Source organism: Acomys russatus, chromosome 3, assembly GCF_903995435.1.
Source record: "Acomys russatus chromosome 3, mAcoRus1.1, whole genome shotgun sequence".
NCBI classification, from domain to species: domain Eukaryota; kingdom Metazoa; phylum Chordata; class Mammalia; order Rodentia; family Muridae; genus Acomys; species Acomys russatus.
The window spans coordinates 40,528,859-40,817,216 of NC_067139.1; the positions used below are offsets into that span (position 1 = coordinate 40,528,859).

Here is a 288,358-nt window from a genome sequence, read left to right on the forward strand (position 1 = left end):
GTATAAATATTACAGCCTAGAGAGAGGAGGAGGGCTTTGAGGATACGGCCAGAGGAGGAAGACGGCTGCTCGTTTGTTCGCTGTTGCTGGTCTTGCTGAACTGCTGGATATCCTGACAACTGAGATTGGTATTGCTCCAGAGAACCTGACAACCCTAACTAACTGGAAGTAGTCAAGGAGAACTCCACCCCTACTTCCCATTAACCTTCTCTCTCTCTCCTAACTAGTATTGTTTAGTTTTGTTTTGTTTCAAGACAGGGTCTCTCTGTGTAGCCTTGGCTGTCTTGGACTCGCTTTGTAGACCAGGCTGGCCTCAAACTCACAACGACCTGCCAGCCTCTGCCTCCTGAGTGCTGGGATTAAAGACATGCGCCACTATGCCTGGCCCTAAATTAAAAGAGATTTAAAAAGTACACGCTACATGGGCAAACTTGGTTGGGGCATTTTCTCAATGTTTTCAATTAATGTCTAGCTGTACCAAGCTGACATAAAACTGGCCAGCATGGTTGGTTAAAGGGAAAAGGTAAATCTTAAATCCTGCTCTAAGTGTAACAGTGGATGTTTTTGTTCTGTGTGCCAGCACTGTGACTGAAGTGCTTCAGAAGTTCAGAATTTCCATAATGTGTCAACTAAGTTGAACCCTCCAAATGAGACCCAAGGATCTTTGCTTCAGGGAGAAAAGTTAAAAGGACAGGAAAAAGATAGCTTTTATTATTTATTTATTTTGGTTTTTCAGGGCAGGGTTTCTCTGTGTATCTTTGGCTGTCCTGAACTCGCTTTGTAGACCAGGCTGGCCTCCAACTCATAGTGATCCACCTGCCTCTGCTTCCCACAGGCTGGGACTAAAGGCGTGCCCCACTACACCCAGCTTTTTAAAAAATTTTTTAAAAGATTTATTTATTATTATGTATACAGTGATCTGCCTGCATATACACCTGCAGGCCAGAAGAGTGCATCAGACCACATTATAGATGGTTGTGAGCTACCACGTGGTTGCTGGGAATTGAATCCAGGACCTCTGGAAAAGCATACAGTGCTCTTAATTGCGGACCCATCTCTCCAGCCCCAAGATAAATTTTATTAATGACAAACATCACTTATAAAATCAATTTAATCTGTGACAACTTTGTACATGTATATAATACAGCTTAATCGCACTTCTCTCTGTTGTTCTCCTTTTGGCTACATTTCCTGTTTCTAATCCCCATTCCACTTTCACGTCTTAGTTTTTGCTTTGTGACTTATGGATTTAACCAGTGTCATTCACATGGGCATGGGTATATGGCCATCCATTGGAACATGGGTAACTGACCAATGGCTACATCACTAAAGACAATGAACTTCCCTTCCCCAAACCAGTAACTGCCATTAGATCTACTGGATGGGACCTCATGAGTCCTTCCCCTTCCAGGACTGAATGTTGAGGGGTTCAGTCTTGTACAGGCCCTATGCTGACAATTACAGCTGTTTTGTGTTCATGAATGCCACAGACATGTCAAGGCATCCTTTCATACCCCAGATCCTCATCATCTGGCTTGGATTCCTTCTGACCTTGCTTCTTCAGTGACCCCTGAGCTCTGGTGTGAGATGCATGTGATATGGGTGTCCCACTCAAGGTTGAGAACACAGTCACTTGTTCTCAGTGTCTTGACCAGCCATGAGTCTGCATTAACTGCTGTTTGCTATAAAAAGCTTCTCAGGTCAAAACTGAACATTGAACCAGTCAAAGGGTTTGACAAGATGACCATTTAGCAAATAAAAGTGCTTATGAGATCCCCCAACAATGGTCTTTGACAGATCCACAGCACTAAGCATGACTTCTCTCCTATGGAACAGGCCTCAGAGCCAAGCAGAGACCATTGGTAACCCCTATAACCGTTATGCCACTATTATTTCTGTAAGCTTCCTGGCAACTTGATATTGTAGTTTGCAAGGTCCAAAACTGGGAAATGCAATTTCTGACTTCCTCTATTCCCCACACTGCCTACATAGCATCTCCTGGCACCATAAAGGCCTGTTAGCAGTGAGGAAGCATCCTGATTGGCTCCAACATGGCTTCTCTGTACTCTGCAACCAAGGTGTGTGGTTGTCATCAACAAAAGGGATGTCTTACCATCCAGTTGTGACAGGCGAAGCAGTGCAATGGCCATAACTCGCCTATTTTAGGAGGTCTTTTTGGGATCTTCCTGGCCAACAGTTCCTGGAGAGGTATCTCATAACCAGAACTGGAATTTTTGTCTAGTAACCCAGAGCTTCTGGAATGGGAAGTGCAACTTTTATAAGAGCTGACAATTTCATACATGTAATACATCGATTACTTTCTCTCCCTCCATACTCTTACTGCTTCCATCCCCAATACCCCTCACTCCCCTAGGTTCCTCCCCTCACCCCCATCTCACTGCATCACTTTCAGTCCTTTCCCACATCATTGACTTGGGCTTTGTCTGTGACCCTTGTGGTTTTACCCAAGGCCATCTGTGATGATTGCATTGGAATTATCCATTAGATCTTGTCATAATGTGTATGCAAAGGGCAGTGATTCTTTCTCCCCCTGAATCTATCAGTAACAGATACTTCAGCTGTGGAGGGTTGGGCCCCTGGAGCCATCCTCTCTCCACATCTGGTGGCTGCTTGTGCAGATCTTGAGGATGTATCTACAGCTGCTTTGAGTTTATGATTGCAATGTCTATGTCTTGTCCAGAAGATAACAATTTGCAGCCCTTCTCCCTATATTTTTTCTTTCTTTCTTTCTACTCTTTTCCAATGTTCCCTGAACCTTACAAAGACTATATATGTGTCTTGTTCAGGACTGGCTCTGTCACTTTTAACCCTATGAGTCCTTGCATTCACCACCTGTCACCAAAAGAGCTTTTCTTTTCTTTTTCTTTTTCTGTGCATTGTTGTTGTGTCTGTTTGAGGATTCCGGATGCCCTGGAACTGGAGTTACAGTTGTGAGCTGCCATGTGGGTGCTGGAAATTGTAAGGTTCAGCACACAAAGGTGTTGGAAGCTGAGCAAGGACAATACCACACTATTCAGGAGACTTTACGTATCAGGCAGGTTAGTGGAAGAGTAAAGTAATTTTATTGACTGATGAAAAACTAAAGCCATAAGCAGTTTGGACAGAAAACAATAATCAAGTTCTGCTGGAATTCTCTATTTTCTTTTAACTTTAGGCCAAAAGAACAAAATTGTAGACTTTAAATGAGCTAGTTGCTTTTAGTTTCTTCAACAAAAAAACTCTGCAGTTTAGCAGTTGCACAGCATTAAATATACACATTTCTGCAAAATTCTGGAAGTATTTTGTGCTGACCTCAAAGGCTACCGTAATCACCTACACTGGTCAGACTCGGAGTTCCTTTTCCCTTTTCTGCCGCCCTGTAAAGAAAAGCAGAGCACATTATTGAAGGTACACCACCTCAGGACATTTGGCTTAGGAGCACGCAAAACCAGCTGCTCTCACAGTTACTTTTACAAATGCTACAGAAAGTAATAGTATTTCTATATGGGTCTCTTTAGGCTGAATCAATCAAGATCACAAATATCTCATTTTTGAGAGCTCATTTTGTCTTAAATACTTTAAAAAGTACAAAATCAAACAATAACATAGTTTATTAGCTTCATATAATCAACAAATTTGGCAATTCAATTAATTATAATTTTGTTAATTTAATTCATAATTCACATTCTTTATAGTTTTGCTTCTATTAAACAGTATTAGAATTGTAAAAAATTTATTTTATTTTTTGCATATGGGTGTTTTGCCTGCATATATGCCTGTGTACTACTTTCGTGCCTGGTTCCCATAGAGGACAGAGGAGTGTGTCAGATTTCCTGGAGCTAAAGTTACAGACAGTTGTGAACTGCCATGTGGGTGCTGGAAATTGAACCCAGGTCTTTTTGGAAGAAAAGTCAGTGTTCTTAAGTGCTGAGCCAACTGTTCAGCCCCAGCATTAGAAATTTGATTTTCAGGCTGGGAATAAGGGCAAAACACTCACACATATAAATATTTAACAAAATAAGAATTTGCTAAAAGTATATTTCTAATTCCTATTAGGGGCATGGCAGGCCCAGGCTCATTTGAAACAGCAGCAGGTATCTTAGTTTCTTTCACCCTTTCCACCTTACAGCTTCCCTTTTGGAGTCAAATACACAAGTCTTCTAAGTTAAAAGAACAACAAAAACTCTTTTAAATGTAAGAATACTGAGCTGGGCATGGTGGTGCATGCCTTTAATCCCAGCACTCGGGAGGCAGAGGTAGAAAGATTGCTGTGAATTTGAGGCTAGCCTGATCTACAAAGCGAGTCCAGGACAGCCAAGGCTACACAGAGAAAGTGTGCCTTGAAAAACCAAAAAGAAAAAAAAAAAGTGTATATGTATATGTATGTATGTGTATGTATGTGTGTGTATGTGTGTGTATATATATATATATATATATACATACTGTTATTCATTCCCAATCACCCAGAGGACCATTTAGGGAAAAATATACTTATTTTTGTGGGAAATTAAATGTGTAATAACATATTTAAGGACTTTACTTCTTGTTAGTATCAAAAATATGTTAAAATTCTTATCATGCTTCTCAATGGTGAGAATTACCAATAACACACCTAGGATAAACATCATTGACTATGACACTGCTAATGTGAAAAAGTCAATGAGATTTAAAAAACAAAACAAAAAACAAACCCAAATAACAGACATACAAGAACTGCTTTCAACGTCTCGTTATGATCAGGTTGGCTTTGAACTCGTAGAAAACGCCTGCCTCTGCCTCCCAAGGGCTCGGATTATAGGTGTGTACTACCATGTCAGGCTTGATTAAATAAATTTTATATTGTCGAGCCGGGCATGGTGGCACACGCCTTTAATCCCAGCACCTGGGAGGCAGAGGCAGGCGGATCGCTGTGAGTTCGAGGCCAGCCTGGTCTACAAAGTGAGTCCAGGATGGCCAAGGCTACACAGAAAAACCCTGTCTCGAAAAACAAAAACAAAACAAAACAAACAAACAAAAATAATAATAATAATTTTTATATTGTCTATGCCCCTAGTGGCTTTCAAGCCTTTTTGACCATGATTTCACATGGTTCATTTACACACATATGTGTAGGTAAGTAAAAACACACTTATTAATGGAAAATACTGGTTACTTCCAGTTGTTTCATACAGGAAAAGAAGAGGTGAATTATCTTCTTAAGCCTAGCAGAGTCTAAAATATCAAGATAATAACAAATGCAGATAACAACAATGGGTATGAAAGAATCTCAAATATCTGCTGTATTATTACCTGTCAGGTAAGAAGGGCAGACATCTACAATCTACAGAGGAGATACTTGGCAGGTACAACTATACCCAAGTGAGCAACTGCATCACGCCTGTGGTATATGTCACCTGTGTTTCCAGTTATATGACTAGCGCTGCACACTGTCTACATAGCTCCAATGCATTTCCTGAATCACTTTAGTTACTGTTGTATATACCAATATATAGAGTTGCTTTTTTTCTTCGAGACAGGGTTTCTCTGTGTAGCCCTGGATGTCCTGGACTCACTTTGTAGACCAGGCTGTCCTCAAACTCACAAAGATCTGCCTGTCTCTGTCTCTGTCTCCCAAGTGCTGGGATAACAGGCATGTGCCACCACACCCTGCTCCTAGAATTACTCTTAATTTTTGAAAAAGTACATCATTACCTGGAGTGCTTGCTGCTCCTCCAGAGGATCTGAGTTCAGTTCCTAGCCCAGGTCATGAGGTTTTCAAGTGTTTCTAAGCCTAGCTTGAGGGGATCCAATACTCTCTCTCTCTCTCTGTCATCCAAAGGTACTCCCACACACACACACGCACACAAACATACATGTAAGTAAAATAACTCTCTCTCTCTCTCTTTTTTTTTTTTTTTTTTTACAAAATCACCAACGTATCTGATAATAAATTATGGCTTAAAAGTCGAGCACAGTGGTGCATGCCTGTAATCCCAGCACTCAGGGAGGCAGAGGCAGGCAGATCTCTGTGAGTTTGAGGTCAACCTGGTCTACAAACCTAGTCCAGGACAGCTAAGGATACACAAAAAAACCCTGTCTTGAAGAAAGCACAACGAACAAACAAAAAACAAAAAAAAAGTTATGGTTTAAAAATAAAATAGCATGTTTATTGGTTTTTTGGTTTTTTTTTTTTCTTCGAGACAGGGTTTCTCTGTGTAGCCTTGGCTGTCCTGGACTCGCTTTGTAAACCAGGGTGGCCTCGAACTCACAGCAATCCACCTGCCTCTGCCTCCCGAGTGCTGGTATTAAAGGCATCGCCACCACGCCCAGCGCCCATTTATTCTTATAATGTTATCTACTCCTATTGTAGCTATGAAGCAAACTTTGAAGTTATAAAAACATACCTGGTATTTGGCTAATTCTGCCTGTAATACTTTCACTTTAGATCGCTCTTGTTCCAATGCAGCATGAAGTGAAGACACCTACAACCAAATAATAAGTAAGAAAACTTCTTTTGGCCCTTTGGGAAGTACATTAATTCTAAACATATCCAGTGTGATAAAATTTGACAACTGTCAGTATCAGAAGTGCTCTTCCATGATTCCCATGAGGCACTCTGCAGGTGTGCACTTGAGCAGGAGGACATGCTCACTGTGAACAGCAGAAAGCCACACCCAGGGATGTCTATGCCCACCATGCTAGTGCATAATGCTAACACTTTCTACTGCTCTGTCTGCTTAATGAGCTGTCTTTCTATTTAGCTGGGCAACAACAACTAAGACCTCCCAAGACGTAAGAGAGGCAGCCAGCCTCCCGCATAGCCCTCACCTGGACTGTCAGCTCATTCTTGATACTCTGTGACTCATCGACTTGCAGAAGGATTTCTGCCTTGTCTTTCACTGAAAGGAAAGCAGAATTACTGTCTCAGTCACTCCAGTGCTATGCACTCAGAGCAATAATTTCTTCCTCTTTGCTTAGTGCATGTTCTTCTGGAGCCTGATTGGTCTCACTTCTCACCAGTAAATTTTGGTCACTATTATAACAGCAGTTTTTTAAAAAGTAATTGAAATTTTTCTGTGGTGTTGAAATATTAATTGCATAGATACGATAGTTAATTATTCAATTTACAATAACTAGGGACAGATACATAATAGAAAGCCAGGCATGGTGGCGCACACCCTTAATCCCAGCACTGGGGAGGCAGAGGCAGGCAGATCACTGTGAGTTCAAAGCCAGCCTGGTTTACAAAGTGAGTCCAGGACAGCCAAGGCTACACAGAGAAACCCTGTCTCAAAAAAAAAAAAAAAAAAAAAAAAGAAAAGAAAATAGAAAAATTACACAGAAAAACTAAGCATCTTGAATGTTTATCTATTACATCCTATTACTTTTTATTTTTTTGTTACACTTATATACCGTGTGTGTGTGTGTGTGTGTGTGTGTGTGTGTGTGTGCGTGCGTGCGCGCGCGCGCATTCCACAGTCCACATGTGTCAGCATAATTTGTGGAAGTCAGTTCTTTCGTTCTATCACATAAGCTCCAGGGATCAAACTTGGGTTTATCATGTTTGATAGAGCAGCTCAGCATTATCTTCTCAGGCATCTTTCTACTTTTAGCTCAGGTTGGCCCTTGGACTTCTGATTCTCTTGCCTCAGTCTCCAAAGTGCTGGGATTGCAGACACGAACTATTAGACCTGGCTTCTTGACTAATTTTAAAAGCAAGATTGTATTTTGTTTCCTTTTTTGTTTTTCTAAGACAGGCATCTCACTATGTAGCTTTGGCTGGCGTAGAAGTCAGAGATCCACCTGCCTCTGCTTCCACAGTACTGGGTCAAAGGTATGCACCACCACACCTGTCTCGGTGCAGTACTGAAGTAGAACCTCAACACTCTCATCTGAAGAGTGGCAAATGTGCATAAAGACAGCTGCTCTAAGAGGCCTTTGTTGATGTCATAAGAACTATCCAACTTGTACCACCGGTAATTTTTAAATTTTGTTGTATTGATAAAATACGTCTCGCGCCCACATGCGCGCACACATCATCCATATACATAAAATAGTTTAACACCAACAATGTCATCAAAAAACCAAAAACCTAAAAGTATGTGTGTCACTTACTTTCTCCTTCCTGAAGCATTTTCAGCAACTGTCCATTTCTTGCTTTTACTTCTTTATACTTTGCCTAACAGTCAAAGAAAAGAGATTTTAACTTTTTAAAAGTCAATGATAAATTACAGCCTACTTTCAGTTTATTGGGCTGTGCATTTTATGCTTGCTTAAAAATGCAAATCATTTATGAAATAAACAGAATGGAGGAAGGTACAAACAGAACTCTTAATTAACCCTATAAAAACGTGGGGGTGAGCCGGGCGTAGTGGCGCACGCCTTTAATCCCAGCACTCGGGAGGCAGAGGCAGGCGGATCGCTGTGAGTTCGAGGCCAGCCTGGTCTACAAAGTGAGTCCAGGATGGCCAAGGCTACACAGAGAGACCCTGTCTCGAAAAACCAAAAAAAAAAAAAAAAAAAAAAAAAAAAAACACGTGGGGGTGCAGTAAGATGACTTAGAGGACCCGAGCTTGATCCCTGGAGCCTACACAGAGTCAGGAGGACAATACGACTCCACAGTGTGCTCACGCGCATGTGCACATACGCACAAATTAAATTTTAAAAATTTCAAAGCAGAGAAGGGTAAAAGTGAAGTCAGGCAAATATTAAGTTTTCCTGAAGGGCCTTTTTCTTTCCTCCCCAAATAAAAACTAATTTTGACAAAGGTCAAGAGAAAACAGCTCCCAGGTCTTTACCAGTTCTGCCCTGCACGTTTTACCAGCACTCTATCGTCTGTTCTACAATGGCTACTGTCAAATACAGAACTCGTGGCTCTGTTGGCCTTTTCCAGTTCCTTTTTCCAAATGGATTCTCCTAAGCCTAGTGAGAATGTACATTCCTCCATTCATTGAATAAGAGAACTCTGCTCCCACACAGACCATTTGGGTTTTTGATATCTCCCTCAATAGTCTTCATTAAACATTTCTTTTAGTACTCTAAAATATTTCAAGCCCTAATAAACAATAAATACTTAGTGAAAACAATATATTGAGTGTTATAAAAAGATAAAAGCCTAAACATATCAGTGTAAAAACCTTTCATCTTTCTTTCTCTCATCATGTACCATGTATGTGCAGAATATGCCAGTTTTGTTTTTATTTCTATAGTGTTGGTGTTTCACCTAGGGCCTCATCAAACAAAAAACAAGCAGCTAGCTGGGTGTGGTAGCACACACCTTTAATCCTAGCACTTAGGAGGCAGAGGCAGGTGGATTACTGTGAGTTCGAGGCTGGCCTGGTCTACAAAACAAGTCCAGGACAGCCAGGGCTACACAGAGAAACCCTGTCTTGAAAAACCAAAATCAAAACAAAACAAAACAAAAAACCAGGCAGCTACCACAGAGCGGATGGCAGAAAGCACACAGCAGCCCTAGACCCTCGCACAGGATGGCTCTCAGTAAGTGATCAGTGCCTAACATTAGTCAGGAGACAGATGATGCTTGAGGAACAGGAGTGTCTTTGTCACAGTCTAAAGGGGAGTAGCAAGAGAATGCTCCCTAAATTTGTGGCTAAAGACATTGTAAGGGCTGGAGAGCTGGCTCACGGTCAAGCGCACTTGCTGCTCTTTGAGGAAGACCCAAGTTTGGTTCTAAGCACGAACATTACATTAGGTGGCTCACAACAACTTGTAACTCCAGCTCCAGGGGATCTGATAAGGGATCTTCTGGGTTCTACAGACCTCTGAACATACATGTGCATACAAACAAGCACATACACACACAAAATTAAATTAATCTTTAAAAAGAAACAATTGTATACACAGTATTAGCAAGGATATGGAGAAATTAGAATCCTTGTGCATTTTTGGTAGAAACATAATATAACAGTTGCTTTGGAAAAGCTTGGCAGTCACATAAAGAGTAAAACAGAACTATTGCATAAACAGCAATTCTATTGCTAGTTATTCAAAATGCTTGAAGAACTCAAAGCAGGAATCTTGACAGCTGCACCAGTGCACCAAGTGTAGTGTGTACACTTAAGAGTGTGGACGGCCAGATGTGGTAGTGCACTTGGGAGGCAGAGGCAGGCGGATCGCTGCAAGTTTGAGGCCAGCCTGGTCTATAAAGTGAGTCCAGGACAGCCAAGGTTACACAGAGGAAACTGTCTCGAAAAACCAAAACCAAAACCAAAACCAAAACCAAAACCAAAAAGTATGGGACAAGGGATGGAGTTCTGATAAATCTGCAACACGGAGAAACACTATGTAAAAAAGAAATAAGCCAGAAAGAAAAGGACAAAAACTGTATAATTCTCCAAAATGAGGGATCAAGACAGGCAATTCACAGATATGAACTGTTGTTAGGGGCAGGGTGGGAACAGTGAGCTGTTTGGTGGCTACAGTTGCTGTATGAGAGAACAGCAGTCACATCATACAATAGTGAAAAGGTACTTAACTCTGCTGGTGTTAGTCTTAGGCAGAGGCAGGTAGATCTCTGTGGGTTTGAGGTCAGCCTGGTCTATGCAGTGAGAGCCTGTCTCAAAACCAAAAAACCCTAACTAAATAAACAATGCTATTGAATCACATGCTTAAAATAGTTAATATATCTAAATACATATAGTACATAATATATGTTAAGATAAATATTTTATAACAAAATGTATACCAGAAAACCTGAATAGCAGAATGACTATTTCTAGTAACCGAATAATAAACATATATAAAAGACCCCAGAAAATGTAAATCCGTAATTCTTGTCTTTTATACAAACAGTGGATATACACACACCTCCCACTGGGTGATCACAGCTTTGAGCTTCTGAATTTCAGCATCTTTCCTTTCAAGTTCTAACTTTAGTCTTTCAATTCTTCCATCCTTTAGACCCACTTCCTGAAAAAAGAAAAATACTGCTTTTTGACCAAGATTGCTCCATCTATCATTATTTACAATAGTCCTTTGTGAAAAGATTAAGAAGATTTCCAGACCTTATTTCTTAGGCAACTGTGACCTTCACTCAATTATATGATCCTAGTTACATAATAGTAACACCAAGTGAGATTGTTTTTGTGATAGGGTTTCTCTGTGTAGCCCTGGCTGTCATAGAACTCACACTATAGACCAGGTTGGTCTTGAATTCGGAGATCTGCCTGAGTTCCAGGACAGCCAGAGATACACAGAGAAACTCTGTCTTGAAAAACCAAGCACAAACAAACAAAACCAAACAAACTAACAAGAACAAAAATCAAATATGTAGAATTAGCCATGTCTATCAGCTTCAAGTTTAAAGTTGTCCACCCCCCCCCACCTCCCACAGCCTTGGTGATCCCTGGTTGTCGTAGACCAGGCTGGCCTTGAACTCAGAGATCCACCTGCCTCTACTTCCTGAGTGCTAGGATTAAAGGCATGTGCTACCCATCTGGCACTATAGTGTTTTTTTCAAATGGTTATACCAATTTGCACTCTACTTAGGATGCCATGCTATCCTGTATCCTTACAATTAATCGTTATCTAGCCCTATGCAGATAACTCTTCATCTCCCTTCAATTTTTCCTAGACACTTCAATAAAACCATTATTACTAAATAAATATTTATTCTGCTAAAAAATTTCAAAAATTCTTTCCTCTCTATAAACTAAATCACAAGCTAGGCTTTAAGTATTATACAACCCTTTCCAATCTACCTCATTAGACGCACACAGCATTTTCTTTTAATTAAACTGCCTTCTATTTCACCATGTCTCCAGTTTTACTCAAGACATTCTAGTTTCTTCTTCCTCATCTTTACATGTTCAGATTCTCTGTCTGGTTAGCTTCCAAATGAAATGTTAGTTTCTCTCCAGAAGCCCATCTTTTTTTTTTTTTTTTCTTCTGGATCAAGCATTCTTCATTTGGCAGTTTATGAAATTGTATCAGCTTTTTTATACTTTATTAATTTATTCATATTATATCTCAATGGTTATCCCATCCCTTGTATCCTCCCATTCTTCCCTCCCTCCCATTTTCCCCTTATTCCCCTCCCCTATGACTGTTCCTGAGGGGGATTTCCTCCCCCTGTATATGCTCATAGGGTATCATGTCTCTTCTTGGTAGTCTGCTATCCTTCCTCTGAGTGCCAGGGGACATGGTCAAACATGCGATACCAGAGTTCGTGTGAAAGTCACATCCCACTCTCCACTCAACTGTGAAAAATGTCCTGTCCATTGGGTAGATCTGGGTAGGGGTTTGAAGTTTACTCCATGTATTGTCCTTGGCTGGTGCCCTAGTTTGAGCAGGACCTCTGGGCCCAGATCCACCCGTCATAATGACCTACTTGTAGGTTTCTAGGACCCTCTGGGTCCTTCTATTTCCCCATTCTCCTTTGATTCTCTCACCTAGAGTCCGTATAGGAAGTCTTCCCTCTGTCCCACTTTCCTGGTAAGCGAAGTCTTTCATGGGACATGCCCCTTGGGCTAGTGTCCAGATATAAGTGAGTATATACCATTTGACTCCTTCTGCTTCTGAGTTAACTCACTCACAGAAGCCCATCTTAATGTCCATTCTTGTTACATTTTTTTGCACTCACAACTCTATCTATACAAAACAATATCTATTAAATGCATACTATGTACAATATACTGTTAAGCATTTTAAATTGTAATTTCAAACTCCCATAATAATCATGTAAAAAGGAAATGATTATGTTCCAGTGAAGTACAGCAGCTGAGCTGTAACACTAATATTTTTGTTATATTTGTTTGATTTCAATATCTATTCTCTTTCCATTACATTACACTGTCGGTCAGGCTTTATATAGCACTAATGCCACTTAATCATCTAATTATACTTACATAGGCAACTTAGTTTTACCGAGAGAGCAGGGCACCTGAGTATTTACTATTCTGTGCCTGAGCGACAGGGGCTACCCTCTCTCCAGTACCAGTTCTTTCGTGTTTTGTTTTGTTTTGTTTTTTGAGTAGCAATTGGCTGTCCAGGACTCGCTTGGTAGACCAGGCTGGCCTTGAACTCATATAGATCTGCCTGCCTCTGCCTCCTGAGTGCTGGGATTACAGGCATTTGTCACCGTGCCTGGCCCCAGTACCAATCCTTAACTATGTACACAGTGCAGCATGTGCTTCATATTCATTACTGAATTAGCTGTACCCGTAACATACCCACTATTCTTTGCAGAATAATGACTAAAATAGTACCCTAAATTAGAATTGAAATATGCAGATTACTTTCTTTAAAGTGAAAAAGAAAACATTGTGATTTTAAGAGAATTTTATTTTACATGCCTGGTTGTGCTCTGGAGCAGGACAATTATCTGTTCCATTATATTCTGTAAGTTGTTCTCTCCTTTTTTCTCTAATAAGAATCTTATGAACGTCATCTTCCAGTTTATTGAAGAATCCCCCATCGTGTGAAGAAGAATTTGATTCCTGTCGAAGTGAATCATGAGTTACTATAATTTGACACAAATATATCCACACTCATTAAACCTCGTGAGAGGGATGAAGAATGAAATGGGGGCTAGGAGACAACCCACCACCCCCCTGTCCGCAGAAGAGAAGCAGAAGAGGACTTACTTGCAAGTGCCCTTTTCTTACTTCTTTGTATTTTGGAGATTGATATGGTTAAACCTTTTAGAAGCAGGTTCTCACTACAGAGCCCAGACTGGTGTGGAACTCATGATCCTCCTGCCTCAGCTTCTCACATGTTGAAACTATGGCTCTGTACCAAAATGCCCAGGCACTACTTGTTTGTTATACGTACACCATACAGTCTACGTTAGCACGGACAAAGCCAGGTTTGACACACCCTCAGGGTTGTACAGCTGCCGCCACAAACAGCTCTGTTCTCCTCACCCTGCATTCACTCCCTTCTCTAATACTTTCCTCAGCCCTAGGCAACACTAGTTTTATATGTCTATAAACTTACCTATGTGGACACTTCATATAAACAGAATAATTGTTTTCTGTTTCAAAATTGTTTGATCTATCAATGTTTACAAAACTCGTCCATGTAATGGCATGGAGCAGTACTTCATTCTTACTGCCAAGCACTATCCCATTTTACATCGTGTTTTTCTTGTCACTGGTGGATGGACATCTCTCTTTTTCTGTTATGAATACTGCTGCAATAAACATCTATCTACAAGATGTTTATGGACATGTTTCCAATTCTGCTGAGTGTATACCTAGGAGTAAGGTTACTGGGCGGTGTGCAAAGTCTATGTTTAACCTTCTGAGATCTTCCAGCTAGTGCCCCAAGCAGCTCACTATTTTATAATCCTATTGGCAACATGAGACAGTTCTAGCTTCTGTATGCTTACCTATATGTAATTATGTTTTTTATTGCAGATACCCTCATGGATGTGAACAGCTAGGTTTGAGTTTCACTTCCCCTATGGCTAATGGAGCAGGCCTGCTTTCATCTGTTTACTGGACACTATATATAATCTTTTTTGAGAAAGGTTTACTTAAAACCCTTGCTCATTTTTAACTGAGTTACTGGCCTGCTTACTTCCGAGTTGTAAGGATTTGTCTTCTGGTTAGAGAGATGGTCCCATGGTTAAGAGTGTGTACTGCTCTTGTAGAGGGCTTGAGTTCAGTTCCTAGCACCTACTTTGGGTAACTCACAACAGCCTGTAACTCCAGCTCCAGGGGATCTGACCACACCTCCTGGCCTCTGCACTCATGTGCACATATCTGTCCTCTAGACATGTCCCTCAGACAAACATGATATTTATAATAAATAAAAATCTGAAAGGAAATAATTTATGTATTCTAAAAAGCTGAGCATAGTAACAAATGCCTATTATCCCAGAAAAATCTGTCTTGCCAAAGACATCAGATTTCCTGAACATCTCTGTTCCCTCCCATTTTCAAGTCTGTGAATAAAATGGTTTGATATCACCTGCCCCTCCTCCCCCCAGTACAGTAATAAAGGTGAAGAGACTGGACATTGACCTTTGGTACCCACACACACATGAACATATACATATACAAAAAAGTGTCTATTTTAAACAAGCATCTCACCAAATATTATTTGTAAATATTTTCCCTCATTATAAGGTTGCCTTAGCTAATTTTTCATGATGTCTTCTATAACACAAAAGTTTTAATTTTTGTTTAAGCTAGGGATTGAACTCAGGACTGTATGTATGCTAAATGAGCATTTCACTTCCTGTTTTCTTCTAAGAGTTTCGGAGTTCCAGCTCTTCTATTTAGCAAGCCTTTCAACTTTATCTGCCTTTGTGGTGTTGGGGCTCAAATCTAGGCATGGCCTCTCTGGTATGGTGGGTGGACACTTGATTACGGAGCTACAACTTGGGGTTGACATTCCAACTCCTTTGTCCAAACAATCCCCCAGCCCCTCAAGTAGCTGGACCACAGGTGCATGCTCCTCTGCTTGGTTTTAGGTTTTACATATACTTCTATGATCCACTTTGAGTTAGTTTTTGTGTATAGTGTGCAGAAGGCATCCGAATGTATTCCTCTGCAGAGAGATAGCTAACATTTACTCATGGAGAAGGCTGTTTTCCCATACTGAACTATCTTGGTACTCATACTCAAAAATCAAGCAAAAACAAGTATCAAGGTTTATTTCTGGACTATCAATTCAATCAACTTTTATTTCTACTCTTCAGGGCTCTCAATTATCAGTATCAAACTAACTTGATTACTATGGCTTTATTTTGCATTATTTTGTGCTGCATTTAAAAGTCATCTTGACATAAACTGTGCATACAAATAAAAAAACAATATACTACAGTGATGTGATTTTAATGTCAACTATCAAATCACTCTAGCTTGGAGACTTTATACTCTCTGATGAAGTAGGGCTTTCCGTCTTTTGTTATCAAGCATGGAGACTAAAGGAAACACTGCCCTGAGTTTATCAAGCTCAGCTGTATTTGTAGACAGTCACACACAGCTCAATAGCTGCTCAGTGCTTTACCTTCACATCATCTAGGAAAGTGAAATACGTGAGTGAGCACTTACTTGGTTATCACTGCAAATGAGATTGTCAAATGCCTGTAGAGAACTTCATGTTCTACAGGGCGCTGAGAGGCTGCATTAGCTAAGTCTCATAGACACCAGGGGAGGCGGACAGAGCAGGTATCCCACTAAGCAATCAAATTGTGGTGGCCAGGAGCCACCACCAAGTGGCAAGTGGCACAAACATAATTCCAAGTACTGCTTCGTGAAACCACAATCTGGTAAGATCTCATTTTAAGTATAAAATATTTTAAGTATACAACAGTGCTGAGCGTCCATGAAAGGAACAGCATGCTGATGACAATAACCAGCACCCACATTTCCACTATTCAGTGACACTGTTTGACAGAATGTTTGAGACAGATCTCACTAATTCACTATGCAGCTCTGGCTGGCCTTGAATTTACAGAGACCCACACCTTTATGCTGGGATCAAGGGCATGCACACCGTGCCTACCTTCATCTGATTGCTGTTCCTCTTACCAGTATTCCTAACCCCAAAACAATCTTAGCCCCTCAATATTTCTGAATGAAACACACATACACACACATTTGGCAAAAGAGTTGAGAAGAGTGTGTTCAAAGATACCAGAATTTTGACAAGCACATGAAAACATACTATTAGCCATCAGGAAAATGCAACTGACATTCAATGAGATAGAGTACATCCCCAGTAGGAGACAATGTTAGGTGCTGGCAAGGATGTATAGAAACTAGAATTTCTCACACACCCCAGGTGAGACTAGTAAATGCCATATCCATGCTCTAAACCAATTTGTCAGGCTCTTAAACAGTTAAACATTTCAACCAGGTCTCCTGTTGCAGCAAGCCTATAATCCTAGCTAGTTGGGAGGCTGAGGCAGGAGGATCATCAGTTCAAGGCTCGCCTAGATACACAGAGTTCAAAGCTAGCCTAGATAACTTAGTGAGATCATGTTTGAAAGAGTTAAAAGGTCTTTGGATGGAACTCAGTAGTTAAAATGCTTGCCTAGCTGCTCAAGGCCATGGGTTCAATCCCCAGAACATTACAAACAGGTAAACATTTTCAATCCCTACCTCTGAAAAGAAAAAAAAATTACTATACAATCTAGTAATTTCAGTCCTAGATAACCACCTGGGGAATAAAAACATGGAACCACACAAACATCAAAAGTTTGTAGTAACTGAATACAAAACAACTCGACAATAGAATAAATTCAGCAATAAAGCTGAATGAACTATTATTTGTTTGTTTGAGATAGGACCTCACTTTGTAGTACAGGCTGGCCTGGAGCTATGTAGACCAGGATGGTCTTGCCCTCTCAGTGTTGGTAGACAGTGGGCAGCTATGTCTAGCTGGATAAACTACTGACACATGCTACAATGTAGATTAACCTGACAACACTATCCCAGGTGAAAACAATCCCAGGTGGAAAAAAAAAAGGACCACACTGAGTATGATCATAGGCTACCAGAAAGTGCAAATATGCAGAAATCAAAAACAGAACGGTCATTGCCAGGGACTCAAGAGGGGAGTAAAAGGGAACTCTGGAGATTATAGACAATTCTAAATCTAGATTGTGATTTGGTCCTAACTCCTTAAATATACTACAAATGGGGCTGAGAGGTTAGGTTTGATTTGATTTGATTCCCAGTCTGTTTTTCTTCACGACTTAGTTATATACATCCTATGGTAAATTTGATGCAGACTATTTAACAATAAAGTTGTTATTTTATTTATTTATTTTTTTATTTAAAGAGCCACCCCTCCTAAAATTGTTGTTTTAAATTGTATTTTGTTTGCTGAAGGGGATGGAGGTCAGAGAAGAACTTGTTCTCTGCAAGAGTTAGTACTCTTTTCTGTCATGTGAATCCCAGGGATTGAACCTGAGTCAGCAGACTTGGCAGCAAGTACTTTCCCACTGAGTCACATTACCAGTCAGTAAAGCTGCTTGCAAAAGAGCCACCCCAACCTCATTTCTCTTCAAGACTAGAGCATGCTCTACCTGTACCTGTGCCGTTTGAACTCTCCCACACTCATCTTCTTGCTTCCGCAAAGTAGCCATGACCACGAATTTACTGTTTATCACCTCCATCTTTTGTTGTTGTTGTTATTAGGTAAAGAACTAAAATCATAACTTCATTGTTTGTTTTATTTAACCCATATACTTCCTTGGCTTAGGTATTTTGCAATAGGGACCCCATGGCATAATATGACTAAGACCTGCACATTACAGCTGGTGATCTCTCAAGTCTCTCTAATCTAGAACACACCCCTTTCCACAACCTACTTTTTCTTCTCACATGATCTTGTTGGAGGGACCAAGTGAGTTGTCAGAAAAAACCTCCATTCCCTTGCTTTGCTAGGCACCAGCCCTGGGCCTATTCACAGCAGGCAATGCTAGACCACCAGTAACATCTCCAGCTGCCCAACTGCTTCCTTGAAGCCTCGTCTCTGTTACACATCTAAGCCTGGAACCTCGTGTGGCAGAGATGCCCCTCCTAAGGTGTGACTTACATTTACGCTAAGCACTGGGTTTTTTGGCACATTTTAAAGTTTTGTTTATCCCTAAATTGTATCATCATTACTTCAAAAACCTTTTCTAAAGATAAGCACCTGGATTTGTTCCAGTCTTTTCTTGGGTAAGATGTAAAGGGTAGGACTGGTAATCACACAGATATCAATATCTATGGTCACATATGTAAGTTTCTCTAGAGCAGGCTGTGATGGCCTGCAAATCTGATCTTGTATTTGTATATGTCTTGTGCACATGTATGCAGAGACCAGAACCAGACATGAAACATCCTTTTTTCCTCAATCACTTCCCTCCTATTCCTTAAGGCAGGGTCTCGTTCCTAACCTGGAGCTTGTATCATCTCAACTGGGCTGTAAGCCAAGAGGCTCTAGCAATCCTTCTGTTTCTGCCCTCTCAGAGCTGGGACTGCAGGTATATGCAGGATGTTCAGCTTTTTACACCTCAGCTTTGACCTTTACAGCTACATTGTAGCACTCTGCACCAACAAGCCATCCCTCCAGCCTAACATTTCTTAGTGCCCCCTTCCCCAATTACTAAGGGTTCCATGTAGGCTCTTATGGGACAGACATCCAGCTTCACAACGTAAAGACCTCTCAGTACACCACAGCACACACGCTTCGCAGCAGCCCACCTCCACACGCTTCTCTCCCTTCCGCACTACTCAGGTCTTTGTAGCAGGTGATGTTAGTCAGTCGCTGTCACTGTCGGGGTCTCAAGAATCAGGTTCAGCCTTGGCAGCATGCACCTTTATGTGCTGAGACATCTTGTCAGCCTTTTGGGGGGTTGATTTTTTTATATTCTGGATTTTTGGTTGTTTTGATTCTTTGTCACAGGGTCTTTCTATGTAGCTTAGGCATCACAATCTACTGCCTTTGCCTCTCAAGTCTGAGATTTGTAAATATGTATCACCACATCTAGAAGGACAAGCATTTACATTTTTTTCCGTGTGCCACATGTAGGGTGGCCTGTGCACCGTGACTCATGCAGAGGCCAGAAGACAACGTTGAGAGTCAGTTCTCGTCTTCCACCATGTGGGTCCACAAATGTGGGCAGCACCTAAGGAACAGCATCGCCTGCACTTGTTCCCTGGGCTCCACACACAGCTATGCACACACATACACACATGCATGAACACCTATGCAGTACACTTGTGAACACACACCTGTGGACACAATGCCTTCCTCCACACAAAAAAAATGAACATATACACATATAAAAATTAAAACACAGATTTGAAGATTAAGTCACTTCTTTGAATTTTAAGCTTGAAAATACATACAGATTAGAATAGTAATACCAAATGAAACTAGTTTATGCAATTAACCACGTTTATTCTAATGTATTTCTATCCTTACAACACCAGAAACATAATGAGGTTAGTCAAGGAAAACCTTTAAGTGGCCATGTCTCTAGAAAAAGACTTACTGATAATCATTAAAGTACTATTCTTCAGTGTTTTCTAGACTACAGGACAATCACAGTAAAACTTACCTCAGTCTTTTTACTATTATGATCTGTAAATGAAAAAAAGAAAAGTTTTAAGAATTAATAAATACCAATATTTTAACATGTAAAACACAAAGTAGCAGAAAGACTATTAAGACTATAAGGGTTAGTTTTCTTTCTTTCTTTCTTTCTCTCTCTCTCTCTCTTTTTTTTTTTTTTGAAATAGGGTTTCTCTGTGTAGCCTTGGCTGTCCTAGACTCACTTTGTGGACCAGGGTGGCCTTGAACTCAGTGATCTACCTACCTCTGCCTCCTGAGTGTGCCACCATGCCCGGCTCTAGAAACAGTTTTCTAAGATTCACACCTGACTGCTTTTAGGCTTAGGGTGCTGAAGTCCAGCACAGAGCTGCTGGTTTAGTTCAGTTCAGGGACTACATCTTATGGCTATTATTAAGTTTTCAGCATACGAGTTTTATATATGACTCAGTTAACCTGGCTTTATGTGTTTTTCAGAAGTTAGAAAATTGAAGAGACTATTAACTGAAAATGTCCAGATGACTGTCTTTGTTGAAATAAATGAAAAATATGATAGCAACCTATGTCCTTAGAAGTTACCGACTGTATTATTTTTAAGATACACAAAGTGATTTGGCTGCACTGTAATAAAATCTTTAACCTACGGGATTATAGGCATGCACTATCACACCTTCAACTATCATATTTAATTTCTCAAAAAGTAAAAATGTCAAGTTTTACTTTTAGTTAGTTTTAGAAAAGGGACAAATTCAGAAGTCAAATTATCCCTATTTGCAGATGATATGATAGTGTATATAAGTGACCCCCAAAATTCCACCAGAGAACTCCTACAGCTGATAAACACCTTCAGCAAATTGGCAGGATACAAAATAAACTCAAAAAAGTCAGTAGCTTCCCTGTATACAAATGACAAACAGGCAGAGGAAGAAATTGGGAAAACTACTCCCTTCACGATAGCCACAAACAATATAAAGTATCTAGGAGTAACTCTAACCAAGCAAGTGAAGGACTTATTCGAAAAAAAAACTTCAAACCTCTGAAGAAAGAGACTGAAGATGACATCAGAAGATGGAGGGTTTTACCTTGTTCGTGGATTGGGAGAATCAACATAGTAAAAATGGCCATCTTACCAAAACCAATTTACAGATTCAACACAATCCCTATCAAAATACCTACAAAATATTTTGAAGATATTGAAAGATCAATTCTCAAATTCATATGGAGAAATAAAAAATCCAGAATAGCAAAAACAATTCTATACAATAAAAGATCCTCCGGAGGAATCTCCATACCTGATCTCAAGCTGTACTACAGAGCAACAGTAATTAAAACAGCATGGTACTGGCAAAGCAATAGGCTGGTGGATCAATGGAATCGAATTGAAGACCCAGAGATGAATCCACACACATTTGCTCACTTGATTTTTGACAAAGAAGCCAAATCTATTCAATGGAAAAATGATAGCATCTTCAACAAATGGTGCTGGTCTAACTGGATGTCTACACGTAGAAAAATGCAATTAGACCCTTATTTGTCACCACACACAAAACTCAAGTCCAAGTGGATTAAAGACCTCAACTTAAAACCAGAGACATTAATTCAGTTAGAGGAAAAAGTGGGGAAGAGCCTGGGACACATAGGCACAGGAAACAACTTCCTGAACAGTACACCAACAGCCCAGGCCTTAATGTCAACAATTAATAAATGGGACCTCATGAGGCTGAGAAGCTCCTGTAAGGCAGGAGACACTGTCAGTAGAACAAAGCGACAGCCTACAGACCGGGAAAAGATCTTCACCAACACTTCATCTGACAAAGGTTTAATATCCAAAATATATAAAGAACTCAAGAAATTAAACACCACAAAACCGTAACTTGGTAATTTCTTACTAAGTTTTACAGAGTCCTACTGAACTGACTTAGTTTTAAGCCCTCAAATAGCTTTTTCTAAACAACTTTCTGTTTAAAATTTTTGTCACTGCAAAATTCATGTTGAAACGCAACTATCACTGGAAAAACATTAAGCAATGGAACCTTGATTCTAGCCTCTGCCCTCCTCGGAAACAAATTAACAACCCACCATGAACAATCCAAACTCTGGAAACACTGCACTTAACACACACACACACATCCACGCATGCGCGAGCGCGCAAGAGAGAGAGAGAGAGAGACAGAGACAGAGAGAGAGAGAGAGACAGAGACAGAGAGAGAGAGAGAGAGAGAGAATATGTGTGTCTGTGTGTGTGTGTGTGTGTGTGTGTGTGTGTGTGTCTGGAAAGATGGTAGGTGAATGTCTGTGAGACCAAGAGTTTGGGTGCAAAATGATTAAGATTAAAAAAAAAAAAGTGCCTAGATCTGGGTCGGGGTTTGATGTTTACTGCACGTATATTCCTTGGCTGGTGTCATAGTTTGAGCAGGACCCCTGGGCCCAGATCCACCGTCATAATGTTCTTGTAGGTTTCTAGGACCCTCTGGATCCTTCTATTTCCCCATTCTCCCATACTTCTTTCACCTAAGAGTACCAACAGGATGTCCTCCTCTCTGACCCACTTTCCTGATAAGTGAAGACTTTCATGGGACATGCCTCTTGGGCTAGTGTCCAGATATAAGTGAGTATAAACCATTTGACTCTTTCTGCTTCTGGGTTAACTCACTCACGATCATTTCTAGTTCAATCCATTTGTCCACAAATTTCGGAAATTCCTTGTTTTTAATAGCTGAGCAGTATTCCATAGTGTAAATGTACCACAATTTCTTTATCCATTCTTCTACTGAGGGACACGTAGGCTGTTTCCATGTTCTGGATATTATGAATAAGGCCACTATGAACATGGTTGAGCATATGTCCCTGTTATGTGCTAGCCAATGGTCAGGACATTCTCCACCGTTGAGCGGAGAGTGGGGACTGACTTTCACACAAACCCTGGTGCCCCCTATTTGACCACGTCCCCTGGATGGGGAGGCCTGGCGGCACTCAGAGGAAGGATAGCAGGCTACTAGGAAGAGACTTGATACCCTATGAGCATATACAGGGGGAGAAGATCCCCCTCAGTCACAGTCATTGGGTAGGGGGGTAGGGGCAAAGCAGGAGGGAGGGAGGATACAAAGGATGGGATAACTATTGAGATGTAAAATGAATGAATTAATAAAAAAAATTTTTTTTAAAGTGCCAAGAGAGAAGCAAAAGAGCTATAGAAAATAGAAATGAGGTCAAGTATATATTTTTTTCCCAAAGAAAGCCTGCTGGGGCACCCAACCATACAGTACACACTGCGATGGCTCCTGTCAGGACAGCACCAGGAAGGATGCCTGGTACAGTAGGAGCCTCAAGAGGAACATGTGCATTGCAAGAACCCAAAAGGAGGCTAAAGCCAACTGTCAAGGAAGAAATGATACCACAGCAGACCTCAAACTAGCTCTAGGATGGGTACAGGGATCTGAAACTGAGACATGGCTATAGTGCACAATTTCTCTTTCCTTGCTAGTGCCCAGAGGAGCAGGTCGTCTGACCAATAGTCAGGACTATGGGACTGGGATTCAGTCTCCTTAATCCACCAGCTGAGGGGTGCAGCTCTGCAGCAGATGCATCTACAGAGAGGTCAGGAGGTCTGACCACTCCCTTTTTAAGGCTCACATAGACTAACATAAAGCAATGGGGATGGTCACATACACTCCAGCAGTGGCACAAACACAAGGAAGACACTCAAAACCCACTACAGATGAGTCCTCTTGGAAACCACCACAAACTGACAGCTCCTCAGTACCAGAGAACAAGGATGACCAGGTTTCTGATTTGCCAAAAATATCTCAGAGCCCCACTTTAAAAATCAGCAACCAAGCTGGGCAGAGATGGCGCACACCTTTAATTCCAGCACTCGGGAGGCAGAGGTAGGTGGATCACTGTGAGTTCGAGGCCAGCCTGGTCTACAAAGTGAGTCCAGGACAGCCAAGGCTACACAAAATCTGTCTCAAAAACAACAACAACAACAAAAAAACCCAAACAAACAAACAAACAAAAAAAAAAACCAGCAACTAACAAAAACCCAAACAAATGAATAGGAGCTTGAAGACCTATACAAGAAAAAGCCTAGATCAATTCAACAACTGACAAGAAAGTTACAAAGTGGATCAAACAGTCAGTAACCTAGAGGGCAGAAAGAGACCCCCTACAAGCCCTACCCTTGAAGCCCCACATGTCTGAGCTGCTGCCCAAACTGAGGTGGGCTTCTGGTTATACAGCTGGCCTACAAGTGACCCCTCATCCACACCTCTGTAAGAAAATCCAGTAAACTCATTGGCTCAGCAAGCTAGACTTGGAGGCAACTGGTGTTGGTCTGCTCTTGGTGCACTCTCCTGAGTGAATAGACATTTGTTCTTATCTCCCCAGGAAGTCACACAGCACTTTTTTCTCTCTTGCCCTTTTACCATGTACCATTTGTGCAGTAGGCACCACTCTGACAGATTGTGGTACCTTTACCCTGAACTCCCGGGCCTCCAGGTCAGTGTGCTTCTGTTTGTTGGAAGTACCTGCTGTTAGTTATGTGATCACAGCAGTACAAAGTGAACTAAAAGACAGGCTACACAAACAAAACCAAAACTAGAAAAGTACTCACAACTATAAAAAAAACTGTAAGTCAGGTGGCAGACACCTGGACCAGCATAAGCTTCTGGATCTGATCACAGCACCACATAAACGACATGAAACATACCTGTGGCATCAAAGCAGAGGCAGGAAGACCTTTGGCTACACAGAGGTTGAAGTCAGGTTGGGTTACAAGGAAAAGACAAGACCAAGAGTTCCCAGGCTCTGGGCAGCACTGTGCAAACTTACCTTCACACTGGAAGTCTTTCAGTGACACTGTGAGAGGCTTGTCTTTCCCCTGATGGGTCTTTCTCTTGTCTTTTTTATTTATAGTTTTAGACTGAGTTGAAGCATTTTCGGAATTTTCATAATCCTAAAAAGAATTACCAACGGTAATTAAGTTTGGTTTATAAAGCATAACATCAATTTCTCATATGTTTCTTTAAGAGTAAAGGCAAATAAAAAGTGGAAAGCTTAGGCCAGCCAAATTGCTGAAAATTCCTATTTAGTTATTGTTTATCCTCTCAATTAAAAACATTAAAGTAAAAACATAGATTGGTTTATAAACTTCCCCTGCTGCCAACTTCTTACTCTTTCCTTCACGACCAAATTTAAGAGATTTATCTACAATTTCCAATCTCAAACCCTCTGAAATGGGGATTGGGTTGTTCTTTGACACTAAAATTAAGATCAGTTTTCTCTTAATTATCAAATCTAAAAGATAGTATTTAAGTTTTTATTAGCTGGGTGTGGTGGCGCACACCTGTAATCCCAGCTCTCAGGGAGGCAGAGACAGGTGGATTGCTGTGAATCCAAGGCCAGCCTGTTCTACAATTTTATGTGTATGGGTGTTTTGCCTGAATTATGTCTGGTGCCCAAGAAGCTCAGCCGATAACATTGGATCTTTTGAAACTGGAGTTACAGGTGGTTGAGACGCCTTGTAAATGCTGGGACTGGAACACTGGTCCTCTGGAAGAGCAGCTAGTTCTTCTAACTACTGAGCCAGCCCCTAACATCATACATTTAAAAAAATGTTTTTCTTCAGACATTTTTAATGACTCTTAAGTCTCCATTGCTGGCTTCTTTCCCCAACTCTCTTCATAAAAACACAGCTGTTATTCAGTATACCCATTCTTTTGTTTGTTTGTTTTCAAGACAGGGTTTCTCTGTATAGCCATGATTGTCCTGAACTGAACTCACTTTGTAGACCAGGCTGGCCTCAAACTTACAGAGATCTGCCTGGCCCCGCCTCCCAAGTGCTAGCACTACCACACCTATTCTTATTTATTCTTAACTTATTTATTCTTAACCTATTCTTAACTTATTCTTCTTATATGCTCTTCAATATCAAAGTTTCCACTTATACACTAATGGTTTCTCTATATACAGACATCATCTGCGCTGCTCAACACACTCTGCCACACTGTGTTTATTTGTCAACAATGACCCCACCTTCCCACTTGATATTTATCAAGTACTTCATTATGCTGCTCTCCACACAGCTATCTATGATTATATATATCTATAACTATAACTATATATAACTGTATCTATAAGCCTCTTCTTATCTCCTACACATCTTATATGTAAATGAGCCATTCTGTTAGATACTAGGTCTCTTCTCTTGTTTAGACACTGACACAGTCTCTAAATCACCTCCTACATTTACCGCATGAGTTTCTAAAAAACCTGAAACCAATATAAAAGTTAAAAATATCCAGTATCTTTTTAGAGAAGGCAAGTCTACCATATGTATTTGACACTGTCTTTCTATCCATATTGAAGCTTTCCTAGGTTACTCAATTATAGTTTTTCATTTATAGTATATTCTTTCACACATTATCTAGTGTGTATCTTTTTAAAAAAGATTTATTTACTATGTATATAGTATTTTACCTGCATGTACACCTACAGGCTAGAAGAGGGCACCAGATCTCATTATAGATGGTTGTGAGCCACCATGTGGTTGCTAGGAATTGAATTGAGAACCTTTGGGAGAGCAGGCCAGTGCTCTTAATCTCTGAGCCATCTCTCCACCCTCTATTATTTATCTCTGCACACCTTCCCTGAGAGTGCCTACTTCCTTCCTTGCCAATAGGTAATAAATCTAGTAAGACTTAAGAGTTTTTAAAAACCCCATCCCCATCACATGCACTGAGAAGCTGTGCTTGAGTCATCACTGTGCTAAGCACAGGTAGTGCCAGCACTCAGGTCTAAGCCAATGGATGGTTCAAACTTTCATTATTTGTCATACAAATTCACTGGCTGGAATAATCATGAGAGAGAAGTAGAGAAATGGATTAGTTTGCATGATATTTGCTGTGCAAGCATAAGGACCAGAGTTCAGTCCCTGGTCTCATGTAAAAGTGAAAACAGCTGTTGCAGTGGTGAGTGCCTGTGATCATGAAGCTGGGGAGGACTCCTTGGCCTGGGGGCCACGCCCACCTAGCTTAGTCTCTGAACTCCAGCTTTAGTAGAGACCCTGTCTCAAAAAGAAGATGGAGAGACTAAAGACACCAGATGCTGATTTCTGCCCCTGCCCCGCATATGGGTACCCATATACACACATGTGAACACACGCACGCGCGCACACACACACACATTATTATGGTTATTTGATTGAAATATTGACTTGTAAACTCTGTGAGCACATTAATACAATTACATAAAACTGGCCTTTACATACAAAAGCAGCACTTCCATTGGCTTAGAGTTATTATTGTCTGACAAAAACAATGCTTTGGAGTTCTAGGCCCATGAACTTAGCAAGAAAACTGGCTAGGAACATGACATCGACACTGTTTGCTCCACCTCTAACATTCTAGCCTTCTAGCTTCAGAATGACATACATGCAACAACAGCTTATCATTACTGTATTGTAATGCTCTATAAATTAAAATCCTATGCATTAATTCAAAAATAAAGGAGGACCTTGCCAAGAGTAACCCCTAAGTCCATTTAAATGGCTAACTTAGAGTAAAGTATAAAGCACTTTTATAATATCTTAATTTTTATGCTTTCCTAACCATTTTGCTTATAATTGTTCTTTTTTCCCTCTCTCTTTTAAAAACATTACTTATTTTTATGTGTATGGGTATTTTGGCTGGCAGTGTGTCTGCACTCTTAGGTGTGTGTAGTGCTCCTGGAGACCAGAAGAGGCCTGGAGTTGCAGGTGGTTGTGAGCTGCCATGTGAATGCAAAGAGTTGAACCCCGGTCTTCTGGAGGAGGCAGCCAGTGCTCTTATACACTGAACCAGGTCCCCAGCCCTGATCTTGGTCATAATCATTTTCAATTACTTAGCATACAGGGAATAAGGACAGCACGCACTATACATAGGCCACCTGACTGGCAAGTTTTATATTTTTGTAGCAAAATCATCTGCTGTGTGGTGTTTTTTTTGTTGTTGTTGTTTGTTTTTTGAGACATGGTTTCTCTGTATAGCTCTGGCTGTCCTGGACTTGGTTTGTAGTCAAGGCTGGCTTAGAACTCACGTGAATCTGCCTGCCTCTGCCTGAGTGCTGGGATTACAGGAATGCACCACCATGCCTGGCCTGCTGTGTGTTTAACCCCTCTCTTCCCTTTTCCTGGGACAGAGGCTCTAGTGGGCTGCAGCACCATCAAAAGGCCTCAACCATGAGAAGGGCATTTTTGATCAATATTAAGTTATAACTTGAATGAATCTAGTGAACAACAATGAAATTCTAATAAATGTTAAGAATTATGATGCTACATAAACTAAATCTCACACAATTTCAATACAGGAACTGGGAACCAACATTACTTTTCACTTAATATCCCTCTAGTCAGAACTGCACAATGATCTCATCCCCTGGGCTAAGAATGACACGCTGAGCTCTTAAGGAGTGAATACCATGTGCTGTGCTGCTGTGCCTCTCTGGCAGGGAGCCTTCAAATGGATTCCTGTATACTGCAGCACTAATATCTGCTTAAAATTTTAAGTCTACTTCTAAGGCGGGAGCAATGCTAATGACTGAACCAGGGTTTCATCTATGCTAAGCACACACTTGAGCACTTAGGAGGCGCTTAGCTGGTAGCACACACTTGAGCACTTAGGAGGCGCTTAGCTGGTAGCACTTCGTACCTGGTTACGCTCTTCATACTCCAACTTGCTCAGCAGCAGCGCCTTCTCGAGATCGGCCTCAAACATTTCAGACGTCAGCTACAAGAAAGTTTCACAACAAACACAGATTTACACCATGTTCTCAGAATAGCCATGATATGTAATAGCATATACAGGAGAAGAAAAAGAATGCAGTTTGAATGAACATTTATTAGTTTTCTAAAGATACTTAGCCACGCTATCCTAGGAACCTTGTATTGTATAGAAGCATACACTCCTATTTTTGAAATGTCTAGTTCTTCTCTCATTGTTAATTTCGTACATATCTGTGTCTACATATGCTATAGATATCTCATATTTTTCTCTCCATAATCCCTTTTTACTTTGAATAAAATATTCTGGTATTATCCCTTGATTCACTAGGACTGCTAAGCATCCCAACCATTCTAACACAATACCATACTAACAGCCAAGATGAATCACCAGCAACAGCAGACAGTAAGACAAATGAGCCAGGTCTTTTCTGTTGTCCTAGGAGTTGTCTTCAGATTTGTCATGGAAGGGATACCCACCAGACAGTCACCCTGGATGTGGTGTCTGCTAACTCCTGTTGCTGAGTGTGTCCCAGAACTTTTTAGTTTTCATCTATTCTATGGCCTAAGTTTTCAGGTTTTAATCACTGCTCCATAAATTTTTTCCCAAGTTATTAAGAATTGTTTATGTTGCTAATGTTTAAAAATACATAAATTAAAATAGAAACCAATGTCAAAAAGAATGGGTAAAAGGATGTCTTGAAACTGTTATTATCAAACTCTACATATTAAACTTTTCTAATTAAAGTCACCCCTTTAAACGCAAGTCATCTAATCCTACACTGAGATAAAAACAGCAAAACAAGTCAGCTGTACACAGAAAACCACTAATCTAACAAAAAAACACAATGAGAATTAAAATGGTAAATGAGAGTGCACACAAGAACCTAGGTAAGCCCACAGTAAATTGCATCTCCTACACAATATCCTAAAAGGACTGAGTACTGACTCAATTTGAATTAACTGACAGCAGGAAACAGTACTTTACAATTTAATTATAGGATCCTGGAGAGATGGCTCAGTGGTTATGAACACTGGCTGCTCTTTCAGAGGACCCATTGCCAGCACCCACATTGTGGCGCACAACCACCTGTAACTCCAATTCCAAAGGATCCAACACCCGCTTCCAGCTTCTGCAAGCAGTAAGTACACATACATACATGCAGGCAAAATTCCGCCCCCCCCCAAAACAACCAATGCTAAATTATTATGTAGATAAAAATAATAAAGTGAAAATAGATTTATGTTAGCCACATTAAAAAAGAAAAGTATAAATCAATTTCTACCTCTAAACTAAGTACAAAATGTTCGCTCAGAAGGTAAAATACAATGATTTAACAAAACAGTAACAAATCCAGTTTTTTTTCTGAATAAACTGGTTAAGCTGCCACTGTAATCCTATTTTTAACAATTAATTGTTAATTGTCTTTAAAAATTGTGGTTATTTTCATGTCTCATATATTGGGCTCACATTCCAATGAGTCAGCCAGCTGGAGATAATGTGACTGTCCACAGTAACTCACAGAATTTAAGTGTTAAGGTAGATATTTTAAGGAAACAATTAAAAAGGTGAAAGAGCGCATGTGTGTTTTTAAGAGAGAGGGTCTTCCTACATATCCTTAGCTGTCCCAGAACTCACTACATAGACCAGGTTGGTCTGAAACTCACAGCTCCACTTGGCCTAGAAATAAAACTTGAAGTGGAAAAACAAACAAATGAACAAACAACCAAACAACCATGGCTCTCCCTGGAATCTGAGTCTAACTGTAACAGCTTAAAGTTGGCCTGCCTTTACTGTGGTGTTGTTGGAAACTGGCCTAAAGCATGGTAAGCAGGCAGAAATAAAGTTGATAAAGTTGATGACATCAAACAACACTCTGCCTGATCCCTTAAGTTTATATTTTTATTAATATAAATTAGTATACAAGTAAACAAAAGAGAGTGAAACTTAAAAGAACCTTAACTGGGATATATTGAGAATTCTCTGAGAATGAATTTTATGTTGATATTTAAAGGACAGGAGTAATTTTGATAGGTGGAAAAGGAATCGAGTAGCTGTGGACTAGCAATGCTCATGTGTCATGCTTACAGTAGCTCAGAGAGTGCAGCTAGCTCATGGAATACTAAAGACCACACAGTGCATGACCTCAACTAGTTCTTTTAAGCAAAAGTTCTAACCAAGATACCAGGCCTTTCTGTGTGATTTGACAACACATCCAGTACAGATTACTCAAGGTACTGAGCTGTAGATGAAATCCTTACATAGAACTCTGACCTGTTTTCTTTTCAGAACTACCTGCTCACTATAACAGCAAATGCCGAGAAAGAAAGGTGACCAGAAGTTATATTTCGGTGTGACTCTGAGTTGTCTTCCTACATCAGTTTCCAGTAGTGCCCTTTAAGCTACTGGGAGGACAGTGGTAAATTCTATTGCTGTCTAGGGCCTAACGCACGGCTCCTGAGAAATAACTGATGCGCATAAAGCCGAGGCCCGGACAGTGCAAGGTCCTAAAGAGAATATATTGCACATAGGCTAAGTGAAGAGCACACTGGAGCCTGCCGGCCTCCGTTGGTTTGCTTGCTTTTGCAACAGGATCTTGCCTTCTTTCCCAGGCTGGGCTGGAACTCAAGAGCTTCCTGCCTCAGTTTCCTAAGTGATTTTAATTAGATTATGTGTGCCACCTACCCAGCTTTGTCTACTTTCTTTAAAACACGAGAATGATAGGAAAGTCTATGAAATGGACCAAATATCTGTTTGAAAATAATGCCTGTTTTCCTATGGATCAAATTATAGTTTAATAAATATGCCAATAAACAATGTTCATTTCCTATGCAAATAGTATACAAACACACATTCTCACATATATCCTTCCTTCATGTGTGCTCTCGTAATAAACACTTAAAGAGAATCAGAATAAAATACCACATAAATAGGTCAACAGAACAAACATGCCATCAACTGTAGAGAGACTATCTTGTGTATTATATGGATTCAATACCTATTAATAAAACACCTATGGCCTATAGGAAAGGGTAGAAAAGAAGGTGGGACACCTGATAAGCAAAAAGGATTCTGGGATAGAGCCTGGTGCAGGGAGATTCATCTGGGAAGATGTGAGAACAGATAGATGTACCTGAGCAGAGGTAACCAACAACATGACAGAATGTAGATTGGTATAAATGGGTTATTTTAAGTTATGAGCTAGTCAGGGAAGAGCCTAGTTGTATAGCCTAGGTATTTGTAAATATATTTTAAGTTTTATGAGTTATTATTCTAGGAGCTTGGGGACAAAAGGAAAAACATGCACCCCTTTACAATCAACAATTTTATACCAAAGTTAAAAGGAAGTTTTATCCCAAAGTCTTTATGTATAATCAAAACTGTTACTAGATATTTTTAACAGATACATAGCCATATAAATCTGATTTTTTTAAAAATTTGAACAAGTACTTTAAAAAAAATCACTGCCAATAGCTCTCTAGGCCTTCAAAAAGTTGAAATAAGTTAGTTGTATTTCTTTATGTTCCTAACACTCTTCCATTTGTAAGCAGTAGATGAATTAACACCACACACACACACACACACACACACACACACACACACACACACACCAGGGCTAGGGTTATAGCTCAAGGGTAGAGCACATTCTTAACATGCCCAAGGCCCTAGATCTGAGTCCCAGAACACACAAATAAAACATTCAACTGCTTTGCACTGACCAATCTAACATACACAATATACACAGTAGCCACAGCCTGTCGTCAGAGCTACACACAGGAACCATCCAATACTTGCTGCTCTTTAGACCAGTGATGACATGTAGTCAGGTGTGCTTGAGAAACAAGGCAGCTTTATTTACTTAGCTGTACCTGTTCATCTCTCTGTCTCCATTCTTGCCAGTTCTCTTCCCGCGATTCTTTCTGTGCCGGGTTTGGCAATGAAAGCTCATGCTGAACATTGCAAATGGCATGGGAGGATTTCTGGGGAATTTTCTTAAAAGCAAGATTTCTGAGCTACAAAATAAGCACGAAATATATTAAATTTAGTGCATCAATATTAGTGATTTTAATTTTAACATATTTAAAAATATTTATAGCTAAGTACTCTTTATATTAACTTATACAGTTGAAAAAGTTAGTTATGGATTTTATTTGTCTCTACTTTTAAATTTATTTGAAAGCTTACTACTATGCTGTCCAGGCTGGCTCAAGTAACCTCGTCAGCTCAGTCTCCTGAGAAGCTGGGGGTAGGCACAGGCTGCCCCTTTTAAGAATGTTTTAACTTAAAGCATGAACACACACTGCTGCAGTCTGCAGGGAAATGTCTACGTGCTGGCTACATTTGATCTCAGGTGTGTGTCCATCATGCAGCTCTGCTCCTGTGATGGTCACAATGGCTGCAGCATGTGTTCACAGTCTTAGGGAGGCAGACAAAGAACTCCAATGGCTACCTCATTTGCTTCACTCTGCTGCTGTTCCTTCTTCTTTCTTCTTTTCTCTCTTTTTTTCTCATTTGTAGTTGATTTGTTTCCCAAAGTTTGAGACTTCCCATTATTCCGGCCTTTGCCTTTTCCAGGCTCAGAATCAGAACCACTGCCACTATCCACTTGTAACAGGGCAAAACGAGAGGCAGTTGTGAGCACAGAGCTGAGGACTGCTGAAGCCATTGTTCAGAACTGTTTTTAAAACGCGTATGTCAACAGTAACTCCTGAGGGCAGGGAGAAGAGGAGGGAGATGAGAGAAACACCGAAGAAAAATTATTCCAGCTTCTAAAACAGCCACACATATAAAATACCTTTCTTCTGACATTGGATTTGGTAGTATTTCGATCTGTACCTACAACTCCATTGGTATTAACATATTTTAACCAAAGTAAACAGCATAAAGTTATTCAAGAGAAAATGAGGGTTTTATGTATTTCACAGGTAACAATACAAGACTATAATCAATAAGCAATGCTCATTTTCACATCTGACTTTCAGAGTCCTGATTCTCCTTGTCGTTAAATGCTTCTGTGGTAAAATGAATTCACAAGAAAGACCCTAAACACCATGGCCTGCTGTAGAAGAGGAACAGCACTTCATTAAACACAAAGACCCTTCCAAGGAAACAAAAGAAGAAGAGAAAAGAGCATTATTATATTCAAATTCCCAAAGTTTGATTATAAAGACTGAGGCTTAAACTAATTAAACAAAACAAAACCTCCAATTCCCTCAACTATGGAACTCATACCTGGTCCTGTCATCTTATCAAAAGCTGATGAGATCATGGGCCCTGGGGTACTTACTACAGGAGCTGTGCTGGAAAGGCAGCCAAACCACCTTGATCAGCAATGCTCTCAGCCTTGAAGAGAGAATCTACCTTTGTAATAGAACACAAATAAAATAAGTGACTTGAGTGCTCTGTGCATGTAGGAGCCCACTGAGGCCAGAAGAGGGCACTGCATCCCCTAGAGCTGCTGTTCAGATGGTTGAGAGCCACACTAGGTGGTGAAAACCAAATCTGGGTCCTCTGCAGGGGTAGTAAGTGCTTTTAAACACCGAACAACTTCTTATCCCCAAGTACCAGGTGTGAAGAACACCGTGTTCTCGTTCCCTTCTTCTAGACTCCTGGAAGCATATGCTACACTGACAGAAGCTGAAGCCACAATGAATTAAGCCCTTAATAGCCTGAGCTAGGCAGTTGTGCCACTCTATGCTACTGGGATTTCCAGGCTGTTACTGCAGTATATAATCTAGCGCCATCATGACATATTTTAAAGACATTTCCTCTCCATTCTAGAACTGATATTAAAACTACAACTTGTACTTGAATTGCTCTGTTTGAGTTAAATGTTTATAAACATCTAATCTAAAGCATTTCTCCAAAGCTCAGGGAATTTTCTCTCTGTGGAATAAGGCAGTTTCCAATTTATCCTCAGATAAAGTTCCTTTCAGATCCTTGAGTGACCAGGAAAGCCCTAGGAAAGTCACCACCTCTGGAACAGTCACCTTCATATGCAAGGAGCCTCATCTGGTGTTTGGTGGTAGCTGGTTGTTTCTATGCATGCTGTCCCATCACTGTGACAAGTGCCCTGTCCCTTGGAAATACGCCATCACGGCAGGCCCACAGCTGAGCCTGTAGAGCTACTGAGAGCTGATGTTGCTATGCTGCACGTGACCAAGGAACAAAGCATACAGGGAAGAGCAGCCCAGGAGTAGAAGCCCCATCTCCTATGAGCAGATTCTAAGCAATGTCCTTAAGCCTCTAAGCACTGACATTTTCCCTCCTTTCCTAGTGAATAACATGCCTTGTTTTGTTTTTGAGATAGGGTTTTTCTGTGTAACAGTCCTGGATACCCTAGAACTCCTTTTGTAGATCAGACTGGCCTTGAACTCACAGAGATACACCTGCCTCTGCCTCCCAAGTGCTGGGATTAAAGGTATGCGCCATCTCACCTGGCTATAAGATGCTCTTTTAATAGCACCAAAACCTATCTACAAGGTGCATGCTTAAACAATACATACATATTCTGCAATCAGAGCTTTGTGATCAGTTTAAAACACCCGATGCTAGAAACTCCAATTAAATTTAAAGTATTTAATTTATACAAATTCAGTATTTAGTGCCTGTCCTGATAACTTACATTTGTTATATTTCTCCTGATAACATTATTTTTTAAATATGAATGTATTTCTTCCATTAGCTCTTTATGTACACTTACAGGTCTCCTTCCAGTTTTGAAATAATAAGATGCCTTTGCCTTTATGTTAGAAATTCATATATCAAATGGCAGAGGGTTCTAAGCCAGGAGCACAGCCTGGGAGCCAGGAGCCTTGTAAAGTCCAACCTGCTACCCACTCCGTGTGAACCTGGGGGACTTACTGTCTTCCTCCTCTGTGAAATGGGGATAATAGCACTGGCTCATTGAGTTGCTGTCAAGTGTTAGTAGGTCAGTGTATGATGCTGTGTATAGGCAGCACAAGCACTTGAATGGTGGCATTTACTGGTACTGTTTGACTGCACTGTCTTGTATGACTTAAACACTCATAATTATCTATTCTATAACACCTCTTGAAGAGGTGTTATTTAAAATGAGACTAAGCACAATGACTCCACTACAAAATATGCTCTGAAATTCAAACCAACATTTGCCCTATCTAGAAACTAAGGCTTTACCCTTTGAAATTAAAGAAAAAAGCTCATAGGCAGTAAAGAGGAACTGAGTCAGCAAAGCCCCAAGCCAGGCCTGACGAACACACTTAGTGCACTGCAGCATAAGGATGTGCTTGCCTGAGACCCACAACTACAGCTGGGGCTGTCTTACACACTAGGCACCCAGAAGTGTTTCTGAAGTGAGTGAAAATAATGAAAGGCAAGAGATAAAGGGAACATTAGGATGTATCTTTCAACTGAGAAGAGAACCAACAATAAGCACTCACATGACAAAGCACTTTGGTAAGAAGGTTGTGCCACCTCAACAGCTCAAATGTTAGCTGTAACAGGCAGAGTGAAAGGGAGTAGTCAAGAGTAATGACGGATCCTTATGTCCTCCAGGGAAGGGTGCAAAAAGAACAGGAGAGTGGTAATCACTTGAACAACAATATGATACATTATAAGTATATTAAATATATTAAAGACAAAACATTGTTGTACTCAGCCTTCCAAAGCTAAAATGAAAGGGTTCATGTGGTCCCTAATATTTCTTGAGACCTGGATTCATGCCGCATGGTGGTGGCACTCACTTTTAATCCCAGCATTCAGGTGGTAGAGGCAGGTGATCTCTGTGAGTTCAGGGCCAGGCTGGTCTGCAGAGTGAGTTCCAGAACAGCCAGGGCTACACAGAGAAACTCTGTCTCAAACCAACTAACCAACCAACCAACCAACCAACAGTAAACAAATGAGACCAGGATTCACTATGTAAGCCAGGCAAGTTTGAGGTTACTCTGAGGCCTATGCTGGCCTCTGGTGTTGGGGTGACATGCAGCACACTGTCTACCTTGGCAGTGAGAGAATCTACATGCCGTGTCATGGGCAGAGTAATCAGGACTTCTGAAGTGACAGATGTAAATTTTAAATAAAAAAAGAAAACATAATTTAAAAATCACACCTAATTCTGTATGATATCAATACCACAGGCAGCTACTAGCAGCTCTTCACTGAGCTTTAATAGTACAAGCATGACTTTCCTGTTTCTATTTTCCATCTTTCCTTCAGATACCTACCAAATTACTAACCACACCTGTCCTAATGCTATGCTATTCTCACACTTGCTGTCCACACAATACAGCTGTACAATTCCACCCTGAGCCCCTTCTTGGACTACAGGACACTCTTCCTTCTCCTTTCCTCAAGCAGCTACCAAAGTGGATAGCTTGCTTGCCCTTTTAATCTTAAAATCCAATAAAAGAACCCTTGATCTTTGGTTTTGTTTTCTTTTGTTTTGATACTTGGTCTTAAAAAAAAAAAAAAAAAAGGAGAACTTAAATACCTGAGATTAGTCATTTTTCTTTTCTTTTTTAAAAGAGATTTATTTACTATTATGTATACAGCGCTCTGTCTGTGTACACCTGCACACCAGAAGAGGGCATCAGATCACATTATAGATGATTGTGAGCCATCATGTGGTGGCTGGGAGTTGAACTCAGGACCTCTAGAAGAGCAGTCAGTGCTCTTAACTGCTGAGCGATCTCTCCAGACTGAGATTAATCATTTTTCAATGACTACTACAAAATACAAAACAACTTGAAAAGGGAAAATTATTATCTATGCCCCAACTGAAAAGCAGAACGGAACCAATACAGTGTGGCTTTTCCTACCATGCATCAGAATGAACTGGCAGTAAGACCTGGAGCCCTTCATGCTAGTGATGCCCAAGGGTGCAAAGGACGGACAAAACACTCCTAAGGGCCCATTAGCTTCATGAATCAACTTCTGAAGAATTTCCAGAAATAGCCATATTATAAAATTACCAACTCCTCTGAAGCCTTAAAAAACAACGACCCATGTTGGGGGCAGTGGTACACACCTATGGTCCCGGCAGAGGCAGGCAGACCAGGCCTGCCTGGTCTATGAATCAAGACCAAAACAGCCAAGGCTACACAGAGAAACCCTGTCTTGAAAGACCAAACCAACAACAGCAAACTCCACAACCCTGCAGCTCTTGCAGACGGCACAGGTGTTGAGGGCTTCCTTCCCTCAGGGTGTGGTTAGGGTAGGTGTCCACAGGTGTCCAGAGTGCCCTTTCTCAGGGTGTGGTTAGGGTTGGTACCCTTTAGTCTTGTGTTCCAAGCTTGAGTATCTCCACCTCCAAGGAGTGAGACAGCTCCCTTGCTCTCTCTGCTCTTTAAGCATGCTTAGTTCTTAAACACTCATTTGGATACTCACATAATTAAAGCACACAGTTCAACTGGAAGAATAAAGGCCCCCACTAAAGTAGTTTATAAATATGGGACTTACTATATAGACACTTATATATTAGTAAAATACTACAAAGTAAAGTTTTAAATCAAGAAACCTAAATAGAGTGTTGAATTTTTTTCCCTCTCTACCCTTTGAGTCTTCTGTTAAAAATGAATTTGGTGCTGGGGTGTAGCTTACCATAGGACAGCTGCTTTGCTTTCCAGGACTAATAAACACAAAAGGGAACTTTTCCTCTATAAGATAAAGCTGTAAGGGTTGATGAGAGACAAAGATGTTTACAAGGCATATGCTAGATGTCTACAGTGATTCCTCGCATTTCCCGTTCTTCAAGAATACAGGCCACTGAGGGCCTCCTGAGCACCTCGCCTTGTTTGCTCCTTCCTGTCTTCATCTATGCTGTTCTCCAAGTCTAGCGCGTCTGCCTCCTCCACTTGAAACTTCTCCATTCTCAAGTTTAGCCCCCTTGCAAGTCAACTCTGCTCTGCCCTCAAGTTACCTCCCACTTACACTTACTTCTATTGTTCACCCGACTCCTCTGAACAGCTACCATTGTATCTAGCTCCTGCAGTTCAAGGTGCTGAACAACAAGGACCTCTGCTTTGTGGGCCAGAGCTCTACCAAGGACTCAGCACATTAGCAGATAAGTTTATCATCTGGAATCTTGGGACTGGAAGGGTATAAGTTCAAGGCTAGCCTGGGCTTCACAGTAGGAAACTCTCAGCCAAAAGAATAACAAATAACGATATCAAGCTTACTGGCTGGGGCCTTATTACATTCTCCGAGTACGCGGTGCTACCCCCAGTGTGCACTGAAATGTGTGCTTCTGAACTAGAAAAAGGGGGTGCAAAGGGCACTTAAATTAACAATCAGTTCAAAACTGTTTCATTAAAAGTACCATCACAACAAATTATTCCTACAACTAATTTTTTCTAGGAATCTTGTTTGTAGAAGTTTTTGATTTTGTGTCAAAGTGGTTATTTTTTTTAAAGGTGAGGGTGTAAAATAAACTACTTCTAGGAAGGAAGAGGCTAAGATACAGTCAGCAGGATTTACAGATGATCACTCTTCTTGGTGTCTAGGACCGGCCACAGCCATTATGACCTCCTTCCTCTATGACATCACTAGAGTCAGGAAAGAACTCCATCCAGGGGAACTCAATTACATAATTTTTACTCAAGAACAGTTTTATCCCCTTTAAAAACAACAGTACTTACTGTCTATAAGTACTACCAACCAGTTAGTTTGATCCAAAAAGAAACTGCATAGTGTAAAAGCCATCAATTAATGTGGCTGTACGCTTTGAGATAGGATCTCACTGTGTATCCTAGACAGGAGTCAAACTCTCAATCCTGCTGTCCCAGCCTCCTGAGTCCTGGGAGCACAGGCATACACCACTACATCCAGTCTGAGAGGCCTTTGTGAAATCTAACAATAAAGAGCTGCTCTTCCAGAGGTCCTGAGTTCAATTCCCAGTAACCACATAGTGGCTTGCAATCATCTATAATGGGATCTGATGCCCTTTTCTGGTGTGTGTGTGTGTGTGTAGATGGCACTCATATACATAAAAAATAAATCCATAAAAAGTAATCCCAACAAACTGATGACTAGGAATGGTCCTGGGTGCATGCCCCAATTACAAAGTGAGAATAAAATGAAATAACATTAAGTATCTCTGATCTCTGTTCCTGTCACTTTGACTTCTTAGAAGTTAAAGTTCACAGGGATCATGACCAAGTGCTTCCTGAAACTGCTTCCAGCAAAAGGCATCAACTTAAAGGTATCCCCCAAATTACACACACACACACACACACACACACACACACACACACACACGTTAAGCTCAGCTTCCCTTCTCTAATCTGCAGTTCTGTTTCTGTGGGTTCTTGAAAATGAATGAAGTGCAAGTATTTTCACTTCCACAAGACATTCCTCTGATCCACCTGTAGGTTCCTGCTCTATAGCGAGTGCTAGAAGCCCCAGGTTACTATTATTTGAGTGTATTTTGATCTTTAAAGATAAACTCACTAAAGGCTTTGACTTCTTAGCAATTTTAGTGGTATAAACTAGCGTAGGGAAACCCTAGGTTTCTAGAAAGACTCTCAACATAGCATTACGATTTTCGGAGCTACAGCTTAACTTCATTCTGGTTACATTCATACAGACGAGGGTGCAGAACGATGCGGTTTTCATCCTCGGGAAAGTCTTTTCCCTACAACTCTCTCCACCGGCATCAACTGAGAAATACGGCAAAGAGAGGGGGCGGGGCAGACAATGGAATAAACTTTTGTCCCAACTGCTGGTATCTACGAACGCCCTGAGGCTGGCGACCCCGCCGCCGCCAGCGGCTGTGGAAGGCTCGTCCGAGAACCGTGCGCTGCTACCTCTGGCTGCCCTGCGGGGAGGGCGGCGTGCAGTCCCTCACTCTCCCTCCTGCGGGACCCGAAGCCAAATCTCACGCGCGAGCGGTTCCGGGTGCTCCAAAACTTGTTCGCGAAGTACCCGGAGAAAAGAGCGCGGACCGGGCGAGCCCCACCTGCAGCCGAGACGCGGCGTCCGAGCCTGCGGGCGACAGCCGAGTCAGGAGGGGACGCTCTGGGCGGCCGCACCTGTCACTCCCGCGGCCGCCGCGGACCAGGCCTGCGGCCCGCACTCCCCCGCAGCCTCCGCGGGCCCCTCGTCCTTCCCGCCGCCCGGCCCGGTTCCCGCCTCAGGCCTCACTCGGCCGCGTCGCCTCAGCCGCGAGCTGCGGGGCTCCGCGGACTCACCGGGCCTCGCCGCGGCGCGGCCGCTGTCGTCTCCCCGCCGCTCCCGCGCTGGCCCCGGGCGTTGGGCGCTGGGCGCGGGGCGTCCGCAGTAACGGGCCCGCGGCCGGGCGGCCGGGCGCGCGGCGGGCGGGGCGGGGCGGACCCGCAGGCCTGGCGCCCGCGGCGGCGCGCGGACTTCTTTCCCGAGGGTCGCGGCGCGGCGCGGAGCGGCGGACGCGGACGCCGAGGAGAGGTCCGAGGGTGACGGACCGCGGAGGACCAGAACCACCTGCTGGAGGAGCTGCGCTACGGGGGCCGCGCAGGGTCCAAACGGCTCGCGTAGGCGGCGGCTCCGCGGTCCGCGGGGTCGCCGAGCCAGGAAGGTGGGAGGCCTTCCGGGACGTAGGCTTAGGCCGCCGCCCGCGCGGCGCGGCGGGATCGCTCGGCTCTAGGGAGGCCCGTGGGCGGAGGAGGACCTCCAGTGCGTGAGGGAGGGCGGTGCGGCAAGCGAAGATGCACACGGCCGGACGGCCTCGGTTTCCCTCGGGAAAGCAGGACCGCCCCGTCCCTCCGCCCCAAACACCTTATGGGGGCTTGATTTAGTTTTGCAAGCAAAGTTAGGCGGCTTACCCAAACCCCACAGCTTAAAGGCAGAGCTGGAGCCCAGCCGCCCGGGCTGCCTGACGCTGTCCCACACAAGTCACCGCCGAGGGTAAGACGCTGCGGGGATGCCGAGAGGACTTGAAGTTCTCCTCACACGCGTAGACGCAGGAGCGAGGCAAAGACAGACCTACAGCCAACGCCACGCCCCCCAAACGCCACGCCCCCTCCTCCCCACCCCACCAGGCCTTGTGGAAAAACAGCGCCACTCAGGATCCCAGGGTTGCGATCTGTGGGGCAGCGCGAGGGAGGAGGCGTTTAGAATTGACCTGGGAAGAGGTGGGGTTAGCAAGGGGGGGGGGGGGGGGGGCGGACCTGGGGGGTGGGGGAGGCTTAGATGGAGGCCATTGGACGTAAAGACGCTAGAGGTTGGGGCATGTTGATAAGTGGCGGAAACAGCTGAGAGTGGGGCACAGGATCCAAGTGTAAGGATTTGTATTTAAGGCAGGATTTTGTTTTTTAGGGTTTAGAAGTTTGGAGGAAGAAAAGGCGGCGGCTTTTGCTTTGCAGCTACTGTCTGAAGGAATGCGGTTGTTAAGAGCTGGAAAGCTCGCAGCCTTGAGTTGACCATGTAAACGTTAATAACCAGATAAGATGAGCTATCGAGCTGTGATGACACACATCTATGATTCCCAACACTTAGGAAGCTGATCCAAAAAGTGAGTCGGACGCCAGTGGTTACACAGAAAAAGTGATTTGGGGGTAAGGGGGCCAAGAGGAGATAAAGGGAGAGCAGGAAGAATTTTAAATGGTTGAGAAATGGTGTGGAGGTACATTCTATAGGATTTGACAACTTGATTGATTAGGGTTAAGAAGAGAAACAAAGGAGCGTTTGAGACCAGGTAGTTATAAGAGGGACAATGACTACTCAGAGGACAAAGAAGGCAGCTACTTTTTGAGTTTAGATTTGAAGGGGTTGAAGGCAGCCAGATAGCTGAGGTCACTAAGAAGTCGGGAAAGTTCTAACACCGGTAAAAGCCTGACCTGGATCGTACACTGTGGCTGGGGAAATAGCCTTGTGGATACTTGCATTCTATGTCCAGAACTCCCAGCATTGGCCTGTGGTGGTGGCACACACCTTTAATCCCAGCACTTGGGAGGCAGAGGCGGGCGATCTCTGTGAGTTCGAGGCCAGCCTGGGCTACAGAGCAAATTTCAGGACACCCAGAGCTGTTGCACAGAGAAACCCTGTCTTGAAAAACCAAAGTCAAAATAAAAAACAAGCAAACAAACTCCCAGCAGGTTAGCATGCTCTCATTGCCCCAAAGACTAGCAAGTGGGTCCTTGGGCCTTGCTAGCCGGCCTGTCTCCCATGCCCCCCATAAAAGATAGCACGTGAGGACTGAAACCAAAGTTGTCCTTCTAGATCACACACACACACACACACACACACACACACACACACACACACACCACAAAAGAACATAAACTGATTGCTGTGAGAGAAGGGGGCAGACTCAGTTACATCATCCTTAGAGCCTTACTACCCCATGTACAGCCATAAAACATGTTGCCAGTAAGTTTGTTAGAAACGTGCCGGTTAACAACTGCAATTTCACAGAAATTCCCGGGGGTGACCCCCATCAGCGTTTGGGAAGCTCAGATCTACGTGGGGAAAGCCAACGGAGGAGGGGGAGCAGCAGCAGCAGGCTAAGGCACCAAAGCAGGGGACTGGAGTCTCATCAAAGCTGGGCCCAGGGAGCGTGGGTCAGACCCACACCCTGTAGAGGCTGAAAGCATGAGGGAAGAAACGTGTGTGAGGTTTGTCATTGGCTGCCGTGGTCACCACACCAGCTACGTTCTCCAGACACTATGGCTTTAGGGACCCTTCCTTTGGGACTGGAGATTGCCTAGAGACATGGAGAAGTGAGTGGGTGGATTGATCAAGAACACACAGTGTCCCTAGGGGTTGTTTCTGATTTCTCAGCTGAGCGAGGAACAAGGTCATGTTGCTGGATGGCTAATTGTTTATCACAAATCCGCGTCCCTGAACACAGACCGCTTTTCTCAGCCTCTTTTGGTCAGTGTGCTTAGGTGTTATCTCCAACAGAAGACAAGCAAGAACTGTGCCTGCCGCTGCCGGGTGGGACCCTTTATTGAGGGGTGTACCGCCTTCCAGGTGTTTCCTCTTTCTGCCAACTGGACCCTGGGCATAGTAGCTCTGCTTCAGTTACCCAAAATACTTCAAGCATCCGGAATTGGCAGAGCCAACAGAAAGTGCCTGGATGAAGAAGAGCTTCTCCATCTTTGGCCCAGAACACCCATTACGTGAATGATGTGTGGATTCATGTTGCGTTAGAGCTTTAAGGCTCTGGGGTCCATTTGTTGTAGCCATTTGGCTTTGGCTAGTTGACACAGTACTAACCAAGTCATAAAGAAGAGAGAACTAGGCGTGTCTGAGTGAAGAAAGGTGAACAGACTAAGCTTTTCAGGCACAACTAAGCCCTTCAGTGAAGGGTCAAGAGATTACAGTGAGACCAGTCAGTCAGTGACACGTTCTTCTCCAGGTCACGTGCAGCACTGAGTGGGTACCTTGGGCACTCACAGGACAGGGAGGTGGCCGGGAGGTATCATAAGGAAGAAGGATGAAGCATTGATGGTAGTAACACAGGGGGCATTGCTGGGTCGGGCATGCTAGAAGGGAAGGCTAGGGGTAAGGAGCACCTAGGTGGATGCTGAAGTTGGGGCAGGAGAGGTGGCTCAGTGCTTACAGGCACCAGCTGCTCTTCCAGAGGACCTGGGTGGGTCTGATTCCCAGTACCCACATGGTGGCTCACAAATGTCTGTAACTCCAGTCCCAGGAGATCTTCTGGCATCCACAGGCCGGGACATGAGTGTGGTGCCCACAGACATGCAGGCAAACACCAGTAAGCAGCAAGCAAGCAAGCACAGTAAGGTTTCTAAACTGGTGCATTTGACCAGGCTAAATGATTTTTAGGACTTGTGTCTTCTAGGAAATGACCTAAATACCAGTTGAGGACTAGGGTCTGCACGTTAAAACTAAAAGGGATCTATCTGTAGCTCTTGGTGCTATCAGGGCGCCAGGAGTGGGTGTGAGAAGGAGAACTGTGTGCTGTACCAGAGAGCCTAAGGGGTTCCCCTAAGGTCTATCTGGGAAAGGCTTGGTGCATAGACTCTTTGGGGGTATCTTAGAAGATATAGTGGAGTCTGGCCCCCACGTCAATCCTTTTCCACGCTGTCAGGCTGTGAAGCGAGCAGTTTAGGAGTTTGCTCCGCCATCATGCTCACCACAGCCCCCAAAACAAGAGTGAGTCATGCACTAGAGCACATGAAACTGTGAGCGAGAGTCAGTCTTTTCTCCTTAAAAGCTGCCTGTCTCAGTGTTCGTTGCAATAATAGCTGACTAACAGGAGGACCAGAGGGTCAAAGAGTTGAGAGGCAGTGAGGGTTCTGAAAGGCATGTGCACGTGTTTTACTGTTTATATGTAGTCAGGCATGGTCTCGGTCACCAGCTCACTGCACAGCCGTGGTCTCTTAAGATTGAATTGCATGGTGCTGCCCAGCTGCAGTTCCAGCACTGAGGAGCTGGAGGCAGTGGGACCATGAGTTTGCTGCTGGCCTAAGCTACAAAGAGAGTTTGACGCAAGCGAGACCCTGTCATCACAGAGAAATAAAAACCCAACCAAACAAGGTAATGTTGCCTCATGACATCTAGCTACCGGCGTCTGTGTGCGTGGCCTGCATGCCGTACAGTGACTAATTCACCTCACCATTTGTTTTTCAGGACACATCCCTGTCATCATGCCGTATCAGACTCTCCCGCACATGTGTCTGTATGAAGGAGCTTCTCTTTGCTCCCCAAGAGCACCCATGTTAAAGGCTTGGTTGCCAAGGCAGTGCTTTTGGCACATGCCAATGCATATGGTTGGTAGAGATGGGGGCTGGTGGAAGGTGTCTCATTGAGGGAGGCAGCTCCTGGAGGGGTGATGGCTCCACACCTCTTACTTAATCTCTGGCTACGGAGTGGTTTTCCTTGCTAAGTGCTCATTCGGGGACCTCCAAAACTGAGCCACCATTAATATGTTCTCTTTGTAAGTTGTCTGCGTTAGGTACTTGTTACTACAGTGTAAAGCTGACTCCTGTGGAGGGGGCCAGTGCATCGAGAGGGAAGGGACCTCTAAAGGTGACGGTTGGGTTACTGCAGTGTGGGGTGTGACTTCTGAGTCTTACAGCAAAGCTGGCCACACATCAGAGATTCCAACCACTAGCTCTCAAATGGAGGCAAATACTTGAGGATGTGCACATTATTTGAAGAAGCCCCTGCGGAAAGACCAGCCTAAATGAGCAAACAAGGAATTTTAAAAGAATAAGATGGTGGGGGAGGTATAAAATCAGTGCACAGGTACAAAAAGAGTCAGTTAAAAAAAAAAAACTGAAATTAAGAAATTTTATTTCATTATGTCATGTGTATAGGTGTATGGATTTTTGGATTGTATCTATGTCTGTGCACTACACACATGCAGTGCACTCAGAGTCCAGAACCGTGCATTTGGTCCCCTGGAACTGGAGTTAGAGATTGTTGTGAGCCTCCATTTGGGTATCTTGAACTCTAGACTTTCTGGAGAGGATCACTATAGCTTTGATTAAACACTATGGCCAAAAGCAACTTAGAGAGGGCAGGGTTTATCTGGCTCACACTTCCACATCACAGTTCATCACTGAAGGAAGTCAGGGCAGGAACTCAAACAGAGCAGGAACCTGGAGGCAGGAGCTGAGGCAGCGGCCACGGAGGGCTGCTGCTTACTGGCTTGCTCCTTGTGGCTTCCTCAACCTGCTTTCTTATAAAACCCAGGACCACCAGCCCAGAGATGACACCACCCACAATGGGCTGGGCTCTCACGCATCAATCACTAATAAGAAAATTCCCTACAGCTGATCTTACTGGAAGTGTGACTATAGCTTGTGTCAAGATGACCTAAACCCACCAGCATAAGCAGCAAGTGCTCTTGACCACTGAGCCATCTTTCTAGCTCAAAGTCTTAAATATTCTGATTTCCATCTGCTTTATCCAGGAAGTTATCAGAGAGAATTACTCCATCCAAATAAGGGCACAAATCAAGAAGCCAAAATATGAGGGTCTGATAAAGAGAAACCAAGGAGAGGGCAACAAAACTCCCTTAGCCTAGGTAAGGCAGGGGCTCCAGGAAGAAGAGTGTTACAAGCCTGGAGACCAACTGGTCCATGCTGTTGTTCTCGAGTAAGTGGGCTCCAGAAGCTGGTCTCTAGTGTGGGGGATGTGGTCTCCAGTGTGGGGTGCCTCATCTCCAGTATGGGGTGTCTCCAATGATGTGTTGAGGCATGTGTCAGCTCTGGTGGGACACACAGATAAAACACTGATGGCCATAGAGAAAACTAGACAAATGAGAAAGGGGTTTAGAAACACCAAGAAAACATGTTTCTAGCAAAGTGCCTGTTCAAGGGTACCATTTCCACCCACCGGCCAGTGACACTCAGGCAGAAGGGGTTGTGCTACTTCGCACTTCCCCATCTGCTCTGCCAGACAGTACTCAGGAGTGCAAAGAGCAGCACTGCTGCATCCCACTGCTGAGTGTGAGGCCTACGTGGAGGAATCCTTTATTGTGGACGGCTAATGTACAGTAACCGCACAGTGGAGTAGGAGGTTCTGTGTTTGTCGGTGTGGCGACTGGAACGTAAGTACTATGGGCAATGTTCATATACTCGGTATATAATGGGGAAAAGTCTCGTGAGGCTATGTGTTACATGGTTTCAGCTACATGACATTCTAAGAGGGGAGACTATGGAAACAGTGATAGAGCAGGTGATTGGTGGGAGTTAGCATGGATGGAGGGTTGGCTAGGCAGGGCACTGAGGACTTTTATTAGGGCAGTGTGACTAGTCTCTGTGACAGTGAACACTTGTTATTTACAGTCATGTAAACACTTAGAATGTACAACTTAGTAAACGCTCACGTAAACTGTGAACATTGGGTAATAAGGATAGGTCTGTGAGCTGAGCATGGTGGCTCACGTCTGTAACCTCAGCACCCAGGAGGCTGATGAGCACATGTTCAAGGCTAACCTGGGCTACATATCAGAGCTTGGTAGTGTTGTGGACGTTTTGGTTTATGATATATAAATGTGTTTTTGTTTTAAACCCAGGTGTGGGACATGGGGGCTGCCCCAGTTTGTCCACAGCTGCTCACTGCTTCATGAGAGGGCACATGATCTTTGTCAGCTGGGAACTGCCTCCTGGAGGGGTGGTCTTTGCCAGTGGGAATAAATGCCAGACCCAGAGAGAGACTGGGGGATCAGAGAGGGAAGGCTACTGGTGCTCCCTCCTGCTGCTCCTGGTTGCTGTTGATGCACTTTGATGAGAAGAAGTAGGCGATATCCTGAAATGAGGATTGGACTTGCCCCAAAGACCCCTATGATCCTAAACAGCAGGAAGTAGCTGAGGAAACTATGCTCCTTTTCCACACTAACCTTTCTCTCCTACCTGGTGTTGGAAGGGATTAGGGCCGAGAAGGGAGAGATTCAAGGAACCCAAAATAAAATAGATTTTAAAAGTATGCTGGCATGGCAGGGCATAGGAAGAAGGTATAACAGTGCAATACCCTTCGATATTGTTGAGGCAGCTACACGTGTGTGCAGTTGGGTAGGTATGTGGCACATCTGCCTTCTGTTCTATTTTGTTATGAACTTAATGCTTCTCTTAAAATATAATCCACTTAAAAGGAAAAGCAGAAACCCCAACAAAGACAGCCCCCTCTCTTCCAGAACACTCCAGGACAGGAGGCGAGCAGAGGAGGCAGGTGAGCTGCTGAGGTTGTCTCCTGACTTGAATGGCAGGTGTGCTCTGTGACAGCTCACCAAACTGTCCACTTGGGATGTGTCCACTGTGGGTAGGGGAGCATAAAAAGAACTAAAGCAGAGGCTGGCCATGGTGGCACACATCTTTAATCCCAGCACTCAGGTGGCAGAGGTAGGTCCATCTCCAGAAGTCCAAGGCCAGCCTGGTCTGCAGAGTGAGTTACGGGACAGCGAGAGGTATGAAGTGAGAACTGTGTCCCAGACAACAACCACCAAAGCCAAAACTTAAGCAAGGCACAGTCTCTGATCCAGAGGAGGAAAGCTTTTCCATAGCTTGGCCAATTACATACAGATCTTAGCTATCTACCTTGCTTGCCCATGGGAGACGTTACAGTTTCTCCTTTGAGATATTGGGAATTTAAAGGAAGGTTTTATACATGCTAGGTAAGCACTCTGACACTCAGCTGTATTCCCAGCCCTCACTCCGGAAGTGTGTGGAAGTCTTCTTCCTTGCTTATTGGTTCACAATCCCACAGAACTCTTCAAACTGTAGGTTCTAGCACCCTGGAGTCTCCTTCTGACAGTGTGCCTGCTCAGTCACAGGTAATCTGATCAGAGGTGGACTGTTAACACCACTAGATGGACACAAGCTAATGGGAAGGAGCTCCCTCGAAAACCCTCAATGGACAGCTACTATGGTAACGTCAAACTGGATCTGATTACTTCTGTATCGCAGTGTAGATTAGGGCATGACAAATGAAGGCTGCTTGCCAGCAGTCTGATTGCATGTCTATGAAATGAGCCACCAAGTGAAGCAGGTTTCTTCAGCTTCAAGAAATGTCATTTTTCCAGCTATGGTTCAGTTATTCTAAAGTAAATATTGCTAAAGGAAGAAATAAGTATCCAAAATACTGGTCTAAATCCCAGTTAAAATTTTAGTTTTTCCACTCATAAATCAATGGTAGTCACAAAGTATGTCTTACGCTTGTGAAAGTGGATTTAGCACATTTAAAATACTTTCCTGACAGAAGCCACATGGAAATGCAGAGATACGGTAGCTTCTGTTGTTGAGACAGGACTGAGCTGAAGAGCAAGCTATTTGGAAAATGCTTTAGTATATGTCTGCTGGAAGTTATTCCATTCACACAGCCAACTGCGGGAGCCTACAGCTAACTCACCCTAATCACGCACACACTGCCTTTGAACGTATTTGTATAGTCCTCTAGTAAAGCCACAGACTGTCATATGTAATTTAAAGCGACCATTTTTTTCTTAAAAAGTGATTAAATGTTGAATTTGAAATATTTCTTTAAAAAAATATTTCACTTTTTAAAAGTAAAGAAATGATAAGTAGCTTTTTTATTTTTAAAAGGGCTCACTGGTGGCTCAGAAATGTACTGTATTAAGATTGTAATGGGTGGTTGTAACTGGTGCCACCCAGAGCCATCTGAGGACATGTCCAGTGAGAGGAGATACACTTAGCCCTAGAGCTAGTTGAGATGCTGCCCAGCCACGAAATGGTGGTACCTCAGAAAGGGATGATGTCAACATAAACATACCCTGCTTTCCTATTCTGCTAAGTCCTCAGTCCTACTGGGTCCTGAAACGTCAAACAAAAGTAAATGCCATGCCCAGCCTCTCAAGGCAAATGGCTACTGTTTGTAATCATGAATGGAACTCTTCTCCATGTGGATATTTTAATGAAGGGGAAATTGAACAAAATAGAGAGTATATTGCTTAGTGAAAAATGAATAATCAATTTTGTCTACAATCATATTTGCTTTGATCGCCTCTTTCTGGTTATTCTTTGTAAAATCACTTCAGATGTGACTAAAACCCCTTTAGTTTACATTACTGGCTGTTTCTTGTGATGTCAACTGAATGACTTCCAGTCTCCCTCAATTCTTAGTGAGGGAAGCTTTTATATCACCTTGAGTAAATGGTAACCACAGGAAAAGAAACTAGTATAAAAATTGGGCCATGTTCATTTTCTTTATTCCTTTCTTTTTTCTTTTCTTTTTAATTTTCAAGACAGGGTTTCTCTGGCTGTTCTGGAATTCACTCTGTAGACCAGACTGGCCTCAAATTCTGCACCAGCTTGCCTCTGCCTGCAGTATGCTGGGATCTGGGGCTGTGTGTTTGATTCAAATGGTAAGTTCAGTGCTCATTTGTGAGTCTTCTATAGGAGGGATTCCAGTGGGTGTCTTCCACAGGAGTCTAATGTAGGCTTAGAGATGCCTGATGTTGTTGGTAAGTTTCTGTCCTTTTGTCAGGAAAAGAAGTCCTCTCCAAGTATGCTTACAAAATTTCTCTTGCTGGTTTATGAAATGTTTTCAAGTAAACCTTCCTGTGCTATTCCCTCCATTCCTGTTCCTAGCCATGTGTCTTCTCATCTGTCACCTGGATCCCAGTGGGGAGTGAATGGTAAAGCACCATGGTGCCTAAAACTGGGGACATGGGATCAGGTGATGAATTCCTCTAAAACAATATATAAGATGCTTCTTTGGTGAGTGTAACACACATCTGTAATCTATCTCTCCAGAGGCCTAGAGGGCAGAGTCGAGAGTTCCAGGGATGAGAAGAGGGGAGGGGGGAGGGAGAAGAGGAGGGGAGGGGGGAGGGAGAAGAGGAGGGGGAAAGGCATGGGCATTTCTGGGGCTGTAGAGATGGTCTAGACAAGCAGCTTACAACTGTCTGTGACTGCAGCTCCTTCTGCTCTCTCTGGGCACCTGCACCGTGTGCACAGTCTTCTCTCTTACCCACAAATATAAGCATTTAAAGTCGTGTGTGTGGCAGGCGGGGGGAGAGGGGGAGGACACTTTAGGCTCAGTGTTTAGTGCTTTCGAGGCACACACAAGGCCTTGGGTCCCCAGCACTGTAAAAGACCCCTTAAATAAAATCAAACGAACAATATTTACCTATCTGGATTTGAAAAATGATACTTTGTTTTGTATGTACTGTAGTAAGCTTGAGGTTTTATAACTTCAAGTTAATCTTAACTAACTTGAATAATTTTAAAGTAGTTTTCTTTGTTATACTTTAAAGACAACGCCTTCTTTTTCTTTTTTTCTAAGACAGGGTTTCTCTGTGTAGCCTTGGCTGTCCTGGACTTGCTTTGTAGACTGGGCTGGCCTCAAACTCACAAAGATCCACCTGCCTCTGCCTCCCTGGGTGCTGGGATTATAGGTGTGCACCACCATGCCTGGCTAAGACAATCATTTCTTTTCTTTTCTTTTCTTTTCTTTTTTTTTTTTTTTTTTTTTTTTTTTTTTTTTTTTTTTGGTTTTTCGAGACAGGGTCTCTCTGTGTAGCCTTGGCTGTCCTGGACTCACTTTGTAGACCAGGCTGGCCTCGAACTCACAGCGATTCGCCTGCCTCTGCCTCCCGAGAAGACAATCATTTCTTAAAAGGGTTTAAACTTTTCATTTTTCTGAGTGGCTTTATTCCTTGAGCATAAAGGATCTTACACATTAGGATGAAGACTATAAAACCACTCTGTCTCCCTTAAAGCAATGTAGCGATAATCCAGTAGAGATCTCTGTTAGAATTAGCCAGTGGAACGTAACACCTAAGCCTACCACTCCAAATAAAGGCATTTCTGTGCCTAGTGACAGATGCGGGGCATCTACCAGAGAAGACTGCTCAGGCATGGATTTAAGCCAATGGAAAGTCCACATTAGCCAGCCAGGGACTACACTGTTGTTTAGGATCACAGTGTAGCCCAGGGCCTTTCTCAGGTTGAGCTTTAAACAGTCTTATGTTTTGTCCTGGGTTGACATACTTAACAAGAACAGTTAGCCAGAAGTGGAACTGTAGAAGCCAAAGAGCAAAGTTAGTACATTTAGAGACTTTCCCAGAACTATGGACTTTGGTGGATTAGGTTTCTGTTTTCATTTTGACAGGTAGTGCTATGTACTGAGTTTTACAGCCTGAATGACACTTCTACCATGGTGTCAGTTGTGCTATGATCACAGGGCATGCTAAGGTCTGGAGCCCTGTTACAAGGACCTTCCTATAAAAATTAAAATATATTAAAAGAGACAAACAAATACAGCTTTTGGCTGCCCTGGGGGAGTTTGTTTTTAAAATTTGTTTAAAATATTATTTATTATATAGTACTCTGTCCATGTGCGCCTGCCAGCCAGAAGTGGGTACCAGATCTCATTATAGATGGTGGTGAGCCACCATGTGCTTGCTGGGAATTGAACTCAGGACCTTTGGAAAAGCAGCCAAGTGCTCTTAACCTCTGAGCCATCTCTCCATCCCAGAATTGGGGGTGGGGTTCTTTTAAATTACTAGAAAACATTAAAACCTGATACTGTAACATCAAGGTTTTCCTAGGTTCTTTTTTTTTTTTTTTTTAATGTGCATTGGTTTTTGCCTACATGTATGTCTGTGTGAGGGTGTCAGGTCTTGGATTTATAGACAGTTGTGAGCTGCCATGTGGGTGCTGGGAATTGAACCCGGGTCCTTTGGAGGAGCAGTCAGTGCTCTTAACCCCTGAGCTATCTCTCCAGCCCATTCCTAGGTTCTTTTTTGTAACTTCCTGGTTCTGATTACTCCCTTGCTGGGTTCAATTCAAAAGGTGCTGTAACCATCAAATACCATCTTCAGAATTTGGTGCCTGTGAGCAACTCATCCAAAGAGGAGATAAGCAGAGACCCCTGTGAAGGCCTCTGTCTCTGTAGAGAACTGAAAACAAGTAAGCTCATAAAAAGTCAGCTCAGTGCCAGAGCACCTGCCTCGCATGCCCCCAGCCCTGAGCTGACCCTAGGACCAGGAGTTATCCCAGCAATCAGGCAGAGGCAGGTGGATTGCTGTGAGTTCCAGGCTAGCCCAGTTCACAGAGCAAGATCCAGGACAGCCATGGCTACAAGGAGAGACCCTGTATTGAAAAAACAAAAAACCCATTTTATATATACAGAGAAACTCAGGCTGTGGAGATGGCCCAGTGAGTAAAATGCTTGCTGTTTAAGCACGAGGAGATGAGTTCAGATCCTTGGCACCCACAAAAAGCCAGGTATGTGCGTGTTTTACTATAGCCCCAGTGTGAGGTAGGGGTGGGGCAAAGACAGGTGCATCTTAGGGGTCTTGCTGGCTAGCCAGCATAGTCTATTTTTATTTATTTAGTTAGTTAGTTTGGTTTTTTGAGACAGGGTTTCTCTGTGTAGCCTTGGCTGTCCTGGACTTACTTTGTAGGCCAGGCTGGCCTTGAACTCATAGCAATCCGCTTGCCTCTGCTTCTGAGTGCTGGGATTAAAGGCATGTGCCACCACCGCCCCAGCATATTCTAAATAGTGACAGGTTTTGTGAGAGGCCGTTTTTCAAAAAATTATGTGTAAAGTGATAAAGGCCACCATAAAGTGATAAAGGCCACCAGCTTCATTCTCTGACTTCACAGGCACATGCACAGTGAGTATGTACAAGAAGCATGTGCCAGCACCCCCCACGGAAACACAATGACAAGCACATGCCAGCACCCCCCACCACGGGAAACACAATGACAAGCACATGCCAGCACCCCACCACGGAAACACAATGACAAGCATGTGCCAGCACCCCCCCAGGAAACACAATGACAAGCACATGCCAGTACCCACCCCAGGAAAACACAATGACAAGCACATGCCAGCACCCCACCACCACGGAAACACAATGACAAGCACATGCCAGCACCCCTCCCCAGGAAACACAATGACAAGCATGTGCCAGCACCCCCCCCCAGGAAACACAATGACAAGCACATGCCAGCACCCCACCACCACGGAAACACAATGACAAGCACATGCCAGCACCCCCCCAGGAAACACAATGACAAGCACATGCCAGCACCCCCCCCAGGAAACACAATGACAAGCATGTGCCAGCAACCCCCCCACAGGAAACACAATGACAAGCACATGCCAGCACCTCCCTCCCAGGAAACACAATGACAAGCACATGCCAGCACCCCTCCCCAGGAAACACAATGACAAGCATGTGCCAGCACCCCTCCCCAGGAAACACAATGACAAGCATACCCTTTCTACTTGGCAATCAGTTCACATTTGTATTATCTGATGAAATCATTGCAGTTTTATGTAACTTCTGTTGCTCTGTCAGTGGAATGAAAGTTTTTATTTCCAGAGGTAAAATAAATGTTTTAATTTCCTATGTAAGAAGGATTCTAGTATCAAAACACATTCTTGAATGAATTATTAAGGCATCATACATTAATCTTAAAGAAATTTATAATTAGGACCTGCATTAATAAAAAGATATTAACTAATATACAATTGGGTTTTTTGTTGTTGTTTCTTGTTTTTTGAGACAGGGTCTCTGTAGTCTTGTCCTAGAGCTTGCTGTATAGAGCAGGTAAACAGCAACCTGCCTCTGCCTCCAGGTGCTGTGATTAAAGGCATGTGGCACCACACTCAACTTGAGACTAGTATATGATATTTTGTGTGTGTGTGTGTGTGTGTGTGTGTGTGTGTGTGTGTGTGTGTGTGTGTAGACACAGGCACACATTAAACAATGGATTCAGGGAGGAAATAGGTGTGGAGAGAAGTCAGTGGGAGCTGAGTGAGCACCTGTAAGGTAGTTTTGCTGCTGGATCTAATTTACACATGAAAGTATGGAAAAGAGACAAAACAATACTTCAGGGAATTATAGTGAGATGTTGCCTGCCATAGACAAATATGGTAGGAAAGAACAAATTGCCCATTTAATTGAACCAGAAAAACTGAAGAGAAATTTTAGAAAGACCTTGTGTACATTAACACCCAAAGCCTGTGAGGCTAGAAGCCTGAGGTTGTTGAGTCTCAGCTTTCAGCCTGTTGAACAAATGTGCTACCCACGCACCACACATAGCCACTCTGCTCACGCATAGGTTCTTTCCTTAGAGTGACAAACGACTTGTGTTATTCTGTGATCATTTTCCTGTCCAGGAAGTTGCAGACATTTCTCACAATTCTGGCATTGTATGAGATGTAATGCAAAATGCATAGGGCAGGATGAAGGGGGGGGGAAATTGCATTGCATTGTATTAATAAACCAAGAATATAAAAATAACTATGGAAACAAAAGATACCACGTTAGAGTTAAGCCGTCTCTGTGGGTCCTGACCGCTGTCCTGCACCTCAGCCACAGGCTTAACTCTGGCAAACATTTTCATTCTACTAAACACACACAGCAGGTATGTAACTCCGGCTCAATTGGGGTTTATCTGGACCTTAAAAAACAGGAACATGCTTGTACTTTAATATTCAAATGCTCAGGGCTATAATGTACTTCTATAATATGCCTTTATATTATAAAATAATATATATTTGAAGGGTATTTAAGTTTTAATTTTGTTCTTCAAACATTTTGAAAAATCAAATATGCCTGGAAAAGATCTTAAGCATACTTAAAAGTAGAAATAGTTCAACATACCAAGCATTCAAAAATACATTTATAAAATAATAAAGCAGAAAATACACTATAGTACATGAGAGTAGTGTCAACCTCCCTGTTCTTTATCCCAGGAAAGAGCTCATGACCCTCAGCTTTAATTCTGTGTTAGAAAAAAAGGTCTTTTCACATAATTACTAAATTAAAGCTTTATTGTTCAATGCCTATGCTTTGAAGTCACTAGGCTTCCTCGGATACTTCGAGGGAATCAGCAGTCACTGACTGGACCCCAGCTCCAAGACTGGAGCGACGTAATGACAGCTCCACGGCAGAAATCTGACGTAATTCTCTGCGACACAATTTGACAGGCTTGACACCCTGAAGCTGCCCAATACTTCTCAAGGGCTGAACTTGGGATGGTGGTGGACTCTGGGACTGTAGGAAGGGATGGTCCTCTGGCTTATCCGCATTGTTCAACAATTGGCCACTGGAGGGTGCTATTGAGCCACAGACTGGAAGTGAGTCTGAGCCACCTTCCAGAATCTTCTGGGGCAGTGGTTGGGTTTTTAAGCTGCTTGAAGAATTGTCTACTTCTCTTTCTCCTCCATTCAACTTTGTACCTTGAGTTCTAGATGCCCATTTTACTTCTTCAGAAAGCACAGCTGCCTCTTCTGGATTCAGAACTCCATCTCCAGCATCATGATCTAGAGAGAACCCCACACAAGACAAAACAAAGCAAATGCCATATTCTCAAAACCAGGTACTTTTGCCACAAGAGCCTTACAAACTACATCATTATCACTACACATATGAGACATTCAGACAAATCAGCTGTGTGACTGTGACTCAGTCTTCATTCACTTAGAAACCTCTTCAATGTAAATAACATTTTATTTTAACCCATTAAAGTTTAAAAATCATCTGGTGATTTTGGTATTCTCTAGAAATCTATGAGTACTTTGTGTGTCTCTGATATGTTTTTATAGAAATAGTTGCTATTTTTAAGTTTAATGTAATTCAGTATTTTATTTTATGTATAAGGGTGAGTACCTGCATGTGTGTCTGTGCACCTCATGTGTATATATGATGCCTGTGGAGAGCCGAAGAAGGTGCCATATCCTTGGGACTAGAGTTATAAGGGACTGAGCCACCATGTGGGTGCTGGGCACCAAGCCTAGGTTCTCTGAGTGGTCAAGTGTTTTCAACTGCTAAGCCACCTTACTAGCCTGAAGAGTTATTCATTTTTATGTATATGAGAGTTTTATCTGCGTTTATGTATGGGCATCATGTGTGTACAGTGCCTGAGGAGGCAAGAAGAGGTTATAGGATTCGCTGAAGCTGGACTTACAGGCAGTTATGAACCACCTGGCGTGGGTGCTGGGAGCTGAACTTGGGTCCTCTGTAAGCGCAATATGAGCTCTAAACCAGTGAGCCATCTCTCCAGCCCCTCTGATCTCTCTCTTATATTTGTCCTCTGGTTGGCTTGTCACTGGTTAATTTCAAGTTCTGGCTAAGTACAGACAGCAACGGTCAACACTGGCCCTGCCCTTATCTCCAGGCACACATCATCACACACATGTATGAAAATGTGGTCTTGGTTGGCCCCTAGTGTGACAGTAGTATTCCATTACCCATCTGTATTCTGTGATGTGTGCCACAACTTCCACTATCAGAGTGGAAGTCAGAGCACACCCGTTAGTGAATGATTAAGAGCAGATGAAGAGTTAAAACCTCAGAAGTCTTCAATAAGAACATCTAATATCAAACATTTGCTCATGGGGAGGCCCACACAGGATATACTTAGCTTCTCCTTCAACCTGGAATGTGCCTCATGGAGAGAACTTGCTGCTTCAAGTTGAGTCCTCTGACCCCCGCCATGTCCGCCCCCCCACATAAATGCACACACGACAAATAATGGGAAGAGTCCAAGTGGGCTTGTTTCTGTCTCACATACGGGGTGAGACTAAGAGGCCTGGCTCCGGGTACTGACTGGTACTTGAGGGTGAAGCTTCCCAGTGACTAGAATGTGTGGCAGACTTTGGCAGCCACTGCTTACACCATCTTTGTGTCTGCTGCCTGTGAAGATCTGGATCAGCAGTAGTTCATGGTTTCTGGTTTACAGGGATTCCAGGGAAGTTCTACTTTGTTTCCCCAGCACCAGGATCAAGCACATAGCTATGCAAGGTCAGGTGTTTTAAACCCTGGATTATAAACTAGAACATGGTTGTCTATATGTAAGTGTTCTCTAGTCATAGTAATTATTCAGGTAGAAATGAGTATTTCTTTTAAATAATGTCCTAACTTTTAAATTTTGGGTTGTTATTTCAGAAATATTGATTTCCCCTGATTCTAATCATAACAATATATTACCTTCCAGGAACTTTTGACTTTCACAGAGTACTTTGCCATGGCAATCATTCTATTAAGGGGCTAACTTTAAATATGTACATTTAATTATTACACAAGGAAATATCTTTGAATTTGATCAAGTGTTTTAAATTTCTGGAGGTCATGCCTTAGGACTGACCTTAGAAATACACATGCTTTTACTTTATATTTGTATTTGTTTTGGTTTTTGGGTGTTTTGTTTTGTTTTCTGAGACAAGGTTTCACTATGTAGCCTTGGCTTTCTTGGACTTGCTTTGTAGACCAGGCTGGCCTTGAACTCACAGTGACTCACTTGCCTCTGCCTCCCGAGTGTTGGGATTAGGCCATTTGTATTATTCTTCTTTGGACAGTATTTTAAAAGCTTGTTGAAGAAAGATTTAATGTGTTATATGTATGTATGTGTGTCTGTGTGACGCCAGAGGTGTCAGACCCTCTGAAGATGGAGTTACAAGTGGCTGTAGGTGCCATGTGGGTCCCAGGTCCATAGCAAGAGCAGCCAGAGCTCCTAACTGGCTCCTTTGTACACTTGTTTCTGGTAATCAGAAGGCTTAATTCCTATAATATAGGAAAATAATAGATAGGGCCTTAAAAGTTAAGAGTCAAAGACAGCAAAAGCCACTGGCAATTAATACAAATAATTTGCTACAGCTTTATGTATACTTTTAATATAAGTTATATATTCAAATTTTACATATTTTTAATATCTGAAAGTATATCCTGCAACTGTTAATACGAGAATGTTAGCTAGTCTGTAGCTATAACCATGACTAGTACTTGAAGTGAAATGAATAGTTCTGTAGCTACTGTTTTATATTGATAAACTCAGAACCAATTGAGGAGTGTAAGCTTAAGCCTCAGCAGTCCATACTTGCTGGGCATGTGTGAGGTGCAATGCTCAACTCCCATTTAAGAGGGAAGAGGTTCAGTTTATTAATTCACTGCACAAGAATTAAGCCCAGCATTTATACTCACCAATACATTATTTGAAGCAATCTTTATTTGGAGTTAATATATTCTTTTGAAACTACACTTCAGCCATATTGTACTTTCATTTTCAAATTTGATCTGAAATTTTCCATAATAAAGCCCTGCCCATAAGAAAAAAATGAGTGTGTGGTGGCACATGCCTTTAATCCCAGCACTGAGTTCAAGGCCAGCCTGGTCAACAGATTCAGTTCCAGAACAGCCACGGCTACACAGAGAAATCCCGTCTCAGAAAACAAACAAACAAACAAACAAACAAGAATAAAGAAAGGAGGAAGGAAAAGAACATTTTTTCAGCGCTTCCCAGGGTGTCTGTCTTATATAGACTAAGTAAATACTGTGTGTCTACAGAGACACATTGAACACCTCATGCCTTGGGAAATGCTACATGACAGGTGAGGTGGGGCCTCAGCAAATGTTAGGGAAGCAAGGTTAGCGTGGCAAGTGACCCAAAGCCTTACGCTCTGCTAAGGTGTGCTGCTGCCATGGCGATGCTCCTTGTGTAGGGCCTTTCAGTTTCTTCTTAAGCTCTCTGCTGGTTTTCTTATAGAAGTACAGATCTTTTTCCAGCTGCTGGATTTTGTCCTCATATTTTTTAAAGGTTTCTATAATGCTTTCTCCATCTTGCTCTACAAAGTAAAAATGTACATTTAACCTTGGCTTTAAACAAATGAATCAAAATTACTTTAGTGTAGCTCTAGGCTCATTTTAAAGAGTCGGGAGAATGTTACCTGATGGGATTTTATTTTCAGCCATAGTATGTATTCTTTTGCCTATAAAACTTTTATCAAAGGATTGATTCCTTCATTTTCTTCTCTACCTACTACCAGCCAGCCACTTCTTGTTTACAACTCAAGCTTTTCACGGGGCATTTCCTCTAAAACACAAACAAACAAACAAACAAAAACTCCGAAACCTCATGTGTGTAGAACTCTGCCAGTCACCTGTGTTAATATATCAAGTTTGCATTAGATTAGGACTGTGGATATATGAAAGGTCATAAGCCAGGGATTATAGACCCAAGAAATATACAGCCAAAAAAACCCACAAAAAGAAAAGCTGTTACTAATAAATCTAGAAAGATTAAATCACAACGAAAAAGCACTAGAGCTTTGTGTGGGAGCTTTGGTTGTTGCTCCAGGTAGCCTAAGACTTACAATTAATATTTATGATGTGTACTTTTGTTCTATAGTGACAAATCTTGTATCAGGTATTTTTAGACCTTTATTTTTTTGTTTGTTTGTTTTGGTTTTTTTTTTTTTTTTTTTTTTTTTTTTTTTTTGAGACAGAGTTTCTCTGTGTAGCCTTGGCTGTCCTGGACTCACTTTGTAGGCCAGGCTAGCCTCAAACTTACAGCAATCCACCTGTCTCTGCCTCCCAAGTGTTTTTAGACCTTTATATGGCATATGTATTAGGCTCTATTGGTTTTCAATTTTCTTTTTCTATCTTATATCTTACCTAACCCATAATCTTGCTTTTAAAAATTAATTAAAACCAGTAACATTTCAATGGTAGAATGCATGACTAACATGTGCAAGGCCCCAGGGTTGATCTTCAGCACCAACACCAAAAACGCCAACCAGCCAAAATCACATATAGCTCATCAGCTTTATTTCCCATACTAATGCAGTTGAAATTAGAAAATTTACAATTGCTATTATAACTATTGTATATAACCTGCATGTGTAGATATAGAAAAAATTTGATTTTTATTGATGTTTTTTGAGACACAGTATCTTGAGTGTAAGAGGTGCCAGGAATTGGCCCAAGGTTCCTTGTGTGCTCTGTACACACTCTACTGACTAAACCATGAATTCCTAGTCATCGCAACAGCACAAAAGCTCTATGCAGTTATCTCTTTTCGAGCCTTTAGGCATAGCTACAGAAAGAGCAGGACATGTTTTAATGCAGTGGTGTACGCGATCCTGTCCAGGGAAATCCTATTTATTAGCCAAAGAAGTTGCTAATTAACTTTGTAAGAATAAATTCCTGTCGTTTCCTAAACACCCAAATTTATGTTTTTTGACTTTTTGCTTCTTCAGGTTGCTTCTCTCAAGCCTCTTTAGCTCATTTGAGCATCAAGTCTGAGCAGCCTGCCCTGAAGTTGAAGCACGCTCAGCTAGCAATGATTGAGCTGTCACAGTCTGGGTACCAGCCATGTTCTCAGGTAATGTGAAGAGACTATTGTGGCAGCTGTGTTTCTACACCACAGTCAATTGTTGGGCTGCTGTTGATCACTAATAATATTATGTACTCATCGATTTTGACCTATGATATAACCTTAATGCATAAAATTTTACACTGAAAATTATTAACAAGAACTATAACCAGGAATTACAACAGAACCTATCACTTCCATCTGTACATGAAACAAACAAGTTGTTTTATATTTCCACATAAAAGCCAGATCAACAACCAACCCACAGTTACTACAGGAGCTGCTGGGAGTATGGGAGTATGGGTGCTTCAAACACAAGGCATCTGTGAACTACACCAAATGTGGTAGGCACAGATGTAAACTGTGACTCTGTGCACACCCTGGCTGGTCACACTCTGGCTGGCTCCCTCCCTCAGCATGTCCCCTCCCCCATCACCTTCAGCTAACACCGAGGGAGGGAACTACCTTTGAAATGACTTAGCAGCAACTGCATCTTGTGTTCGTGTTCTTTCTGCTGGACGGTCAGTCTTCGGTCACACTGCAATCTCACATGTTCCAGTGCAGATTCTAACTCACGGACCAGATTATCCCGCTCCAGAACCTTCATTTTCATCTCTTTATTCTGCAACTGTTGTTTTCGTTCAGCTTCTCGCAAATTAATCACCTATCAAACACATTTTTGTCCTTTTTAATTGTACTTTTTGTAGCCTAAGAATAGATTAAACCCTGTTTTCTTAGACTGCATGAAGATGAAACTACTTAACCTCAATATCATCTCATGTGCTTTTTAAAGGGTATGCTGGATGGATGCTGAGATAACTATAGAACAGCCTAACAACATCTGAATTTGCTAAAATTCTGAATTAGTAGTATTTTCACTTTCTTTTTTTGTTTTTTCTTTTCTTTTTTTTTTTTTTTTTTGAGACAGGGTTTCTCTGTGTAGCCTTGGCTGTCCTGGACTCGCTGTATAGACCAGGCTCAAACCCACAGTGATCCACCTGCCTCTGCCTCCCGAGTGATGGGATTAAAGGCATGTACCACCATACCTGGCTGTAATATTTTCACTTTCAACATAATATTGCACTAATAGACACCCCACCCCAACTTCTTAGATAAGATTTCTGTAGTTAGGGTCATATTATTTTCTTTATTGCTTCTTTTTTCCTCTGGAGACATGGTTTTACTGTGTAGCCCTGGTTGGCCTTGAATTTGCCTCTTTTTTTGTTTTGTTTTGTTTTTTGAACTTGCCTCTTAAGTGTTCCAAATGTATAGACAAGCGCTACCATAGCTGCCTATAATTCTATAACTGTTTTTCTAGTCTACATGAATATTGAGGACATTGAGGAATGTTTATATTCTTACAACATCTACATATTACTGTTTTAAGTAAAAAATATTGTGACCGTAAACACAGAGGTTCTATTTCAGGCTGTGTATTTTGTCTGCTGAGGTCTGCTGTGTTGATGGGAGGTAGAGCACTGTAGACAGTGTCTGTGCTGTAGAACCTGATAGGATTCTCAAATATTCCCATCAAAACAACGCTCACATCTACAGAGCGCTGTAGCTAGAAGCCTTGGGCTAAGCGCCCTCAGGATGCCCTCAGAGACTCTGTCCCTGAGCCTGGACACACACCAAGCACAAATCAGTGCCATCAGGAGTGGCTGCTGCCTGCTGTGGATCACACATGCCGGGAGTGGGATACCACTTAACATTTCATTCATTTGTTTTTCTGAGCTTTTCATTTCAAACAATTAGACTTTGAAAAAGTCTTTGTTTTACTTTGTATCAATTGTCAGATACTCTAATTCAATATATTTTTTAGGGAGAAGCCATTTTTCATGATGTTAAATGGAAAAATATTAGACAAAATATGAACATAGTTCTAAATACTACAAAGTATCGCTGTATAAGTAAACTGCCAATTTTTTGTAAAACAGTTCAATTGACTTAAGCAATACAGATTAATAAACCTTAGTATTTCCAATGCAGCAGAGCACCACTGCACCTCCACTTCACTCACTCAGCATGGCGAGAATGGCAGGAAACACAGCTTTACCCTATTCCCAGCAATGGAGGGGAGAAACCAAAACCTGCAGGACCCTAGACTCTTCAAAAACAGCATTTAAATTTAGAATCAAGAAGTAATAAGAAGGGCTACCAGTTAAGTTGTCTAGACCTCCTCCAAGGGGACTTTCGGTTTTAACCACCTCAATGCTATGCTTATTTGGATAATTCACAAACTTTCTGGTAACACCTACTCCATAACGGGAACCCATGCTTACATTTAGTTGCCCACCAAATCTTTGAGCATTTCACTTTCTTTAAAAGTTCAATATAAATGAGGCATCTTGACCCTTCCTTGTAAGAAAAGTGTGGTTCCTTAGAAATGTACCTTATTGAAATATTTGAAAAGAATAGCTCTGATCTCAGCAAGATTCAGGCAAACTAGTTTTTCTACGACATTTGCTTCACTCTGAGAGAGGTCCTGGAACGAAGCTCTAAGCGAGTTCTGGCGACTCTGGATGCTCTCACTCTTGAACTCAATGGCAGCTTCCAGAGCTTCTATGCCTTCTTCAAGTTGGAGCAGATGATGTTCTTCCTAGAGATCACGGAAAGTATTCATCTTAAAGACAAGACTAGAACCTGAACACTGGCATATGCTTAGATCAGAGCTTACCATGTGATTGAGTTTAAAGGACAATACCTTTAACCCCTCACTAAGAGTTAAGGACACAATATTTGAGATTTTGTCAGTGTATAACACAGAATTAGCAAGTCTTCACAGTAAACATTATATAACAAAAATGGAAGCTGCAAAAGTTAGGTGAGCTCCATGATGTTCCTAGGCTATCCAGCAAACACTGATTACCTAAGCCAAGGGAGACGCCTGAGCACGCCTCAGCTCACACAGTCTGCAATACCATCATCTCCCTCTGTGCCTCAAGTGCCTTTAAAATGCCCAGTCTAGTCTGCACTGAGGAGGCCTAGGAGAGCTGCTGTACCCACAAAGACCTAGCAGAACGCAGTGCTGGGACAGAAGGGAGGGACACTTGGAGCTCACTAGGAACTAATGATGAGAAGAGAATCTGTGGGGACACTGCAGCAGAGGTGACAGAGCAGTCAGGGTCAGGTTGCTGGAACGTTTCGTGAGAGTCCTGTGGAATGAGCCAGCCAGAGGCAGGTGCCCGAAACTCCAGCATTTGCAAGGCTGAGGCAGGAGAGCCATGAGCTCAAGCACTGCATAATAAGACCCTGTTTTAACCCCCTTCAAAAAAAAAAAAAAAAAAAAAAAAAAAAAAGAATTTCTATGAAACCTATTTTAAATGGTGGCAACTTAACATCAGTTAACATACTATTTGTGTCAGAAAATGAAATATTTCTCTGAGCTGCTCAAATATATTCTATCTGCAGGAAAGAGGAGGGGAAACAGACATGTGGGTGTACCTGTATTCCTATACCTGTGTAAAGCAAGTTTCTGTAGAAGACCGCCTCCCCATACTCACATCCTTGCTGCTTAGCACAGTATTCAACACATAACTTAAACTTAGCAAAAGTAGTTCCCTATGTGTGGTTATTTTTTCACTAAGAGATGTTAGTGACTTCCAGACCTCCTTTTCTCCAGTTAAAGAAACTAAAGAAACTTCAGTTTCTGGTCAGAACTGGTCAGAACTTCACCTAGCATGAGATCAAATACTTATTTTAAAAAGCTATCTTATAAAATCCATCTGGAAGAACACTGTGGAAGAAATGTTTACTAATCATTTCTTGTGCAGTAACTAACCATTCTTTAATTATATGTGTTCCAAAAAAAAAAAAACAAAAACAAAAAAACAACAAAATAGTCATTTGGAAAGACTAAGTTTTGTAAGTTTGCAATTCTGTACATACGCATATTGTTCATGAGTATGAGTGCAGGTGCCCTGCAGGATCCACAAGAGGATACCCACTGTCTTGGAGGAGCTACAGATGGTCAGGAGCTGCCAAATATGGGTGCTGGAAACTGAACTCAGGTCTGGTCCTGGCCACTAATACCATCTTTTTGGCCCCAATCATTACATTTTAAGGAGGAGGAAACACTTTAAATACTTTTGAAAGGTACTTAAGGTTGGGGGGGGGGGCTTGGAGAGATAGCTCAGCTGTTAAGAACACAGGCGCTGGGCAGTGGTGGTACACGCCTTTAATCCCAGCACTTGGGAGGCAGAGGCAGGTGGATCGCTGTGAGTTCAAGGCCAGCCTAGTCTACAAAGCGAGTCCAGGATAGCCAAGGCTACACAGAGAAAGCCTGTCTTGAAAAACCGAAAAACAAAAAAACTGAAAAATAAAAACAAAAACAAACAAAAAATCTCTAAGAAGACACTTCCCAACTTGTCCAGTGACCTCCATATATGTGCAAATGTACATGTATACACACACAGAGAGAGACATACTACACTATGAAATTTTAAAAGTGAAAATTCTTTAATGAACCAATACACATGGTTGTGGGTCCCTCTGTTCTGGGATAGACACAGCCGCAAGCAAAGCATGAGGCAGCAAGCATGTCAGCAAACAGCATTCCTCCCAGTCTCTGCTCAGGTTCTCAGTGGAGCTCCTGTCCTAGCTTCCCTCATTGACGACTGTGGTCTGTGAGCTGACATGAGCCTCTCTCTCTCTGCGGTGCTCTCTGCCACATTATTACCCAGCAGCGGAGAGGAGCTAGAGCAGGAACTGCACCAGAGAAGTGCAGCATGCTGTCAGGCCTGGGGTGTGAGGATCCGAGGGAAGCCAAGGCTCCACTACGACCTGGCATGGGGCCATTGGGAGATCTTATGGAACAAGAATGTGCTGATCAGCTGGGTTGAGAATCAGCTAGGATTAATAAAAGATCAATACCATTGAGTGAAATATGTTTCACTGGTGCAATAGGGAAATATCTTCACAGGGTCAGCATACAGAAGCTGTGGTCCAAGGCAGGCAATGCTACATTTCAAGCTGGCAGCCAAACTTGGCAATTTGTAAAAAGTTCCCACATAGTACTGGTTTTGAAAGCACGAAGAATGCAAGACTGTGGAAATCATGGAGAGTGGGTGGTGCCATGGGGCTAAGACAAAAAGCCCCCCCAAAAGACCAGGAGAGACCACATCTTGAGTTGTAGTGGAGAATATTAGAAATGTCAGGACTGTGGGATGTCTCCAAGGACAGTGGAGGTGTACAGCAGAGCAGGCCCAAGCCTGCAAGCGCGTACTATGGGACTGCTCAAGCTATTTGGAGCTGGAAAATGGCAGTGAGTGAGTCCCAGGGCCAGATGCGGAGCTACAGGGTCTGGGTTTACATTGCTGACTGCATATGCCCCAGTCCTTTCCTTTTGGGACTTTTATGCTGCAGGATCCCACAGTTAAGAGACTTTGGATGTTTGTATTTTAACTTAAAAATATGTGTATGTCTGTGTGTAGGTATGCCACATGTGTGCAGGTGCTCACAGTGGCCAGAAGATGACACAGGCTCCCCTGCAGCTGTGAGCCTATTGAAGTAGGTGCTGGGAACTGAATTCCAGTTCTCTGAAAGAGAAACAAGTGCTCTTAACCACTGAGCCATCTCTCCAGTCCTAAGAGACTTTTAACTTGTAAAAGACCTTGAACTTTTAAAGCACTGGAAACTTTTAAAAGAGTGTTGGACTGTATTTTGTATTAATATGAGATTGTGGGGACAGATAAGTTTAAAAGTGGCACGTTTGTATGTCAGGCTGATAAAGGATGGGCCATCCTAGTTTGGTTTAACTATCCATTTGACACAGCCTAGTGCCACTGAGAAGGGTGTGTCAAATTAGGGATTGCCACTGTGGGCCACTGTCTTGCTTGTTACTTGATGCAGAAGGGCCCAGCCCACTGTGAGTGACATCATTCCTTGGGCAGCTGGTCCTGAACTGTATGAGAAAGACAGGTGAGCACGAGCTACCAGTGAGCCAGCAAGCAGCATCCTCTGTGGCACTGAGTTCCTGCCAGACTCCCTCAGTGACGGACTGTGACATGGAAAGTTAAATAAACTTTTTCCTCCCCTAACTTTCTTTTGAACAGTGTTTTATCACAGCAATAGAAAGGAAACTACCCTGTAACAATTTATTATCCATTTCAAAATAACTAGAAGAATCCAAGTGTCTCTACTGTATAAGAACACTTGGATTGCTTAGTTATTTGAGGAGATCTGGCTTGACCACTATATACTGTATCATACACTGAATTATTTGCTCCATAAATAAATGCAAATGCAAGTTTACAAACAAAAATCAGAATTTATATAATTTAATTTTGAGATTTCATCAAAAAATGAAAGTGTTCTATCTTCAATGAATTGTTGAGCAATATGGTACTAAAATGATCTGAAAGACCATATAAGTATCACTTATAAATAATATGATTAGTAAATCAATTACTATTAAAAAAAAGAAAAAGAAAAGAAAAGAAGCTGGGTGTGGTGGCACACGCCTGTAATCCCAGCACTCTGGGAGGCAGAGGGAGGAGGATCACTGTGAGTTCGAGGCAAGTTCAAAGACATAAATAGCAAGCTATTCCAAGTTTAGGTCTTAGGTCCCTTTAGAACCTCTTTCCATTAATTTGCTGCTGGCAGACCTATTTGAAAATATTGACCTTGGTTCTAAACAATGCTAAGAGTGGAAATAAAGCCAAAGACAAGCTCACAAGGCTGAATGGAACGCAACTGTGTTCAATACTGTTCAGGGAGTACTATGCATGGTGTTATCCACAAGTCAATGTTACCTGCCACAGAACCAATTCCACATGAAATGGAAGCCATTTTCTGCGACAGGCTCTCACCATGTAGGTATGGCTGGCCTAGAACTTGCCTCAAACTTGCAGCAATCTTCTCACGTCAGCCTCCCAAGTGCTAGGACACACATGTACTGCCAAGGCTTCACTGCTTCTTAGCAATGGTTCTGCCCTCGGCAGAGTGTGCTCACTGCCCTGTCTGCTCCGTCTAATAGTGTCCTGTCAGTATCCAACCTACAACTGCAGTGTACAGCAGCATTAACACAGCTTTCCCCAGAAACCTCTGCACACATTATTTTGTGTGAATAATGTCATAAATACAGCTTTACTACATTACGACATTCTCAAGGGAAGCATGGCACTTAGCAGTTTGTGTTCCCTGCATGGCCTAGAAAGAGTCCTGGGCAGAAGAGTTCCCCAGCGCTGATGTCTGCTGTGTGCTAGGTGCTTGTCCCTTCCCATCTACAAGCGGAGGGCTCTAGGACACAGCTGTGTAAGGTGTCCTTTAGCCACACAGTGCCGACCAGTCTGTGTTCCTCCCACCAGCGTTCCAGCTCATTCAGCAGTAGACTTAGGGACACCTCTCTGTGGTTTCTTCCGGAGCCCCTCTAATGTCCTCCCTCTTGACTCTTAAAACACAAGCTTCAGCAAGGCCCAAGGCTCCCAGTTCACCTCCTTCCCCTTTGGTAAAGGTAGGCCATAATAATAAATATTTGGAGAGAAATTTCAGGTTCAAAAACTGATATGAAGCAGGACTTTGGAGGCTGGAGAGATGGCTCAGAGGTTAAGAGCACTGGCTGTTCTTTCAAAGGGTCCTGAGTTCTATTCCCAGCAACTACATGGTTGCTCACAACAATCTTCAATGAGACCTGGTGCCCTCTTCTGTTCTGCAGGCATACATGCAAGCAAAATACTGAATAATAAATACATTTTTAAAAAAGAAAAGAACAGGACGTTGGGATCCTTTTTTCACAATCTGAAAGCTAATGAATGAATCATCATCTCACATGTTTAAGAGAAAAAAAAAAACACACCTGAGAAGAGCTATATTCCCTCTCAAATGAAAACTGTAAGTAAACGTATTGTGTTGGAATGTGTACTTTTGCTTGGATAGTGGAGAATGTCCTTGAAACACCAGCCCTTTCTCAAGCTAGAATATGTTGTATGTACCTAACACCAAAGATACAGTGACAGCTGAGCTGGCTCAGCTGGTAAGGGAGAGTACCACATGGTAAAAGGGGAGAACTAACCCCACAAACAAACCATGGTATGCCCACGTGAACACATTTGCATCCCCCTCAAAATGTGAAAAAAAGGAAGAAAGAAAGAAAGAAAAAGCACAAGTCATGTGCTCTCCTTGAGAAGCCATCGGTCAGAGACTTTCAGGCTATCTCCTGCGCCGGGTGATTTCAGTGAGAGACAGCTGAGAAGCCAACGGAGTCTCTGCTGCCTGTTGCCTAGCGATGCCACACAGGAAACATGCAGGTGCTTTTCTGGGAAGACAGCTGCCTCTAATAAAGCACGGCTAGAGTGCCAAGGAGATGCCAGGTGAACTAACTCATAAGCTGACAAAGTCTGGAACAAGGTGCATCAGTTTACCAGGTTTATGGACATATGACGAGCATCCAAGGAAGTCCCCACCTCATAAGCTGACAAAGTCGGGAACAAGGTGCATCAGTTTACCAGGTTTATGGTCATATGACGAGCATCCAAGGAAACCCCCACCTCATAAGCTGACAAAGTCTGGGAACAAGGTGCATCAGATTTACCAGGTTTATGGTCATATGACGAGCATCCAAGGAAACCCCCACCTCATAAGCTGACAAAGTCTGGAACAAGGTGCATCAGATTTACCAGGTTTATGGTCATATGACGAGCATCCAAGGAAACCCCCACCTCACCCGTCGTCATACAACAACTCCAGCTCCACGCAGTACTGACTTACTTTGGGGGACAGCACTCGGCCACTGCTGAGCTTTTCATCCATGCTGTCTTTCTGTTTCTGGAGCCGCTCCTTTTCCTGCTGAAGGGCTTGAACTTGTTCTGAAATCTTTATTTTCTCCTCAGTTGTGCTGCTCTCAAGCTGCAAGCTTTTTTCTGACAACTCTTGGTCCAACAAGTTCAGGCGAGCTGATATTTTCAGACTATCTGTGCTTAAGGCCTGAAAAGATAGAAAAACAGTTATAAGAAACTCAGGCATCTTAGAAAATAGGAAAACATCAATAAAATAATAAATGGTTCCAAATAAAGTCTTTAATGGTTCTTTTAAAAATATAGAGATTCAAATCATGAAATTATAGGGTTCACTTTGCAGCACCCACATGGCAGCTCACAATGGTCTGCAGTTCCAGTTCCAGAGCATGTGGTGCCCTCTTCTGTCCTTGCTGGCTTCTCAACACACATGAGCATTTAACTATACATGCAGGCAAAACACATTCATTTAAAAAGAAAATCAGAGGTTTTGAGAGGCAGCACTTTTTTTCCTTATCTCTTATTCCTTAGCTCATTACATGGTGAAACTGTTACAGTTTCTTAAAAGGTTAATATTTGGTGTGTTTCAGCATACTTTTTAATTTGTATTTCATTATGATCAGAAAATATGGTCAGATTTATAGAGATGTTCATATTAAAATATTGTACTATAGTCTTCCATATAGTTTCTAACATATACATAAACTATCATAAAGTTTGTAATATAAAAAACAGAACCATTCCCAGAGTAAGTCTCCTTAGCCCCTTTTAGTTGGTTCTTCTGTGTTTTGCCCATATGTCTAAGCAACCAGTTTTAGATGCAGGAGTAAGAATGCACACTCATACCTCTCCTCCTCTGTACAGCTTCCCTTCTCTATTTTGCCACTGTGAGGTATTTTTTGGTTGTGGGCCTAGCCTTTAACAGCTGAGCCATCTCTCCAGCCCGCCACGCTTCAGTTATATTGGAGCTTCTGGTTAAATCAGTATTTATTTCCCTCATTATGAACTTGTGACTATTATTCATAGCTGACATGTCTGTAAAAATTATCATACTTGATACATCTTTTTTGTACCTTATAGTTAATTCTTTCCAATAAAACTGCAAAATCTCATATTTTCATTAAATCAGAGTTATCAGTAAATGTATTCAACAATCTTCTTAGTGTGTGCAGGTACCACAGCGTAAGTATGAAAGTCAGAGGACAACTTATGAGAGTCAGTTCTCTCCTGCCATCATGTGCGCTCTGGGGATAAAACTGAATTTGCTGACAAGCACCCTTACCCACTGAGCCATTTCAGCATTTTTTTTTTCTTGAAGCATTTTACCTGGAGCTTCCAACTTCCAGACTCCTGCTTAAATTGGGGCTTCATCGAGAATGCCCATGTTGAGTGAGTGAAATCTTTAGACACTAATTCCTTTTTCATACAGAAAGTGCTTACACTCATAAGGTACACGGCCCAGCAGTTTCCTGAGGCAGGTTTGATGGGAAACACTCTGCCTTGGATCTTCTAACTTCCAATGAAGAAACTGGAGAAGCCCAGTGCCGCTCTGGCTTCTACGATTGACAATGACTAATTCCTTCTATTTGAGGTACTGAAGATTGGGCTTTTTGTTTGTTTGTTTTGCTTTTTCCGCATTTCATCTAAACCTTTCACAATGGTTTGTTTTGGACATTCATTATGCTGGGCCCTTGATGGCCTTTTCTGTCTAAAATCTCATATTGTGTTGAGAAGTGTTTCTTTTTAAGATTTATTATTTTCATTTATGTGCATGTATATGGAACATGCGTGTTTATGAGGAGGGCAGATAAGGGCATAGAATCCCCTGGAACTGGAGTTGCAGATGGTTTGTGAGCCACCACACGGCTTCTGGGAATGGAAGCTGAGTCCTCTGCAAGGACAGCAAGGGCTTGAACCACTGAGCCGTTGTTCCAGCCCTGGAGACCTTTTATGCTATGTGCTTGATCATCTCCTGTTTTCTCTCTTTAGATTTCCTATTACTTGAGTGCTGGACTTCCTAGATTTATCTGAGCTCTTTCCTCTTTTTTTTTTTTTCCTGGTGATTTTTCTTTTAACTTAGTCTCAAATATTTAAACTTTTCTATTTTCCTCTCTTTTTCTTTGTTTCCTCCCCCCTCCCTTTTTTTGGAGACAAGGTTTCTCTGTGTAGCCCTGGCTGTTCTGGACTCACTTTGTTAGACTAGGCTGGCCTGTAACTCAGAGATCTGCCTGCCTCTGCCTTCCTGAGTGCTGGGATTACAGGAGTGTGCCACCCGCACCTGGCCTGTGTACTCTTTAAATTCCTAAGTATTCTTTCATGTCTATAATGGCCTGTACTTCCTGTTTTGTGACTACAGTATTTTTTTTCTTTACCACACTGAAGATATGAAAGTCTTTCCTGAAGTTTTGTCTCAACTTCTTGTTCTAGTCCTAGTATTTCCCAGTTCCTTCTACCTTCAGTTGTATTTGTTTTTAACATTGGTGGCTTTGGTTTTTGTTTTGTTTTTGAGAAAGGGTCTCATTATGTGGCCTTGGTTGGCCTGTAACTCACTATGTAGACCAGGTTGGCCTCAAACTCATAAGAGTTCTGCCTATCTCTGCCTCCCTAGTACTGGGATTAAAGGTGTGCACCACCACACTAGGCAATGTTGGTAGCATTTAAGAGTTAGACTTGGCTGAGATGGCTAGGTGGGAGAAGCACTTGTCATGCAAGCCTGAGGACCTGACTGTGGACTCTCAGAACTCTTATAAAAGCTGGATGTAGTAGCTTGTCTCTAATCTCAGCGCCACACAGGGAGTTGGGAGATGGAGACAGGGAAATTCCTAGAAGCTTGCAGGCCACCTAGTCTCATCGATCCACAGTGCCTCGGACAAGCTGAACAAAGAACTGATACCCAACAGGGTCCTCAGACCTCCAAATGCATGCTATGGTACCACCTCCACCCCTCACACACAAAACACTGAATGAATGAATGAATGAATGAATGAATGATGACAGTAATCCTAGCACTTCCAGGACTCAAGAGGATAGGCAGGAGGACCCCAAGTTCCATGCCAGCCCAGGCTTCAAGAAAGACCATGTCTTGAAACAAATAAGCAAACAAACACAAAGGATTCACATGATCCTGTCACCACATCTTACCAACTTAAGTGTTTTCCCTTTTGCAGGGAACACTTCAGGAATGTGCTGATCTGCTGGAAGGATAACTACAGCTGACAGCATGTTAGTATTGAAGCCAGGGTTAGACTGATGCCTCAGAATTTACATGTGGATCTCCACGCATTCCTTACATGGAGCATTCTGACTGATCCCTGCCATGCCGTAAAGATAAAGCATCCTGCGAGGAAAGAGTTTACCAGCTAAGCTGTTTCACCCTGTGCCTTACTCCTGCTTTCCACGTAGTCTTTGATGATCTAAATGAACTGTAACTCACTAAAGCTGTTGTTCATTTAAAGATGTGTTCAGGGGAAGGGGCTAAAAGGTCTTCAAGTCTTAACCTTTTGCAGTACTCTCCAGGTGTCAGTCAGCACCACTCACCTGCTTGTTCTCCACCTCACAGACAGTTTTGGGTGTCATCTAGCCTCTGCTACATCATTTCCTGGCTTTACAGTTATTCTGAATAAGATACAATTCATGTATGCTGATATAGGTCTCAGTGTACACAGAATTATGCAACCAGTGCCATAATACATTTTAGAATCTTTTCATCACCTTCCAAAACCCCAGTAAGTCACTCCATTTTCCCCAATCCCACTCCCCTTCACAAGCCTAGACAACCACTATTCTACTTCCCCTGGCGCTGCCTATGCTGGAATGGTATTACACGTACATATTGTGACTAGCTTATTTCACATAGCTCCCTCCCCAAGACAGGGTTTTTCTATGTAGCACTGGCTGTCCTAGAATTGCTTTGTAGACCAGGCTGGCCTTGAACTCACAGAGATCTTCCACGTCTGCCTCCTATGTGCTAGGATTAAAGGCATGCGCCACCACTGCCTGGCTATTATTGGTTCAGCTCCTTTGTTCTTTATGATTTTTTGTTTGCTTGCTTTTGAGACAGAGTTTCTTTGTGTAATAGCCCTGGCTGTCCTGGAACTGTAGACTAGGCTGGCCTCGAACTCACAAAGATCTGCCTGTCTCTGACTTTTGAGTTCTGGGATTAAGGGATGTGCCTTCCCCCACCCCCACACCCACCCAGCTGATTCTTTGCTCTTATTTATTTTGTTTTTGGCTTAGACAATATTGTGCTATATAATCTTCCTGCTTCAACCTAAGTGCCAGAGAGGCAGGCAGACTGTTCTTTCTTTTTAAAAATATATTCTCAATCTCTTATCAGATAATTTTCAAATATCTTCCTATATTCCATAAGCTATCTTTTTACTTTCTTGATTGTGTCCTTTTTTTTTTCTTGAAACAGGGTTTCTCTGTGTAGTAGCCCTGACTGTCTTGGACTCACTTTGGAGACCAGGCTAGCCTCTAACTCACAGAGATCCAACTGCCTCTGACTCCCAAGTGCTGGGATTACAGGCATGTGCCACTGAGCCTGGCTTGTGTTTTAAATCTCAAATGTTTTTAGTATTTTTACTATTAAGTCCCATTTATTGTTTTTCTTTCCTTGCTGTGTTTTAGGTGTGATATCCAAGAAATTACTACTTAAAATGTCACAAAGAAGGCCAGAGACATGAGTGGAGTCAGCAGTTAAGAACACATGCTGCTCTCACAGAGGACCCAGGTTTGGCTCCCAGCACCTCATCATGTGGCTCACAACCATCTGTAACTCCAACTCCAGAGGATCCAACATTATATTCTGGCCTCTGTAGGCACAAATGTGCACACATATATGCAGACACATAAACATAAATAAAAATAAATCTTTATAAATTACATTATAAAATGGTTGCAGTCAGGCCTATGCGCTTTTCTGAGAGTTTTATAATTTTAGCTCTTACTTGGAGGCCTGTGATATACTTTAATTTTCTTGTTTCTTTTGTGGCAGGGTATCCCTGTATAGCCCAGGTTAGCCTTGAACATGATATATAGCCCATCTCAGGAACACTAGGTCTATTAGCACTATACCATACTTAGCTTGAGTTAACTGTACACAATGGATTTTTCTTTTCTGTCATTTTAGAGAAATACTCAACCGACTACAGTCCTCATCTGAAATGCATATAATCAACGACTTGTAAATATTCCTCAAACAACAGAAGTGAAATCTGTTAATGCCTTTTTTTTTTTCTGAGAAGAATCAAGTAGGATAACAGTCTGTACTGTGTTAAATTTTTCAAAGAATTAAGGTGGTTTCCATTCATTTATACTCCCTCCTTATCTCAGGGTGTTCTTGCTTCTTAAAATCACATCACCCAAGGCTGCAGAGATTTTCAATGGTTTAAGACTATGTGTTGACGTTTGTGTGGAACCTGGTGCTAAACTATTCGTAGAGGACCTGCTTCTGGTCGGGATTTCGTACATAGCAGAGCAGTTCCCTCGCTGCGATCTACTGAAAGTCAGTCCTCAATACAAGGGTTTGTAAAAATAAATAAATAAATAAATAAATAAATAAATAAATAAGTAAATAAATAAATTACATTTTTAAAAATTTAAAAATTAAAAAAGACCATGTGTTGTTCCTGCAGAGGACCTAAGTTTGGTTCTAAACACCCACATCAAAGTGGCTTACATTCACCTCTAACTCCAGCTCCAGAGGGTCTAACATGCTCTTCTTCAGGACACTCCGTGCACATACCCTCACAGACATGCACCTCGTTTAAAAAACAAAATCTTTTTAAAAATTGTAACTCTCGGGGGCTGGAGAGATGGCTCAGAGGTTAAGAGCACTGTCTGGTCTTCCAAAGGTACTGAGTTCAATTCCCAGCAACCACATGGTGGCTCACAACCATCTACAATGAGATCTGGTGCCCTCTTTTGGGGTGCAGGCACACATGCAGGCAGAATACTGTATAAATAAATAAATAAATAAATAAATAAATAAATAAATAAATAAATCTTTTAAAAAAAGTAACTCTCTAAAATAAAATAGAAAAACAGGTTTTTATGCTTTTTCTTTTTCCATCTCATAAAGTAAAATAATTTTTTAAAACTTCCCCTGCATTCTTTCATTTTACTCTTCTCTATTTTGTAAAAGAACATTCCGCAAAGGTCCAGGTAGTCTCTGCTACTATTCTCTTGTACGTCTGATTAGTTCATCTTTTGCTGTTATTTTCCATGTTTTGAGGGACAGCTTCTACAACTTGACCCTGACAGTCAGTGTAAGCAAGTTATCTGGCTATGACACTAGGAATCATGTTCAGAGGAGCCACGCAAACCCAGTGTTCAGTGACCAGCTGGACTGGGAAATGGGCTGACACAGCAGAGCCAACCAGGTCCTGATGCAGCAAAGCTAGAGCACACCCCACCCACTGTGAGCTCAGACCTTCTGGTCCAGATGCCTGCTGGCATGAGGGTCGCGACCCAGGGGTGTGTGCTCACTCTGGCCCAAGCCAGCTCTAAGTAAGAGTAGATCTTCACGTCTGAGAAAGTCAGCTTCATCTTCAGATGCTATTAGTGAAAATACATGCAGCTAAGTCAAGGATAGTTCCTGTTGCTCTTACTTCTACAACTACTCCTTTTTAAAAACCTGAAACGGAGGCAAACCTGTTCATAAAACTACTTCACTAACTGGCTCATAAAGTCCAAGTCCTGAAAAAATATTTATGACATTTCTGAAGTCCTTATAATTAAAACAAACTTCATTCTACAAAACCTTTTCTCTTTATATGACTCTTGTAACCTCTCTCTAATTTTGGGTGGTTAGTGACATATAGATAACATTTTCAAAATCTCAATGCCCACTATAAAATACCATATAGTACAATTTATCTGAAATACTGAAGTTACCAATGGAGGCTGGCCAAGGAGGGAGTTGAAGAGGAGTTACTGTTTAAGGTTATAGATTTTCTATTTGGGGAAATAAAGTTTGGAAATACATAGCTGCAAAAGTTATACAACATTGTAGGTATTAATGCCACTGAACTGTAAACTCAGAAATGGTATTAAAAGTAAATTTTAAGCTGACCAAGACCATAGGCACATTCCTATAATCCTAGCACCAGACACTGAGGCAGAAGTTCATGGCCATACCAAGCTATATAGGAGACACTAGTAAAGAACAGAACAAAAAATTTTTGTTCCATGTATGTTACCACAAAATGAAAGTTAATGATAAGTCATATTTGAAATAATACTGAACATGTTACTTCAGAGCAGCAATGCTTTGATGGCAGTCATTTGAGAAAGTAGCAGAACATACTGAGAATAGTAATTTTCCTTCGGCTTCTATCGACAATGTGTGTGTGTGTGTGTGTGTGTGTGTGTGTGTGTGTGTGTGTGCGCGTGCGCATACATGTGGACATGTGTTTTGAGGCTAACGGTCAACATCAGGTGTCTTCCTCAGTGGCTTTTTCACATTAGTTTTGAGGCAGGCCTCTCACTGAACCTGGGGATCAAAGATTGGGCTACACCAGCTGGCCTCAGTATACTTCCTCAGCACAGAAATTACAAGTGTGTGTGTCTATACCCCACTTTTATGTAGGTTCTTGAGATACAAACTCAGGGCCTCACCCTTGTATGGAAAAGCAAATTACTAAGTTTGCAACCTACCTTTTAGCTTTCTATATTTTTATGGATGTTTCTGGATGTTTTGCCTGAATGTGTATCTGTGTTCCATGTGCATGCCTGGTGCTCGAGGAGGCCAGAAGAGGATCCCTTGGGACAGGAATTGTATGTAAGTGGTTGTAAGCCACATGTGTGCTGGGAACCACTTAGCCATCTATACAGCTCTTTCAAGGAGAAAATATCCTAGATGCAGAAGAACATGACAGGATACCTGACTAGATCGAAGCTTCTTATTTTCCAGGTGGCTCTTCTCCTGCAGCAGGGCTTCCTTCTTAGAGATGATGGCTTCACGTTTCTTTAGGTCTTCTTCCAGCATCTCTAGTGCTTGGCGCTGGTTCAGAACTTTCTCTACTTCTTCATCTAACCATTTCTTTTGTTCATCCAATTTCTATATTAAAAGAAATACTATGGCTTGTTTCTCCCCCTACCATAAAAATCACATCATCTTAAGTGGCTGAAATCCTTAAAACAAACATTAGAACCATGAAAGCAACTCATGCTCCCATGTGACTCAGTGGTCTGGTTAACAAGCTGCTGTGTTGCTTTACAGGGAGTTAAAATGTGTTACCCACTGTGTTACTCTAAAGTATTTGTGCCTGACACAGGCACCACAATTTTCTTTACATCTACTGCACTCAGGCTGGCTGTCTTCACCTGTGTAGGGGCTATGCTTCCACCATGCTGCCCTGCTGTGCCTTCCTCCCACCTGAGCCACCTGGCAGACTAAGCACTGCCCAGCTCTTGTGACTAACTGTGGATGTACTACCTGGCCTGCAGATGGCATCTGATACAAGGTCATGTGAGTAAGCAAATAAATGCCCTATCCAATCAACCACTGGAATAAATACTACACACACACACACACACACACACACACACACAAAACAAAACAAAACAAAAAAACCCCAAAAAAACCCAAAGCTACAACCCAAAGCTTGTCCACTTCAAATACTACAAATATACAAGGTAAGTATGTTAATATTCTGTTAAACACTAGAAGAACGAATATAAAAATATGACTAAGTAATTCTATCATAAGCACATTAATATGTCATTAAAGCCACTAAAACAATAAATAAATATAAAATTCAACATAGTTCTATTTCCCAGCCCACCATGGGCCCTAAAAGAACTCCTAGAAGTGTGTATGAAGACAAAGAGGAGCCGGGCTTGGTGTCCCAGCACTCCAGAGGTGGAAGCACCGAGGACCAGAAATCCACGAAGTTTCAGAGTAATCTGAGCTCGCCTGAGAGCCTCTCACAGAACAACAGAAAGACAAGGTAGTAAATACCTCGAGAAAGAGCAACACAGGTGCAAAGTCAGTGAGTCTTACACATCCCTGTGAAGTGTGGTCCTGTGAGCACACAGAAGCAGCAGCTCTGAGGTACAGGAGCGGGCAGCTTAAGCATCCTGATACTTCAGTTTGGCCTTAGACCCAGGAAGAAGTCTTATGAAGTTCACAATTAAGCTAATATTACAGCATTTCTCAGCTGCAAGTGGGGCTCCCAGGAGAAAAAAAGACAACTGGAATTGTTATTTCTGATATTTCAGAGTGCAAATGGTGTGTGGGTCACTCACATTCTAAATGTCACCATTAAAATTTAAATAGTATTTTTCAAACTTAAATAGATGTATTTATATTCTGAATATAATTACATTTTAAGTACACATTTTCTCAAATATTTTTAATTTCTTTGGCCTTTAAAATTAGTATATGGGCCATGGTTTTATTTTTAAAATATGACACTAAATACTCTTTATTTGTTATAGTACATACACAGTTTAGTTCTGCTTGAATACAGAGCTCTGGGTTTTAGAAATATACCTGTCTCCATGAAAATAAATCTGTCTGTAATGGGAATAAATATAATCTAGTGAACATGGATTTCACACAATATCCAAGTAAATCATTCCTGCCAACATAAGAAGATAACACATTTCTAGATGAGAAATAAGTAATAAAAAAGTTTGAAATAAATATAAGACATCTTATAAACAAAAATTTAATATTTGAAGATTTTTATTCAGAATCAGCTATTTTTAACCTACATTTAGACACTCATCAAAACTAAAGAGAATTAGAAACACTGAACAGAGCTGACCAACCTGGAGTCGGTCCACACTTGTAAAAGGACTTTTTCTTCTGTTTGAGTTAAACCCATCGACGTCCTCAGCCTTTGGGTTCAGACCTTCTCCTTGTCCTGTTTTTAACTGCAGCTCCTGCATAGAGACATTTAAAATGCCTTTTTCACTTTTACTACCCATTTCATTAAACATGCAGATAAACAGTCTTTCTCTTGCCTTTTCCTTCCTCCACTGTCCCCTTCCTTATCAGTGCTAGGTTAGACCCCAGAGCCACACGCATGCCACGCCTGCTCTGCTGAGTTTGCATCCACAGCCCTAGAGTAATTTTCTTAGCATTCATATTTCTTGTTACAAAAGCAAAAGTAAGATGAAGAGTGAGGTTATTTTGAGTTGGAGGCAATAAAGTTAGGGTTTACTAATAAAATAGCCTTTCTGACATTATGACCCTCACAGTCACCAATGATATCTACCTACCATGGGTGTGTCTGAACTTATTGTGGTAGAATTGCACATTTCTAGTGCACAGTAATTCTGGGGCTGAAGCAATGGCTTGGTGGTTAAGAGTGGGTACTGGTCCTGCAGAAAACCTGAATCCTGTTCCCAGAACCCATGGCAGTCAGGTGATGGCTCAAAATGCCTGTAACTCAAGGTCTGGGGCGTTAGATGTCTCCCACCTCTGTGACACCTATGCTCATATACACATGCACAGAGACACCCACACCCAAAAATACAAAATTAAAAATAGTAAGAATTTTTAAAATGGGAGCCTGCAGCTTAAGGGTAGCCTTGTGAGAGCAGACAGAGCAAAGCCTTGAAGAGAACTGTCTACAACTCTATTGCTTCTCTTTGCACTGAAGGATCAAACTAATGCTCACGGTGTGCCCACCACAGACACCTGGTGTCAGCAAGGAGGGCATGGATAGAAGGAGCCTTGAATAAGATGGTTCACATATGCTGGAGGGGAACTCAGGGAAAGAACAATAGGAGCGAAGAGACCAAGGGACCTGACCCTTCTTATTCAAAAGACCTGAGAATTATTTAAGTTTTCAGAATAAGATCTAAACAGATATTTAAATATGGTTTTATTTGTTACTGATATATGATGGATAAGCATAGAAACTGAAACTATTTAGATACTTTCATAGCAATTCCTTCTCAAAATTTTATATCTACTGACTTCAATTGGTTAAAACAGCAGTTGTCAACCTATGGGTCATGGCCTCTGGCAAACCTGTATCTCTAAAAATATTACATTATGATTCATAATAATAGCAAAACTACAGTTATAAAATAGCAATGAAAATGATTCTATGGCTGGGGGTCACCACAACATGAGGTAATGTATTAAAGGGTCATAGCATCAGAAAGCTTGAGAACCAGTGAGTTAAAATATGGCGCCTCGCTGAGCATGGTTCATGCCTGTAACCTTGTACTCAGGTGCTGAGACAGGAGAATCGCATGCTTGAGGCAACCTAGACAACAACTGTGAAGACACATATCGCACAGCGAGACACTGTCTAGAAAGAGCACTGGGTACGGTGGCAGCACATACCTGTCACCCGACCCTCACCCAAGAATATGAGACCAGTCTGGGCTACACAGTGAGTTCCTATCACAGAAACAAGCAGAGAAAGCAATTGAAAGTGTACTTTTATTAGTATAATTTCACTTGATTTTTCTGCTAGTTTATATCTTACAAAAGCACCGGGCTATGGCAAATGTATGAGGAAGAGAAAATTGCTTCTCAAAGACAGTTTCAGAAGTGTACTGGAAAAGAAGTAAAAGGAAAAATCAAACCTTCCCAGCGCTGGGAACGCAATTCCCAGAGATCTGAGCTGTGCTGTGATGTCCTGTCTGGAGCTCTGGTGCGGAGAGAGGGGTTCTGGGCCAGGGGACAGCACAGAGCACAGTACACATGACTGAGCTGCAATGTCCTGTCTGGAGCTCTGGTGGGGAGCAGAGGGGCTCTGGGCCAGGGGACAGCGCAAGCACAGTACACATGGCGTGCTCAGCCTCTGAAGGAGTAGAAGGCAGAGCTGGAAGAGACACTGGCAGATTCCTTGGTCTCATGTGGCCTGGGTCCTGAGTGGTAAAGCATGCAGGCCAGCAATCAGGGATAAATAAGGACACAAAATTGAAGAGACTACTGAGCTAGCAAACTAGACGAGAAGACCTAGTGGCCCCCACACGTTTATGATGCCACTGGGGGAAAAATGAACTTAAAGCATTGCCATGTTCTAAACTAGAAGCCAGAGCAGTCTGAAAGTTATGCCAGCAAGGGGTCCAGCATCAGGAGCCAATGGTTAAACAGGGTAAGCTGGGCCAGATTCTAGCCAACAATATCCTCAACTCTGTGGATGTGGCAAGAGAAGTCTAGTCAATGACCAGATATGGAGATGCCACCAGAGGGCAAGAAATATAGGGAAAGGCTAATAGAGAATTATTCAAGAAAATTAAGGATTATATGGAGAGGTGTGGGTGTCTGTAAGTTCCTACCTTGTTTCTAGCATTAGTCCAGCATGGATGGTGGTGCAGACACACATCTGCAGAACCAGTGCACTTCCTATGCTGTGCTGAACTGTATCAGCGAGCCTCCCCATTGGCTCTAGTCCAGTTATAACTTACCCTGTTGTACCCCAGGGATTTCATGGTGCTGAAAGAAGCTTCCTTTAAGCAAAGGCACCTTAACCTTGGAGGTGAACCTCTACAATACCTATTCACCTCTCCCACGTGCTGCTTCAAAAATGACCACCATTTCTTCAAACTGTAATCCCTGCTACAATACAACCCTTGCGGTGAGAGAATAAGAACAGTACTTTTGTGTACTCCTTGTGATAAGAAAACAGGAGTTTAAAAGTGTAAAGCCCAGTATCACAACCCATGGCTTTAGAGACTCACCTTTATCAAAAAAAACAAAACAAAACAAAAACAAAAAACAAAAAAACCCAAAAAACTACCCCCCCCAAAACCGCAAAAAACCATTAAATTACAAAAGACTAGGCCTGTTAACACCCTGCCACAGACAAGCAGGGACTCATGAGCCTACCCACAACCAGGGTTTATAAGCCGCTACCAGCTGACAAGGAGTGCTGTAGCCGCTGGTAATGAGTACATGCTCTTGTATACAATCCAAATGAAATTCACTGGGCAACAACAAAAGACACAGGAAGTGAAGGGGAGGCTGGAGGAGAAAGGGAGTATGATGGGCATAACAGGGAACTGGGGAAGGGGAGAATGATCCAAATACAGTAGGTTCATGTATGAAGACATCATAATAGTAACCAACTCTACATCCAACAGAAGGCTATACCCAAAATATATAAACAACGCAAGAAACTAGACATCAACAAACCAAATAATCCAATTAAAAATGGGGTATAGATATAAACAGAATTCTCAACAGAGGACTCCCAAATGACTGAACAACTCTTGAAATGTTCAACATCCTTGGCCATCAGGGAAAGGCAAATCAAAATGACTCTAAGAGTCCATCTCAATGACTTACCAATTCCACCAGAATGGCTAAGACCAAAAAATAAAAGCCACAGCACATGCTTGTGAGGATGTGATGCTGGTGGGAGAGCAAACATGTACAGTCACTATGGAAATCAATATGATGGTTCCTCAGAAAATTGGTATTCAATCTACCTCAAGACCCAGCTATACCACTCCTGGGCATATACCCAAAAAACAATCAATCCTACCACAAGGACACTTGCTCAACTATGTTCACAGAATCTTTATTCATAATAGCCAGAAATTGGAAACACTCCCATGTCCCTCAACTGAAGAATGGATAAAGAAAATGTGGTACATTTACATAGTGGAATACTACTCAGCTGTTAAAAGCAATGACATCATGAAATCTGCAGGCGAATGGATGGAACTAGAAAAGATCATCCTGAGTGAGGTAGCCCAGACTGAGAAAGACACACATGTATGCACTCACTTGTAAGAGGATATTAGCTGTAAAGGATAACCCTGACACAATCCACAGACCCTGAGAGGCTGAAGTAACAAGGGGGCTTAAGAAGTGGGGAGGGAGAAAAAGATTTTGACAGTAGCCTGGGAACAGGTGGGGATGAGAACAGAGGGATGGAAGGATAGAGGGGAAAAGTACTTGGAGAGATGACTGGAATTGGGGTGTACTTGGGAGGCAATGTGGAAACCTAGTACAGTGGAAACTCCACGGAATCTATGACTCCCTAGCAAAGACTTCTAGTAATGGGGGATACAGAGCCTGCACTGGCCATTTTCCATAACCAGGCAAGGCTTCCAGTGGTGGGATTAGGTCACCAACCCAGCTACAAAACCTTCAACCTACAATTTGTCCTGCCTGAAAGATCTGTAGCACAGATTTGTGGGAGTAGCCAAACAATTTCTAGTCCAACTTCAGGCCCATGCTACAAGATAGCACCCATGCCTGACACTGCCTGCATGGCCAGGAACCAGAGGCTAGACAGCCCAGAGACCGAGGAGAGAACCAAACATGAGTGGCAAAAAAAAAAAAAAAAAAAAAAAAAAAGTCAAATGAAATGACTCCTAACAATATTATGCTATACTCCTAGATCAGTGCCTAGCCCAGTCGTCATCAGATGGGAACAGATGCAGAGACCCACAGCCAAACATCGGGGGAGCTCAGAAAACCCTGGGGAAAAGGGGAGACAGGATTGTAGGAGCCGGGGGGGGGGGGGTCAAGGACACCAGAAGAACACAGTCCACAGAATCAACTAAGCAGGGCTCATAGTGCATCTCAGAGACTGAAGCCACAATCATGGACCCTGAGTGGGTATGAGCTAGGTTCTCTGCTTATACATTATGGTCGTGTAGCTTGGTGTTCTTGTGGGACTCCTAATAGTGGGAGCAGGGGTGTGTCCGACTGTTTTGCCTTTTCTTCCTACTAAGTTGCCTTGTCCAGCCTTGGTATGTGTCTAGTCTTACTGTAACTTGTTATGACTTGTTGAGTTGACATCCTTGAGAGGGAAATGGAAAAGGAGTGGATCTAGAGGAGAGGGGAGGTTGGAGCAGGGAGAACTGGGAGAAGTGGAGAGAGGGGAAACTGTAGTCTGGATGCAATGTATGAAAGAATAAATTTTAAAAAAGAAAATGTATCAATAAAATCTATCCTGTATTACTGGTAGGAATGCAAAATGATGCTGCTGTTGCTGTGGAAAACTAACCACTGGCAGCTCCTGGGGCTGGAGAGACAGCTCAGCAGTTAAGAGCACTGGCTGCTCTTCCAGAGGACTTGGGTTCAATTCCCAATACCTACATGGTGGCTCACAAGTGTCTATAACTCCAGTGCCAGGGAATCTGACACCCTCACACAGACATACATTCAGGTAAAACACCAATGCACATAAAATAAAAACAAGCAAATTATAAAAATAGTTGTAGAGTTTCTCTTTAAAGTCCTGAAAAAAAAATTAAAATAACTATGATGGCTGCACCTCACCATGAATATAATTAATGCCACAGAATTAAATATGATAAGGGTTTGGTGGTAAGCTTTGTTTTATATGTATTTTGTCACACTTTACTAAGATTGGCAGGGCTAATTAGCTGCCTCATTAAGGTATAGTGCTAGTCAACAATTCCCAGAGCGCATGTGAATAGAAACAGAAGGAAAAACAGGCTCCTGTACCTTATCCTTTGACCTTCACATGTGCATTCTGTGCACATGCACCCCCACATTTATACACCCAGAAAAACCAATGCAAAAATAAAAATTTTAAAATGGTAAGAAAAATAAAATTTAATATCAAAACCCATTGTATGGTAAAGAAATTATATCCCAATAAAATTTTTGCAATAACAAAACAATTTAAGACTGGGCAAATGCTTTGCAAGGTCTGTAACTGGGTTCTGTGCTGTACTTTAACTGGCCTGCAGGCAGATGACAGCAGCATTATAGCACATCTAATCTGCGGTGCTAACAATGGACAAAGCTGTGCTGCAAGAACAGAAGGCATCTTCCTATTTTCCCCAAGACTCTAGAACCAAATCCTAGCAAGCTTTTAGTTGTGCTGCAGCCTTGGGCTCTGTTTGCTGTTTGGACAGAAAAAAACCTGGGGAACAGAATTAGGAAGTGTCTTTAGGATCTTCCTCTTCCAAAGAGTCCTGGGAGCAAAGTGTGATGAAGACAACTTAGATAGGAAGAAACAGACACAGAAAGGGCTAATGGTTTTCCCTGCACATCTCAAACAGGCATAGGAAAGCTGGAGTGGACACAATGCCAGCTTAGCTCCAGATTCCAGGCTGACCCAGAGGTTCCTTCACTCTCCACCTCTTAGAGCCTCTGGGTGTGTGTGCAGACAGGGCCACACCTGCACCGGGAAGGGGATGCTACCACTCCATCTGGACCCTCTCTCCCATACAACAGCAGGAGCAATTGGTCTCAAGGCATTTTGAAAATGAGTTCTTTACAAATATTGCTTAGAAAGTTACCTTCATAAATTTAATTTTTTACATCCGTAACTAAAGATTTGAGTTTTTAATCACTGTAATTGAGTAAACAGTGGCTAAGCAAAGCTTTCTGTGAATAAGGACAATACTGAAAACCAGACAAGGCAAGAGATATTGCCTACACCTGAGTGTTTACCACTTCCTACAAGGCTTAGCAGGAACTATGGACAACATTACTTTGATTTTTTGCTGATCTCTCTTAATCTCTGCATCCAGTTGCTTCTTTTTCTCGCTCTCTTCTCGAAGTCTTCGCTGCAGCTGTGCTTTCTGGTACTTGAGGTGGTCTACGTTCTGCTCCAGCTCACTGGCACGCTTTTCATTTTGGATGGAGAGTGATGCTAACTTCTTACTGTCTTGCTGCTTCTTCTGTAAGACCTGAGACCACCGGGAAAATTCCAGATTGAGAAAGAGTATTGGATATAATATTTTCATTCAGTGGTAAGGGCAGCCATTTTCTCAGATTCACATTTAGTTGTGATAGGTTCACTAACATTCTTTTCTATACTTCTTTTTAAAAGTTGTTTGAGACAGGATCTCTCACTTCTAATTTGGTAATTGATGAAAACATTGCAATTTCATCAGATACATAAACAAAGAATGATGAAGCTTATGTTGACAATCAGAGGAAACTCAACCTCTTGAGCTTTTTTATGAATAATTCTAATTTTAAAAATATATACATAAAGTATTCTAGTTACTCTTTAGTCTGCAATCCACTTGCAATGTATTCTGTAGCTTGGTCTCTCTCTGTCTCTCTCTCCACACATGCATACACACACACACACACACACACACACACACACACACACACACACACACACACACACACACACACATAGAGGCATGGTAGCTCACACCTATAAGCTCAACACTAAAAAGGCTGAGACAGGACCAATCACAAGTTACAGGCCAGTCTGGGCTATAGTGTATGTCTCAAATACACACATACATATGATTTTTATATATGGTAATATACATATGCACATATGTATATGTATGGTGAAAATTAGAACAAGATAAAACTGAAATCTACCTGTCCTGCCCCACAACACAATTAATCATGAAATGTTTTTCAGATATACAGACATGTGCATGTAAATGAATCCACTCCCTCCTGGAGGTGACTACACAATATTCCACTCCTACTTTGGAGTCTTATTTTTCTGATCCAACTGTAGCTGGAATCATTTAAAGAGACTGAATACAATTGGTCATTTCCTCTGAAAGTCCACTGCACAGCACTAAAAGCACGCTGATGTTTTCCAAGTGTTTACAGTAGTATTAGATATCAGCATATTACACATTTAAGACTTGAATAGTGGCTTTGTGAGAAGTTAAGGAGATGGGGAGTGGTGGCTTTCCCAGCTTCAAAAGGCAAAAACAGGAGGATGACCACAAGTTCAAGTCTATCCTGGTCTACATAGAAAGTTCTAGGATACCTAAGGCTACATAGCAAGACTCTATCTCATAAACAAACAAACAAGCAAGTTATTAATAAATTATGCAAGTCATAAGTAATTATCACCTTTGTTTTAGCAAGATTGTTAATATAAATATATTTCACTCTAATTTAAATACTCATGGATATATTGCAGCTTACAGCAGTGCTTTCAAAGTGAGTCTACAGGCAAGCACTAGTGAGACTGCTGGCTGCACTGCAGAGCACGTGGTTAGACTGAGGTAAGGCTACTTCCATGCAGAGAACAGTCCAGCTGGGCTTGAACTCATAATCCTGTCTAGATGCTGGGAGTATAGAAGTATGCCACTGGACCAGCTCTTTGAAGATTTTTTTCATATCTGTATCTATGTGAAATTATATATCATAATATATAGAAATTAAAATACAATGAGGTTACTTCCTCCCTCCAATACCTCCCTTGCACTCCCATTTGATCTCTCTCAAATTAATGGTCTCTATTTCTTTAATTGCTGGTACATATATATGTGTGTACATGAATCACACACATATATATTCCTAAATATATAAATGCAACCTGTTCAGTCTGCATAATGTTTTTGGTATATATGATGTCAGAGTTGACTACCTGGCATTGGATGGCAACTGGGAGATCTTCCCTAGGGAAGACGATTTCTACCACTTTTTGATGAAGCTGTGAAGCTGTATTTCATTGCAAATCATGAACTAATACCATGCAGACAGGTCCCACTGGTTTGGAGTCCAAAGGCCTTTGCAATTTTTCTCTTTCTTCTTTCTTTCCTTTTTTGTTTTGTTTTTTTTTTGTTTGTTTGTTTGCTTGTTTTGTTTTTGTTTTGCTTTGTTTTTTTTTTTCAAGACAGGGTTTCTCTGTGTGGCCTTGGCTGTCCTGGACTTGCTTTATAGACCAGGCTGGCTTCAAACCCAGAGATCCACCTGCCTCTGCCTCTATGAGTGCTGGGATTACAGGTGTGTGCCCGGCTGCCTTTGCAGTTTTTCATACTCCAATTATATGCTGGCTTTGCCATTTACCATAATAATTGCAAAACTTAACTAAAAATTAACAACACTAGCTTTTTACAGTGTTTTCATTTAATATTAAATGTCAATGTGCAACATAATAAACTTATTTAAAAATAAATTAAGTCTGTCTGTATTTTTCATTTACCCCACAGAGGCTCAGAAGTATACCCTTATCAGCATTATAGTGTTAATGCAGATATAGTTTTTATAATGTAAAAAAATTAAGTTTTAGAGCTGGAGAGATGGCTTGGCAGTTGAGAGCACTGTCTGCTCTTCCAGAGGTCCTAAGTTCAATTCCCAGAAACCACATGGTGACTTATGACCATGTATAATGTGATCTGATGCCCTCTTCTGACAGGCAGGTGTACATGCAGACAGAGCACTCATAGACATAAAAGGAATTAATACATCTTTTTTTTTAAATTAAGTTTTTAAATGGAAACAAACTTCCACTGGAGTAAAAACACTAGTATTTCACTATTCTAAAATGCACATTAGAGTACTGAAAATTAGCATCACTATTCTGCAGCTTGGATATGTCAATTAACTTTGTGTCTTTCTTTGTAAAGTAATGTAAAAACATCTCCCCCAAGGGTGGTAATAAACTGCTATGTCTAAGATACAGGTTTGCACAGGCATTTGCGGACACTGAGCCGATGGTTACTCCCTCCTTGTCTTAACCGAGCACCAACCATCACCTCACTCACAGATATGCATGCATATGTCAAAGGCAGGAGAATGTCTAAAAGGACACACTTTGTTTTAGCCTCTGCTCAATCAGATATTTTTTTCTGAGGTTCAGTTCTGTGACTTTTTTCTTTCCTTTTCAGTACCATCAATGAAAAACAATATACAACAGAAAACAGGAAAAGCAAATTATGTTCAGCTATTCAAAGATTTACTACTCTTATTTTGAGTAAGACTATGTAATTTTTGTTTTTATTTTCAACAAGATAAATGTATGCTGCCACTTCTCTTTTATGCCAGGATCTATCACTGTTGGAGATACAGAGGTGACCAGATCAAGAGTCCCTCCTCCTGGTGTTTTTTGGACCATCTTCAACAGCCTCAAAACAAACCAAAACTGAATAGGTCAACTATAACCCAACTCTACCTACAATGCGGACAATCTAAATGTTTCGGCAATATGGAAACAATAGAATGGGGGGGGGGCTAGGTATGTAGCATACCCCTTTAATCCAAGTACTCAAGAGACTGAAGCAGGAATATGGCGAGGAGGCCAATCTTGGCTACATAATAAGATCTTGTTTCAAAAATATAAAACAGATGAAATAGATAAAAAGAATCACAGGAGCAGTCTAGAGTCTTCAAAGCACCTGAATGAAAATGGCTTCCTTGCACAAAAACTGTTCTGTACAGAACATTCTTCTTTCTATATATATATATATTTAATTTATTCTCTTTACATCTCAATCGTAGCCCCCTCCCTTGTCTCCTCCCAGTCCCACCCTTCTTCCCTCCTATTCCCTTCCCCCTAGTCCTCAGAGACGGGGAAGCCCTTCTCCCCTGTCAACTGACCCCAGCCTATCAAGACTCATCAGGACTGCCTCCTCCTCTTCCTCTGTGGCCTGGCAAGGCACCCCGCCAGGGAAAAGTGATTAAAGAGCAGGCAACAGAGTCTATGGCAGGGACAGCTCCTGCTCCCATTACTATGGGACCCTATGGAAACTGAGCTGCCTATGGCTACATCTGAGTGGGGGCCTAGGTCCTCTCCATGCCTGGTCCTTGTTTGGTCAGTCTCTGCAGGCCCCACTGGGCCCAGATTTGTTGGCTCCATTGGTCTTCTTGTGGAGCTCCTGTCCCCTCCAGGTCCTTCTATCCCTCCACTCTTCTACAAGACTCCCTGCCCTCTGCACAAAGTTTGGCTGTGAGACTCAGCTTCTGCTTCGTCCTCTGCTGGGTGGAGTCTTTCAGAGACCATCTATGGTGGGCTCTCGTCCCGTCTCCTCTCTTCAACAGCGTCTACCCTGCTTGCCTTCTGTACAGAGCACTCTTACTGAGTAGAATGTGCATGTGCACCTGCGTGGCTTCCCTAGCACTGAACCGAAGGCCTCACACACACTCACTAAGCAACATGCCCAACTCCAGAAAAGGGCTTTAACCCTTTCTGAAGCTAACGCTAAATCTAAAGCATTGGGAAATGACGTCTGAACTGTAGTACTCAAAGCTACTAACCATTAAACCATCAGCTGTGGGGTCTCAAAGGCTGGAATAGTTCCTATTTGCACAGTGTCTACAAAGTATCACACTGATAGTCCCCCCCGTGGTCCCCCCCCCCCCCCCCGAGACAGGGTTTCTCTGTGATCCTTAGCTGTGCTGAACTTGCTTTGTAGACCAGGCTGGCCTCAAACTTGCAGAGATCCACCTGCCTCTGCCTCCCAAGTGCTTGGATTAAAGGCATGCACTGCCATGCCTGGCCATACTGATATTCTTTTTTTTTTTTAAAATATATTTTATTCTTATTACATCTCAATTGTTATCCCATCCCTTGCATCCTCCCATTCCTCCCTCCCTCCCATTTTCCCCTTACTCCCCTCCCCTATGACTGTGACTGAGGGGGACCTCCTCCCCCTGTATATGCTCACAGGGTATCAAATCTCTTCTTGGTAGCCTGCTATCCTTCCTCTGAGTGCCACCACACACTGATATTCTTATGCACTGCCTAACTGTTAATTTTTGTCCTTCAGAAAAGGAAACAATTACTGTTATCTTTATGTCTTATATGATCTTATGCCAAAATTAAACGTTATTGAATAAAAAAAAATATACTACCCAGACTGTAAAATAAATAATGCAATTGGACACACTAGCAGAAGGAGAGGTCATACACTTCTGATGATTAAATATTGAATCCCACTTCTCTCAATACAAGAACCTCCAAAGGGGAGACTTGCTGACTTTTTGTGGTGCTGAGGATCAAAACCAGGTCTCACATAATCCCAACACTCAGCAAACAGAGTCTGTGAGTTCAAGGCCAGTCTGGTCAGGACAGCCAGGGCTGCACATAAGGAGACTCTGTCTCAAAAACAACCAACTAAACAAAAGGAAGATGCCTTAATGAAGTCTACTTGATTGCATTTTGTAGTTACCTGAACTCTCAGCTTTGCAGCATCCATCTTCCTACGGAACTCCTTCTGTAATTTTATCTTTAATGCAACATCAGAAAGATCTCTGCTTTCCAGCTCCTGCAGCTGCTTTCGGGTTTCAGTGAGCTCCACTCTTGCCCGCTCAGCTTCGTGTTCCAGCTTTGTTACCTTCAAAGAATACTGTCTGCTCACACACTTGGCATTGTTACCTTCACCGAAACATAGCAATAAGAAGAATTACAAACTTCACCTACAACCCTCTAAACTGTGGTAATCGCTAACACCCTGCCTGACCTTCAATTGCTCCAGCAAACCCAGCTTGCTAGCAGCCCTCCTGATGACAGTTTCCATCCACTTCCAGCTGTTCTTTCCATTGCTTTATCTTTTGTGTTTTAGTGTTATATTTAAGATTTATTATTTATACAGTATTCTGCCCATGTGTGCCTGCACGCCAGAAGAGGGCACCATATCTCATTTATAGGTGGTTGTGAGCCACCATGTGGTTGCTGGGAATTGAACACAGGACCTTTGGAAGAACAGACAGTGCTCTTAACCTCTGAGCCATCTCTCCAGCCCTAAGATCTATTTTTAAGTGTATGTGTGTATCTGTCTATGTCAACGCACATGTGTGTGGTATCCACTGGGGCCAAAATGGAGCTGGAGTTATAAATGTATGAGTTGGCCAGTGCAGGTGCTGCAAACCAAACCCTGGTCTCCCAAGCCTAGTGAGCTGTTTTTATCTTCTGAATTTCCAACTGAGGCTTGCTGGCATCAAGCTTCAGTTAAGATATGAGGAGGCACTGGGTGTGGTGGTGCATGCCTTTAATCCCAGCACTTGGGAGGTAGAGGCAGGTGGATCACTGTTTGAGGTCAGCCTGGTCTGCAGCGTGAGTTAGGACAGCCAAGGCTACACACAGAAACTCTGTCTCCAAAAACAAAAACAAAAAAGAAAAAAGAAAAGAAAGAAAGAAAAACAAAACAAAACAATAATAATTAAAAGCTATTAGGAGGGCCTTGTCCTCTTGTGTAGGATTCTTGGGCTTTTTGCTATCTATGATCTTCTTCTTGATTTAAAAACAATTATTATAAAATATTTTACCTAAGAAACTTTATTATACTTGGTAGGGAGGGGGAATGTTTTTAATGCCAGCACTCAGGAGGCAGAGGCAGATGGATCTCTTTAAGTTTGAGGACAGCCTGGTCTACAGAGTGAGTTCCAGGTCAGCCAAGACTACACAGAGAAATCCTGTCTTGAAACAAACAAACAAACAAACAAAAAACAAACAAGAAAAAAAAGAAAAAAGAAATGAAAACCCCATTGCTTGAACTTAAGAGTTAATCAGTATTTGTAACAGCTATTCCAGTGAAGTCTCTTTTTGCTTCAGTTTGCTTCAGTATAGAGCCCAGATAATTTTGTTTGTTTTTGAGACAGGGTCTCAAGACCTTGCTGTATAAACCTGGTCTCAAACTCATAAAGACCCACCTGTCTCTGCCTCCTGACTTCCAGGATTAAAGGTGTGCTCCATCACACACAGCTGGATCCCAGATATTAGATAATTTCATTTATAGTTACTCGAAAAGCATCTGTACAAAGCACAGACATAACCAAAAGGTCTCTATTACATCAGCATCAGTGGCCACTGGTCCACACTCAGACTTCCAACTTCAATATGTCTTTTATTTATTTATTTACTTATTTATTTATTTATTTATTTATTTATTTATTTTTGAGACAGTGTTTCTCTGTGTAGCCTTGGCTGTCCTAGACTCACTTTGAGACCAAGCTGGCCTCGAACTCACAGAGATCCACCTGCCTCTGCCTCCCAAGTGCTGGGATTAAAGGCATGCACCACCACACCTGGCTCCAATATGTCTTTTTAATTGGCTTATTTTAATCAGAATCTAAATAAGGTTCACAATATACTTGATTATCTATTAAGAATCCTTTAATCCAAGGCAAGCAAGATGGCTCAGTAGGTAAAGGCATTTTCTGCCAAGCTTTGCCAACTGAGTTCAATCTCTGGTACCCACATGATAAAAGAAAAGCACTGACTCTCTCTGTACATACACACAACAAATATTGTTTAAATATTTTAAAGTATTCTTTAATATAGAGATGATGATGAGGATGATTTTGGTTTTTCGAGACAGGGTCTTTCTGTGTTAGCCTTGGCTGTCCTGGACTCACTTTGCAAACCAGGCTGGCCTCAAACTCACAGTGCTCCTCCTGCCTCTGTTTCCCAAGTACTGGGATTAAAGGTGTGCACCACCACACCTGGCTTCTTCTTTAATTCATTATAGTTTAATTTTCTTTACATGTATTTATTTGTGCGCACATGTGTATGTGTGCGTCTGTGTGTTCCAAAGGCCATAAGTGTTTGTGTATGTGTGTGCCTGTGTGTTCCAAATGCCGTGTGTGTGTGTGTGTGCTTGTGTGTTCCAAATGCCGTGTGTGTGTGTGTGTGTGTGTGTGCTTGTGTGTTCCAAATGCCGTGTGTGTGTGTGTGTGTGTGTGTGTGTGTGTGTGTGTGTGTGTGAGAGAGAGAGAGAGAGAGAGAGAGAGAGAGAGAGAGAGAGAGAGAGAGAGAGATCCAAATGCCGTAAGTGGAGGCCTGAGGATAACTTTCTGGAGTCAGTTCTTCCTTCTACAGTGTGGGTCCTGGGACTTGAACTTGGGCCCTGAAGATGCCCAATCTAAGCCTCCTAAGCTGTATGTGCTTCAGCTCCATGAACCACTTTGTTGTTCGCTCAGTAAACCCCAGCTGTTGCTTAAATTAGCAGAACCAGTGCAACCGCCCTTAAAAATTTGTAACTTTTTTTTTTTTAATAAAATGAAGTTCTTAAACTAAATCCATAGCAAACTACTTTCTCATTCTAAAATTTTATAAATATGTAACCATAATATATACAACTAGAGGGCTGGCAGGCTAGCTTAGTAATGGAGTATGTGCCTGTCATGTATGAGGCCTTAGGTTTAATCCCCACTGCCCCCAAGAAAGAAACTACACAAACTATAATATATTTTAGCAAACCTTAGACTGGTCATCAATTATTCAAAGACTAATATTTTATGCAGCACTAATTTAGGAAAAGTCACAGGGCCACTTTCCTCATGCTTAGATGCACTGTCCAGGCATGCGGGTACACACCTTTACTCCAGGTTCGAATGAGAAAGGCTACAATAGGCTCATATAAGTGAGTATTTGGGCTGCAGCTGGTGGAACTGTCTGGGAAAGATTTTGAGGTGTGGCCTTATTGGAGGAGGTGTGTCACTGGGGGTGAGCTTTGAGGTCTTAAAATTCCACACTATTTTCAGTTTGCTCTCTCTGCCTCGTGCTTGTGAATGGAGATATGAACTTTCAGCTAGTACTTCGCACCATGTGTGCTGCCTGCTGCTGTGTTCCCTGCCAGGATGGTCATGGACTCACTATCTGAAACTGTAAGCCCTTGTTAAACATTTTTTCCTAAGTTGTCTTGATCATAGTGTTTCTTCAGAGCAACAGAAAAGTAGCTCAGACAACTGGGGAGGCAGAAACAGGCAGTTAGATCTCTATGAGTCTACATAGTGAGACCCTGCTCAAAACAGAGACATATATTAATTTCATAAGACACTAAGGCATAAAAAAGCATACTGGGATAGTGTTGATGCCCCTGTTGTCACAAATGGCTGGCATGGGTGTTCTGTGGGAGAAGTGTTCACTGAGAATACTAAAGGTAAGCATGCACCATTCCTTTTAACCTTGGGACCTTTGGAAAAGTCCCAAGCCATCCTTGGCTCTAACAAGTTAAGGTTGCCTATATATAAACCTGGCTGCCTTCTGATTTAAAGCACCCATAGATGCACACAGCTACAAAAGCGTATGTGCTTAGTAGGCTCCAGGGGAGACATTGATCTGAAAGAGCATTTATTCCATAGGCACACCCTGAGACTGTGGGGTTGGAGAAGCCATTCACCCAGGCCAACTCCCCACACTCCCAAGGGGTATCTCATTGCACGTCATGAGGGAACACAGTCAAACCTAATGAAAATCTATAATAATTGGAGTGAGGGTAACACAGAGCATGAATATCACTAAGAATGAGGGAGGAAACATACTGGGAAACAGAAGGACCAATAGCTAGAAAACAGCTGCAAGAAAGAACACGGAAATGGGGAAGGCATATTCTTCTTGCAGGAGCAGATTTGAGAATCAGAATAATTTATGTCATTGATAAAAGTACTGGCCTTGCAAGGAGCACCTGAGCTCAATCTCTAGAACCCACGTAATGAAAGCCAGAGTAGTGGTACACACTTGTGCCAGCCTAGCCTACTTGGCATGTTTCAGCCAGTGGGAGACTCAAAAATTAGGTGGCCAGTGCCAGAAGAACTACAGCCAAGGTTGTCCTCTGGCCACACAGGCATGCACATCTCATCCTGACCCCACTCCCACACAAGGACGACGTTGTCTTCAGTCCCCTTAAGGGACTAGGGTTGTTTTGCATCAGAATTAGGAGGAAATGCTGGTGTCTCTTACACCTTCAATTCTTTACAGAAGTTCAAAGTAGTCAGGGCTGATCATTTGAGACTATGGGAAAGAAAGAGACCAAAAAGCCTGTTTCCCTTCTTTAAGGCACCCTAACCCGCCTGATGATGGGCATGGCATCCACCCCCAGCCTGACAAAAGACTAAAAGCTTGCCTTACCAAAGACAGTAACTCTTAAGGACAAACCTTTCTATTTTCAGAGAAATAAAAATTACCTACAACTAAAATATAATACTTAATGATAACAACAAACTAGGTTGGGGAGATAGCTCATTGGTGGAATACTTGTGTAGTGTGTTCAAAGCCCTGCGTTCAACCCCCAATACAGAAAAAAGAATTACTCAACATTGACTAATAATTAAAAATTCTTATTCTTAGGGCTTAACTTATTTGACAGCAGTTGTCCAGCACATGCAAACACCCAAGCTGCTTTTGGTCTAATTTGGTTATTACTGTCCTGGAATTCACTACTTAGCCCAGACTGGGCTTGAACTAACACAATTCTCCAGAGAGGTGAGGACCAGCTGAAATCTTGGGTTTAATCCCCTGCTCTACAGGAGAAGATAAAATGCCCCTTTTAGGTATACATGTTAAGTGCCATGAAGTTTCAGCTAACACAGAGCTCACACTAGCTACAACAACTCAAGGTGAGTCCCGACCTAACAATCTTCTGCACTCACTGGCTCTGAGACACATATCTTCAAGTGAACCTGAGCTGCAGACCCTGGGGTATGTGTCAGCACTTCACAGGCAATCGCAGATACTCTTCTTTCTCACACAAGTACAAAATATGGTTACCTGTTTTGATTAGCTCTTTGATCAGATCTTCTTTCATCCTGATGTTAATTGTAAGCTCTCTCATTTTTTGTTTAGCTTTATTAAGTATGAGTTCTGAAGTCCTTAATTTTTGCAAATTTAACTCTTGACTCTCCTGGAGAGACTCCATCTTCACATCTTTAAAATCAAAGACACAAAAATCTCTGTGTACAAAGTATTCAACTAAAGTAGAATTTTAAAACAAAAACAGAATAAAAGCGATTCAAAGTGGCTTGCTTTTCCATTGCTGTGGCAAAACATCATGGCAAGGCAATTAATTTTAATTTTTTTTTTTTTTTTTTGGTTTTTTGAGACAGGGTTTCTCTGTGTAGCCTTGGCCATCCTGGACTCACTTTGTAGATCAGGCTGGCCTCGAACTCACAGCGATCCGCCTGCCTCTGCCTCCCGAGTGCTGGGATTAAAGGCGTGCGCCACCACGGCAAGGCAATTTATAAAAGAGAATACTTAATTTGGCTGACAGTTCCAGAGGACTCAAGTCCATGATGTCAGAGCAAAGGCACAGCCACAGGAGCAGCCGAGAGCTCACATCTTGACCCACCACAACTATGAGGCAGAGAGAGCACTCTGGGAATTTTGTTTTGTTTTTCTTTTCCTCCTCCTCCTCCTCCTCCTCTTCCTCCTCCTCCTCCTCCTCCTTCTCCTCCTTCTTCTTTTTTTAGACAGAGTTTCTCTGTGTAGCCTTGCCTGTCCTGGGGTATGAGTTTTTTGAAACCTCAAAACCTGTCCCCAACAACACACTTTTCCTTCAACAAGGTCAACTTTCCAATACTTCCCAAAGAGCCCCACCAACTTAAGACCAAATATTCAAATAAGCCTATGGGCTGTTCTCATCTACACCAGCTCAGAGGTAGCAGTAGGAGGGCAAACAGGAAGACAGAAAACAGGAAGCATGCACAGCAATGACATCTAAGCGTCTAGCTTTTAATTTAAAATATACATCTTTATACATACATACATACATACATACATACATACATACAGCTATGTGTATGCTTTTATCACACCCCATAAGGTTGGGAGACCGGTCCTAGCAACCTTTATAGCTGTGTGAGTCAGCCATGGGAGCCGTGTGACCTTGCTGCTCAAGAGTGTGCTGTAGTGCAGTATATCAGTGTCAAAGCATGCGAAGCACACCACTGTTTGCTTACTTCATTCTCCTAAGTGGGCATGCAAAGAAGACTAGTGAGGACACTCTGGCCTGAGTTTCTTTTGTGCCTGTAGATCGGTACTTGACTAGCACTTATCTTTACTATCCTACACTTTAAAATTAGCATTAGTTTTGCTTTTGGTCTAATCTTGAAAAATATGTTAATCAATCTTGCTTTTGTATGTTATCCCACTGATAGGGCAAAATGAGAAAAGTTAATATAGCTCATTAGAGTGGCTGGAGAAAGCACTCAGAACTTAAGAGCACATGATGCTCTTAAAGAGGACCTGAGTTTGGTTCCTAGCACCCACACTGGGTGGCTCACAACTGTAACTTCAGCCAGGGATGCAAAACTTCTGGCCTCTGTGAGTATTTGTGCTTATGTACACAACCCACACAGAGACACATGATTTTAAAAAAAAGTTTATAAAAATACTATTGGAAGTTTTGCTCTATAACAACATTTTTAAAATTGCAATTAAAGTATACTCACATCCTCCTAGTTCCCCGCCTCCCTCTGCCCTCCTTCAAGTTCAAGCGAAGCTCCCTCACTTCAACCCCTCCCATGTGCCTCCACTGCTTCTCAAATCCATGGCTTCTTTGTCTTTGATTATTACTGTCATACATAACTGTTTTTAATAAAAATTCCTATCAATTTGTTCTAAAACATTATGAGCACTAATTAGGCTTCAAGGTGGAGCACTGATGACAGAATGCCCAGTGGACAGGCCCCTAGCAGACTTCCCACAGTGCACTGCAGGGTAATCAGCAGAGCAGCACAAATGGAGCAAGTCTGCATCTAAACTTCTGTCCTCAAAGTTTAGGTCTCCAGCTAGAGCTGACTGGCAGAAGCCTTTCTTTGTTTTTGTTTTTGAGACAGGGGCTCTTTGAATAATCCAGGGTTACTTCAGACTCTTAATCCTCCTGCCTTGGGGCCAGGGTCCTGAGACAGCAGGTATATATAAGCACACCCAGGTTTTAAAAGTATTAAAGAAAACTGGGCTGTGGCACACACCTTTGGTCCCGACACTTGGGAGGCAGAGGTAGGTGGATCTGTGAGTTCGAGGTCAGCCTGGTCTACAGAGCAAGTTCTGGAATAGCCAGGGCTACACAGAGAAACCCTGTCTAGAAAAACCAAAACCCAAACAAAAGGATTGTTAAGGAATAAATACATTGGAACAATAGAGGCAGAACTGAGACTATGACGTCAGCTCCACCACCCGAGGAAGCTCTTCTGCACACTTCTGGCTTTGAGAGGAGCTGGGTGCTTCCTAAATGACCACTGAAAAACCAGCCCTACATCTGCATCGTTGGAGAAGGACACCTACCTCCATTCCCCAGATAGGACCTCTGTGCTTCATCCTGAGGATCACTCAGTTCAACAAGAGAGCAAGCAGAGCCTGGCTTTTTGACCCATGACTGACTTCTAGATCTGAAAAAGAACATTTTTATTTATTTATTTATTTAACACATTTTTATTGAAAGATAAAATAATTCATATTACATCTCATTTTCTATCCCATCCCATACATCCTCCCATTCCTCCCTCCCTCCCACTTTCACCCCAATCCCCATTCCCTATGACTGTGACCAAGGGGGACCTCCTCCCCCTGAATATGGTGCTAGGGTATCAAGTCTCTTCTTGGTAGTCTGCTATCCTTCCTCCGAGTGCCATTGGGCCTCCCCAACAAAGGGACATGGCCAAATATGGGGCACCAGAGATCCTGTGAAAGTCAGTCCCCAGTCTCCACTTAACTGTGGAGAATGTTCTGTCCCTTGGTTAGATCTGGGTAGGGGTTTGATGATGGTTGCATGTTTTGTCCTTGGTTGGTGCCTTTGATCAAGCAGAACCCCTGGGCTCAGATCCACCCATCATAATGTTCCTCTTGTAGGTAAAAAGAACATTTTTAGAAGGTTAAGATTAAAGACAACTTCCTTGTTAGCATTTCCTCCAAAAGGTAATAGAATGTTTTTAAAAAGTAATTGTATGGAACAAGCAGATTTCACAAATCTTTAAATTAATGAGATTACCTCTACCTTGGATCCAATGTTTGTAGCCACTGTGGCAGAATACAGAAAACAAAATCAACCAACCAAACTAACTCTTTGAAAGCTTAAGTCTAATGGCTCAGTGATTAAGAGCACTTTTGCTCTTGCAGAGGACCCAGGTTCAATTCCCAGCACCTACATGGCCACTAAAAATCATCTGTAACTCAGGCCCAGACAATTTGAAGCCTCCTCAGATGCCAGGTAGGTAGGTGGTTCGAAGACATACAAGTGGGCAAAACACTTAGAGACAGAAAATGAAGTAAATAAAAAAATTTAAAATAAAAAAACATTGGCTTCTGTACAAACACTACTTTCTTAATAAATTAAGATGGCAGTAGATTCAGCAGAAACTCCTTATTGAATGGAAAACCCACCAACAGTTACAGTAATGCTTACCAAAGGGGTCTCTATGCAACATACCGGATTCTGGGTTTCTCCTGGCCCTCCAACTCCTCGTCATCACTGTTGTCAGAAAACTGGCAGTGGAGAACTTCATCTTGCTCTTCTAAGTGACCCATTAGCATCTGACTTCGCGTTCGGAACCCAGCGAATACTTGATCCAGAGAGTACATAGGACCTGAGTAGACCTTGCAAATGATCCCCACCCAACAACAAAAGAGGTGACTCTTCAATGCTGACTTTTATCCTAGCACTCACAGAGTTTATGAGGGGATATAGGTAAGTACTCCTTCGTAACCAGTCACTGAAATTACGCTCCCTATAAAATGTCAAAACTAACTCCACAGAACTATTACACTTCGCAGACACAGTTTCTTCCAGACACTACGCTGCCTTTCCTTTCTATTTCCAGTGATGGTGTTGTGGAGAACAGTAATCAAAAGGAAAGTCCTAGAGAGGCATGAAAACACCCTCACTCCCTGCAGAGCGCGTGGTCCCCAGCAAAGGGCATGGAACCCAGCTGCCCAGAGCAAAGCTCTCGGGGAGTGTGGGGCTCCACCCATCCTTGATACATGCAGAGGATAGACATTGTTAATTAATGGCCCCATGTAATTATACAATAACTAAACTTTATGGGCCAGCTAGGAATCTTCAGTATTATAATGTTTCTATTGATAATGTATTTTAAATGCTCAAGAATGACCCTGAAAACATGATAGAGTAAAACTGCTTTTATACTGTTGTTCTAGACTCTATTTCCAAATATTTCCTTGTCCATCACCTCTCAATAAGGAAACAAGAGCATGACTTTTCAAAAAGAAAGTAAATAATGAACTCTTAAGGAGACATTCGATGTGTTAGGGTGAGTCACTGCATAAGCTATTAAAACTGTAATGACTAGTAGGATGTATGTATCACAGGCGTTCAAGTAGCTGATGGCAGATAATGAATGCCAGGAAAAGGGAATGAGAGTTGAGATAGGATAGAATTGAATCTCATTCAGAAATTTAGACCCAACAAGACAGGAAAGACACATCAAACGAGTCGAATGCAGATGGCCAGTTCACTATGAATGTAACATGTATAGAACTCATTATTCTCATGATTGTCACATGGTTCTCCCTGCTGTATTTAGTTTGTTTTAAACATGTGTAATAAAATAAAAGTATTAAAAAAATAAATCCATCCCAAAGAATCACAGGCTTGGCTGAACTGAGTTACAGAGGGCTTGCCTAGCATCTCCAACGCTCTGGGTTCTAGAACCAGAAGTAAGACAAAATTTAAAAAGAATCAAACAGGATAACATTATTTGGTACTTATTTTGATTTTGCCCAAAAAAGCAGATACTGCAATTGATACCATAATGAAATAAAAGTATATTTTATAAAGTTAAAAAAAAGGAGGGGGTGAGTGTGGCCATTGGGAGGTTCCACCTACACCATTGGATGACCTATTGCCCATGGGCAGCACTAACTTGACTTAGTGGATTAAATAAGTAAATAATTATAAAAGAAGGACATGCAAGCACATGCCTGTAATCCCAGCACTTGTGAAAGTTGAGGTCAGCAGATCTCTGTGAGTTCGAGGTTAGCCTGGTCTACAGAGTGAGTTCAGGACAGCCAAGGCTACACAGAAAAATCCTGTCTTGAAAAACCAAAAACCAAAATAAATAAACCAAAACCAAAACCAAAACCAAAACCAAAACCAAAAATAAAAGGACATGCTGTTGAAAGAAGATGTGACATGGGTCCTGTGGGTAGTTTGAGAGGGAGAGAAAGAGATGGATGTTATATTCATGTATGAAAATTTCAAAGAAAAATGAAAACTTAAAAATTAAATTAGATGGCAGTAGAGCCCTCATATGCCTCATTCCAAAAGTGTATGCTTGGCCCTGATCCTTACATCTGATTTCTGTGTTCCTATAGTTGGTCACCTAGTGGGAGTGTCAACAATGAAGTGGGCAGGGAATAAAGTTTCCTAAGTGACCTCCTAGTGCTGAGGACTGAGGCACAGGGAGAGAGCACCCTGGCTCTTCCCTATCGTTCCCTTCTCTCTGTTCCACAACCATTGAGGCAGTAAAGTGTCCCTGCCACATGCTCCCTTGGCCGTGAGACACTGCCTCGCAAAGGGCCCGGTGAAGCAGGAAGACAAGCGGTCAGGGACTCAACCTGTAAGCCAGAGTAGAGCTTTCCTCTCTTAGATATTTGGTCACAGTGATGAAAAAGCCTAATGTTCTACTATGGTGGTCAATGGAAAATAACTACATATTCAACCATAAAGAAAATGTCAGTAGCTTACCAAAGTAAGACTGAAATAATAATTATAATGGTTTAAAATATAAGGCCTGAGCATTTAAACCTGAAAAGCTACAGGCAAAGATAGCATTTGTCTTACTGACCCTGAAGCACCCATGCCAGGGCATAACAGGCAGAGGTACCATGGATGTACAGTGAGGGTAGTGGGGCAGTGCCATGCTGGGCACTGTCGCCTGAGCCTGGGATATAGCAGGCACTGTGGATGTACACTGAGGGTACAGTGGGGCAGTACTATGCTGGGCACTGTCACCTGAGCCTGGGACATAACAGGCACTGTGGATGTTCAGTGAGGTACAGTGGGGCAGTGCCATGCTGGGCACTGTCGCCTAAGCTTGGGACATAACAGGCACTGTGGATGTACAGTGAAGTACAGTGGGGCAGTGCCATGCTGGGCACTGTTGCCTGAGCCTGGGACATAACAGGCACTGTGGATGTACACTGAGGGTACAGTGGGGCAGTACTATGCTGGGCACTGTCACCTGAGCCTGGGACATAACAGGCACTGCGGATGTACAGTGAGGTACAGTGGGGCAGTGCCAGTGAGGTACAATGGGGCAGCACTGTCAAGTCAGCACTCTCATAAACTCTGGACACCCAGCAGAGTCCCTGTGCTTACTCTAAGGAACCAGTGCTCACTTAAGTTTAGTCACACTTAAACCTGTATGACACAAAGTCTATCCCTACCTACACCTTGCTGCTTTACCTATTTTTCATTCTTCTGATTAACTTACTACATAGATCTCAAACAGATTATTTTCATTCATAAAATCAGTAAGTAGACACAAAAACTCAATCTGACAATTAGGTCTTTTTCATAGGAAACGCTTTGATTTACTCCACATAAGTCTACTCTAGGTTTTAGAGACGCACAGTGGTTAGAGCACAGGCTGCTCTTAAAGAGGACCTACTGTGGTTCCCACACCTGCATGGCAGCTCACACCTGAACTCCAGTTCCAGAATATCTGGTACCTTCTTCCAGCCAACACAACACCAGGAAAGCATATGATGCACATACACATACATAGGCAACACATCTATACACATAAAATAAAAATGGAAAAAGATAAATCCACATAGACATAAATTTGCTACCTACAAACTTACAAATAAAAATTAAAACTATGTCTGATGTGATGTCTATGCCATTTTGACTGCCAGCTTGATAGTGCTAAATGACACAAAGTTTCACTTTGAACACAAAGACAGACAAATTAGGTAAACAGCAACACCGCCTGACCACACTTCATTCTGAGAAGTTACAGGGACAATACTGCGACACAAACAAACTTAAGTCTGTCTGAAAATGCAGCAGCAGGTCAGCTGTTACCTTCAATATTCCCTCTAAACTTGTTCATAAATTCTCTTATTTCATAATTTTCATCTTTAAAATGCTTAAAAGGAAATGTACATACATAAGTGTCCATAAAACCAAAAGGAAAAGAACTAAGATTTTACAAGCACTTTGGTATTACAAGTAACTTTGAGATCTCAAAAGGAGTGAGGCTAGTGTTCGACTCACCTTCTTGAAATCCTGTCTTGATGAGATACAGACATAGCGTCCCCAGTGGCTATCGAATGGCACCGTGTGAGGTCTCTTTACAGCCATCCTGGCATCAGGCCCATCTCCACAACTTTGTTTAACTGAAGATGTCATTGACAAGTTAAGTTTTGCTAATTCTTCACTCAGTTGATCCACAAGAAGTTGCTGTTCTATGATCTTTTCATTCTTTGTAGAAGAGGGATGTTTGAGAAACAGAGAGCCTCAGTACGCATGTAATCATGAATGAACACTAAGTTACAGCGTCCAAAGTCACAATGGCCTACATGGCATCTCATCCTTCGCTCTGGTATCCAGAAGCAACTAGGACTGCTCTAGGAGCTAAGAATGGTTTTCTTCTTCTGTACCGGCATCAGGCCCAGGGCCTCGTGCACACTAGGCAAGGGCCCACCACTGAGCTATATCCCCAACCCACAGAAAACTTAGTGAATGGTATGCAGAAAGAGGAGAAAAAAAACCTCAAAAAATAAATGCCCCATTATCTAAGATTGGATAATTTGACACGGTGATTCTGTTTGCTTAATTAGCTGTTTTTATACAAGTTTGAACTTTCTAGCTGAAATACAAGATGTACCAAACAAAGCTAAAAGGCACGTAGGAGATTATAGCCAAGGAGACAGAAAATGGTAAATTCAACAAAGTGAAACTTTAAGTGGCAAAGGAAGCCCAAAGCTCAAAGAGCAGGAGCCACTGAACTGGCAATGCTGGGGGAGAGAGGATTTGGAACTCAAAAGCAGAAAGAACTGTGTACAGGAGTGTGTCTCTGGTCTGTGGGTGGTTTGGGTTCAAAGCATGGCCCATGTAGAAATAGCTAACTTCAATATTTGTCTCATAAGCATAGTGCACCAGTGGTGCCACATCTTTAGTCCCAGAATTCCGAGGCAGTGGTAGCTGTAGCTCTGTGAGCCCGAGGCCAGCCTGGTCTACATAGCAAATTTCAAGTCAGCCAGAGCTTCACCGTGAAACACTGTCTTAAAAACAACAACAACAACACAAAAAGTATGCAAACAATATATCAGCCAAGGCTGGTGATGTGGCTCAGGTGACAGAGCTCCCCCAGCATGTGCAAAGCCCTAGGTCCCATGCCAGCATCACACAACTGGGCATAGCACTCATGCCTGTAACACCAGTACTTGGGAGGTAGAAACAGGAGTTCAAGGTCATCCTTAACTATGTAATGAGTGTGAGGCCAGTCTAGGCTGCATGAGGCCCACTCTCAAAAACCACCACAACAGAGGACTGCTAGGTGTGGTGGACACACACACACAAGTACACACACACACACACACACACACACATACACACACACGCACGCACACACATGCATACACACAGAGAGAAGAAGTGGAAGGAGGAATAGAGAAAGCTGGGATCCATACACAAATGTAGAGAGGGCTTACCTAGCACCCATGAGACCAGGTATCAGGTTGCTGGGTATATATGACTGTATGAAAATCAACCTAGTTCCACACGTAGCACTGACAGTTACACTTTTCAAAAGCACTTAAGAATAAATCTAGCGCAGGTGTGGTGGTGCACGCCTTTAATCCCAGCACTCAGGAGGCAGAGACAGGTGGATCTTTGTGAGTTTGAGGCCAGCCTGGTCTATACAATGAGCCTAGAACACCCAGGGCTACACAGAGAAACCCTGTCTTGAAAAACCAAAATAAATAAATAAGCGAAAAATAAATCTAGCAAGGTGTGGTGGGTCACATCTGTAATGCCAGGACTCAGAAGGCAGAGGCAAGTAGATCTCTGAGTTCCAAACTAGCCTGGTCTACACAGTACACTCTAGAGCAGGTTAGGGCTATCTAGAAGGTCCTGTCTCAAAGAATAAAAACCTTCCAAAAATTATTGGAAAAAAAGGAAACAATATAAATAAGTGAATGTGCTCACAGATCAAAAAATGTTTATTTTTTCCAGGCATGGTAGCCTGTGCCTTTAATCCCAGTAGAGGCAGACAGATAACCTCCCCACATACTTAAAAATGAATCTTTTTATAAAAAATATTATAACCAATTTCCTTGATGAATATAGACACGAAAACACTAAATAAAATATTGGGAAACAATCCAAGAACACAGAAAAGGAACATCCACCATGACCAAGTTGGCTTCATTCCAGCAATGCAGGGAGGGTTCAACAGATGTTAAAGCAATAAATGTAGTTCATAATATAAACTGACCTCAAGGTCAGAAGTCGCACGATCATCTCAATAGATGCAGGGTGGACTTTGAGAAAATCCAACATCCTTTCATGATAAAAACCCTAGGGAGATTAGGGACAAGGGGAGGATGTCTCAGTATGTGACAAATTCACAGCTAACGTTATGGTAAGTGGAGAAAATCTCTTAAGTATTTCACGTAAAACTTGGAGCAAAACAAGCAACTCTACCTTCTCCACTCTCATCCAGTATGCTATTTAAAGTCTTAGCTAGAGTACCAAGACAAGCAAATGAAATGTACACAAATAGGAAAGGAGGCCAGACTCAGGAGGCAGACCTCTGAGAGAATAAGGCCAGGCTGTCCTATATATCATGTTTCAGGCCCACTAGGGCTACAAAAGGGTACCATCTAAAAAAAAAAAAAAAAAAAAATCCGAAGTATGTATCCTCACTGGCAGGTGCTGTACACCAGAAAACCAGAGCTAACACTCTCTCAGCCAAGTGAGTGACACAACTAATATAAAAATCATTAGGTTTCCTGTATATTATATGACAGGTATACTAAGATGAAATCAGACATCAGAGAAACTTTCCCGCTTGGAATAAATCTACCTCAAAGTGTGAAAGACTTCTACAGTGAAACCCTAAAGTCTGAAGAACGAAACCGAGGAAGACACTAAAAGACGGAAAGACTTCTCCTGCCATGGGTCGGAATGATTAGTGTTGTAAAAATGGCCATCTTACCAAAAACAATCTACAGACTCAATGCAATCACAATCAAAACCTCAGTGACATCGATCACAGAAAAAGAAAAAGTCTTAAAATTCATACGGGACCACAAAAAACCTAGAGAGTCACAGAAATTCTGGGCAAAAAGAATACATACATGGTTAAGTATTATCATGCCTGGTTTCAAAGCCATGAAACAGAGTCACAGTAACACACAATAATGTGGCACCAGAAGCCAAGCCAGTGGAATAGAACAGGGGACCTAGATTTAAGTCCATACAACTTCATCTACCTGATCATTTTTCTTTTGGCACCAAGTTTCTCTATGTATATCCCTGGCCAGCCTAGAACTCAGTATGTAGACCAGGCTGGTCTCGAACTCACAGAGATCAACCTATTTCTGCCTCCCAAGTATGCCATGGTCAGTGACCCACAAACAAGGATGCTAAAAACAAACAAACACTGTTGCAAAACCAGCCCCTTCAACAAATGATTTTGGAAAAACTAAGTACCTACATGTAGAATAATGAAATTAGATTCTCATCCTCCACAAAAACCAACTCCAAATGGATCAAAGACCTTAATGTAAAACTTGCAAACACTGAAGCTACCAAAAGAAAAAGTAGGATGTGTACTACAAGATACAGGCACAGATAAGGACTTCCTAAATTAGACTCCAGTTGCTCATGAAATACAGTAGTCAGCAAATGGCTCTCATGAGCTTAAAATACCCTGTAAAGCTAAGGAATGGTTGACCAAGTAGAGAAGTAACTACAGAATGGGGAAAGTCTTTGCCAGCTATGTATCTGACAGAGAAGTGGGATCCAGAATACACCAAGGAGCTAAAATGAACGTTACTTAAAAACAGGGCTGTAGACTTGAGCAGAGAGTTCTCAAAAGAAATACAAATGGGTAATCGAATTTTAAAGTGTTTACCATCACTTTAAAACTAAAGTGAAAACTAAAACTACTTTGAGACACTATTTTGCCCTAGACAGAATGGCTTTAAAAAAAAAAAGCGATGGCAAGACACTTTAGCAAGTTGAGATTGTTTGCTGCCAAGCCTAATGGCTGGAGTTTGATCTCCAGAACACACTGTGAAAGGAGAGAACCAATTCGCTAAGTTATCCTCTGGCCTCCAAAGTGCACATCAGCACACACATTCACACGTGGGTGGAGGTGTAAACAAATAAATGCTCAAAAAATAAAAGGACAACAAATGGTGGCAAGAATGTGGGGAAAGGGCAGCTCTTACTGTTGAGAGTCTCAGGGTGGAAGTACCTCAGAAAGTATAGTAGAACTCAGTTCTTCTGAGTGTGTATCAACCTATTCTCTATAGGTATAACAGAGACACTTAGATACCATGTTCATGCTGCTCTGTCTGTGATGCCTAGGAAACAGTCACATACATACCCATTAGCTGATGAACAGATAATGGAAATGTGGTGCATATATGCAATTAACTGAAAGGAAAAATGAATTTTTTCAGGAAAATGGACATGACTGGAAAATATTATATCGACTGGGGTAACCCAGACATTCTTATATGTGGATCCTAACTTCAAAACCTTTAGATATATATGTTCCAGTTGAAATGAAAACCTGGCACAGGCCAGGTAGCAAGAAATGATCCATTACAGGTGGAGGAGAAGGCAAGCTCTTCACGGGGGTATAAAAGAGCAAAATCACCTGTTATAAAATAGGGGGAAGAATATTAGGGTTAAAAGACTGAAACAGGGGTAAAGGTACAGAGATAGAGAAAAGGGAAGGCTGGAGAAAGCACCAACCAAAACCAAGAATGTATGAAAACTTATTATATAAGCTAACTAAAACCAAATTAAAAACTTAAGAAGCTTGAATGACCCAGGCGCAGTGGTGCACACCTGTAATGCCAGCACTCAGGGAGGCAGAGGCAGAGGCAAGCAGATCTCTGTGAGTTCAAGGCCAGCCTGGTCTACTGAGCGAGTCCAGGACAGCCAAGGCTACACAGAGAAACCCTGTTTCAAAACAAAACAAAAAAAGGAGCTTGAATGGAGAGCTGGTAATACTGGCCCAGAGGCCACAGCTTATTTGTAAGCCAGTCTCCCTGTGCACACACTGACTTTCCTTCTCCCTGTGAGTTATGTCCATGCAAGGGCTCACCACAATACCACTCATTGCTGCTGTTCTTGGTTACTCACAAAAACTAGGTAAGAATTTAATGCTGAAGGCACCACAATTTGGTTACAGAGCACAGAGAAATACAGCTAGAACTGAACTGGACGCTCCGGCCTGTGGCCCAACTCTCAGAAGGGACTATATATGCTGTGAGGGGAGAGAAGTCATTGACAGTCTCTCTAGGCTGTGAACCCTTTGTGCTACAATCTGACCTTCCAGGCAAATATGTTTCAGGGTTAACCATCTGATTTGCAACTGGACTTGAGGCCCACTCCACAGGAAAGAACTCGTACTTAATATTGTAAACTTCAACAGCCTATGGCTAGGGAGGTCAAAGGCTTTAGGAGAGAACATACTGCTGAGGCTTGGTAAACGGACAAACTACCTTCTAAGCGTCAGCTTCTTTTTACAGAAGGTGACACTCAATGGGAGACTCACAACTGTCAAAGTGCTGAGTGCTCAACCCTAAACATGGCATCCTTATCATCACCCTCTCCAAGGCCCAGGAACATCCCAGATAACAGGCCGTACTCTGGATCTTGCATCATGTTAAAACTACAAACACATGCGTGTACACACACACACACACACACACACACACACACACACACACACACAGAGTATGTGTAGGAAGGAAGTTGGTTGAGAAGGAAAGTGTCAGGAAGAGTGGAAAAAGGGGTAAGAGGGTGACAGACATTGAATATGAGCATAATACATTTTATACACAGACATAATTATAAAAATTTAAATAAAGGTTTAAAAAAGAAGAAAAGGGGAGAACAAATTATTCTTGTTTGAAGATACCATATCTTTTAAAGATTCATGTGTATATATGTTTGCTTGCATGATTTACGTACTGCCTGAAGAGGCTAGAGGGGGCCAGGCCCCCTGGAACTAGAGTTACAGGAAGTTGCCTGATTCTGGTGCTTGGAACCAAACCCGGGACCTCTGTGAGTGTAGTAAGTACTCTTAACTGCTGAGCCATCACTCCAGCCCCAATATGAGCTTATTTTTATATCTTTGGCTGTGAGCCTAACCATTAGTGGCTGGGCCATCTCTCCAACCTTATGGTTTTTTTTTTAACAAACATTCCACCAAAAAACTTGTTAAAAATGATAAATGAATTCATCTAGGTTGCAAAACATAAATCAACATATAAAAACTAGTAGAGCTTTTAAATACCAGTAATAAAATTCCTGGAAAAAGTGAAGAAAATAATCTCATTCATCGTAGCCACAAAAAAATTTAAGTATCACCAAAAAGTGAATAACCAAAAAAAAGTGAATAACCTTACTATGAAAATGATAAGACCCCAATGAAAGAAACTAAAGGGAAAACCCACCGATGAAAGGACCTCCCATGTTTGTGGACTGGAAGGACTAATTGGTAATATGCCACAGCACTCCAGCGTCTACAGACTCAAGGCAGCTCCTACGCCAATAGAGTGCTCTTTACAAAGCTGGGAGAGGCAATACTGAAATCTGCATATGATGACAAAGACTGAACAACCAAAGTAACTCTAGCACAGGAACATTTAAAAACCTGACTTCAACCCAAACAGCATACTGCATGTGCAAAAACACAGGACAGACAATTATTTAAGCCATAGAATAAGTTACACAGAACAAAGGACAGAGTACTTATAGCCAGGGTATTTACAAATCACTGAGTTTTGACAAAGACAGGGTACTGGCTAGCCTTCTGTCACCTTCACACAAACTAGAGTTATCTGAAAGGAGGGAACCTCAACTGAGAAAATGTCTTTATAAGATCCAGCTGTCAGGCATCTTCTTAACTAGCGATTGATGAGGGAGGATGCATTAATTGTAGTGGTGCCACCCCTGGGCTGGTGTTTCTGGGTTCTATAAGAAAGCAGGTTGAGCAAGCCGTGAGGAGCAAGCCAGTAAGCAGCACCCCTCCATGGCCTCTGCATCAGCTCCTGCCTCCAGGTTCCTGCCCTGTCTTTGAGTTCCTGCCCTGACTTCCCTCAGTGATGAACAGCAATATGGAGATGTTAAGCCAAGTAAACCCTTTCCTCCACAATTTGCTTTTTGTTCATGATGTCTTAGTTAGAACGCTAACTAAGACAGACAGTAAAAATATACACTGCAGAAAGGATAATATTTTCAACAAATTGTACTCAGGAAATTGGATATTCTAGACCTCTGTCTCTGCTATACAAAAATTATTTTTAAAAAGGCTTATTTAAAAAAACAAAACAAAAACAAAAGCCAGGCATGGTGGCGCATGCCTTTAATCCCAGCACTCGGGAGGCAGAGGCAGGTGGATCTCTGTGAGTTCAAGGCCAGCCTGGTCTACAAAGAGAGTCCAGGACAGCCAAGGTTACACAGAGAAATCCTGTCTTGAAAAACAAACAAACAAAAACAAAAAAACAGGGGGAGTATTTCAGAGCACTAGTTGCAAGTTGTTTTTTTTTTTTGATACAGGGTCTCACTGTGTAGTCCTGGCTGGCCTAGAACTCCCTATGTAGACCAGGCTGGCCTCTCTAACTTACAGAGATCACTTACCTGCCCTCCTGAGTACTGCGATTAAAGAGACAGGCTACCATACTTGGTCTTGGGCAAAAAATTTTAAATATGCAGGCATATCTGTTCTCCAAGATAGAGAATTTGAAAGACTTAACTAAAATCAAGGAGCAAATCACTCATGTAGTATAAAAGGATAATATCATAACTTATAAAAGTTTAAAATTTCCCAGGGGTGGGTGGTGGTGGTGCATACCTTTAATACCAGCACTTGGGAGTCAGAGACTGACAGATCTCTCTAAGTTTGAGGCCAGCCTGGTCTACAGAGTGAGTTCCAGGACAACCAGGGCTACACAGAGAAACCCTGCCTTGAAAAGCTAAAAAAGATTTAGGGGTAAAAGAAGAAGGAGTTCTTTCTGTTGCAATGTCCACAGCTATCCACCTGAAATGCAGCTTTTATAAAGCACCAGTCTATGGCGTGAGATGCCTGTCCATTCCGCTGGGTGCTGCATGTGCAGAGCGTCGTGCACTGAGCCCTACCTGCAATCTATTCACTTTCTGCGCTTCCTTCAAAGACACAGCATGTCCTTTGCTCTCCTGCGCCATCAGCTGCACTTGGCTCCTCAGCTCCTCCAGCTCCAGCTCCTTCTGTGTGAACACCACCTGATCAGCAGCCAGAGCACACTGGAAGGGAAGAAGGCACAGAGCTCAGCAAGTCCTCATGAGCATGACATACAGCATGGTGTAAAGGTCACAGTGACGGCTTGAAAACACCATGTAAGGCTTTCTTATCCTTTGAATTCAACTTTTCTATATTGTTTTTGAGACAGGCAGAAAATAGAGGGGCACATCAGTGTGACTCCATGAGAGTTAATTACCATCAAAACTCTAACTGTGAACTGTACCACCCCATGGGAACATTGATGAGAAAGCACTTGCAACACCAGCATTCCCCTGTCTTAGGGCTGAGGTGCAACATGCCCAGCAGCCTCATGCTCCCACCATCATGGCTGCCCTGTCAGGACGGACTGTGCCCTCAAACCTTTAGCCCAAACGAACCCTCCTCTCTTTAGGCTGCTATTGGTGACAGCCACGAGAAAACTAATAGAAAATAACTGGTACTAAGAAGTGGTGCCTTTGCTATGATGAGCCTCATCACATGACCTGGTTTGCAGGAGGACTATGAAAGAGTCTGGAACACCACGATTGAAGAGCCCTAGAATGCTGTAATGTAGAGCTCAATGGGCCGTTCTGGCAGCAGTTTGGCAGACCAGAACGCCAAGAGAAATGTGTTCTAAAGAAGCAGAGACTCAGTTTATGAGGCTCAGAGGGAAGCAGGGACTCTGACGGGAACTGTTACAGGCCAACAAAGATTCAGGCTGCACTCTGTCCAAGTGAACTAGGCAGTATTCAGGCTATGGCACAGTTACAGCTCACTATTCATATCCAGACCTACAGAGAGCTAAAGAAACAAGCAGGGTATACATTTGTTGGGAAAATGTACTGTTTGGCGCGGAACGAAGTGAGTTGAAAGCTATAGACAAGGTGGTTAACAGAGTTACTGAAACTGTTAAAGAGCTTAGCATCATTAAAAACAGTGCACTGGGGCAAGAGGAAAGCTGCCTTGATGGCAAGATTCTACCTAAGAAAGGTTCCATTTTGTCAGAATGAAAATTCATTTGAAAGAAGAGAGCCTCAACTGAGGTTGCAGTTGAAGGGGTTTCCATCTAAAAACAACCACACAGGAAATGTCTCACCGGGGTCAGCACACCAGGTGAACATAACTCTGATACAAAGGAGCCAGGCTACACCTCAGTAACATTATCCAAGGAGGTCATGGAGGCTTGTACCAAGATTTAGAAATCCACTGGGGCCAGTCAATGTGTAGCAACATAGGAGTCCCTGCAAGGGAATCCCCGAGAGGCCAACAGGCAAAGCTGTGACAGCAAAGCCTAAATCGTAATGGAACCCCAAGATACCAGAGATGCCAGAGTCATGGGACACTGATAAAGGTAAGCTACAGACAGGCAGTGGACATGTGTGAGAGAGAGGCCCTTTATAGCCCACATGCTGGACATGAAGCAGAACTGAGTTTATCTTGTTCTCTACTAGCTCCTGTACCTAATCTTTTAAAAATGGGTTGCAAGGAGATAGCTTAGTGGGTAAAGGAGCCTGCTACTAAGCCTGATGATGTGAGTTCAATCCCTGGGACCTACTTGGTAGAAGACGACAACTGATTTCTGCAAGTTGTTCTCTAACCTATACATTCATTATCACACACACACACACACACACAATGTAATTTTTTAAATGTGAGGAGACAATTTTGAATTAAATATATATATGCACACTCATACTGTTTAAAAGTCAAGTATATGTAGACAGGTATAGTGGTGCACATCTTTCCTTTAATCCCAGCAAATAATAAAATACCCACCCCCTATTCCAAACTCAAGGGATAAAGTACTGTCTTCTTTCAAGAACCACAGTGAGCACTCTAGGACTGTGACTCAATTAATAGAGTGTCTGCCTAGCATGCATAAAGCCCTCAGTTTGATTTCCAGAATAAAACTGGGTGTGGTTGATATAATCCTATAATCTCACCACTGGGAGGTAGAGGAAGAAAAATTAGAAGTTCAAGAACAGGAGACAGAGGCAGACAGATCTCTGTGAGTTCAAGGCCAGCCTAGTTTACAAAGTGAGTCCAGGACAGCCAGGGCTGTTATACAGATAAAACCTGTCTCAAAAAACAAAAACAAACCACCAACTGAACAGACAACTATAACAAAAGGCCATCCTTAGCTAAATAGCAAGGTTGGAGGCCAAGCTGGGCTATATGAAATCCTGTCTCAAAAACAAAAAGAATCAAGGACCCATAAGCCAGACATGGTGACTCACACCTGTAATCCCAACTCTTGGGCGACTGAGGCAGAAGATCACTCCAAGTTCTAGGAAAAACTAGAACATTGAGGAAGTTCCTAGCAAGTCTGGGCTATCATATGACACTGTCTCAAATAATAAAAAGAAAGGAAGGAAGGAAAGAAGGAAGACAGAAAGACCGGAAGACAAACAGACAGGACTGAGGATGTAGCTTAGTAATACAGTAAATGCCTAGCACCACTCAAAGCCCTGGGTTTAAGTTCACAAACACACACACCTGGAGAGGAAGAAAAACCTCAGTGCAACATAATTTTGTTTGTAAAATTGTTTCTTTGGGGCTAGAGAGATGGCTCAGAGGTCAGGAGCACTTCAGAAGTCCTGAGTTTGATTCCCAGCAACCACATGGTGGCTCACAACCATCAATGATGTGATCTGATGCCCTCTTCTGGCATACAGGTGTACATGTAGGCAGAGCAGTGTATACATAATAAATAAATCTTTAAAAAAAAAAAAAAAACAACTAAAAAAAACCCCACAAAACTGTTTCTTTGGTCTTCTAAACAGCTATAAAAGTTCACAAGGTTCTATTTAATAAATATGATACCTTAAAATGTACTTTGATCACATCACAGGAGAGAGAAAAATAACAAAGAATTAATTTAAGCAAGAATAGGCAATGAGACATAGAGATGACAAGATGAAAGGCAAGTGAGATTTTTATAGAATTATTTTCCTTTTTTGTTTTTTAAAGATATGCTTTCACTCTGTAGCTCTGGCTTGCCTAGATTTCACTGTGTTATATAGACCAGGATGGCCTAGATCTCACAGAGATTGACTTGCCTCCCAAGTGTTGGAACTAATGAAGTGTACCAACATACTCACCTAATTTTTATACAATTCTTAAAAGAGGAAAACCACTCCCAAAAGTTGTCCTCTGACGTCTAACATACACATGCCTGCACTTCTCACACACCATTTACACACCACCCACACAGTAATAAATTTTTTTACTTGTCCAAATGAATGTAGTCCTTAACAAATGCTGTCTATGAGCCAGGTGTGAGAACTCATACCTATAACTCTAACACTTAAGAAACAGAGGCAAGAAGATTGTCCCAAGTTCAAGGCCAGCCTGGGCACATAGTGAACTCTGGACCAGCCTGGAGAATACAATTAGATCTTATTTCAAGGAAGATAAAATAGATCTGGGGCTGTATCTCAGAAGTAGATAATTTCCTAGTGTGTGCAAGGTTGTGTGTTCAATGCCCATCACCACTAGAGTGGTGGGAGTTCTCTAAGTCAGGTGGGATCACACCCTCCTACAACCCCAGCACACAAGAAACAAAGGAGAGAGTCCAGGCCAGCCTGGCTGGTCTACATAGTGAGTTCCAGCCAGGCTTACAGACAAGACACTGTCTAAAAAACACAGTAATCAGTAATGTCTAAGTACCTGGTATTTCTTAAGCTCTCTCTTCAGCTGGAGAACTGTCACGCGTTGGGGTCCTTCTTCCAGGTTCCCAGTGCCCAGGTTTCCTGGGAGTGGGGTGAGGACAGCCTTCCTGACTTCCTGAGTCCTGCTAAACCACTCCTGTAGCTTGTGCTGCTGTTTTGGGTTTAGCCGGACAGCATCTTTTAAGTCCACCAGGAAGGTGAATGCTTGCCCTATGCAGTCCTGGTAGCCCAGACATTCCTCCTGGAGCTGAGCCACCTGCTCTTCCAGAGAATGAATTCGATTTTGGTCAGGCCCGCCTTCAGAAGGAGTCTGGCTAGTTTGGCTGACACTGGCCTGATGGCTCTGCAAAGCTTCTCGAAGCAACTTAATCTCAAATTCCATCTCATCCATTCGGTCTGACTCAGGGCTGACGTTTAAAGTAGGCTTGTTTCTAATATTCCGTGCTCTGTTGGCATATTTGAGAGAATTTAAGGACTCGTCAAAATCTGAGGAGGACGGGCTGACACACGTGATCATGACAGTCTTGGCACTGCCTCCCAAGGAATCTTTCAGAAGCCGGGTAATTTTAGCATCCCTATATGGAATATGAGAACTCTTCCTGCGTGGGTCACCAAGGGCACTTATTACGTTTCCTAAAGCAAGCAGCCCACTGTTGATTTGAATGGACTCTTTGAATCGTTCACCAGTATTCCCCGTTTTGGTCACTCTTTCTGATCCAGCCAAATCCACAAAATGGAATTTGGAGACGATGTGCCGATGTGAACACCACTCTCCATCTTCAGCTGCCTCTGTATTTTTCTCCACTTGGCACACACTTATTGTAAAAATTGCATGTGACCTACTGGAGTGCTCATTCATCTGCGTGGTGCCCGTGTGCCTGGCTGCATTCCCTACCTCCAGCAGACTCATCACTTCATCCATGCTCTCTACTTGGCATTCCTTGGCCCCAACAATCACTTAAACAGAAAGTTTTAACATCAAGTTTTCATCAAAATCCAGTACAATTAAGTTAACCACACAACAGTTACCCTTTGCTAAGCAACCCCAAAAGATAGTCTCTTTAAAAAAAAAGCAGTAATGTTTCAAATAATATTAATATCAGTCAGTATTATTGAATAATTTCAGGAAAGTGCCAGCAGGATTCAAGAAATAGGAGTCATGTTTAAACTCTAAAGGATGCATTTTATTTGTTAAGATCCAATTGTTGCTTTTAATCAATCATCATAATTAATTCTTTAAAATGATTGACAATCAAAACCTCTGGGTCTGGAGTTACATAGATCAGAGGGAAAGTACGTACAAAGACAGAGCATGTGAGGCCCTGAGCAAAGGCTCCAAAATCAAGGAAAACAAAACCAAACAGGAAGAACAATTTATTTCAGTACTTTAATTTGTAATTCTTACAAGAAAACAGGAGTCATGCCTGATGGAACAGACCTGTGATCCAATGTACTCATGAAACTGAGGCAGGAGGATTAAAAGTTCAAAGCCAGCCTGGGAAAGAGTGACATCAAGGCCAATATAGGAGATTTATACTGAGACTCGATCCCAAAATCTTATAAAATTAAAAACGAAATGAGAAGGCTGGAGATGGAATTCAGTGTCACAACACTTTCCTAGCACTGGATAGATTTCTAGCGTGGCAAAGCAAGTATATGAATGAAAAGTAAGAACAAATTCCTTGTGTTTTGTAATTCTTAGACTCCTGACACAGCTTTCTAGATGCTAATGAAGGCACTCAATAGTCTCACTAACTATTCACCTGTGTTTCCCTTTTCATCTTCTCGGATGTGAAGGTCCTTCATGGAGGTCTCCAGCTCTAGAAGATCTCTTAGGTCTTCCTTATACACTTCTATATAAGACACTTTGATTTTAAAGTCAATGCTAGGATTTTCAGAAATGCTTTGAAATATTTCTTGGATAGCTCGAGGAATGATACCCTTTTGACCCTCCACAACTGATGCTGAAAATTTAGAAATAGAAAGCAAATCTGAATTAAAATATAAGAAAGCTACAATCTAAAGTTTATGATTAATATAATTTTCTTACATTTCTATTACAAAAATTGAAACACTGGGCAGGCATGATGGCACACACTTTTAATTCCAGCACTCAAGAGACAGAGGCAGCCTGGCTGGTCACATACCGAGTTCCACATAGCAAGACAGAGTCTCAAAAAGTATATTAATTAATTGAATTTAGCCAGGGCTAAACCATATGACCATAAAACTCAGGGGTAAAAAGGCTAGGGGCATGGTTCATCAGGTAAGAGCACTTGTACAGGCACAAGGACCTGAGGTGAGATTCCCCAGCAACCATGTAAAAAGTCAGGCCATGGCACAAGGGCAGCTGTGACACTGGAGGACAAAGACAAAGAAAAATAGTCCCTAATATTGTGGGATTTTACTGAGAAAAAATAGGCAGTAGTAATAAAGAAAATCTGTAAATCATATGGTATACTAAAATGCTGGCCACACATAGTGATTACAACTAAAATTCCATTGGGGTGCTGGGACAAGGGCTGAGAATTCATAGCTAACCTAGGCTACTGAGCAAGATCATCTCAAAAATCAACAAACATAAATAAGTCCAAATAAATACGAACTGAAAGAGCATTTGGAGGGTAGGGTAGAAAGGATGGAGTGTGACCTGCAACTAGAATTTTAAATATGAAGGTCATGAAAACACTTAAAAAGAGTGCAAGAACACATGCTGAAGGCACTAACTGATGTCATCACAAACAAGATCAGCACAGCCAGAACTGGGAGCAGCAACAACAGAGGAACAAGAGATGAGGTCAGAGGGGTGGCGCACACATTTGGAGTCATTCTGGCTGAGGTCAGAGACACAGGGGTAGAACGGTAACATTATGGTCTGAAATTGTACACAGACTTCATTGCTGTCTTTTGCTGGAGTAAGAGCAGAGAGACCACTTCAGAGGCTCCTATAGAACTCTGGTAACAGAGGGACTGGAAGATAAATATAACAGGTCCTGATAAGGTATCAGGATGGAACTTGCATTTATGTTCAAGAGCCACTAAGGTTTTCTGTCAACTGCATGTGACAACACACACCTAGAACCTTACTGAGTTTAGGGACTGAGAAGGATTATGAAGACTTGGAGGCCAGCCCAAGCTACCCAGTAAGGCCTTATTCTCCAGGGCTGGGGGAGCACACACAGGATGGAGGGGCTGGAGACATGACTCATTGGTTAAAAGCACTTCTGCTCTTCCAAAGGACCCAAGTTCCACTGCCAGCACCCATGTGGTGGTTCATCGGTAACTCTAGTCCCAAGGTATCTAATACCCTTTTCTGGTCTCCACAGGCATCAGACATCCATGTAAGACAAACAGTCATACACATAAAAATAATCTCTTTTAAATGACTGAAGCTGGGTGTGGTGGACCATGCCTGCAATCCCAGCACTCAGAGGCAGAGGCAGATAGATTGCTTTGAGTTTGAGGCCAGCCTGGTTCACAAAACAAGTCCAGGACAGCCAAGGCTACACAGAGAAACCATGTCTCAAAAAACCAATACCCTGCCCTCCCAAAAAGACCAAACCAACCAACCAAACTGAAAATTTTCTGATAGGTTGGATGTGAAATATGAGAGAAATCATGGAGTCAAGGTGACCCCAGGGTTCTGTTTGGAGTCACTGGTGTTGCCAATGAAGAATATTCTATTTGGTTGGAGAAAAAGACAGAACTTGTTTCTATCAAGACAACCACGCAGTTCACCTGAGTCCTCAGAGCTTTTTTAATTTGTTTGTTTTTTCAAGACAGTGCTTGCCTGTCAGCCTTGGCTGCCCTGGACCCCCTTTGTAGACCAGGCTGGGCTTGAACTCATGGAGATCAGCCTGCCTCTGGCTCTTGAGTGCTGGGATTAAAGGCATGTGCCACTGCTTCCAGCCCGAGTCCTCAGAGGTGTAACAATTGTCTGGACTCAGGGAAACAAGTGGAAGTCATCTATGTACAGACAGCATGTTTGTACAGAATGAGGCTGGCTATGACCACTGAAGAGAAGAGTTTTTAAAAAGAGAATGGAATGTGGGGAGAGGCAAAACTGAGCTTGGGAGTACTTCAATTATTAGTTCGCTTGCCAGAGCACCTAAGGAGGGATTAGTAAAGAAGGAGAAAAAACAAGACTGTGGTGGACTACCTGGAAACCAAGTGGAGAAGGTGCTAGAGGGTCCATTAGGATAAGAAATAAGGACTGAGTGCTGGATTTAGCAGCCTGAGTGTCATTTAGGATTATCTCAACCAAAGCAATCCCAGTGGCTGTAGAAGTCTGAGGAAGCAGATACAGTCACAGATGACAGTCTGAGGAAGCAGGTACAGTCACAGATGACAATCTGAGGAAGCAGGTACAGTCACAGATGACAGTCTGAGGAAGCAGGTACAGTCACAGATGACAGCCTGAGGAAGCAGGTACAGTCACAGATGACAGTCTGAGGAAGCAGGTACAGTCACAGATGACAGTCTGAGGAAGCAGGTACAGTCACAGATGACAGTCTGAGGAAGCAGGTACAGTCACAGATGACAGTCTGAGGAAGCAGGTACAGTCACAGATGACAGACTGATGCAGTCAGTCAGATGACAGTCTGAGGAAGCAGGTACAGTCACAGATGACAGTCTGAGGAAGCAGATACAGTCACAGATGACAGTCTGAGGAAGCAGGTACAGTCACAGATGACAGTCTGAGGAAGCAGGTACAGTCACAGATGACAGTTTCAGGTCCTGAGGCAAATTAATTTAAAACTCAACTTCAAGGGGCTGGAGATGTAGCTCACTTGAGAGTGTTTGCCAGTGTGCATAAAGCTCTGGGTTTGGGTTCCAGCACCACTTGAACTGGCCACAGTCATGCATATCTGCACCTCAGCACCTTGCTGAGGATCAGAAGTTCAAAGTCAGCCTTGACTACACACTGCATTTAAGGTCAGTTTGACTAGAGACTATATCTAAACAAACAAACAAACAAAAAATCTGATTCCTGAAGGTTGCCCTCTGACCTCTATTCATATGCTATAGCATGTCCCCCAATAATTAAAAAAAGTTAAAGATATACATAGAGATTTTTTTGTAAAGAATTATAATGGCACAGAAAACTATCCCTTAAACTGACAAATTACATAAAGTTAAAATTTGTATCATACAGCAAAGGAAACAGTCACTTGAGTGAACATAGTACAAGATTAGAAAATATCTTCAACTATACAAAACAGGTGTTAATTCTATAACACACAAAGAGCTTCAAAATTTATCCCATCAATAAATGGACTAGCAAACAGACTAGACAGTTCTCAAGACTGTTGGAACAGCAGTCATCACGAAAACAACACATGCTGGTAAGGATACAGACAACATGGAACCCTGTACACCGCTAGTGGGATGCTAACTAGTCCAAACATCATGGAAATCAGGAGAAGGCAAGGCCTCAAAAACCAAACAGACCTACCATGTGACTCAGCTATACCACCTCTAAGTATTGAGTCAACATATCCCAGAGACACTTGCACGTGGGTGGTCACTGCAGCATTATCTACAACAACTAAGTTATGGAATCACTCCAGATATCTACCAATAAAAGAATGTGGTCCCTGACTCTTGCACTCCATTTTCCAACCCACAACTCTGCCTTCCTGGAGACCTGTTAGCACCAGGGATATCCAAAGAGGAGCCTAGCATAACTGTCATCAGAGAGGCTTCACACAGCAACTGATGCAACTGATGCAGAGACCACAGCCAAACATTAAGTCAAGCTTGGGCAGCTTGTGGAAGAGGGGGAGGAAGGAGTGAAGGAGCAGAGGGATCAAGGGCACCACAAGAAAACCTACAGAGGGGCCGGAGAGATGGCTCAGTGGTTAAGAGCGTCACCTGCTCTTCCAGAGGTCCTGAGTTCAATTCCCAGCAACCACATGGTGGCTCACAACCATCTATAATGTAATCTGACACCCTCTTCTGCAGATAAAGCACTCATATGCAATAAATAAACTAAATAAATCTTTAAAAAGAAAAGAAAAGAAAACCTATAGAGTAAACTAACCTGGGCCATGGGGGCTCACAGAGACTGAACTGCCAACCAGAGAGCATGCATCGGACAGACCTAGGCTCTCTGCACCCATGTAACAGTTGTACAGCTGGGTCTTCGTGTGGGGCTATCTCTGACTACGTTCCCTGCCTTTTGGATCTCTTTCCCCTAACTTGGATGCCTTGTCCAGCCTCAACAGAAGATGTGGCTAATCTTACTGCAACTTGACATGCCAAAGTGGGTTTTTATCTATGGGAGGCCTCCCTTTTCTGAGAAGGGGAGGAAGGTGGGTGGGGGGAAGAGGAGGAAAGAGGAAGGGACTGGGAAGAGAGGAGAAAACTGTGATTAGGATGTAATGTAAATAAAAAACAATTAATTAAAATTTTAAAATAGCTATTTTTAAACAGTGGCATTTTCTCAGCAATAGAAAATAGTGAAGTTATATCATTTTCAATGGATGCAATTAGAGATATTCTTATTAAACAATCATCATCTTGAAGACAAATGTCTTATGGTTTCTCTTATTTGGGTCTAGAAGTTATACAGTGTCACATATATAGAGAAGACATGAAAGCAGAAGTGAAAGTGTGCAGGGACAGAGAGACAGGAGCCAGAGAGGAGGTAGAGGGCTGTTGGGAGAATGCACTCACATTACATTATACACCTGTAAGAAAGTAGTCTTACCATCCCAGCACAATAAAATAAAACAAATGTTAAAAAGAAATGCAACGGCTGAAAATATCTGGAAAGCATTCACCATCTGGAGACACTGGTGAAATGTAAATTAGGGCTTTTTGAGTCAGGCGTGTTGGTGCATCCTTGTCCCAGCACTCAGGAGGAAGAGGCAGGAACACCTCTGTGAGGCAAGCCAGCTAAGGTTGCACAGGGAAATTCTACCTTTAAAAAAAGTGGGGCTGCTGGCGGTGGTGGCACACGCCTTTAATCCCAGCACTTGGGAGGCAGAGGCGAATCGCTGTGAGTTCAAGGCCAGCCTGGTCTACAAAGCGAGTCCAGGACTGTCAAGGCTACACAGAGCAACCCTGTATCAAAAAACCAAAACCAATCAACCAAACAAGCAAAAAAATGTGGGGCTTGAAGATGGCTCAGCAGTTAAATATTTACTGGTAGGGCAGTGGTGGTGCACTCAAGGTGTCCCTGGTGGTCCCAGCACTTGGGAGGCAGAAGCAGAACTCTTTAAATTTGAGGCCATCCTGGTCTACAAAGTGAGTCCAGGACAGCCAGGGCTTCACAGAGAAACCCTGTCTCAACAAACAAACAAACAAACAACAACAAAGCAAAACAAAACAAAAAAAGCGTATTTACTGGTACTGCAGAAGACTCAGGTTTGACTCACAGAACCTACATGACAACTCACGACCACTTATAACTCCAGTTTCAGAAGATTTGACTCCCTTTTTTTGGCCTCCATGGGCTCCTGTACACATACAAGCAAGCATTACACATACACACAAAATTATAAATGTCTTTTAAAAAATGAGACCCCATTTCATGCCAGTGAAAACGGCTACCACCAAGAAACAAATAACAGAGTATAGAGAGCTGGCGCAGTCGTTAAGAGCATGGCAGCTTTTCCAGAGGACCTGAGTTTCATTGCCAGTGCCCACATGGCAGCTCACAACCACCTGCACCTCCAGTTTCAGGGGAGCCAATGCCCTCTTCTGGAGTTGGGAAATAATGTAATGGAGCACGCAGTAAGAAGCAGAAGTGGAAACTAACTGCAGGAAGAAAGGGATCTGCTGGAGAGAATGGGGCACAAGAGGGGGTGCTGACGGAGGCCAGTGACTGAGAAGAAAACACATGGCACATGTATACAAAGAGGCCATGAAAGAATCTATTGCTTTGTATATTTGCCTCAAAAATAATTTTAAGCCAGGTGTGGTATGCACCTTTAATCCCAGTACTCAGAGAGGCAGAGGCAGGTGGGTCTCTGTGAGTTTGAAGCCTGCCTGGTCTACAAAGCAAATTTAGGACAGCCAAGGCTACACAGAGAAATCCTGTCTTGAAAAACAAAAACAACAATAACAACAACAAACATTTTTAAAGGCTATGACAGGGCAGGGCCTAGTGCCACATACATACAAACATAACTGAATGAGGCCGAAGAGAGGGGAATCCTAATTTCAAGGATGGCCTGAGCTACAGAGTGGGTTTAGGGCCAGCATGGGAAACTGGGTAACTCTCCCTTGAAACAGAAAAGTAAAAAGGCTAGAGATGCAGTTCAGAATTACGGTGCATAGCCAGCAACCTAGTTTTGTTTCCAGTATCATAAAAGCAAAACACAGTTTAAAATGTCAAGGTCTACAATGGACTCAGACAGACAGATGGCTTATACACCACTGTTTGCTGCAGCTCAAACAGGAGACAAGCCAAAGCCAAGTGTTCGTCAGCAAAGTGAAAGTGAAATAAAAGAGCCAACACAACTGTGCTGTCGTTTCTTATAGTCTTGATACATGCTATAGAATGCTAAGTGAGAGTCTGAGAATCTTACCGACATGGCCTCCTCCAATGGTGTATGTCTTCCCAGATCCAGTCTGTCCATATGCAAACACAGTTGCATTATAGCCCTCAATGAGAGACAACACTAGGGGCTTTATGCATGTATTATAAACTTCATCTTGAGTGGAATTTTTGCCAAAAACAAAATCAAAAGTAAAAACTCTATCTCTCCCAATGATAATCTGCTGGGTATTGGGAACATCTCTCACACAGACTTGATGGTTATGAAGAACTTCTTTGCAAAGGAGAGGTCTAATTCTTACAGCAACTTTTACTGGTATTTCTTCCATGGCAGCTTGGAGTTTACTGAATAGGTTATCTATTTACTATTCAGTAACAGTGTGAGAAACATCCATTTTATGTAAGATCTGGACTCCTGCATATCAAGATAAAGATATATTTTAATTTCTGGTTCCATAATGCAATAGAAACCACTCTTACTTCACAGCAAAGTGATTTAGACAGTCTTTACCAGTACAAATTATATTACAAAGAGCTGATCCAACTTGTACAGTGTTTAAGTAATTTAGTGATGGAAAGATTCAGCATTTAGGTTTGCTTCAAAATAGTCGAAGGACTAGGGACCATGAACTGGTTAATTATAAAGCTAAGGGATAAATACACAGGATTTCACTGGGTATTTCTAGAGTGGTAATGTTTTCTACTTCACTAATCTAAATAATAATCACAGAGTTAGGAAATCCAGGCAAGGAAAGAACTGAGGAGCTATAAGCATGTTAAAAGTAAGTATTTGGGAAGGCTCAGTGGCTAAAAATACTTACTGCTTTTCCAGAGGACCTGGTTCGATTCCACATAAGGCAACTCATAACTGCCTGTAACTGCAGTTCCTGTACACACATGGTACACATAAACTCATGCAACCACACTCGTATACACATAATACATAAATACATTTCAGCCAGACATCAGTGGCACACAACTTTAATCCTAGCAGAGACAGGTGGATTTCTGAGTTTGAGGCCAGGCTGGTCTATGCAGTAAGCTCCAGCCAGTGCTACACAGAGAAACTCTGTCTCGTAAAACCTAAATAATAAAAATAAAATAAAATAAAATAAAGTAAATTATTTGTATTATACTTGAAGATTTTGAAAAATGGCATTCCATCTCACAAACATCAGAATTAAACCATGAATGTGGTTTTAAGGGTTTCTGTGTCTGTATAAGTCAAAACAATTTGCTCAAAAGCAACCAAAACAGCCAAGCAGTGGTGGTGCACACCTTTAATCCCAGCACTTGGGAGACAGAGGCAGGCAGATCTACAGGACAGCCAGAGCTATTACACAGAGAAACCCTGTCTTGAAAAACAAACAAACAAAGCAACAAAACTATAGGCTATAGCAATGGGTTAGCAGGCAGAGCAGTGGCCACACAAGCCTAGGAAAGCATGTGAAGGTGGAAAGAGAAAAACAACTCCATAACGCTGTCCTCTGAAGGCCCAGGAGACAGTCCTTCCCAAAACTAACATGGGTCTCCCAGGACAGCAAAATGGCTCGGTTTGTAAAGGTACTTGCCACCAAGCCTGACAACCTGAGTTTGATCCCTGAACACACATGGTGGAAGAACAGACTTCCACAGCTGTCCCCTGACCTCCAGAAACATGTCCACACGCACAATGTGCAAATGTAATAAAAAGTAATAAAAAGAATCTCTCTACATTGAGTAATGTAAGATCTCCCATAAGGTCTCCTACAGATCCCTGGCACTCTGCCATGGTCACACATATTTGGCTCCAGGGAAAAAAAAAAAAAAACTGTTTCTTATTCCTTTTTTGAGGTAGCAACTTTTTATATCAACAGTTTCTGGAGACTTACTATGAAACCCTACGGTGATCCAGTTTCACAAGGAGTCACCCAGTTTCGCTATGACTACCTCTTATGCTCAATGTTCAGGCACTACCTCCTCAAGTGGGTATTAGCGAGTTCCTTCAGGGGCTCAGCCCTCCCTTGGCTTGGTCAGTGGTGCACTGGCTGTTTGGATTCTGCTTCCTCTATACATCTCTTCCGGTTTCCAGAGCACTTGTTTTCTGAGTACACTGAAAAGTAGCCAGTCTGGAATGGGGAAGCTTCTTTGGAAAAATGGGTCTTATGATTATCACCAATCTAGAAAGCCACTGGACAGCAAGTAACATTTTGTTAACTATTTGGTTTGGAAATATTCATTTATACAGTATTTCCCCTCTGTAGCCAAGGCTGGTCTGGAACTCAGAGCAATCCTGCTGCCTCCACCTCAATGGCGCTGGCCTTACAGATGTGGGCTGTAACACCTAACAGCCATGGAAATGTAACCATAAAATAATATTCATGAACCCTTTTTTAAAAAGTAACCCTTAAAACCCTTAAAAATAGTAAAAGTGAATGGCCGGGGAGGTTCACAACAAAAGCCTTCTACGGCACAGTACTAAAAATTCAGTCAACAAACTATCTTTAATGGGGTGGGGGCAGCTTGGCAGTTTCAATAATTCTAATCAAATCTTCAACAAGAGCAAAGAGAAATATTCTTAATATGGTAAACCTTTACATCCTATAGCACTCTAGAAAACTCAGGGCTGCAGACTTTGCAAAAGTCATCATACCAATTGGATTTTTTTTTTTTTAAATATCATCTCAGTAAAGCAAAAGTCATGGTCATGAGATCATTCAGCGGCAAAATCAGTTGTGCCCACATGCCTGACAATCTGAATTCAATCTCTGCAACCCACATAGTAGCAATAAAGAACTGACAGTTCTAAGTTGTCTTCTGACCTCCACATGCTCGCTCTCTCCCTCTCTCTCTCTCTCTCTCTCTCTCTCTCTCTCTCTCTCTCTCTCTCTCTCTCTCTCTCACACACACACACACACACACACACACACACACACACACACACAGAGGAATTATTTTTCTAAAGGTTATGGTCTATGTTAAAATGAACCCAACTTAAAAAAAAAATGAACCCAACTTCTTTCCATAAACTTCTAATTTAAAAATACCCTCTGATTAATTAAAAAAAAAAAAAAAACAAAAAACCCTCTGGCCCAGCTGTGGTGGTGCTTTTAATCCCAGAAGTGGGGAGGTAGAGGCAGGCGGATCTCTGTGAGTTTGAGGCCAGGATGGTCTACAGAGTGAGTTCCAGAATAGCCTGGGCTACTCTCAGAAATCCTGCTACGAAAAATAAACAAACCCAATTGTAATTGAGGTATTTTCCCTTCGTTGGTCTTTTTTCTTTCTTTTTTTCTTTGAAGGCAATGTTGACACAAGCAGTGTGGACATATAAGCAGATAGAATTAACTTACTGTAATTTAAAAAATAACAATGGAGCATAAGTATATGACTCACAGACAATATTCAATTTTAAGCTTGTATGTGACAGTTGCTCTTTAGATTCAGGTTAGTTCTGTGTAATATCTATACACAGATATATATAAAATCAGCAGTAAAATCTGATTGGCTGGTACTATCTAGAGACGCATTTTTAAATGTGACCAAATGCCAGGTAAGCACTGGGCCTCCTGCCTTGTCATCTGCCAGGAATGGGGTCTTCAAATGCCGTCTTCAAATGAGCGTCGAAGGTGTGGTCTGCAGGCTGTTGGCTCTCTCCTGAGAAGCGTCCTAGCAGATAACGATGCGCATAGCATCTCACGAGGGCATAAAGGAGCCTGAGTGCGAGCCGCGACACATACACCGGCCGGCGGCGGGCACCGTCCCACAGCGCCTCGCCGCACCGAGGCATCCCTCGCCAGGGCGCGCGCCCCGCCGCCCTCCGACCCGGGCCCCGGCCCGCCGCTACCTCAGGACGCCCGCTAGGCCCGCCCTCAGTGTCCGTCCGCGACTTTCAGCGGGGCCGCCGCAGGCCGGGTGCCGCCCACTTCGCGCCCGTCGGGCCCGCGGCGCACCGCCCGGGTCGGGACAGCCCAGGTCTTCGCAGGCCAGCGCCCCACGCCGCGCGGCCTGTTTTCGCCACGCCGCGCCCACGCCTTTTGTTGTCACCAGTTCTCACGGCAACGGCGCAGCGCGACGGCCCCCTCCCCTCTGCGGCCCCGCCCCCTGCTGGCTCCGCCCCAAGCTGTCCGCGCCTTCCGTGGGCCCAGGTTCACGCAAAAGCCTCCGGCAAGACTCCGCCCACACACGCCTCAGGGGCCCCGCCCCTCCGTCGAGTCCCCCGTCTGTGCTGTGCCCCAGGACCCTTCTCTGAGCATCCCAGTCAACACAAACAGTGTGTGAGACGGTTCGGAAATAAGTAAGATGGACTCCACACTGAGTTTCAGTATCCAACTACGATCTCAGGTAGTTTGTTTTTGAGTCCAGGGTCTTATGTAGCTCAAGCTACTTTGAGCTTCTGGGATCCTCCTGCCTTTACTTCTGAGTCCTAGGACCCCACGCACCTGCCACCAAGTACACTGTGCTTACATGGTTCAGGGAACTGAAACCAAGGGCTTTGTAGACCCTGACCTGGTCTCAGGACTTTGGAGATCCAAGCAATTTGAAAAAATGGAACATAGTGGCTCAAGCATGAGGCAGTTATGGAAAAAAAAATTGCTATATACCTCAGTGTGTAAGTATATAAATGAAAACAAGTTTCACAAAACAATCACTAGTCCTAATCTCATCCTAACTTTTCTTAAGGTTGACTACAACCCCTGAATGGATTCCATTGGCACCAAGGGGCACAGTATAGGTGTTACGATTGAGTGTGTGCTTAGAATGCACAAAGCACAGAGTCACTCTCCAAGACTTGCCAATTTCATAACCCAATAATAGAATGCAACCTGCTGTTTAACGTATTTTGGTCTTCAGTGGAAATCTAGCTGAAGATGGATCAGTTAAGACATTTCCTACACAACAGTTATTACTGTACCTTGGTGTCTTAGGACTGATATCACTGTGATGAAGCATCATGCCCCAAAATAACTTGGGGCAGAAATGGAACAGTTTATTTGGCTTACATATCCTGAATCACAGTCCATTGAGGGAAGAAACCAAGGCAACAACTCTAACTGAACCTGGAGACAGGAGCTGGTGCACAGGCCATGGAGGGGTGCTGCTTATCGGCTTGCTCAGCATGCTTTTTTTTTTTTTTTTTTCCAGAGCTGAGGACCGAACCCAGGGCCTTGCGCTTGCTAGGCAAGCGCTCTACCACTGAGCTAAATCCCCAACCCGCAGCATGCTTTCTTAAAGAACCCAGGACCACCAGGCCACGTGGAACCTCCCACAATGGGCTGGGTCCTCCCCCATCAACAACTAATTAAAATGACCTACAGGCTTGCCTACAGACAATCTTACAGATTTATTTTCCCAACTGAAGTTTTCTCCTCTCAAATGACTATAGCTTGTGTCCAGCTGACTTACAGCTAGCCAGAACACTTGGGTTTAACTGTGCTGTTGGGAAGTGACTGATTGGCTCGTCAATCATCTAGAATCTGTCCTTGAAATGAGACACCCATCTCTCTTTCCTCCTCTTGCTCCCTGGTCATGAGGCAAACAGTTTGCTCCCATATACCCTAGCTGCTATGTTGCGCTCCCTGGCCACAGTTCAAAGCAGTGGTGGCACCAATGAACTAAAAACTCTGTGAGCCAAATTAAACGGAATGAGTCTCTGTAAGTTGTTTTTGGTATTGTCTTAGTCTCTTTTATGTTTATTAATAAGAAAATGATAAGAAGATACCAGATGCCAGATTGTTTATTAAGATAAGGTGATAATAAGATAAGGCACCAGGCAGCAGATATTAAAATATGAGGTTTATTAAATGAGCATGGGGAGAGAAGGAAAGGGCAGAGGGGTACCCCAGAGAGAGAGACAGAGACAGAGGAAGAGAGAAAGGGGGTAAGGAGTGTGTGTGTGTGTGTGTGAGAGAGAGAGAGAGAGAGAGAGAGAGAGAGAGAGAGAGAGAGAGAGAGAGAGAGCGAAAGGAAGAGGAAGAGGCGGGCAAGGTAGGACAGTCCTCTCATATAGCCATGGGCAGGGCCATGCCCCTGTGACAGGTAGGCAATGACATCACAGGTAGGCGGACTGAAGCAGAATCCTAACAGTCCCTGTTCTATTTCTGTGAAGAGACACCATGACTAAAGCAGCTCTTAGGAAAGAAAGCATTTACCTGGGAGCTGACTTACAGTGTCCATTATTACTGTGCAGGGAGCACAGTGGCAGGCAGCCAGTGGAGCAGTAGCTGAGTGCTCACACATGAGCCACAAGTTGCAAGTGGAGGGGATGAAGCTGGACTGTTGGCATTTTTACATTTTTGTTTTGTTTTGTTTTTCAAGACAGGGTTTCTCTGTGTAGCCTTGGCTGTCCTGGATTCCCTTTGTAAACCAGGCTGGCTTTGAACTCACAGCAATCTGCCTGCCTCTGTCTGCCCGAGTGCCACATGCCCAGATTTAAAATCTATTATTTGTGTTCTTTATATCTCTACCTCCCTTCTCCACCCCTTACTCCTTCTAACACCCCAACACCAGGGAGAAGAGACACAAAGTTAGTGGGGAGAAAGGGACCTAAGTCTCTTTAGCTGCTTCCTGCTGGTTGAGGTCCTTGGGTTCCGTGGGGCAAGTCCAATCTTCGTTATCAGGGCATCTCCAACTTCTCCCCATTAAACACCATCAACAGCAACCAGGAGCAGCAGGAGGAGGAGCAGCCTCCTTCTTCCTCAGAGTCCCCACCCAAGGCTCTGGCATGTGTTATCTCTCAGAGTCCCCAGAATTGAACTATCTGCAGCTGGCAATGATCACACTCCTCTCTGGGCCAACACAAGGCAAACCACCACAAGTGTTATGCTACAGTGACAGAAGATGACTGACACATTAGCCACCTATTGTATTTAGTACTCACCGCAGAGCAACAAATCACCCTGAAAATTGGTGACTTTGAAACAACATACAGTACTTACAGTTTGAGTCTGGAACCTAGGAATGGTCCACCCGAGTCTTGATCCAGGACCCCCACACAGGTTCTATGCTCTCTCTAGCGATCTGTCTAGAGCAGCGGTTTTCAACCCATGGGTCGAAACCCTTTGGGGGTAGAATGACCCTTTCACAGGGGTCACCTAAGACCTTCAGGAAACACAGATAGTTACAATTCATAATAGTAGCAAAATTACAGTTATGAAATAGCAATGAAAATAATTTTATGGTTTGGGGGGGGGGTCACCACAACCCGAAGAACTATATAAAAGAGTTGCAGCATTAGGAAGGTTGAAAATCACTGGTCTAGAGCATAAATCAAATTAAAGGGCGAAAAGTCCCTGATAATATAATAGAATGTCTCCTGTGATGATGATGATGATGCCCTTTACACACAGAAAAGCTTAGTCAGGAACTCTAATACACCCAGTGCTGTACCTGATAGCCAGAATCCAGTGACACCACTTACTCAAGATAACCAGACACTACTGAATTAGATCAACCTGTACATTTTAAAGATGTTTAGCATCAGAATGGAATTCAGGGAAGATGTTACACTGGGGAAGAGGGTTTGCCTCTATTTCCATAGGTGATGAAAGACTATGGGCTGCATAAAAATTGATAACGATTCCATCCAAATAAGAGAAGCTTCCAAATGAAAGGCATGACTCAAGGATGAGACACAGAAAGACAGCAATGCAAATGGTGCAGAAAGCAGATCCCCTTGCATGGAGACACTTTAACAAACCAGCTGAGGAGGGACAGACAGTTCATCAGACAGACAGACTTGATGCTGAAATGGACTGTTGCTGAAGGACAGATGATCAGGACTGCAATTATGGAGGACCATCACATCAATGGCTGAGTGGATCTTCATAAGGACATTTGCATTGTTAGGATTATGGGTTTGATAAGTGTTTCTATTGTAAAACTTAAACTGTGTACAATTTTTTGCTTAAGCAGAAAGGAAATTTTAGAGGAATTTTAGTTCAGAACATGGCTGTTCTAGCAAGAGATCACATCCAAAGACCATCTAGGTCTGTGTGATCCAGCTGGATTACAAACATGTCTTTAATCCAGAAGACAGAGGCAAGTAGATCTGAGTTTAAGGCCAGCCTGGTATAGAGCAAGTATCAGGTAAAGAAAAACTTAGGTCTAGGCATCGTGGTACATGCCTTTAATTCCAAACAATGAAAGTAAAGTCAGTTTGTAGAAGGAAGACCCATAGTTGAAAGTGATATATAATTGAGTGGTTGAAAAATAACAGAGAAAGATTTGATAGAATAGGATATGCCCAACTCTCATGAGAGAGGAAAGGGAAGCTACTTAAGGCACAATGCAGAGAGAGAGAGAGAGAGAGAGAGAGAGAGAGAGAGAGAGAGAGAGAGAGAGAGAGAGAGAGAGAAAGAAAGAATTGAAGAGGCAGCTTTACCTGGACAGTAATAGAGAGACATGTTGCAGAGAAAGAACACAGGTGAATATGGAATGAGCCAGAGAATGAGAAGGAGCCATAAGATTAAGCAGATTGCTAAATTAGTCTGAGGCCAAGAGAGCAATTCGGAGGTCAAGAGAGAAGTCAGACTGAATAAGTCAGCTGGGAGAGGAGTTTGAGCCAGAACAGCTGAGTTGAACCAGCTACTTTGAGCTCAGTAAGAACAAGAAATGATGAGCTTATTAAGCAGTAAATCTCAGAGACTGAAAACATTCTAGGCCTAGCTTAGAGCGTACAGAGGCTGGAAGATTCAAGGACTAGGCCTGTTTAGCAGACAGCACCAGTAAGCCTCCAAGAAACAACTGACACAGGTGAATAAAAGTTCCTCTTACAAACACTGTAAGCAGAGACTCCTATGACACCTACTTGACAGTATATAAGCAGAGATCAAGAGCAGTATCACTCTTCACTTCTTCATGACTGCTGGAGAAACTGGAGAGATGACAGGCTGGTCTGCCCTACTGCTGAAGGGTGTCCCCTGGGATTCTGACCCTTGAACTGGAGGCTCCTATTAAGACTAGACACGGGGCTAGAGAGATGGCTCAAAGGTTAAGAGCACTTGGCTGCTCTTCCAAAGGTCCTGAGTTCAATTCCCAGCAACCACATGGTGGTTCACAAGCATCTATAATGAGATCTGCTGTCCTCTTCTGGTCTGCAGGCATACATACAGGCAAAACACTGTATACTAAATAAGTAAATGAATATTAAAATAAAATTTAAAAAGACTAGACCCAACAGGTGAGCAGCAATGGGGAGACAGGAACATCAAGTGAGAACCTTACATGAAGACCCTTAGCATAATAAAACATAATTTTAATTACACCAGCTGAGTGTACTTACCTTCTTGCTTGCAACACCTTCCTATTGAGAGATCACTCCATACACTCAGCAATTAATTAAGGACACTCTCTTTAATAGTCCTTTGTTAGCTGGGCCAACACTCAAGGAAGAGCTGTGTGTTCAACAGATTTTACTAAATTATATACACTTTAGGCATATGCATTCCACAAACACTGTCATCCTTAAATCTCTTCCAGATCCTGGCCCCAGGTTACACTTTGTACAACTTAAACAAAGATGGGGCTATTGGTCTGGCTACTTGGGCAGATAGGAGTTTTCCGCAGCAAAGATAGTACATATTGCTGGAACTATTTTATGCACACCAGTGTTTCACTTTTTCGGATAGCTGTTACGCTGGTTTGAGTTGCCCGAGAGGCCTGTCATCAGTGTGGGAACCAGGGCCTAATGGTTGGCCAATCAAATACTTCCTAGCACCCTACATTTCCTGGTTCGGTTAGCACACTACTTACCTTTAGGGGGGTTAGCATGTGTTGGTCTTCAAATCGGGTACAATAGGCTGAGGTGACTTTTGAACCAAAGTGGACCTAGCCTCCAGGTCCTCCCAGGATTCCTCAGTCCCTACCTGTTACAGGGCATGGCTGGCATACCCCGCCACCTACCCTGAACTTTCCAGCCCAGGGACAGGGGCTTCCCCTCCCTCAGAGGCTCTTCACTATATAAAACGAACATTTTTGTTCCCTTCTCTTTGCACTCTCTGCTTTCCCTCTCTCCGCGCATGCACTTTCTCTCTGCCCCCCCCCCCCCCCGTTTCTGTTTTCCCTTGCGCATGGCAACTTCTCTGGTCTGTTCCTTGGGACTGGTGAGAGCTGCCCCCAACAAACCTGCATTTACCTCTAATCTGGCTTGAATTGGCCCATTCCTAGGGTGGAGGAATGCTTATCAGGATGCAACTCTCCTTGACCTGAAAAGTATCACGCGTTTAACTCAATGTCATGTAAGCAAATCCTTTATAACATCAATTTTTATCACTTTTTCTTTTGTCAATATGATTGTAACTGAGGTGAAAACCAGGGCCAAGGCCACCTCAGGATTACCTCAAATGATCTTCCAACTCATGCCGTTCTTGTTGGCAACACAGGCTGTGGGCTGGAGGCCACCCTGGTTCCTTCTCAGTCCCTGGCAGGCAGGTAGGCAGGCATGCTTTCCCACCAGATGAAGTCTCCTATTGACACCAGCCTGCACTGTGAGGCCTGATCCCACAGCCTGAATCCGGCCATGCCTCTGGCAGCTCTCTCTGGGTCTAAATCACAAGGTCATGCTCAAATCCTAACAATCATTTTACATTCATTAGCTCAAATTATTCTATAATAAAAGTTTCCTCCTACCCAGTTATCCAAAATGGTGTTCGTACAGAAATTGGGGAGGGGGCGGAAGGACAATGGTTCCTCTCTTTATCACTTTGATGGTGATGGATTGGTCTCTAACAACATGCCCAAACCAAATATAGTTTCTTTCCTTAGTGTAATTATAATTTTGTGGATTTTTGTTTTCCAAATACTATGTTTTGTTCTCGAAGTAAGAGTTTCTCGGCTTCTCAGATACCATTATTACCTATTATTTTTAAAAGATTTATTTTTTTGGGCCCAGGGGTCCTGCTCAAACTAAGGCACCAGCCAAGGACAATACAGGCGATAAACTTTAAACCCCTACCCAGATCTAGCCAATGGTCAGAACATTCTCCACAGTTGAGAGTGGGATATGACTTTCTCACGTACTCTGGTGCCTCACATTTGACCATGTCCCCTGGAGGCGGAGACCTGGTGGCACTCAGAGGAAGGACAGCAGGTTACCAAGAAGAGACTTGATACCCTATGAGCATATACAGGGGGAGGAAATCCCCCTCAGTCACAGTCATAGGGGAGGAGAATAAGGGGAAAATGGGAGGGAGGGAAGAATGGGAGGATACAAGGGATGGGATAACCATTGAGATGTAACAAGAATAAATTTTTAAAAAATTTATTTTTATGTGTGTGGATGTTTTGTCTGCATATATATGTGTATCATATTTGCCCCATGCCTGAGGAAGCCAATACCTAGAAGTGGAGTCACAGACGGTTGTATGTAGAATACTAATGAATAAAACAACAGGGTCTTTTTTTTTTTTTTAAACCCCACTAGTTTTCAAGATAATTGACACAAAGAGACTATGATTTATTTTACATGCTTAACACTGTGGAGCTGGGCAGGTATCAACTAAGCTATTTAGCTATCTCTCAGCTACACAGCCTAAGTTACTCATCCGCTCTGGGCTGGACCTGCTCCATCAGGCCATGTCCTCTTTCTCCATCTTCTGCTCCTTCTCCTACCCTCCCCGTGCCTCGTGGTCTCCCAACCCCAACCCCAAGCTGGGAAACCTAAATTCTGCCTACCCCTCTTCTGCCAAGTCACAGGCTTCAGCATCTTTACTAACCACTCAACTTTAAATTAGGTGGAACAAGGTTTACACAAGGACAGGTGTATGCGAGACCGTGCTTGTCTGGATGGCAACCAGATCTCAGGGCACTGAAATCAGCATCTGAAAATCCAGTGCACAAGACCCTCCTCCAACACCTGTAAGCCACCATGTGGGTGCTGGGAACAGAACACAGTCCTGTGCAAGAGCAGCCAGCGCTCTTAACTGATAAGCCATCTCTCTTGCCTCATCACTTATTATTTCATTTTAACCCAGGCTTCATCAAACTTAATTGAACTAGAGCTAGAGAGGTGGCTTAGCAGTTAAGAGCACTTGTTCTTGCATAGGACCTGGGTTCAATTCCCAGCATGCACATGGTGACTCATAGCTGTCCAGAATTCCAGTTTTAGGAGATAAACTTTAGTCCATCTTGACAACAGTGGAATGGAATGAAGAGAAAGTGATGGGGGCTGTACAGCTGCTCTTTAAATTATAAAAATTAAACTAATAGTTTGTCTTGGAGGTAACCACCTGAAAAATGAAATTTTGCATTCCCCATAGGCTTACTTTTTGTTGTTACTATTTGGATAGGGCTTTATACCGTGGTCCAGGCTGGGTTACAGTAGCGTTCATTACACAGCACAGGCCAGCCTCAAACTCACAGTCATCCTCCTGCATCTGCTCTAGAATTCTGATACTCAAGAATACATCGCCGTAGCGTTCAGTAGCCTGGCTTTCAAATGCACAACTGCATTTGTAGTGTAGAGAAAACGAGTTTCTGAAAGCAGCCTGGAAACAGCGTGCCCTCTGTGCTGATGTAGCAACATCAGAGCAAGTGGTACTGTGCAGTCAGAGCCAGCACTAGTGAAAACTACTTTCCCCAAGAGCCAGAAGCAGTTCAGAGTGCTTACTCATTCTTAGAGGACTCAGATTTGGTTCTGGCACCCACACCTGGCCACTTGTAACCTCCTGTAATTCTGGTCTCTGCAGGCTCTTGCACGCACATGGTGCACAGAAACTCATACAAGCATGCACACGCACATTGTTAAGATATTTTTAAGGTATTTATATTGGGCGTGACGGCGCACACCTTCAATCGCTGCACTCAGAAGGCAGAGGCAGGTGGACCTCTGTGAGTTTGAAGCCAGCCTTCTCTGCAGAATGAGACGCTACCTCAAAGACAGAGGTGCTAAGGAAGAGTGTAGAAGGGTTGCAGGTGCCCAAAGTTGAAAGCTAATCAGTTATGGTGCTTCTGAGTATGTTACAGAAAACTAATTGAGGGTTGGTAAGATGGCTCAGCCAATGAAGGTGCGTGCTGCCAAGCCTGATGACTACAGTTAGATCACCGGGACACAAACCGTGGTAGGAGAGACTCAACACCTGCACCTTACCCTCTGATTCCATTCATGTGCCATGGCATGCATGTGCACATGTGCAAATGCACAATAAAGAACAAAATTATGAGAGCTGGGCACAGTGGCACATGCCTTTAATCCCAGCACTCAGGAGGCAGAGGTAGGTAGATCTGAGTTCAAGGCCAGCCTGCTCTACAAAGCAAGCCTAGGATAGTCAGGAAAGTTACACAGAGAAAGCCTTTCTCGAAGGGGAAAAGAAAAAAAAAAAAAAAAAAAAAAAAAAAAAAAAAAAAAAAAAAGAAATCAAACAAACAAACAAAAAAAATTAAGAAGAAAACCAGTTGGAAATGTAACACGTTCTTATCTCAAGCACAAAGTTCACAGACAGAAGAGGCAGAACAGGAACTGGTGGGTCCCAGGTCCTCAAATTGGCTACAGTTAGGGTGAGGGTGTGGCTCTGTGGCAGAATGCTTGCCAAGTATGTCCTGGGTTCCATTCCCAAGATTGAATGGAATAAATACAAAGGTTACTATCGTCTCAGCTGCTATGCTTTGACAGAACACCCCTTAGCGGAAGACAGTTTCTTGTGTCGTTCCTGACAGAGCTATACCTTGCTTCACCAAGAGGACCACAGGCAAGGAGACAGGGTGACTAAATACTGCACCTATCTATGCATAGGCACCTGATTATCTGCCCTTCAATCACACAAGGAGGGACAGGCGCAGCAACTCACAGCTATGTGAGCTGTCAACTGCTCAAGCCAGGGGACCCGTTCATATGCAATCCCTGTCACAGGTCCCAAGCACGTGCTTGAACACAGAACACCTATCTTTGGTTTATGCAGTCGCTAAGTTTAAAGGGTGAAGTCAGCCCTGGATTCTGAATTCTGCAAATGGCAGAGGGGAGGTGGGATGAGGTGGGACCTAAGCTAGCAGGTATTCACCTCTGTGCACTGAACAATTGCGCCAATGGAGTCGGTGAGTTATCCTACTATAAACCTTTTTAATCTACACTTGGAATAGTCTATCTTGTTTGTTTTTGTTTTTGTTTTTGTTTTTTGAGACAGGGTTTCTCCGTGGCTGTTCTGGAACTCACCTTGTAGACCAGGCTGGCCTGGAACTCAGAAATCCATCTGTCCCTGCCTCTGGGGTGCTGGGATTAAAGGCATGCAGCACCACCGCCCAGCGGCAAATTCTATCTTAATGATATATCTCATTCCACGGTTAAGAAAAGTTTTAAAGATCTTAATTCAATTCCAACAAAGTCTAAAAATACTTAGGCTAATAGATATTCAAAACTGAGAAGCCATTATGTTCAAAACTCACTACTACCAACAAAAAACACAAAATAAAATGCCATGATTGATCTTTTTTACTTTTTATAAGACAAGGTCTTGAGGGTGGTGAGGTAAGGGTGAATCTGGGAAGAGTTAGGGGTAAATATGATCAAAGTACAGTGTATGAAATTCTTGACGGTTTAATTAAAATACTGTATTAAAAATAATACAAGATAGCAGGTAGCTGGGAGTGGTGGCACACACCTTTAATCCCAGCACTCAGGAGGCAGAGGCAGGAGGATCACTGTGAGTTCAAGGCCAGCCTGGTCTACAAATCAAGTTCAGGATATCCACGGCTACACAGAGAGACCCTGTCTTGAAAAACCAAAACAATCAACCAAAAAACTCCAAAACCAACCAACCAAACAAACAAAAAAATAATACAAGGTCATAAACATTCTAGGTTGGCTGTTCATCATGTGAAGCTGATTCGGTCACATCTGACTCTCCTGACTCTGTCACCTCAGTGCTGTGATGACAGGCATGCAGGATCACACACTGGTTCTACACAGTGCTGGAAGCGGAACTCAGGACCTTTGGCATGGTAGCCAAGCACCCCACCAACTGCATCGCATTCATAGGCTTCCCCCCACCCCCACCACGTTTTTTAAAAAAGACCTTTTATTTTACGTGTGTGTGTGTGTGTGTGTGTGTGTGTGTGTGTGTGTGTGTGTGTAAGAGAGAGAGAGAGAGAGAGACAGACAGACAGTGGAGGCCAGCAGAGAGCACTGGATCTCTCTTGGAGCTAGAGTTACTGGCAGCTGTTAGTGTCAGTGTGCATGCTGGGAACCAAACTCATGTCCTCTACAAGAGAAGGAAATGCTCTGAACTGGAGAAGCATCTCTTTAGCCCTTATTCTTGTGTTCTAAGTGGTCCAGGATGGCCTAGAACTCACGGTCCTCTGCTTCCACCTGCTGGGTACTGGGATTACATGTGTGTGCCACCATACTAAGCATTCACAATTGATTTTTATAAAAGCAATATACCAAAGATTATCTCTATTTAATATAAAATTATTATCGCATAGAGAAAATAACTAATCTGGGAGTGTGACTCAGTGTTAGAGCACTTGCCTGGCATACACAGGGCTGATCCAGGGACCATAAAAGAAAAAGAAGAAAATGACTAAATGGCTACCAATTGAGAAAAGCTACCAACTACAGTTATGGATAATATCATTGAAGATTATGCAATGTGACTATGGGAATATATAAGATATGCCAAGAAAAAATGATGAACAGAGACTGGACAGTCAATTACCCATTCCTACAATTTCCATCTTTTTCTTTTTCCTTTTCTTTGGTTTTTCAAGACAGAGTTTCTCTGTCCCAGAACTCACTCTGTCGACTGGGCTGGCCTTGAACTCACAGAGAACCACCTGCCTCTGCCTCCTGAGCGCTGGGATTAAAGTCATGTGCCACCACTGCTCCTTTATAAAAATCCTTTATAACAAACGAAAACTGTGCAAATGAAAGCCAGGTGCAGTGGCACACACCTGTAATCCCAGCACTCAAGGAGGCAGAGGCAGGTGGAACTCTGAGTTCAAGGCCAGCCTGGTCTACAAATCCAGTCCAGGGCAGCCAAGGCTACACAGAGAAACCCTGTCTCAGAAAACCAAACCAAACAAGCAATGTGCACATGACGTGTGATCTAAAAGTGCAAGTGTTCCCAGTGGATCCATTAGCATTCAGGATCAGTAATAAATGCAGCGTGTGCGGTGAAACGGAATTCCTTTCATGTCGTCCCTGTGGTCTCGGGCATAGTCCCACAGGTGATAATCCAGGAGAACAGCGTTGATCTCACCAAGAGGTTTTTCGCCCCTTTTTTCAAGAAGCTCCAGAAGACAATCCCGGATTAGCTCAACACACCAAATGGAGCAACCTCTAATTTCCACCTCTTGTTTATCTCCATTTAAGAGCATTTCTCCTGCAAGAATTAAGAGGGAAAGAAAAAAAGGATTTAGAAACCTAGGTGTTTAAGTAAAATTAAGTTAAATTCACAGTGACAGAAGCTATGTCTGGCTTGTTTGTCTCAATACTCTCAGGACCTAGTATTACACTTTGCATATAGGAGTTCTTCAAATAAACTTGTTAAATGAAGACAAAATAGCCCTTGCCCTAAATTTAAAGATTTTTTTTCCCTTTTTCTTTTTAGCCAGTCCCACCAGTAACTCTAGCTGGCCTGCAGCTCACTATGTAGATCAGGTTGGTCTAGAACTCATAGAGATCTCTTTGCTTCTGCCGCCCCAGTGCTGGGACTAAAGGTGTGCTCTATGAGGCTGGGTCAGGGGTAAGGCTTCTTAAGAAATGAATCAGAACTAAACTGTAGAGACACAGTTGGTTTCAGCAGAAAGTGTTCTTACGGGTTTCCTCCATATAAGAACTGTGGCTCTGGGCAGGACCATTCAGGCCACCTGGAGCCAGACAGGAGGTATGGCAAGCACATTTAACCTCTAGCCTCAAGCAATGCTGCTCTCTCTGGCATCCCTGTTGTTTGGCCAGCAGGAGAATACATAACAATGCAGTTTTCTTCCACTTCTTTTGCCCCTGGGGTCAGCATGGAAATCCAAGCCTTCCTTTTCTGTTAATAAATTCCTTCAAACTTAACTATCATTTGCTATACTGCCAATCAGGGGAGTAACCCTAAGGAAGATGCCACCACCTAAGCAGACCCATTAGATTAGACTGATTGCAACCTTGACCAGAGAAGCCTAGCCAGGTGGAACCTGGGTTCCTGAACCACGGAAACTTTGAAAGAGTAAATTTTCTTGTTTTAGCTATTAAATGTTAGCATAATTTGTTACCCATTCTGTTTAGTAATGGGTTGAGCTCCCTTCCCTGGGAAGACAACACTGGAGACCTACCTTTGGTACCTGGGTATGCGACTTCATTGGGAAACAGGCATGAGCTAGGCATGGCTGTGCATGTCTGCAGTGCTGGCTACCTGGGAGGCTGCGGCAAAGGGCTGAAAACCTGAGGCCACCCAGGCTGCACATGAGACCTTGTCTCAAAATAGACTGGCTCGATTCAGTTGAATGCCCACACATCTACACATGTTTACCCACATAGGTATATATGATAAATGATAATTAATCAATAATTAATCCAATAATTAATCACATACACAGGTCATGAGCATTACAATTTAACAGCCTGTTAATTTTCAAATGAAGACACAGACAGAAAGCACGGCCTGAGGCTTTACCTAGTGAACCTTAGGTGGATAGTAACTTTATGTTTGTTTCACAACAGAAAATAATTCAAGTATAACAACTACTTAAAAGAAAAGCAGTAGAAACTCCTCTACCTAAGAAATAAACTAACATGAAAGTGACACACAGTTATTTTTCTTTTAAAAAGAAGTCAATTTTACATAAACTTCTCAACCTAACTTACTAATTAGCAGGTAAGAGGCCCAGATGTATGCCTGCAACTATGCCCAACCCTGACACACACATAGGTAAGCCTAGGAAACACAGCTCGGGGGGCTTGAGTAACACGTAGTAGCCACTACACCTGTTTTACACATCTCCCCGTAACAAACATGGGTTTCATTTTTATCAAGCTCTGAAGTTATAATGTCCAAGTAAACTGAATTTTCAATAGTATCCACTTTTCACAGTGCAAATAGGAAAAGCCATTTTGTGTGGGTGGTGGTGGCACAAGCCTTTAATTCCAGCACTTGGGAGGTGGAGGCTGAGGCAGGCAGATCTCTGTGAGTTGGGGGCCAGGCTGGCCTATGAGTAAGATCTAGGACAGCCAAATTTTTTTTCATTCCCTTTGTTGTTGTTTTTGAGACAGGGCTTCTCTGTGTGGTCCTGGCTGTCCTGGAACTTGCGAACTTGCTCTGTAAAACAGGCTGGTCTCAAATTTAGAGATCTACCTGGTTGTGCCTCCTGAGTGCTGGGATTAAAGGTGTGCACTACCATCCGGCTTCATTATTCTTATACATACTTTTTTTTTTTTTTTTTTTAGTCAGGATCTGACTATGTAGCCCTAGCTATCCTGTATCTCTCTACGTAGACCAGTCTGGCCTTGAACTCACAGATCCTCCTTCCTCTCTGCCTCCAAGGACTGAGATTAAAGGTGTGTGCTTTCATGGCACAGCCCCACCCCTCGTGCTCCCACCTCTCCCTCCCTCTTCTTTTTTTAATCAAAGGATCTCCCTCTGTAGACCAACTGCTCTGGAACTCCCTAACCTCCTGCTTCTGTCTCCTCAGTGCAAGAAGCTCCCACACCCAGCACACATTATCTCTACACTTATGCTTTGCTTTCTAAGCAAAAGAGAGCTGTTTGTAAATAAAACTAAACAGACTGAGCAACTGGCCATAGCACAGCAAACATGAAGTGGAGCTGCAAACCTGTGAGAAGCTTCTTTAGTAAGTCATCCGAGTATTTCAGGGCTCCAAGGTAAGCAAGAACCTGAGGCAGTCTGTAATCAGCAAACATGGTGATGCTGGAGATGTCCTCAAAGCAGCCATCTCCCTTTCCTTCCAACACACTCCATGTGTCTGCCACGAGAATCTGTGCTCGCTTGTAAAAGGAGATCCTTTTCCCCTGGCGATTGGAGAACACACATCACTGTACTTTCTGAAATCTTAATGTATACTATTTAAAAAGGGCACTTGATGGAGACAGAGACCATCTCAAAAGACAAAACAACTAAGCGTGAAAACATTTTTTTTCTTTTCTTTCTTATTTTTCTTTTTTTGGTTTCTCGAGCAAGGTCTGTCTATGCAGCTCTGACTGTCCTGGAACTTGTTCTGTAGACCAGGCTGGCCTCGAACTCAGAGATCTGCCTGCCTCTGCCTCCAGAGTACTGGGATTAAAGGTGTGTGCTACCATGCCTGGCAACAACAACAACAACAAAAAAAAACTTTTAAAAAGTATCTCATAAACATTATCACTACAATTTTTTTTCAAGGTACACCAAACATTTAGTCTTGATACCACACAATACTCAGGAGCCATTTTCTTTATTCCTCCCTCCGTCCTCCCAAGCCCCCAGGACTCAGGTTCAAACCCAGGGCTTCCTGAGTGCAAGGCAAGCATTCACCAACTAAGCTGTATCCCTAGACCCTTTTATTATTAATCATTTTCATACATGTATGTCTGCGTGACACATGTACGGGTGCCTGCAGAAGTCAGAGGCATCCGATCTCCTGGAATTGGAGTCACAGGAGGTGGTGAGTTGCCATGGGTGCTGGAATCAAAGTCTGGTTCTCTGGAGGAGGACTAGTAAGTGCTCCTTTTTTTTAAAAAAAGTATTTATTATGTATATAGTGCTCTGCCTGCATGTACACCTGCCTGCAGGGCAGAAGAGGGCATCAGATCATATTATACAGATGGTTGTGAGCCACCGCTTGGTTGCTGGGAGTTGAACTCAGGACCTCTGGAAGAGCAGTCAGTGCTCTTAACCTCTGAGCCACCTCTCTAGCCTCTAGCACTCATTTTCAGTATTATTCATAAATGTGCCAATGCTCTATAACCCAGCTAGTTATGATTTTTATATGTAAATAGCATCGCTTTTTAAAAATCCTTTAACTGAAAACAAGCTTATCTGTGCTGGGGTTAAAGGCCAGCGGTTAAGTACTTGTTCTGAGCTCAGTTTCAACCCAGTAAAAAGAGGGCTCTCATCTCATTGAAGCACAAGTCACATTAACGCATAAAATAACATAACTGTCTCTGGGCTTCTGACTGAAAAAAAAAATCACAACACTGATATTTAAACTGTTTCCTTTCAAATAATATATTCAAATTTATTTATTTATTTATTTATTTATTTATTTATTTATTGAGACAGGGTGTCTCTGTCTATCAGAGCCTTGGCTGTCTGGGACTCACTCTGTAGACTAGGCTAGCCTCGAACCCACAGAGATCCTCCTCTCTCTGCCTCCCAAGTGCTGGGATTAAAGGCGTGCACCACCGCACCTGGTTCTTAATTTACTTTATAGAAATAAAGAGGTAACGGAACAGTAAGCCAGGACTTATCAAATCACTGGGCAATAGGAAAAGTCAGTATGTAGTCTATGCAATGAAGCTGTCAATTATATTTAAACACAGAATAAGGATGTGTATATTATTTACCAGCGGGTCATCGGGGTGGGGGTGGGGGTGGTGTTGAGACAGGGTTTCTCTGTGTAGCCCTGGCTGTCTTGGACTTGCTTTGTAGATCAGGCTGGACTTCAACTCACAGAGATCCACCAACCTCTGCCTCCCAGATTGCTGGGATTAAAGGCGTGCACCACCATGCCTGGCAGATGTGGATTAATTTAACTAAAGAAGACTAACACATTGGAGCTATAGCATAGTGAATACTTGTCTAGCATGCATGAAGTCCCAGGGTTTTGCCTGTTTGGTTTGGTGTTTAGTTTTTGGTTTCTCTGTGTAGCCTTGGCATCCTGGACTCATTCTGTAGACCATGCTGGTCTCAAACTCACAGCGATTCACCTACCTCTGCCTCCCAGTGCTGGGAAGTCCCAGGTTTAATCCCCAGGTCTGGGGAGTAAAGTGTCATTTTTAGCAAAGATGAAGTTAGGGAAATTAGCCCTGCTGAGAAGTACCTGGACCTCTGCAGCCCCACCTACCCTAAGCCCCTCCCCCAAGTGCCTCAAATGCACATCAGTTTAGAGTACAGGAACATATTGGTAATTAAAATCTATTCCTAGCCTTAATGCCTGTGCTGCTTTGAATAGGAATGGCCTCCATAGACTCATGTGCTTGACTGCTTGGCCCATATGAAGAGCACTATTAGGCGTGGACTTACTTGAGGAGGTGTTTGGGGCAGCCTTTGAGGTCTCTTATGCCCAAGCTACAGCCAGTGTGGCAGTCTTGTGCTGCCTTCAGATCAACACACACACACACACACACACACACACACACACACACACACTGAAATGTAAAAAACCTAAGTAAAATTTAAACACCCAGAAAATGATATCATATAAAAATATTCCATCATAATGAGAAATAGCCTATTTCCTAACCTTAGGGTTTACCTGTTACCATCGGTTCAGACCTACTTTTATGAGATTAACGTTTCTAATGTCACTATTAAGGAATCTGTGGTGGGAGGAAGCTGGTTCCCAGCATCCACATGGGTGGTTCACGGCCATTCCTACCTCCTGTTCCTGAGAATGCAACACCCTCTTTGGAACTCCGTGGGTTCTAGGTATGTATACGTCACACATATACACAGGCAAGCAAAATTCATGCACAAAATAAACCCATCTAAAAAAAGAAAAGAAACTGGGGGGTGGGGTGGGCGGAGGGGTGTCAGTTGTTTTCCTGTTTCTGTGACAACTACCACAACCAGCAGCTAGGTAGAAAAGGAAGAAAGTATTGGGGTTTACAGTTCCAGAGGGGGAGTCCCTGGGGGTGGGTGGGGGCAGGGCAACAGAGCCCACAGCTCATACCCATGAAACAAATAAATCAAACCCAGGAAACATTCAGTGACAAGGATTCCAAAAGGATGAAAGGTGTCTGCTCGGAGCACAGAGCTAATGCTAATCATTTTAAAAGTGCATCCATCTGATTGTTCTGTGCCATGAAACAAATTATTATAAAAGAACAGTGTGTAAGAAAGAACATAGACCGAGCTTTTCAAGAAAAATAGTTTTCCTAGAAAAAAATCGGTGTACATTCTACACTTTTGATTCTCATCCAACTTTGTGAACTTTTTGTGCCTTTTATCCTCAAGTGACAGCATTCTATGGAGGGCTGAAACCTTTTAAGAGAATAAAAGACAAAATAAAGAAATCTCTGACTGAAAAACATAAAAAGTAATGGATTTGAAGCACAAATTTTGTTATTACAGTAAAATGAACTTCAAATTTTAAGCTACTAGCCTTAAAAACTGCTCCGGAAAGAGAGAGCGTTGACTCAGGGTTATTATGACTTCTAAAATCCCCCAGCAACAAGCTCACCTCAAACTGTGTCTCGTCTCTGTAAGAAGGAAAATTTTCAACAACCAGGTGCATTAACTTCTGCGCACTTTTTTCACTTTTCTGGACACAATTAAGAAAAGAGCCTCCAAATTTCTCCAGCAGAATCTTCCCAGTTTCGTTGAGAATCCGATGCCTCTCTTCTATTAAGGGCATGGGCACGGCTGTGTCTGAACGAAATATATTCCGAACCTGATCAAGGGTCACAGTGGCACAGTAGGAGGCGCTTGTTACTGGTATCCCTTTAAAGAGAACATTCAGAGATTTTTAGAAGTTGCAAATAATATGAGATCAAATTCGTGTTAAAGAAGACGCAATGTGGGGTGCTGGTCTAATCTGAGTACTCAGGAGGCAGAGGCAGCTGGATAGCATCCCCGTGAGCTCAAGACCAGCGTAGTCTGAATTCTACACAGGCCAGGACTACTTAGTCAGGAGTCTTTAAAAAAAAAAAAAATAAATAAAAATTAGGGTTGTTGTTGTGGTTCAGGAGGCGGGTACATGCACTGGTCATTCTTCCAGAGGACTTGGGTTCGATTCTCAGCACACATGGTGGTTCACAACCTTCTGTAACTGGATGCAATCCTAGGGATTGACACCCTCTTTGGCTTCGGTGGGCACTGCATGCACATGGGTGCACGCAGGCGAAACACCCATACCAAAATAAATAAATAAATAAATAAATAAATAAATAAATAAATAAATTGCCACACAAGTGCTCCAGACACACATCAACGGTGCACAACAATATTAAGTAACCCCTCCCCCCGCACCCCCACACTTGTGTATTTATTCATCCGCTACTGAGGACAGTAATGTGACACGAATACTTTCCTTGCATAAAACATTCTATAATCTGTCCTGTTCTTCAGGTGGTGTTCATTTTTCACTTGTTTTTCTGTGGTTTTCCGCTATGAGACTGGCTTGAAAGTACGTAGCTCAAGGCTTGCCTAGACTCCATAGTGATCCTCCTGCCTAAATACGCCCAACTTAAAGTGACATTTTTTTTTTTTTTTTTTTTTTTAAAGAAAACTGGCTCTGCCACCTCCGCTGATTGACATATATTGCTTGTGCCCGGCTTTTGCTTTAGGCACCTCCAGATGGTGCCCGCGGCACACCGGGCAGCAGCAGGTACGAGGGGCGGCACCCACCTTGGTCCAGCGCGCGGTTAATGGCGGCGCACAGGGCCCAGTAGCCCGTGTACGCTGTCCCGCCGTAGCGCACCTCACACTTGTGCTGCTCCTGCTCCGCCCAGAAGGAGAAGTTGAGCGAGTCCGCCACAAACACCCAGTTGAGCGCAGCTTCGTCCGCCCCGCGCGGGTTGAGCTCGTGCAGGGCCTTCCAGTGCTCCACGCGCCAAGCCGAGGCCGCGGGCAGCAGCAGCTCCGCCGCCCTGCGCACGCCCTCGCGGTCCACGAACACGTCGCGACTGTGCTCGGCCACGAACCTCGCCGACTCGCGCGGCGGCAACGGCGCGTCCATGGTGCCCTCGCCCTCACGCCACTTCGAACTTTGAGCCTTGGCTGCGGCCACGCCCACCTCGGGCCCGCTTCCGGGTCTGAGGTCCGGAAGTTGCTCCGCAAGGCTTCCGGCCGGCCTCAGTGGCTCCTGGGTCGGCCCCCCTCGTGTTTATCGTCGTGCCCCGGTCGCACTCTTGTCTTTGAGGAAGGCTTGCCATCGCGCAGGTCGTGGAGACTCATCTGCTGCCCGGCGCCACCCGGAGGCGAGGTGTAGACAGGCCTTCTCCGGCAGCCAGAGCGCGGGCTACTGGGCTGTACCGCACACTACCGGGAGGGCCTCTGTGCCCACACCCCAGAGGCCAAATGGATGTTAGGATTGATTGGAATATTGACTGAGTAGATAAAGGAACAGTATTGTTCTATTCTTTGTTTGTTTGTCTGTTTGGTTGGTTGGTTTTTCTGTGTAGCTCTGGCTGTCCTGGACTCGCGTTGTAGACCAGGCTGGCCTTGAAGTCAGCGATTGGGCTGCCCCTGTCTTCCAGAGTGCTGGGATTAAAGGGTATTGTTAAACCTTGTATCTGATTTTGCAGTCAATCACTGAATTTCCTGCTCCTGACAGGAACGACTGTGATTCCAGGTTTGCAAGTAAAGGGAAATGACTCAATGGTGAGGCCCCCCCCCCCGCCCCGCCCCCCGCCGCGTCCCCCAACCAATGGCTTAGGTTGATATTTTTGTGCAGAGGCCAGAAGAGGGCGATGGAGCCCTTGGAACTGGAGTAAGAGAGATTGTAAGCGGCCGTGCAGGTTCTAGGGTTCAGGCTTGGGTTATAGAATCACGTTACATACGAACAGGAATTGATTTCTTTCTTTCTTTTTCTTTTTCTTTTTTTCCTTTTATCGCCTTCTTTGGTCTAACTTCCATAGGTAAGACTTCGGGCACGATCTGAAGTAAGTGGGGAGAATGGACAGCCTTGTCTCGTTTCTGATTTTAGGAGAACTGCTGTCTCCATTTACTGTTGGCTCTGTTTGTTGTATATAGCCTCTATTATTTTCGGGTATGATCAGTTCATTTATTCCTAGCATCTCCAAGACTTTTATCACAAAGGCACGTTCAACTTTGTCGAAAAGCCTTGTTTATTATAGTGCATTATGTTTAATCTACTTACATTATGTTGAGGCAAATTTGCCTATCCATAGTAAAACCCATTTGGTCGTAATATATGATCTTCTTAATGTGTTCCTAAATTACGTTTGCACATATTTTGTTGGATTTTTGTGTTTAAGTTCATTAAAGAGAAGAATTAAGGCCAGGTGTGGTGGCACACGACCATAATCCTAGGACTAGGGAGGCAGAGGCCAGCTTAGTCTACAAAGCAAATCTAGGACAGTCAGGGCTACAGAGACGACAAATCCTGTCTTGATAAACAGAGGGGGGGGGGGCGGGGAGAAATTAGTCTGAAATTAGTTTTCTTTTTAGTTGTTCCTTTATTTTCTATTTTGTGGAACAATTTAAGAATTGGTATGAGTTCTTCCTTGAAAGTTTGATAGAATTCAGTAGGGAATACAAGAGCCAATAATAAGTTGTGTCCTAAAACACATTCAGCTAGGAAAGATTATGCATATATATATGTATATGCAAATATTTGATAAAGTAAATGCCAACGCTAATTAGAAAATATAAAAAGGGATACTACATATTATGAAGGAATGATTCATCAAAAGAAATATTTTATACACTATTGAAGTCCTTAATTTCATAACATAATTTGAGGCATACATTGCTTCATAGGTATTAACACAGAAATAGTGGGGACTTCAAAACCCTACTCTTATAGTTAAGTCTCCCAAGTTAAAACTAAGCAAATAACATCAGAGCTAAAATACTCTATGCAGGCCGGGCGGTGGTGGCGGCGCACGTCTTTAATCCCAGCACTTGGGAGGCAGAGGCAGGTGGATCACTGTGTGTTCGAGGCCAGCCTGGTCTACAAAGTGAGTCCAGGACAGCCAAGGCTACACAGAGAGACCCTGTCTCAAGAAAAAAAAAAACAAAACAAAATACTCTATGCTTCAACTGAATTAACAGATATATACAGAACAACCCACCCAACAAATAGCAAATACGTATTTTCTCATCAGGATATGAAACCTTCTCCAAAACTAGTATCACTGAACACAAAATTTCAGCAACAACAAGATCCAGATTCAAAATGTTTTTGGACAGTGATCATCCAAGAAATCAGAAAGGAAGTTAAAAAGAAAAAAATTCCTAGAGACAAATGAAAATGAGAATACAACCAATTAGAACCTCTGGAACATAGCCAGCACAGTCCTCCTAAATTTATAGTGACAAGTGCTCACATTAAAATCTGAGAGGACCAGTGTAGTGGTGCACGCCTTTAATGGAAGCACACTGGGAGGCAGAGGCAAGCAGATCTTTGTGAGTTCGAGGCCAGCCTGGTCTACAAAGTGAGTCCAGGACAGCCAGTGCTACACAGACAAACCCTGTCTGGAAAAACAACAAAGAAAACAAAACAAAAAATCTTAAGAGGCGGTTGGAGAGACAACCCAGCAGTTAAGAGCACTGGCTGCTCTTCTAGAGAACCTTTGTTCACTTCCTGGCATCCACAAGGTGGCTCTCAACTGTTTGTAACTGCAGTTCCAAGGGATCTGATGCCCTCTTTTGGCTCCCAAGGAGAGGGCACCAGGCACACACTATAGTTATCTGCCATCTGTTTTGATTTTATAAGTTATCAGTGACGGCCATTGTTCTGAAGCGCTAAACATCAACCTCTTGGTGACAATTATTTGCTATTTTCTGTAATGATAGACTTAAATAGTTCAGAAGCCGGGTGTGGTGGCCCTAGGGAGGCAGAAGCAGGTGGTCTAATAGTGAGTTCCAGGACAGCTAGAGCCATTTAGAGGCCCTGTCTCAAAAAAACAAAACAAGGTCATTCTTACTTAACTAAGTTCAAAGACATATATTCTCTCCTTTTCCCCAAAGCAGCACCATGTCTCACCACCGTCTGTATCTCAAACTCTGAATCCATGAGTGAATTAAAGCATTAATTAGTTCATTGAGTCTTCATATCTTGTAGTCTCTGGAAATGTCCTCAGAGGCATAGCCTAAGGATATGTTTTACCAGTAAAACAAAAGCAGTCATCGCTATTAACACTTTATATTTTTCAATGTGTTTACACATATAGCTACTCCAACTCAGATGTAAAGTAGCAAGGAAACTTAACAGTCATAGGTTAGACCCACTACAGGAGAGGGCTAGATGAGTTCTGAAGGGCCTCGTTCTCAGACATCATTGTCTGAGCTTGTCCTCAGGTAAAAATTTCCCCTATAAATAAAACTACAAAGCTTGGAGAAATCATATCCACTTGTGCACACAAACTGACAGTGCCTACTTTTATATGCATCTACCAAAGGGAAGCCGACTGCAGTTTGGAGTCCCAAATATTTCTGGATATTATATTGAGATCAAGCTACTACATGCTTGAGAATGTATATATACACAACAGTCTGGTCACCTGGAGTACACAGTGCAGTAGTTGAGACTTTGCCTCAAAAACAAGGTGGAAAGCAATGACTTCAAAATAGTTCCCGACATGTTGGGGTCCCCAAGCACCTATACTCACTCATAGGAGGATGGGGGATTGTTAGTTACTTGCCTCATTGGAGTCACAAAAACTGACAAGAAAACCTGAGAGTACTTATTTTGGCCTAGCTTGAAAACGGTCTATTATGGTGCAGTAGCAGTCAGGAGGCACTTTCCATGCAGACTGGTTTAGTAGTTGGGGTATGGCCTAATTTTGTTTTGACCGTCCTGCAGTCATGGCTGGTCTTGAATTCCTTCCTGTTCCTGGGCTGTGAATTTGCATTAAAGCTTTTAAAATGTACACTGAAATTTGTTATACCAATTTTGTTTGTTTGTATGTGTATGACATGGGTAGGCACATGTGGGTACTCTGATCTTCTCAAATCAGAAGACAACTTTGTGGATTCTGGGGGTTGAATTCTGGCCGGAAGGCTTGTGTGACAAATGATAGCTGGCCACTAGTTTTGGTTAGCCAGCACCCTTGTTTTTGTAGGTTCTAATAATGCAATTTTAGAAACATTGCAATATTTCCAAGAATTCCATGGTTTCACAAAGCTGATCCAGGCCTGGTGTTGTGGTATAAAATTGTCTTCTCTGATTTCAGAAAGTTCAGGAAGTATAGGCTGAGTACCAGTCAGCCTGGGAGGTACACAGCTAACATGTCTTTAAAAAGAAGAAAGTGGGGTGTGGTGGTGCATCTGTAGTTCCAACACTCAGGAAGACAGAGGCAGGTGGATCTCTGAGTTTGAGGCCAGCCAAGGTTATACAGAGAAACCCTATCTCAAACAAACAAACAAACAAACAAACAAACAAAAAACCCAAAGCAACAAGAAAAAAGAATGGATTAGAAGTTGATTTGGGGCTTTGGAGATGGTTCATAGGTTAAAGATGCCAATTCTGACATGTTTCATCCTTGGGACTCTCAGTAAAAAGAATTAGCCTTCCAAATTGTTCTCTGACCTCCAAATGTACCTCTATACACAAATAAATCAATATAGTAAAACTTTGGAAAATTCTTCCACCAAGATTCTGGCAGACACATTAAATTTAAAAAGCCATATTAATATATTTTTTTGAGGGGCTAGTGAAATAGCTGTTAGTGAGTAGTACAATTCAGATAGGGTTCCCAGCACCCAATAAAGCCAGGTGCAGAATGAGCCTGAAATCTCTGCTAGGGAGGCAGAAAGCAAGACACTTGACACTTGGTGGCCAGCTAGACTAACCAGTTGGTGAGCAGCCAGTGTCAAGTAAGGTAGAGAAGCTATCCTGGACTACCTTCTTTTTCAAACTCCACGTGTAACCCCTCAAGAAACTTCCCATCTTCAAAGCTTCAATAAACCTTACATACAAAATTGCTTGAAAACATTTTGTATAGTACTTTTTAAATACTTTCATCTCATTCTTTAAAGACTTGCTATGTATCCCGTGGCTGACCTAAACCTTCAGTCACTCATGTCTGTCTCAGTAGTCCCGGGATTTCAAATTTGCACAATCCCTGCCCAGTTGACTTGCACCTAAAGGCCCCCAGGATTCCAACTAAGCCACTCCTTTAACCCCGTGGACTTCCACTGGTCCTTAGACTAGATAAAAAGCCTATCTTTTCTCATATCTTATTCAAGTGAATGTCACTCTCCAGAACATCCAGTGTTTTATTAATGTTAATAAATTATGGTGCCAGGCGTGGTGGCGCATGCCTTTAATCCCAGCACTCAGGAGGCAGAGGCAGGCGGATCGCTGTGAGTTCAAGGCTAGCCTGGTCTACAAAGTGAGTCCAGGATGGCAAAGGCGACACAGAGAAACCCTGCCTCGAAAAACCAAAAAAAAAAAAAGCAAAAGCAAACAAGAAACACCTTGTGTTTTCAGTGGCTCTGCAAAAGCATAGAAGTGCAGTCTTGAGGGATGCTTTTGTCCAGGAATAACAACTTGTTACCTACTGGTTTTCCTCTTGGGAGGTTGTGTTTCACCTCACTTAACACCCAAAGCAAGGACTTGCCTAAGATGTATGCAGCCAAACCTTTTCCTTTGGAAAAAATCTCAGGTAAAGTTACCACTTGGGATTTGAAAATGGATTCATTTTATGGTTCCCTAACAAAACTATATATGTGCCTTTCCACAAACATAAAATGTCACCATTCCCTCTAAAAGCCTTTAGCATGCACTACTCAACATGTGTTATGACAAAAACCTGCCCATTTCACTCACATTCTTACATCAAACTTAAAAGCACTATATTCATGACTCCCCCTAAACTTACTGGAGGTGAAGGCAATTCTGAGAACATGTGAACCGGCAGACTGTTCACTGCAGTTAGTCTATACTGCCTCCAATACAGACAGCATTACACATTTGAAGCTTGAGCACTCTTAGTATCCGTAGGGTCTATGAAGAACTACCTGAACCTTCTATGTACTACCCTTAGCCAGACTTTGTCTCTAAGTGCTAGAAAAACATTTCACACAAAAAACCATGTAATTTAAGATTATTGTATTTCCTTACAAGAGGAACACTTCAACAAACTTTACATGTATCAATCACCCCTTTTCAAATTGGGCACACATCAAAACTAACATCATGGAAGTTTTATTTAGATGTGGATTTTGAACTATCAATACAGATGCCAAGTTACTACACAAAACATCCACAGGAACTTTTTCCATTTTTTTTTGAATCGTTCACAAACATTTCCTACATAATTCAACACACAACAGAGAAATGGTACATCTTTTTCTTTCATTGTGCATACAATGGAAAAACAAGTATATATATATTTTTTTACAAAGTTCAACTAACAAGACACTAGCAGGTTGACAGCTTTAAGTCTATAGGTGAGAAATTATCTAACAAAAATAAGCAGGATTTACTCAGCATCAGCCACTTCCATACCCAAGTGTTATTCCGGTTAATAAAGCTCACTGCCCATCAGGCTTCTGGCATATACTTAAGATGCTTAACTCCTGTAGTATTGCTCCCCACCGTAGTTCTCCACAACTAACAGAAAACTGTTGAAAAGTAGTGGCAAACATTTGCAAAAACAAACAAAATCCCAAGCTTATTATAAGCATGAATATGTGATGGAAATTTATCTCAAGCCAAGTCTTTCCAACCATTAAGAAATCACCCAAACTGAATTTGCCAATGTATTTTGTCTCTATCTGAGAGGTGCACTTATGTCCAACAGAGGAGCTGCTGAAAATTAAACTTAGTGTTTAGTTTTGGGGTGGGCTGGAAAATTCAACCACCATTTGAAAATTGTCTTTAAAAAAAAAAAAAAAAAAAAAAGACCACCAAAAATAGATTCACTAAATTTATTTTAAAAATCATAAAACGTTTCTTACAAAAGAGCATTACATTCTGCACACTGCTCTGAACAAATGCCAGGGACATGTGGACTATTACTTTCCTCCCTGTCCCACCCCCAATGTTACAGTGACCACAAAGCAAGGTGTTCACAATAATTACACGGGGGAATTTTTTTTAAAACCACCAACAATGAACAAAAAATAAAATTCACTCACTCTGCTGCTGTTTCAAAATTTCAATGTTAGTTTTTGCATGCCCTCCCCCCAACCCTGTTTGTAAGGAACTAAAACATTACATCTGGTGAACAGCAAAGATTTCACTACACCTCAAATGCAGAACACCTATGAAGCAGAGGAATGTTGGCTTTTTAAACAGAAGCAGATAAAAAAAAAAGATGCAGGACTCCTTCAGTTCTTCACTAGTCTTAGAAAAACTTTCCAGAATACTGCTTCACACTATAAAAAAGAAAAAATATCTTGCATTAGAATCCTTCAACATCTGCATACTGCTTCACACTATAAAAGAAAAGAAAAAAAAAGTACGAATTAGAATTTGTGTTCGAAACATCTTAATCAACATTAAGACAATTTCAATGCTAAATTAAAATCATAAACATGTGCATTACAATTAGAAGAACGTTAAAGAGCACTAGCCAACTATAAATTAGAGCAATGTAAAACTCAAGAAAATGTTAATCAGACAGTAGTGCAGAGTTAGAAAATGAAACTGGAAGCTGTTAATACTTGGTAGAAAAGACAAAGGAGTGCGAAGAAGGTGTGAAATGCTGCGTTTTACAGCACCATCATAATCTGTCCTGTAGAGGTGGCCTGTGCCATATGGCAGACTGTGATTTGTTGTCGTTTTAGTTATCTAAAAACAACAAAATCACTAGTCTTCCACACAGAACTAGGCCAACATCCAATGACTCTTCTACATTTTCTACAGGCTCTGTATAATTTATCATATAATTGGTGGTTTTGGCAGCAGTTTTCACCAGAGAAATGAGAAGTTTGCTTGGTTAAGGCTTCTTCCAGCAAGATTAGTATTGAATGTCTTCATTTTTAGTAAGAAAACAGAAGAAAATTAAGGCAGAACTATTAATTAGGATGTTTAGAAGTTAGATCCCCAAGAGACGGAAACACCAAGGTTTCTAAAAGAAAAAATAATCAATTGGGAAGAAAAGCTTTTTAAAGGTTTTAGTATGTATATGTGAACATAAAGCTTAGCTTCAACTCACCTGTTCTGCAGCAAATACTGTGCGTTCTGTATCTGGTCCTGTGTTCCTGTAATGGTAATGATCCGATCTTCGGATCCTTCTAAAGGTTCATCAATTTTGATTGATGCTCCCGACTCATGACGAATTTGTTTAATACGCTGACCACCTTTGCCAATAATAGATCCAGCCAACTGAAAAGATTTTTAAATACAAGAGTTCATGTCAACGTTAAGGAAAAGTTAATCCCTGTCATCAATGAGTGTAGCTTTATAGTAGTTTATTTAGAATGGCAGTCTTAAATTCCTCAACTAAGATTTAATTATGATGTATGTATTTTAAGAACCCCAAGCCCTTTACTTTTATTAATGCCACCAAATTATCATTTGATGTGAGATTTAAAATTCTCCCCATAAGGGCTGAAGAGCTGGCTCGGTGGTTAGGAGCACTAGGTGCTCTCCCAGAGAAGCCAGGTTCAATTCCCAGCACCCACATAGCAGCTCATGTCTATCTTCAACTCCAGGTCAATGGTCTCTGACACCTTCACATAGATGCATGAAGGCAAAACACCAACGCATATAAAACAAAGCTAAAAAGAACAACCCAGCAAACGAGCAAACTCTCCCCCCTAAATCCATAAACATCTCAATCCTAAATTGGAAATCTTGGCTGAATTTACAGAAGCAGCAACCATTAAACAATTCAGTTCCAGCCAGGCGTGGTGGCACATGCCTTTAATCCCAGTGCTCCGGAGGCAGAGGCAGGAGGATTACTCTGAGTTCAAGGCCAGGCTGGTCTAAAAAGTCTAGAAGAGGAGCCAAGGCTACAGAGAAACCCTGTCTGCGGGGAGGGAGGAGGGGATTCAGTTCTCTAAATTAAAAATACTTACGTCTTTGGGAATAGTTACTTGTGTGGTAATAATAGGTCCGCCAAGATCACCATATGAGCCACGGCCCCCTGCATAGGAATAATCTGATTTAAACAATGAGCAGCAAGTTCATGTAAAAATAAGTATGAAATATTTGATTTCACAAAGAAGAAACTTACCATATCCAGAACCACCCTAAAAACAAAGGAAAACAAAATTACTTAGTTTAATAGCTCAAAAAAATTCCAAGAGCTTAGAAAAATCAAATTCCTCACATAATCACCCACAGCCAGTTTATCTATACATTGAAACTAAAAATTATGGGGGTGGAGGAAAGAACACCTTGCCTTGTGGACAGGCAAGGTAAACTACTGATATATCCATTAACACCACTGATACTCAACCTGTGGTTCATAAGCCATTTGCCATTCTGATGGGCTCCATGTGTCAATTGCAGAGTCCCAAGTTTCATCAGCACTGAACCCAACCTGTATCACACACGGAAATAGCAAATTATTTAGATAGTTGTACAAATAAATAAAAAAAAAAAAAACACTTTTAGTAAGTATAATCTTGCACAAATACTTGGTTATAAGGGCTATTAAAACACATATGCCAGCCATGCGGTAGTGGCACATGCCTTTAATCCCAGCACTCAGGCTAGCAGAGACAGGCTATGAGTTTGAGGCCAGCCTGATCTATAAAAGGGACTGACTATAAAAGGGACTATAAAAGGGAGTACAGGACAGCCAGGGCTGAAACAGAGAAACCCTGTCTCAAAAAACCAGAAATACATTATGCCCCTCATAAATAAAAGTTCTTACCATGCCATCATAGCGGTCTCCAGGCCTTCCTCTTCTGTCATAAGCCATCAGATCTCTGCAAGTACAACATGCTGTAAATGTTTATATGGTCGCATCAAAATCACCCCATCTACTACTAAGTGCAGCCTCTTTTAATATTAATGTTTGGCTAAAAACTTACCCTCCTCTGGGTGGTGGTGGTGGAGGAAGAGGAAGATTCCGGGCTCGGCTGCCACCCCGGCCACCGCGACCAGGAGGAGGTGGAGGAGGTCCTCGACGAGGGCTCATATCATCATAATCTCTTCTAGAAGGAGGCATGGGACGCCCACCCCGACCAGGAGGCATTCTGTCAAAACCACCTCTTCCCCGCATGGGAAACCCCACAGGCCGGCCACGTCGGTCATCAAACATCATGGTAAAACCACCATAATCATAGGTTTCATCATAAAAGTTGGGATCATAGGGCTGTGCACGTCCTTTGATAGGAGACTAAAAAATAGAAACATAGCACCTTAATGTTTGGGGGAAAAAAAGGCCTGGTCTTCATCAGTTAACACATCTCAACTGGTACTAATTTATCTCAAAAGGTAATAGGAAGGGACATAAAGAGGCAATGATAGAAAGTATTTTTTTTTTTTGAATACTGAGGGGGAAACCTCATTACTCCAGGTATGTATGTTAAGCGGGCAACATGGGGACTTTTGTGTAAAGAACCAAAAGCTCTATGTTAAAAGGGGTAATATAAAAAACCCACAGGGAGATGTTAAAATTAACAATTGCCTCATTTCTGGTAATTTGGTGCAACTGAATGCAAGCAAAAATATCCCAAAGATACCTCAGATATAAGGTCAAGGATGATCTTGATGCACTCTACCACCCTATCAGGTTTTCCTCCAATAAGAACAACTCTGTCAGTAGAATGAGGGCAGCACTCCTGGAAAAGCTTGATTGTTGTCTGAGTGTTCTATAACATTTATAAAAAAGAGATTAACTCAGTAGGAGAACTTAAAAAAAAAAATCAAGTAATATCCAGGCTTCCCAAGTTTAGACATTTGGATCCAATTATTTCCAATATAGAATGTGGTCAATGACATAGGACTTAGAAATGGTCTAAGTTTAAACTTAGTTTTGTTACTTTTAGACCCAGCTAGTGATGAAGGATCAATCTGAGGGAGTAGCCCACAAAACCAACTTTGTATGAAAAAACTTAAATCCAGCAAGGAACAAAACAATGCCTTACTTCTCGAAGTTCTTTGATTTTAGCACCTTTAACACCAATAATTCCTCCTGCCAGACTTTGATGAATCAAGAGTCTCAACTCGCAGTCAAAGTCACTTCCTTTATAATGCTGGTACTGTGGAGGGGGAAATACACAATTTTACTCTCTTGTAAGTATCTCCCAACACACTATCAGCTTATGTTTAAGCACAATATAATGCACTGTTGCAGTAAGCAACCTGAATTTTTATCTCAATAACTTTACCAGTTATGTGCTTATTATCCTCAATAGCCAGGCCCAAAAAGGACAATCTGCACCACCTTAAAAAACTATTTTATTTTCAGGTCCTGCAACACCATACCCACACTGCAGCCATTTAGCATGTCGCTGTTACCACAAAATTATTAACATTCAAATAACACCATAATAAAAATGACTGCAAAGCACTTTGCAAATGTAGTTAATTCCCACTGCAGCATGGAGCAGGGTCAACAGTGAGTTGTAAGACCATCCATATATCATATTTTTAAGCCTTTTTCTATAGAGATGGGAAAAGCACACTATGTTAAAAATAAAATCGATCCTATGGGCCAGGCTCCATACTTCAGTGGGGTTCAATGGCACTATGACATACATTTAAGCATTCCACAGCATCAGATTCGAGCGGGAGCTGGCTGGTTGCAGTGGGTGATGGCAACTGCAGGCCCTGAAAGTAGAAAAATAAGAATAATAGGTTAAGTGTCTAGCGTGATCAGGCTATTGTCGCATATATTGGTAAAGCTACTACAACATATTTTAAAATCTATTATTATTCCAGAAAACAGTTTAACAGTAAAGCCCAATATAAAAATCCTTTCTGCATATACCCAGTGGTGATTACACTCTCAGTGTCATTAACAGTAAAGAAAATAAGCCAAACAATAGCAGCACTCAGGTCCACGGCTTCGTCCTGTCTACAGAAGCACTATAGTAAGCTCCTGCAGCTGGTAAGTTCCTGAAGATGGAACATGGCCTGGAACTGAACTACAAAATCTCCCTATTAAAAACAAAAACAATAACAAAAAAAAGTAAAGTAAAACTGCAATGTTCCCTAATTAGACCTAAATTGCCCTTTATAACATACCTCAACATTGTTAAAGTCTCTAAAACTAAGGCCTTTAAAATACACACTAAACCGTGATAATGCATGTTCAGTTTCCTTTACTACTCCAGGAATGCCAGCCTAAATTTTGAAGATAAAGAACACTATACATTATACAGATTTTGCTGTCGCAAACCATATTTCCCCCTCCCCTGGCTCACCCCTCATTTTGCCAAATATTTAAAAAACAAAAACAAAAACAAAAAACAAAAAAAGAAAGAAAAAAGAAACCTACCTCTTCCAAGGTAGGGATGATTTTCTTCAGAATTTCTCCAATTGTTTCAATATCAGCACTGATACTCAGTATGCTGCCAAATATCAAATATCACACAATACAAAAAAGTGGAAAAGAAAAATGAGTTTTGTCATCAGTAGTCACAAAGACTTTTAGAGAAGCAACATCACAATTACTTAATAGTCCCCATTTAAGGTAGCCTATTTATGAATTTTATACATGCATTTTATTTTATGCCCAATACAGACATAACATTATTAGGAGACTTTGAGAGACAGAGAGAATGGGCTGCTGGAAGGGCTCAGATTAAGTGGCAACAATCGACCAGAATTGAAGCAGAGTTGAATTCTCATGTTCCCCGCCACCAAGTTAAGGACACCCTCGCTGTTACATTGGTAATACTGGCACACCTTCTCTTGGGTAAAGTGGGGGGATATGCAAGTGGTGAACATTGTATCTGGAGTAAGGTTATGGATACCAGTTAGAAATTAGACTACTTAATGGGCTCTGCAAGAAAACAAATACAAATGCAAGACAAAACAAAGACAATACAAATGAGAAGTGAAGGAAAGTGAACCAGTTAGCGTTTCATCAGAAAAAATTATGAACAGACAATGTTGGGAAGCAAGGTGGGCCACAAAGACAGAGCGAGAGACTATTTGGATAACAGTCTGATTTACAATGCAGCAAATATGCAACACTTGAAGCTGTGCTCCTTCCATCGAAATAAAATTAGTGGATCGTTTGGGTGGGCAACTCACGGTAAAAGTTCAGTGACAAAAGGACTTAATGGGGAAAATAAGACAGAAACTTGAAAAACAATACACCGTCTAAAGGGGATACTATTTAATTATATAAAAGGCAGGTAATAAAATACATTTCTCTCTTTCTAATCAGGCAGTGAGGCATAAACTGTTGGGACATACCGCTCGGGGCCACTGCTGTCTGGGACTGAAACACTGGCATTGTACTGCATTGGTCATTGGCGTTCGTGGATGTTGGCATTGGGCATGGGCATTCAATCAGAAGTTGTCAAGTATTGTACCCGTTTGGCAACGAGCACATTTTTGGGCATAGCCAACCAGGGTTTTCACATGGGCGTTCAGGGGCGGATGGGCCAACGTCATGGTGGGCAACGCAGGGGTAAGTCGATCCAGTACATGGGCAACGGAGATATATGGCCAAAAAAACAAGGAGAGGGAAAAGGGGGAAAAGCAATAAATTTTAATTTAATACAAACTATACTCATACTCTCAATTAATGAAACAAGCTTAAGTTGTTCTGAAGGCTAACACAATAATGGACTTCTCTATACCTGACCGTGGCTTAACATTTAAGGACCTTAAATGATGGTTTTTGTTTGTTTGTTTTTGTTTTTGAATGTTTCAGTAGCAGGCTGGCTCGTGAGGGTAGACACAAAACCTGTCATGACTCAAAAGTTTACTGAAATTCTTGAGGAAAATGGGGAAATAACCCAGATAATTATACAGAACATCTGGATTAAGAGGAAAGAGGTTCAAAGACAAAACAAAAATTCCCACACCAAACCCGCAACTAGTCAGACTGATTTGGTTTCATGAGGTGCAAAAGACATTCCTGTATTTCAAGCAGGTTTGCAAAACTTAAAATTTAAAGTTTATAGTGATCAAGAGAAACACAAAGATCTGTTACGGAGAGAAATGAAATACTGTTAGGTATTCAACACAGTTATTTGCCTCAGTTTTACCAAGATAATAAACACTAAGAAGTATATATACTATGATGAAAACAAAACCTTAAAAGTTACACACAATTCTGGTGCTGCCAACATTTAATGTGTCTAATCACAAGAGTCAACCCACTATAAATTACGAAGACTCAAATTCTAGGCAAATAGTTCAATTGCCAAGATTAATCTCCTCACTATGTTAAGAATACAGTCAACATTAGCTCCATGTTGCAAGCTGTGGAACAGATTTTTTTTAAAAATGAAATAAGTTAGTTTGTATCCGCCATCTTCAATGACTTTCAGAAATGCCCGATTTCCTCTCATACATACAAGAGGAATGGTGCAATTAAGGGTTTTTACATTTTGTTTCTATTTCTAATTAAGATGTTTTACCTTTTTTTGAAGTGAATTAATTTGAAGAGTTTTATCAGAATATGAAGATTTAATTGTATATGTTCCACCTTAATCAGGGCTTTAAAAGACCAGGAATCATCTACATTACCATTAATTATTACAAATGGTTTGTAGCTAAAGTCAGTGATTTCTAAGAATGTGATCCTTTAAAATTCTAGACACATACAATGAATTTGCTTGTTCAGTAGTTAGTTTAATACTTACGTCTGTACGAAGAGCCTTAATATTCTTGCCTCCTTTTCCAATCACTGCTCCAGCATTCTGGAATAGACAAAAAATTACTTTGCGCTTCCAAAATTAGTATTTCTAGCTATATTTTTATTGTTAACAACAAAGTCTGCACAGCACGGGACATCTACTTGACAATGACAGGTCTCAAGACAAATGGTTCTACAATACATGTTTGGAGTATTTAGTACACCAGACATGAATATAAAATTCCTACAAAGTATAGATTACTTTTAAAAGCACCCTCTTATGAAAACCAAGCAGACTCTAAGCAGCAAATACTTTTACATTGGGACTTGAACAAACTAGTCAGGTAACCTTAAGTAATCTAGTTTCCTGGGGAAATAAAATATAACCACACCTAAAGTAACCCCAACTCAGTTTTCTAATTGGTCTTTGGTGGACCCTGGTAAAAGGGCTTTTCGTCACCAAAATTCCAGCACTACCCAGTTTGTAAGTCTGTTTATAAATGAAATGTATTATCTAAATGTGATAGTGCACATCTGTAATCCCAGTACTCAAAAGTCTGAGGACAGAGAATCAGGAGTTAAAGCTACCCTTCCCTATGCCTGTAAGACCCTGTCTTGAAACAAACCTCTTATAATTTTTTTTAATTTGGTGTGTAAAGCTCTGAAAGCTTCCCAGCAAGTCAAACCTGGGCTTAAAGTGAAATAATCGCTATTCTAATTGACCACAAACCTCCAATTTTAAAGGAAAAGTTAATACCTTGCTCTGAAGCAAAATGCGCAATTCAACCATCTCATCAGTATTTCTAGACCTTTTAAAGGCTTGTTCCTCTTCTATATCTTCTGCAGGGCGTTTACCTAGAAATGAACAGTTTACACTTTAAATTAGAAATGTCCCCAAGAAAGGGTAATTTGTATCTTAAAGTCCCTGCCTTTGTCTTGGTCTTTTCTCTTTGTAACATCCAAGTAATATGTAATAAAAACTTCAAAGAATTATAATTTTGGGTGATCTATATTGGTTACCTATGCAAAAAAGGTTACTCCTTTTCATAAAAAGCAAGAACTAAGAGATACAAACTCAATATAAACAAAAACTATGAAACCAAAGCTACCTAAGAGGTAAACATACCATTCCAAATATTTTGTAATAATAAAATTAACATATACTGCTTATAATTAAAATATCTTCTCACCAAATTCACCATTGGTTTCGGTGTTGGGGAAGGTTTCTTCTGGCTGTTCGGTCTCCATTTTCTTGAATTAAATGAATGCACCAATCTGTTGAAAAATAAAGAAGCTAGTACATTTGGCTTACTGGAAAACAAATACTATTTTGCTTTAAGTCTTCAAAAACGGATTCTGATTCCAGCAAGCAGGGACTTAACACACCCTTCAACCTCTTGCAGGGCAGAAATAACACACTCGCACTACCATAATCTATAAAAACTAGCATAGACTAGTTTTGCTTTTCTTTTTATCATGTACTACTAATATCGGGTTGTAGGTCTTATTTGAGGAAACTAAAAAGGATATTCATAAAAGCAGACTTAAAAAAAAACCTCTTAAAATGTCTCTCTCAAGGAAGCAAAACAGTCCAAACACCTGTACCACCAAGATTCAAAGAAGCCTGTTTCCACTCATCCCCCAAGAAAATCTGTAATCCCGCCCTCAGCAATTTGCTTCATTCATTACAACGGAGAAGCCAGCCGACCTATAATTTTGTTCACAAGACTAATTCTTGAAAAAGACCGCATCGCAAAATTAAGTGTTATAGTAAGGCTAGTAGTAATTGTGCCGATGTTTTGGGTCGTGATCAACAACACTATTAAATGAAACCTGCCAAGTTTACAAATATTATCTCAAATAAAACCTGCATTCAACTTCCAGAGGGAAAAATCTGTAATTCTGATCAAGGGACCAGACTGAAACTACCATCAGCTAAGGTAGCCCTTAACCACCAACATTACCATTATACATAAGTGATGCTATTAAAAAAAAAAAAAGAAGAAAGAAAGAAAAAGAAAAAGGGGAAAAAGGCTGTCTCCCAAGAATTTCACCTGATTCAACTCTTCAACCCTACAAACAAAGCGACAGAACTAGTCCAGTCAACTTGTGGCCCCACCAATCGAATAGTTGAGCTCAAAAGACCGCAAAGCTGAGGAGGCATCGCATTCATGCCGTCCTATTCCAAAACGGTGGCTGGCAGTGTCCCTCACAGGACGACCTGAACCGCCGAGACCCGCCACCCGATTAGATCTCCAGCCGCCGCCGCCGGCAAACGGGCTCAGGAGAGGACAGCAGGGGGCTACGAAAAAGCTATTAAGCCCGGGCCCCGCGGCCGCCGTCCCCGAAGCCCGCCAGCGCCACTAACAGATCCGTCGCGCGAAACCTCGCGCCCTCCCCCTTCCCACGGCCCGGCCCTCCAGCGCCCAAGCCGCGGTCTGCGGCCGAGCGGCGCCGCGCCTCTCTCCTCACCCGGATCCGACAGGAAATGGCGGCCCGCGTAATGGCGACTACGTGCGACTAGGCGGAGCCGCGCGAGAAACCCCCTCCCCCACCCAGCACGCGGGCCCGCGAGCTCGCGGCCCCCGCACCTCCCCCACCGCCCGAGAGACAAAGCAGCCGCGGAAGCTGGGGCCATTCTATCCGCCCCGCTCGGGAGACCCAGGCAATGTGTGTGTGTGTGTGTGTGTGTGTGTGTGTGTGTGTTGGGGGCGGGGGGGGAACACACACAAAGAGGCGACGATGGCGCCGCGGCACCGCCATTCCCGCCCCCGCTGGCCGGCCCCACACAAGCGCCCACGTCCTGCACCCCACGAGTTGCCTTTCCAAGCCCACGCGCGCCCGGACCCGCCGCCGCCGCCACCACCACCACGCCAACTGCAGGGAGGCACGTTCTGGCAAATGGCGGCGGTGGGGGAGGGGAGGCCCGGCAACGTCCCCCCCCTCCCCCCAGCTGGCGACGGCGGGGCCCGGGCGCCTCCGGACAGCCGGGCGGGGATCCGGCCCCGCCGCCTCCGCGCACGGCTCGCCCGGCCCTGCTCACCGCGCGACTCCGCCGTTGCCTCCCGGCCGCGCCGCCTCCGACGGTCGGTCACTGCTAGACAGAGAACGAGGACAAGCCCCCTCCCTCCTCGGCGTCGCGCCCCATTGGCTGCCCGGGCTTCGGCGGTGGTGCGAGGGCGAAGCGATTGGCTCGGGGCCGCGTCAATTACGGCGCCGAGGACCCCGCCTTCCGCCGGCGACACCCTTTGGGTAGTAAGGCCGCGGGGCCTGAGAAAACCCGGGCTTGGGGGACAGCCCGAGCCGCCGTCCCCGGACGCCAACCCGCTACCCCCGGGCCCGCCACACGCAGCCCCAGTCATTCCGATACCTACAGGCCGCTATCGAGCGGGAGGCGAGCACGACGGCGACGTCCGTGCAGCGGAGAAACAGAGGATAATGGCGTCTGCAGCGCTGTCGCTTGGAGCGCCCTCCTCCTTTCTCGTTCGCGCACTCTGTAGTGAGGGGGAGGGGAGGGGAGTAGTGACAGTCCTCTCGCGAGATTTGAAAGGGCCGTTCACGTGTGTCCGGAGGGGGGCGGCAAAAAGGGTGTTTTCGAGGCCTGAGGGAGGTTTTTGCGGGGTTGGAGGAGGGACGCCAGCGCGCGCGGCGGATTGGGCGGGAAGAAGTTAAGGAAAAGAAAAAGCAAAAAAAAAAAAAAAAAAAAACCCCAAAAAACCGAAACCCTACAACAAAGAGTACAGGGACAGCTTCGGCGACGGCGGCCCCGGGATCACGTTTGCGCGAGTCGCGGCGGCATAGCCAGGTCGGTGCTCGGCCGGGGTTCCTCGGTTGACCGTCGCATCTCCCTCGCTCCCCGTGCTGCGGGGTCTGCGCGCCCCCTCCGCTGGGCCCGGGAAACCCGCTGCGCTAATGGCTCGCCGGGCGGGGAGGGCGGGGAGGCTGCTGGAGCGGCGCCGCTGGCTCTCCGGCGAGGCCTTCACGTGGCTGCAAGTTATTCTGAGGGCGGCTTGGAGCCACGTTTGGGGTCGGTCCCGTAAAGCGAGGACCTCGGAGCACGACTCGGCGGCTGCCCGCGCGTCGGGGCACGCCGTCCCGTCGTGGTAAACCCATGGTCCGTTTTGGTGGTCCACTTCCTCCCTCACCCGCACAGCTGGCCACCCAAACTCCGGCCGAAGCGTCAAGATGCCCGTCTGTAGGTCCCTAAGTAGTGAGGCGTCTGTGCTGGCGCACCCTGTCCCAACTCTTCATTGAATTAACTTCAAAATACCCCCTTAAATAGCTCTGCTGTATGGCACCCGCGTTACCTTTAACTTACATGACAGAAGAATCAGGGAAGTGAGGGCGTAAGACTTGTTTTGAGACAGCCTATGTAGCCCTGGCTGTCGAGGAATTTATTAATTAGACCACCTGCCTCTTGCCCCTCAAGTGCTGGATTGAAAGTTTGTGCCACCACTCCCGGCTTAGAGTTCTTAATACTTTGGTTTTTTGAGGCAGGGTCTCACTATGTATGTAATTCACAAAGATCCGCCTCCCAAGGCTGAGATTAAAGGCATGCAAACCACGCCCAGCTAAAGTTAGCATTTCTGTTGTGACATTGCAGGGTTTCTCCGTGTAGTCCTGGCCGCCATGGAACTCACTGTATACCAGACTGGCCTTCAATTCTTAGAGATCCGCCTGCCTCTGCCTTCTGAGCGCTAGGATTAAAGGCGTGCGCTCACACACCACAGAGATCGCCTAGCAGGCCCACCCCCTATGTAAAGATGAGGGGGAATCCAAAGGAAACTGCAGGCATTGTCTAGACTAGACTCCAGTGAAAACTTGCTTTCTCTACATTCCACGGTGGGGCTGTTCTTGCCCTCCACTACTCCCGTTTGGTTTCTTCTCTTACGTTTCAGGTTTTCTCTTTGAGTAACTGAAAGTTTGTCTTTTCTCCGTCCTTCGTTTCCTATTTCAAGTTGGAAGTTTTCAATTCATTCATAAAACCTCCGGATTGGGGATGTAGCTCAGTGGCATAGCTGTGGGGGCCCTGCATTTGGGTGGCACAACAAAGCCCCTGCCAGTTTGTTTCATTTAGTGGCACCAGGAGTTAATGGTTAAGTGGTGAAGTCTAATGCTTCAGTGCCAATTTGGAGCCAGTATTACTTAGCCATGAGATTTAATATAATTGGAACAGTCCAGTAGGTGGCTGGGGCAATATTTAAAATACTGTAGGTACCTTATCCTTAGTTCTCTATTGTGAGCCAGACTCTGTGCTGGCAATTTAATGCTTATTACAGTACTTAGAATAAGCTGTGCTTATCTTCGTTTTTTTAGTAAGTAGGATAAACTGGAAGTGGTGGTTCCTGCCGTTAGTCCTAGCCCCTGGGAGGCCAGGCAGCTGGATCTGAGATCAAGGGCTGTGTAGTGAAACTACCTCAAGAAACAAACTTACTCTAAAGATGGGGGTGCGGTGGGGAGGACTCGGGGACAGGTGAAATGGATCAGTGGGTAAAGGTACTTCCTGCCAAGGCTGACTCTCAAATGACCTCTAACATCCCCAAAAATATCGAGGATAAAAACCATATTCAAGGTCATGTAAAAGAGCTGGCCTGAAGCCTCCTAAGTAGAATTTTCTCACTGTTTTGCTTTTTCCAGACAGGGTTTCTCTATGTAGCCTTGGCTGTTCTGGACTGAATCTGTAGAATCAGGCCATCCTCTGACTCAGAGATCCACCTGCCTCTGCCTCCTGAGTGCTGGGATTAAAGGCGTGCACTATCAAGGCTGGTTTTACTACCAATAATGTCAACCATAGTACAACATTTTTTATGCATGCTTTTAGTGGCAGGAACTTTTACCTACTAAACCATTTTGCTGGCCCAACTTATTTTTTAGAAGAAATTAATAGAAACATAAAATGGATATAAATATTTATTTGTCAGTGATTTAAAATCTTAGCTATTGACTGAATGCCACAAAAATATCTGGGGATGGTACTGCTTTTCTATTTAAAAAAAAAATTGAGTCTGATTGGAAATTAATTATTGAGCCAAATATGCCTAAACCTTAGTGACAAGTAATAGAAATCTACTTAGTTCTCTTTTTGTTTCATTCTTAGCAGTCTTTAGAACCTAGATTTGTAGGATCAATCTCTTAGGCACAAAGGTTAATAAAAATATTTTACCATAAAAGTAGTGAGAATTCTGGGCGCAGTGGCACATGCCTGTAATCCCAGCACTCAGGAGGCAGAGGCAGGCCAATCAACATGAGTTTGAGGCCAGCCTGGTCTATAAAGTGAGCCCAGGACAGCCAATGCTACACAGAGAAATCCTATCTCAGCCAGGCGTGGTGGCGCATGCTTTTAATCCCAGCACTCGGGAGGCAGAGGCAAGTGGATCAATGTGAGTTCGAGGCCAGCCTGTTCTACAAAGTGAGTCCAGGACAGCCAAGGCTACACGGAGAAACCCTGTCTCTTAAAAAAAAAAAAAAAAAAAAAAATCCTATCTCAGAAAAAACCCAAAAAACAAAACAAAAGTTCTGTAATTTTACATGCTCATTAAGTAGTTTATAAAAAACTTGAGAGCTGGCCTGGCAGTGGTGGCACCTTTAATCCCAGCACTTGAGAGGCAGAGGTAGGTGGATCGCTGTGAGTTCTAGGCCAGCCTGGTCTACAGAACGAGTTCCAGGACAACCAGGGCTACACAGAGAAACCCTGTTTGAAAACAAAACACAAAAAACTTCAGAGCTGGATGTGATGGTGCATGCCTTTAATCCAGAATTTAGGAGGCAGGCACAGGCAGCCTGGTCTACATAGAGTTCCAAGGCTGCATAATAGGCCCTGTCTTAGAAACAAAACCTTCAAGGTCTGGAGGCATGGTTCAGAGGTTTAGAGCATATATTGCTCTTCCAGAGGATCTGACCCACCCACATACAAAGAGACATTTTTAAAAAATCTTTGAGCCAGGAATGGTGGTGCACGCCTTTAATCCCAGCACTCGGGAGGCAGAGGCAGGTGGATTGCTGTGAGTCTGAGGCCAGCCTGGTCTACAAAGGGAGTCCAGGACAGCCAAGGCTACCACAGAAGAGACCCTGTCTCAAAACAAAACAAAAATCTTTGATGATTACACAGCCTTCTATTTTGTGGACATGATGTAAATTTTTTTCCAGATAATATTCATACCTCTAATATAAAAATATTGATAAATATTGGCAGATAAATATTCTGATCTCTTTTTTTTCTTTTTCCTCTTGCCTTTTCTTCTCCCCTCTCCTTTTTCCGCCCAAGTGCTAGAGATTGAACCCAGGGCCTCAGAGATGTACCTTGTTCAAAAGTACCTTGTTTCAAAAGAAAGTGGGGATTCAGCCACCAGGGGAGGTCCAAGAGACATCATGAGAGAGCAGCTGGAGTAGAGAAAGCCATAAAATCCAAGTATCAGGGATTTCAGCTGGGAAGTGGCCAGATTAGTTTAGAAGGTTAAAATAGATCAATACTGCTTATTTGTTGTGCCATAAAGCTTGTTAAATAAATATAATTGTCCATCTCAATTATTTGGGTGCTAGCTGGGTTAAGAGAAAAAACTACAATACAACTTTAAAATAACCACTAACATCTTTCCTCAAGTTGTTTTTCTTGTACTGAGGAGTTCTTGAGACTCAGGGGCTGTGATTTGTCCACCAGCAAATGGGAAATTGTGTGTCCTAGCTAACCTTTCCTTTGGAGCCATTGCCAGCTGCTGTGACTGCGGTAATACAACTTTACAAGAGAGAGGGTGTGCTTAAACAAGAGCACGTGGGGTTCCAGGCTACACTGTCTTCTATGCTTGCCTTCCTCAAGGTGGCCCAGCAGGTGAGGGCTCTTGCCATCAAGCCTGACCCTGTAGTTTTGATCCCTGGAACCCACCTGGTAGAAAGAGAGCCAACTCCTACCTAGGTATCATGGTATATGTATACTCCTTCAGTAATAATAGGAATAGAGTAGTATGGCAGCAGAGTTTCCTCTGAACTGTTCATCACACACTGCATTAATTTACCCTAATATCTTCTGCCTTAATTTGCATAGTAGCCTATCGAGTTCAGTAATGAATGAGGAAACAGGTTTAGAAAGAATAGCTTTCTCAGCAGCTTGTTTCTGTTTGTTCTGAACTCCTGGGGAGTGTGGTTTGGTTTGGTTTGGTTTGGTTTTTCAAGACAGGGTTTCTGTGTGTAACCCTGGATGTCCTGGAACTAGCCCTATGCCTCTGTATCCCAAGTGCTGGCATTAAAGGCATGTACAACCACCACCTGGCTAAGCTCCCTTTTTAAGCCTGTATTGCTTTTATTTTGCCTTGACTGTTAAGGAATCCTCAGAAGAGCACCATCATAGTCTTGCATTCATGAGAATGGGCCAGCGATGCTTTCTGTGGTTTCATTTTAGAATCCTTACTGTTGCTGTCTTACCCCCTCAGGGCCATTCCTCTGCAGAAGAGGCTTTGAGCACTACTGACCCTCCAGCTTGAAATCCTGTCAGCACATCTCATGCTGTCCTGCTAAGTGGTAAGTTTTCTTATGGACATGTTAAGCCTTAAATAAGTTGTACCTCTTCAGTGTCTTCATCTCTGGAAAGAACAGATGGAGAGGTTTTGTGTGCACACGTGCAGATTTAAGTATAGCTGACAGCACAATTGAGAATATTTAGACAAACAAGTTTTCTCTGTATCAGCCCAGAGTGAGGTTGCCAAACATAGTGATACAAATTTTAATAGAGTCAAAATAAAAAGTTAAGCTGGGCCAGGCGTGATGGCACACACCTTTAATCCCAGCACTCCAGAGGCAGAGGCAGGTGGATTGCTGTGAGTCCGAGGCCAGCCTGGTCTACAAAGCGAGTCCAGGACAGCCAAGGCTAACATAGACTTTGTCTCGGAAAAAAACAGAAGAAAAAAGTTAAGCTGGATAGTGGTGGCGCACACCTTTAATTCCAGCACTTGGGAGGCAGAGGCAGGTAGATCTCCTGAGTTCAAGGCCAGCCTGGTCTACAGAGTTAGTTTCAGGATAGCCAGGGCTACACAGGGAAACCCTGTCTCAAAAAAAAAAAAAAAAACCAAACCATTAGTAATAATAATAATAGTAAATTATAGGTGTCAGAAGAAACTAGTAAATATTAAGTAAGATGAAAAATAATAGATATGATTATTTCTTAAGTAATAAAATATAATAATATCTGAGTATCTTTCAGAGGTTTGACATTTACACTTTATTATGCACACCAATCTTTCAGCAGCCCTGTGAGGCAGATGGTGACACTGATGAAAACACTGAGGAGACAAAGCTAGCTCTTAAACATTTTGCTTTTGTCATTATACCATCTGAGTACTTCTAACGTTTCAGTTATCAGTCAGGGAGGAAGTCAAGGACTTTTGTTTTTTAACATATATATTTATATTATTACACATAGATACAATAAACTACCTACAACAAGAAGAACCACAAAACAAGTCCAAAGATTTTTTTAATGCTGGAAAGAGAAAAGTATAGAGGATGTAGTAATTAGGCCTGTTTGTGTACTTGAGAATTATAGGTGCTATATTTAAGTATATTGAATCACTTTCTGTTTTCAGGTGGATTATATACACTTACTAAAAGAAACTAGTGTAGCTTTAAGTATTGAATCCCCTTTTTGTTTTCAGGTGAATGTGTACGCTCTTACTTATTTGAGTTTAACTTTTAAGTCACTCTGTTGTATTGTTTTCAAGTGAACATATATGCTCTTAAAAGAGTGTAATTAAGTATATTGACTCTTTTTGTTTTCAGGTGGATGTGAATGCTCTTATTTAGAAGAGATGAGTGTAGCTAGTGCTGTCTTAAGAGTTGAAACCTGGCTTTTGGCAACATGGCATGTTAAAGTGCCTGTGATGTGGCTGGAAGCTTGTGTTAACTGGATCCAAGAAGAAAATAACAATGCTAATTTGAGCCAAGCACAAGTAAATGAACAAGTGTGGGAGCAATGGCTTCTTACTGACCTGAGAGACTTGGAACAGCCTCTCTTACCTGATGACATTTTAGAAATTCCAAAGGGAGAACTCAATGGATTTTATGCTCTACAGATCAATTCCTTGGTTGACATAAGTCAGCCTGCATATTCCCAGATACAAAAGCTGAGAGGAAAGAATACAACCAATGATCTAGTTTCAGCTGAAACACAGGTTACTCCAAAACCATGGGAAGCCAGGCCTTCACGGATGCTGATGCTGCAGCTCACTGATGGCATCACACAAGTTCAGGGAATGGAATATCAGTCTATTCCAGCTCTCCATGCTGCTCTTCCTCCAGGCACAAAAATTTTGGTGCATGGACACATTTTGTTCCGTCTTGGTGTTCTCTTGTTGAAACCAGAAAATGTGAAGGTGTTAGGAGGTGAAGTAGATGGTCTTTCAGAAGAATATGCTCAAGAAAAAGTACTTGCAAGATTAATTGGTGAACCTGATCCTACAATTTCAGTCATACCAAATAATTCTGATCACAGTATGCCCAGAGTTCCAGGGGGGTTAGATGCTGTTTTAGGACCTTCAGATGAAGAGCTCTTGGCAAGTCTTGATGAAAGTGAAGAGCCTGCAGTAATTAACAGTGGATCCATGGGAAGAAGCTGTTTCAGCATAGGCAGTTCCTTAGACACTACTCCCACAGATCAGTCTAGTTTTGAGCCAGGGTGTAATATTTCTTTAAGGCAAAAGGAAAAACCACCAAGCCAGTATATGCATTTCTCTGATGGAGAATTTGATGACTTTTCACTGGAAGAGGCCTTGCTTTTGGAAGAAACTGTCCAGAAAGAACAGATGGAAACAAAAGCTTTGACGCCTCTAGCTCTGAAGAAAACCGCAAACAGTATGGAGACATTTTCACATAAACCTAATACTCTGAACCATACAGCTTTGATTCATAAACAAGGAAACAGCAATTGTGATGAAAAAAAATTACCTGAACAAATGATTAATGAAAACAATTATTTTGGCTGTCCATCTGCTAGAGACTGTCATAAGAGACTCTTAGCCCATGATTTTAGAAATGACAGTGTTATTTCAGAAGTAGATAATACAACAAAACAAACCATCAACAATTCAGATGACCATTGCGTAAGTAATAACATGTCAATCAGAGAACTGGGACCCTCTCTGTCAGAAAAGCGCTCACAAGTCACTAATGAAAATGGCTGCTCTTCACAGGCTAGTTCAAGATCGTTTGAGAACAGTGCTGACCTCTCTATTGGCATGGACTTATATTCTCCACCCTTTATCTATCTATCTGTCCTAATGGCCAGAAAGCCAAAGGAAGTTACCACTGTGAAAGTCAAAGCATTTATTGTAACTTTAACTGGCAATCTCTCAAGTTCTGGTGGCTGTTGGTGTGTGACAGCGAAGGTGTCTGATGGTACTGCCTATCTAGATGTAGACTTTATAGATGAGATACTTACCAGCATGATAGGGTATTCAGTATCAGAAATGAAACAGTTAAAAAAGGACCCTCCTAAATATCAAAGATTCCTAGAGGGGTTACAAAAATGTCAGCGAGATCTGATAGATTTGTGCTGCCTAATGACCATTTCATTTAATCCTTCTTTATGTAAAGCCATGGTACTGGAACTGCAAGATGTTGGCTTGGAACATCTTGAGAACCTAAGGAAGCGGTTGAATAAATAATTTACCAAAATACTGTTGGAGCACACTTTAAAACAGGCAAATGTTTGGAATCAAAATCTTAGTTTTTGGAAGTCTATAGAAGAAAAGAAAAAAGCTTCAGATCTTAAAAATGGGTGAAAAGTCTCAGTGCTGAAAGGGCTTTCAAGTGTCAAGCCTGCTGAGCCGAGTTTGACCCCCTGCTCCCTTGTGGCTGACAGAGAGAACTGACTCCCAGGATCTGTTGTCAGTCCTCCCCACATGTAGCATGGGACACACACACTAAATGACATTTTAAAATAAAGATAATTTAATCAGAATGTATGTGTTAGGGTATTTTTGTTTGGTTTGGTGATGCTGGGCCAGGGCCTTGGAATGCTAGCAAGCCTCTACCAAAAAGCCACATCTCTAGACCCTTGTTTTTTGTTTTCCCTCCCTGGAAATGGTCTCATATGCCCAGGGTGGCCTCAAGCTCTTTTGTATAGCTGACAGTGACGTTGAGCTTCTGACCTCTTGCGTCCACCTCCCAAGTGCTAAGATTAGGGTTATGCAGTTTTACCTGGTGCACCGGGTTAAAATCAGGCCTGTGCATGCTAGGCAAATGCTCCACCAACTGAGCTGTATCCCCAGTCCTTGCTGAAGGAATTTTCTGACCCACTCTTGCTGAAAAACTTGTTTTCCACTTGTCATTGAATATAATAAGATAACTGATAAATTGTGATGGGCTGGCAAAATGGTTTGTCTGGTAAATGTGCTTGGTGTTGAGCCCAATGACCTGATTCTATCCCCGGTACCACATGGTGGAAAAGAACTGTCTCCCACAGGATGTCCCCTGATTCCCACATACGTGTGTAGCATGTGTGGTCCCTCCCATGCACACAGGTGCACACAGTGAAATAAAATGTAATGGAGAATGATGATGTTTCCTCAATGAAATTCATTATTGAAAGTTAGAAATTAAAAATTAGTAATTTTCCCAGTCATGTTGAGTATTTAAAAAAATTTTTACTGTGATTTAGATGGGGCTTGGTTTTCTACCACTTGAATTCTGGGAGTATAATTATTAATAGCAGCAAGCACCACTTACCTGCTGAGCTGTGTGGCTGCCCTATGGCTTTTAAGATGGTTCTTGATAAGTATAACCCAGGGTAGCCTCAAATTTACTGAGGCTTCAGCTCCTCTGAATTAGCTGTGCTTAAAAGTTACTTAATTTTGTTGTAATTGTTTTAAAGAGAAAACGCTTTCACTTTGCTGTTACTAAATTACGTTTAAGAGGTGAAGTTAATCTTTTAGAATTATAAATGGAGGGAGCAGGAATTGGGAAGATTTATTTTGTTTTTGAGACAAGGTTTCTCTGTGTAGCCTTGGCTGTCCTGGACTAACTTTGTAGACCAGGCTGGCCTTGCAGAGATCTGCCTGCCTCTGCCTCTGCCTCTGCCTCTGCCTCCCTGATTGCTAGGATCACAGGTGTGTATGACCACACCTGGCCCTGGAGAGGTTTCTTACTAGTTAAAAGCTGATTGCTGCTTTTCTAGAGAACTCAAGTTTGGGGATTTGACATTTTTTGGCTTCCCGAAGTGACTGCACATGTACACACACATACACATAATTTTTTTTTTTTTTTGAGACAGGGTTTTTCTGTGTGTCCCTGGCAGTCCTCTTAGTTGCTCTGCAGACCAGGCTGGCCTTGGACTCACAGAGATTTGCCTGCCTGTCAAGTGCTGGGATTAAAGGTTCCTCACCATTCCAAGCTTCATAATTTAAAAATATTTAAATGAGTAAAATGTGGAGGCAAGATGATCAAAAGTTGGTCATTCTTGCCTATATAGAGACCAACTTGGATGGGATGAAACTTTGTCTCAAACAAAAAAAAAAGTTGAGTAAAATGTAAAAATACTTTCATTGGAAAGCCCAGTTCAAAGCACAAGAATACAGATACATGTATTTTTTAGCACGTGTGACTACCATGTTGTAGGTGCCCACAGAGGCCAAAAGACATAAAGTCACATGTGCTGAAATTGTAGTTTTGTATAAGCTGCCCAACATAAATACTAAACGAGTCCTCTACAACAGCAGCAAGTGCTCCTAACCACTGAGCCTTCTCTCCAGTCCAAAGTGCACTGGCTGGTGTTGTGTGTCAACTTGACACAAGCTAGAGTCATCAGAGAAGAAAGAGCCTCCGTTGAGAAAATGCCTCCATGAGATCCAGCTGTAGGGCATTTTTTAAGGTAGTGATTGATGGGGGAGGGCCCAGCCCATTATGGCTGGTGCCAACCCTGGGCTGGTGGTCCTGGGTTCTAAAGGAAAGCAGGCGGAGCAAGCCACTGGAAGCAAGTCAACTAAGCAGTGCCCCTCTATGGCCTCTGCGTCAGCTCCTGCTTGAATTCCTGTCCTGACTTCGTCCAGTGATGGACTAGGATCTGGAAGTGTAAACCAAATAAACCCTTTCTTCCCCGATTCAAAGAATACAGATACTGCTGCTTTTATAATAGTACTGTTGTCTGTATACTCGGGCATCTTTCACTATGAGATCTAAGTGTGTGTGTGTGTGTGTGTGTGTGTGTGTGTGTGTGACCTCCCCCTGCCCCCACTTTTTAAAAATTAATTAATTTAGAATACATTTCAATTGTTATCCCCTCACTTGTATCCTCCCGTTCCTCCCTCCCTTCCTCTCTTTCACCCTATTACCCTCCCTTAGGTCTGTGACAGGAGGGGACATCCTCCTCCATGATATGGTCACAGCCTATCAAGTCTCATCCTGATAGCCTGCTTATCCTCTCTCTGAGTGCCATCAGGCCTCCTCACCAAGGGGAAGTGGTCAAATATGGGGCACCAGAGTTCATGTCAGAGTCAGTCCCCACTCTACTCAACTGTGGAGAATGTTCTGAATAGGGATTCAATGTTAACTGCATGTATTGTCCTTGGTGCAGTAGGTTGAGCAGATGCTCCTGGGTCCAGATGGGCCTGTCATGATGTTCTTGTGGGTTTCTAGGACCCTCTGGATCCTTCTATTTCACCATTCTCTCATATTTCCCTCTCCTATAGTCCTAATAGGAAGCCCAATCTGATTGGTGAAGACTTTCATGTGACATCCTTTTGAGCTAGTGTCCAATTATTACGTGAATATATGCCATGTGAGTCTTTCTGGGTCTTCGTTAACTCACTCAGGATTATCATTTCTAGTTCCATCCATTTGCCCGTTAAAAAGAAATTCTTAGCCAGGCCTGGTAGCACACGCCTATGATCCCAGCACTCAGGGAGGCAGGGCCAGGCAGATCTCTGAGTTCAAGGCCAGCCTGATCTACAAAGGGAGGTCAGCACTACAAGGGAAGTCCTGTCTCAAAAAAACCAAAAAATAAAAATAAGTAAGTAAAATACTTTCCTTTGTGGGCGATGCTTAAAATATATAACTGATCTTGTTCTTCATATTGCGTCACTGCAGAGAAGTGCCAACCCATTGTTCTTTATTCATTTCTGCTGTCTGTATTGTGGTTCCTTAGAAGAACAGAACCAATAGAATGAATATACATTACAAGGGGTTTATTAAACGATTACAGATGTTGGCAGGTCTGCACAGTGGGGAGGCTCAAAGCCTGGCTCAGTCCGTAAGACTTGGTGAGCCAGCTGTCCCAGTCTGACACAAGAGTCCTGAAGATCTGCTGATCTTCATGTTGGAAGGCCACAGAAGCTGGGTTCCTGTGTCAATGATGGATGGTGGCAGCTGCAAGGTGTGAAAGTGCGGAAGCGGAAGCTGCCTTGGAACCTTTGTACCTGGGCTGCTGGTAGAAAGTGCTAGCTTTCCTCAGTCTTTTCCAGGATATACTCTCACAGACCTGCCCAAAGCTGTGTCTTTGATTCCAAAGCCAATAAATTGGCAACCAAGCTTACCTTGCTTTGGTTCTGAGTCTAATCTGGTCTGTATTATGCTCAGTAGTTTATTAATTGGTCTTTAGTTTGCTGTCAAACCATTATTCATAATGTTGCAAGAATGATCTTTAATTAAAATTTTTTCTTATATTTGACCATATTTCCCCACCCCCAACTTCTATCAGATCCTATCCATCTCTCTACCCACCCAACTTCTCCCTATCAAAAAAGGTCAAAACCAACAAAAAAAATAAGAAAACAAAAAATGTGTGTGTGTGTTTGTGTGTGCGTGTGTGTGTGCGCGCGTGCACGCACACACATACACACACACATCCCAAAAGAAAACAAATTTTTAAAATGGCATCAATTTCATGTTGGCCAACAACTGGACATGGAGCTTCAGTGATGCTCAACTGGAGAAAACTGATTTCCTCCTAGCAGGTATTCATTGCTGATAACTTCTTGATTAGGGGCGGGACTTTGTGTCCACTTCCCTTCTCTGTGCTGGAACTGTGTCTGGTTTGAACCTACACGTTTTGTGTGTGCTGCCTCCATCTCTGGGTTCTTTTTTCTTTTTTAATATTTATTTATTATTTATATAGTACTCATAGCAGAAGAGGGCCCAGATCGCATTATAGATGGTTATGAGCCACCATGTGCTTGCTGGGAATTGAACTCAGGACCTTTGGAAGAACAGACAGTGCTCTTAACCTCTGAGCCATCTCTCCAGCCCCCATCTGTGAGTTCTTTTTATTTTTATTTTTATTTTTTATTTTTATTTTTTTGTGAGTTTTTGTTTTTGTTTTTGTTTTTGTGACTTCTTAAATGATTAGCCCTGCTGTGTCTGGAAGACATCGTTTTGTTTGAGCCATCCACCACCTTTGGCCTTTATAATCCTTCTGATTTTCTCCTACTTTTCTCATCATTCACTTTTCATATCAACCTCTTCCATTTTCTTAATTACAAGGTCAAGTCCATACTCCTCACCTAGTTTGTGATCAGGTCTGGGTTCCTTTTGCCCTCATTTTGCTCCGTTCTTTCTACTCACAAAAAATAGTTTGTCGTTGCTCAGATCCGCACAGGTCCTTCTCTCTCAGCGTTCATACTCACTGCCCCCACTTCTTATTTCCAGCTCAGCTGAAGCATGCGTTGCCCAGAGCCGCACTCTGGGCTTTTATGTCTTCCTGCATTCAGGTTGATTTATGGGCCTTAACTAGCTTCCTTGTGTCTCTGTCACTGCACTGCTAGGTGTTTTCACATGATAACTTGCTGTTGTGTGCACAGAAGGCTGTCTGGAGTATCTCTGGTCTGTACACACCATGCCAATAACATCCTTCTGCTTGTGACCAATTGTTAGAATTTTCCTAGGGAAAAATATCTCCATTAAAAAACATCCAAACATAAGCTGTTTGACCTGTGGGGTTGACCAGCTGGCCTGTATAAGCATATTGACAGCTCCATCAGACCGATTGTCTTTACCCCCACCCCCCCTTGCTTAGTGTAGGGCTCTGCTGGTTAAGATTGGGGTCTGGTCTTCTCTGGACAGCTGATTCCGTGCTTGGACTCCCTTTCTCAGTGGGGCTCTCACCCTACTTGATCTGCTGACTCCAGAATTTTGTAAGAGGCATCACATAAAAGATACAGGCCCAGCCGGATGTAGTGGCGCACGCCTTTAATCCCAGCACTCATGAGGCAGAGGCAGGTGGATCGCTGTGAGTTCGAGGCCAGCCTGGTCTACTTTAGGACAGCTAAGGTTACACAGAGAAACCCTATCTCGAAAAACCTAAAAAAAAAGAAAAAAGAAAATACAGGCCCAACTTTTCCTGATAACAGGCACAGGGAGTTCCAGGGAGGGTGAGGTGAACTGTGAAGTCTGCCTCAGGAAGCTTCGGAGGAGAACTTTAGTATGTGGCCGAGGGGCTGGTCTTGTATTTCAGCAAAGAATATTTCTGTTTTTTGCCCTTGTCCAAAAAAAAAAAAAAAAAAAAAAAAAAATCCGCCTGCGACTAAATTGAAGAGTTTTGCATTTTCCGAGGAGATCTCAAAACAGCCTAGTGTGGACTGTGTCCCATGGTTATTAATGGCCATGCTTAGAAAGATCTATAATGAAAAGGGGAACCAGGAAAAAAAATAGAACTAAATCCTGTGCTTAAGGAGATAACAGATTAAATAAAAGACTTTAAAAGGAAGAAAGGGAGTGGTCACCTCAGGGCAGGACCCTAGGTGCCTCAGGGCACCCTAAAGGTGCACACCTTTAATTCCAGCACTCCAGGAGCAGAGGCAGGAGAATCTCTAAATTCAAGGTCAGCCTGGTCTATAGAGCAAGTTCTAGGACAGCCAAGCTTAGGCAGTGAAGGTAACCATGGAAACAGAAAAGCGGTGAAGATATAATTGAACGAGGAGACCATGTTCCAGCAAACAGTGAACAGCAGAACTTAGTACCTTTGGCCACGTGGTTCTGCCTTCAGAGTCAAGGATACAAGAAAAGGGCTATAGAATTTCCCTCCAGTAAGGAAAGTTACTGAAGCCAGGTGCATGGCAGATGTCTCTGCTAGTAGACCTAGAAAGGTCCTTGTGTGAAGCTGTGAAGGTGAAGCTTGGGTTGCCGTGGAGACCCAAGAGCCTAGCGATACCAGAGCCCTGACATTCCTGATGAGGAAATCCGCTAACGGAGTAGAACCAGCCCAAGAGAAAGAAGTCAACAAAGTTGGTAGGAGTTGGAGATCTGAAAAGCACTTTGACATCAGACATGGAGATGCAGAGTTTGGAGTTAGTCCAGCTGGTTTTGGTCTTGCTTTGGTCCAGTATTTCCTCACTGTGCTCCCTTTCCTACAATTTGGAACACTAATGTATATCGCGTGCTATGTTGGAAGTATGTGATTTGCTTTTTGATTTTATTTTACAGGGAATTACAGTCAAGAGATTGCATGAATCTCAGAAGAACTTTGGACTTTTAAACATTTTCAAGACTGATAGACTATGGGGACTTTTGAAGTTGGACTGAATGTATTTTTGCATTATGTTATAGCTACAGTCCAGTGGGGGCCAGGGAGTGGTGGAATGTGGTTTGAAAAGGTTTGGCCCCTATAGACTCATGTATTTGAAAGCTTGGCCCTTAGGGAGTGGCACTATTAGGAGGTGTGCCTCCTACTGGAGGAAGTGTGTCACGGTGGGGGTGGGCTTTAAGGTCTCCTGTGCTCAACCTGTACCCAGTATATCACACAGTCCCTTCTGGTGCCTTTGGATCAAGATGTAGAACTCTCAGCTCCTTCTCCAGCACCATGTCTGCCTGCATGCCCCTGTGCTCCCTGATAACAACGGACTAAACCTCTGAAACTGTAAGCCAGTCCTAATTAAATGCTTTCTTTTATAAGTTATCTTGGTCATGGTGTCTCTTCACAGCGATAAAACCCTAAGCTACCCTCCCCCACACAAAATTATAAGCCTTTTGTTTTTAGGGTTTTTTGGGCGGGGGAAGAGGCAGTTAGCATTGAGACAGGGTTTCTCTGTGTAGTCCTGGCTGTCCTGGAACTCTCCTGAAACTCACTTATGTAGACCATGCTGGGCTCAAACTCTGAGCTCCACCTGCCTCAGTCTCCTGGAGTAGGGAGATTGAAAATATACTACACCATTGCTGGGTCTTATTTTTAGTTTTTTAAGATGGGGTTTTTCTATATAGTCCTGACTATCCTAGAATTCTCTATGTAGACCAGGCTGGCCTCAAACTCACGTAGCTTTGGGCTGTCTCAGCCTTTAGCATACCTTCGTCACTAAATTGTAATCATTCATATATTTTGCAGTTTACTTTGTGGAGATTCTGTGTTTGCTTTTTTTCTTGAGAAATGTCTTTGAAGCCTAGCCTGTCTCAGACTGCAGAAAGCTGGAATTGTAGGTGTGATGCCTGGCACCTCGCTTTGGTTTAAAGGAAGACATTTGCAAGTCTTTCTTTCATTTGAACACTTAGAGGCCATTGTGGGGTTATTAATTGGTCATATTTCAGTCTCATGTTACAAGGAGAAGGGAAGTCCACAGAGAGAAAGAGAGGCAGAGAGCTCACTGGTCAGTGGGCAGATCAGAGACACGCAAAGCTCTGATGGCAGTCTTCGAGAGGCATGATTTGGGACATTCCTAAATAACTATAGTAGTGATGCCAAAGGTGCCTGTGGCCCAGATGCCCTGATAGGTGCAATAATAAGAACACCTGTGATGTTAGGACAGTTACCAAAACATGGCAGGGACAGGATGAGCACCTGGCTTTGGAAGAACGGTGCCAAGAATTTGCTTGATGTAGGACTGCCACAAACCTTCCCTTTGTAAAGCAATGAATTATCTACAAAGGACAAAATGAGACCAGCCCGCACCAGGATGGGTACAATGGCCATCTCTCTGTCCCTCCGTTCTTTTAATGCAGCTGCACATTAATAGTGTGCTGCTGCACCAATAATGCTTAGGTTGGTCCCATCCTGGGACTGTATGCACACCTCCCTGTCATGGTGGGCAGTAGGAAGCACAGAGATGCTTCTTTCTCCTATGTGTGGCCTCTTGCGTCATCCCGGCAGGCTGATCTGCTTCCCATAGAACTGGCCTATCACCTGGTTGTCAGCTCTCCATGTGAATGATGGCATTGTCCTGGGCACTAGAATATTCCAGCTGGCTGTCTCACACAGCTGGCCTTTGTTAGATCTTTCCTTAGAGAAAAGTTGGAAAGGAGAAGACATGAAAAGACTCAGACCAAGGCAACCAGCTAAACCACCAGCCCAACCAACTGGCAGATGCCAAGACATCGTCACTGTCACCAAGCATTTTCCTCAGGACCTTTAGGTTCTGTTAGGTAAATTAAGCAAGATAATCCACGGGCAGCACTGGCTTGGCACAGAGCCTGGCACGGGGAAGCTCTTGTGCCCATTAGTTTATGACTTGTAATCCGTGCTGCCCAGTTCCCTTTCTCGCTCTCTCCTCTCTCAGAGCTGGGAAGGCCAGAGCATCCGTTTGCAGCCCCCAGCCCCTGGGAACTTCATTTCAGATTCTGCCCAGTTTCGCTGGGTCAGCACAGCCTTGCAAACTGGTGGCTGCTGGGAGATTGGGGTCATGTTCTAATTGCTATGTGTAGCCCAAAGCCTTCCCTGGCAGTAAAGAGCAGAGAGAGGCTTCACAGCACTCCTGTGGTGAAGCCAGAGCTATGCAAAATGCTTGCATTGACAAGTGCGCTCATTTTTTGGATACGTAAAGGCATTTTTTTACCAATTAAAGATCATTATCCAGGCCAAGGCAGGATTGCTGCATTTATGGCTCTGTTCGCTTCACCTAACAGATAGGAGGGTTCGGATCTTTCAGAGGATACACATCAATTCTCGTCTCAAGGCAGATGGCTCCTTGTTCTGAGTATCTCTGGTCTTGGCATCTCTAGTTTCCTGATAGACATCCCCACCTGGCTTTCCAACCATGAACACCTGTTTCCGACTTTTATCCATGCATCATTATCAGTACGTACACATGTAACATGGAAGACTGAGGGATTCACAGGCTGAGTGCTGGGCTACTCACCAGGTGTGCAGACTTGAAGTCGTTTGACTTCTGGAGGCCTTAATTATACAGTGTGTATAATGGGACAATAATTCCATATTCCTCCTCAAGTTGTCAGCATTTGGATCTGATATGTCGTCACTGTTTTCATCAGTCAGGTTATAGTGGACTTGAAGTAATAGAATATCAGTAAAGAGTAGCTTGGATTTAAAAAAAAAAAAAAGAATAAAATTATCCTATATAAATAAAATTCTGGAGATAGTAACTCATTCTGAAGCCATGCTTAGTATCGCCAAAGGACCAACTAAATTATGTATTATTGATATTTTTCATTTAATATACAAAATAGTGGGTTTCATTATGACTTCCTTCCATCCTTTTTCTTTTTTCTTTCTTTTCTTTATATATATATTTTTTGTTTGTTTGTTTGTTTTGTTTTGTTTTTTTCAAGACAGGGTCTCTCTGTGTTAGCCTTGGCTGTCCTGGACTCGCTTTAAAGATCAGGCTGGCCTAAAACTCAGAGATCTGCCTGCCTCTGCCTCCCTGATTAAAGGCGTGCTGGGATTAAAGGCATGTACCGCCATGCTTGGCTTCCATCTTAAAGACAAGGTTTGACTATATAGTCTTGGCTGCCCAGGAACTCACAATATGAACCAAGCTGGCCTTGAACTCACAGAGATCCATCTACCTCTAACTCCTGAGCTGAATGCTGGGATTAAAGTGTGCACCCCACTACACCTAGCCTCAATCTGATGTCATATATATAACGTATACAATTGTGATTAAATGTATATAAATATGATATATGTGATTATAATATATATTTTAATCAAAAAACAAGAACATTTCTCAGAAGCCCCCAAGAATATCTCTATGCCACACATCTGCCTGTGCCTGTGAGCAAGGCCAGGGAAGTAGAACTCTATCCTCTATAAAGAGACACAAACCATAAGACAGAGGGTTAGATATAATTGTTGATGTTGCCGGCACATAGTGATATTATACATATATATTGTCTGATTGCAACTTCCTGTCTGCTCTTAGTCCCTTCTCACTACTGTTAACCTCTGTCTCCTCCCTAAAACTTCCCTGCTTACTTTCACTTGTTTTAAAAGTTACATTTACGGGAGGCAGAGACAGGCGGATCTTTGTGAGTTCGAGGCCAGCCTGGTCTCCAAAGTGAGTCCAGGACAGCCAAGGCTACACAGAGAAACCCTGCCTCAAAAACCCAAAAAACAACAAAAAAAAAGAGTTACATTTATTTATGTCTGTATGTATCCCCTATGTGGGTGTGCACATGTGGAGGTCAGAGGGCAATTTGCAGGAAGAATCCATTCTCTCTCCACCCTGTGGTCACTGGGGATTGAACTCAGGGCTTCAGGCTTGGTAGCAAGTGCTATCTTAGTCAGTGTTTCTGTTGCTGTGATGAAAAGAGACCTCATGACTGTTGGTACCAGTTTGGTTTCTTAGTTTCCTATGACTCAAATATGTGGTGTTTTTTTTATAATAAGAGCTTACCAACAAGTTCTATGGGTAGCCATGAGCAATGGCAGTCCCCTGTGATGTCTGGGGCCGGTGGGATCTACAGAACCTCACCAACTGATGCCCACACTGCGCACAAGGCCTATTGGATGGAATGTTGATCTGGGTAGCTAAATGCATTGTTAATGATTAAAAAAAAAAAAAATAGAAAGATCTCATCGTTTATGTGTTTGTTTAATTAACCAGTAATCAGTAAATATTTTTACTATGCCAAGGTTTTCATTCGTGAGTGACACAGGAGCTTCTGGAGCAATCTAGTATCTACACAGTATCTAGTGAGGAAAGAGATGTAAGAAGGTTCAACGAGTGGCAGGTGCGCCTGTGAGAGCATGAGGTGTGCGTTGGGTAGCCTCTCTCAGGAGTTACCTTCTTCTCTCGCCTTCTGCTGTATTCCATGTGGCTTCTCTTGGCAGCTCACTGTCATGGTTATTTTCCTTATGTTTGGGATCACACTTTCTTTTCTTTTTTTCTTTCTTTCTTTCTTTTGTTTTGTTTTGTTTTTTTTTTTTTTTTTTGAAAAGAGGGGTTTCTCTGTGTAACCTTGGCAATCCTAGACTCACTTAGTAGACCAGGCTGGCCTGGAGCTCACAGAGGTCCGCTGCCTCCCCCGGTGCTGGGATCATAGATGTGCGCCATCACACCTGGTTGCTATCACTTTCTTACCAACTACGAGATTTGAGAATTGATACGGGAGATTCATCATAGAAATGACGACTGTGACCATGTCCAGACTGCAACCAGATCTCGGGGTACAGGAATCAGCATCTGAAAACACAGTACACAAGAGCACACCCCCCCCCCAATATTAAACATGCAAGCAATTGATACTATCTTTGCACTAACTAGATTGTAAATAACCTCAGAAATTATTTTCAATTTAGCCCAATGAATGAAATGGTTATCAGTTCTCTCTTTCCATTCTCCTTCTAGCTCCACCCACCCTATGAAAGACTCAGGGTCATCTGCCACTCCCGTGTGGCTGAGAGTGAGGAGTGTCCTAGGATGCAGGCTCCAGTGCAAAGTCAGAGCATCCTGAAAACACAGAATGGGCTTGCCCCATGAGTGTATAGAAGGAATATTCAGAACTGGGGGCTTGCATTCATTTAGATTAGCTCTTCTTGTAAGTGCCACCATGCTGGTGCCTCCTCTTTGTGACACTGTGTGTGGCCTTGGAGCTGAGCTGCTCGGGTCCAGAGCAGGGTGGGGGGTTGGGGGTGTTTCTCATAGCAGCCTACTGGTCTTGGTCTGCACATTTGTTATGCTGTTAAACCCAACATGGTTTTGGGCAGATATTTGTCATAACTTCCTTGGAATTTCCCATTATCTCAGATTCTCATGGTCTCAAAATAAAATTGCAGCAGCCCAAAAATAGAAAGAACATATTAACTACTGGGGGGGGGGGTGACACGATGGTGCTAGGAATGTTGCTCAGTTGGTAGACTGTTCGCTTAGCATGAATGAGGCCCTGACCTTGATCCCATCACTGCAAAAACTAGGTGAGGTGGCCCATGCCTATAATTCTAGCACTTAGGAAGCAGAGGCAGGGAAATCAGGAGTTCAAAGCCCAGCTTTGAGGCCCAGCTTATGTTACATGAGACCCCTATCTTAAAACAACATCTGCTATCACTGATTTCTGTTGGCTTTGGGAGGCGTGTTCAATGGAAAGACAGTGAAGATTCAGAAGGAAGACCACCATTTACTACCGCCCAGGGAGTGAGACCTCAGAAGACATCACCTGTGGAAGCCTGATCATGGCCAACATGCTTGTGAGAACTTACTTCCTGCTGTTTAGGCCTCCTAGTCAATGACCACTATGGCAGAGGCTTAGGTTGGCTCTTCTGCATACATACCCTTCCACAAGGACATTGTGTGCATGTGTGTGTGTGTTTGTGTGTATATGTGTGGTGTGAGTATGTGAGTGTGTGTGTGCTATGTGTGTGTAGTGTATGCACATGGGTGTATTTGTGTATATGTTTGTGTGTGTCTATGTCTCTGTGGGTGTTTGTGTATGTGTATATGTATATGTGTGCTCATGTGTGTCTAGGTCTGTCTATGTTTGTGTGTGTGTATTTAAAAATGTGATTACCATGTTCAGATATTGAAACTTGCTCTACACATAAAAGTTGCTTTTTTGAGAGGGAGGGAGAGAGTAAAATAAGTTATGAAATCATAAAAAGGCATAAGGAGGGCTGGAGAGATGGCTCAGAGGTTAAGAGCGCTATCTGCTCTTCCAGAGGTCCTGAGTTCAATCCCCAGCAACCACATGGTGGCTCACAACCATCTAGAATGAGATTTGGTGCCCTCTTCTGACATGCAGGTACACATGCACACAGAACATTGTAAACATAATAAATAAATAAATAAATAAAGTTTTTTTTAAATCATAAGGAATAATTTTTATCTAAAATTATATATAGTACATTTTTGGTTGTGAGCCTAGCCCTTAACAGCTCAACATTTCTCCAGCTCTAAAATTATATATAATACATATAAGTCAATGTGTATGTGCGCGCGCACACCACACACACACACACACATACATATATAATTTAAGTGAAAAATTTACACCTAGGCTGACAATGCTTCCTTCCCCCACCCCAAGAACCACATATTATCTAATAAAAACCCCAGTAACAGACATGAGAAGCCTGTTACTATTCCTAGTTGTTGGTCAAGGGAGTCCAGGAAATTTCCAAAACATTTATGGACTATTGGTTGCCTCTCAGAGGCTGAAAGTAAATGCCTATTGCTGAAGACACGGTGTACTTGAACTCAGAACTAGAGAATCTGAGTTGACTTGACATGAAGTCCTCTGCCCTGAGTTCTAGCTTTCAAGACATCAGAAGACAGGGTGTCATCTTCTGAAGGAGCAAAGCCCCTAACTGTTCTACCCGCGCACGGTTGACTGCGAGGATCAGTACGTGTGATAATCTTGAGGGCGTGCAATAGTGGCATTCATTCCTTGGAGGTGACCAACAGCTCTCTAATTGGATTTAAGGCCCACTCAACAAAAGGAAAACCATGTCTGGTCCTGGAAACCTAGCCAGAGACCTGGGGGAAGTGAGGTCCTGGGTCTGGGAGGAGACCCTACAACCATCACTTTACTACCAGCGTGTTCCCTAACTGTGTTCTAAACGTTTATCCTTCCACCTTCAGATAAGCTTAGCCTTCACCCATCTTCAGAGAAATTTCTCTTTGCTACAGACTATGATAGAAACCCACAGCTGATCAGAATGCAGAGAAGAAGTGGCCATGGCACGCAGCCTGAGCTGAGGCATCTACAACACAGCTTCTGCACCCAAGGCTCAGGGGACACAGAGGAGAGATTCTAAGAGGCAGGGCACAGGAAGTTGACTGTGAGAGTGTCTCCCAGAAAAGTCAGGGAAGTCATGTCATGAAAGCTCTACAACATAGCTGTCTAAGCAAAACCTGGACAAGGAGGACTGCCTGGTCTCTTACACTGGCAGGTAGGGCCGGAATGGGAGGGGACTTGGGCCTGTTGTTCTCTCTCCCTGGGGGCTGAGCAGGATGATGATTGTTGAAGACCCAGCCTCCTCCCAAGATACTCGGAGGTAAAATGCACCCACTCAGGAGTCTCCTCAGAGCAAGATCTCAATTTTATTATGGCGGGTTTTTCTTATATAGAGCATAGAGAGTGGGCAGGGTATAAGGTGTCAGGAGATATGACATCTCCTAGGATGTAAAGTGGCCTAATACTGTGGGACTAATTGGTTTGTGTTACATGGCTGTTGGCAGGCAGGGTTTGCACCAGGATGTACCCAGTTAGACCATGCTGAGTCATTCTTATGTGGAAGTATCCACCAGCGACTGTTGCTGAAACTCGAGCCAGGCTCTGTTCTGTCCTCAAGGCCTCAGAGGGCTGACAGATTCGGCCATGGGGTCCAACAGAGGACACCAACAGACGTGTAACATGGAAGAAGGGATCTCATGGGGCTCCAACCCTAAACAAAGAATGAGATAGTCGTCCCCAGGGAAGAGCACCCATTGGTTATCCAGTACCGAGTGAGCATACAAGAGATATTATATGGACTGAGTAGGTTGGATTCACCTATTTAGGAATGTGTGTGTGTGTGTGTGTGTGTGTGTGTGTGTGTGTAACAACAAAGAAAAAGAGGCCATGGCCATGGATGTGTGTGTGTGTGTGTGTGTGTGTGTGTGTGTGAGAGAGAGAGAGACAGAGACAGAGAGAGAGAGAGAGAGAGAGAGAGAGAGAGAATGAGAGAGAGAGAGTGCAAGGGTGTGTGTGTGTGAAGAGTTGGAAGGAGGATGGTGTAGGGGAAAGTGATTTAATTATATTTTAATTTTTAAAACGCTATTTAAGCTGGAGTGGTGGCACATACCTTTAATCCCAGAATTGAGAGGCAGAGGCAGGCGGATCTCTGAGTTTGAGGCCAGCGTAGTCTACATAGTGAGTTCCAGAACAGCTAGGACTATAGATAGAGACCCTGCTTCAAAAACAAACACAGCAAGACCCACAAATAAATAAATAAATAAATAAGAGGCTGGAAAGACGGCTCAGTGGTTAAGAGCACTGGCTGCTTTTCCAGAGGACCCGGGTTCAATTCCCAGCACCCTCATGGCAGCTCATACCTGTCTGTAACTCCTGTTCCAGGGTATCTGACACACTCACACAGACATACATGCAGGCAAAACACCAATGTACATAAACAATAATTTAAAAATAAAAATTAAACTGTTAAATTTATTTAATAAAAGCAAAGGGGGAAAGCAGGCATTTCTAGGTACAGTGAGATGGGATGGGATGCAAGCCTCCTGCTTTCAGTGCCCGGTGGCATTGAGCGTGTGTGCATAGTCTCCCTCTCCTTGCCATTGGCGAATTCTTAGGAATTAGACCTTGGCAGTCCTGGCGGTCTCTGAAGTTCCATAGACATCAGTAATATATTAGAACACGAAATAAGAGCTGGGTGTGGTGGTTCAGACCTGCAACCCCAGCACTCAGGAAGCTGAGGCAGAAAGACCACGAACTGGAACCAGTCTGGATCGCATAGCGAGGATCGGTTTCAAATGGAAACAAGACAAAGAAGTGAGACCATCCTTATTTAAACTGGCTAATGCCAAATAGCAAACCTCTTTCCCTTGCATCAAAATTAAAACAGAGTTGAGCACTGCTGTGCCATCCAAAGACAAGTTGCAGCCCAGTAGCGTCCTAACCTTGCCGCTGCCAAATGGGATGGTGACTCAGGTTTGTCCTCCTGGTGGCCTGCATAGATAACACAGGTGCAGACCTCAGCACAGGGCTGGACACCAAAGCACACGGGGCCACACTGGTGACCACGTGCATTTTGTAGAACTCTCAGTGTCTATCCAAATCAGCTCTCTCTTCAGACGCTGCGCTGCGGGTCCTGGCAGTAGCTACGCTACAGCTGATCTCACCAGATAACGAGGCAGGTCTTCATTGCACTGAGGTAAAAGGAAAAGAAATAGCTGTGGCCTTCCTGCCATGAGGAGAAGAGAACCAGTAAGGGATATTCATCACCTCAGTCAACACTGAAGGGACTTCTAGCAAACGCCCAGAAGAGGATGTGTGGATGGAGAGAGAGAAAACAATAGAATGTGGCTAGTTTAATAGACGGAGGACACAAACTGTCTGGGGCCAGGGAGTTCCTATAGGCTGAGGGACAGCAGAGGCATTGTGGGTCACACTGCCTGATTTGTGTGAGTCCATGTTCAGAGCAGACAGTTTTGAGCTCTCTTGTGGCTGACTGACTAAAGAGTGACTGAGAACAGCTTTCATAAACAGCTTTCCCCACTGTTGTTGCAGCATTCTCACTTAAGTGTCACGTATAATTTTGACGATAAATGTTTCCACACATGTGCCCACTGGTGCTAATATTCAGTGCCCATCTACACAGTTTGGGGCACGGGTGTGAGGGGACAGATAATGCATTCTGATAACTGATTAGAACACACTGCTGGAAAAATTCTCATTTTTAAAACAGAACCATTCTAGGCAACGTTACAAATTTAATTAGAAGTCCTCGCTGCATTTCATTACGAGGTTGTTCTGTAATTACTCAGCGGGTCCTGGTGTTTACTAATGGAGAAGTGACAGCACATAGTGTTACTAAATTATTGTTACATTGTTGTAAAAGATAATTAGAGAGCGGGAATCGATCCAGGCGTTGCTTAAAGAGCCGTGGGAGAAAACAGCCACAAGACATAATCCTTGCTTCCTTGAGCTGGCTCTGGCAACAGTTGGCACTGCGGACCTCACCTCCCACAGGTGAACAGTTCCCGTGGTAGTTTTCATGATTTGCCTGAGATCATTTCCTTGTCAGAGTCGGTGAGAAGTGGAGTCTGCAGTCCTAAATTGCTTAGATGCTTATTGTGGGAGGGGGACGCTGCTCCAGTGACTCACAGGTGAGGGAGGGTTCTGAGAAGCTTTCTGCATTTTAATCACGGTTTGCCCCCTCCCCTTTTAGGGCAGGAGTAACACATTGTAGCCAGGGAGCAGTAATGGGGTTAGAAAGCTCCATTAAGTGAACCCTTGTCCTTAGAACATGGCTGGCGGTGTTCATGTGGGCAGATTGAAATTCTTTTTCTTTTTAAACTTTTGTTTCTTGAAGATCTCCTATTCTTGTGGTGAAGCCTATTCCCTGCTCAAACAGTCTTTGTACACACCTAGTCAACTGAGGGACAATTTTGGTAATTTAGATAGAAGCGTTTTAATGGAGACCTTTAGGGAACGGAGAGATGGCTCAGTGGTTTAAAATAAAATGGTTACCTGAGATCTTTAGATAATAGGTATTTTGTGTGTGTGTGTGTGTGTGTGTGTGTGTGTGTGTGTGTGTGTGTGATTGTGTTGGAGGTAATGAGGTAAGGGAAATACCATCTATGGAATATATTGACTAAGTCACCTTTTTGTGCTAACTGATGACTACAGACATTTTTGCTTTGTTTGTAGAAGAGAAAACTGCCACGCTAAAGCTGGCTTGTAGATCGCTCTGCTGGGTACAGCTAACACAGGCAATAACACGTAGGGCTCGGTGCTTAAAATAATAACTTGGTTTTCTCTCTCGTGGTAGTAAGGGTTGAACATGCTAGGCAAGTGCTCTACCACCAAGATGCACCCAACTTTTAAATACACATTTTAAGGTTTATGAAAAAATTATGTAGGAACTGGAGAGATGGCTCAGCAGTGAAGAGCCCTGGCGATTCTTTCAGAGGACCTGTGGTGCACTCCCCAGTACCCACATCTGTAACTCCAATCTCAGGGATCCGATGTTCTCTTCTGGCCTCCCCACATGGTGCACAGACATCCATGCAAGCAAAACCACCCAAATACAGACAAATAAATACATTTTAATAATTATAGTGTGTGCGCGCGCATGTGTCTGAGTGAGTTTATTTACCACATGTGTGCAGGAGCTCACAGAGGTCAGAAGAGGGCAACCGATCCTTGGAGCTGGAGTTAGAGGGGGTGTTGAATCACCTGTCAGGTGCTGGGACTCAAATCCTGGTTCTCTGCAAGAACAGTATGATCTCATACATTAAGTAACACATTAGTTCTGGAACCTGGAAGTCCACAGCTGGGACTGATGGTGGTGTCACATGACTGCAGCCTCAGCTCTCAAGAGGTTGAGGTGGGAGGCTTTTCAGTGTGAGTCTGCTCCATCAGCAGTGCTCCTGTCTGCTTATGGAGGCCCCATTCTATTTCTAAACTAATTGAATTCTTTGCCGTGAGAATTTTGGTTTCTTTAAAAACAGAAATATTATGCTTTTGTTTTAATCCCAAGCATGGGATATGGGGCTGCTTCAGACTGTCCATAGCAGCTGACTATTATTTGTCTCGTGCTTTGGCAGGGGTGTGATTTTTGTCAGCTGAAGATATTTTATGTTTGGAATTCTGACGACCCTTCAGAGGGATTAAGATGCCAGAGCCCCAAGAAGCTGGGCAGTTACCCCCCCCCCCCCCCCTCCCGCTGCTCCCGCTGCACCCCTGCTGCACCCGCAGCTACCCTCCTGCTGTCCCCCAGTTGCCTTCGCTGCCCCTTGCTGCTCCCACTACCCCCCTGCTGCCTCCCAGCTGCCCTCCTGCTGCCCCCAGCTGCCTGCACTGCCCCCTGCTGCTCCCACTGCACCCCTGCTGCCCCCCCAGCTGCCCCCCAGCTGCCCTCCTGCTGCTCCCCCACTGCCCCCCTTTCTCCCCCATCCCAGCTGCTGTTACTGATTATTGTTTGCCCCTGGTGCTGGTTGCTGGTTGGAGATACACTGACAAAGAAGATTGAACTTGCCCTAAGGAACTAGGTGCCTCTAACCAGCAGGAAGTAGCTAACGATATTGATGCCCGCCTCTCCTCTAACCTTCTTTTTCTCCTACCTAGTGTTGGGGGTTGAAAGGGATGGGGTGGGGGCGGGTAGGAAAAAGAGTTCAATAAAGTAGCTAAAAGTCTGGCTACAATTCTTAACATAAATGAAAGCTGAGCTGTGTCAAGTGAGTTTCGTATAATTTGATAGGATCATGTGGCCTTTTCCCTTTTTTTTTTTTTTTTTTTGGTTTGTTTGTTTGCTTGTTTGTTTTCGAGACAGGGTTTCTCTGTGTAACCTTGGCTGTCCTGGACTCGCTTTGTAGACCAAGCTGGCCTCGAACTCACAGCGATCTGCCTGCCGCTGGGATTAAAGGTGTACGCCACCACGCCCGGTGTGGCTTCTTCTTCTTAGAATGTCATAATGGTGAGCCACATTGATTGTTTCTTATACTTTGAGATAGGATATTATATTAATTTATTTCTAGATTTAGTTTGTCAATATTTTGTTGAGTGTTTTGGAAAATATTCCCAAGCCATATTGTTTTCTTTTTTTAAATATCTATTTAATTTTATGTGTGTGTATGTGCACCATATGTGTGCAGGCACCCATGGAGGTCAGAAGTCATCGGATCCCGTGGAACTGGAGTTCCATGTGCCTGTGAACCCCTTGTGGGTTCTGAGAACTGAACTCGCTTCTCCTCAGGAGCAGTGAGTGCTTTTAACTGCTGAGCCACCTCTCTGGCTTTCTTTCCTTGTAACGGCCTTGGCTTTTCAGTTCCAATTTAATCCGGATATCCTGAAATGCACCTCTTCTCTCTTCACCTTGTGAGGAAAAACTTGGACAGGATTTGTGTCTGTTCCCTTGATTTGGTAGAACTTATCAGTGAAGCAATGAGCTGCCTCTTCAGAGATGTGAAGCTGTGAGCCAGATTTCTCTACGGGTTGTCTGCCTTCGCTTCAAGTAAACGTTGTTAACTGCTGTTTTGCAAAGTGCTGCATTGAGTTTTGTGATGGAGGGTCCAGGAAGCAATATTAATATTGAACCAAGGTACCAATATCAAATCACTGGTCACTGTGTGTCTGCGACACAAGGGAAAGTTACTTGGCCCCCTTGTGGAGTCCAGTTTGTCCCAAGGACAGCTAGCTTATGTTTAAAGATAACAAAAAGTCCAACTTGATTCAAGGTCTCAGTCTGTGCCCAGGGTCCAGCTTGACTCAAGGACAACCAGCTGTATCTAAAAATATTCCACTGCCCCTGAAAGGTATTAACCCCTCCCTGGTAGCCTGCTAAATTCTGCTTTTGCAAAAAAGATATTTTAAAAAAGCACTTGATCCTGCTATTGGAGGTCTGCAGCTTGAAAGATATGGACAGACCCCCGACGAGTCGGCTCAATAAAATTCCTGTGTGTATTGTCTCTGGGGACTCCGGGTATAGACTAGAGATCTCTTTGAAGGTTTCAGTCTTACAGTGGGTGCAGATTCTGTGGTCATATCCACCTTCCTTATTATTGGCACTGATGATCTTTGACCTTTCTGGTTTTTGTCAGTCTTACTGGAGATTTATCCATTTTATTGATCTTTGTCAGTCTTGCTACAGACACTGATCTAATAAAAGGTCTCTCTCTCTCTCTCTCTCCCACCCACACACACACACACTTCACTGATCTCTCTCCATTATTTTCCTGTTTTCAATTTCAATGATTTCTGCTTTTAACTTCACCATCCCCTTTCTCTGCACATTGGTGTCTTAATTACTTTTGTATTGCTGTGATAAGACACTATGACCAAAGCAACCTAGAGAAGAAACAGGTTATTTTGGGTTTACAGTTTCAGAGGATGAGTCTGTGACCATCATGGCAGGGAGCATGGCAGCAGACAGGCAGGCAGGCATGACACTGGAGTGGGAACTGAGAGCTTGCATCTGATCCACAGTCATGAGGGTGTGGGGCAGGGGGAGCGGAGAAAGAGTGAGAGAGACAGAGACACACAGAGACACACAGAGACAGAGAGACACCAAGGACAGAGAGAGAGAGGAGAGAGAAAGAGGGCACACATATGGATAACTGGAAATTCTGGGGGCTTTTGAAATCTTAATTCCCACCCTTGGTAACACATTTTCTCCAACAAGGCCACACCTTCTAATTCTTCCCAAATAGTTCCACTAACTAAAGGCTAAATGTATGAGCATATGGGGGGCACTCCCATTTCAAACACCGTAGTTAAATTTATTTCTGTTTCAGGTGACATCTTCAATGACTAATTTGAGATTTTTTTTCCTTTTCTTTTTTTTCTAGACAGAGTTTCTCTGTGTAGCCCTGGCTGTCCTGGAACTCACTCTGTAGACTAGGCTGACCTCGAACTCAGAGATCTACCTGTTTCTGCCCTTTGAGTGCTGGGGTTAAAGGAATGTGCCACCACTACATACCAGGTAAGACCTTTTTCTTTTTTTCTTTTTTTTTTTTTTAATTTATAAATGTATTTATTTATTTATTTATTGTGACAAAGTCTCGCTGTGTAGTCTTGGGTGGCCTAAAAGGTGATATGTAAAGCAGGGTAGTTTCAAACTCACAGATATAATTGTTTAAAATGTGTTATCAGTGGTGGTGGTGGTGGAGGGACTGAGGTGCATGTGCAAAAGCCAGAAGACATTTGATGTGAGTTTTTCTTCAGGCAACATAATTTCTCCTATAGAAATTCTCATTTCTACATCTATTTGTGTCATTCCAGGTTTCTTTTTTTTTTTAATTGATATATTTAAAACATTTACACTTAATTTAATATTTGTATTTAATAAATGATATATTTGGATTTAGGATTAATCTTATTATTTGCTTTCTGTTTTTCCCCTCTGAGTTTTATTTCTATTCTTTTCTCAATTTTTTTTTCTCTAGGGTTATTTGAACATGTTTTATTATTATTTTATCTTATCCATTACAGACTTGATTATTTACATCATTTATTACATTCATTTATTTTACGTGTGTGCACTTAATGCCATGCACAAGTGTGGCAGTCAGATGATAACTTGAGGGCAGTGGCTCTTTGCTTCTACTGCAGATTTCAGGGATTGAACTTAGGTCTTCAGGTCCAGCAGCAAGTGCTTTCACCTGATGAGTACCACACAGGCCTCTGGCTACTTCTCTTTGGTGGTTGTTGTGATGATGATGATGATGATGATGATGATGATGATGATGATGATTTAGCAGGTTTTACTGGGATGCTTTTTTCTCCCATATATAGTAGTTAGCATCCCTGGTCCAAGGTGTTTGGGACCATAAATGTTTCGTGGAGGGGCTTGGACACGATGCACAAGAAGGTGTAATGAAAATGGAACAGTGGGGTCTTTGTCTTTGCTCTGCCTGAGTCTGAGGGTCGTCTGCTTCCAGTCTTTGAACCCAAAGTCTAAGGCTTTTTCTGACTTCCTTGCTCATTCTTTATTGTCCTTAGATTGTTCTAGGGGTCTCAGTCCTGGTTCACGTTGGTTCTGGGTTTAGTGGGGTGGACGCTTGCATAAAATGATGGAATATTCATTGTATTGAATGTGCTGGGTTTTCTTAGATGGGGCAAAGAACCATCATGGTTTTCATCATAAAAACGAATTCATTACTTGTCAAATATTACCAGAGATAATAATGATCTGCTTTTTTGGTAAATGAAAATCAGAACAATTTTTATTTGTGAATATTTTTAAAACAAAAAGTTCATATAAGCAAATGATAATGTCTCAAGACAATTCTTGGAACAATCAGTTGACACGTGAAAATGCTATGATATGATTTGCATTTAAATAAGCATTAAAATATTTCCTTCTCAATTGCATTCTCTCTTGCAAAACTAAAAATTGATTTCTTCTTTTTATCCATCCTGGTGCCTTCTGGGGTTGCGGGGTGAACGACAGGTGCAGCTGTTTTCTTTATTTCTCCCTCAGCAGAGTTGGGCAAATGGGAACAATAGAAGCACCCAGTTTTCCAAAACTGCACTCTGCAAAGGACTGACACAGTGACTTAATAAAGACTGACGTCAATGGGACACTCTTGAGAAATGCACAAGGCCACACAGAAAAATCCCTACGAGTAAGCAAGCAGTCCATCTTCTATTTTTGCTTTCTTCTGGGGCCCAAAATGACACTACCCCCAAATGTTTTGGTTTTTTTTTTTGAGACAGGGTTTCTCTTTGTAGCTTTGGCTGTCCTGGAGTCTCTTTGTAGACCAGGCTGGCCTTCAGCTCACAAAGATCTGCCTGCCTCTGCCTCCCCGGTGCTGGCATTAAAGGGGTGCGCCACCATGCCCAGCTCCAAATGATCCTCTTTTTTATTTATACAGTATTCTGTTTGCATGTGCCTACACACCAAAAGAGGGCACTAGATCTCATTATAGATGGTTGTGAGCCACCATGTGGTTGCTGGGAATTGAACTCAGGACTTTTGGAAGAACAGCTAGTACTCTTAAACTCTGAGCCATCTCTCCAGCCCTAAAATTACCCTCTTAAGAAGACACTAGAGGGGCGGATTTTCTTTGTCTTTGTCTTTCTTTTTCTCTTTCTTCTTTCTCTCTCTCCACCTCCCCCCCCCCTCTCTCTCTTTGAGACAGGATCTCTCTATGTATTACCCACAATACTAGAATTCACTGTGTAGACTGGGAAGGCCTCCAGAGGGCTGGCATTATAGATGTGCACTGCCAAGTCCAGCTTTCCTTTTTTACTTTTAAAAAATTGCAATAGGAGAATTCTGGGAAAGAGCCCCCAGCAGTATAGGCTTTCAAAGTGGGTTTGAAAATATTTTTAAAATTTACTTATATGCATGAGTATTTTGTTCCTATGTATGTATGAATGTGTGTGTGTGTGTGTGTGTGTGTGTGTGTGTGTGTATGTCTACCATGGGTGTGCCCAGTACCTTTAGAAGTCAGAAGAGGTCATGGGAGCCCCTAGACCTGGAGTTACAAATGGTCGTGAGACCCTCACGTAGGTGCTGGGAACTGAACCCAGCTCTTCCACGGAGCAGCAAATGCTTGACTGCTGAGCCATCTCTCCAACCATAAGTGAACATTTAAAGCATTTTTGACAGTGTTTGCTTACACGGCACTGCAATCACATTTACCTTCCGACACCTTCTCATCCCCTGCCCCCAGCAAGTCCCATCTCCTTCCCCACCCTCATGTCCCTCTTCCCCTCCGCCATCCGAGCCTTGTGTGGCAGTGATACAGTCATACACAGGTGACAGAGCCCCACTGCCACCCGAGCCTTGTGTGGGGGTGGTACAGTCATACCCAGGTGACAGAGACCCACTGCCACCCGAGCCTTGTGTGGGGGTGGTACAGTCATACCCAGGTGACAGAGACCCACTGCCACCCGAGCCTTGTGTGGGGGTGGTACAGTCATACCCAGGTGACAGAGACCCACTGTACTCCTCCTTTAGCTCCTGCAGCCTTCCCACCACTGTTCTGCAATGTTCCCCGGCCTCAGAAAGGATGACGTAGTTGCCCTGTTTGGGGCTGAGCACTCAGCCTCAGTGGCCTTTCTGATCAAGGTTGAGGGCTGCACTAGTCTATGGGTGTAGGCACAAAGGATGAGAAGGCAGTTCAACAACACGTGTACTCCTACGGGGCCTGTGACTTCCCTAGCTATTGGCTTTTGATCAGTTCCTGATCAGTTCCACAGCACCAGGGAGGTAGTCCCTCCCACAAAGTAGGCCTTAAATCCAAGCTGGAAGTGGTTGGTGCCGCCCATAACACTCATGCCACTGTAGTGCCGGTGTGCATATCTTGCCGGGAGGTTGAGTACTGCAGGATGCCGGGTGTGATTGCATCGACTTTTCTCCCCTACCACCCTGCATAGCATTTTCTAGCACTGTGACCGAGACCTAGCAGGGATGAAGTTTCAGTCTAGCTCCAGTTGGGTTTCTGTGTCTCGTTCCCAGAGTGTGGGTGTCTTCAGCAACATGGTTCCACCATCTAGTTCTGCGAGACAAAGGCAAGGGGCTGTGCAGTGTTAGGGAGCCTCTGCAGGCCCTCTCGCTCACGGGAGCTATCCCTCACTCAACACGGGAATGTTGGGCTGAAAACCAGTAACTTCTGGGGCAGTGCTGACCCCACTAATGTGGAGTCCTTTCAAGTATCTCCTTTAAAAAACAAGGTTAGGTTATAACGGAGTGGGTTTCTATTCTATGGTCTTTTTTTTTTTTTTTTCTTCATATATTCTTAATTTTGATTTTTTTTCCTTTTGGTATTCTTTTATAAGATTTATTTATTTATTGTTTATGAGTGCTCTGTCTGCAGAAGAGGGCATCAGATCACATCATAGGTGGCTTGTGGTTGCTGGGACTTGACCTCAGGACCTCTGGAAGAGCAGGCAGCGCTCTTAACCACTGAGCCATCGCTCCAGCCCCCCTTTTGGTTTTCAAGACAGGGTTTCTCTATATAGTTTTGGCTGTCCTGGACTGGCTTTGTAGACCAGGCTGGCCTCAAACTCACAGAGATCCACCTGCCTCTGTCTCTCTAGTGCTGGGATCACAGGCTTGCAGCACCATGTCGGCTGTGGTTGACTTTCTTTTAACTCCCTTTTCCCCTACTTTTATCCCCTTCTACTTTCATGTAAAAAAACAAAAACAAAAACAAAAAAACATGGAACACTCATGAATTTGTGTGTCATCCTTGTGCAGGGGCCACTCTGATCTTTGTTCTGTTCCAACTTTACTGTTTGTGCTGCAGAGGCGGTGTGGAAATGGGTTTTACTGTGAGGTTTAGGCACCTTAGAAAGCAGCTACACTATGGATCTTGGAATTTGCACAAGTCTTTGCTTCAAAGCCCTCTTCTGGTCTCCAAATGGTCTACAGCAAGAAACACGAGAGTTCACCAGAGTCCGTGGCCCCTCTGCTCCCCTCCCCCCCTTTTTTTTGGGTGGAGGGGGTGGGTTTGGTCACATCCTTGAGGGCTGCTTTTGGTCTGGGAGACAGGGGTTCACTATACTGCCTTGGCTGGCTTGGGTTTGCTGTAGATCAGGCTAGCCTCAAATTCGTCTGCCTGTCTCTAACTCTTGATTAACTGGGATTAAAGGCAAGTGCTAATTGTGCCTGGCCTTACTTGAGTTTTATTCAAAACTGATGTAATACTACTTCTCGTATGGACCACAAAGCTTCCCCTGTCTACCTCGTTGTCTTCCTGGCTAGCTGGAACTACCGTGTGACTCCCAGGGTAACCTTGGGACCTGAGTATTGCAAACTGGCAGTTCTTTCATCACTCTGTCACCTCTGACTGACTGTTCTGCCAGCTTGTTCCTGTGTTCAGCACTGCTTTGTGAGCAAGAAACGAACTCCTGCTGGGCCTGTTGCACATTTCTCATATGTTTGTGGGTCATTTGGATCTGTTGTATTCTGCTGTAGTAATTACTTGAATATTAATATTCCTACACTATAAATGGTTTCTCAGTTTTTTTATTATATTTGAAAAAAAATTTTTTTGGGGGTTTTTTGAGACAGGATTTCTTTGTGTAGCCTTTGCTGTCCTGAACTCACTTTGTAGACCAGGTTGGCCTCGAACTCACAGCAATCCGCTTGCCTCTGCCTCCCAAGTGCTGGAATTAAAGGCGTGCACCACCACGCCCGGCCTATTTGAAACTTTTTAAATGCGGTCTTTGGATGTTTTTATTTTATGAAGCAAGTCTGCAATCTTTCCTTTCTGTTGTCAGCTTAAGATAAGCCTTCCTCACTGCAAGCTTGCACATTTACCCTCATTGTCTACTGCATAAGCACATGTGGCCAGAGCAGAGGCAGCCTCGGTCCAGGTCAGCACCCAGCCAGACTTAAAACCCACCCTGCCAGTGACTGGGTGTGGTCAGGCTGTTAACTGAGTCCTCCCGAGGGAGTGTGGCAAAGAGAAAGGCAATCTTCTTGAGGCTAGCCTGGGTGATCTTTTATACTCTTCTCTGTTGGGAGCAGGGGATGGGGGGAGAGCGATCTGTTGAAGATGGAGGGACCTCAATATGGAAATAACAGCAGACATTTGTGCCACACACATAGTGGTGGTGGAGGTGACAGTCCACTGGGTGTGCAACCATAGGAATGGAGGCTGTTGTGATTTTCAGCACGCCTTGTTTTATCACCAGTTCTGTGAGTGACACTGAGGATGACAGAAGCTGGGGTGGAGTGGGTACAGGGGGGAGGGAGGGCTGGGGGATGCGGAGGAAGATGGATAAAAGACATCTTAACCAGCTCAACAGCTTTCAGCTATGAAAAGGCTCTGTGGAGTTATTAACCAGTAACTCACCAACCAGCGTCACCGCGCCTCGAATGAGAGGGAGCACTAATGGACCGGGAACAATGCCGCAAATTACCGAGTTCTACTAAAATGTTTCTCCACTTATCTTCAATTATTCAGACCCAATCTAATTTCCCTCAAAATTAAATGCTGCGGCTCGAGTTAACTTGTGCGGCTGAACATTTAAAAACAGGCCTTCTGTACCCGCATGACTTTGCTGAGAAAGAACGGGCAGGTTTGCTCACGTCGTCTCTGAAATACAGCCATTTCTTAGATGCATTACGGGTAGCGCTCCAATATGGCGCGCTGCGGAAAGCGCACAGCTGAGGCTTTGTCCCCAGTTCTAGGACTTAAAGAGTCTCCAAAATGCTTCTTTCCAACTCTGCTGTCCACCCGTCTAACCAGTTCTTCAGCAGCTGCCCCAAGCCCCTGGGCATCTGGCTAAAGCCCTGGGCATCTGGACACAGACAAAGCCAAGAGCTGAGGTCAGAGTTCAAAGAGGATAGGAATAACAGTGTCTTACCAGTAACAATATGCTTTCGGTTTTCATTGCTGATTAACGCAGAGGTGCCAAGGGCCTCCTGGGGTCTGGAACTGCAGGACTTACTTGGCACAGCTGTCGCTTCACATCCAGGAGTCAGGTACAGCCAGCTGGCAGAGGAAGCTTGGTAAATAGCTTGGCGCTCCTACAAGCCAGGCTTCTGTGGACTCTGAGGCACCAGTGGCCTACGTTCCCTCTCTTTTATCTCCTGTCACTCTTTTCTTTTTTCTTCTTCCCTATAATCTGGGCTTTCCTGTCTCTTCATTTTCCTTTGTAACACTTACTTTCCCTCCAAGGCTCCAGTTGTATATCACCTTACTCCCGAAAAAGTTGCATTTAATAGAATCAGAACTAATCCCATTTAGTAGCTTTCCAGTGAGAGCAACCCACTTTGATGAACTATGGGTGTTTCAGGTGGCATAAGGGTTGATCTCATTTGAAGGGGCAATATACTCATTTAGTCTTCAAAGGTCTGTAGGGCCCTCAATGCAGCCATTTCTCCACTTTCTATGGAAGAGTATATGCATACATTAAAATTTTATTTTTATTTTGATTTTGTATATCTATTCTTCCCTTCCCTATCCCAATACCCTAACACCAGGTAGGAGAGAAGGTTAGTGGGAAGAAGGGGTGTATTTTTCTTTAGCTACTTCCTGCTGTTTAGGGTTGTTGGGTTCTTTGGGGGTCAATACCAATCTCCATTGTCTGGCAACTCAGCCAGTCACAGCAAACACAGCAGCAGGGAGCTATCAACAATAACCATCTACCCAAGGCTTCTTCTTGCAGCCCTCCTTCCTTCCGCTCTCTTTCTAGACTTTTCGTATTTATACCCTCTCAGAGTCTGCACAAGATGTCTTCTGGCTGGCAAAACCCACGCTCCTGAAAGAGGCAGTCTCCTGCTGACAACGATCACACGCCCTCTCAGGAGGCAGTTACCAGCTGTGGACAAACTGGAGCAGCCCCCATATCCCACACCTAGGATTAAAACAAAAACATGTTTACATAACTGAGCTTCTAAAGAAACCAAAACTTCTACAACAGAAGAGGCACACAGCAAATGAATAACTGCAAATCAGTTGGCATTAGAATTCACACTATGACTTATTTTATTAATTACTCTTAGTTTGTATTTGTATTCTAATATTTCCCTAGATTACAAAACACCTTCCTTCCCTCCCTCCCCATCTCTCTCATTTGTATTTTATGTGTTGGGATGGTTCACCTATTTTGTTTGTCTATGCACGCAGTGTCTAGAGGATGCCAGAAGAGCGCATCTGATTCCCTGGGACTAGGGTTTACAGATGCTGTGAGCTGCACTACAGGTGCTGGGAACCGAACTCGAGTCCTCGGAAGAGCAGCCCTTAACCATCGAGACATCCCTCCAGCCCTGCAGAGGCGTTTCATGTCTTCTCCCTGTGCTAAAGGACTCCTCCAGCAATCCTCCCTGCAAGGTCTTCAGGCTGCTGTCTCTACCCTTCAGCCCTCAGGTAGGAGTACTCCCTTTGTGGGCCGGCTTTCTCTGGAGTGTCAGTTCAATACCCTGAATTCAGCAGGCGCTCCAGGCTCTGACCCTCCAGGTTCGTTGTGTTCTTTGACCCCATCTGTGACCTTTGGCACACCTCAGTTTGTGTTCTCAGAGGAAAACTCCTCAATACAAATTCTTTCTTTTATGCTATTGCTTCCCGCCTGCCTTTACTCTGCTGTAGCTTTAACTTAGCCACAGGCAAAGGTCAACAACCACAGGCAGCCAGGAGCAATGCTTCCTAGAATCCAATTAAAAAAAAAAAAAAAAACGAAAACGTTTTATATTGTGTGAGTGAGTGTATGCGCGCATGCGCGTGCTTCTGGAGGCCCAAGGTCGAACTTGGGTGTCTTTCTCAGTGAAGGTTCATCTTATTTATTTACTTATTTCTTTAGACAGAGTCTTTTACTGAGCCCAGAGTTCACTAACTGGCTAGGCAAGCTGGCCCCAAGCCCCAGGGATCAGCTTGTTTCCCCACAACACCCCACTAATGTTGCAGACCCACGCTGCATCTGGCCTCTATGTTGTGTTAGAGATCTGTGCTCAGGCCCTGTGCTTAACAGGTACTTTCCCACCTGAGCCCTCTCTCTGGCCCCTTCTTTTAAACATTAAATGAAATTTATCTTCTAACTCATACATAAACACAAAAGCATACATATCCATGGGGAAGGTGGTCCTCTTGATACATGCATACACCATGGGGTGCTTAAATCAGGGTACAAACACTGATCTCCTTAAACAGTTAGCATGTCTTTAGGAGGAGGACTTTCAGAGTCTGTTTTTTAGGTACTTGAAATGCTTAGTACATTATCACATCTGTGGTTACCCTCTGTTACCACAGTGCAGTGAAGTCTTAGTCCCTGTGTGTCAGCTTCTCCACAGCCTCCCCTCGGCTGCCATGAGGACAGGCTTTTCAGGCTCTGTGTGTGAGTGAGGTCACTCAGCAGTTACCTTTCCGTAGCTGACCTGGGTTCCGTCCAGGTTGGTACAGATGGCAGGGACTCATTTTCTATTATTGAATTGAATTCCAGTGTGTGTGTTCCACATTTTTTTTAATTGTTGAAGTTTTTGATAGTTATATCATTTGAGAAAAAAAAATATATATTATATATATATATATATATAAATATATATATATATATATATTTTTATTTTTTTTTTGAGTCATGGTCTCATATATCCCCAGCTGGTATGGAATTTGCAATGTAGACTGGGCTGGCCTCAGAGTCACAGAGATCTGCCTATCTCTGCCTCCTGAATGCTGGGACTAAAGTGGGAAGAAAAATATGTACCCATAGTGATATGAATCTTCCTAAGCATGGAGTCCCTGACTTGTAAAAATAATTTTGCAGCTTGGTGGTGGTGGCACATGCCTTTAATTCCAGAGGCAGACTGATCTCCAAGTTCCAGGCCAGCCTGGTCTATGGAGTGAGTTCCAGGACAGACAAGGCTACATAGAGAAACCCTGCCTTGAAAAAGCCAATTTTTCTTTTTCCAGGAACAGTGCACAGTAACTGCATCGTGTCAGCTCAAACCACTGCTCCGTCAAGAGAAGCATACTTGTTTGCTTTACAAAATGTATTTGTTAAAGTATTAAGAATGCAGCTGCCTGCATTTATTGAGATGAACTGCTATCATTAGGGAGCAAGGCGTGGCCACAGGATGGCTCGGGAGGGAAAGGTGCCCAACGCCAAGTCCAGCAATGCGAGTTAGATCCCAAAAGTTCCCATGGCAGAGAGGAGAGGACAGCCACCTGCAAGCCGTGAGCTGTCCTCCACACACGTACCCAGGCGAGCATGCACACTGACATAAAATAAATAATAATAACAACAAGGAAGCCAGGTTGGCATTTTCCTCACCCTTGAGCCTGATAGCTTTATCTGGCTATTAAATTTATACCAGAAGAAGACTCTTAACAGATAGCTCTTTTTTTTTTCCTGAAGCAATGAGAGTAAACAACAAATAAAAGGGGTAAAATGTTTAGTGTTCAAAACACACGTTCTCCAAGGATCATGCTCCACTCCTGTAGTTCCGCACAATGTGCTTGAGCTGAAGGTGGTGTAACCACGGCTGATACTGTGCAGTGGCCTCTGAATTCAGCACAGGAGGCAAGGCTTGGGCTTCAAAGCAGCACTTGACGAATTATTACAGAATTTGTCAGTCACAGACAGCAGCCTGACTTCTCCTTCTCTGTTTCTGTTTTAGAGGCCCAGTGACCCCTTTAAGACCCAATATGGGCTTTTTTACCCCTCTAGCCCCTTCTCTCTCTCTCTCTCTCTCTCTCTCTCTCTCTCTCTCTCTCTCCTCCTCTTATTTTTCCTCTGTCTCTGTCTCTGTCTCTCTTTCTCTATGGGGTACCCCTCCCCTTTTCTTCTCTCCCCCATGCTCACTTAATAAACCTCATAAAAAAAAAAAAAAAAAGACCCAAGATGGAGCAAAACTGACTTTGATTAGCTTCAGCGCATTGCTCTGGTCTCCTCTATAGCCATCCAAGCCTAGGGCCTGGCAAACGCCCTTCCTTTAGTCAGTCAACAAACACTTAGGGGCCATCAGCCCTGCTCCTGTACTGGGGAGGACAGTGGCCAGATGCAGAACACGGCTCCAGAAGTTCCTTAGTGTCAGTTTAATGTGCACTGTCCCAGAGATACTCTCGTGTGCCTTATGGATCCTATTCAGATAGCTCTTCCTCTGGTATAAAACACAAGAGTTGGGATTCATGGCATTTTCAGAGAATTTGTGCGTTTCTTGTTGGAGAAGCCTCTCACAAAGCAAGAGTCCCATGGCTGGGACTCTTGGTGATAAATAGCATGTTGTCACAGAGAAATGGCGCTGCCCGCTTCTCTCCCTGTGGTAAGAAAGGCATGCATTTCTGAGAGCATTATGAAATGATTTGGTTTTCCAATACATTACCATGAATTACTGAAATTGGTTTATAGACTTAATTACGCTTTTCTAAAAAAATGTTTTTAGTCTGCTCTCAAACATTTTGAAGTGGACCTTGATTATAGTTACCAAATTGTCTGTAAGTGCATTGCCCTCGTCACAGAAGGGTCACAGGTGGAACGCGGCAGGCCTGAAACGGAGGATAATGGAAAAATCCACTACTTGTGTTTGCTACTTAAATGTCATGGTCGGGCAAATGGATTTCTCTACTTCCTGGGACTCGCTTCTACCGCATTAGCCTGGCAGCAATTAGAGGGGGAGACTGCTCTGCAAATGGGCTTGGTTGACCATGTGGTTCGTCTTTTTATTGTGCAGAACAGAAAAAATTGCTTCTAATCAATCCACTTCAACTTTTAGTCGGAAAATTATTTGCCATCCCATCAGCTGAAGTACCGAAGAAATGTTCTGTTTGAATGAACCGAAGGGAAGAGGGATTTGAGTCAGTCTGTGGGCTGCGGTGGTAGCGGGGCGGTCTTACCACGGAGAAGAGGAGACAGCATTGTCCTTGGTGTCCTTGCCCAGGGGACTGCAGCTTTTAGGCTAATCCTCATTTCAAGTCTGGTTGGGCTCTTACCAAACCAAAGCAGCAAGGTATGGCATGGTCGTTATAGCATGCCTGTGCACGCATGCACACACACACACACACACACACACAGACACACACACACACACGTTTTCTTCCAAGCAGAACATCCTAAATTTCGCATTTCATTCATACACTTGATCAATCCCCTTGCTTTGCAATTGACTTAGGATGTAACCTTTTGTGAGCTTAGACGAAAATTTAGTTTTTTTTTTTTTCAGAAGCATAGATTAGCAGGGAATTTTTTTTATTTTTACTAGTTTCCGCTTTGCCTGTCAGTTCAGCACTGACTTTCAGAAGCTAATGAGTCACTCAGCACTGTTCTGATGAATTTCAGACAGTAAGAATTAAACATTGACAACATCTGAGAAAACAAAACTTAGTGCAAAGTCTACAGGAGTAGATACTTTAAAACTGTGTTTTAACACAGCTACCTTCACTAAGGGGAAAAAAACCAGTCAGAGTGAGCAGCAAGGGATGCTGGGAAAGCAGGAATGAAAGGGCCCACAAAGGGTGGTTTGTGGGAAGTGCTTCAGAAGTCTGTGCTGGGGATCTGGTGCCATAGCTTTGTGTGTGAGAAATCTCTCCTTCATTTCAGGGAAAGAGGCTTCCCTCACAGCTCCTCATGAGATAAATATTGTTTGTCTCTTCAAAGACTAAAGATTACCACTGCAACAAGAATGCAAATTTCTAACCAGATAACAGAGAACAAAAAAGAAAAGAAGAAAAAAAAAAAGAAAGAAAAAAAGAAAAAAGAAAAGAAAAGAAAAGCAAAAAATCACTGAAATAAAAATTTAAATTCTAGTTACTCTTATTAGCTAAACTCAAATCATCTTGGTATGTGACACACACACACACACACACACACACACACGTATTCTTTGAAAGAGATAGTTCACCTCTTTTAGGTCAATGTTGACTAACACTGGGCATATAAGGCCGTCCATTTAAGAGGAAGCCCATAAACCTTTGTAAACATTAAATAGAATCCCAGTGGAGGGGTTCCCCTTCTGTTCCTAGAGGCCACCTGAAGTGCTGCCTTCCACCTCGAGAGAGGAAGGGGGCCCCTGATCTCAGCTCCCCTCATCCTCAGGGCCACGCACAGCCCAGCCCGGACACCCGTAACTGTGAGCACCCATAAGGCTTCCCACTCTTACACATCATAGAGAGAGGTTAGCTGATGGGGGTAGGGGGAGTGGGGGGGGGGCAGGGGAGGGTTGTGCTCATGGTGCACACTGCCGCCTGAACCTGCCACTCGATGCTTCCACCTCCTGCTTCTGTGGCTGTGTTAGAGAGCTGACACGTTGACATTCTGAAGGGAGCAAAACAAAAGGCCAAGGAGGGGCTTCCGGAGGCAGTGCCCAGCGTAGATGTGGGGGTGGGGCTTGTGGATGTGGGTGGAGGGTAGCCTGGGAAGGATGCTTACATGGAGTGTTGCCACTTGCTGGTTAGGGTAGAACACTCGCTCCCAGGCCTCCTCTGACTCCAAGACTTGTTTGGATCCTTTAGAGTTACGCCCAGATTACAATGTCTGTGGGGTCTTTTTCCCCCCCTCACCAAAAAGATGAGTTTGCTGGCTTACTGGAGGCTGTGTTAACATCTGAAATCACCTTTTATGTGCCCCCCCACCCCCTTTGTACCAAGCAAATTCCAGAAAACACGGGATATGGATACTTAGGAGTGAAATAAGATCCTCAATCTATGTGGAACACAATGGGATTTTATTTTGTTTTGTTTTTGTTTTTGTTTTGAGACAGGTTTTCTCTGTGTAGCCTTGGCTATCTTGGACTCTCTTTGTAGACCAGATTAGCCTCGAACTCACAGTGATCCTCCTGCCTCTGCCTCCCAAGTGCTGGGATTAAAGGTGTGTGCCACCATACCGGGCCAGTGGGAATCTTTAAAAAAAGGATTCCTTTTTAAGATGCATATGGAATTCAAGATAATAGGTGTCCAGGTCAGACTTGCAAAAGAAAGCAGGAAGCGGCAGGAGCCAGAGCCACAAGCACCTCATCCTACCCATCTCTCTAGAGGAAAAGTTTTCCATCTCAAAAGCCAGGCATGGTAGCACACACCTTTAACCCCAGCACTTGGGAGGCAGAGCAGGTGGATCTCTGGGTTCGAGGCCAGCCTGGTCTACAGAGTAAGATCCAGGACAGACTCCAGGAAGTGCTGTTGTGGGCATGGTGATACCTGGTCAGGTCTCACTCCACAGCTCTCAGGCAAGAATGTCCACACTCATAAACAAGTCAGTGTCCAGTGGGAAGCGACTGCTCATCCTCCTGTCATCGTGCAAACATTTTTGTTTGCTAAGAAGTCTGGCTTTTGGGAAGTTCCCCAGAAAATGCAAAAACCTGCCTTTTATCTTACAAGAGAAACTCAGTGCTCCCCATTCCACCGTGTCTAAGGTGGCCAGGAGCGCGAGAGCGAGCTCGGTGGGGCTTAGTCTGGGGCTTTTCAGGGCCTCAGCCCAGATGAGGTCAGAACAGAACAGAAGGTGGCAACAGCTGGAGCAACATGTGACCCAGGGCAGCCAGCCCCTCCAGCGAAAAGTTTCTACAGCAAAAGATGACCTCGGGAAGTGAGGTTGTTGGGGAGGGGGCGGGGAAGGGGCGGGGAGGCGGGGCGTAGATACGGAGAAACTTGGACAGGGCCGATCTGGAGACATATTTAGATAAGAGGTTGTTTTTGCTCGCTCCTTTTTACTCTGTGGGCACCCAGTTTTACATTTTGTGTGTGGGTTTAAAAAGACATTTCTCGTTCAAAACACACACACACACACACACACACACACACACACACACACACACACACACTCACTCACTCACACCACACGAAGCAATCCTAGCCTTCTAAGGCTGCCACACCCTCTGTACCGGTGAGCAGCGAGGTCCCCTTACTGCAGACAGCCCGGTCACACTCTCAGTTCCTTTCTCTTTCAAGACTGAGTGGCTTTCTAAGAACGCCACTCGAGGGCATGAAGCCCCTCTGTTCGAGTTTAGAAGACTTCAGGTCCTGCTTTGTCAGCCTGGAGGGTTAACTTTTTTATATTTATGTGTCCAAGGAAACAATACCCACAACAAATCCCAGATTTATAATTCGTTTACAGAGAGTTAACCAAACAGGTGCAAGTCAGTGTCTCTGTCTGGGGGCCTTAACTGCTAGTGTCTGTGGAGTCTGGCACTGGTGTGGGTGGCTGCAGACACTTTCTAATGATGTAGGGGGGTGTTTCTAGAATAGCTGTGTTTGCCGCGGTGGTCATTTAAAAAAGCCACAGTGAACGGAAAGCTTTCCCCAGAGAGATTATCCTTTCTCTAGCTAAGCAGACAGCACCGTCCATTTCTGCCCTTGCTCTGAAGAGGGGCTTTGTGCCTGCTTTTCATTTCTCCTCAATTATGCAGGCCTAGGTACTTGAATTTACACGTGTGCACGGGATTACCATGAGAACTCCATGTTCTTGAGCTGTACAGTACTTTCAATCCATTTCTGCCTCTAGGTCATCCACATCAACGGGAAGACAGTGACACCTGTTCTGGCCCGAGGCTCGGGGCTTTGGCTGCACAAGTTCACTTAGTATTAACCACAGTCCTTTGCAGTAGATTCTTTGTTTACAAATGAGTCAATGGAGACTCAGAGAAATGGTGTTAATTACTCACAAGTACACACCAAGTCAGACAGAGCAGTGGGCACCTACTACACTTAAGCCCATCCAGCCATGGGCTGGAATCACGGAGTCCAGAGAACTTGTGGTTTTCGTTCAAATGGGAGCACAGATTTCATTTGAAGCAGCGTTTGAACATGGCTCCTTCTTTAGTTTGATGTAGCTGCAACATGTGAGGAAAACAATTGATTTCCACGGTACCACAGACCTCACTTTCAAGCCTGCCTCCTACCTGCTCCTGTTAACGCTGATGTTCATCCTCCATACACTGCCTGGGTCTTCAGCACAATTCTGTGGTACGCTGGTTTAAGACGTCTTGATCCCATTGTAGATGAGGATTAAAATTCGGAACCTGAAAAGGTGCCTTCCGTGGTTCTTTTTTAAAAATTATATTCTAGAAATAAAAGTTCAAGGGTAAAAAATATATTAATGCATTTGTACAACTTCATAGCTTTATGAAAAATCTGTAATGAGCCACTAAAACATCAAGGATGCATATTGGAAAATAGCATCCAATTTTTAACGAAGACTTCTAGTTAAATAGAGGTCAGGGAATTCTTACCTAATATGATAAAAATGTGTATATCTGAACCCAACACGAACATCACAGCTAAAGGAGAAATAGAGACGTTATCACAGCTATTGTTATATTTACACTTATGAATGGTTTGTTTCTGAAATTTCACGTTTAATATTTTCAGACAGCAGTTGATAGCTGGTAACTGAAACCAAATCTGTGGCTAAAGGGCATTGGATACACAACAAACACATCCTGGGCTTCAGCCAGCCTCGCCTGCCTCGGGGAAACAGCCTTTTCATAGCCCTTGAGTGAATCAAGCTTTTGAGTGAGCTAGAAAGAGAAATACGAAATTTGGAATAAAACTTTGACTTTTTAATCCCAACGTTAGCTCTTTTTAATTGCATGACTCTGGGAAAGCTGTTGAGAGGGCTGTAGTGAAGTCTAAACTGTCAGTAATGTATGTAAAAGTGCCATTTTCAAAAGTGCCAGAGAGGGGCTGGAGGGACGGCTCAGTTGGCAAAAGCACGTGATGCTGAAGTCTGACCCCATGAGCTTTATCCCCAGAATGCATGGTGGGAGGAGAGAACCGACTCCCAGAAGCTGTTCTCTAACCTCCATGTGTGTGCCCTGGCACACAGTTGCCCACACTTGCACACATCCTACACACAGACACACAACAATCCTAAATATGTATTTGGTTTTTCAAGACAGGGTTTTCTGCATAGCTTTGGCTGTCCTGGACTCGCTTTGTAGACCAGGCTGTCCTTGAACTCACAGTGATCCACCTGCCTCTGCCTCCCAGGGTGCTGAGATTAAAGACATGAGCCACCACGCCCGCCCACCCTTTTTCTTTCTTTTTTAAATAATCCTAAATTAAATAAAAATAAAACTGAAGAAAGCGTCAGGAATGCCGAAGGCTAAAGTTCCCTGAACACTTACTGCACCTGCACACTTGCCGAAGCTCCCTAGAGCATTTGCAAAGGAAGACTGTCCTCACCTCTGATTTCCCAAGAGGGGGCTGGAACACAGAGAGTGAATCTGAGCCACATTTGGCTTCAGGAATTCTGACTCCAGGCTCTGCTCATCACCTCAGTACCTAGCTGACTTTCTTTATTGTTGTTTATTTATTTATTTTTAAAAATTCACTTTACATTTTGGTCATAGCTTCATCCCTCCTCTCCTCCCAGTCCCCCTCTCTCTCTCCTCTCTGTCCCTTCCTTGTTCCTCAGAAAAGAGGAGCGCCCCCCCCCCCCCCCATCCACCTCAGCTCATCAAGTCGCATCAGGACTGAGTGTTCTCTTCCCCTGTGGCCTGGTAAGGCAGTCCCACCAAGGAAGATTGATCAAAAAGCAGGCAACAGAGTCCATGCCAGAGACAGTTCCCACTTCTCTTACTATTGGACCCACGTGAAGCCTGAGCTGCCAATAGCTACCTCTGTGTAGGTGGCCTAGGTTTTTGTTTGTTTGTTTGTTTTGTTTGTTTGGTTGGTTTTGGCTTTGGTTTTGATTTTGGCTTTTTGAGACAGGGTTTCTCTGTGTAGCCTTGACTGTCCTGGAACTCACTCTGTAGACTAGGCTAGCTTCAAATTCACAAAGATCCGTCTGCCTCTGTATTGGATAAGACAGCAGCCATCTGTCTGGGTTAGCCCATGCCTCTATGTCACACACACTGGATTGCTACTCCAAATGGCAGTCAGGGCAGTCCGAATCATCAGCAAGGCAGTTTCTTAGAAGTTAGCATATATTACTTATTGAAAATAATTCTTCTTGGCATTTTTATATATGTGCTTGCTGTACTTTGATATTACTCATCTTATGACTGATTTTTCTCCCCTCCCTCCCCAACTCTCTTCCTCTTTCTTAAAATCACCCTTTTCTGTGTTTGTTCAAAATATGAATTCTACATGTAAAAGACAAATCATGCTTCTCTTTCTAAGTTTGGCTTATTTTGCTTAACTTTCTGGCCTCCAGTTTAGTCCATTTTGCTGAAAATGGCATCATTTTGCTCTCTATGCTGAGCAGAAGTTCACTGCGCATATGTACATCATTTCCATTATAAAATAATCATTGACGGGCACCTAGCTAGGCTGATTCTCCATCTTGGCTATTGTGACTAATGCTGTAAGGGACATGGGTACACAGCAGAAGCTGTTGCTTGCCTGAACTCAGATGAATGATCTGTTTCTTCTGTGAGATGGCAAATGTCAAGCCTTTTTCCATCAAAACCGCCTTTAATCAAACTCATTTGAGATTCAATTTGAAGAATTGCACTTTCCTGGAAATAGAATTGGAACAGTTTAAATGCAAATCTCATCTAAAAGTTGTTTCATAAGAACTATGAAGGTTAAACATGCCTATCTATTTTCCTACATGACCCTTAACTTCAGGACGTTTAGCAGGTCACGTGGGTAACATTCCCAGGACAATGGATGCTCGGCTTCATCTTCTCTGAGAAGGACACTGCAGTCTTGCCCACTGGGTAGTTCCCTCTGCTTGTCTTCCCCTCCAAATGCTGAACAAGGGAAGTAAGTAGCAGGAGAGGCTATGAGAGTGATGCCGGAAGAAGTAGAAGAAGCTGTCGAAGGAAAAGATTTTAATCATTGAGCTTAAAGTTATTGGTTCCCTTTACTTTGTGGCAGTGGAGTCAGGCAACGCTTCATTTTATAAGCAAGCATAAGTATTGCATGAGAATTAAAGGGGGAGATATCTGCAAAGGGAAGGAGACAGTAAGGGAGGGCAGGAGGGGTAGAACAGTGGGCGATGGATACGTAAGAAAAATGTACACACATGAAAAAGCAAAAGGAAACCCACGATATTTTATGCCGACTTAAGCTATTCTGAGTAGCTGAGCTGAGGAGACCGGTTTTACACAGAGAAAACGGAAGAACAGTACCAAATAAAGAGAAGAGCAATCGTTTCAAAATCTCTTCCTCTGAAAAGTAGGACAATAGAGAAACAACTGATCAGTTGATGTTCAATTTTTCCAGGCTGCATTTTGTGAGAATAGAAGGATTGACTAGCAGTCTGGAGATATGATTAAGAGCACTTTCTGCTCTGGCACAGGACCTGGGTTTAGTTGCCAGCACCCACATGGTAGCTCACAAATGCTTGTAACTTCGGTTCCAAGAGATCCAATGTTATCTCCTGGCTTCTGTGGGCACCGCATGCACATGGTGCACACATGCCCAGGCACACGAATAAGTAGTTAAAAAGAAGTTAAATGATGGGGGAATTAAAGTTGAGGACTCCACTCTCATGTCCCTTGGTCTTTTCAGGAAAATTGGCCCACTCTCAGTTTTCTTGGTTTCATCAGGAGGTCAGGCAGAACCATGGTTTGGCTTTGGTGACACGGAGCTTTAGTTAGCGTTAGAGACTTTGTTCTGATTCTCAGTCTGGTCTGTTTAAAAACTTAGCCCAAACCAGTGACTGTCTAGAATCATTACTCAGCAAAGCAATCAAAACCATTGACAAGGAGGCAGAAATAAATAGACCTGAAAATGGACAGAGTGAGAGATAAAAGATGCAGTTATAGTCAGGGGGTCTTGTTTGGGATTCGAGGGCTTCTGCTTGTGGGGAAGAGACAGTGGTATTAATGGGGAAGATTTTGATGCTGTTTTGCCTTTCACACTAATTTTCCTTCCTCCAGTTATTTAGTTTTTGATTAAAAAAAAAAAAACATGAAGACTAGAGCTGCTTTTAAGAAATGGTCTTTCTTCGGTGCTGGCTTGCTTTTAATAGACAGAGCTTCTGAGAACCTGACTCCACAAGGCCCCCAGCTCCTGAAGCTCTCTGTTGCTGAGTCATGTTGGAGCGTTTCTGTGTTTTAGGAAAGACTGCAGTGCATTTAGTCAGATTTTTAGGTTTTTTAGAACAGTTTTTGTTTGTCTGAGAAAGAGAAAAACAAAAAACAAAACAAAACAAAACAAAAAACCCCAAACCCTTCTTGTTATTAGCTCAAATGTGGGAGACAAAGGATCAGAAGGTAAGGAAATGGAACTGGAATATGAGATTTGTATGTGTGTGTGTGTATGTGTGTGTGTGTGTGTGTGTGTGTGTGTGTGTGTGTGTGTGTAGTGAGAATTTCTGGTTTCTTTAAAAACACAGAAATGTTGTGGGAATATGTTTCTGTTTTAATCCCAGGTGTGGGATATGGGGCTGCTTCAGAGTGACCACAGCAGCTGACTATGATTTGCCTTGTGCTCTAGCAGGAGTATAGTTTTGACAGCTGAAGATAGTTTACATTTAGAACTCTGGGAATTCCTCAGAGGGTATATAAATGTGAGAGCCCTGAGAGGTAGCTGATTCTCCTGCTGTTATGGATTGCTATTTGCTCCTGTTGCTATTGGTTATAGTTTGTCAAGTGGTTATGCACGAAGAGACTGTTGGGAACAAACAAAAGAAACTTATTCTAAGTACTACTACTTTGTTTTCAGACTCCTTTTAATAAAGAGAAACTAAGCTCAAGGTCCCTGATCCTAGGGGAGCTGGGAACTTCCCAATAGCTAAATTGCTTCTGTTGTAAGGAACCCATTGTCTGAGTCCAGACATCTCAGGGCCAACTTGTAAAAAGACAGTTGTCTGAGTCCAGACATTTCAAGGACAACTTCTCCATCTTGCTGGCAGGGTCAAACTAAGTTTATGTTCTCAGACCAGGAACCTACTCCTATCCTGACTGATGGGAACTCCCTTGCTCAGCCCCTTATGTCAAAATATGATTGGACAGTGCTACAGCTCATTCCACTCCCCCTTGCTTTATAGTTTCATCCTTTAAATATGCTTACAATGTTCCTTTTTTTTTTTTTTTTTCCTTCGAGATAGGGTCTCTCTGTGTATCCTTGACTGTCCTGGACTTGCTTTGTAGACCAGGCTGGCCTCGAACTCACAGCAATCCGCCTGCCTCTGCCTCCCAAGTGCTGGGATTAAAGGCATGCATGCACCACCACCACCCGGCTTGTACAATGTTCCTTAAGAGTCACAGTTCAGCTCCTGAGTCTGATCTGTGGCCCTGACTAATCAGTAGCAGCTTGATTACTATAAATTTTTGTCTTCTGCATTGACCTGGTGTTTGAGTTATGTTAGATTTAAGTGGTCCTCACAACAAGATGAGTAGAAGAAATTGGATATCCTGTTGTTGAAGATCAACTATGTCCTAAGGAACTTAATGTTTGTAATTAGCAGGAAGTAGTCTAATGATATTGACACCCCTTTCCCCTCTAACCTTCTTTCTCTCTTACCTAGCATTGTGGGGTTGAAAGAGATAGGGGTTTGGGTCAGGAGGTAGGAAAAATAACCTAATATAGTAGCTAAAAGTATGGCTACTTGTGTGTGCATCTGTGTGTATTTCTCTCTCTCTCTCTCTCTCTCTCTCTCTCTCTCTCTCTCTCTCTCTCTCTCTTCTCTCTCTGTGTGTGTGTGTGTGTGCATGTGCACATGTGTGTAATTAAAAGCAAAGCCACAAACATGTTAGGTAAGCACTCTACCACTGAGCTATATTTCCAGCCCAATATTCTTTTAAAAGTTGAAGTAAAATACACATGTCACAGAACATGGTGTCTTCACCACTCCCACTTGCACATCTAGCTTGCGGCCTCCCTCATGGCCACGCAGTAGGGCCATGACTTCTAAGTGGCATCAATTGCACAGAGGTGTGGTTATGGAGAATGATAAACTGCTGTGGCCACTTTTGCATCTATTGCAGAATGCTAGATTTTGGTGGGGATGAGCTGTGAGAAGCCTGCCATGAGATTCCTTGGGGATCTTACACTTACTGCAAATATTCTGAGACCTTCATAGGCTAAAAGTATGCTTATGAGACAGAAAGTAATTTCCTTTGAATGTTTATCAGATAACTCTGGGATATTAAATATATAGTGTATTATAAAAAAAAACCCTTTTAAATTTGAGATAATCTTAGATATACAGAAAAGTTGCAGAGGCAGCACAGAGTTTCTAGTGTCTTTTTTCCCAGCCTTAGCAACTTACATTATTACTGCCATACATTTGACAAAGGAAGAAACCAAGTGATGACATTGTTCCTAGCCAGTTCACTTCCTTAGTTCTTCGCTGATTCAGGCCGTGATTCATGTCATCAGTTTACTCTCGCTGAGCCAACTGGCTTTCTAAAGTGCACCCTGGAGGGACATCTGCCTTTCCAAGCTCAGAAAGCTCCCCACAAATCTCTGCTAGACGCTGAGCTTCATTGTAGCCCTCTTCTTGAGGAGTTTTCTCATATGCTCAGAGCTCTTTTCCTCAGCTTACTTCACCGCATCCTGAAGTGCCATGTAAGTGCATGTGGCTTTTACAGACTGACTCTGTTGGGTGGACACACTGTCCTGGTGACATGGCTATGGGTCTCCATGGAGTGGGGTAGGTAGCAGGGGCTGAAGAAAGGGCAAGACTCTTCTGCATTCTCTTCTTTGTCTTCCTCCCACTTTATATTTTTTGCAGTGTAAAAACCTGTGAGAACTCACCCAAATCAACCAACTACCAAAACCAACTAACTAACCACCCAAACCAATCACCCAACCACTCAAACCAACCAACCACGCACCCAAACCAACAACCAACTAACCACTCAAACCAACCAACCAACTAACCACTCAAACCAACCAACCAATGAACCACCCACCCAAAACAATCTCCCACCCAAAACAACCAAATAAACTAACCACCAAAACCAACCAAACCAACCACCCAAAACAATCTTTCACCCAAACCAACCAACCAAACCAAACCAACTGACTACCAAAACCAACCAACCAATCACTCAAAGCAATCTTCCATTCAAACCAACCAACCAAACCACCCACCATCCACCCACCCACCCAACCAAACCCAACCAACCACCCAAACCAACCAACTAATCAATCAAACAAACAAACCAAACCAAACAACCAAACCAAGCCAACCACCTACTTAAACCAACCAACAAACCACCCACCCACCCAAGCACCCAAGCACCCAACCAACAACCAAAAACACAAACAAAATTAGCCCACTGCTTATGGAAAAACTGATAAAATAATTTTTTGTCAAAATGCACAAATTTATTTTTCTTTTTGCTGGACAGTGGTGGTGGCACACACCTTTAGTCCCGGTATTCAGGAGGCAGAGGCAGGTGAATCTCTGAGTTTGAGGCCAGCCTTGTCTACAGAGCATGTTCCAGGACAGCTAGGACTACACAGAGAAACCCTGACTTGAAAAACAAGCAACAAAACATTTATTTTCTTTCTAATAGAGACACCTGAGTTCTACTGTCCCCTTGTTTGGCCCTTTGTCCCTCCCTGAATATTCAGCTTCAGGACCTCTTCTCCAGACCCACACTGTAGCTTTAAGTTGTGTCGTGCATGCCAGACATGAGCTTTGGTGAGTGGAGACAAAGGGCAGAATGTTGGTCTCAGAGGTCCAGAACTTGTTTTCCCAACCAGTCCTTGATGTCAACCAGCTTTGTGGTCATTTGTTGCCTGCTTAGGATGTAGAAGGAGGCACGCACAGCTGGTGGACTCCTGGGCTGCATAGTGTGCCTGCCTTTCTGGAAAATTCATTAGCCAGGTTAAGGCAGAAGCAGCTTTTTCTCTCAAGTGATTTCTTGTCCCAGAAACTTATTATTTCCCTGGGTAACACTCAGGAGCTCCTAAATTGTCAGCATCTTTCAAACATTACTTCTTCTGCCCACACTGACACAGCCCTTGTCCTATACAGTTAGGATTTTCGCTGCCTGTGCCCAAATGCCACCCAGTCAGTTGCCAGCCCTTACGCACAGCTCAGACTAGAATTACAGTAAGTGGGAAGGCATTTTATTTTTAAAACTAGGCAACAGTATTCTCTGGAGTCACAAAGACATTTATGTGATCGTAGATTATTGGTTTTTAAAGGATCATTTAAATTTTAATATTTTTACTGGAAAATGTAACTGCATACTTTTGTGGAACACAGTGTAATGTTTTTATAATGCTAGATGGTTTAGCATGATTAAGATAATCTAGTTAAGATATTTATCAACTTATCTACAACTTTTTCTAGTGAGACATTGGGTTTACAGAGCAGTTGAGAGAAATCCCAGAATCCATTACAAAGATCTATAGACAGTTACCACAGTTATGAACCTTAAAGTGGTATGTCAACTCCTTTACCTATAATTTGTTGAGGTTTTCAAGCCCAAGGGTCAGACAGTTCATCAGTTTTCTCTTTTTTTCTGGGCTGAGTTTCTTCATAAGCATGCCGTGGTCTTCTGTGCTCTGCAGATGTCTGCTCTCACTGAATTTTCTCTGTGCTGTTAAACACTTTTTTGAGATTCTTTTTTCTATCCTTCCTGATTCCTAGGACTTCCTGTCTTGCTGGCTTGCCCTTCCTTCCCTCCCTTCCCTCCTTCTTTCCTCCCTCCCTCTCTGTTTGGCTTTTCTTTTCTTGCTACAACAGGTTGACTCTAACCTGTCTGATAATGTGGCTGAGGGACTGCATTGGGTAGGTGGGCGAATCAGGGCTCTCTTCTTAGTCTACCCTGAAGATTTCTTTTATTTCTTTAAATCAGTGGCAATTGGGTCATTAAGTTCTTTAAATAAGAATGTCAGATATCTTTGATTAAAAAGCTGCCAAAGTATCAAGATAGCAAAAGCCTGTAGCTAAAACCATTTATCCTGTTTAATACCCCAGCATGTTGGGGGACTTTAATGCTATTTGCTTTTCAAACATCTTTGTTTTTGTTTTTTGAGATGGGGTTCTCTGTGTAGCCTTGGCTGTCATAGACTCACTTTGTAGACCAGGCTGGCCTTGAACTCACAGCGATCTGCCTGACTCTGCCTCCCAAGTGCTGGGATTAAAGGCGTGTGCTACCATGCCTGGCCGGGCATCTTTTACTTCCTAATTGTTAGCCTATCTCCAAGGAGTCTTGCATAGAAAATTATCAGCAAATTGCAAGTCAGAGAGATAAACTTATTCTTAGAAGTCAGCATACAAGCAAAACAAAACAAGAGCATGAAGGCTTCATCTATTTTGTGGACTATAACTAGATAGAACAAGCCTATATTCTTTATTTTCTTGGGAGCCAAAGAATTTCTTTTCCCCTTATCCTAGTAACTTAATATCAAAATGGTACTTCATATTCTGGAACACAAACAAGTGTAAAAGAATCAGAAAGCTGAGTACACCTGAGGAAAGTGAAATTACAGAATTTATTTTTACATAAGGTTTTTATTTATAATCTTTCTTTAATATTTCCTCACTTCTGCCACATCATTGAACATGAAAAGTTCTGATTATAAGAATAACATCTTAAAAAATACAAAGCATTGATAGTAAATATTTTAAAAGTGTAGAGCAGGGGCCAGCACGATGGAGCAGTGACCATGCACCTGGTGACCTGGGTTTGATCCCAGGACTCACACGAAGTGGAACTGACTCCACAAAGTTTCCTCTGAAGCCCACACTTGTGCGGTGGCATGTGTGCCCCACCCCCACATACAGAGTGCACACACGCACGACATGCTCACTCACAAAGACACACAATAATTACACATTTAAAACATTTAAAAAGTTTATAGCAGATTATAAAGCCTTTTCCTCCTTAGCACATACAGTATGGCATATACTGTTATTATATTTTACATAGAATTTTAATGGCCTCATGAAGTCACAGCTTTGTATGCTGTGATTTATTTAGCTGTCATTTAACATTGGAGTCATTTCCAATTTGGGATTATTGGTAACTGGTAGTCTGTAAGAACATAATGGCATACATTTCTACATATGTTTTAGGTTCTTTTCTAAGGTTCTTAAGAAGAGAATTGTGATGTCCAAAGTGAGAATGTTTTTAAGATTCTGTGAGTGACATCTAGTTGCCTTCTAGAAAGGCGGAGAAGCAGGACTCCTGACCTCCTTCCATGTAGCCTGACTTCACTGTCCCCATAAGCATGCTGCTGAATAAACAGGATGTTAAGGCTCCATTTGTTAGCAGGGTGACCTCCCTGTTCCCAGACTTATCTCCCTGGAGTTCAACACAGGAATTTCTGGAAAGATTCTTCAATAGAAAAGACCTCAGGGGTCTTAGAATCCCGTCCTTGGAGAGTCCTGTCCTTCCTGTTTCCACCCATCCTGGACCGCTGTGCAAAGAGCCTCGCCCAGGCCCCTCATGCCTCCCCCAGGCCCCTCATGCCTCTCTCAGGCCCCTCATGCCTCCCCCAGGCCCATCAGACCTCCCCCAGGCCCATCACGCCTCCCTCAGGCCCATCATACCTCCCCCAGGCCCATCAGACCTCCCCCAGGCCCATCACACCTCCCCCAGGCCCATCACGCCTCCCCCAGACCCATCATGCCTTCCCCACTTCCCCCCCAGAAACCAGTTGCAATGTTCAAGATTCCCAATGGGGCTGTCTCCTATGCTAGTCGCAGAGCTGCCTAGAGTTGGTATGCCTGATCTCAGAAAGCCACATGCTCAGCTTGGTCTAGCACATTGTATGGGTGACAGTCTATGCTTCTCACAGAGCACAGCATCCCCTGTGGGGACAGCAAGTTTTCCAAGGGGCATCGTTTGAAAGGCACTAACCTGGTCTAGCTGCTAGCCCCAGCCTGGAAACCTGATCAGGCATGGTATACATATAAGGAAGGACCAGTGAGGCAGGGTCGGGTGATATAATCCTGTAACTCCCTGATCCTGGCATAGGGGGTGGGACAATGAGGAAGCTAAGACATAGAGGTCTCTATTCCAAGGCTAGCCTGGGCTATATACTGAGATCCCATTTAGAAAAAAGGAAAATTAAAACAGAGAAAGAGGAGGAATGGCAGGAGAGAGAAAGTGAGGAAAAGGCAGGGCAGGAAAGGAAAGAAAAAGAAAGAGAGGAAAAGAGAGGAGAGAGGGGAAGAGGGGGAGAGGAGAGGAGAATCAATCGAGTGCGTACATCCCTTCTGCCAGGACCTTTTGGTTTATGCCTGTTGTCCTGGCTCAGTCATTATTAACAAGCTCCCCCTCGCTCTGGAGCTGGCATGCATTCCAAGGACTTCTTTTCCATTCACCAGACCCCAGGATGACCCCATTTATCTTGTGCACCATAACACTGTCATTAATGTTTTATTATCAACAAACGAAAGCACTCATTTATTAACTGTCTCCTTTCCAAGTCCTGGGCCACTAGCTTTCTGTGCGTTTTTTTTTTTTTTTTTTTTTTTTTTTTTTTTTTTATCTCATGCAGTTTTCACAACCCTCTGAGCTAAGGTTTTCTTTACTGCTCGCTTACAGATCTAGTCTGACTTATAACACTGAGTATCATACACACAAAGTGTTCTTTAAAATGCTGGGTGATGGCAATGCTTGTGTGTACTTGGGAGCCACTGCTGTGGTTGATACAGGATGTGTGACAATGTGGCACGTCTGTGGCTCATCCCACACAAAGGTGCTTAGGAGCAGTGAGGCTACTAGACACATATGTGGATGCCCCCAGACATCCATGCTCACTGGTGGAGTGCAGTGCTGGAGTTTTGGAGTCACACTATTGTCCAGAGAAGCGAGGCCAAGGTTTCTGCTGTCTAAGACGCAGAAGACTTCAGTCATTAATCTCTTGACTTGTATTTTAAAATGTTTATTGTATCAGTAGTAGCCGTCCAGAAAGATCATAGAAAAAAGAAAACATTTTTGTTGTTTGTTTTGTTTTGCTTTTCTTTCTTCCTTTCTTTTCTTTTCTTTTCTTTTCTTTTCTTTTCTGAGATAGGGTCTCTCTGGGTAGCGTTGGCTGTCCTGTCCTGGACTTGCTCTGTAAACCGGGCTGGCCTCGAACTCACAGCAATCTGCCTATCTCTGCCTCCTGAGTGCTGGGATTAAAGGCATGCGCCGCCACCACCCGGCAAAAGAAAACATTCTTAAAGGTTTAAATTCCCAATCTCTTCAATTTTGATTTTGGGGGAGGAGGTGGATGGAGCTAGCCTTTTGAATTTCCTTGAGAGGAATTTTAAAAATTGGATTTTAATGGATCTGGGTTTGTCAAGGGAGGAGAAAATGGATATGACAAACAACACATTTGTGTAGATGGTGATGAAGTGTTCACCTATAGGAGCACACTGTTCCATGATTTACTTGCTGTTTGAAAAAAAGAAAAGTGTTGTCATGGCAACAGTGCAACAAACAATGAGGGATGGCTTACAGATGAATCAGAACTACATGTGAGACAGAGAAGCAAATGTTCTATGAGGGCTGTTACAAGCTTAACAACACAGCAAACGTTTTAACGAGGCTTTCTTATTATCTTCAATGAGACAAACAAACAAACAAAGAAGGGAGTACATAGAGGGATAAACAATGTGATTATATATTTATTTCTATGCTTTTACTGCAGCGGGGCACAAGGCTGTTGCTACAGTCTCACCCAATGGGGCCTCAACCTATTTACAGAATATAGGTGAGTCAAGATGGGCTGGGTTCGAGAGTAAGTAAACACAGACACGTACACAAGCACGCACACATACACACATACAAAAATACATGCACATACATACATGTGCACACACACATGCACACAAGAACACATACGCCCTCAGCACGGTTGAGTCAGGTCTACGAGTCTTTTTACCGCAGAGTGTAAGGCAGCACATACTGACTGCACCTGTGACTCCAGGCATGCTCTGCTGAGCTCCCCTGAACTGCAGGTATGCTGGAGGTGTCTTGCCTGAGGGAATGAGTCTGAGTGTTTTTGGGGTTCTCTGAGAATCTTTTCTTTGAGGTCCATGAGGGAGATGCTGAACATGGCTGCTAAACTGTGGGGTTATATCTTATTTAGATATATTCTGGGCCTGTACAGTGAGCGCGTTCTGCAGATTTTTTGGGGGGTGGGGTGGGGAATGCTAGCTATTGACAGATTGGAGTGTGTGGATGGGATGCTCTTGACTTGGCAGCTGCCCTTGGTGATTCTTAAACTTGAGCCCAGATTAGAGTCTCCGGAGGGTCTGTTGGAGTGCAGGTGGCCAGGCCCGGCTTCTGTAGCCTCTGCCTTTGCATTTCTAACAGGATCCCAGGAGTATTAATGCTTGTGGTCTGGGCTGCACACCTTGAAAGCAACTGTTCTAGTCAAAATTGAATCTAATAAAAATGGGTGTGTGGTGTGGGGGCAGACAAAAGGGGGCTGGTGAGGTAGCTCAGTGGGATAGGGTGTGCCTAGCGAACCCAGGGTCCTAGGTTCTAGCCCCAGCACCGCAAAAAATAATTTAAAATCATCTTTTTGATGACTTGGAACGTTGGTGATACAGAGTTTGAACATGTCCCCCCAGAAGTTATGTTGGGAAGTTAATTTCCAAATTTATTCCTTAGTGGTATTTGGGGAAATTGGGATCATATGAAGTCACGAGTGAAGCCCCAGATGGCACTGGGGTGTATGTGGCTGCATAAAAAGGGGAGATCTCAGCCGGGCATGGTGGTGTACGCCTTTGATCCCAGCACTTGGAGGCAGAGGCAGGTGGATCTCTGTGAGTTCAAAGCCAGCCTGGTCTACAAAGTGAGTCCAGGATAGCCAAGGCTACACAGAGAAACACTGTCTCAAAAAACAAACTAACAAAGAAAAAGAAGGGGAAATCTCACACTAGCTGCCCTGTGATGATGCCTCTGCCGCCTCAGGCTGCAGAGAGAGGACGTCACCAGGCTGTCTGCCATGCCAGGCTCCAGGAGGAGCTACTTAAACTCTGCCTCAGCTACGTCTGTGACTTATAAAGGGCACAGTCAGCAGCATTCTGTTTCCATGACAGAAAACCAACCAAAACAGTTGATGTGATGGTTGTTTCAATTCAGGGAGGTCCCCGTGAGGAAGAGGGCCAAAGCTGAGGTTTAAACTGAGTGAAGCAGAAGCCTGACTCTCATCAGAGCACAGGCAATGGAGGACGCATTGGTTTCCCGGTGCTTCTGTAACTGAAGACAGTTGGCGATAGAACTGTAAAGGCGTGCTTTCCAGAGTCCGCCCTCGAGTGTATCAAACAAAAACTATACTTTTCACAGGCTGACTGAGCCTGAATCCCACTTCACAACTCCCCAGTGGGGTTCCCACGCACACTGAAGTCAGAGAAGGCCTGCTCTGAAAGACGGGCTGCCAACTTGGGAGTCTGTACAGCAGTTTTAGTCTTGGCCCTGCCTTTTGCCAACCATGAGGCATTCACCGGGCTCCAGGCTGTGGGCTGGGGAAGGGTTACTGAATCTTTTTGAACCACAGCTTGGTAGGTCCAGACCTCTTCTGCCTTTTGGGGAGGCTTCTGAGAAGAGGGTCTTAGGGCCTCTTGGGTATTTGAGCTCCTTCCCCCAATTCCTTTTTTCTCTCTCCTGTGAATTGGCATGAGCCCCAAGAGAAGTGCTGCTGAGGACAGCTCCAGCACCTGAAATCCTGTGAGCTCCACATATAATCTCCTCTTATGTGTTTAGCAGTGAGTGGTCTGCAAATGGCACCGCCACTGTCACAGCTCTGGGAGTAACAAAGTCCTTGTGAGGAGACCCTAGGAAGGAACTTTCCTCTTGGTAAGATCTCAGTGTATACACACACACACACACACACACACACACACACACACACACACACACACACACATACAATTCTAGTGTCCAGAAGTCATGGGTTCCAGGAACCTGAGGGTACCAAACCCCATAGATGCTCAAGTCCCATGTATGAAAGGTATTATGCTTGCATGGAACCCATGCACACTTTCCTACAGTCTTTAAATCATTTCTAGACTACCCACCTCATCTAGTGCAGTAAACATGCCATGCATTTGTTGCATTTGTTAGGAAATATTAGGCAAAGAAAAAGTCTGTATAAGTCAATATAGACTCGTCTCCCCCCATGATTTCTTTCCCTTTCCAACTAAAACCCTCATCAAATGTCTCACTATATAGGCCTGCTGGCTTTGTAGACCAAGCTGTCTTAGAACTTGCTCTGTAGACTAGGCTGGCCTCAAACTCACAGAGACCCAGCTGCCTCTGCCTCTCAGTGCCGGGATTACAGGCATGTATAGGCCTCATGTTCTGTTCATGGATAGTTGAATCTGAGGATGTGGAATTGTGGATCCATGCAATTCATTAGTTTTGCTTTTCACACAGAATCATCCTCCAAACTAGTGAGACTCTGTCTTAAGGGAATTGTGAAGTTGTATGCCACATGAAATCACTTTCAGACTTGAAACGTGAGTTCATTAATATTAGATGAACAGGAAAGATATCTGGTGGTCCAAATTAATAGGCAGTGCATCCTGAGGGAATGAGTGTTCAATCGACCTCATAGGGTAGTCTGTTTTGAAGGGCTTCAAACACACTGGTTTTCATGATAAACACATTTTCTCCCTCCCTCCCTCCTTCCTTCCTTCCCTCCCTCTTTCTTTCTTTCTTTTTTCTTTTTTGGGTTTTCAAGACAAGGTTTCTCTGTGTAATACCCCTGGCTGCCCTGTATCTCTTTGTAGACCAGGCTGGCCTCTAACTCACAGAGATCTGCTTGCCTCTGCTTCCCAGTGCTGGGATTAAAGGCATGTGCCACCACACCTGGCTTCAAACACATTTTCTTAAGGGCAGCTAGCTCTGTGCTCACAGGATCACAAGTCTTAAAAGAATCCATCACCCTGACACATTATTAATTTAAACCTGCTTACCCTAAATCTCCCCGAATGAATTAAACATCCTGACCGTGACATCTGCCCACTTGCTCCTGGGAGGGTGTGGCCGTTGGTGTCTTTCTGCTGCCATTCAGAAACAACTTTTGGTCCCCTTTTCACTTGGTAAAATATTGACCAAAGGACTCTTGGGCTGGGACAAAGCTTTCCGTTTCCTGACAGCAGTTTCTTTCCTGACATCTGTTCCTCAAGGTCTGTTGATGACCAGCACTCTCGGCCCTGCAGGTCTTGGGATGGTTTGTAGGGACAAGAGGGAGGAGCCTCTGTAGGCTGAGGGCTGTGCACAGAACCAGCAGGTTAGGCTTTTGGGTTTGAGGTCAGAGGTGAGAGGGAAAGATCCCAGATTAAACGCTTTTCTCTGCAGCCTGGGTGGATTTTAAATACTCACCTGTAAGAATCACTTAGATACAAGTGATCCATATCAGTATTGGGAAATACATGGACTTAAAACTTAGATAAACAAAAAGATAAGGGCTCTTCCTGCTGCCTGCAGACCCAGATGTAAAACTCTCAGCTACCTTTCCAGCACCTTCTCTGCCTGAGTCTGTCCTGCCATGCTCTCCGACACGATGACGGTGGACTAAGCCTCTGATTTGCTCTCATGTCTGAATATCCACTTCCAGACCGGAAGGCTGTTGATCTTGCCTTTGCGGCTTTGACATCCCTCATGGTGGCTTGCTGGGTGGTGTTGACTGACGAGACTTCGATGTCAAGTTGATTGGCTTTGAATTGGCTTCACCAAAGCAGTACCAGGCCTTTGAAGTGTGCAGCCTTTGAAGAAGCGCCCTGCCCCGGCATCTGAAACCCAAGCAAAGCTCTTCACCTCCAGTCCTCCTCCGTCAGTCTCTCATGTTTACAGTTTGGAACTAAGACACTACAGAAAAAGAGGGGTAGCCTCTGGAATGTTGTTTCCCTTGGGATGTAATGGGCAGGTGGGCCCTGCATATCAGAAGCTCCTTTGCACAAGAGGACAGACACATCTTTTACTCCTTTTTAAGTGCTTTGAGCCTGACTTCTCTCTTAAACAAAACGATAACCTGTAACATAAAAGAACAAGATACATATATACTTATATTGATACCCAAGGTCAACGGATTGCTGCCAAGCTGTACTCTGACCTCCACATGTGCACTTGACATGTCCACATCCACATGTCCACACCCACACACATACACAATTTTAAGAGTGGAAACAAACGGAAACAAAACTCTGCAAAGACGTAGAAGGTAGCACTGGAGGCGGCTGATTCTGTGGGTGCACGAAGTTTGAGACCGGGAAAACCGTATTTCTGTGGACATGCTCTTGGAAAATGTTTAATCTGTGTGTTACAGCTTCAGTAAACAACCAAAAAGCCAAACCAAATTCAAAGCTAAGCAAGGACTCAGCAGGGGTGGTGTGCTGACATTTCCCCCCTGTGGGGGAGTTTGGGGATTTGGAAGGATGCTTGCCAGCCTGCTATATCCTTGGCTGCGATGGCGCTGCACACCCCAGCATGCTAACCTTTGGGCTTTGATGCCAGCCTCCTATGCACTCATGGCCAAGTTCTCCTTTGCCGGTGCATCCATAGATGCTAATCCGCTGGTGTCTGCTCGGCGAAAGGTCTCCTTCTGCCCTCTCCTGCTCTGTGGCAGCCCTTAAGTCTTTCACTTCCTGTTTAGAAGAAGACTAATAGATTTGACTTTTCCTTGGAGAAACAAAAGCAATACAAAGGACATGTGTGCCGGCCTTCCTCCAAAACAGCGGGGCACTTGAAGCTGGGGCTGCAGCTGCAGCGTCTGTTTCAGTATTAAGATTGCAATTTTTTTTTTTCTGAAAGCACTTAAAAAATGCTGAAGAGAGCAAGCCCAGAGTACTTTTGGAAATGAGATATTTTCAAAGTATTTATTTATCTACTCTTTGGGGCATTAAAAAAAAAAAAAAAAAAAAAAAAAGAGCAATTCCTCTAAAGCAAAGCCTCATAACCTCTCTTTGCCACGGTGCACAGAAAACGACATTAATTGAAGAGATTTGGGGGTGAGAACAGAGAAAGGGACTGAGTTCCTAAAAGTCTTTCCTTAAAAACAAACAAACAAAACCCAGCTTTTCAAATATTAGAGTTGAGTTGTGAAAATATGTATAGAGACTCAGGGAAGACCTTGTATTTGGTTAAGGCTTCCATATAAAATTTGTTCAGAATTTACATAAGACAATTAAGCTTGTTTCCATGAATGTATTTGCTCTTTAAAAAGAAAAAGCTCAAACCTTTAAAAGTGAAGAGATGAGCCGGCTCTCTGCCTGGCCAGCCCTGAGCTCACTCACTTCCGGATTCCACTTACTCAATTTTTCCCAGAATTCTGAAAGGCTTACCGTGTTGTGCCTCCAGGAAACACTGCATGTGTCCCAGCCGAAAACACTGCACTGGCAACACCCCTGCCTCACAAACAGTCTCTCTGTATTGTCTAATGCCTAGCCCATATTCAGCTTTCTGCAGTTGTCTCCAAAATGTTCTTTTATTGTTGATTTGTTTAAATCAAGATAATAGAATGTATAGGCAAACCATTTGTCATCTTTCACTGTTTCTTGAAAGTTTTTGAATCTGTAACACAAGCACAATGTCTTTGTGTGTGTTTTAATTTATTCATATATATTTCATTTATTTATTTATTTGTTTATTTATTTATTTATTTGCCTACTGGCTAAGAGGCTTTATCGAAATTTAATTCACACACAGTGTGGAAGGCTAAGAAATGACCCTTTGCCCTTTTACATTAGCTGGTCTACATGTCTGGAACTTAGGTTGTCCTGTAAGAAAAAAGGGACTTACAGATGTGACCAGTTAGGATTTTGACATGGGGAGGAGGTTATCTGAGAGAGTGGTAAGGCCATCTACACCTTTACAGAGCAGCCTGGGAGGCATTGTAAAGATGGAAGGCAGGGAGATCTGAAGATAATGAGGACAGGACTGACGAGGCAACAAGCCAGAGAGTGTCAGCGGTGACTAGAGGCTGAAAGAAGCAAAGGCTTCTTGTGTCAACACCTGGAAAGTGCTATGGTGACATATACTTTGGACTTCTGGCCTCCAGAACACGAGAGAAGAGTTTCGCTGTTGCTTTGAGGTAGCAGGTTTGTGCTGTCTTATTACAGCAATCACAGAAATCAACACACGTCTCAGCTCCCCAACTTAAAGTGTACACCTCAGGGCTTGTCACCAATTCTCAGACTTGTGTGTCCATTGCCACAGTGAAGGCTGATCACTTTCTCACCCACAGAAGGTATGTCCATTAACAATATTCTTCGTTTCCTGCACCACTAAACCTTATTCTACTTTTTTGTTTGCTTGTTTGTTTTTTGAGACAGGGTCTCTCTGTGTAGCCTTGACTGTCCTGGACTCACTTTGTAGACCAGGCTGGCCTCGAACTCATAGTGATCTGCTTGCCTCTGCCTCCCAGGTGCTGGGATTAAAGGCATGTGCCACCACTGCCCAGCTCATAAAGGATTCTTAAAGGCTTATCTATGTTGCAGAGACTATCAGTACATTATTCCTCTTTATTGCCGAGTAAGCTATAACTGTGCATCGCCATTTGTAAGCTTACACTTTCTTCAAACAAATCTTTCTTGGGACTTTAAAATGGCAATCTTTAAAACTATAAGTAGTTTTGTTAGTAAAAAACCAGATTAAAAATGATTAACCTGGGCCAGAGGGAAATGGCTCAGTGGTTAAGAGCACCAGCGGCTCTTTCAGGGGCTCCAAGCTCACTTCCTAGCACCCACACGGCGGCTCACAATCACCTGCAACTTCAGTCCCAGGGGATCTGACTGGCTCCTCTAGATTTCACGGGCACCTCAAGCATGTGGTGTACGTACTGACAAGCGGGTACACACACCTACTCACAAGGAAAAGTAAGCAAATCACCTCTGAAAACCCCTTGCCATAAAAGAACCCTTGCCACAGTGAACAGGTTATTTTTAAAATGCTTAGCCTATTTCTAATCTTGTGTTCTAAGGTCTTAATAATTCTAGGATTTACAGTCTTAAGACTCTAATAGCTCATTTTCCACTTTTGCCGACTAATGCTGTTGTGGTTCCCGGTGACCACGGAAATGGATTTATGCTCCAGCTGAAGATGTCCATGGCACATGTTCCCAGGTAACAGTGACACTGCTGGTGAAATGAGGACAGCTCGGTAGCCAGGAATGGCAGATGCAACAGGAGGAAAAGTGTTGAAAGCTATTCTAGAAAGTGTTTTCTGGAAGCAGCCTTACCTTAGCTTTTCTAGACCTGCCAAACACAGGTCCTGCCTTTTGCCCATCAATGGCATAGCTTTTGCTTGTGGGGACAGAGATAGGCTGTGGCATGGTGGTACCTAGCACTTGGGAAGCACTTGGGAAGACAAGGTGGGTGGATCTCTGTGAGCAGGCATGAGAAAGATGGAGAGTGAGGGCTTAACTGAGTTGAGCATTCAGGTCTCAGAAAGCCCTCAAGGATCAGGCAGTGTATGGCAAGGTTGGATTCCCTGTAGGCAGATCCTGTGTGTGAAACTGGTAAAGTACAGCAGAGACCCCAGGATAGTGGAGATGCCACAAACTTGGGATATCCAGTAAGGAAAGCGAGAGGCCCCAAGTGGCACCAGCCCCAAAGAAAGGCCACAGGCAGCAGAGCTAGAATGTCAGGACTACCCAAGTGTGCTGGAGCACAGATGATGCTATGGTGAGCCCCAGATGCCAGGCATGGAGCTGCAGGGTCTGGTGTTGGCTCCAAGGCACCGAAAATATTTTCAATAAAATCATAGAAGAAAATGTCCCCAATTGAGGCCTACAGACCACCAAATAGAATAGATCAGAAAAGAAAACACTCATGCCACATAATAATCAAAACACAAAATGTACAGAACAAAGAAAAAAATATTAAAAGCGACAAAGGAAAAAGGCCAAGTAACATATAATGACAAACCTATCAGAATTACACCTAATTTCTCAGCAGAGACCATAAAAGTCAGAAGGGCCTGGGCAGAGGTTTTGCAAACCCTAAGAGACCACAGATGCCAGGCCAGACTACTATACCCAGTGAAACTTTCAATAACCATTGATGAAGAAAACAAGATATTCCATGACAAAAACAAATTCAAACAGTACCTATCCACAAATCTGGCCCTACAGAAGTTACTAGAAGGAAAACTCCAATCCAAAGCGACAAACTACAACCAAGATAACACAGGAAATAGATCACTTCACTGTTGCAAAACATAACCACACAAACACTCTACTGCAACCAACATCAAAATCAGGGAACTTAACAGTCACTGGCCATTAATATCTCTCAACATCAATGGTCTCAATTCTCCAATAAAAAGACGGAGTAACTGAATGGATGCATAAATAAGACCCAACATTCTTCTGCATTCAAGAAGCACATTTCAGCCACAAGGATAGACATTACCTCAGGGTAAAAGGCTGGAAAAAGGTATTCCAAGTAAATAGACACAAGAAGCAAGCTGGTGCAGCCATTTTAATATCTAATAAAATAGACTTTTAATGAAAATTAATCAAAAGGGATGAGGAAGGACACTTCATACTCATCAACCAAGTCAACCAAGATGACATCACAATTCTGAACATCTACACCCCCAATACAAGGGCACCCACCTTTGTAAAAGAAGTATTTTTGTTTGCTTTTTTAAAGATTTATTTATTATATATTCAGTGTTATCCTTGTGTGTATGCCCGCAGAACCAAAATAGCTAAAACAGTCCTGTACAATAAAAAAAAATCCTCTGGAGAAATCTCCATACCTGATCTCAAGCTGTTTTATATAGCAAGAGTAATTAAAACAAATGGTACTGGCATAGAAATAGGCTAGTTGACCAATGGAATCGAATGAAAGACCCAGAAATAAACCCACACACATATGGACACTTGATTTTGACAAAGAATTCAAATCTATTCAATGGAAAAAGGATAGAATCTTCAACAAATGGTGCTGGTCTAACTGGATGTCTACATGTAGAAAATACAAGTAGATCCATATTTATCACCATGCACAAAACTCAAGTTCAGGTGGATAAAAGACCTCAACATAAAACCAGAGACACTAAATCTGTTAGAAGAAAAAGTGGGGAAGAGCTTGGAACTCATTGGCACAGGAGACAACTTCCTGAACAGAACTCCAACAGCCCAGGCTCTAAGGTCAACAATTAATAAATGGGACCTCATGAGGCTAAGAAGCTTCTATAAGGCAGAAGACACAGTCAACAAGAATAAAGAGACAGCCTACAGACTGGGAAAAGATCTTTACCAGCCCTACATCTGACAAAGGACTAATATCCAAAATATATAAAGAGCTCAAGAAATCAAACACTACCAAACCAAATAACCCAGTTAAGAAATGGAGCTCAGAGCCAGGCTTGCTGGCACACGCCTTTAATCCCAGCACTTGGGAGGCAGAGGCAGGCGGATTGCTGTGAGTTTGAGGCCAGCGTGGTCTACAAAGTGAGTCCAGGACAGCCAAGGCTAGCACAGAGAGACTCTGTCTCGAAAGAAAAAAGAAAGAAAGAAAGAAAGAAAGAAAAAAAGAAAGAAAGAAAGAAAAAAAGAAAGAAAGAAAGAAAAAAAAGAAATGGAGCTCAGAACTAAACAGAATTTTCAACAGAGGAATATCAAATGGATGAGAACGCTTAAAGAAATGCTCAATGACCTTAGTCATCAGGGAAATGCAACTCAAAAAGACTCTGAGATTCCATCTTACACCCATCAGAATGGCTAAGATCAGAAACTCAAGTGACAGCATATGATGGAGAGGATGTGGAGAAAGAGGAACACTCCTTCATTGCTGGTGGGAGTGCAAACTTGAACAACCACTTTGAAAATCAATCTGGCGAGCTGGGTGGTGGTGGTGCATGCCTTTAATCCCAGCACTTGGGAGGCAGAGGCAGGCAGATCACTGTGAGTTTGAGGCCAGCCTAGTCTACAGTGTGAGTCCAGGACAGCCAAGGCTACACAGAGACACCCTGTCTCAAAAAATAAAAACAAACAGACAAACAAACAAACAAATCTGGCACTTTCTCAGAGAACTGGGAATAGGGTTATCTCAAGACCTAGCTATTCCACTCCTTGGAATATAGCCAAAAGATGCTCCACCACACAATAAGGACATATGCTCAATCATGTTCATAGCAGCCTTATTTGTAATAGCCAGAATCTGGAAACAACCTAGATGTTCCGCAGTCGAAGAATGGATAAGAAACTGTGGTACATTTACACTATGGAATACTACTCAGCTATTAAAAACAAGGAAATCCTGGAATTTGTGGGCAAATGGATAGAACTAGAAGTGATCATCCTGAGTGAGTTAATGCAAACCCAGAAAGATGCACATGGTATATACTCACTTATAGTTGGACACTAGCCCAACTGGGATGTCCATTGAAAGTCTTTACTTATTGATACCCAATGAGCATATACAGGGGGAGGAAATCTCCCTCAGGAACAGTCATAGGGGAGGGGAATAAAGGGAAAATGGGAGGGAGGGAAGAATGGGAGGATACAAGGGATGGGATAACCATTGAGATGTAACAAGAATAAATTAATAAAAAATTAAAAAAAAAAAGAAAGTCTTTACTTAGCAGGAGATTGGGATAGATACTGAGGCTTCCTATTGGGACTCCAGGTAAGGTAAAATGGGGAAATAGAAGGATCCAGAGGGTCCTAGAAACCTACAAGAAGACCATTAATGCTGGCGGATCTGGACCCAGGGGGGTCTTCTCAAACTACTGTAGGAACCAAGGACAATGCATGCAGTAAACCTAGAACCCCTATCCAGATCTAGCCAATGGACAGCACGTTCTCTACAGTTGTGTGGAGAGCAGGGGCTAACTCGGGCATGAACTCTCGTGCCCCCTATTTGAGCACTTCCCCTGGGTGGGGAGGCCTGGTGGCACTCAGAGGAAGGGTAAGCAGGCTACCAGGATGAGATCTGATAGGCTGTGATCATATGGTCAGGGAGGAGGTCCCCTTCTGTCACAGACCTAGGGGAGGGGAATAGGATGAAAGAGGGAGGGGGGGACAGGAAGATACAAGTGAGGGGATAACAATTGAGGTGTAATCTGAATAAATTACTTAAATAAAAAAATTCTATATGATGTGTTTTGATAATATCTACCGCTATTTCTACCCATAACTCCTCCCAGATCCAGCCCTCCCTCTCCTCTCCCCTTCCCAATGTCATGTCCTCTTTTTCTTTTCTTTTTTTAATAGCTCAATGAGTCCAATTTGTGCTGCTCACCTTGGGTGTTGGGTTGTATGCTAGGGCACAGCTGATCTACCAGGGGCCACACCCTTGAGGAAAACAGGTTCTCTTTCTCCAGTATCACCGGTAACTTCTCAGCTAGCGTGGGCACTCATCATCATGCTCTCCCTAGTGTGGGTACTCATCACCATGCTCTCCCTAGCGTGGGTACTCATCACCATGCTCTCCCTAGCGTGGGTACTCATCACCATGCTCTCCCTAGCGTGGGTACTCATCACCATGCTCTCCCCGTGCTGGACTCAGTCTGGCTTGATCTTACACAGCCCTTAAGGATGCTGTTCGCATGTGGAACTGCACTGTCCAGAAGACACTATTCGATGTAGCCATCTGCCGCCTCCGGCTTTTATAATCCTTTTGCCTCTTCTTCCACCGTGACCCCTCAGCCTGGGGAGGAGGGGCTGTAACAGAGACATCCCATTTAGGGCTGAGCGTGGCACAGGCTCTTACCTTCTGCACTTTGACTAATCATGGGTCTCTGTGTTAATTGCATCTACTGCAAAAAGAAGCTTCTCTGATGAAGGTCGAGGGGCGTTAATCTATGAGCATAGCGATATGTCATAATATTATGTCCACTTAGCAAAGTGATAATAGCACATCTTTAGGACATATGACCTACTGGCTATAGGTCCCTAGCTCTGATAATGGTGTCAGACATGGGTCCTGTCTCGTAGAGCAGGCCTTATCTCCAATTAGAAGTGAATGAGTGCTTCCACCCCATCCTACTACATACACAGTCTAGAAATTTACAAGTCATTTCTATTTTGTTCACTCCTTTGTTCCCAGAGCTTCTGGCTTTTTATAATACTTTCCCAAGTATTGACCAACAAGTGTTTGTTGCTGTTAAGTGAATAGTGGATCAAAGGTCAGAAAAAAATTTTAAGCGGATTAATGTAGATTCATTTTCTTCCATCTGCAAAACATTAGACGGTGGTCTGTCTCTACAGGGGCATCCTAGCATTACACAGACGGATACTCAGCTCCTTTCTCCTTAGATAAGCATTTCCCAGGCCCCTCTTCATGCTCTGAGAATGGGTATGAAACTCGAAGACCCAGATAATAAAACCAGGTTCTTAGTGGCATTGATTGAGGTGTTGGATAGAGAGCAGACAGGCTGGCTATTGTGAAGAGGGCAGGTTCTTTGAAGGCCTACATGTGTTGGAACATCCTCTTTCAGGTCCATTTTACAGATAAAGTTGAGGAAGCTCAATTTGTTTTCCAGGTTTAAGTTGCTGTCAATTCTTCAGAGCAGAAGGAGACAACCAAAATCTAGGGCCTAGGAAAAAAAAACCAGTTAGAACTGGCCCATCAGGTGATGGTGAGGGCTGAGGCTGCTGAGTCTTAACTTTCAACTTGACAGTCTAGGATCTCATGGGGAGAGAGTCCTAAGGACAAATTAATCAGATCACATTGGCCTTTGGGCCTGTCTGTGGGGGATTATTCTAATTATTGATTTATGTAGGAAGCATCAGCCCATTGTGGGTATCACCATCCCCTAGCCATTGAGTCCTTAACAGTGTAAGAAAGAAGAAAACTAGTTGAGACAAACCATGCAAGGGCACACACACACACACACACACACACACACACACACACACACTTTGTTGGCTTCACTGTTACTGGAAGCCAGGTGCGCTGCTTTCCCTTATCACAGGCCTAGAAACAGTGACCCCCAAATAACCTTCCTTTAAGACAATTTATCCCAGGAATTTTGTTGTTAACAGTGGAAAATTGTTGGAGAACTATAGCTACTGTTAGTGTTTGCTTGGTGAAATGTCGGCAAATGTGCTTTTAGGAAGGCCTCAACTTTGCCACCTACCATCTTCCCTATGCTCAGGGACTGTTTTTGAGGGTGGGACAGAAGGCCAAATCACATTTGTGCCAGTACCTGGGGTCAGAAGCCGGTCAGTGTGAACCGAGGTCAGTGTGGCTCTTGGTGTGTGTTTCTAGTTTGGAACCTGTGAGTTTGATATGATGCTTCCTGAAGTTAATCCAAATTGTCTCTGATTCCAGCTTGCCCTTTGGTGACTTGGATAGAAACCTGATTTTGGGAGGGGGGGGCGGCTGCTAAGAACCCCAATCTAAGTTGAGTTTAGAGTCATCAGATTGGGAAAACCGTGACCCAACACTCTGAGTTGTTATATATGAAATGAACCCAGTGCTGCTCAGAAATCAGGAGTTCTGGAGGAGCCACACGAACATTTATTTATTTATTTATTTATTTATTTATTTATTTATTTATTTATTCAACGCAGGGTTTCTCTGTGTAGCCCAGGCTGTCCTGCACTCACTTTGTAGACCAGGTTGGCCTGGAACTCACAGAGATCCACCTGGCTGCCTCTGCCTCCCAAATGCTAGGATTAAAGGTATGCGCCACCAGGCCTGGCTCATGTTGCTCTTTAGTAAATTTCTTTCTCTTAAAAAGAGTGATTGTGAGTGAACTACGTTACCCAGGATTAAACACTACCACCACCACCACCACCACCACCACCACCACCACCACGGCAAGGCAAATTGCACTCTTCCTTGAAGTGGGGCCAGCACTGTAAACAGGCCTGTAAGTCAGAAGAGAGCTTGGCCAGCTGAAAGCCATGGGCAGCTCAGCCAAATGTGACTAACTTTTCTGGTTTTCTGCTGCCAGGAAGATGACAATGTGGCCATTTTTAACGTTTGTGGGTCCTCATGGTCTTGCTCATCTGGAAACATACCAGACGCAGGAACAACTTCGTCTGTCAAGGTTTTCTTTGAAGGTTAAAAAAAATATATATTTAAAAGTCCAGTTCTATCCAGCCTGTGCCTAATATTTGCAAGGGCTCTGTCGCTATCTGCTGCTTGAAACAACAAAGAGACTGAAAACCAGCGGCATCTCTAAGCCTCCTCAGGCCCTTTCTCACAATTTTCTTCCCTTAACGAAGGGGAATAGACACGGCATATTGTTTGAGTTGGGAGCAAAGCGCTCCCCACTGCCGGTTTGCCAGGTGTTTGCTAATTACGAAACAGAATAATGGATAATAACTGCCTTAGTGTGTTGATCAATGCAGCTTGCTCCCATGATGCAGGAGTGTGGTCACTGGAGACAACGTGTAGGCCTCTCCTGGCTCCTATTCATTAACCAAACAAGGACGGCTAGAATACAGGCTCCATTACCTAGAAGCAGCCATGATGGGGGCCCTACATCAAATTGTAATTAGGTTTGATCAGGGCTGGGGTATAATCAGAATCACTCTGAATTAATTTTAGACTTGTGAAAGGATATGAGGTTAGGTTGATTTAATGGTAACCAAAGCAACTCCTTTTCTATGGCTCTTCAAGCTTAAAGAGAGAGAGAGAGAGAGAGAGAGAGAGAGAGAGAGAGAGAGAGAGAGAGAGAGAGAGAGAGAGAGCGCAAGGAAAACAGAGGCATCATTTCAGCCCTATTGAATTCATCATGGTCACTAGGAGGGAGGATGCTACAGAAAGCATTGTAGAAGGCAGCCACTGTCTGGGTCAAGGAAACCGCAGTGGGCTCCCTATGCCTGAAGCAGACCTGGGGGAGGGGGGTGCTTTATTTCCCTGTCTCAGAAAAATAAAACAAAATTAAACAAAAACCTGTCTCAAATAAATGTATTTCTGGTTGCCCCCCCTCCCCCCCGCAGCACTATCCGGAAGGGATATTTTCTCAATCAAAGTTCCCTCTTCCTAAACAACTCGAGCTTGTGTCGAATCACGAAACTTGCCATCGCACAGTGATTAAGTCAATAAAATAGAGATTATTATAGAAAATAACTTTATATAAGGAGAGGGACTGTCACAAATGATCCGGTTGGTGTCCAGTTCACAGGATGCACGGCTACGTGGTCAGCTCCGACTCAGCACTGGGTTACCTCATCTGCTTCGGTTTCTACTGATTTCCTGTTCCTCTGGTCTGAGATATTTTTGTACATGTCTCAGGATAAACAGAAACACATTCTTTTTCAAGACCTTTTGTTGAATCCCATTCTGAGTGAAAAACAACTGCTGTAGACCGCCCACCATAGACATTCACGACCTTTCCCGAGTCTATTATTCCCTCGGTTATGAGAGGGTTAAAAAAGAAAGTCTCTTTCAAATCTTTCTGTGGCTGGAAAGGACCACGCTAAAACCAGAACTGAATTAGGAGTTTTTGCCTTGGAACCTACAAGCCCAGTTTAGGAAACACGACAATTGCAAAATTCGTTTTCTATGCTGATCAAAGAATTAAAAGGTGGCGGGGGGGGGGGGGGTGTAAAAAAATGTCAGCTATAGCAGGCAGCAACTCTAACAGATTTTACTGAAATGGAAGAAGCACCCACCCACCAAGGCACACAGAGAAAAAGACTTTCTACAAATGGAAAGGGAATTTGAAAACCAAAATCCTTTCCCTCCTGGAGCCTGAGGGTTCTGAGTGGTTTTGGTGGCCTAGGATCAGTGGTCCCTGCTCCCTACGTTTTCCATTGGTCAGCCCTGTTCAGGCAAGGCAGCTGAAAGGGAGCCACCGGAGGGCCACCAGAGGCCTTTACCAGAAGCCTGCTAGGTCTCTGTCCAGGCTGGAGACAGAGCCCAGAGTTTGTCTTATTTATTTATGGCCCCTTTTCTCTGTGTGTTGCGGGCTATCTGACTCGTATATTCCCTCAGAGTGATGCTGAGACCCTGCTGGGGAGACTAGAGCAGGGCACCCCCTTTCCTCTTTTAACTCACACTTCTCAAGGAAAAGCCCAAAAGCTAAAAGTCACTGCCTCCATCCTGAGGCAGCTTAGATGCGAACAGAATCCGGTGACCACGTCTAATGCGCAAACCTCAGAAAAGCAGCCATGTTTTCAGAATTGTCAGTGAAGAGCACACCGCATGGCAAGGGCAAAGATTTCTCCACAGATGATGGGGGGTGGGGGTGGGTAGGGGTAGGACGCATGTGAAGTACTGTGGTCACCAGCATCATAATGCACTCCCTATAAATTTCCAAGTCGGTGGCTTCACTGATTGATTGAGACAAGGTCTTGTGACGTAGCTCAAGCCGGCCCTGCTGGACAGCGGCATCCTCCATGCTGTTTCTGGGGTCAAGGAGCTGAGGTCGGAGGGACCAATGGCTACAAGACAGTGGGCGTGATACGGAAGGGAGAGGGAAGACCTCCCAAGAAGGTGGTACCCCTATTGTCTCAGCGTTTCACATACATGTTTATTCCTGATTGACACACATAATGTGTCGTGTTTGATGAATTCCTTTTTAAAGGAATATTCTGTGTGGCAAGAACAGCTAGTGGAGTTAGTTCTTCCCTTCAGCCGCTGTGGGATCCTGATGACTCAGGTCAGAGAGCCTGGAGGCAGGCGGCTTTCCCAGCTGAGCCATCTTGTCAGCCCTGGATGAATTCTTAATTGTAGAATAAAGCAGGGCCAGGAATGAGATTGAGTCTCAATGAGGTTGTAGAAAAGTTTCCAGGAAGGCTGGAATACTTTAGAAAGGGACCAAAGAAGACATGGTGGAAAAGCCATTTTGAGGCTGAAGTTGGTTTAGATAGAATGTGACTAGTTCTTAGATTAGAAATAACAATTACTACAGCATCTCAAATCTTGGTTGAACGGAGGCTGCAAATCGCACTCGTGTGTAGGGCGCTGCTGGGAGACTGGCTCTTCATGAAGAAGCTTCTGAAGCCAAGCTGTAGTTTGCTGAGATGTAAACAGTTTTTCTTGTTTTCACTCCGTCGGAAGCTCTAATTCATTTCTAATTACCATCTCTGGGGAAAACACTGAGTTGTCATTGCCTTTTAAATGCCTTCCTCTTTTAGAAAAACAAAAAACAAAAAACGAGACAAACCACATATTTTTAGGCCATTAAGAAAAACCTTGTCTTGCTTTGGCTGATGTTTTTATTCAACAAAACAGAATTATTATTTCATTTCATTCCCAATTTACACAGCGGAGGGAGTGGCTGCACGCATTCTAAATTGGTAGCAAATGAGCAAGAATCAAGAGAATGTAGCTTTCCCAGTGTTTTGTTGTTCAAAACTCTGTGTGTCCACAAGGCAGAGATGTGTCCTTGCTGTTTGGAGGACAAATGTTGTCAAGTGATACACTCTTCCTAAACTTTTGGCTCAATATTGCTTCTTGATATAAAAAAGAAAACTCCATGAAGAAAAGAGATATACTCTTAACATTAACAAACGTAATAAGAAAAGCCTCTAAGGCTTTGTATAAACAGGGAAGTAGAGCATGTCAGAGGTTCGCATTCTAAGATGTTGCTGACGTGTACGTGGCAAAGACTGCCTTTTCAGATTAAAGTAAGGCTATTGTTTCTTTCAGTGATTTAGTCAGGCCTTACAGTAAGTGTAGAAATTGTCTGAATTGATGGGATAGCTTTCTTTCCTTCCTTTATTTTTTTCCTTTGAGGCATGGTCCAAACTGGCCTTGTACTTGTTATATTCTCCAAGTTGGCTTTAAACCTATGATACTCCTGGGGTTATGGGATGCGTGACTGTGCTTGCTTTCTATGAGACAGTGAACGAAATCAAATCGGAGTTGGTGGTTGGCTGTGTTCTTTTTCAGTCAGGAGGAGATAAGGGCATTCCACACAGAAACCTTTGCTGTCCAGCACTTCTGGCTCCAGAAAATCTGGGAGAAAGGGAGCCAGCAGCAGGCAAGGTCGCTGGGGTACTAGGTGCCTGAAAAACCCATTTCAGGGCACAGACCAGAGAGACCTGCGGGGCTTACAACATGGGAGTCTACATCTCCAAGGTGAACTGTAGTGCTGAGGGCTGGGCAGAAGTGGGTCAGTTCTAAGCCTTCCTGAAGAATAAATTCTTAAATATTTAGGTTACAGAGAAACAAGAAGAAATTTCAGTTACTTCTTTTTGTTTGTTTGTTCTGTTTCCAGTCAGGGTTTCTCTGTGTGGTCCTGGCTGTCCTGGAGCTCACTCTGTAGACCAGGCTGGCCTTGAACTCAGAGATCTGCCTGCCTCAGCTAGGATTAAAGGCAAGTGCTATCGTGTAAAGGGACCAGTATTGGTTTTGCTACAAGACATCCCAAGGCCAACTTCTCAGCATGAAGGAGATTTATTTGCCCCAGAGGGACAAAGGGAAGAGAATAAGAGAGAAAGACAATAGATAGAGGATAAAGGAGAAGAGGAAAGGAACAAGGAGAGAAGGGGCAGGAATACTTGCCCTGGGTGGATGGGTGGAGACACATGACAAAGGGCTAACTTCGGATAGAGAGGAGACAGATGTGACCATAGGCAAATGGTGGTTTATAAAGGTAAAAGGGAAACCCATGTTAAGATGATGTGTTTAATTTTAACTGGGCATGTCAATTAGGTGAGCCAAAGGGGGCTTTTGACTGCTGAAGTTCAGTACTTTGATGGCTGAACCTTGGTGGTCAGCCTCAGGAGGAGGAAGTGATCAAGTAAGGGAATGGACCTTGGGGGCTAACTTTAGGAATGTGAACTAATGGTTTTTGTTTTGTTTTGTTTTGTTAACTAATGTTTGTTTGTTTGTTTTTTAGCAAGGGAGAGGGAATGAGGAGAAAGGCAAGGTTCTGCCAGAGCCATGTTTGCCACGCTTGGTCTGGCCAGTGTCCTTCACCATGTCCAGCTGAGAATTTTACTTATTATGTAGTTATTAAAACACCAGGCAAAACTGCTTACTCATCTGTTTTTTACCACTTGAATTTTTACATGGCAAAGGTCAAAGGCATTTGTTGCAACATTGGAAGACTGGAAAGGCTGAAAAGTCAAAAGACTACATAAAGTCCTTCCTAGTGTGTGTGTGTGTGTGTGTGTGTGTGTGTGTGTGTGTGTGTGTGTGTGTGTGTTTAATTATAGGTGGCAAGCTGAGAAAAAAAGACGTTCCTAAGATGGTCTTTTGAAAAGACGCTTCATGGTAAAGGTTCAGAAGTGCTCAAACCACAGCACCCATCTGCGGCTGGAAATACCCGGCTTTTCAGATGTCTGGTACACAAAGCCGAGAGCCAAGCTTGCCTGGGACTCATTTTAACCTAACATCTCTCTGTGGGAGAGATTCGGGAGATTAGTAGAAGTACTGTCGGCACCACCCTTGGGCTCACACCCCAAAGGCTCTCCACCCTCCAGCTGAGGTACTTGCACATCCATGTGCATGTCGCATCCATGTTCACTGCTCTTCTAGTCACAAGAGGCAGGAAACGCACGCAGCCCCTAGGAAAATAATTCGATCCAATTATTGTCAAAGTACCTCCCTACTGTATCGTGGTGCATTCCCAGACAAGAACAGACTGTTCTCTACGATATGCTTGTGCCCTCCGAGTGTTATCAGGCTTACAAGCATAAGCTTGCATCATGGATGGGGGGGGAGGGACTCATGAGACCCCACCAATCCTGATGAGACTGAAACAGGGTGGGACGTGGGGAGGGATTAGAAAGAGAGGGGGGGAGTAATGGAGAATCATTCTCCATTCCCAGTATTGTATATATGTGAGGGCAATGTTGAGAGAATGAAGGATGGGGATAGGTAAAGAAAAACGCAAGGAATGCAATAAAGATAGCGAGCCTCTTGTACTAAGAGAGAGGAAGGGGAAAAAAATCCAACCAACTAGAGGACAGCTAACCAATAGACTGACGGGCATTAGTAAAAAACCTCCTTCAGAAATAACCTTAAATGTGAACATCGCTGGTAAAGGGACAGAGGCATGCTGGCTGGATAGAAAAATTAGATTTAACTATCTGTTGTCTCTAAGAAACACACCTCATGGGTAAAGGTGCCCACAGGCTGAGAGTCGAAGAGCGGCCTGCACAAACGGGGCCAACAGAACCGCTGCACCTGTGAATTCACTGTTATCCAGTAATTCTGGCGATGTGAACACAGACGTAATCATCCATGCTTCTGACCTCATCTGGCCAGATACACAATAGAATTTCACAAAACCACAAGGAGATCATTGTGCTATTTGCAGGAAAACGGAACAGGAAATCATTATTTATGTTAAATGAGCAAGATAGATTGAAAAAGACTAGTGTTTGTCTTATCAGTAGATCCTAGGTTTGTTTTTGTTTTCTTTTGGTTTTTTGCAGGCTCTCACTCTAGAGCTTTACCTGGCCTGGAACTTGCTATAAACTCGTACAACCTTGAACTCACAGAGATCTGCCTGTTTGGCCTCTCAGAGCTGGGATTAAAGATGTGCACCACAATGCTGGTGGGACCTAGTTTTAATTGTGTGTGTGTGTGTGTGTGTGTGTGTGTGTGTGTGTGTGTGTGTGCACATGCTCACACACGCATGTGTGGCATGAAGCTAGAATAGAAAGTGGACCCTGAGAGGAGAGGAAGAGGTGTTAAGTGAGAGGTGGGAGAAAAAGTCCAAATCGAACGGAGCATGTGATAAGAGAGCAGACGGGGGCTCTGCGAGACCGGGACGAATGTGGGTGGACAGTGAAGGAAGGAAATGCATTAGAACAAAGTGTAATGGCACATAAGTATGCCATAATGACATCCATATTTTATATGCTAACCTACTTTTTTGTTGTTGTTAAAGGAAAAGAGACAGCTGCCACCGTGGCAATCTTCTTGAGGTTCTTAGTCTACAGAATGCTGAGTCAAAGTCATCCTTGTAAATTATCGAGCCTCAAGCATTATATTATGGATACAGTTCACACGGGCTAAAGTATGGAAATGCATTTTTTTTGTTGTTTTTTGTTTTTTTTGTTTTTTGTTTTTTAAAGGCAAGAATCTCAGTAGTTCCTCAGAAGTAGGGGCCAGGTGATGGCAGAAAAGCTGTCCTGTTCCCTGGAAAGTCTGCTTCAGAACACCTGAACTGGGTGAGGGCCACAGTGCACATGCCTACCGGGCACCCTGGGCCCCAGAATCTGCCTGAGATGTGCCCCTGACCAGAAGAAAAGACAAGCTGTCGGGACAGCTGTGAGATGTTGACATCAGCTGAAGGCGGGAAGGAAGTCAGGCAAGAGAATGGCATGATGACCGAGGGATGCCTTTGAAGGACCATGAGGGACGTTAAGGGTTACTAGAATGAAGTACATTAGAGTGAGCCTCATTGGCAGGCATACGTCCCAGACACCTCTAGCCTCCAAGGCTCTCTCAGCAGCACACAGGACCTGACGGAGGCTGCATCTAGGGCTGTCACTATGAAGGATTTGGCTTAAAAAAAAAAAAAGATATGCGAGGCCAGGGATACTTGTATTATTGAAAGACATTGTTTTATTATTATTTTTAATGTTGGGTACATGAATGTGAGTGTGCCTGGCTTTTATGTGGGTACTGCGGATTTGAACTCAGGTCCTCATGCTTACATGACAACCACTCCTCCATTGAGCCTTCTCCTTAGCCTCCAGATTTTTGAAACTTAGCTAGATTAAAAAAATAGAGAAATCCAGCAAAGGGCTACTGACATAGCAGTGTATATCCTAAGTGTGTGCATAGAGATATGTCGCTTGTATATAGCTGTAATGATTCACACAAAAATATTGTGAGGTTATTTAGTTTTGAATCCATGAGATGGTAAGATTTCTTTACAATATTAATTCATGATAGGTGATACAGTCCAGAAATAGAACGGCTTTAAAATTGTATGATGATCCTTTTTCTCAGCGCTGTCAATGTGCCTTTGTCTAAATGTCCATCGGCATCGTTGGGAGATGATGTCAGAGTGCTAAATTTGAGGTCCTTTGGTAAGTGACCTCTGAGCCACCTCAGTCCCCATTTGGGTCTAGAATAAGTCCTGATATTAAGTATACTTTCTATGCTCTTATTTCTGTAATTTGCAAAGAATTTTGCAGGGCATTTTTTTTTTTTTTTTTTTTTTTTTTGCTCCACACCAGCATGCTTTGAATGTTGAAGGGTGGGGGAGGGGAGTGTATCCCATCTCTTTTCTTTGACTTAGGTGGGCTACTTTGCCAAAGAGAGTGAACAGTGCTTGAAGTCAGGCTGGTGGCTGTGGCTGCCCCATGGTGCTGGCTACATGGTGTACTTACAGTGTGCAGGTTTTGTCTGTCACCGTCCTCCTCCGCCTCCCCACTCCCCTTCCCTCCGCCCCTTCTTCCTCCTTTGCTGAGACATGGTCCCCTGTGAATCCCAGACAGACCTTGAATTTCCAATCCTCCTACCTCAGCCCCCTCAGTGTTGATTTTCCAGGCATATGCCACCACATCTGGCTAGAAAGTCTGTTGGTTCCATATAAATTTGGCTTTATGGATTTCACTGAGCCTTTGTAACTCACAGAGGTGCAAAGCAGTGTTTAAATTAGCATCAAATTGCATCAGGCTGCTCAGCTCCAATAATAGTCCATTGGCCAGGACATATTTCTTACTGGTGGGGCTGATGAGGTGGCGGCCCATTGCTGGAGAATGGGAGCTATCACGTGTAGTTTGACACATAGCCCAAGTATGTGAAGAATCTGGCGAGAATACCCTGGTATGTGACTCCACTACACTATCCCAAGCCACTGTGACGTTGAAGTGTCTGTGAAGTTACCTACTCATTGGATGTGTGTACGTGCACATGTGTACATGTGTGTACACATACGTATTTATGTTCTCATCTTCAACAGAGTTGTACCTGTGGATTCAGTGAGTGACAGACTAGAGTGGAACAGGGTCTTGTAGAGAGGTGGAGAGCCTGCCAGCTGGCTCTGTGGCCAGCTCGGCTCCTAGGAGGCGGTCCCTGCCGCCTGGTCCCATATGGTAGTGCATTCCTGAGAAGGAGCCAAGCAGGCTCCTGGAGTGACAGAAACATATACTTCACTGTGGATCCAGGCAGACAGAGGGAGGGGAGGCGGTGAACAGTGGGGGGGGGGCGCTCATGAGGGGATCTTAGAGTTATGCATCTTCATGCAGGGGCTCTGGGCAACTCCACCTCAGGAAGGTTGCCCTGGTCTCTTGTCTCTGAGGCATGAAGGGATGCATGGGGAATCTCAGAGCCTCTCTGAATCTTTTCACAATCAGAACAAGCAGCAGCTGTGTTTCTGTCTTTCTTTATTCACTTTGGTTGAGACAGGTTCTCACTACGTCTTGGCTGGCCTGCAATTTAGTATTAGACTTCACTGGTCTGGAACTCACAAGAGATACATGTGCTTCTGCCTCCCCGGGGCTGGGCTCCAAGGTATGCGCCTCTGTGCACTTCCTGTCTCACCCTCCCATTTCCCTGCATGAGAGCTGAAAAAATAGCTACTCGATCCACATATCTGGCTTTTTCACGGAGTCTGGGCATTCAAATTCATGTCCTTACCTTCTGTGGAAAATTCTTTTACCCACTGAGCTATTTCTGCAGCCTGAAAAAGGCAAGCTTTCTTTAAAAAAAAAAAAAACACACACACACACACACATATTTATTTGTGTGTGTGTGTGTGTGATTATAGGAGGGTGCCATGGTGCAGGTGTGGATGACAGAGGACAACTTGCTAGAGTTATCAATTCTTTCAACATGTGCGTCCCAGGGATTAAATTCAGGTCCTAAGGCTTGGTGCCAGGTGCTTTTACCCACTGAACCATCTCCCAACTTTCTCCACTGAGGCAAACTTCCTTACAGAGAAAGCGAGTCACTTAATTCCTTCCTTGCTTCCCTCATCATGTTTGCCACCTGGGAGTCGGATTCATTCCTGCTTTTAATTCTCGGTCTCTTACTGTCTTCTTCCATCGAACTGCCAGTTGTGTTACGGTCTCTTCCCCTAGCCTGGTGAATGCTGGCCACACACAGTTTTGTGCCGTGCCTATGCTCACCCTGGGAATGAGAGCAGCAAAGCCCAACAGTCTTGGCTTTGCCATCAGGGCCGTGGTGTGTGTGATGTAAAAAGTGAAAGAAATTACCTTGCGGACTCCTGGCTTTGCCTCATCTGCTAAGCTGATGCTTTGAAACTACCAGCGACTGCTCTGTCATGACTCTTAGTGCTTGGCTGTCGGGAGGGACACCGGTTCTGCTGCTGTGAAGGAAATGAGCCCTACAGAGGAGGAGATCTCTGCAGAGGGACTTCTGACATTTCAAAAAGTGTGCTATGTGGTTAGACATCTAACCCACCTGACCAAACGTCTTTTTATGCAAAGGAGCATTCACGTCAGGTCACTTCAGTAGCATGTCCTACAGTGTCACGTACATTTTGATGGTGAGATGCACAGCGTGGCAGGTACAGCAGATGTGGCTGGAGGCCTGAGGGTGCTACCATGGCACTTCTTCCTCTTTGCTGATAGCTTCTAACCTCACCGGTCTGTGACTGACTGCTTGGGGTAGGGGTGGGGGTGGGGGTTGTCTCAGGAACTGGCTTGGCTCACTGGAGTCCCTCAAAGGTGGGTATCACTAAACATCTTTAAAAAAAAAAAAAGTAAAGGGAGAAAAAGAAGGAGGAAAGAAAAGGGGTAGAGAGAGGGAGCAGAGGGAATTTATAAAGCATTTATAAAGTTTATAAAGCAAAGTTTTAGTTAATAAAGAAAGGGGAGAGAGGAAAGGAAGAAAGGGAGGGAGTGGATGGGGGAGGAGTGAGGGAGAAAGAGATAGGCCTGTGTGAAAGAGCTGCTAAGCGTACAGATGCTCCAAGAATCAAGTAAGGAAAATGAGATTGTTTTTACTCATCCAAAGCAAGTTTTTAAAAAAAATAAAAACAAAGAAATACACTATTATCATTTTATCTTTCAAGTTTTTATCTAAGTGATAACTGTAATGGCATTGTTTTATTTATTTTTATTTTTATATTTTTTAATAAGGGAGACTTCTGCTGACAATAGAGCCAGAAAACACAGGGAATCAAGCTATGTGTCTCAATGCCTGATTTTGAGGCATACAAAAAAAAAAAAATTTAAGAAACCGAACATTTCACAGATATTTGTGTGTTGTACCATCAAAAATGATTAAGTTTAGGTTAAACTACGTTGAAAGGGACAGAAAATCCAAAATAATAATTGCCTAAAAATAGTTGATTTTTCTCGTGGAATTCTGGGTGAATGGTCTCAGATTTGTGTGAAAACTCTTAACACAGGGGATTCTGTGTTCTTTCTCGATGCTGCACTTTATTCTCTTCTCCAGTCATTGCTCAAGAAGGCTGTTGCGGCTCTGGCCATTGGGGCCACACTCCAGCTGCAGAAGGACACAGAGGAGCTTCTCTGTCATCAGGAGTTTGGTTTCTTAAAAAACCCAGCTATATTGAAAATGGTTTTTTTTTTTTTAAATCCCAGGTGTGAGATACAGGGCTGTTTCAGACTGTCCAGAGCAGCTGACATGATTTGTCTTCATGCTCTGGCAGGGGTGCGGTTTTGCCAGCTGAGGACAGTTTACGTTTGGAATTCTTGAGAGAGTGTGAGTCCTGTTCCCCTGCTTATGTTTGCTGCTGCTGTTCCTGTTGTTGCTGCTGCTACTGTTGCTGCTGCAGCTGCAACTGCTGCTGTTTCTGCTGCTGCTACTGCTGCTGCTACTGCTGTTCCTGCTGCTGCTACTGCTGCTGCTACTGCTGCTGCTACTGTTCCTGCTGCTGCTACTGCTGCTGTTCCTGCTACTGTTACTGCTGCTGTTACAGCTGCTGCTGTTACAGCTGCTGCTGTTACTGCTGCTACTGCTACTGCTGCTGCTGTTACTGCTCCTGCTGCTGCTGTTACTGCTGCTGCTGCTGCTGTTTGTTGGGTTGCTGGTTGGAGATATCCTGACTGTGAAGATCAAGCTCACCCCAAGGAGCCTGCCGCCCCAACCAGCAGGAAGTAGTCTAACAATAGTGATGCCCCCCCTCCCCTCTAACCTTCTTTCTCTCCTACCTAGTGTTGGGGGCTGGAGGGGATAGGAAGCTAGGAAAAAGAATCCAATAAAGTAGCCAAAAGCCCTGCTACACTTCTCCTTAGGGACACTTCTGTTAAACTGTACAGGCCACTTCCTCTTTCATTTCTTTGGCAAGAACTCTACAATTTGGCTAAACTTTGCAAGGGAGACTGGTCTTTATTTTGGGAAGCGATATGCTCAGTAAAGCATCCTATTGACACGCAGGAGGGGCAGAGCAGGAAGTGAGTGACACCAGCACCATAGCAGCTGTTGCAGCCATGCAGTTGTCTCACTCACAGGTAATTCCAAGTGGTTAATTCTGGCCTGCTATTAAAATACTAGTCCTATTTAGTGTACTGAGGACCTTGCTTGGCCCCAAGATTACTCCTAATTAAACCTTTGCTGATGCTCTGAGAGAAAGCACATTTTTCATTTGCCTTTCTGTCTGATGTTGGGCAAAATTCAGTCTATGTGGCAATCACTCAGACCCTTTATTCTCTTTTCTGCTTAACATAATTTGGCCATTTTCTCATTATTCAAAGACTTAGACAAGGAAAGAAGAAAGAAAAAAACTGTCTCTGTGGTTTTTCTCTTCACAACATTTGCAGAGGGCTGAAGTAGGAGACATTGAAATAATAACCAAGCCATTGGATTATCTGTCCTAGAAACTGTCCCCAATGCCAGGTGCTGGGTGGAGTCCTTTTCTGTGCTGTCTGTAATTGCAGCACCTGGGGAGAAGGTAATGGCGTCTCTATTTTGGAGCTGGAGAAGAGATTTGCAGAAGAAAAGTAGCTACTGTCCTTTCTACCGCTCTGCCCACCAACTCCCTCCCACTGTAGTTTAGAAGCATCCCTTCTCTGCTGGAGAGGCACTTTCTGCATGAACACTGCCTGGACTATAAGTCTACCCAGAAGATGCCAGCTAAGTGGCTAGGCCTGCTGCGTGCCCACCATGGGGTCTCTGCCTCCCACATTTTGAGCTTTGCTATTAGCAGCACTTAGGGGCACTCCGGAAGAGTGGCACCCAGGGCGTTAGGCCCAGGTAGCCTGCAGAAGGTGGAACAGAATAGCCTTATGCTACAGGGCTCTGGAAAACCAAAGATGAATTTGGGATGGCATTTAATTGGCATCTCATCTTGAGAGGAGGCAGTCATCACTTATGCACACACACACACACACACACACACACACACACACACGCACACTCACACACGCACACACTGCTTGGGCTAGGGACTCTTTATTTAAGGCAGAGCCTGGGACTGGGCCCTCTGCTGATCCTCAGACTATTCTGCCAGGTATTTCAAAGGGTGGGGTGTAGGACTTGACTTCAGAATCTCAAGGACTTAAGCCCAGGCAGTGCCCTTGTTTGTAGGCACTGTAAGGGTTGAAGTGTAGGCAGTGGAGATCAAGTCAGGAAAGGGTGAGTGGAATGCATATCTGAGGGCATTTTAAAGGTGAAACGGTTCCCCACAGACTGTGTGACTTGGTATGCTGGGCCAGAGAAGCCCTTCCTCCCCACTGTGGGAGTTCTGGCCGCAACTTGGTCTGAGTGCACGCAGCCATCTGATTGGTCAGCCTGCCTCTGACCTCCCGCTTAGACACTGAGACTTCCTTTGCTGGATGCCTCATAGTCAGCGGCTTCCCACCACACTGATGCTTGCGTTTTGTCATCTGTCCTGGCTGGCAGGAGCGTGTAGGAAACCCTGTGACGATCACCTTTGACCCTATGCTAAATCCTCTGCCTATCAAGCAGGGGGCGTTGTGGCTCTGCTACAGCAGTTGGGAGGCTTGGACACCTCTCATTCTGCACTTGAAATATAGTTCCTGTGGCGCAGGAATGCGGAAGGGCCCCTCTGGAGGCCAGAGCTGTCTTGTAAGGGCCGGTGGGAGACTGTGTACAGCTGCAGCCAGAGGCCAGCCAGCCAGTCGGCCTCTGTGGGAGGGACTCGGGGCGGGTATCTTTGCTGGCCCACTATTTTGTTTTGTTTCGTTTTTTCGAGACAGGGTTTCTCTGTGAGTCCTCGGCTGTCCTGGACTCACTGTGTAGACCATTCTGGCCTCGAACTCACAGCAATCCTCCTGCCGCTGCCTCTGTCTGCTGGGATTAAAGGCGTGTGCCACCACACCCGGCTTTCTGGCCCACTATTTAAATTTGGATTCCCTCTCCAAGATGATCCTGCTCTAAGCTGGCAAAGGAAATACAGGCCAGGTTTGGGGAAGTGAGACTGGGACACGGAAGGCAGGCAGGAAACAGAGTGTTGCAAGCTAGTCCTCTCTGTGGGCAGCTGGACTCAGGAGGGGAAGTGCCCGGAGAGTAGGCTTGTCTGTGACTGGCAGGACACTGAGCCACATCTCCTGGGCCTGTTACTAGGCAGTCTAGCTGGTTCTAAAAGTCTAAGAGAAATGGGCCAGGTAAGTGAACACAAGTGTGGGTGTTGGAGCCAGGCCTGTGTGTCCAGCAGGCATGTCCATGAGGGGCTGAGGTGGAGCATTGGCCAAAGCTGGTACAGTTAGTTGCCAATGCACTGGACAAGACAGAGAGCCACGAGTGTGTGTGTGTGTACGCATGTATGTATGTGTATATGCATGTATGTATGTGTGTGCAAATGTATGTATGTTTATATTGCGTATGCATGTGTGTAAGTGTGTGTATGCATTATGTTTGTGGGTGTGCATGTATGTGTATATGCATGTATGTATTTGTATGTGTGTATATGCATGCGTGTGTGTGTGTGTGTGTGTGTGTGTGTGTGTGATTCTAGGACTAGTCATCAGAAGCAGTAAAACTGAGGCCAGAAATCCAAATGTCCATCCATCTGTAAGTCCTATTCTGAGTCCTGAAAAGCCTTTGGTCACCCACTCATTCCCTGCTTGGAGTGTCCCACCTGCGTTGCGCTCTCATTCTCGGCCACCATGCCCAGGCCCCGTGCTTTCTGGCCAGGCCCTGGTCTCGCCTGGCCAGGCCCTGGTCTCACCTGGTACCGCTGCTGGGCATGAATCCTGGTGACAAAGGCTCAGCCTCATCAGCACTCAGCCCTGTGTCGGCCAGAGCATTCCCCTCCACTTCTGAGGAAGAACCGGGATTCCTCCATCCTCTGGATTCTAAAGCTGGTGACCTGCTCAGCCGATGTCCCCACTCCCTCTCAGGGCCACACAGCCCTGATAAGAAATCCCGTCTCCCCTACTTCCTGTGGCCCCTGGGATGGCCGCTCTGCCACTCCGTTATTCTCATGGCTCTCTAGACACATGAAAACATGCTCGCACAGGAGGCTGGTGGCAGTCTCAGTATCTGCATTCCCAGCTTTAGCACTCAGGGCGAGGAACAACATGAGGCCTGCCCTTCCCTGGAAGTGCCTGTGGGTCAGGAGGGAGCATGTGCAGCACTCTCACGAGGGGGGGGGGGGAGGCATCTCTGAGTCTGGATTCCAGCAGAGCAACCTGCTTGTCAGGTGGCTGGCCTCTGCAAGACAATTGATTGCCTATTTAGAAACTAGATCCTAGGAGTTAAAGGCCTTTTTTTTTTTTTTTTTTTTTTTTTGACTTAGGAAAATGTTAGTTTTGATTCCTCAACTTACTAACTGTATGTGATCTAGGACAATGTCCCAGGTTCTAACTGCTCCGTGGGAACCCAGGATCTGGGACACTCGTCTCTGCAGTCTGTACCTTGCTCTGTTCTAGTTCACATTGCAATCTGTGTATGTATTGTCCTCTGACTTGTCCAGTATACAACCTGAACAGCCACCCACAGTGACCCTCAGAGCCAATGGAGACCTGCACATAAATTGTTAGACACTTTGACATTGCTCATCCTTCTATAATGTGCTTTTCTTCTCTTTTTTTGAGACAGGGTTTCTCTGTGTAGCCTTGACTGTTGTGGACTCGCTTTGTAGACCAGGCTGGCCTTGAACTCACAGCGATCTGCCTGCATCTGCCTCCCAAGTGCTGGGATTAAAGGCATGCGCCACCACGCCCAGCATAAAATGTACTTTTATGCTGACTATTTTAGTTGGTTACCTGCTAAGCAGGATCCATTTTAAAGCTCCCTTGCATTTTAAAGCAAATATAATGCGTGTCATTTATATGAACTAATTTTTTTTTTAACCTTTTCACTAAGCTCTGAACAGTGAGTGCTCGGCACTTCCTGGGGATGGAGAAGGTTGTCCTTTATGCTCGAGAAAAGCCAGGCCTGGTAGTACCACAACATTCTCATCTCCGCTACTCCAGTAGCCAGGAGCCCTCCGACCCTCCCTGGTGCCTGTGAGAGAGTAATGGAACCTTGGAAATACAGATGTGTGTGTGTGTGTGTGTGTGTGTGTGTGAGAGAGAGAGAGACAGACAGACAGACAGACAGACAGACAGAGACAGAGAGACAGAGAGAGAGACAGAGAGAGAGACAGAGAGAGAGAGAGAGAGAGAGAGAGAGAGAGAGAGAGAGAGAGAGAGAGAGAGAGAGAGAGAGAGAGCGCGGCGCCTCTGAGCGGACATCTGGCTCAGTGGCAGATACTTCCGCATATGCCCCCTTTCGGTCCTCCGTGAACCTTAGAGGCCAAAGCATTCCAGAATAAAGCTGTGAGAGTGGTTCCGCACTGAAAGGAGGGAGGGAAGGTAGATTTCATTCACTGAGGCCAGACACCAGGCAGCTCAGCCTCTGCAGACACTCTAAATGAGAAGACGAAGATGCAGGTCCTACCTTCCTGGCTGTCTTGGCGCTCTAAGCCAGGGCTATGCTGCACAATGACAGGAACAACTTGGGAAAGATGAAAGCTCACATCCAAACTGTTCGCAGAGGCTGTATAATTGCCCTGGCACCCACTGAGGGCCACAGCAAAGGCCTCTCAGGAAAGGAACCAGAGTGACGGATGAGCTTTGGAGTCTTCACTCTGGAGCCTGATACCCCCTGTCTCCCGGCTAGGAAGCTTTCAAATTCAAACTGTTAACTCTCCTTTTTCTTCCAAAGATCAAAACAGGCAATTTTTGTTTCATATTCTTTCATCATGATTATATATACATACATATATATGTGTATATATATGTAAAATCATTTCAAGTCTTGTTTACACCTAAATAAAGCCCTTCTAAATGACTCCATTTTTATTAATATTTAGATATTTAATATTGTAAAGCCTTTATTTGGGTCACTGGTGAAAGGCAGATGCCTTGGGGCACACATAAATCCCCCAGTGCGTGCACCTCTTTCAGCTTTCTGGGTGGCATTGATAGGCTTGCTTTTCACTCAGTGGTTCCCTCTGCCCAGTGTGTCTCATGGCCCTTATTAACCTTAAGTGTTCTCGCTTTGTGCAGCTTGAATGGCTGGCACACTGAATGTGTTTTAGGGAGAAAATTTAGATATGAATTTAAAACTCACGGTTGTAAATATTCCAGCGGGCATTTAAATTATTGTTTCAAAACAGCTTTTGTGGTGTGGGGAACATGTTTTTCTGTCAGCTGTTCAATATTTATCTTAACATATTAAACAACCTCAGAAACATTCATTGCACGAAAACCTTCCCGTGTCTGAGTGGATTAAATTTACAAGCTGAATTAATGGTATAAATTGCATTTACATAATTCATCTCCCACTAAGCAGACTTTATTTAGCTGGTATCTCTGCTAATATATATATATTTACAGAAAAGGCAGCACCCTTTTTGTTGGCCATGGAGTTAATTTAGCCTAAGTAGAACTTAGAAGGCATCTTTGTGTTTTGTCACCAGATGTCGCCCCTCCCTCCCCCACACCAGACACCATCTAAATGTAACAATTAAATAGCACATGTGTGCACGCTCTCATGCGAAGAGACAAATCTGCAGATCCAGCCAGAGCGTCCCTTATTTTGGCTTTCCAGAACATTCTGTGATGTCTTTATAAATCATCTATTTCTTGTACTTTGCTAATTTTGTGTGAAATAGCAAAACCAGTAAGAGATGAACAAAATAGGCTGGAGATTGCGTGGAAACTTTGAAACTGTCAATTCAAATTGTGGATGGATTTGAAATGGAAAAGTAGGTAGAAGGAAGCAAGCCAGGCACAGGAGGACACAAAAAGCTGTGATCTGGCCTTTAACAGTCATGTCATTTTCACAGAGTAGGGCGATAGCCACCTTTGCTTTTGCTGGCACAGTTTTCGATTTCAGAATGCTCGGAATAATATGTTTTAAACCGCATCAATTATTGAAGGGGTCTTCATTATCCAGCGTTGTGTCTGTTTAGCTGTTACTGGCAGAGGAGACATTGCTTCACCTTGTGAGGCCTGGCTTTGTGCAGCTGGCGCGGGAACAGGCATTGTTTGCCTCAGAGTCTCCCCGCTTTCCCCGAGTATCATACCAAATCTCTTTGTAAGAAGGCCAGCCAGCTGCTTGGTTTCTCTCAAAATAATGACAGAAAATGTGCTTTAAAACAAGCGTTCTTTCTGGAGGGTGGCCTCTGTTCTCTTTGGCATCACCTGTCCAGAGACAACACCAATTCCATGGTATAAAAACTCACAGAAATGTAAGGACCTAACACGGAGTTCGAGTCACGGTGCAAACCAAGGGCCATGGCTCTTGTCCTCACCTTCTTTCTCTGTCTCCCTATCCTACTTTCTAAACCAAGGTATAATTTTTATGAACAGTGGCATGTACAGATTTTAAGAACATGATTTGATGAGTTTGGATCAGTGTGTTTCCCCACATTGCCTTCATCTCCACTGAGACATTTCCATTACCTCAGAAAGTGTCCTGTCCAACCCCCTCTCCCACCCCAGTGTCCAGAAAAGCAACTGTGGTGTGTACTGTGGTCACTGTCAGTGACTTGGGCCAATTTTTGTATTTTTTGTTTGTTTGTTTGTTTTTGCTATTGTTGTTGTTTTTGAGACAAGGTTTCTCTGTGTAGCCTTGGCTGTCCTGGACTTCCTTTGCAGACCAGGCTGGCCTCAAACTCACAGCAATCCACCTGCCTCTGCCTCCTGAGTGCTGGGATTAAAGGCATGCACCACCATGCCCGGCTCGCATTGGGCCAGTTTTTGTACTTTACGTGAGCAGAGTCCTCCTTGGTGTATTCTCTCTGGGCTGGCTTCTCCCCTTTGCATGTTGCTCTCAAGATTTACCCATATGGGAACAAGAGCAGTGGCTGGCTGCTCTTATTGTGCAGTGTCCTGTGGCCCCACTGCAATTACTCCTGTCACTGGTGCAGTGTCCTGTGGTCTTACTGCAATCGCTCCTCTCACTACTGCAGTGTCCTGTGGTGGCTCCACTGCCATTGCTCCTCTCACTACTGCAGTGTCCTGTGGTGGCTCCACTGCCATTGCTCCTCTCACTACTGCAGTGTCCTGTGGTGGCTCCACTGCCATTGCTCCTCTCACTACTGCAGTGTCCTGTGGCACCACTTCAATTGGTTGACTGTATCCTGGGTATGTTAGTTATTTTATTTCCAATTTTGGTTATTCTAACTACAGTTGTTATGAGTGTGTGTATGTGTCTGTGTGTGAGCATGCCTATGTGTGTGCCTGTGTGAGTGTGTACGCGTGTGAGAATGTGTTTGTGTGTGAGAGTGAGTATGTGTAGATATTTACTTTTTATTTCTCTTAGATAAATGTTTAAGTGTATAATCCCTAGTTTGTAAGTATATATTTTACTCAGTGAGAAACTGGGACAGGGCAAGACAGTGACAAGATTCCTCCATCTTGTTGTATTCTTGCTGAAGCCATTTTAGGCTTAACTAGAATTTGATCTCCGTGTGGAAAATTACTCAACTCTATTCTTGGAATTGGAGGTCAGGATACCCAGCTAACTTACTTATCTTAGCTTTTTTTTTTTTTTATCTGCCTGCTTGAGCAGACCTCCTCCTACAGTCGCAGAGTGACATACTAGGGTGTGGTTTTCACCTTTAAAAGCCCTTTGGTCTAAGTGTTCATTCAGGGCTACACTTGGGTCCCCAAATACCCGAGTATAGAACAAACTGGCTGGGATAAATACTTCCAATTGGCTAGCTGGTAGGCTCCCTGTAACAAAATTGCTGAAGGAGAGTCCAAAGTGGAGGGGTTGAATCCTTTTTTTTCTTTGAGGAAAACATGGATATTGAAGAAAGAATGAATTTTTCTCTAGTGAATTAAACAAAGAGACTATGAAATTTACATGGGAGTCAAGGCAAGGTGCTATCTGTCCTGTTTTGGTAGCATGGTTGTTGTTTTGCTTTTAACTTTTTATTCTGTGTGTATGGGTATCTTCCACAGGTGTGCCTGGTGCCCACGGAGAGCATCAGGTCTCCTAGAACTGGAGTTATAAACAGCTGTGAGCTGGCATGTGCATGCTGGGAATCGAACCCCGGTCCTCTGGAAGAGCAGTGAATGCTCCTAACTGCTGAGTCATCTCTCCAGACCCTCTATTTCTGTTATTCCTCTGCCTCTGCTTTCCAACTACCATGTGGATGTAAGCATGTGCCACAATCCCACCTTTACCTTTGTTTTTGACATGCTTTTACTTTGGGATCAGAGTCCGCTCCAAAGGCAACTCCAACTTCCCCAAGCTCTAGAACAGAGCCCATGTATCCAGAAATGAGGTCAAGCTGGACTTCGAGGATGTCTGGTGGTTAGATAAAAGCCAGCTCTCCTCAGGAACTTGTGACGGTGGTGTCACTCTCCTTAGGTCTGGGAGATGGGACAAATGACCATCTGACTATCGTAGCTGCATATCAAGCACACACCAGCCTCCCAGCACCCTCAGGATCGTGAGTGTCTGTTACACATTTCAAAGTCCATGCTAGCATTCTATCCTTCCCATCTTCCTAGGCCTCCTGCTCCTCCTAGATAGCCTGCTCCTTTCCTCCCCCCCGCCTCCTCCTTCTCCCTCTGCCTCCCCACTCCTGTTGGGGTAATCCTTTAGTGCACTGTGTGAAGATTGTCTTTGTATATTCAGCTGTTGATTGCTAAACCACTAGAGAGCTGAGTACTGTCCAGAGTTGGGTATTGCTATTCTGTGGATCATCACCTGCCTCATATTTTGTAACTCTTTCTCTCTCACGTTTTGATTGGCTACATAAGATCTGACAGCCAATAGCCAGGCAGGAGAGGAAAGGTGGGACTTCAGGTTGAGAGAGGGTCTTTGGGAGAAGAATCAGACATTAGAGATTCACCAGTGTGACACGGGAAGGAACAGGTGCTGGGACTGAGAGAGAAAGTAACAAGCCTAGTGGCCAGGATTTGTTGGGTTAGAATATCTGAGAAAGCCAGGCATGGTGGCACATGCAGACCTTTATTCCCAGCACTGAGGAGGCAGAGGCAGGTGGATCGTTGTAAGTTCAAGGCCAGCCTGGTCTACAAAGTGAGTCCAGGACCCACCAGGGTGACACAGGGAAACCCTGTCTCAAAAACAACAACAACAACAAAAAGAATATCTGAGAATCTGCCCAGCTATAGTTCTTAAACTTTTATAAATAGTAATTAGGCTCCGTATCTTTATTCATCTGCTGGCCTGTGATGCTCCTCCCTGCCCCAGAGATATTAGTCAGTCCACCAGTGCAAATGGACAGGGAGTTCAGATGACAGGTCAGTTTTATTTGGGGATGAATGAGGGTTATATAGAACTTAGGGAATGGGGTAGAGATTTCCAGGGTGGGTATAGATCATTCGGTAGAGGGCTATGGTATGAGATGCCTCAGTTACATAGAGCAGCATGCTGAAAGGGAGCTGAACCTGCAGATTCCCTAAGGACTGCATTGACATTCCTTAGGTAGAAGATGTAGAGATACAGGCTCCCCTCACAGAGGAAGCCTTGCCAACAAAAGGAGGCTGCCAATTTGCTCACAGCTCAGGGCTTTGCAGTCATGGAGGACTTTGACCTTAGCAGCAGGGTTTCCCAACACTGGCAGGTCAGGAAAGTCCCACTACACTTTCCCTCTCCCTCCCCTCTCTTCTCTGTCTCTCTCTGTGTCTCTGTGTCTCTGTCTCTGTCTCTGTCTCTGTCTCTGTCTCTCTCTGTCTCTCTCTCTCTCTGTTTTCTAGAAAGGGTTTCTCTGTGTAGCACTGGCTGTCTTGGAACTCACATTGTCGACCATTAAACCTCAAATCCTGGACAATTGGCTGAAATCCTATTAACATCAAAGCTGACTCTGGCTCTCTGGCTACTGGGTTCTCCCCGCAGCCCTCAGTCCCTACCTGTTACAGGGTCCTCCTAGCTTGCATAGTCCCCCTCCCCTCAACTCTACAGCTCAGAGTCTGGGCTGCCCTTCCCCCAGCTGCCATTTTGCTATGCTGGATCTTTTTGCCCTTTTGTGCCTTTTGGCCTTCTGGTCTCTTGGATGCCCCTTCCCTTCTTCCCTTTCTTCAAACGGCCTGGTCCAATTTAAGGGGGCACATCCACTGTCCACTATAGACTCATCCAGATGTCTCTTTCTCTGCCTCTTTCTCTGCTCTCCCTCATAGCTACAATAAATTGTCTCCTCCACCATGCCTAGAAGCAGTGGTGTCCTCCTTTTTATTTTTATTTATTTTTTATTCATAGACCAGGCTGGCCTTGAACTCAGGGATCTGCCTGCCTCTGCCTCCCAAGTGGTAAGATTGATGGTGTGCATATATATATGACCTTTCCAAACAATGGAGCAATCCTGCATACCTCCCAACTCCCCCCTCCCATATACAGAGGCGGGGACTTGATTTTCTTTTTTCTTTTTTTGTCAACCAAGAGATTTGAGGTAATGACGATCAGTGGAAATGATTTGGCTTCTCTTATGCTTTAAGAAGGACCTGGATCCGGGCCCCCGGCTGACAGGAGCCAGAGATAAATCTGAGCAACCTTGTTAAACAAACAAGCATGAAAGACCTGGGGAAGCCTGAGGCAAGTGTTCCCAGGACCCATGACTGCGTGCCCAAGCTTCTTGTGTGCCGGGCACAAGAAGACCGGATCTGCAGGGTCCCTCATGAAAGATGTTCATCTTCCTGTAGCAGGGCTCAGTGTGCATCAGTCTCTCCATGGCAACGCAGATGCTCCATGCCAGTCCACCAGAGGAAGGAGAAAAAGGCTCAGACAGCTTTCTCATGTCTCTGGGACTCATTGTGAAGACTCATCACCAGCGTCACAGCTGAAAGATGGACGTGAAGACCTTTTTCATACACAAGTTGCTCATGTACCTTGACATTGCCATAAGCAAATCTGCTTAGGCATTTTGAAATGTTCTTGCTTCTGACCAGTTTGTCTTGGTATGACCGAATGCTAATAATAAAGAAATAACAGTGTGTTCTGGGATCTAGTCTTCCAGTTTGGCAAGGAGAGCCAGGAACTGTGGTGGGAGTGTGTGTGGGGGGGGTGGGGGTTGTGGGTGTGGGCGTGCCTCCAGGGACTGTGGTGGGAGTGTGGGGGGGGTTGTGGGTGTGGGCATGCCTCCCTCCCCTCCTCTTCAGGAGCAGGCTATCCAGTCAGCAGAGTCCTGCTTTAAGCTCAGCATCCTTGAGTTCTTAGTTTTGAAAGTTAGTATTGCACTAACTCTACAGCAGCCCAGCTCACATAAAAACAAACAAACAATAACAAAAAGAAAGGTGGGTGAAGGCACTGATTTCAGAAACCTGATCGCCTGGATTCACTCCTGGAACACACTTAAAGGTGGAGGATGAAAAGCCACTTCCCCCTCAGGTTCTGAGCACACTACGTACAAAAGGCTTTAGTTTTGATTCTTAAATTTTTTTCTCTTGAGTTGAACAACTGAACCTGATATTATAGAAGCATTGCATATCCTTTTGCTGCGGTTAAGTTAATCATCACCTCAGCCATACTCTTCTTTGGGTTTGAAGAGGTGCACAGCTCATACTCTTCCGGCTGGCAGGCAGCTGTCTGGAGAGGTGAGTGCTTTTCTTGGGGAGACGTGAGAAAGGGAGTTGGTGACCCAAGTCTAATGCGGTGAGCCAATGAGTTTATTGGGGCTACTTACAGGAGCTGAGTTGACTCAAATGCAGCACCATGACCAAGGAAGAACTAAATCACGGCCAATGCCAATATGGCGTTGGGGATGGACGGCCTAGCCAGATGGTCTACAACATTCACACGTCTGGCATCGGTTGTGGCAGAATTTTCCTCTTCTCTGGCACCAGCTCCTGAGAATCAGTGTGCTATCAGGTTAGTATATATGTGTTTACATTTGAAGCTTATAATGAAAAGTGCTGTTTGCCATGGGCAAGCCAGCACCAAGAATCTTCAGTAAGGAAGCAGCAGCATGGTCTTTGTCCTTGTGGAAGGTGTGAGAACTGAGGACTTACCGAGGCCCGGGCCTAGATCCCTGAGGTGAGAGGTGTGGTGGGGGACAGCGAGAGAGCAGAAATTTTGACTCCTATTGCTTTTCTGGTCAGTAGCAGCAGCAGGAATTATGATTTTGCGTTGCAGGAATTCTAATATTTCTGGGCTGGAGAGATGGCTCCATGGTTAACGGCACTGGGTGCTCTCCCAGAGGGCCTGGGTTTGGTTCCTGATACCTACCTGCATGGTGGCTCAAAACTATCTGAAGCTCTAGGCCCCTGGGATCCAACGCTCTCTGCATGCATGTGGTACATAGATAAACATGCAAACAAAAACTCCTACACATACAAATAAATACATTATTATTATCATTATTATTATTATTATTATTATTATTATTATTATTATTATTTTTGTGTGTGTGTGTGTTTCTTGAGACAGGGTTTCTCTATGTTATCTTGGCCATTATGGACTTGCTTTGTAGACTAGGCTGGCCTCAAACTCACAGCAATCCTCTTGCCTCTGCCTCTGGAGTGCTGGGATTAAAGGCATGTGCCACCACACCTGGCTAAATACATTTTTAAAAATTAAAGAATTCAAGATCTCTGTGCTCCTTGCTGAGTTTATGAAGGTGTGCAGGAGTGTGGATAGGAAAGCACTGCTCAGCAGAGGTGGCCTAATGCCACTCCGAGGTTTTCACTCAGGAGGACAGGCTGAACTGCACTTGGTCACACAAGACTGGATCTTTCAGGGAAGTTACAGAGGAGCAGACAGAAGTCTCTGGAGATAATATCTTGTTTGGGACACTGCCACTGTCAATCAGCCTCAAAAGGAATCCAGATCTAGGACCAGACTAGGGTTTAGAAGCCAAACCAGGAGCAGGGGAATTCTACTTCCTGGTTGATCCTCCAGTTCCTAACAGAAGGCTTTTTGATGGCACCCTTAGTGGGGGGACTTTAGCAAGTACTGTGGAAGACTGTGTCTAGTGCCATCTCTTCTACATTTGTTGTCAAAAATTCAAAGAGCTCATCCTGAGGGGTGCGTAAAGAGCAGATGCAAAGCAGGTTCAGGTACCTTAAAGTCTGCAGTAGCAGCAGCATCAGGAACAGCAGCAGTAGCAGCAGCAGTAGCAGTAGCAGCAGCAGCAGTGGCAACAGGGGCAGCAGCAGCAACAGCAATAGTAGCAGCAGTAGCAGCAGCAGCGGCGGCAACAGGGGCAGCAGCAGCAGCAGGAACAGCAGCAGCAGCGGCAGAGGCAGCAGCAGCATCAGGAACAGCAGCAGCAGCGGCAGCAGCAGCATCAGGAGCAGGAGCCTTCCCAGTGCCCAGGATGCTGCCAAGCAGCAAGTCAGCAGTGCAGAGTGAGAAACAGTTCCACGGAGCCTGTGGAAGTAGGAGAACCGGACCCCCCACCCCTGACCTTGCAGGGGAGTGTAGGTGGGAACTGAAGGTATCATGGCCTTTATAGCATAATTATACCTCTGGGGATGGAGAGATGGCTTAGAGGTTAAGAGTGCTGGTTGCTCTTCCAGAGGACCTAGAATTGGTTCCTAGCACCCATGTGGTAGCTCACAACCATCTGTAACTCCAGTTCCAGGTGATCCAACACACCCTGTTCAGGCTTCTACGGCATCAGGCATGGTGTGGTGCATGTACACACATGCAGAAAACCACTCATGAACATAAAATGAAAGTAAGTAAATCTTTTGAACCTAATAACTAGAAAGGAATGTAACTTTATCTTGTCATTTTAGCTGGTGAAACCTGGGCATATGTGCTGTTTGACCCATGGAACCGAGTGAGGCCTCCTTGCTGTTCACTCTTGCTATCGGGAAGTGGGGATGATGCCACTGGCCCCTGAAGATCAGGAGTAAGCTGTGGTGGAGAGGAACATTCAGCTTTTGTTCTGTAAAATTGGAGACACAGTGTAACATTCCGTATCTGATTAGCTATCCTCATTGACGTTAGTGTGCCTGTGGGCGGAATCCCAGCACGGGCTGCTCCATTTGTGGCTGTCAATCGCCTTAGCAAAGGGGATGGAGGTCGTTCCCCTCTGCAACTTGAATGCGGCATCTGTGCAAATCCTTTGCCTCCTCCAACCCACTCCATATCTAAGCCTCGCGTCTGCGCTGACATCTGGGAGCTGGCTCCCAACTCCGCAGCTCACTTGAAAAACACTGAGTGTGTCCCTGAGCTGAGTTGTAGCCAAAGGAGAGAAAGTTGAACAGCTGTGTGTCATGTGCTCCCCATCAGGTAAACAGGAAGGTCATGGGTACCCAGCCCAGCACGATGGTGATTCATTTATTGTATTTTTTATTTTCTTAGGTTTGTTTGATAATTTGAAGAAAATGAATGAATATTACATGTAGAATAATGATGTTTAAAATTCGAATACAAACAGGGTCTGGAGAGACTGCTCGGTGGCTAAGAGCCCTGATGCTCTTGCAGAGGACCTGGCTTCAATTCCTAGGACCCACATGGTGCCTCTCACAACCATCTGTAACTTCAGCCTCAGGGAATCTGACACCTTCTTCTGGCCTCCTTGGGCACTGCATGCAAGCTGTGCACGGACATACCTGCAGGCAAAACATCCACATAAAATAAAAATAAATGAATCTTATAAGATATTTAAGACAATCACCCAGGAGAGCCTAGTCAGGACCTACTACCTTCGCCCTCTGTGGGAACTCAAGGTTCTAGAAGGAGATGGGAGGAAGGAGTGGCCGTTTATCTGTAAGCTGTTTCCTTCTCTACAGATACGGGCTACTCCTGACTGACAGATGGAACCCGTGTCACTGCCTTGTCTGATCTAGGCTGGCCTATGACCTAAGAGTACGGCAGAAATGACACCATCCCGCTTCCAAGTCACAAGCAGCCTTGCAGCCTCTGTAGTCTCTTTTAATGTTTTCTTCAGGGAACCCAGAGACTACACCATAGCTAGGCTGCCTTGAGAGCACCATGCTCCCAGCACCCCACCTGCTGTCTTTGCCTGCCCCATCTTGTCCCTGCGGAGCCCATAAGGAGAAGCTGCTTGACAGCTATGCAGGAAGCCGCTGTGTTTTCCTGTGCAGTCACTTGTCACCTGAGTTGATCGTGCGGATGACTCACGGGTCCAGTTGCATCTGCCTAGAGTCAAATGAGGGACCCCAAAAGACAACTACCCAGCTGAGGTCGTCACCTCCCAGCAACCCGGGGGAACAGTACACAGTTAGTTACCTCATTAAGCATATATATGTATATATGTACACACACACACATATATATGATAGTAAGCTACATGAACAACTTAACTATGATACAGACTTGTTGCAGTTAATTTATCAATATGGACGAATAATGTTTATTATTAGGCTTATAATTATAATTATTATTACAGCAGTATTTCCTAAGCTGCTAGCAATCAATCCAGACACAGACACCTGTTATATTCTAAAATAGCCTTAGTTAACCTGGGGCAGGGCAGATATTAATCCCCTATACCTGCCCCAATCCCATGCTATCTTCTTCTAATGATTTCTATCAAGCTGCCTTCCATCCATAATCCCAAATGCTTGCTAGTTATCATCTTCTGGGCCAAATCCTCCATTCATGCCGGCCATGTGCTTCTCCTCCACCTAACCTTCTCCTCTCCTCTCCTCTCTCCTTCTCCTCCTCCTCAGATTCCCTCTCTGTCTCTCTCTGTTTCTGTCTCTGTCTCTGTGTCTGTCTCTGTCTCTGTGTCTGTCTTTCTCTCTGTCTCTGTCTCTGTCTCTCTTTCTCTCCCCCTTCCCAAGCCCGGGGAACCTTTGTCGTGCCTATCCCATTTGCCCTGCCCAGGCATCATGGCTTTTTACTGGTCAAACAGGTTAGGCTCTTAGGCAAAGTACAGGTCGGGTAGAGACAGCAAGCAGTAATTAGCATCAAAATACATCAGACCAACCTCCCACACAGACTCAATCGTTGTAGGTGAAGTTTTAATTAGAGTTCTCAGTTTTCTGCTAACATTAGGGATAGAGGAGACTGGTTTGAGAAAATGCCATGATTTGTGGTTTAGAACAGCATTGGCTAGAGTACATTGAACTCACTGATTTTATACTTGGGATGGATTCTTATTTGAGATACGTGTTTACATTTTATCTCTCTGTATAAATGCCCTGGAATATAACCCAGTGGCAGCACACTAGCCTAGCACACACAAGTGGCCTGTGGTGCTTTTAATCATTTCACATAGAAAAGCATCCTGGAAGCTGGACACCAGATCCCCTCGCCTACCTTGCCTAGCAAGTCTCATGCCTGTCCTGGAACCTGGGCCTTCTGAGCGAAGGCCACGTAGCTACTGAGCGTGGGGCAGGATTTGAGTCCATCTGACTTGACGTCTGGGCATTGGACTTACACCCCTGAGGTGACTGGCATTCTGTGCCTGCAAGTTCTTCTTCTCTATTCCCTTTCCCTGCTAAGCTGTCGCCCACTAGTCTCTTGCCCCTCCTTGCCCACCTCTGTGGGGCAGTCTACTCATGCAGACTTCTGCTTCTGTCTCAGTGGAGACAGCACGATGCTCTAGAGTGTCCCTGGGGGCTCTACTTGGGCTCTGAGCACAGTGGAAAGTGGACACTTCTCCCCTCCACACTCAGCCTACCCCTCCCTTCCTTCCCCCTCCACACTCAGCCCACCCCTCCCTTCCTTCATTGAAAGTCCCTTTGGGCTTAGCTTTCCTAAGGTCCATCCACAGGCCATAAGAACACACTTTCACCAGGAGCTGTTAAAGGCATTTAGGAATTGCCATGGGGGTGGGGGGTGGGATATGGACGTGGAGATAGCTCAGTGCTGTGTCAGCAGCGCCCGGAGTCCAGTACCCAGAAGTTGCCCAAAAGGCCAGTGTGGTACCTGTGCTAACAGTCCTTGCACTGGGCAGACCCCTGGGGCCTGTTGGGTATCTAGCCTAGAGAACTTGGCAGCTCTAGGCCAGTGAGAGATGGAGGGCTCTCAAAGAATGATACTCAAGGTTGATCTCTGGCCTGTACATAAACACACATGTGCACACATGTATGTTCAAACACACATGTGTGCATCTGTACATGCATGAAGACACATGTGTACCTGGGTATGCACAAACACACACATGTGCATCTATGAACACACATGTGTACCTGGGCATGCACAAACATGCACATGTGCACATGTACATCTATGGACACACACGTGTACCTGTGCAAGCACGAACATCACACACATGTATACCTTTACACACACAAGCACACACATGTGTATGCACACACACATGTGCACCTCTGCATGCACAAACACACAAACATGTGTGCACCTGTGCACACATTAACACACACACAGGCAGCTTAGTAACTTGATTATTGAGTTAAAAGTGTCTTTAAAGGTGATGAAAAATAAAAATTCACAATAACCAGCATTTTCTACAGATATAGTTTATGATCAGAGGAGTAAAGTGAGTGGCTTTCAGCAAGAATCACTGAGGTCTCCTAATGCTGACATGGGCGTGTGCTGCATCTACAATCCTGTCTCTGACTTTGCAGTCAATCTGATAGAGACAGGGAGGTCACGTCAGCTACACAGTCTGTGGTAGGAGGAGAATGGTGCTTGCAGGAAACATTGCTTCACAGATTCTCTAGTTGGGAGGTAGTTGGGTGCGTGTTCAAGTCCATGCTGGAAAACCCCCTGAGTTAGATGAGAGGAACTTCAGGACTCTTTCTGAGGGCGTGTGTGCGAGTGCATGTGTGTTTGTGTCTGTGTGCTATTAACCATTTTTCTTATCTTGGGTCATGGTCTCCCAGAAGCCTTCTGGTTGCTAAGTATTAGCTTGGTTTAGACTAACTCATTCTGTTCTGTTAGGGAAAGCATCTGTAAGTACAGTCTGGAGTGGGAATTTACTAAGCGCTTTCTACAGGTCCACTTCATAGAACTCATGTAGAACACACACTTGAGGTCCAATGTGTCGTTGGCCGTGGCATCCTGAGCAGGCTGTCCTGCTTGGGAGTGTGTGTGTCCGCAGAGGCACAGGGCTAGATGCAGGGCAGACCTCACATGTGGCTTTTTCTTTCCTTTTTCTCCCCGAGAGCACGAGTTTCATTGAGATACATCCCGTAAAGTGGGCCCATAAAGTGGGCCCACTTAAGATAAGAAATCCCACGTTTTTAGTGTATCCAGAGTTGTGTGCGGAACACACTTTGTTTCATTCCAGGAAGAGGCTTCGTGCTGCTCCACAGCCAGCTTGGGTCTCACCAGCTGCCAGCCCTAGAACACCAAAGCGTTTTCTGTCTCTGTAAATTATTCTCTTAGAGACACTTTCATAAAAATAGAATAGTACAACATATTTTGTAACTGGTTTTAAAATGTAAGAACAATGTTTTCAAGGCTCACCCACGTAAACTCTTGGTATTTTGTGCTCCCCCCCTCCCTTCTTCTTGGTTTTTCAAGACAGGGTTTCTCTGTGTAGCCCTGGCTATCCTCGACTTGCTTTGTAGACCAGGCTGGCCTCGAACTCACAGTGATCTGCCTGCTTGGCCTCCCTGGCCTCCCTGAATGCTAGGATTAAAGGCATGTGCCACCACACCCGGTTATATTTTGTGCTTTTTAATTGTCAAATAGCATTCTAAGATACTGCATTTTACTCCTTCGTCTTAAAGATAATGGGAGTGAGCATGTTTACACTTTTTGGCTTCAGCTATAAACAGAGCAGTGTAAGTCTATGTGTAGACATGCTTTCATTTCTCTTGAATTCATACCCAAGGAAAAACTGCAGAGTCTTATGCTAACTCGAGGTGTGCAATGGAAGGTTTGGTTTCTTTGTAAACTCAGTTGTGTTATGTGAATAAAATGTGTTTTCGTTCTAATCCCGAGTGTTGTGGTTTTAGTTTGAGCTTTAGCTTGTCCACAGCTGTTAATTGACTTGTGAGGGGCGTGGCTTTTGCCAGCTGGTAAGGCCTTCCTTGTGCCGCAGGGAGAGGGGCGTGGTCTGGGCTCTGAGGATATAAATAAGAGCACGGAGAGAGCGTGTTGTGGTGTGCAGTTGTTGGCCTGTGGTGTGTAGCAGTTTGAAGGGACCAGAGACTGATGGTGTGAGCAGGTTTGGAGCAGACAGATGGAGAGAAATGCTTCAGGGCTCAGTGGCTTGGAGGAGACTGCTGACTGCGTCTGCTGTCGACAGAGACGAGTATAAGCCAGAAGAACCCAATTGACCCTAAACAGCCCGGAGAAGTAAAGAGACCCCCTCCCCCTCACTAACCTTCTCTCTCCTACATAGGGTTGGGAGCTTGAGCCCAAATAAAATAGAGTTTAAAAGAAGGGACCCTACAGAGGTATTGTCTCTTGAGGACCTGCCAGACCGCTCCTAAGGTGACCTAATCATTTTCCATTCCTTCCAGTGATGGGCAGGCTCTGGCTTCTCCACACTCACGTGCATTGTCCCTGTTTTTCAATTACTGCCATGCTAAGGTGTATGGAGTGGCACAACCCACAGGGGCTTGCTTTGCGTTCCCCTGATGGTCAGTGATGCACGGCATCTTTGCCTGTGACTCTCGACTATTTGTGCATCTTCTCTGGAGAAATGTCTGTTGAAAGTCTTTGCTCACTTTTTCATTCCGTTATTTGTCTTTTTCAATGGAGATGTAAGAGTTCATATCCTATACGCATATTCTATACCCAACTTCCTTTCCAGATGTACTATTTGAATTTCCCCCTTCATTCTCTGGTCCTTTTCACTTTCTTGCCAACGTCTTTTGGAACATTGAGAGATTTATTTGTTGTGAAGCTCCGTTTGTTATTTTGTTGTTGTTGCTGCTTATGCTTTTGATGTCATGTCTAAAATACCAAGATTGCAGGGAACAGCCACTATGATTCTGCACTCTCACCAGGAAAGTGTCCCCAGAGGTCCACAGCACCCCACGTTGCAGACCTTAAGGTCCAAAAGCAGCTATGTCTTTCCCGATGTCTGACTTCTTTCCTAGGACAGCCTGTCAGCCCTTCCTGAAGAGGTCCAGCTGTTGGCTTCCATTCTAATCCACTTTTGTTTTCTCTTTGTCTGGTTCAGTGTGTGTCCCATGAGCTTGCACTGCTCTTGTAGAGGACCTGAATTTAGTTCCCAGTATCCACCCCCACTGCGCTCTCCCTCCCTTTCTCTCTCTCTCTCTCTCTCTCTCCACACACACACACACACACACACACACACACACACACACATACTCACATGCACTCTAGCACACTCACACATTCACTCTCACACACACACACACTTACTCTCACATACATGTACTTACACATACACTCTCTCACACACACATACTCACACACTTCCTCACACACACTTAAAAATAATTTAAGAAGTAAAGAAAGAAATCGCATTGTATTTTCAAGACTCACTCTCTATTTTTGCCCATCTCTAGCTTTTCTCGGGTGAAGATGGGCTCATCTGTTTGTATGTTTGTATGTTTGCAGGTTAAACTGGGAATAGATTCTAGGGACGTCTGAAAGCTCCCTGCCCTGGGCTTACTACCGGCCATCTGACAGCCCATCCCCCGCCTCACTCAAGTCCTTGCCTAATGAATTTTTCCTGTAGACATTCTGGACAGGAACCATCACTCATTGTCCCTGCTCCTAGCGGGTGCATTTCTGAAGTCCGCCGTGTGTCCACTCGCGCTTGTTCACCTTGCATCTCTGGCTCAGGAGGACATGACTTGGTTTATGGGGCATCTTCATCAGAGGCATTGATGGACATTCATGTATGTGTGCCCACTGGCCCTATGGTTTTGAAGCTTATTAGGAGTCATTAGTCACAAGTCAGTTCACTCTTCCAGAAATAAAGACTTCCAAAGGTCAGGCTAGCTTTTAATTAAGAATGAATCTTTTGCAGTCTAAATTGTGACTCCGAGTGGCCGTGCTGAATGGATCCAGCGGCAGGCAGTCCTGCAGTCATTAGCAGGCAGAATGGCCTCCTGTTCAGTGGAGTTCGAGATACCTTTAGTGAGAGGGCGTTCCTTAGTGAGTGGTACTCAGGCAGCTTTCCCTGCCTGAGCAGGGGAGGAAGCAGGCACCTTGAGCTTTTCCTTCTGTCACCCTGTCTTGCTCACTCTCTTCCTCTTCCCTCCCCTTTGGTGGCTCTGTCCTGCTTTCCTCACCGAGAAAGGCAAGAGGGACCCTGTCTCCTTGGTGACCCACAGAGAAGAGCGTCTTCATGCCACCTCCCAGCGAACGGGTAGAGCTTCAGCACAGATAGAGATCTGCTTCTGTGGCGAGTGTTTGGGATCCTTCTAGCAGTGTTCAGAAGCACATGGTGGTCCAGAGACAGCTAGAGTAGTAGCAGAGGATGATGTTTCCAGACTTAAGTCAGCAGCACATTTGATGACAATGTCCCAGAGACTGAGAAACTCACACAACTCAGCAGGTTTGCTTCAGGCCTCCGGGAATTCTGAGCAGTCAGGCAGTAGAGATCTGGATGCAATTTAATAGCACCGTTTGGTTTTCTTTGGCAGCCAGAGAATGTTCTGCTTTTCAGTAACAGCACTGGAGTCTCTGTAAATAATGGCTGTGTAGAGTGGGGTTAGTGCTCTCTCTAGAAAAAAAAAACCTGTGAAGTCACTACCTAAGATCTCTGTTCGAGGCCAGCCTGGTCTACAGAGCGAGTTTCAGTACAGCCACGGCTACACAGAGAAACTGTGTCTCAAAGAACAAACAAACAAAAGGCATCGTTAACAGGTAGGGTGCACTGATCGAAAGATTCTACTTACAGAGGTGAATTTTGAGAGCCACAGCTGTCTTCACAGTTCCCCTTGGCTCTTGCCCACCCCAACCTACCATAGATTATTTTATAATTTCTAATTTATTTTATTTTATATACATTGGTGTTTTGCATATGTATATGCCTACGGGAGGGCGACAGATTCCCTGGCACGGGAGTTACAGACAGTTGTGAGCTGTTGTGTAGGTGGTGGGAATTGAACCCGAGTCCTCTGGAAGAGCAGCTTTTCCTGCTGAGCCACCTCTCCAGCCCATGATTATTTTTTGCCTATGCCTTTCTTTGTGGGTATGGGGAAAATGGAGACATTGTGGGTAACTTCACTGACAACACTGGGTGCACTAGGCACGAATACGCCCTGTCTCATGTGCCTTAGGATATGGAGCTTTTTAAATCACCATGGAGGCAAGGCTGGCTCTTTCGACTTGCTCATTTGCCATCTGTGTTAATTACTTTTCATGTTGCTGTGACAAAATATCTGACTAGAAGACGTGTGTGTGTGTGTGTGTGTGTGTGTGTGTGTGTGTGTGTGTGTGTGTGTGTGTGTGTTTGAGTCAGGGTTTCTCTGTATAGCCCTGGCTGTCCTGCTGGAACTTGCTCTGTAGACCAGGCTGGCCTTGAACTCACAGAGATCCACCTGTCTCTGCCTCCTGAGTGCTGGCATTACAGGCGTGTGCCAGTGTGCCTGGCCCAGAAGCAATGTAAAGACGGCTTTATTTGCTCCACAGTTTGGAGGACGCCATCAGTCTCGGTGGAGAGGAGGTGGATGGGGTGTGAAATGGCTGGTCACATCCCGTCTGCAGTCAGGAAGAGAAAGGTAGGGGTGGCCGTGTTTAGCTCACTTTCTGCTTGTTTTCAGTTTGGGTTTCCACCCTGAGGAATGACAACAAGTATCAACCATCACAGGCTCTGCCCCTTCAGCAGGGTGTCACTGTCCACACCTCAGGACTGGCCTGTTATAGGCAACACAGCAATTTGTTCCTTCACGGGCCACTTACACAGGCCAGCTATTTCTCCATTTGGAGCACAGAGAAGAGTGTGTGCTTATAAAATAAAAGTTGGGATTTGGCAAAGCATAGCCTGCCAGTTTGTGGTTATGATTACATGTCCATTCTGAAATATTTATCAAGTACTCACCAATGTGTCTCGGCTCAGAAATGAAGCACATGGTTCATAAACTGGGCAGACTTGAATGGACGGATGACCGTGTGATGACAGGTTTAATGGGCATAATGAATGTAAAGAGTCAGTATTTGAAAAGGATCCTGGGTCCTGGATGCTGCTTTGTCTCTCAAGTTTTGGGGACACCTTACCTCATCTGGCACTTGTAGTTTTCCTATGCCTTAGGGTGTGGGTGTGTGTGCGCATGCATGTGTGTGTGTAGTGTCATCTCTCTCAGCAGACTCTGAGAAGTTTCTGAGGGATGATTTTGGCTGACACCCCACTGCCCATAGTGATTTTCCTGTCTTGCAGGGTGTGCGGAGGTTGGGGAGGGGTGTCTAGTTCAGAAGCCAAAGTTGTCGCCAGGCTGGGGGAGACGTCAGTATTAGTATTCCAAGACAGGGTGAACTTTCAAAGACAGAGCTGATGACACAGACACGACACAGGGTCAGCTTGTGCCTGTGGTATTATTATACCTCAGCTGGAAACACAAGTGGTTTGCCTTTGGTTTCTGCCCAGCAGAGGTTCTGTTGCTATGACGATCTTGTTAGCATTGGGGACCAGTTTTGAGTTTCCCCAAAGCCCAGAGGAAACAGCTATTATCTCTGAGTATACAATTCCCAGGAGGGTCTGTCTGTCACAGTGGTACCATAAAACATCCCATATTAGAACCAAAACTGCAAAAGGCATTTCTCCGGTCTGCTGCTGTATGGCTGCCCACGTCCTATACATCCAGAGGGCAGCCGCAGACTGAGGTATTTATGACTGAATGGCTGCAGTGGGTCCTTCAGGTAGCTTCTCAGCTCATGCGGTGACCAGAGGTGGCTGGGTGGCATGTGTGCAGTACACTCAGGAGCTGCTGCGCTGACCCTGGCCTCCAAGTGACTGTGACAAGCAAAGGTACTAGTGCGAAGTCAAGTGACTATGGACCCTAAGATGTCAGCTGGGTCTTGCCAGACCAGTCCTCTCCATTCGGAACTGGAGGAAATATCACCGGAGAGATGCCACCAAGATGGTTGTAAAAGAGCCTGAGGCTTGTTCAGAAAGCGCTGATGAGCAGTGATGAGCAGTGGGCCCAGGCGGATACATAAGGATGGGCAGTGATCACTGCAGACCAAGGGGCAGCCTCTTCCTGGCAAGGGCTTTTTAGGAGGGAGGTGGAGAGAGTGTTGGCAACAGGGTGAGTGAGACACAGTAATGAGAGGGAGAGGGTAGAAGGTGCAAGAAAAAAGAAGCAGGAAAGGCTTTCCTGAGGGGGAGGTGTGAGTGCCCTGTGACCAGTTCTTTAACACCCTGAAGGGTGCTAGGAGGAGTGTCTGGGAGCCTCCCTTTCCCTAAAGATGGCTTTGTGTAAATGGGTGTGCTGCCTTCATGTGTGCATGTGTGTGTACCGTGTGCGTGAGCAGTGCCCTCAGAGTCCTGAAGAGGGTGGTCACAGTCTCTGAAACCGCAGCTACAGACAATTGTTGTTTGCCATGTCGGTCCTCTCCAAGAGCATCCTGTGGTTAAGAATGGTTAAGAAACCTCAGAGCATCCTCTCCAGCCTGGGGAAGCAAAGCCCTTTTATATAGCCCATAGACAATCTTATTTCAGGAAAGCTCTGTAGGAGAAGAAAGCCCTCTGAGGCCTCCTCTCTTAATCTAGCCATGAGAAGAGTTTCAAATTCACCAGCACATTTTTTTTTATATTTATTAATTTTTTAAATTTATTTTATTTTTATTTTATGTGTGTTGGTGTTTTGCCTGCATGTGTGTCTATGTGAGACCCCTGGAACTGGCATTACAGACAGTTGTGAGCTGTCAGCTGTCATGTGGGTGCTGGGAATTGAACTCTGGTCCTCTGGAAGAGCAGCCAGTGCTCTTAACTGCTGAGCCATCACTCTAGCCCCCTCACCAGAAGATTCTAAGTGCTCTGGGACCAGGTGATCTCACTTTCATATCACCAGGACATTTGTGAGGAGGACTCTGACACTGGGATCTGAGGCCCCATTCCCCATGGCTGTCTGCTCATGAACCCAGGTACATCTTACTTCTAGGAGATCTGAGGGAAGGAATATTTATCTCCAAGGGACTGGGTGATCCGAGAGAGATTGTTTACCCGTGGCAGTATGCAGTGCTGCATGGCTGTCACCCCAGCACTCAGGAAGCAGAGATGTGAAGACCAGGAACTTGAGTCTAGTCTAAGCTACACACTGAGTTTAAGGCAAACCTGGGCTACATGAGTGTTGCAGGATATTTGATCTCAGTGTGATCCCTGAAATTGTGAATTGTAAAAACCTGTCTTTGATCCCATTTTGATCCCTGAGATTGAACTCTAAATCCCTGGTTCTTGTGGTTCAGCCCTAGCACACACCTTTAATCCAAGAACTTCCTGTTTATTGTAAACAGGTGGTTGAGGTGTGGACCAGCCAGCCTTACGCACACTTGTAATCCTAGAGCTATCTGTACACAGGATTTAATAAAGTTAACCCTAGGTCAAGAGGCGGAGCAAGGAACCAGCTGACAGGGATTAAAGAGTAGGAGGGACTTTGAGCTGAGGGGTATTTAAGACAGTGTGTAGAAGTAAAAGGGGTCTTTGGTGCTTTTAGCTCTTGGAGTTTACTCTTGAGATTTTCAATTAAAACAACATGTGAGACCCTGTTTCAGAGAGAGAGAGAGAGAGAGAGAAGGAGAGGAGGGGGGAGGAGGGAAGGGGAGGGAAGGGGAGGGAAGGGGAGGGAAGGGGAGGGAAGGGGAGGGAAGGGGGGGAGGGGAGGGGAGGAGGGAACATTTAGGCGAGAGAACACATAATTCTGTGGATTGGGTTCTAACCTCAGTCACCCCTGACCCCGGGGAGTGTGGACTCTGATGATCGTGAGTTTCAGAAAGTTCAGCAGCTCCATCACTGTGTGTGTTTGTGTTGAAATGCACAATATCTCTGTCCCCTCGCGCGCACAGTTGCCTTCCACTGAGAGCAGATGGACGGTGTTAGCCCTATCTCAGTCTTTCTACCCTGAATCTCCCCTCTGTGCGTGTGTTAATGAGGCAAATGTAACAAGCTGCGATAAACTTGTTTTCGTCGTCTTTGGCACATTAGTGAGGAGCGAGAGGCATCTCATTCCCAGTCTCACAGCCACACGGCATCCGGCATCTGCATCCATCCTGCACGAAAAGGAGGGCTGTGAGTGTTTTACTTCTCAGCGGTGTAAAACAGAAAAGAGAGGAATCAAGTAGCCCATTCCTAGTGTCAACGCACTAACCCAGGTGCTCAGTGGGGAAGACCCGGGGATGTCCCATCTCTGCTCAGATAGTGTGAAATGAATGACACAGATCTGTGCACTCTGACAACAGACCGGGAAATCCAAAAGTACCGTAAGGTACTGGATGCTCGAGTCTAATCGCTGACTGTGAGAACGGAACTGGAAGGAGGAAGGTGTAGCTTCGGGGCCCGGGGTCAGTCACTAATCGGCTGTGTTACCTTGGGAAAGCATTGCCTTTGGGAATTGGTTTCCTTCCCTTGAGGATGTATGAGCTGAGAACCTTGGCTGGGATCTAAGCAGCCAGCAAAGTTAATTCTTAAAGAGGCAAGTGGGGGTCGTACTTAACTCAGCTTAAAAGGAGGCAGGCACGAGCATCTCGCTAGCCGGGGGAAGCAGCTGTGCCTTAGTGGCGTGTGCAAGGAGAAGTGCTGTATGGAATGCTGTGTATGGAATGCTGTGTATGGAATGCCGTGTATGGAATGAAAGGCATGGGAGGGGCTTCCTCGTCTTGAACAGCAGCATCCCCAGAGAACAAAGTGTGAACTTTATGCCTGGCATTGTTTGGGTTTGCCTCCCAAAGGCTCTTGGGTAAAAAGGCTTTGTTCCTAGCTGGATAATATTGGGAGGCGGTACAAACAGCAACAGCTAAGACCTAGGGACATGCTTAGATCATCAGACATGGCCTTGAAGGGGATTGAGGGAAACTGGTCTCTCTCTCTCTCTCTCTCTCTCTCTCTCTCTCTTTCTAGCCATGAGTGAGCTTTTAGCTTCCCTATATGTTTCGGCTCTGATGGTATGGTTTACCATAGGTCCCAAAACTATGAGGCCAACCAACCATGGGCTGAAATCTCCAAAACTAGGAGCCAAGAGAAATCCTTCTGGGCTTAGAGATGGCTCAGTGGCTAAAAACACTGGCTGCTTTTCCATAAGACACTGGTTCGATTCCCAGCACCCATATGGCAGCCCACAACTGCGTGTGACTCCAGTTCCAGGGGATCTGATGTCTTCTGATGGATACTAAAAGCACATGTTACACAGACATACATGCAGGTAAAACATCCATACACATAAAATAAATACATAAATTTTAAAAAGGAAATCCTTCCTCTCCATAAGGTATTGTAAAGCATCATTATATCGAGAGAACGCTAACACAATGCACATTTCAGCGCAGCCTTGGGAGCTGCAGCCTATCTAGATTTAAGTACAAAAACTGGGACCTGAGAGGGTGAGCATCAGTGGGTGAGCATCAGTGGGTGAGCATCAGTGGGTGAGCATTAGTGGGGAGAGGGTGAGCATCAGTGGGGAGAGGGTGAGCATCAGTAGGTGAGCATCAGTGGGGAGAGAGTAAGCATCAGTGGGAAGAGGGTGAGCATCAGTGGGGAGACGGTGAGCATCAGTGGGAGGGGTAGTAAGATACCATTGTATAGGAAAAGGCTGATAAGTGGCCATGAGCCTTCAGTGTCTGACATGTGCCAGGCTGTCATTGGACTTGACAAAGACCTTGACTGATGAAAACCAATGTTTTAACCTTATGCTTTGTTCATTCTGTTCAGCATCGCAAGCTTCAATTAGTTCACCTGCCTGAAAATATCTGTTATCATATAACTCCCGTATGGTGATTTGAAAGAAAATGGCCCCCACAGGCCCATAGGAAGTGACACTATTAGGAGGCATGGCCTTGTTGGAGGAAAGTGTGGGCTTTGCGGTTTCAGATGCTCAGACCTGGCCCGGTATTTCATGGTCTCTTCTTGCCGCCTGTGGATCCAGATGTAGAACTCTCAGCTACCTCTCCAGCGCCACGTCTGCCTGCACGTTGCTGTGTTTCTTACCATGATGAAAATGGACTAAACCTCTGACATGTAAGGCAGCCCTAATCAAATGTTTTCCTTTATAAGGGAGCTGCTGTGGCCATGGTGTCTCTCCACAGCAATAGAACCCTAAATAAGAGCATTTTTACTATAGAAGCTGTTTCCATTTGGGTTTCTCTCAGGTGTGAGTGAGACGGTAACAAGAGGCCCTGGCCTGTGAAGGCTGAGCTCCTTCTCTGTGCCTTGAAAGCACAATTGCCTTGGTGAGCAAGTCTAGATTCAAAGGACTGAGAATCAGAAGGGAAGCTGGATGTGGTGGCACACTCTTGTAATCCCAGCACTTGGGAGGCAGAGGCAGGCAGATCACTGTGAGTTCGAGGCCAGCCTGGTCTACAAAGTGAGTCTAGGATAGCCAAGGCTACACAGAGAAACCATGTCTTGAAAAACCGAAGTGGGGAAAAAAAGAATCAGAAGGAGGGAATCAGGCTGCCAGGGGTTTATAGAATTTTGGGGATGCTGTGTAATAAAGATATTTTTTTCTCTAAGAATTTATTTGCAAAACACCCAAATGTTTGTTTATAACGAAACAAAACAACCAAGCAGTCATAAGTAAGAAGTCAAAGTATGCTTCTTGGGATGGATGTGTGTGAAGGGCTATGCCTTTAAGGTGTTCTGTGTAAGTGCCTACCAAAGATTAAGTTTTATTAGGTTTGAGGAAAATTTTATTTTTATAATCACAATGCCCCAGCCTTCACACCTTTCCCCCAGAAGCTTAGTGCTTCCAGCAATTTTTTTTTCATTTTTAAGATTTTAATTTTATTTTTAATTATGTGCGCCTGTGTCTGGGTTCGTACATGTGTGCAGTGCCCACAGGGCCCAGAAAGGGGCATCATATCCCTTGGAGCTGGATTTACAGGTTGGACCAGGCAGATGTAAGTGCTGGGAGCGACACTCTGTCCTCTGCAATAGCAGTGTCCCTCTCAGCCACCAAGCACCTTTCCATAGGGGAAATCAGCTACTTACATATGCAAATGAGCCTCCCACTAAGAGACCTGGACCTTCTACCTCGATAGATTGGCATCTGCCATAGAAATTAAGTTCTTTGGGCTTTGTTTCCTTTCTTTTTTCATTTCTTCCTCTTCTTCCTTTTCCTCTTCCTCCTCTTCTTCTGTTTTTTTCAAGACAGGGTTTCTCTGTGTACCTTAGCTGTCCTGGACTCACATTGCAGACCAGGCTGGCCTCAAGCTCACAGTGATCTGCTTGTCTCTGCCTCCCGAATGCTGAGATTAAAGGCATGCACCACTATGTCCTGCCTTTTCTTCTTTTTTAAAAATATAAAATGTCATCATGGGACTTGTAGGTTCACCACCTATAATGCTGTAAGAGGAACCAGGTGAGACGTGAGGGAATTTTAAGTTCTACAACGACAGGCTGTGGAGACTCATGTGATTATCGGTGTTGGGTAGAAAGGGGCTTCACCCTCAGGAAATCCTGTCTATCGTCCTCTTTTAAAAAAGTGTAGCTGCAGAGCACGGTGGTGCACGCCTCTAATCCCAGCACTCAGGAGGCAGAGGCAGGTGGATCACTGTGAGTTTTAGGCCAGCCTGATCTACAAAGAGAGTCCAGAACAGCCAGGACTACAAGAGAAACCCTGTCTCGAAACACACACACACACACACACACACAGAGAGAGAGAGAGAGAGAGAGAGAGAGAGAGAGAGAGAGAGAGAGAGAGAGAGAGAGAGAGAGAGAGAGAGAGAGAGAGGAGGCCAGTAAGTAATGTAAGATGTAGAAATATATGCATCAAGCATACATATAAGTACCAGGTGACTTTATTTATTTATTTATTTATTTATTTATTTATTTATTTGTACCAGGTGACTTTAAATGGTGACAAGCAGGTTTTCATCAGGTGGGTGAGGGGAGTCTCTGCGTTTCATCTGTGTTCAGCTCTGCAGGGTTTTGCTTGGGTAACAGCAATCTTCATAAATGTTTGGTGAATAAACATTTACAGTACAATAGAGGTGGCAGGACCCGGGGGCTGGATGTGGTACTTCACAGGCCTGAATGGCAGGGAGTGCCCGTCAGGCTCCAGCTGCTGTAAGGCCCTGGTGATTGGAGGCAGGTGAGGTAGTGTTGGGAAACACACACTGGGCTCCCACCAAGTAAAGAGTCAATAAAGGCTACGGTGACATTCCACACCCAAATGCCACCCTCTCAGGCCAGCTTTATGGGGGCATGCTCTCTATTTTGGCAAGAGAGGTCACCTGGAAGCTGTCAGCGCCAACCAGCTGTAGCCTAGGACAGAAATCCCAGAGGCAGCACAGGAGACCGAGGGAGGACAGAGACTCGTGACACCAGCCGCAGGGCAGCTTGTTCTGGGGGCTGTTACAGCTGACACCCTAAAACCTCTGTCAGGACTTTTGGCACACATGTTCTCTTCTGGGGCTTCCAGTGTCTATGGGGTTCCTCTGAGTCTCAATCTGGGACCCCACAGGGGATCACTGAGGACCCTCCTACTCTAAGACACTAACTAAAGTAATGATTCTCAACTCTAACACACTTTAATAATAATCCTTTTAATACAGTTCCTCATGTTATGGTGACCACCACCCCCCATCATAAAATTATTACTTTTTTCACTGACTTTTTTTTTAATTTAATCACTTTACAGCCTGATCCCAGCCCTTCCCTGCCTCCTCACAAATTTTTTTTGTTGCTACTTCATAACTACAATTGTTGCTACTGTCATGATTTGTAATGGATATTTTCTGATGGTCTTTGGGGGTTGAGAACCACTGCACAGAGGATCTATTCCAGGTCTGCTCCAGCCATCCTCCCAACCTGTAGCCCCGTGAATCCAGGAACGCCCTTGATCACTGGCACTTACGTTGCAATGGGCTTTAGAGCCTCGTTCCTCCATTGTAGGCATTGTTTCAAAGATCCCCAGATTTCAGCGGTTGTCTTCAAAGTCTCTACTGACCTTGGACCACGCTGTTGTGTGGCAGTTTGTAGGGCACCTGGGGGAGGGGGTGTCCAGAGGTCTCTGTTGCACTTTGGATTGGGTAGTTGCGATCCTGACCAGGGCACTGGTTGATGCTGGGCATCCATCACCCACACTCTGAGAGTGTGTTCCTCACCTTTGTGTGCGCCGTGGGTGTTGGGCTGGAGACTGCATTCTATGTGGCACTTTTCAGCTGTGATCCATGTAACATTTCACTTTGAGAAATGTCATTTTCTTAGAACCCATTGTAATGGGATGAGGGGAGGTAATAACGCATTGTTAAGCACTCAGGGAGACTTTAGGGACACAAATGAGATCATCTGTGTTAAACGCCCGACAGCTTACGGGGGTTTTTGCCATTTAAGTCAATTATGAGTAAGGAAAAAGGGTTCAATCAAGTCACCCCATGGTGTGATATTCCCAGAGTCCTCTGCATCAGGGAGCTGGGCCCAAAATGCAGAGTGAGCGTGTGTGGGGCCTTCAGCGGTTCTCTGGGCACCAGGGACTGACTGGTCGTGTCTTCTTCTCTCTGCCTCCTTGTCTTCTCGGAATGAAGCTCTGCAGATGTGCAGTCCTGTTTCTTTCCATTTATCATGTAATCTCCTCCCATCACACTGGGTAGGTTCCAGCCTTCAGCCTGTGGGTTCTGAGTAATGTTTGAGAGGAGACCCAGTACAGCAAAATTAGGGAACAAAATTCTTTTGAAATATGTTATACTAGATTTTATTCACTTATTAACAACAAATATTCTCATATGGCTTGAGGCTGTTTCCTTTCTATTGGAGTTTTTTTTTTTATTTTTAATTTTTTTGTATTTTTAATGTGTAGAGGAATTTTAATCCAGCAACACAGCTGCTTTGACAAGGGATCACATCTAAAGATGGGCTAGGTCTATGTGATCCAGCTGGGATGCCGACACACTCTGGATTACAGTATGCTCTGGCTGGAATACAGACATGCCTTTAGTATACACCTTTAAAGTAAGATTAGGCTATAGCAGGAAGCAGGCATGTTTGAAAGTGATATCTAATTGTGGGGCAGTCAATGTAATGAATCAGAGGAGGATTTGACAGAATGAGCCAGAGATAGGATACGCCCAACTCTCATGAGAACTGACAGGAAGAGGCTCTTAAGAGCAGCTGGGAGAAGGAGAGTTGAGTTCAGTTCTGTTCAGCTTGTGCAGTCAGCACAGCTCAGTTTGTGGAATTCAGGGGCAGTTTTTCCAAGCAGAGCAGTTCAGTGAGAAGCTGAGAGAAGCCAGATTGAATCAGTCAGCTTGGAGAGGAGTTTTGAGCTAGAATAGCTGACTTGAACCAGCTAGCCAGAGTTCAGAAAGAACTAGAAAGGGTGAGCTTATTCAGCAGTAAGTCTCAGAGGCTGAGGCTCAAACATTCTAGGCCTAGGTTAGCAGACAGAGGCTGGAAACTCAAGCCTTGAAGGTCCGGGTTTACAGAGGATTAGATTATATAGAGGTTGGAAGCTTCCAGGCCTAGAAATATTTAGATAGAAACACTCTGGGCTCAGCCCAAGCTGCATATTCATAAAGCTTGGGTACAGCTCTTATCTCAACCCCCAACATCTGAGGATATAGAAACGGCATTTACAGTTATGATTACAGTGCCTGTGGAGGCCAAAGAGGCCCCCTAGAGCTGGAGTTACAGGTCTCCAATGTTGATGCTGGGAACCAAAAGTGGGTCCTCTGTTCTAGTTTGTAAAACTAGTTATCTTTTCAATTCTTTCCTTTTTAATTAAAAATTTTGTTTTTATCAAAAGTATTTGAGGGGTTGGAGAGATGCACAGTACATCACAATCTATATAAGAGGTTGAAAATTCAGAGGTGTCCTTGATGCCTGAATAGTTGGTCCCAGATGACAAGTGAGGAAACTCAGCTTAAAGGGCCGGCTACATGGGCTTCTGAGAGGACTTCACCACCATTTCCATGTACACAGTGGGCTGGGCAGATACCATGCTGCAGAGTTCTGGAGTGGTAAATTTTACTCCACTTTTTCAGGGTCAAGGAGTGTCTGACATGATATCCCTCATGGCTGCAAAAGGTGCCCCAGGAGTCCCCAAATCTCCAGAGACACAGCAGTAATAGGTTGTATATATGTTACACACACACACACACACACACACACACACACACACACACACACACACACACGCATGCACACACTAGGGAGGGGTGCAGGCTATTAAAAAGAAATTAGCTTGTGTGATTATATGGGCTGAGTAAGCAAACTAGGTTCTGTAAGAGCTGATGTTTGGGTCCAGTCTGGTGGCCAGTAGGCTCCAGCACCCAGAGACCCAGAGACCCAGAGACCCAGAGACCCAGAGACCCAGAGACCCATGCTTTACCTTGAGCCTGACAATTGTCCAGGGAAGAAAGTCTATCCCTGGATTGGAGAGGCTTTCTGTTGATTGGATGTGGCCCCCATACATCCAAAGGTCCATCTGCTTTACTCAGTCCACCGATCTAAATAACATCCTCATGGAGAACAACCTCATAGCAACATCCAGAAAAAGTATGGACTCAGCTATCTGGGCACCTCAACACCCAGTAATGTTGACCTGTTTAGCCATCACACTCTGGAGCTAGGACAGGAGCCTGGTGCTTTGAAGGTCTTCATAGTTCTGCTCTGGGGTGGAGATGTTAGCTGAGGCTTCCACCCACCTACCTAGTACCCAGAAGAGCAAGTGGGGTGGCAGACTATGGCAGATGGAGGATGGGACAGTTACTCACTGCCCCCAGGTAGACTGTCTGGCATCTGGCCCGCTGCAGGTGCTTTGTCACCACGTGCACCTCTTCCAAACAGATGCTGCTGACACGTAGTGGGTGGCGCTCACTCCCTTTTGGTCCACCTTCCCTTAGAGCTGCTTGGAGCTTCTCTGGGATCTCAGCACCACTCTAGTGTTGTTGTTACATTATCAGTATTCTCTAATAATTGGCCCAGGTTGAGCACCACTTGTTGTTATATTACCAATATGGCCTAATAATGTTTATTATCATGCCTATAACTATTATTATGGCAGTATAACCCGTTAGCAATCAATCAAGACACAGACACTTGTTATATTTTAAAATAGCCTTAGTTAACCTGGGGCAGGGCAGACATTAATCCTCTAAACTACTTCCCTTAATGGGGTAGGCAGGGCAGATATCAATCCTGTAAACTACTTCTCATAGTGAGGCAGGTGTGGGATCCCTGCCCCAATCCCATGCCATCTGCTTCTAATAACTTCTATCAAGCTGCCTCCCATCCATAATCCCATATGCTTGCTAATGTTCTTCATCTGGGCCAAATCCTCCATCCACACTGGCCATGTGCTTCTCCTCCACCTAACTCATGACGGCGAGACTCCTTTTTCCCTCTCTCCTCATGAGGTCTCTCTTCCTCTTCCCAAGATTCTCTCTCTGTCTCTCTAGCTCCGGAACCTTAGGCACATCTATCTCCTTTGCCCTGCCCAGGTGATGGCCTTTTATTGGTTAAAAGGTGGGACACAGAGACAGCAAGCAGTAATTAGCATCAAAATACATCAGACAGAGAGAATCTTAGGAAGAAGAGGGACTGAGGAGAAGGGAGGAGAAGGAAGGCCGCTAAGGGTTAAATGGAAGAGAAGCACATGGCCTGCGTGCATAGAGATTTGGCCCAGATGAAGATCATTAACAAATATATGGGATTATGGATGGGAGATATCTTGATAGAAATTATTAGAACCAGATGGCGTGGGATTGGGGCAGGGATCCCATACCCTGCCCCACTATCAGAAGTAGTTTAGGGGATTGATAACTGCCCTGCCGCAGGTTAACTAAGGCTATTTTAAAATATAACAAGTGTCAGTGTCATGATTGATTGCTAGCAGGTTATACTGTCATAATAATAATTATAGGCAGATAATAAACAATTATGAGGCCCTACTGGTAATTTAAAAACAACACTCTGGGCACAGTTTTCAAGTGATGCTGAAAGAGTTTGCTCAGCCCCACTGAGACAGAGCAAGGAAACATCTTTGGCTGACTCCTCTTTGGGTCAGATTTTTATGGGGAGGGGTTGCATTTTCCTCTCATTCTTACACTGCTGGGAAATATCCCAGTGAGTCAGAGGTGGCATTCTGGCAGCTAAGGCACGGATGGAGTAATGAGGAAGCATGAATTTAAACGTATGTCTGTGTTGTGAGGCTCTGTTCATAAAAGGCAGGTGGAAACGTGCAGCTCACTCATCCTGCCATGTATTAAAGCAAGACTCTCTTTGACCAGGTCATTCATTCAGGATGACCAGATAGCCTGGATGCAGGACTCTCAGCAAATACATGTCTATTAAATTTGTCAACATGACTTCTCCAGTAGGAAAGACAACAGAGAGAGCAGTAGGTGCCTATTTCCACTCCATATAAAGACTTGATATTATTAGACATTCACAAAGACCATAAAATTCATATGGTATATGCTAAAGGGTGTGTTGCATCTGGAACAAGCACAAAAATCCCCTGTTCCCTCTCCTTTCCCTGAGTTTTTCACATCTGATCAGATTTTCTGGAGAATGAGCCATTGCCCAGGAAACAATCTTGCTGTCCACCTGCTTCTTCAGGTCCTTTGTCTCTGGCTTGTGTTGTTTGGATTCCTGATTAGACACAATGAAAAGTGGAAAGAGAGGGGGGGGAGGGAGGGAGGGGGAGAGAGAGAGAGAGAGAGAGAGAGAGAGAGAGAGAGAGAGAGAGAGAGAGAAGAAGAAGAAGAAGAAGAAGAAGAAGAAGAAGAAGAAGAAGAAGAAGAAGAAGACAGAGACAGAGAGCAGAGAGACAGAGACAGAGAGAGAGAGCGCGCGCATTTATTGATGCATTTTGCTCCTGCATGGATTCTCTGAGTGGTTCTGAAATACATCTCCAGGTCTTAGCCTCTGTTACTCATTTGCACAGGATCTTCTTTTTTTTTATTATTATTTAATTAATTTATTCAGATTACATCTCAATTGTTATCCCCTCACTTGTATCCTCCCGTTCCTCCCTCTTTCCCCTTATTCCCCTCCCCTAGGTCTATGACAGAAGAGGACCTCCTCTCCCACTATATGGTCACAGCCTATTAAGTCTCATCCTGGTAGCCTGCTTATCCTTTCTCTGAGTGCCATCAGGCCTCCCCACCAAGGGGAGGTGGTCAAATATGGGGCGCCAGAGTTCATGTCAGAGTCAGTCCCTGCTCTTCACACATCTGTGGAGAATGTTCTGTCCATTGGCTAGATCTGAATAGGGGATTAATTGCACAGGGTCTTCTGATGTGGAGAGGGGAAACTCTATCAGGGTTGGGCTAGGGCTGAGGCAGGATGCTGGAGACGAGACAATATACCTTTTGATGTATTGTAGTGAATAAATATCATAATCTAATCCTTTGGGTGTACTTTCCAGCTTGCAGATAATGTGATAATGGGAGAATAAGATTGATGACAAGGAAACAAGGAAGTGCATCAATGCCAAGGGTGCGCCTTCAGCTAGACTTGTTGTTAACTTAATAGTATGGCCTAAAAATGTTTATTGTTAGGCTTTTAATTTGTTATGGTGTTATTATCTGACCTTCATTCACAATCAATAAAGACACATACACCTGATATATTCTAGAGTAGCCTTATTGCTTGGGGCAAGGCAGATATTACTTCCTAAGCTACCTTCTGTTGTATCCCAGCCTCCATCCCATGCATCTGCTTCTAATAATTTTTATCTGGAGTACCTCCCATCCATAATCCCAAAACACTTGCTAAGGTTCTTCATCTGGGCCATTTCTTTCCTCCGCTTGTCCCACGTAGCTCTTTCCTATCTCATGGCAACTCTCTTCTTCCTCCTCCATTCTGTCTGCTTCCTTCTCCCAAGGTCCTTCTTTCCTCAAATCCTTCAAACTTTTGCTTTGCCCCTTCCTTCTGCCCTGCCCAGGTGTAGACCTTTTATTCAGCCAATCAGGGAGGCAAGGTTACACAGCAATACTTGGGGTATGTGAGAATGTGCTCCTCAGGGCAGCAGCTAGATCTTCGGAGCCAGTAATTAGCACCAAAATACACAGCACCAGACCAACCCCCAAGGTAGACTACTGGCATAGTCTCTTTTAGGATCTAGTTTTGCATGATAAAGAACATCAAGTTAAGCCGTGGTGGTGCACGCCTTTAATCCCAGCATTTGGGAGGCAGAGGCAGGTGGATCACTGTGAATTTGAGGCTAGCCTGGTCTACAAAGTGAGTCCAGGAAAGCCAAGGTTACACAGAAAAACCCTGTCTCAAAAAAGAAAAAGGAAAAAAAAAAAAAAAGAAAAAGAAAAAAAAGAGTGACTCTCTGCCACAC

At 43.7% G+C, this 288,358-nt stretch overlaps 5 protein-coding genes, 1 long non-coding RNA gene and 1 pseudogene across 17 annotated transcripts; 2 read left to right on the forward strand and 5 right to left on the reverse strand.

Moving 5' to 3' along the window:
* Positions 1-3,060: 3,060 nt before the first annotated feature.
* Gkap1 (G kinase anchoring protein 1) lies at positions 3,061-41,700 on the reverse strand. Of its 5 annotated transcripts, none has more exons than XM_051172573.1 (12): positions 41,528-41,695; positions 40,535-40,712; positions 33,202-33,459; positions 32,621-32,764; positions 24,826-24,949; positions 20,006-20,028; positions 13,293-13,436; positions 10,807-10,908; positions 8,095-8,158; positions 6,808-6,878; positions 6,384-6,461; positions 3,061-3,377 (listed from the first exon to the last, which is right to left on the reverse strand). In XM_051172573.1, the coding sequence occupies exons 3-12, from the start codon at positions 33,415-33,417 to the stop codon at positions 3,330-3,332; spliced, it is 1,014 nt and encodes a 337-aa protein (XP_051028530.1). In that variant the 5' UTR covers positions 33,418-33,459; positions 40,535-40,712; positions 41,528-41,695; the 3' UTR covers positions 3,061-3,329. The 5 variants fall into 5 exon arrangements, with proteins under 5 accessions (XP_051028530.1, XP_051028538.1, XP_051028560.1 ...); XM_051172581.1 differs by lacking the exon at positions 41,528-41,695 and adding an exon at positions 40,919-40,933; XM_051172603.1 differs by lacking the exon at positions 10,807-10,908 and having other exon boundaries at positions 41,528-41,700.
* A 14,011-nt stretch (positions 41,701-55,711) lies between these two features.
* Kif27 (kinesin family member 27) lies at positions 55,712-126,063 on the reverse strand. Its single transcript, XM_051172612.1, has 17 exons — positions 125,004-126,063; positions 118,230-118,430; positions 116,465-117,423; positions 112,675-112,818; positions 104,560-104,766; positions 100,747-100,913; positions 99,606-99,709; positions 97,092-97,247; positions 91,774-91,979; positions 86,383-86,580; positions 79,762-79,875; positions 77,867-78,043; positions 69,956-70,171; positions 63,642-63,848; positions 61,715-61,913; positions 59,553-59,720; positions 55,712-56,423 (listed from the first exon to the last, which is right to left on the reverse strand). Exons 1-17 carry the CDS (start codon positions 125,299-125,301, stop codon positions 55,960-55,962), a joined length of 4,185 nt encoding a protein of 1,394 aa, XP_051028569.1. The 5' UTR covers positions 125,302-126,063; the 3' UTR covers positions 55,712-55,959.
* Positions 60,983-74,748, forward strand: LOC127212503 (uncharacterized). Its single transcript, XR_007833553.1, has 3 exons — positions 60,983-61,258; positions 71,411-71,572; positions 74,611-74,748. It is a non-coding gene; the product is annotated as an uncharacterized LOC127212503 (long non-coding RNA).
* A 14,943-nt stretch (positions 126,064-141,006) lies between the features above and the next one.
* Qng1 (Q-nucleotide N-glycosylase 1) lies at positions 141,007-148,775 on the reverse strand. Its single transcript, XM_051172628.1, has 4 exons — positions 148,426-148,775; positions 147,260-147,519; positions 143,696-143,891; positions 141,007-141,261 (listed from the first exon to the last, which is right to left on the reverse strand). The coding sequence occupies exons 1-4, from the start codon at positions 148,754-148,756 to the stop codon at positions 141,029-141,031; spliced, it is 1,020 nt and encodes a 339-aa protein (XP_051028585.1). The 5' UTR covers positions 148,757-148,775; the 3' UTR covers positions 141,007-141,028.
* A 6,828-nt stretch (positions 148,776-155,603) lies between these two features.
* On the reverse strand, positions 155,604-166,950 carry Hnrnpk (heterogeneous nuclear ribonucleoprotein K). 8 transcript variants are annotated; one of them, XM_051172629.1, is made up of 16 exons: positions 166,808-166,950; positions 164,624-164,708; positions 164,191-164,288; positions 163,441-163,497; positions 162,041-162,084; positions 161,115-161,187; positions 160,373-160,444; positions 159,760-159,873; positions 159,355-159,483; positions 158,701-159,008; positions 158,541-158,595; positions 158,121-158,204; positions 157,896-157,911; positions 157,738-157,820; positions 156,873-157,042; positions 155,604-156,150 (listed from the first exon to the last, which is right to left on the reverse strand). In XM_051172629.1, exons 2-16 carry the CDS (start codon positions 164,679-164,681, stop codon positions 156,117-156,119), a joined length of 1,395 nt encoding a protein of 464 aa, XP_051028586.1. In that variant the 5' UTR covers positions 164,682-164,708; positions 166,808-166,950; the 3' UTR covers positions 155,604-156,116. The 8 variants fall into 8 exon arrangements, with proteins under 8 accessions (XP_051028586.1, XP_051028588.1, XP_051028605.1 ...); XM_051172631.1 differs by having other exon boundaries at positions 166,804-166,919; XM_051172648.1 differs by having other exon boundaries at positions 155,604-156,090; positions 157,738-157,805; positions 166,808-166,871.
* Positions 166,951-171,694: 4,744 nt separating this feature from the next.
* On the forward strand, positions 171,695-175,196 carry Rmi1 (RecQ mediated genome instability 1). Its single transcript, XM_051172675.1, has 2 exons — positions 171,695-171,944; positions 173,199-175,196. Exon 2 carries the CDS (start codon positions 173,228-173,230, stop codon positions 175,079-175,081), a length of 1,854 nt encoding a protein of 617 aa, XP_051028632.1. The 5' UTR covers positions 171,695-171,944; positions 173,199-173,227; the 3' UTR covers positions 175,082-175,196.
* A 25,693-nt stretch (positions 175,197-200,889) lies between these two features.
* On the reverse strand, positions 200,890-200,989 carry LOC127187341 (uncharacterized; annotated as a pseudogene).
* Positions 200,990-288,358: the final 87,369 nt, after the last annotated feature.

Coding starts and splice junctions, on each gene's coding strand:
- Gkap1 (XM_051172591.1), bottom strand. CDS start 33,417: ATGGCTTCAGCAGTCCTCAGCTCTGTGCTCACAACTGCCTCTCGTTTT. Junction 13,437..20,005: donor ATAATAGTAAAAAGACTGAG/GTAAGTTTTACT, acceptor TCACTTCGACAG/GAATCAAATTCTTCTTCACA. Junction 6,462..6,807: donor AGAATGAGCTGACAGTCCAG/GTGAGGGCTATG, acceptor ATTTGGTTGTAG/GTGTCTTCACTTCATGCTGC.
- Kif27 (XM_051172612.1), bottom strand. CDS start 125,301: ATGGAAGAAATACCAGTAAAAGTTGCTGTAAGAATTAGACCTCTCCTT. Junction 86,581..91,773: donor CTGCAAAGCTGAGAGTTCAG/GTAACTACAAAA, acceptor CGGTGGTCTCAG/GTCTTACAGAAGAAGCAGCA. Junction 79,876..86,382: donor GAGATCAGCAAAAAATCAAA/GTAATGTTGTCC, acceptor GTCTCTATGCAG/GAGCTGCAGTTAAAAACAGG.
- Qng1 (XM_051172628.1), bottom strand. CDS start 148,756: ATGGACGCGCCGTTGCCGCCGCGCGAGTCGGCGAGGTTCGTGGCCGAG. Junction 147,520..148,425: donor TAACCGCGCGCTGGACCAAG/GTGGGTGCCGCC, acceptor TTCTCTTTAAAG/GGATACCAGTAACAAGCGCC. Junction 143,892..147,259: donor GAGACGAGACACAGTTTGAG/GTGAGCTTGTTG, acceptor TCCAATCGCCAG/GGGAAAAGGATCTCCTTTTA.
- Hnrnpk (XM_051172629.1), bottom strand. CDS start 164,681: ATGGAGACCGAACAGCCAGAAGAAACCTTCCCCAACACCGAAACCAAT. Junction 161,188..162,040: donor GACAGCAGTGGCCCCGAGCG/GTATGTCCCAAC, acceptor GATATTTGGCAG/CATACTGAGTATCAGTGCTG. Junction 160,445..161,114: donor TCATCCCTACCTTGGAAGAG/GTAGGTTTCTTT, acceptor TTCTACTTTCAG/GGCCTGCAGTTGCCATCACC.
- Rmi1 (XM_051172675.1), top strand. CDS start 173,228: ATGAGTGTAGCTAGTGCTGTCTTAAGAGTTGAAACCTGGCTTTTGGCA.